General features: G+C 36.4%; 1 protein-coding gene across 5 annotated transcripts; it reads left to right on the top strand.

Moving 5' to 3' along the window:
• The first annotated feature begins 24,246 nt into the window (after nucleotides 1-24,246).
• On the top strand, nucleotides 24,247-227,854 carry iqsec1b (IQ motif and Sec7 domain ArfGEF 1b). Of its 5 annotated transcripts, XM_088916107.1 has the most exons (16): nucleotides 24,247-25,019; nucleotides 71,081-71,110; nucleotides 84,232-84,339; nucleotides 204,358-204,637; nucleotides 206,291-207,552; nucleotides 211,505-211,666; nucleotides 212,656-212,778; nucleotides 213,456-213,622; nucleotides 214,248-214,387; nucleotides 216,316-216,345; nucleotides 217,398-217,523; nucleotides 217,780-217,879; nucleotides 218,398-218,559; nucleotides 218,996-219,172; nucleotides 221,542-221,591; nucleotides 223,368-227,854. In XM_088916107.1, the coding sequence occupies exons 1-16, from the start codon at nucleotides 24,763-24,765 to the stop codon at nucleotides 223,938-223,940; spliced, it is 3,747 nt and encodes a 1,248-aa protein (XP_088772233.1). In that variant the 5' UTR covers nucleotides 24,247-24,762; the 3' UTR covers nucleotides 223,941-227,854. The 5 variants fall into 5 exon arrangements, with proteins under 5 accessions (XP_088772233.1, XP_088772236.1, XP_088772235.1 ...); XM_088916110.1 differs by lacking the exon at nucleotides 221,542-221,591; XM_088916109.1 differs by lacking the exons at nucleotides 24,247-25,019; nucleotides 71,081-71,110; nucleotides 84,232-84,339 and adding an exon at nucleotides 147,407-147,660.
• Nucleotides 227,855-228,435: the final 581 nt, after the last annotated feature.

Genomic DNA, 228,435 nt, shown 5'->3' with positions numbered 1-228,435 from the left:
TTCAAACTCATCAGAAAAAACAAAAAAGGAAGCACTTCTCCATAAAGACTGTTGTGTTTTTACATCTAGATAGTTTTGAATGTGGTTGAAGCAAAAGACAGAATGAGAGAACTAATTCCAGATATCGAAACATTAATAGTTTCATTTTTAAGTCTGAATTAAAATGTAAACTGTACAGTAGATTCTTCAAGTCTCATGAACACGGAGGGCTCCAAGGATAGCTGAAGCTGCATTTAGTCACATACAGCTCTTGCAATCCATTTTTCAGATCTTTGACGCATCCATTCTCTTCATTATATACTTAAATAATCAAACTTTTTGGATTGATTGTGTAGATTGTTTGTGGTCTAATTGATATGACGTAAGCAATCAAAATACTATGTATGGCACTATGAATGTTTGGAAATCACACGTTAGGTCTGATTGAAGCTTCTTGTGGGATGCACCCGCAGGAAAATGACTCAAACCCTATAAGCAGAAAGAACAGGTGGAACTGGATGTGGTGTGCATTTCGAAACCTGAAGGAGAATTGGAAGCCATCTCATCCTTCTAGCAAGATCCCCTTGATTTGAGGTTGCAACAGGTAAAGATGTATCGGATTGAACACTGTCCATTGGTTTTCCATGGGATGGAATTCTGGAGATTGCTTTGACCAGAAAATGCGTTTGAAGTCTATTTCCTGCTCTTCAGTCCATTCATGAATTGCCTTCAACTTGTTTCAAGGTGCCTAATATTTGTTCTGATTATTACGTACAAAACTGTATTTGATTAGTTAGGTGCCTTTTCCATATTATAACAGTTTCTATATACGCTTAATTTATATATTCTTACTTTCAATACTTGTGGATAATATTGCCTAGATAATATCGTAATACCTGAGATGTGAAGCACGCAATTAATGACCTGAAAGTTCCGTTTGACAGGACGTGTGGAGATTTACCATCTCTTGAGGAAAACCTGAAAATGGAGCTGAATAGAAACAGGAACGCTTTCTAATGGTGTACTCATCAGGCTGAAAACCCATTAGCCTAATGAAAACTGCAGGAGACCAAACAATGGTGGGCATGTAATTTGAATAGAAAAGACAGTTCACACGAAGAAGAGCAAAGAAGAGCACCACTGAACAATAAACTGGTTGACTGGATCGAGTCCTTCTCTTACACTTCTCCTGCCTGGGGGGATGACTTAGTAAACACTGGTTATTACCCAGTTAAGGAAATGAGGAACTGGGAACATTTTAACCAGTGTGAAATGTCAACCTCTGCTTTTTGGAATATTTTTAAATACAAGGAGAAGCACTAGTGACACAGGTTCAACATTTGCATTCATACGTGTTGCAACATTCACCTACAGTAGATATGTTGCCTTACTGAGGTAATACCAAAATGAACATCAGTATTTTAAAAAACAAAACTCGTGTTTTTAGGTTGTTACATTTTTGTATTTTTAAAAATACACTGTCAGTGCAGTTTTGGAACCAATTTATGTATCTTTTTTTAAAAAAAAAACTAAAAGATGTATTTGGGTGAGTGTAGTTTTTTGTGATGGTGAAATTCGATGAGTTGTTTCCAAGGGAGGTACACGCTAAGTTCAAATGCAGTTTAAAAAAATAGAGAGAATTGTACAGGGAAACCATAAAGTGAACGAGTGGTCAACCGGATCAGCAAGTCAGCAAGAAGATCAATAGAACATTGGAAGAGCTTTAACTCTCAATAGGTGAATCTCCAAGAGCAAACCCATGCTTCAGAAAGCTTAACAGAGAACAAACTGCTGTTGTTGAGAAAGTTAAGGTCATTTAGAAAGAGCTTGTTATGTTTTTCTGAAAAAAAAATGTCAGTTCTTCAACAATATTGATTCTGGGGTTCCAAGGATACATGATTCCTTTGCCCCTTTTGGCTTTTGCAATTATTTATGTGTGTTGAGGTCACGTCTTTGTCAGGGCTATGGCTGTTATACACTGAGTGCTTGCTGAAGGGACAGCTGTGATTTATGGCTGACAGTAATGGAAGTGTATGTTTTCTGTAGTTTGAGGAATAGGATAGTGCTCCCTCCTGACAGTGTGTACGCTCCTAGCAGGCACCAGTAGATAATTTTGTGGTGCTGCCCCTTTTGACTTTATCATCAGTGATTTAATTTTTTTAGTGAAATAGAAAACAATCACTAGGCTAATTTTGGAGTTCTTTAAAACTTCCTTTGCAATTTTGTTTCTGCAGTAATGAAATTTCAATCATTATATTCTTCAACTTGAATATTCAGGCATATGCATTATCTTGGATGTTTACAGCTGTTTTGGTTCATGGTTGACATCCTGTTTAAAACACTTAAATTCAGACAGCTTGTGCCTGCTTACTTTCAGCCTCATGCTTCATGGATTTCCAGTTCCAGCTTGTATGAACCTTCAGTGCTGAACTGAGCTTTGGGACGTATGTGTGAGCACAGGAAAGGTTAAAACATGAAGTGGCCATTTGGTGCATCTAGATCAGTGGTTCCCAGGCCTGGTCCTGGTGACCCACAAAGCTGTTGGTTTTCATTCCAGCCCACCTTGATTAGATAATGGAAGTTTTGATTGATCTAAAAAGCTTCTTCATTGGAATTTGTGAATTTTGTTTCTAGTCACAAATTTGAGGCTTTATTTCACTTGCAAAACACAACGGTTAAATCTCCAACATGTTTAAGAGCTGCACACAAACAGTTGAAATTAATCTTATTATTATGAAGCCCAAATGAAGGGTTTGATTGTGTAACTGAGGACTCGGCTGGAACACAACCAAGAAGGTGTGTGTGTCACCGCAACCAGGATTGGAAACCAGCGATCTAGACCATTTGGTTTAGTAGCTAATTAATCCAAGGATCTCATCCAGCCATTACTTGAAACGAGGTTGACTTTGTAGACCTTAAAGATTTTAAATACTTATATCAGGCCCCCTTGAAATCTTTCCTGTTAAAAACTAAAAGTTTCAGATGCTTCAGCCCATCAGTATAGGACATTCCCTGAAGCTCTGAAATGTATCTGGTTGTTCTTACCTGGACAGATTCCTAAACAGGAACATCCCCTTTATAATGTGGTAACCAAAATATTGTAACTGAGGCCTTATAAATGCTTTATATACGTTTTGTATAACGTGTTTTGGTTTAAATGCTGTGCTTTTAATTATATATCATAAAAATGTGTTTCCCTTTTTAATCTGCTTTTTAAATGGTACTGTAAAAATGTCATCATAAACACACAAGTCGTTTTCATAAGTGGTTTAGGTGGGTGGCTGCGTCAGCATGCGTAGGCTGCAAAGGAACAAGTAAAGGTTTATTCCCTGCTGAAAAGAGAAGACAGAAAACGCAACGTTTCGGCAGCGGAGCCTTCTTAGAAGGCTTCTTAGAAGGCTCCACAGCCAAAACGTGTTTTCTTTCTTCTCTTTTCAGCAGGGAATAAACCTATTACTTGTTTTTTTTTCATAAGTGGCTGCTTCACTCTTATTGTTTCCTATTTTGTACTGTTTTTTGTACCTGATTCTTCATCACTATGTACAACACAAGCCACCAGCTCTTTACCCCCACAATGTGAGTTCAGCATCTCTGTTTTCCTGTCATCTTTCACAAATGTACAAGCCACCTGCTATTTTGAGCCTTCCCAGAAGGTGCTTGCAATGTATCCTCTGCTTTCTCAGGTTTCACCTATTCTACTGTTAGGAAGTTCTATCACAAATATCTTCCTTTCTGCAGCGTCTGTTGCCCTCCAGACACAAGAATGCTAATTAGCATGTTCTGACCTGTGCTGTAGCCATCCACGACCAAATTGATTTCAAAGCAGTTAGGAATTGAGATCGCCAAGATAGTGCTTCATGATTAGTATTATGCCGTTTAGTAATATGTTTACAATGACATAGCCCCTTTAAGGTGTTACTAGATCACTCTTCACTATATCACAGTTCAGCAAAATACATAGCCATTGCCCTCTGGGTGTATGTTTTTTATCATTATTAATTATTTGCATCCTTATGTCCATTTTTTAATATTGAAGTACGATTATTGTGCACTACATATTTCTCCAATGAGTTGAAAGTTTTGTGGTTCTCAAAAAATGCTCAGAAATAAATGTGTTATTACAAAATATTTTTGGAATGTCTGCATTAATAACTGGAGAAAATTAGCAACCAAATACAGTGTTTACATATTAATTGGTAAACTGCAAGTGGAACTGGGATTAGTGATCAGTGTTAATATGCTTGAGGAATTCATGAGACGGAGCACTCATCAGCCAGGATTCTAAGTGCGAAGCTGCTTGCCTTATTTTGTAATTAACAGCCTTTTTTCTTTATTTAACTGAAAAACAGAATCTTCCAGAGGTATGTCTTTTAAAGGACATTGTGTGTGACAAACAAAATCCCAAACACTGTACCCTCTTAACAGTGCAGTACAGTACAGTCCTGTTTTACAGTTTGAAAGACAGCGCAGCAAACTGGAAGAAATTTGAAAAGAAAATGAGGACAGCATTTCAATGACAAGTGTTATAATATCTATTGATTTTTAGAGAGTGAGAAGGCGTTAAATTACAATAGCTAAATGCTGCACTTGAATCCCATGTCAAAGCATTCACAGTTTTTGTACATTTCTAGTGGTGCAGTACTGTCTAACCCTTTCAGTATGTACTGGTTCACATTTAATGGTACAGTATATGGCAAAATATTTGGTTTTGGCAGAAATGGTAATGTGACCTTACAATTACAAAATGAACAGGTTGAAGGAATATATAAGGAATGCTACTGTATTCAAAAGATACAGTTTAAGACAGTTATAATAAGGACTTTTTGGGAAAGAAGCAATACAATTCAGAGAATCAAATCTGTGTACTGTGTGTGTAATATATCACAAAATTATTAATATTTTTTTTTTCCCCGAGAGCTAAGGTCAGTATTGTAATGTGAAAATAACAGAAAACCAAATATCTAAAAGATCCTAAGTGAATTGTCATAACTGCAGAAGTGAAGAAAAATAGAACAATACATACTGTAAGTATCCCGGGAGAAACAAAATGCTTTGCCTTTAGGGTTTTATTATATTTTAGGTTTCAGCATTTCTCAACAGAGTTGCGTGCTGTCCAGTTAAAACCCACCAGCTTCAAAAAGTAACAGGGTTTAACATTTAAAAGTTAAAAATAGAAACATTGAGAAGGGACACCAAATTGGTCAGGAGGAGCAAGCACTCGTGATTGTGCTCAAAGAAAATAATGGATTGGAATGAGAGAAGGTGACAGGTTTTGGGGCCTAAGGCTGCTTGTGACCTGAAACTAAGGAATGTAATGTAACCGTGTTAACACTAAATCACATTTCCCTGAAAAATAACACTTTTATATGTCTTTTGAAATCTCATTTATGCTGCCTTCCGTACTGATTAAATAATAGCGAAAAAACACTAGGCTTTAAAATGATTCCAGCCAAGTAAAATTGCATTTCTAAAGCATTTTTCCAATTAAAATATATTTGGAATATGTTGGAATGTATTGTTAATTCACTAATTCATGCTTACTACATTCTTCACAGAATATAATAAAATTGGCCTAAAATATACAGTACATGAGTGTTGTTGCTATAGTAAACATCATTTGTGAGGCAATATGGTAAAAAAAAAGTAATTCATCAAATGTGTTCCCTGTAACATCTATGACATGAACCAACAATTTTCATGAAACAAAACCTGCTCCTTTTAATCCCATTACACGTGTATTTCATAACCAGTGTCTTGTAATTTTCTAACAAGCTATTCTACAGTATATCTGACAGTTAATACTGATAGTGCCTAGTTATGCAAAAAAACCAGTCCTTTACCTTAATGGAAAAAGACTACGGGGCAATGAGCTTTCAGAATGTTTGACTCCTGTAGGTGCAGCTATCATTTATCTGGAACATTACCTTTTGTGTATGAGTCTTTGTACTTGTTCAGTATTGATGACAAGTATAATCAACCAATGCAAATGGCATGAAGCTGATGAATATTTAGTGACACTTTTTTTCCCCCTCGGCTTCCCTAATCCATACAGGTGCCTTAACGTGAGCAACAGAGCTATAAACCCATCACTTCCATGACACATTATTTTTTAAAAAGTGCTCCTTGTGAGCAACACCTCTCTTCATAAAACGGGAACATTTTTTCGATCCTCTTGCTGCCATTGGCAACAGCAATCAAAGGCACTCCACAGGCGAGAACTCTTGGGGCAGATGTATTTAATATCTCAGCGCCTGCTTCATAACATCTGATTTCCCTTCTGGATTTGATTTCCCTACTCAAAATTTTAACATGATGGGATTTTCATTCCACATTTACAGCTCTTGGCCCTCACACAACAAATTGCAAATTATTCTCACGTTTTGTATCTTTGAAATCCAAATAGTGCCATAATTGTCTACTGTATCAAGTGATTTTGGCACTCACTGCATGCTCAGGTTTTGTACAGTGTATTATTACAGTCACAAGGTAACTCATTTTCCAAGCAAAATTGCCAGCTTACAATTTCTGCCCCAAAACCCAATCTCAGAGGCCAGGCTAGTATTACAATTAGCATCAGACAATGTTTACTTGACATTTTGCTCCCTCTGACACAAAGAGTTCAAGTTGGTTATGAAACCTGTGACTATAAATGAGACAAGTCACAAGCCCTTGCATTTAACCCTTTCCCAAATCAAAAGACCTTACTCTTTGGAGTTGAAAAAGAAACTGCTGGTTGAAATCAGCTTGGTTGGGGATTTTGAGTGGTGATCTTATAAATCAGTGGAAGTATCTGATCTGAGTATTGTGAGCACTTTTACACAGCACTCCAGACACGTTTTGAGGTTTAGCAGCACACAAACAAGATTGATCTCATTTACTCAGATTCATCTGTAACTTAAAGTATTCACATTTGGTGTAAACTACACAGTTCTATGTGTTCTCCATTGAAACTATGAATGGTTTGAATTGACAGTTTTCCCTCCTGTTGGCAAATGATTAATTTAAACCAATAACCCTGTTTTTTCTAACTTTAGTAGAGGAAAATAAGGAAGCAAACATCTCAAAATTTATGCAAATATGGGATTGGGATAAGGGGACTAATTATGCAATCTCTTGAAACAGTGAAAGACACCTACCTGACCATGCCATGACACTTGGTAGCAAAAATTGCAGTGTTTCCATAAACAATTGTTGCAATTACAAATATAGCCAAATGCAATGTATGTCACTCCTAAGACATGTGCTAGGCAGGGCATTGGGAACATCAACTATATCTGGGAAAGAGGGAAGGGAGCCATCTTTTAAGGTGTTGTATACATTCTGTGTGTAAATCTAAACTGGGTTAGCTAAAGTGCTGAAGTTTTGGAGTAAGAGAAAGTATGAGAGTTTTTTTTCTGAAATAAGATCATCTATGAATCTCTGGCTTTTGGATTGTTTCTTTGCATGTGGAAAGGACCACCAATTTATGATCCCTAATGCAATAGCACTAAATAAGCCAGAAAACAAGCAGGAAATTAGACTTTATGCACCCAACAATACCTTACAGACAGACAGCATTTTTCAGTCTCTTCTGGGGTAAATGTCATCTACGTCTATAAACATTATCACATTTTCCTCATGCAACACACTGGTCTCTCAAATACATTAAGGATCAGTGGGAACTATTTTTCCCAGCCTTGTTTACAACAAGCCCCATTAACAAAGTAACACAAGACCTTGTGAAGAAATGGAAAGTAGCTAGGGAATAATGAGCCAGACTGTAATACAAAAAGCCGTGACAGCTTACTTATTTCATCTTTTCCTCTGCATCTCTTTAGAAACAGTGACAAAAAATATAAATCATCATATCAGGTACAGTACATCTCTTGGGTTTTGCATTTTAATTGCATACTGTATACACTTTGGCTGTATACAGGTTTTGTTTTGTCAGCTGTTCCTCTGTGCCAGCAAGCCTGAAATTTATCCCAATACTAATACCATGCACATAGTGAATGTGCCCAGATTAACCTGTAAAGATGTGACTCCTCTGTGATATGCTTTGGATGAACACCATGATGTTTAATGCAAGGAGAGTTGCTGAACTCAGGGGTAAAAAGTCAAAAATCCTTCAAGCTTTTTTAAGCCTAATGCAGAGATGGGGGTTAAACAGAAAACTTCGATGTGGATACTGTAAATGAGACGTACTGTACAGTACTGTATTTTTCTGTTATCTGTTTCCAGTTCCCACTGGAAAAGTATACAGTATTTGGGGGCTGTTATGAGTTTCAGCATAGCTGTAAGAGAGCAGAAAAATGAAAAATTTAACAGCAATGGATATGATCTGCTCTCTGGCAGGATGTTTGAGTTTTAATTTAACTGAAACTAAACGATGAAAAAAATGTTGGGCGCGTGAAATAAATTAGATTGTATGCCATTGGTATGATCTTTTTGAAGCAGAAAAACTACCGTTATTTTTTATTAAAATAAAAATACCAAAATCTACAAATTTACCACATACAGTATATTAACCAGTGCCTGTACAAGATCTAAAAATAATGTCAGAGTGTACAGTACAGTAGCTGTTTTGATAAATATAGAATTAATTTAAAAATTATTATGAGATTGAGGTTTGTTAGTACTAATTGCATGGGCACTGTACCAGGGGGTTAAATTAAAATATGAATCCTTCAAAGGTCTTATCTTATTGAAATGGTGATTCTTCCAAGGTGATTAAAATTATGAGCACAAATTAACAAGTTAATAGGAAGACTGGCAGATACTGTACATAATACCGTCTCTCATATACAGGTATACAGTACCAAAAAACGTTTGTTCTTCTAAATTTTTTACCTTCAATAATCTTAATGAAAGTCTTAATAAAAGATTAAGATAAACATACTAAACAGAAAAACACAAGATATATTTGTATTATTTAACAAAAGAATTCAACTGTAAGTTTTCTTTGCTTGAATAAGGATATAAACCCAGTAACTAGTGGGGTTCCTTCCATAGACTTCCACTAGATGTTTTCCTGTTTTAACTGTTTATCAGTCCCTTATTTGGCTTTTAGAAATTTCAGTCCGTTCTTCCTTACAGAACTGCTCCTGGTTGGTAACACTTGTAGCATTCCTTGCATGGAAAGCTTACTAGTGTGCCTTAACTCCATTGAAATGTTACAGTAGGTCCTGACTGACTTGGCCAATCCCAAATGTGAAATTTCTCCTTCTGCGGCTATTGTATATGTTGTATATATGCTATTAGTTTGGTATATTTTTTTAGTTAGTATATTTTAGTTAAGTATTTTTTTTTATTTTTAAGAACTTGATTTACTTTTCACAAATAAATACAGATACTCTCAAAATAGAAAGCTTTACATGAATATAGATACTTAAAACAGTATATATGAACACATCTCATTAAGTTTAGACAAGGCAACATTTATAACAATAATTTATCTTGTTCAGTGCATTTTTCCGAGTCATTTTGCATCACTTCCAAAACAGGACAAATCCCATTGTTTCCCTTTACATGATAATTCATATCATAGTTTCTTGAGGTGCAGTCATATGCCCTTTATTTTCCACAGATTTTCTGCTTCCTCCTTTCCTTCTCTCCACAGATCTCTGAGGTAATAGTTCTCTCTAATAATGGACAGGGCCAGGCTACCTGCTGCCTTGACTGGAACCTCCATGCCTTTGACCACCTCCTTGTTCCTCACTCTTCACAGGGCGTCCTTTCCACTGTTCACCACGGCCCAGATCCTGTTAAACACGTCAAAAGGTAGATTGACAGGAGAGATGCTGTATATAATGAAAGGAGCTGTCAGGGCCTGCAACAAGTCTAAAAAACTGGGCCAAGAAAGCCTTAGCAAAATGGTAGGACCACAGGAAACGGGTCACAGTCTCCTCCTTACCGCAGCCCACCCTAACACAGCGAGGGCTGGGGATGAGGCCCCTGCCACACAAGAAGGTTCGTACCGGTCAGCACTGGTGGACGACACTCCAGGCTAAGTCTCTGTGAACGTTGCACAGAAACCTAGAGGATGTGTGTTTCCACACCTTGCTTGTTGGGCTGATGTTAAAATGCCCCCAGGGGTCTGTCGATTATTCTGAGGCAGAACGACATCTTCCAGTTTTTGGATGCTATCTCGGAAGGCAATATGGCCAATTGGATGAGATGTTAGAAAACTTTAACTGTCCCATAAAATTGCAGGGCATGTGTTGGAGAATGGGACATCCAGCTTGGGTCTGATACCCCACACTCTGAACATCTCCCTACCTACCCAAAGTCTGGCGAAATAAGTCCAGCTACATACTTCAGGTGCTGCCGCAAAGCCTCTCAGTACAGAGGCCAGGAAAATGCACAGCAGCTTCGTAGCAATATCTGGGACAGATGTCCCCCCAAGGGTAGCTGCCTGTACATTATTTCCCTCCTGAGTCTTTCCTGCTTCCCACCCCATAGAAATTGAAACATCAATCTCCTCAGCACCGCCGCAGCACGGTGTGGGATTGGGAAGGTGGAAGCCAGAAAATTCAAGACGGCACAGAGCTTGGCTTTAATAACATGCACCTTCCGTGTCATGGAAAGGACTCGGTCCTTCCATTGCTTCAGTATTTTATTTAAGATTGGCAACTTGTTCTGCCAATTAACTGTTTCCATCCCTTCTCCAAAATAGACACAGGAGCTTAATTCTCCTCTCCTGCAGCCTGAGATCATGTTCTTCTTTTGGCTCCCTCTAGTTATGATAAAAAATATAATTCTTGGATTTTGCTTAGCTTCAGTTGACGAATGGATGGCCTGACATTCTCCACTAGAGTTTGCAGATACATCTCCAGATTCATGGTTCCATCAGTGATGGCAAGCCATCTGTCTCCTGGTGCTTAACAGTCAGGGTGGGGTTCTTCTGATGGACAGATGTTTAGATATTATACAGTTCCAGGATAAACTTGTCCCAAGTTTGTCAAAGAACTTTTGGATGCTCCACAAGGCTACAAGAAGAATGTTCTCAAGACCGCTGAAGCAAAGGTTGAGCTATTTTGCCACAAAGATAAATATTTTGTGTAGCAAAAAACAAAAACTACTCATACTTTAAAGACAACCTTTCCTTCAGACTCCTGGAATTGTTTGTTCTTAGACACTTCAATTATATTGCAAGGTATACCCTTAAACTCTAGGGAGGGTGATAAGAGCAGTATATGGATATGGGTACTATGGGTATGAATATTAATTAGCACTTTGCCCAATCACAACATTAGGACAAACTGGCTATATGTGGCTGCTTAGATTTTAAAAGCAAGGGCAAACTACCTTGAAACCTCAGTTTGTTGACTTGGGTTTTTTTCTTAACCCACTTAAGGATTAAACTGTTTTCAGTTCACTCTCATGGGACCACCCTATCTGATACCAGACAAGTGGTATACATTTTTTGTATTTGTCAGCTAGGAGATCTGAAAAAAACCCTCAATTATTATCCGCATTATTTCAGAGTTTACCAGAAAGCAGATTCTGGAAGATTCCTTGCCTTTTTGACACATCTTAATCTTCCGATGACAGGATGTACACAGAGACCATATTGTGAAGAGTGCAGTGTTGAGGCTGTTTTCTTTAACTCATGGTTCTCATATTTCTGACTGGCCAGAGTACACAGAAAATGTTATTAAAACCAAGGCCAATTTTATAACACAGGCAGTGCATATCAGTGAGCATGAAGCAGAAAAACTATTGGATTCCTTTTTATTTCCCAAGAATGTGTCAGTGTCACATGGAAAGTTTGGCACATAAACAGATAAACAATTGACAATTTTCAATGCCTCCTGATGTGACTCCAGCCTTTTTCAAAATGCTTTGTATGCCTAACAAAGGATCAGACAATACATTTCTTCTTTAAGTTAACATAATGTCTAAACAGCTGCATTTATTTCAAATGATAGAAAATTGTGCTCAAGATACCATTTTGCGGTCCGCTGTGAATAAGACGTCAATATACAATGTGAATTTAAATACAAATTTCATGATCTGAAAAGCAATGTGAACAGCCACTAAATTAGACAGATTCCCCAGAGACTTAGGTTGGCCAAAGGTTAACATTTTCCTTTACCAGCCTGATACCCGAATGATTGTTAATTATTTCTCCTTCTTGACAAAAGGTTGCATTGCACTGGAAGGAAAAACAGTCTTTGACCTGTGACCAGTGGGTGCTCAAATTGAACATATCACTCAAATGAGTTCTCAGCAGATTTAAAGTCACTTTATTGCACAATTAAAGCCACAAATATTTTTAGGCCAGTAACAAATCAGTCCTACCGATTTATACACACCAATTAATCCTGAACTGGAGTAAATGGAATATGTACATCTGGATTTCCACACAGAACACTCCCCTGTCAGGAGTAGAGCTCAGTACACCAAGAGCTGCAAGTCAATAGGTCTAACCTTTATGCTACTGTGCCTTCCCAAAATAAGGTTTCAAAGTTAAATTTCTAAAGGATTCTAAGTAAAAATTTATTTTTAGTGAGAAATATGATTCAGAAATTGTAGATGAAATACAATAGATATAATATAGAATACTACTTTGACTTTGAGAAGATTAGGACTACCAAACACTGGAAGGTATACCATGGATCACCAACATCATTGTTACTTACAATAGGATCACAGTTTGACATCTTATCTGAACGATAGAGCATGGGGACATTTTCTAACATAGGCTCAGCTGTGCACACAGGACATCAGTATTTAATTGTGGGTCTGAGCCAGGAACCTCCTAGCAGCAAGCCCTTACGTCTGGACAGTGTCTTGCCGATCAAGGGTTTTAAAAACTGTATTAAATGTGGAGTGTAAAATGATCATATTTATGATGCAAAGCAAACATCACACAGATGCATATTATTCATAAGAAGAGGCCAAGGTGAATACAAACTGTGGAAGAGCGTGACCTATGAACAAAAGCAAATACACCAAGGCTTGGCTGACCTCTAGAACAGCAGTGGTAGAAAGGCTTGAGAGAATGAGCTGATGCTGTATGAGCAACAGACATGATAAGAACACACAGGATGAACCCATTTTATAGACCATCTTCAGTTGGTACTGAGAGGCAGTGAATGAAACTAGGCAGAGGAGGCTATGAAATTATAGCCAGACAGCAATTTAGTGTAAGTGGCATTGACTCTTACAAAGAGATCATATTTGAATGGAGAAACCCGCTGATGATGTTTAGGTGTCCTGTATTTCATACAATTATTGATTATAGAAAGAACTTCTTCAATGTATTTTGGCACAATCTTGGTATATTACTAATATTAACAATATATCTTATTTTTTTCCAGCGTTATTATGACTTAAAAATCCATCTCCTTTAAAGTTTGAAAAAGAGAAAACTATTTTCTAAAGAAAAAAATAAATGTACCTTGGACTCATTTTACCCACCTCATGGAAATATAATGAGCAGTTCAAAGATGATGTCTTTCATTGGTCGGTGGTAGATCAAGGCATTTGATTAGAGCCAAAGGAAACAATTGTAAAATACAGCTGATGTACTGTATGCAGAGGGAGGTATGGTCTAGCTTCAGTTTAAATTTTCCCTGGATCTCTTCCACCTTAATCTCAGGAATATTGTAGGCCACCCTCATTAAAAGTAAAATTGTTAGTAAACTGTTTAATCAAATAACATTTAATGCTGCTGATACATTGTTTTACAAAGGGTATGAATTAAATTTAAATAAAATTTACCGTAAATGTAAATGCAGAATGATTGTAATACACCATGTTGTATAATTCTGTCCTATTTCTCTGCATGTTTGCTTGCTTCTTTTTATCTTTTAATCTCCATTTTATCCTTTATGTTACAGTAATGTTTGTTAACTTTTTATGTAGGCTTTCCTAGTACTGAAGAATTAATTCTATAATGACATAAAATGGATTACAGTGATTATTTAGTTTCAAGGAGGGCAAAGTTTAAGGTTAATAAAAAAGCAAAAAGTAAAGAAACAAACAACTGGATTTAACCATTTCACTCTACACATCATGCTTTCACCTTTTTCTTGAGGTAGTTTCATAGGTGAATGACATGATTCTCAAGGTTTTCTTAACCTCTTCACTGAGAAAAAAACATTATAAGACATGGACAAGGTTTATTCCAATAAGATTGTTTGATAGGTAGTAGCTTGTTAATCCAAGGATGTAATCTGACCAAATAAATGCTCTAGTCTGGATTTTTAGCTGCATTGCATGCTAAAGCATTCCAGATGTACTAACCTTATAACATGCAATTAACACAGATGGAGCAGTAGTGACAGTAGCCAGCAAAATTATTAGTTGATGACAGCTGCAGCCGTCAGACACCTACGTCAAAGAAACAGAGTGGAAGGCCAATATAACATTGTTTGTCATGATCACCCCTTGCACAATGAATTGGAGCTCCCTCTATCTAGGCATTGATTTAGACTAAACAGATTGAAATGCAATAAAACTAAGTTATCTTTTATTCCCATGGCTATTAACCTGTTTAATTTGGACAATTGATTGTATATGTTACTTTATTTATATATTTATGTTTGTCTTCCTCATCATAGATGTCTGTTTTGTTTTTGTTAATAGGCTCATGTTGTGATAAATGTGTAGTGTACTGTGTTATCTCTGTTACCTGCCAGCAAAGCAAATTTCCCATCTGGAACAATAGACACAAGTGAGAATTGTCAGTTCTCAGAAGCCACAAAAAGAAGGGCCTGTTTAGTATTAGGATGGGAAACATCTATGGAAAACCAAGTTGTTGTTGTTGCCCCAGTGTACAAGGAGCTGTCCTCTGGATAAGATGTTTAACAGTGGCGATGAATTCCTGAATTCCTGATCATTGTAATTTTTACACTTTTTGTTGGAATACGACTCATAATCCAGGTGTCCAGGCTAAATTCCAATTTACTCTTGCATGATCTAGCCTACATAAAACTCACCCTTAATTCAATTGCCTAATTCATTTCTTTCTTCCTGATCTGTAGTGTAGTGGGACTGCTCGTGCACAGTGACCTATCACGGACGTCCAAAGGGACTAACCGTGGAGAGCAGGAGAGCGGAAAAAGACCCCCTATGCGTAGCGGCGGAACGGGAAAAAGGCCCGGGCTCGTTAGTGCAAAGAGTTCAGGAGTGCCGTATAGAAACCTACGCCCTCAGGTAGCGGACGTGGGGCGACCTGGTGCTAGGCGGGTCTCAGGACATCCGAACGTCAATGCTGAGCGAGGGCAGAGTGCAAGACACGGAAATATATAGCCCAAGGGAAAGAGAGGGACCGGAAACAGCAGGCAGGAAACTAGGGACAGGACAGAGTAGGAGCGCCCTCTGGCTGCAGAGGGTGTGACATGCCATTGTGCATCGCACAAGTGGTGGAGGAAGTGGATCACCTACCATATGTAATGTGCTTGAGGATCCTTTGGGATTGGAATCTATACAAATAAAAAATATTACTGTTGTTGTTAATCAGAGGGTAATCAGTTCTCTGTCAATTGTCACAAATAAAACATTGCTTTAACGGGGTTTGTTCACCATCAACATTACATTATCTTATATGCTTGAATACGAAAGCTACAATGGAAGCAATCTCAAATTAACTTCTGCTTGCAATATAAGTAAATTTAGTATTTCCAACCTACTGTACATAAAACATAATTATCCTATCCTGTGGAAAAAATTATTCTTTCTTTCACTTAATTTTTTGGAATATTTTTGTAGATGCTGGTTAAGTGCACATGTCAAAAGACTTGCTTCACAGTTCTTCACATTGGACTTGGGATTTGTTTATATTTCAATTCATTTGAGTGGCTGTGCACGCAAAGCACACCACAAGAGAGATCATTCAACCTCTTTAAAGCGTATTTTACATGGAGATGCGGGTTCTATAAGCTCAGTTGGGAGTTATTTTTTTGCATATTGATGAAAGGAGTTCATAAATGATTGCTCACAAAGAATGAGTGTGACGTCAGTGGTGTATAGATTGTACAATGGCAATGATTTTCTCCCTAAGCAGCTTCCTGTATGAATACAGAGTGCTGCCTGTTATCGCTATTCAACTGCAGTCAGCTGTCACGCTTTCTTACTAGAAATATTGAATTTTTCATTTAATTTGTATCAAAATTCCAAAACTTAAAATAGACTATGCATTACTCTTCATGTATACATAGAATTGATACTTTTGACAAAGGTTAAATATTCATAAATATACTACACAAATGTCTATTATTTATATGCACTAATAGAATGTATTGAATACCTAGGGCTATTAAATTCAATTGGCTTTCATGCATTCAATATCACATTTAGAATGGAATGTATTTTTCTTTTTTGACAGACATAAATTAGATTTAGTTATTCAGCAGTAAAGGAGATTTCACTGTTAGAGATTTTCTTTAGAACTGCTCCATTAACAGTACCTGTTTGCCTTCCTGGACACACAGCTGGCCAAACTAGTTTGTCACTACAGAGGTTTGCTTGATCTGAAAAACCAAGATTATTTTAGAATCAAAATGAATTCCATAGTTTTTATCAAGAGAGAATTAAATTTAAAGAACTGGGGGAAATTGGGAAATTGCAACCAGAATAGTGAGTTTAAAGCTGAACTAGAAGTGAAATAATGTGCAACACACTAGTGAGACCACTACACATGGCACTTTGAATAAAATTTTTTTAATCAAAAACGAAATACTAGGACTGAACTGGTAGCCCAAAAATAACACAGAGCCTCAAAAATAAAGGACATGAAAAGTTAATATCCACAGTAAAAAAGTATTAATTTATAAGTCACTGCTGTGTTTCTTCTTTACTTTCCACTTCTGCCATAGCCTCTTGCTTTGATGATACCAACATCAACATGATCATAGACGCTGGAATGTAAATTATGCACATTATCCTAATTCTGCCTCGTTCTCTATGCAATAAATTTAACATGTCAGCTACTGTAGTTGAATGTGTGTTTGAGGGGCTTGCCAATGTATTTATTTTTAATGATAGCCATGATGTCCCATTTCTCTTTTAGTTTGTAATTGTGACTACTAGATTATATGTAGGTTTTACTACTATCATAGCAACAGTGAACAGTAAAATTAAAACAGAATAAAATCCACAAGATATATAATAATACATAGAGTACACAAGCACTAGGGTGACATCAATAATTAGACCACCAAAACTACATCACTTCTGTTAAATACCGTATGTGACCCTGACTCTTTTTTATATTTATGTTGTAATGAGGGTGGTATGGTGGTGCAGTGGTTAGTATGGCTATCTTGCAACTCTGGGTCCTTGTGTTAAATTCCTGGCCTGGGGTGCTAGCTGTATGAATTTTGTATTGTTACAAATGGGGGAGGGGGGGAATAGAGAAAATTAGAGAATGACTAATTGGATTAATCAATAAGTTAAAATAAATTATCATAACCCTCAACTTGTTCAGATTTTGCCAAGAATATACCCAAGCGGTTGGTATACTGTACTGTAGTTAGAGGCATGTGAAATCTTTGTTCTCTGGCACAGCTTTGGCAAAAAGAAGAATAATTTAGGCACATTTGGGTTAACCAAACATTTATTAAAAGCAACAATACACACACTAAACAAAACACAACATAAACATACAACCCACAAGTTACACTACGTGCACATTTACAAATAAGGTGTACCAGAGGACTAACATCCCAGCCACCCAGAAAAACCCCAGACTGTTACCACGTCAAGAGTCAAACTCTTATATACAGTAATGCCTACAAAGGCCCAAAGAAGAGATAATGCCTTCTAAACTAATCAGAATACAACCTGAGGTTAAATCTCTCTCTCTGTAAATTTGGATGCCACATAATAAATGGGAACCTACAGTACAGTATATGCCTATTCTAAAAAAAGAAACTCACTAACCAGGAAAGGCCATTTTTAACTGAGTGATTCTTCACACAGGAGATCAGAGTTCCCTAAAAACTACAGAATAGCAAGCTCTCTTAGCAATGTTTAAATACTTAGCTCCAGTCTGGTTCTGGGTCATCTGGAATAAAGAGCTCTCACTTTCAATATCTTCCTTGCTCTCTGGCTGTTGTCTCCTCTAGCTTAATGTTAGTTACATATTGTCCTCCTGGACTGTTGATTGACACTTTATCATTTACCCTGAACTTAATTAGCTAGGGTAAACCAATTGCTTTGATCAGTGAATCTCAACCCCCTACATCTTAGCCAGACACCCCTTTGCTTTGAAGCTGGAAATGCCGACACTAGCCAGGTGTTACACATTGTATCTAGATTCTTACAGACACTTCTTTAGTCACCTATATACTGTAGCTGTAACAGTATAGTCTCCACGTGTTTGTGTTGGTTTCCTCCTCCAGGTGCTCTGGTTTCCTTCCACAGTTCCAAAAACATACCGATAGGTTAATTGGCTTCTGGGAATATCGGCCTTAGGTGTGAGTGCATGCATGTGTCTGTTTGGGTCTGTGTCTGCCCCGCAATGGACTGAAGTCCTGTGCAGGGTGTACCCTGCCTTGTGCTTGTTGCTTGCCGGGATAGGCTCTGGTTCCCCAGCAGTCCTGAGTTAGAAGAAGAGGTTGGAACATGGTTGGATGAATGTTGTAATGTGTGTTTGATGTATTTCAAGCAGTAAATCTGAAAGGAGGCAGTGGTATTTTTTTTTACTTTGGTAAAAGATGTTTTAGAACTTAAAAAGAGATTGATGGATGAGTGTATGGTTCAAACTGACTATGTGCATCGGCTTATGAAACTAGCCCACTCTACAAAGTTGGAAATGCATGTTCTTTCTTGTATTGCTTCAGTGAGTGCTAGACTCTTATCTAGAAGTTTCTTTTTACAGTTTAGTGACTAGGAAGTAACTTCAGGAAAAGTAATAAAGCAGAAAGCTGATAAAAGTCACAGTGAGATGAAAGGCACTAGGAACTAATGAAGAATCTGGGAATCATAGACCCTTCTTATAACATCACTAAAATTAGTCACACTAGGTGAAAATAAGTTACATTAAGACTGCAGACCCCTGGCTTGTACACATACCATATTCCTTCCTATTTCACAGCCTCTCGTTCAAAACAAAAGTTAATATTCAATATAACAACAGCATTCTGTACCACTAGCTTCTGTCTCTACTGTATATTGTTTTGTCTCTATAGAAATTTTACACTGCATTAGCAAGACCTCTTGTAGAATATTGTAACCAAATTTGGTTAGCATTTTACCAAAATACACATTGTTACTCTGGAATTGGTCTAGAGAAGTGTGAGAAGCCACATTTCTGGACTTAAAGAAATGTCCAACACTACCAAAGTAAAATAATTTTTTCAGGTCCAGAAAACCTGATTCTGATATTCAATGATGAAGTCAACCCAATGGACTTCAGCATCAACAGTGAAAGGCAAACCAAGGTACACAAGAAGACACAAGAAGATTATAGAGAAGTGCATTTAAAAATCAGAAGAGAAGGCACTTCTTAACATCTGGGAGTCTGGAACTGGCAACACATTTATGTTTTAGGAGCTGATACCCTGGCATATTTCAAGAAATGGGTGGATGAAATCCTTGGACCAATTAGCTACTAGGAACCTAACAAGCTACAGAAGGTGCGTCAAAGAGCTTCCTCTCATTTGTCATCTTTCTAATGTTCTTAGGTTCTTCTTAGCTTTGTAGAGAATGCATTTTTAATAACGTGACTCGGCTTGATAGAACTCATGTAACTTTTAAGAGCCATTTTTTTTGTTTCAGGGGTTGTTTCTCTGTAATGCCAAGCTTTGAAGGGAGAACATATTCCATATTAAAAATATTAATAATGGATAGCTAATATTTCCCAACGCTGACTTTATTGCTCATTCTTAATTTCATGTACCATAAACTCAGGAATGGGATTATTATGTTTTTAGCACAAAAAAACATTATGTCTTGAATTTGGAATGGGTGAGCTGTGTTATTAAAGCCCTAGATCTACAGTACAGTAGTGATAACTGTAATTTCTGATTTGTAGATGCTGTACATTCAATGCACAGTACCTGCATTATAAGGCAAATGCGAATTGCCTCAGTTTATTTTCACTGGATACCTCTTTAATATCAGAATGCATAGCAGGGGACTTTAATTTTCTTGAGCGAAGCCTTATTTAGAACTCAGGGAAGCTCTCACTTCCACTGATATAAACCACTCACCCTGATTCCTTTGTAAGTGTTATAGCTTAATATCACATCCTGTAAGCGAATATCATTGTCATTCATTACAGCCTTGCCTTTTTAACATCTGGTAAAGCAATGCAGAACACAATATTTCTTTACAGCTACTTGAAAAACTGTGAGACACAGCACTAGTGACATATTATCTATTTCCTACTACTTGAATAATGAGATTGACTGTTGCATCTTTGCATTACGTGGTGAACTGATATGGTTGTTGTTTTAATATTTGTAGTACTTCTTGCAGGAATAAGAAAAAAAGGAAGACAGCAGGTAAATGAAGAAAACATGATGAATGATTATAGGATTTCTAGTGGACTCGGGGTGCTTAGTACAGCAAATTATAGCCTGGCTGCCTGTGCATTCTGATTCTGTTTCTGGCGATGAAAAGGATAAATGAAACTCAGGCAGTGTTGAAAATAGAATAGGCTGAGGCAGACATCTGGAATTCACAAATGGAAGATCTAGCAGGGCATCAGCACATGACTGGTTTAGCAAAATGGGACAATGAACATACAAAAGATCCTATTCTATGACACATTTGTCTAATAAAATACATTAGCCTTGTGAGACCTCTGCAAACAAAGTGAGTTAGCATAGAAAACTCTTAGTGATACACTCATCAATAATCAATTAATAAAAAGAACTGTGCGGATATTTGTCAATAAACAATGATGGAAAACATAAGATCTGGTTATATTTTGGTATTTATTTTCTTTGTGGTATAATTACTGTATGTATTTATGTAATTATGCCTATATATGTAATCAAGTGTCATACTGTAAGATCTTCTATAGTACATTCCCTTAAGACTAAAGCAATCTAATGATAGAGAAAGGAGCAGAAGCAGTTCTTTGTTGTTTACCCCACACAAAATCCAGTTTACCATCTAGTGTCTTTTTATGGTGTACAAAATGAGCTGCATAAAAACAAATTAATATACTGTAGCATACAGCATTTCTACACGTAATGGTCTGGCCATGCTCTGACAATTTTATGCATGTCTTTCTTTAAGCCATTAGAGCCATTTGGTTGATGTCTTAACTGGATAATTTCTTTCCCATGAAAGAAAGCAATGGAACTGGATTACAGGTCAGATTAAAAAAAAAATTGGTCCAAACTCTCTTAGAAAATGTGTGGCTCTAGACATGAGGAATATGCATAGTCTAAACTGTTAAATGTGGTGGTCGAGTTTAACTCTGACAATTCTGAAGAACAGCAGGAAAGTTTCAAAGCACTGTGCTGCTCTTTAAATGACATTTATTCACCAGCATTGAGTCCTGAGAGAAATGAGCCTACACCATACACAAACACACTGTTAACATGGAAACAAGGCAAGATGAACAGGAACACATTCATCAGAACCCTGTTAGCATTGATCTTTCATAATAAGGCGTGATGCAGTAAAGAGCAAAAAATACATATTAATCATTTGCACTTTTAAGCATTAATCTCACAATGTGGTCTACACAATACTTGCTGTTAGGACATAAAAATGCAATGATGCATAGTATCGTATTATTTGTATACAAGGTGTTTGAAAAATTGCTTCATTTCTAGTTAATCATGTACATTTCCTAGATCTTGTTTATATTACATCTGTCTATAGGCCTAAACATTGCAATCTCTAATAACTCATAACATTTGTTCTTTAAATCGTAGTTTCATAAATGCCTTTTTTAACTAAAAGGTTAGATACCAAGTGCCACAAAGCTAAAAGTGAAGATCTTATCTTATCTTTGCATGGATATGTACTTATCTCTAAAAACACTTGAAATCTCTAGACTGCATTTACCAAAGATGTGTTGTGTAAAGATTCCTAGAATTAGTTTTGCTTGTGAACCCTTAGTTATTTAATTGTGCTTTCCTTTAAATATTCAACCACAGATTGGGTTTCATGAATATACGTTATGATGATAGCAGTCAATACAACAAACCGAGTCATGGAAGGACGGTTCCTGCCCTGAAAACGTTAAATTTCATTTACAATGATTTTTTTTCTTATGCAAAATTCATATTTTATGTATTTTCTTTGCCATCTTCGCCCAAGAAAACCTGATATCCTGTAATTGCACAGTCATTTCAGCTGTATTTCCTGAATATTTACAAGTAATCATTACATCATATTTATTTTGCAAACATACTGGCCGCTGGGACCATTTGCAGTTTGCACCATTTTCTGTGCTGAGTAACTGTTCTAAGAAACTCATAAATGTTTGTTTAGAAGTTTTGTCCTACATTTTCCGGTTGTAGAAACAATATCACAAGTACGCAGATTGTTTAGAAAACATCACTAAAAATGAAAATAGAAGAAAATCCTTGTTCTACATTTAAAACATTAATTGATATCTTGCATTAACTTGACAATAAGCAAAAATCCAAAGAAACCAAAAGTACTTCAAAAGTACTATTTTATGAATTGCATCTTTTGGTGTTGATTTTTAGAAGTACTCAAAGACCAAGTTGTTTTTAGGTTTCAGGTCCTTATGCATAAGAAAAAGAACTCATATGATTATATTTAGGCAATGCTGCAATGGGATTTTTGCTAAACTGACATGTTATTCATTCATAATTCTAACTGTTAATAAACATTCATGTGCTTATTCTTAATTGATCTAAAGTTATAGATATATTGATATACTGCCTTTGGACTAAATTATAACTCCCTGGGCGCCTTTTTGATGAAGAAGAAAAATAGCTGTCATCATGCACTGTCATCAGAAACAGTTTAATGTAGAAGCTGATACTCTAAATCCTAATCCCGATTTGCCTATATAGTGCTCTGTTGCTTTAGGCTGTTTGTTTTATTGATCCCAGAAATAATAAGACAACCTTACTCCATAAAGTCAAAATGAAAGCAATGGGAGAAATCCTCCTTTCCAATAACAGCATTTCCTGTCTAAGTGTGTGTTCTGTGTACAGCGTCTGAAAAAGATGCAGGAGGCGGCTCAATGGCATTATTTGCTACCGAATTGAAACATTGTTTATCATATTATTTTCAGCTTTCACCGCGTGTGCAGCATTGAATAGAGTGAAACATTGTTTTCCTAAAACAAAAGACAAGCGAAACATTCATCCTCATAATATACTACTAAAACTGTTTTAACAACGAGCATGGATGTCACACGAATGTAACACAGTATTCTATTCAAGAAACAGTTATAATTTCTATATGTAGGAATTTTATATGAACAAGTGAGTTTAGCAAGAAACGTTTGAGACGGGGGCGCTAAAGCTGTATTTTGTAATGTTATTTATTCCGGAGGCAAATGTAATAAACTTTAGGACCAGACCTTTCGGTGTTTTTATTGCCGCTGCGCACGGTAGTATCGACAGCGCCCATGGGCGTAATTAAATACTATGTTTAGGCGTCTCAAACCATGACGACATTTACCAAAACTGACCATTTCACGCTAAGAATAGAACAGAAAGTCCCACCAAAGCCAGACATAGTTTATTTTCAGAGTGTTTTTTTAGATGTGTTTAATTAATTTATAACATAAAATTAATTACATTCTGTTTACAATGTGTGCTTGATTTTGCTTCGGGATGCCATATTGACGGGAATGTTTAAATTCATTAAGTGTATTTAAGATGTATTATCAATAATTTATAAGGATGTAAATGTATAAGCATGTAAACCTGTGAAACTCCAAAGCCGCCTACTGGACTTCTTCTATTATGACAACTATCGTAGTGTATCATACTGTATTGAACATGTGAAGTTGGCTGTACATGTCTGTGGCTAGTACCTATCTGATTTCCTTACAAAATAAATGGCAAACAAAAAACGTAAAATAATAATACTGATGCTTGAGGGTCTTGATGTTTTCTAGTTAATTAAATGCTGCTGAAGACAGTCTCCACTGAAATCAAATCAGTTTTATTCTTGCGGAAATGGAATTATGAAAGTATTCAAACCATGCTTCTGTTTGTTAAGGAGGTGTGAATATGCAAACGCAGCTCAAGATATTTATTCAGAAAGAAAATCTGGCACGGAAACCGGATAAACTGGTGTCTGTAACTGACATGAAAACGTGATGCTTAAATGATGAGGTATCGCGGCGCTCCAAGCCGATCTGATCTGGGATGTGTCATCTGATGACAGCAGGCAGAAGAGTTTCATGAAAAAGGTCGGTCGGTACCTGTTGACAGCGCGAAAAGCAGGACAGCAGCAGGAATTGCAAATGATAAATCAAACTTCAAACACTTTTTAAAGACGTAAGCCAGTAACCGGAGTTCCAGGCTGTTTCGGATACAACATCCGGACACACATTGAAGGACTCATAGCATCACTCGTTTAGAAGCGAACAACCCAAATACAAAGGAAAATAAAGGAAGCTGGACAACCAACAAGGGGTTAAATGGATTTCCCATCCTCGGAGTGGCTTACAGAGGTTAGTTATTGTGGTGCAGAGCCTCTGGACGGCGCGCTGCTACGGACAAACGTCTGACCAACTTCTTCTTTACTCATTCAATCACTCCCAAACATAAACAATGGCGGAACGGAGGAGCCAAACCGAATTACAGTTGGAAGGCAACGAGCTATAGAAATAAGAAGGAAAAAAAAAAAGCGGTTTTCATTGCTGGTGCGCGGGCACCCGGAGATACAAGCAATATGGAAAGCCCGACCGAAAACCCTAGCAAGGCTGCGGAGTACCTGAAGGAGCTCAACAAAATCATCGAGACCCAGCAGGAGTTGCTGGAGAAGCAAAAGAATCGGATTGAAGCGCTTGAGCAGCAAGTGGCCGAGCTGTGTAAGGAAAACGCCTGTCTGCAGGACGAGCACCAGCGGCTACTGGCCACTTTCCGGCTGCAACAGGGCAATAGCCATCCCACGTTAGGAGCCATAAAGGAAAATGCTGTTCAAGAGAAGTAAGAGAATGCTCTTCTTAACCATGTCGCTCTGGTATGCTGGAGAGTTCAGCTCAAGGGGAAAATACTCGAGTTTAAAGAATGTTCTCTAGTTTTTTTTAATATTGTCCGTTTATATGTAGGACGGTGGCAAACTGCTGAATATAGCCCAACTCGATATACTGTACAGTATGTTCTCAAGAGTTCATCCATAGGCAAATCGTGACACGTAATTGTCTGGAAGTGAACGCAGCCCTCAGTCTGGTGGGATCTAACACCGTCCAGACTAATGGTAATTCATTTGTCAGGTGTTCTGGTGAGGGTAAGCTCAGTGTCGTCGGGCAGCGCTTAATGGTTTCTGACAGCTGTTGTAATCTCTTCTTGGAAATAAAACTTTGTTTGCGCGGAGAAAAACATCCCATATTTGCTGCAAGCGTTTGGTTAATTGCTCATGATTTCTCAATAAATCTTGAACATTCCGATACTGTTGAAGAATGTGCTTGAAAGCCATATTAGGCGTTATTTTGATCTTGAGAAGTGACAGGAAAAACTGAGCGTCCACGTCCTGTATTTGTATAGGATAGCGATGGATGCGTTACCCGCGTGTACAGAGCAGAATTCAGCTTCTGTTCGCTGTATAAAACAATTTTAGTGTTTCTATTCTAGTTTTGTTGAAAGGAGGGGGGGAAAGTTGGAAAAAAAAAGTTTGGGTTAGCCCTGATCTGCCCCAATGATTAGCTTGGAAAACACCGATACTGTACATGACATTTTCACGATGGTTCCTCCCTACAGCAGCCTATTATGACAGGAGAGACAAGCCTCCCTTAAATGTTAAGGGTTAACTCATATACAGTATACTGTACGTCTAAGGTGAAAGAATTACATAAAATACCCAAAAAAACGTTTTAAACCTTTTAAATGCTGCTTTAAGTGCGGCAGTTTCGTGTGAGCCACTCTTCAACAGTAGGCAAGAGTAGTATTTCAAACAGAATTCAGTGTTCGAATGGCGTTCTTGCGTGTATTTGCAATAATTTGCTAGGTGACATTTCTGTGATTAACTGAAGGTTTTCTAAGCGGTTCTGTTTCATCCTGGATGTGCAATACCTCCGCACTACATCGCTGTAACGTTGCTTCATGAGAGATAGTTGATAGTTGAAACCGTATGTTGGAAAGGAGGCACACGGTATTCAATTACTCCCGTTCAAACCTTCCAAATCTTACCATTAAGCCAACGAAAACGGTTTCCATTCACTACGAACCTAATATTAAATCAGTTTTCCACAGAAATGAAATTTGCCATTTATAGATACGGAAAGGCACGGGCGTTAAAGTAGTTGGGGTGTACCCCCTGATGCTGGTATTGATGCTGTTGAATTCCGATTTCAGTAGGATATCAGCTAGATTGAGTCAGACTCCATTGTGTAAAACATGGAACTGTTAATGGACCATCAGTCTCCTCAAGCAGATCTAAGTTGAATTTTACGTTCATAAATGCATCTCTATTTTTGTTTTGCATAGCAGTATATGTTCAAAAAGTTACAAGCAGAAGCACGACAACAAGATGAAAAGGCTATTAACGCGGTATCCCATTCTGCACTACACAATGTGCCCCTTTGACATTTTCTTTTTTTATTATTAATCATGGATATCAGCCAGTCAGGATAGTTGCTGTATCATAGCAATTCCGATTACGGGTTTGTTAAACAACGGATGCTAAACATTTATTTTAATATTCTTAATTTATAGCGTTAAATTAAATTACTGAATATTATTATCTGGGCTCCATATTTTCAGTTTGCTCCTAATTATAAAAGATTGCTCTTTCCTAACTTCTGAATTCTGCAGTAAATGTGCTCCTAATTGGAAATTATTCTAACCTATTACATATTTTTTTAACAACGTCATATTCATTGTGTACTGTAACAGTGGGTTCATGCATCATGTCTGCAATATGCAACATGGTGAATTGTCTGTGCTGGTCACAGCATGTAAGTCTTTTAAGTGGATTTACTGCACAGATAAGTATTAATCCGGGATATTTATGGAATGCACTATAAGCTTTTGGAAGTGGAGCAAAGCCCATAAATTTCACTGAGTTTGACTATGTTGGGTACTGTAATGCCAAGCAATGACATCTAATTTTAATAACTTCTCAGACTATACAAGAAGGTGCTCTTGTGTTAATAAAAATGTGTTTACAGCGTGTATGTTAGCCCATGTGTTTTTCTTTACACTGCAAAAATCTCTTCATCTAAACTGAAACAAGCATCATTTGGTATAAAGATAGTTTTTGACATTTGTAGACGCATCTGGATCATTACAGAAAACATTTGTAATTTATATGGGTTATTCTAGAGGCTCCTACCAAACAATACTGTACATGCATTTTAATAGATCATTTTATGACAGCTGCCTCAAGTTGTAGAAGTTTATTTATGGGTCAGCAAATTTTAAGTCACAACAAAAGCATACATTTCCATTACATGTGGTTTTATTACAAATATGTGGTTTTTGTTACAGGCACCCAATTTGAATTCATGCCTGGGTTATGGCTAAGGACGCAGCAACCGCACGTGTGATAGACAGGAAGTGTGAGCTACTCGTTTTTTAATCCGTCATGGGGATGTCAGCCCCCTTATGGCGGATCGCTGATGAAACGAGAGGCGTGTTTCTCACCCACTGCACAGGTGGCGCTAGGTGTAGAGACGACCCCGTCCGACTAATCCCAGCTTTCCTTCCAGGCGCTCAGCCTATCCTGCGCTGTTGTGTGAGAAGTCCCGGTCACGGTCTTAGTGACATAACCCAGACGCAAACCTGCGACGCCTGGGTCATTAGAGCTCCACCCGCCTTTGCTGGATGAGCTATTCAAGGACATAAATTTAATTTTAATCACCAGAGAGATGTCAAGTAAAAAAAAAGATGAGATCATATTTATGACTTAATGTTTAGTTCCTTCACATTTTGCCAGCTTTACAGTCACAGGAGTACCGTAATTTAATTGAAGGACCGGGGAAAGGACGGGCATATTAGCAGCATGTGTAAGAAGGCTGTCCATCAGTAAACTAAAGATTTGTCTATACAGTCAGAATACTGTTTAATCATATGGCCCTTAAATAACACCATGATAATAATTTAATTTGGAACATAAGTCATAACACTTCTGTCAGTCCATAAATGTTAATTGTCACTTTCTTGGCAAGTGGATTATACGTAATTATATTAAGAGTTAATCAGAATGCCAAGAAGTCAATTTTTACTGGAAAATAATCATTCTTTATCTCTTCCCTATCAGTGCATTTTCAGACATTCTTTCAAAGACATTCTTACTAACGTGGAGACCTTTAATTTGTGTTTTCCGAGGTTTTCTGATTCTTAACACTCATGGTACCTACATTACCATATCTATTTAAATAATTTAAGGAAATATAATTAAGATTTTAGTAATTGAAGTAGCTATCTGAATCCTTGGCCTCAGTTTATTTTGTAGCTCCTTTTTCAAGTTCATAACATGCCAGGTTATCAGACACTCAAGTTTGTGCCTCTTTTTTCTCATTCTAATGTAATCGACATGTCAGACAGGGTGCCACACCTGGTAGGTACAGTATATTGTTCTGCTTTTTTAGAGTGACATTGTTGTTCTCTATTTTAATTCCTCTTCTCAGCTCACCAGATGTAAGATGTTAACAAACTGGCCTCTTTTACTATCTTAGTACTTCATTGTTGTTCTATTTTTCCCTGCTTTTTCAGTTATTTTTAGTCTCAGTGGACAAAGTTTAACAGCTTAGAAAACGGTGAATACACTTCTGTATTTGAAGGACCTTGAAGCAGTTCTTATGCAGTACATTCCTGATGCAAAGGTAATATGATATGCTGTGTCAGCATTGGAGTTGTTTACACAAATGGCAAGGATTATTCCACTCTGGAAGTCTGGGAACAAAAAAGATTCATCATCTGATACATTGTCTTGAAACTAAATCAGGAAATAATGTCATACATCTGTAAATTTTCAAAGTAATCATTTCAACAAAAAGGCAATGTGGAGTTGTTTAGAAAGTGCTATTTTGTGCCAGTGGACCCAGAAGGATATTTTGTAAAGAATGAGAATGTCTTCTTTCTGTAGACTTTACACAAGGATAAAAAATTCATGACAGGAAGTAAGACAAGTTGTCCCTCACTTACAGTAGGTACAGCGAGCCGAAGACTCTTACATTGGGGGAAAAATGAACAAGACTACTGATAGCATAAAACAAAAGGTGAAGGCTGTTTCTTTTAGCTCGTGTGCATTGCTCTATTATAAATCTGAAAGCAAAAATGCTATGAATGACCTGTTTTAGTCATATGTCATTTAAACAGATGGAAAAGGCATATGTACTTTTAAAGGTAATAATGATTTACTGCAGAAAAAGCCATTAGTACAACACACAATGTGAACTGCTAAACCTTAAGATATAATGTTCAATAAAACACTGTAGTCTTGCTGTTAACAGGATTGGCAGTTGTGAAAACCCATAGGTAATGATATCCTTTGATATACTCAAATAATAGTAATTAATAATAGTAATTCCTTAATATAGTGCATTTAATCCCAAAGAGTCCACCACTGGTGTACGGCTCCCTCCTGGGTCATACACAATAAGTGTTGTGCGCCAATAACCCCACAATACAGCAGACTCAGTGAAGAACCTGTGTCACCAATTAAACTGAGGCAGAATTAGAGGTAGTCTAGATTGTGCACAAGAATGAATTTAGCCAGTACACCTGAGTAACACCCATATGCTTATGAACAGTGCCACTGTGTCTTCAATTACCAAACAGTTAGGATCTTGTTTTAACAGCTTATCCAGAGGACAGCATCTCTTTGAAATCCTTTGCTGCCAGTATGGAGACAGGCGATACAGCACTCTGTCTCTTGTCACCAGAGGAGGACATTGGTTTAACAATTCTGATCTAGAGGGAAGTGCACCATATACAGGTCCACTAACACCACTGACGGCATCCCTCTGATTTTATTATGCCAAGCCCAGTCTTGCTTAACTTCTGAGATCTGCCGTGATTAGACTGCATGGTGTTAACACGACTGATTATGCCTCATGGCTTTGGTTTGCAAAGAAGAGTGCTGAAAAACTGTCTGTACACTGTTAGCCTATGAGCGCAATGTTAGAATGCTTTACTGCCTTGAAGCATTGAAAAGGAAGGGATGACTCGAGCTGCACACTGCAGCAGCCAGAGTGTTTTAAATTACGATGATGCTAATTAGGTAGGACTGAACGTATTGAAAGCTGTGGCTTTTCTTAGACAGTTATTGAAGTTTTATTTTCATATTTGAATTTAATGTTTGCTCTGTTTGTCTACAATATCAGAAAGGTTCTGTATGTTAGGTTAATGCCTGTACCCTGAAACTGTGGAGTTTTAGTTGGGTCTCACCCTTTTCAACACAGCTAGAGTATTCTATGTTTCAGTTTTTGTAAACAGTGGCACAGTTTAGATTTGTTAAGCCATCCTTGAGAAATGTAGTTCACTGAATGAAATTCATTTATTTTTTCAGATTTCTGGTCATTGCTGTGTATTTTTTCAGCATTCCATCATGATCCCAGACTATTTAGCACAAAATATCAGGAAAATGTGCAATTGATATTCATAACACTTTTATTTATGATTAGTTACAGCTCATAAGCTGTTAAATTAAACCTCTGTAAATGTATCTCTTGCCTTCATATTTGGTATTTGTTTTTGTTTTATTTTGTTTATTGATTCACAAGAGCAAGACTTTGACTTACAGTGCCTTTCAAAAGTGTCCTGATCCTTTCCCATTTTGTAAAATTACCACTTGATGACAATCTTTTTGGTCTCTACCAACTTTTTACACCAGCTTGGCTCAATTTTTACACATTTTTCTTTGAAGATTTGCTCAAGAGCTCCCATGTTGCTTGGGGATCACTTACTGTATAGCAGCAGTCTTCAAGTCTTCCCACACATTCTTAATAAGATTCAAGTCAGGACTTTGACTGGACCACTTAAAGACGTTAATTTTCATATGCTTAAGACAATCCAGTTCAGCTCTGACTGTGTGCTTTGGGTTGTAGTCCTGCTGAAAAGTGAATATTTTGTCCCCGTTTTAGGTGTTCAGTAAACTGAAGCAGGTTTTCCTGAATGGTCTGTGTGTTCTTCGCTCCATCCATTTTCTCTTCAATCTTGATAAGCTTCTCAGTCCCTGTTCATCATAATCTGCCACCACCATGCTCAACAGCAGGGACAGGTGATGCTGACTGGGTGATACTCTGGGCTTTGTGATGCTCTGTGCTTTTTGCATTAGACGCACCATTTTGTCTTGTCAAGCCACAAAACGAATTTTCCCCTTGATTGCAGTATCATTTAAATGCTTTGTTGCAAACTCCATGCAGGACTTTTTTTTCCAGTAATGGCTTCCTTCTTGCCATTCTGCCATAGAGATCGTCTTTGACTCATGTACATTTTATCATTTACATAGACTCAGCCAATGGACTCTGTAGCTCGTTCAAGCTTTCAAGTTGTTTTGGGCCTCACAGTGGCACCCTTAACCAGTTTGCTCCTCCAGCTGGTCAGTATTGAGGGACATCCTCATCTAAGCAGTGTCTAGTTAATACAATTCACCTTTGAATTCATATTTATCGACTTCACCATGCTCGAAGGGATATTCATTGTCTGTGAAATTTAAATCCCTTCTCTTGGTCTGTGCCATTCTACAACTTTGCCCATAAGGTAGGAAAAGCTCCATAGTCTTCATGGCTGAATCTGTGCTCAAAATGCATTATGTGACTAAAGAATTGTACAAAGCAAGATGTATTAATTCTGAAATCCTGTGAAACACTATTATTGTAGACAGACAGAGGCCTCTCAACTAGTTGTGTGGGTTGGTAAGGTAATTTATTGAACCCAAATGAATACATACTGTAAGTAATTGTGATTTTTTTCCATTTTTCTTTCATATTAATTTTCTATTTACTTCTTCCTTTTAGTTTTTTGCTCTTAAATGTGGGCTGTGTATATAACAAATACTAATTGCTATGTCAAAGTGTCATGTCTGCAATAATAATTTTATTATTTTATGTTTACATTTACTGTATTTAATAAAAATAGACTGTATCCAGGTGAAGATCTAAAATAATTGCTTGGCTACTTGAGATTAAAGATCAGTTTAAAAACAGCGCTGACATTAATATAAAAAGCTCCATAATTTGAAAAATATTTGAGACTCAGTTTTAAAAGAAAATGTGAGTGAATTTCTTTTCTTAGCAGAGAGAGTGTTTTTCAGTTTTGAATAGAGATTTAATGCTTCTGAAGTCACTTCACATTTTATTTTTGTTTTAAAGAAAATATATTTTATGGTGACTCATGATTCAAAGAAGTATGCCCTTCAATCACATATTTAACGATTGTCTTAAGAGCTTTATTACGTCTTTCAAAAACATCACAGAAGACAGAAGAACAAAGTAGCACGTGTTCATCTGACACCTCTCACTAAGCCAGACACTCTGTTGGACAGGATATTGCCAAGTCATAACAGAGAATATTTTAAGCTTTCTGTTCAGTTTGCCTTTAAGGTGTGTTTCTCAGGAACAGCAGTCTAGACTATGCAGAGCTGTTCATAGGCAGACTGTAGTAATTGCTACAGTGAATCCTAACAAATGTTTTGAGAAATAAGACTGTGGAGAAGCAAACATGCACCTGAGCATATATGTATATTCCAACTAAATACCTAAATTTGTATGATTTCCTGACCTGACTCCTACTCTCTCTGTTTCAAATTCCAACTCAGCTCTGTGAGGAATTCTGCTGACCAAATGCACCATTCTGCTGGCTAATCAGGTTTTAGTTAAAAGGTCAGTCTGTTAGGCTTTTAAACTTCGATAGTAAGGCAGTCCAACACCTGTAAAAGATGACTAATAAAAGTGGTTTAATATGTGCTTTTTAAAATTTTGTTAGTTTTCTGTGATTTCTGTTTTTCAACAAACTTTTCTTCAAGATACAACATCAGTATTGTTACTCCTACTGGTTTTATGTTTAAGGATATGTTGTAACACTCTCAGAGCACATGGGCTAAGCTCCTTGATCTTGAGAAGAGATGCTTTAAAGAAACAAAATATGGTTAAAAAAAGAGCAGGATTTTGTTCCATAATAAAAGCTTTTTTTTTTACATAGGTCAACAGAATGGAGATTGCTAATTATTTCTTATTTTGCGTTTGTCAAAAAATGTCATCCCCTGTGTAAGAATCTAATGGTACAATGTTAATCCCAGCAAGTACATTTGGAAAAACTTCTTCAGAATTCCAAGCATGATCCTAGACCAGGTGACTAACAAGAAGTAAACAAGATTTAAATTCCTGACCTATAGATCGCATTAAAGCATAACAGAATTGTGGACCATTTACATCTGACCTTTTGCTCACTATACTGTCTTATGATACTGTATGTACTTTACTGTTCAGAAATTTGGAGGCATCATGCATACAGACAGTGTTCGTTCCTCTTTACAGTGGGAATTAGGTTCACTCATCCTTGCCATCCCATTGTCACTTCATAAAAAGCATACTCCTGGAATTAATGAGGAAATATCAGTTATATGAACTTCATTTTTAAAATTTTTTGGAAAGATTAGACTTCAAAACTGCTACACTTATTAATAAAGTAACTGTGTGTTTGGAGACTCCGAAATCGATACCCAAAGCCAATTCATCAGGTAATTGACTTACCCTGTACAGTTTCCTAGGAAAAGGAAGACATGTTTGACTGTCATCGTGCATAGACATCAATGTCAATGTTATATTTTAAGTGTGAAGACAATTATCATGTCAGAAATGCAAAGATATGAGGAATTTACAGTGAAGAAGAAAGAGCAGTGTTGTTTTTTCCTTCCAGCTTTAACTTGGTAAACATTTGAATTGTACTGCATATCACAGTTGTATGTTTTAAATAAAAATGACAACAATTTATATGAAAAATGCATAGGTGCTGTTTGACAGAGGTCTAATTCAGAACAAAAAATAAGAGATTTGCACAATAATTATTTCTGTTCCTTGTCATAAGTAGATGAGATTTATTTTAAAGTTCCCCATATGCTTCATTTAAAGAAAAGGTCTTTAATTGGTGTTTTTCTCTTTGGAGTTGGCTGCATATTTTTTTTTCTTGCGTAGCCACCGAGTTGTTTTAAGACTGAACTCTCCACCCCAGTACCCACTCAAGACGAGAAAAAATAATAATTGGACACTCCCTTAATAATAATTGGAACCTCTTCCAGAGCCATTCATGGTTTGACGGTTAGACTCGTTTACAGTTGTCTTCATGCTGATTGGTTGAGGGGTGTGTCGCTCACTGATGTCACCGCAGGCTGGAAGTTACCACACAAGTTACAGGAGCACTGGTTGCACATACCTGTAGTACGGAGTCTGACTGACGGACTTATCCTAGCTCTGCCCTGGCTGTAGTCAGCCAATTGTGGGCTTTTGGAATCCCAGTCAGTGGTGACGCAGCTCGTGAGATTACCCAGGCTTTAGAGCTCAATCTGCACTCTCAGTGAGTGCCTTTACTGTGCTTATCCCACTCAGAATTCCATGGTTTTGTGGTTGTTCTTTGTACAGTGAAGATGTTTCTTGTTGGTTCTACTGTACCTACAGTATAGCGGTACTGAGGTGTTCAATGAGACTGCCCAGTGTGTTCTGCAAGGAAATACATTTTCTTCAATTTCTGACAGGATACAAGACAGAGAGAGCAACTGTCAGTGTTCCCCAGATAATGTCTTATACAGTGTTTGTAAGTCAAATATCATCCAAGTCAATATCAACAGTCTAGTGTTAATTTGATTTAAAAAATGTCAGATTATTCCAGCAAACTATATCAGACCTGCTAGAAAGCTCTCTTTAATTGGATAGGATCTCTTTAAAGGGCTGAATCCATGTTCTTTTTAAGGGTATTGAACCTTGGCAGCCATTACTTAAAACTAATACCTCCACTCCACTGTTAGTACACAGGTCTTATTATGGTTATTATGTATGCCTGGGGTTAGCCTGTAATGAAACCTTTGGAAGTTTTAGGTGCTTTTTAATTGGTGTCACTGGCTGAAAATGAATCTGAGTTATCTGATTTTATGGAAATAGTATTATAAACTAATGCTAGTATTTAGCTTCTTGATGATTGTTTTCAGTGGTTTTGCTAGTAGCACCTTTGCACAGCGTAAAAATATTTTTTTGACTTTGAAAGTTTAAATCTTTGAAAGTTATATCTTGTCGAGAGAGATGCTATTTTCTTTGTATGAGACTCATTTTACTGCCATTTATTTTTTAAATAGTATTGTCAACGTCAATTGTTTTATTATTTAACTTTCTATCGATGCTGCAAGAATTATTATTATTTTTTGTATTTTTAGATGATTCCACTTTGTCCTGTCTACATTGAATAATGAATCAAGTTGAACTTTAGAAGGGTGATATGCTTTCCACTTAATTTGAGAAGAATGTTTAACAGTGGGTTAAACAGTGTCTTCCTTATGACTGGTAAATACTGCTTAAGTATTTAAAATCTTAAGATTTATGTTTAATTAAAGCTATTTTTAAGTTGTAATACCTAAAAGGTATTGTTTGTTCAACCTTAAGTCATTTAGATTTACTATTAATCACTTTCATAACTGTTTTTTATGTTGTAAATACTTATTGTTAAATTTTACCTTAGGCAAAGCAGAAGTATGATTAAAAAAACGGAAGATGTGTTTTTTCTGGGGAAATTTAAATTGTTTTCAACGTTTAACAAAAACGTCTGTGGTATACCATTATTTTTTGTTCTCTTATTTTATTTAAACACTGTTCCTTATACGGTTAATCGTTTTAGTCATTGTACTCTCACCAGTGGGCAAAATATTACATCAGCCCATTCCTTCTCTTAACTTGTAGTTTATTTGTTTAAATCACAGATATTATATTCCAATGATAAGTAAACTGAAAGTACAGTATGATTTTTAATGGGTACATGGCCACTCGTCTGGGGTAAAAATAGAAAAACACATTTGCAACAGATATACTGTATCGCTTAACTGCATTTATACTGTAACAGTGCATTGCATGCCCTGAGGCAGGTATAACATAGAGGCTGATGGTGATTTTTTTCAATCATTGGTAAAAATTAAAAATCCATGTTGTACTGTACAGTGGAGAAGAGTCAGAGAAAACCCTGGGCAGTCTTGACAAGTAGTCATTTGAATACAATGTTATTTAATGAAGTAAGCAAAGTAAAAATGAGAGTGCCTGAGAAGAAGAAATATAAAAGCTCAGTGGCTGCAAAATAGAACTTGTTTTATTTTAATTATCTTGTGAACTAAAAGGTGCATTTCCCTTTCAAGATTGGCTGAAATGAAGAAAAACAAAAATATTTTTCTGCATTTTGAGGTTTGAATTATTTGTTTGGTCCAGTTTTTAACTTTTTCATCAGACTTATTATTTTTATACAGACGCTTCAGTACTAGTTTTTGAAATTAGGTCACCTTGGTGCACAACAGAAATTTGTACCTCCTTTACAGGAGTCTGAGTTATGGCAGAGTCCTGTTGCCATGAGGAAAAAGCAAAAGATATTTCAAAACTTATACATAGGACTTTTTATCTCCTAATTGGACCTGCCATACCACAGGCAATATGAAACCTTTTAGTAATGGAAGGTATCATTGGTGCATTAGAACTTGAACAGTAAATGACATAGCAGACATAGCGCACAATTCGATTGTGCAACATTTTGATTTCCAGGATGAAGGATCTAACCATGTGCTGTAAGTTGTTGTTGTAAAAGAATGTTATTAAAGCTAGAGACCTTTTCTCTTTAGAAGACATGCCTAAACAATAATCCAGTGATGCTATCTGACGTGTAATTTCAGGCTCCTATTAAGAAATGACAGAGAAAAGAAGGTGTCGATCATATTGAGAGTTGGTCAGCTCAATTTGAAGGCCAGAAGGATAGAAGGACAGGCCATGGAGTGGATTCAAGTAGTGGATGGACACATCCAAATAGCACCATTGACTTTGAGACTTTATACACTGTGATGGACTCAGTACGTGGGTACTACCTGTGGGTAGTAGGTATTAATAACAATTATTTAAATAATATTAAATTTATTTTATTTATTTTTTGTGAACCGTGTTTCAAGGTGAGATTAAGACCTGAAGGCTTTTGCACTTATTGTTGCTGGGAGGTACAGTAGATAGCGCAAATGCTCTAGTGGCAAAAATTACAGTGTAAGTTAACAATCTGGGGCAGGGGGCAGTTGCATAAAGAAAATCTCAAATTTAGAATCTTTTAATTTTTTTAATTTTAGTTTTTCAGTCACATTACATGTTACCCAGCCTTCTTTCAAGAAATGAATGTATGAGATCCTCATATCAATAAGCTACTCCTGTAAATACCAAATACATGAGGCTGAATAGCCCTCTCTCATCTAGTGTTTTTGTGAAAATAAAAATGGGAAGGAAGTGAAACAGACAAAGTGGCAGCACGTGTCTGATAAAACTTTGTTTTTTAATTTTCAGTTTTCTGCATATATCACGCCTTTTCTTAGTCAGTATTTTATGGATTTGTGGATTAGTGTGCGATCACTAATCAGTTTACATCATTCCAGATATGGACTGGAATGATGTACTGTAAATTTAGTGTTTTTGATAAAAATCTACTTTCGGTGCCTGTAATATAATATCTTTAGCATCAGCTCAGAATGAAGAACTTTTGTGTTTGTAATTCCTTAAATTCATTCACACCCAGTACTATTTTTGTGCTTTATCTGCACATTTTTATTTACTTTAATTGTTTTGATTTTTATTGTTTATAATAACCCATGATCATGATCTTTTTGCATTCATTATTACAACTGAACCCTGACATGGAAAAAGATAATATTTTACAGATTCATACAGTACCATTTGGAGCCCAAAAAGTATTTCAGATAACATTGATGAAATCTCAAGGAGTGTAAATTCTCCTGTGCTGGGTTGTGCTTAGCACTTGGCACTGTTAGCAAGACTGTGAATCTTGATTTCCAAATCTAAGCCGCAAGTAGTCAAATTGACAAATTAAAATATGATAGATAAATACGCCCAGTGTGCACTAAAATAAACATCATATGTGAATGGCAGTTCATATTCAACCATTTAAAAGTGAATTTAAATAGTAAAACATGGATTACAGTATTTCTGTTAATTCTCCTTTAATATATTTGGCTATTCACATGTGTAATATTATATTACATGATGTACTTTGCTATAAAGATGCAAGGAGTTGATTATTATTATTGTTGTTATTAATAATAATATCGTTATTATTATTATTAATAAATAATCTGGGTTTTGTCCCTTCTAAAAGAATATTACATTGTGTAACTTGAATGTGTGGATTGTTGGGTGATGTCAACTTTCAATTTAGCATGACTGGAGAAACACACACTGTAGATTTAGACATTTAATTAGTGTGCATTTAAGTTTTGTTAAAGAGTGTATTAAAAAGAACTGAGTGGCATGTCTGCTTGAAAGGAGCAGCTGTTTGCTTACAAGTTTTTAAGCAATTCTTCTGAAAAACATTTTACTGACTTCAATTAGTATTCAAACAAATTAGCAGGAAATTACAGAGTATGTGTGTTCTTTACATATTGTTTAGTTATGTTAGTCACCTAACGGTCGTAGGTTTTACTTATTAGCCTATTATCATTATTTTATTCATATTTATGTGACCTTTGCTTGGAAACATGCTGCTTTCTGAGAAATTAGATCAGTTAAGTAATTACCCAATAAATGAACAAAATGTAGAATACCACAGAAAGAGTCACACCTGTGGGTAAAGTTTACTTTGGGAATCGTTTAGCTGAATTTAAGGAGTTTTCAACACATTTTATTCAGAACATTTTGCAAGCACATTGATGTGATATGAGATATTCTAATGTAGATTTTTTTAAAACCTAGTGTGGAAGCTGGTGTGGTATCGGCTTTCACAATTACCCTTCAAGTGAGGAAAAATGATTAGATTCTCTGCTGGCTCTTATCAAAGGTGTCTAAATGGAAGCCATTTATCACTAGGATTATGATATACAGCAAGCTGTAAAATGAATTGCTCTTACCCTCAGAACTACTTGTTTATACTGACTTGAAACCTGAAAAAAATAATCCTTTGGGAATTGATTTGAATTCCCATTTGGTGTAACATTAGACTATGTACAGTATTAAAGGATACAGGGATCCAGTGAATAAAAGAAAATGAATATGGAGAGAACTTTATAAAGTTTCCTCAGGAAATACATATGTGTATAATAATCATGAATGAAAGTTCAGGAGAAGGACAAACCCTATTACCTGCAAATCATCAGCTCTCTAGGATATAAATACAGGTCTTCAGACTGTAATCTCCCAGCATTCATCAGGCTCACAGCACGTCTGCCAATGTAACTACTCTTTCCTTATGTTAAGGGGTGGACTTTCTCACCCAGACAGGTTAAATCCACATATATGAACATATTCTTTTTGTTTTGTTTTGTTTTGTTGCTGAATCTTTAATTGCCTTTGTAACTGGGAGTTTTCTTTGAAATAGTCATCCGGTATGTTAGCTTCTACACAGGTGGATAGTTTTGTGCTGGGAATTTGTGTGCCTGGGTTTGTGTATTTTTGATCATTGATCGTTTATAAAGTGAGAAATGTTTTAGATTTCTTTTAAATTTAGGGTTTTGAGTTAAACTATTCTTGTTTTAGATTAGGGCTACTTAACACATGCCCCCTCTAATGCAGTGCATTGCTGTACCTTCATGTAGCCCAAAACCTTAACTGTTATATTGATCCTTCTATTTATCAGTGAAGTAATTAGAGCTAGTTGTAGCAAACTTTTGTGCTGGAGATGATTGTAAGGCATGCAAGTTGAATAGCCCAGATGAGATCATTGTAAAGAACATCAATCTAAAATTATTTTTTTACAAATAGCCTTGGATGACAAAGTTTGAGTTTTGAAAGAAGTTCAAGCAACATCTAGTAGTCTGTGTTTCTCAGAAGAGTTTATGTATTTAATTAAGACTTAGGGGTCCATTACTTATTTATGCAATAATAGGTGCTTTTCTAAATGGGTTGCCTGTATCTCAATGAAATATACTAAAGAGGAAATGCCAAGCAATGTTCATGATAACATTTAGCAACTTTATTTCTCCCCTAATTATAAATGTTTTACACAAAAATCCCAAAAAATATTATTACTTAATTTGCTTCCATTTAAAGCTTAAAACTGTAAATGTTTCGATCAAACAGATTTGTTTCCTTGAGTGGGTAACCAAGCTGAAGGGTATTGAACAGTTGGTTGCTTTTGTTAATATTATTTGTCTAAAAACTACAGGATGGTTCATATGTCTGATTACACTGTAGATAGACAGCCTGGGAGGAGAGAATAATACTGTTCATTCTCTTTCACTGTAAACTATTAATATTTGTCATACACTTCTCAACAAGGTGGTCCACAGAAATATGTAGCACAGATGTTTTATTACAGGTGTAGTAGACCATTAGGCACAGAGGAGAGAAAAACCAAATCTCCCAAAGAGAGAAAATAAATCTCTAGCTGTCCAAAGCCCGGTGATTGGCTCCCCTCCAGGCAATGGTAATCAAAAAAGGAGGCGTGTAAGGGAAAATACGAAAAACATGAAACCTTCTTTATTATAAATTAAAGCCTGTTTGTCCTGCAGCTGTGGAATATTGTTTGCAGATAGAAACCTAATTGCTGATTGATCAACACGAGTATATGCCTATCTTGTCAACAGTGATTGGAGGGTCAAGCGGTCAGTCCGTTTCTTGGAGCAAATGTTACATACTGTACTGTATCTGCTCGAGGACTTGCTAGAGAGAGAGAAAAAAAAAGATATCTTAAGACAAGTTTGCCAGAGCAGCCATACTTTGTCGTCTTGTTCAGTTTGTTTTCTTACATTTTTCAAAGAACTTTCAAATAATTATTCATTTAAAATATGTATTTATAATCATAAGCTTTAAATCCGAATTGCTTAACTATGGCCCTTTGCTGATGAAAGAGAAGAGTACACCGATTAGTGTGTTTGTTAGACTGTGAAATTGTATGAACTTCAATTTCTCTAAATATCTTGCAGTGTGACGTGAGAAATTTAACTTAAAAGCTTAATTTCAGATTATAATATTGTCCTTTTAGAATTATCCCAGTCTTTATATATATATTAAAATGTGGAGATATATATTAAGATCTGGAGATTACATTTGGTGTGACAAACACTAGCACATTTGTACTGTACATGTTACCTGTAGTGGCCTGTATATGCATTCAGAAGTAATGTGAGGGGCATTGTGTAAGATTTCTTTTGATTATCCACAAAGAGTATCTTAAATTACTTTGCTGTTCAAAATACTAGTACCAATATATATATACAGTATAATATGAAAGGATATGGATTTTTTCCTTACCAGAGGTTTTAAATTGGGTGTGTTTTACTGCTTTGAATCTCATAGCCATATGGATCCTGTTATGTTTCAATGAGACCACAGGGATATAATGGTGCATTTTCTGTGCCATAAATAATTATGTTCTGAAATTTGTTAAAACTACCTGAAGGATTTGTGTCAGTGATTTCTTCCTGCTGTGATTTCACTCTCTAGGAGGTTCATCAATGTGCACCCCCTTTGATTTCTTACTGTCATACATCCTTAAACAGTTGTAGATTAAATGCAGCACTGCATGTATGGTCATAATTTCATAAAGATTAAATATAGTCAATAATAATTTTCTGAATTAGAATGTCTTTTCTGAGAAAGTTTTTGTTGTTGTCACTCTTGTTACATATGTAGAGATGTACTTATTTCCTGTAAAGAATAAGATAAGGTGCATAATGTCATTTAAAAAAAAAGTGTTTTCAACTCAAAGGAGGCAAAACATATATTTATATATTTATAGTCTTACTGAGTGAAAAGTCATCACCTACCTATGTCATGTCATGTAGAATGAGGCATTTCCCTATGTTCTCTTACATGTTCTCATGAGTGACTTTTTATCTTCCTCGGGGTCTGATGTAAATTAGAAAACATATTTATGTAAAAAGTTGGAAGTGTTAGATGCTTCGCATGTGATCCCTATATCATGTTAATATATAGTTATGTATATAGTTATATATAATATATAGTTTACAACAGAATTGTATATTAATTATACATATTATATATTAAAATGGCTTGTACTACTAAATAGTAACTTCTAATATAATATCTGCTTTTACAGATTCTTAACTGGTTCTTTTTTTGATGAGAGAATGATTAGATGTTAATGCTGATTTTGAGGTTTTTAGGTTTGGTAGTTATATGTATTTTGATCTTAGAAATACATTTGTACTGCTTATGCAAGCATCATAATTGTTTTTGAGTGAAAAATGTTACAGTATCAGGAAGTATGCTTTCTGCAAAATATTGTTCTTTTTTTGAGAAGAAGTATCCAATATACATGATAAAGGACAGATTTTAAAAATGGTCAATTAACTTTCACAAATTAGATTCATCAGAAACATGATGACACTAGCTATTAATGTCTAGCCACAGATGAACAAGGCTCTTCTTATTCTAATACCTAGATAAAACACATTTTCATTGTTCCAATTAACAGTGGCTCTAGGATCCCATGTACATTGTGTTACAGACAGTAAAATCTTTCACCTATTATTTGATTAAATAGATTGAGATAGTACAGTATATTTGAAAGCGAAATTGTGCAGTTTTTTTAAAATAAAAATGTCTAATCAGATTTTGTCCTTTGTTCCCATTTGCATGTTTTGTCCATTATTTACTGTTTCGAAAGCTTCATTAACTGGATTATAAATATAAATAAGACTTGTTTTAAAAGTAAATGGAGCAGCTGAGTTGTTATTAAGCGGTGACAGAAACCCTCATTTACAAATAACCAGGTTTTCCCACTCTGTCCATCTTAGTAATTTATGGCAAGCCCATCAAAATAGCTTTACCAATTACAGTAAATTGAGTCCCTTTGTCCTGGCAGGGGAAAATGATAGAATGGAGATTAGATAGGCTGCTCCAGGCTTTCCATCAGCTTATCTATGCTATCTGGATAGCGATTGTCAGAACGAACAGAAAGATTCATGACCAATGAAAGCACCTTACAGTTCAGAAGCATAATGGAGCTTCATTTAAATCAATCTTGGAAGCATCTACCAAAAACTGATTAAACACTTGAATATCTTTAACCTCAGGTTGCTAAGAAAACAATTTCAGAGATGGCAAGGGGACAGTGCCATGATCAAATATGCAACAGTTTTGAAATCTGCAAACAACAATGATCAAAAGGCCAAACAAAATAGACAGACCAGTAACTGAGAAAAGATCCAGTTCTCAGTTCTTAATTCTCATGATCTCTGGTAAAATAAAGTTTCTTTTAAAATGTTGGTGAGGCTGCGTATCTTTGAAGTATAACAAACTTCAAAATGACTCTTTTTTTCAGTCTGCTATTGGGAACAGAACTATCCTGAAAGATGTTGAACTGAAATGCTGATTTAATTCAGACATTCAGAAAATTCCTTCTCAACAAGCTGCTTATAGGCAGGAAATGGCAACGTAAGTGATACCAATTGTATTGTCCTTTGAAGCAAGCTCTTTTATAAACATTGTGTGTTCTGTCAGGAAATGTGTACTGTCTAGGTCACTCTTCAGTACGGAACTCTACAAATAATGATCTGCTTAGCTTTAAAATTGAACATTTTCAAATTTCTGCCAGTTTATATGTCACTTGCAGGTTATATTTGATAAGAGCATCTAAAACCCTAGTCCAGAAAAAATAAGGAAATAAAAACATTATGAAGATAGAAGTATTGCACAGTGTAAAATGGAATGAGAATGGATTGACCTGTCATAATAATTGGGTAGTAGGCATATTATTTCCAGAAACATATTTTTAAATAAAGAAATTAAAAAAAAAACAAAGTACTGTATAAATACCCCACAATGTGCTTACCTTTAAATGGTGAAAGCAAAGTTTTTCTGAAAACTGGTTACACTCTAGGCTGAAAGATAAATGTCTCAGAAAATATGTGTCTTCACATCATGAAGGAACAGCTTGATATTCATCAATGAGAACTTAATAATGTTAAATTGAATTTGGATGTCAAAGAAATTTGATTTATACCCTTTAATATTTTGGCAGTTAATTGCAGTGACTTTTGGTCTCTGCTCATCAGACAAATTATTATCATTGAACACGTCGATGGCCAAAGTATGCAGCATTAGAGGAATACAACGATTTCCTTAGATCTTCTTGTCAGTTTGGTGTACGGTCCTGTATCAATGTGCCTCTCTTAACATTGTAGTTATAAAACCATTGCAAATGGCTATACAAATAGGTCTAAATTAGATGTAAAATGGACCATAATATTACCCCTTTCTTAATTTACGTCTGGCAAAAGTAGAATGAGAGTATGGATTTTTTTTGTTTTGTTTTTATGATGAAAAACTAAATTTGGTATGAAGCAGGATAGCTGGAACGATGCAAAATAACAGATGGTCACAGGGGTGGTTGGAGGGAATGGCAAGTTAATGTGCCCGTGTTTTATCAACAGAGCTGCAGGAGTGAATTAAAAAGCCTGAAGTGGCGTGCACGGGTCTTGTTTTCAAACTGCCATGCCATTCATCTCTGTTACTTCTGGAGCTTGCTGTATGCAAACAATTTTAAGAGTTAATGTTAAGGCTATGGACAAGCAGAACATCTGATTTGTATCCTTGTGTGGAAGACTACAGCTCCGGAGTGGCTCAGGTGTGACCGTCGTGGTTCCGCGCAGGCTCGTGCCCTCCGCCACCCCGTTCCGTCCCGCAGCACCTGGGGCGCGAACACGGGTCTCCGGCGTAATGCAACAGGGAACCAGCCGCATGAGCTAAAGGAGACCTCCCTCAGCCCAGGCAGCTGAGGTCCCTGCTACGCGCAGGGAGGGCGCTGACATCACCATATCCGAACTACAGTAGCTCCGCTACAAAGGCAGTAAAGGTACTTGCTCAGGGTATGGTCCAGGTGCTGTACATTCAAGACTGTACAGTATGTCAAGTCAATAGACTGTGACTAGGACTCCTGTGATCCAAGAATAATGTGGCCTACAGTTGGCTTAGAATATCCACACTGGGATATGGTTGGGATTGTGCCACAGCTCTATCGGCTTTCTAGAAAAAGAGAAGCATACAGTACAAACTGCTGGGCATGTACAGGCTTGCAGATATATCAATGATAGACAATGATAATGTTGTATCTCATATTTATACGACCTCTCCTATCGGACAGCATCAATGTGTCAAATGATGGGTTTACACTTCAGGTTGGAGTGTTGAAGGAATATCTCCACATGTCTCATTCTCTTCCAAGTTGGTACTGTATGTGGATTATTGGAAGAGTCCTGCAACAGCTGATGATTCCAAATTGGATGGAATGTACTTGGTGATTATGGGCCTCAACCTCCCATTGCAAAGGCTCTTGCTGTCTATCTATGGTCTCTTTTTCCTTCCAACCTGTAACACTTTTTCGAGAGCAATGAAATGTGTCAAGAAGAAAATGTAACGGAAAAAGCCCTGAGGGCTTACTGAGTGAAACTTTGTCTACAGAAGCTGAAGACTTTGCTAGCGATTTGAGATTTATTTCGTGTTTGCCCTCAAGGCTCCTAAAAACTGTAAGAATGAAGAGATTTTTGTCAAACAATCCAAGTAAGAAGCATGGGTATGTGATCTAGCAATAGAGAGATAGCAGGTGGCACTTTTCTTGTTGATGTCTCATTTTTATATTCTTTGCATTGTAAGACTCATTCTAAGACATGTATAACTGGACATTGTTTCTGCATTATTTAGGATTTACCAAAAATCAATCAAGAACTAGGTCTTTACTGTAGGAGAATTATTGTTTTCATGAACAATCCTAATGCATTTTTTATTTATGCATGCAAGTTTTTTTTTATTAATGTATGCAAGTCTTTTTCCCCCTAATTCTATAACCTATATCTGTGAACATATGTTTGGGCCCAGCCTCCTGTGGTGCAACCTAAATACACACGAGGCTACATCTTGCCCTGTGTCTAAAGATATCAGAATTATCTCCTCTTTAGGTAATATTTTCTAGCACACATCCTTGTTATCACACCCCATGTCATATTGTTTGTGACACATTTAACTTCTAGTCATTGCTCTGGCATTAAATCCAGTATTAAGAGATAGGGTTAGGGGATTGAATTGGAAATATCTGATTTATTCACAAATTTTCCATTTTGGCTTCATGTATGTTAATCTTGATAGCCTTTGCCATGATGGTTAGTCCATTGGCCTATTTTTACTGTATTAGTATGTTTCCTTGTATATTTTTCTAGGTGATCACAGAGGGAGCATAATATTTTAATACCTTTGACATAAAGGATCTGTATGACATAAAGAATCTGTATGACATAAAATTGACATAAAACTCTGTAGAAATATGTACAGAGTAGTGCTCCAGCTTTTTTGCAATAGTCTAACAAGAATGAGTGATTAAGCATAGCATTACCTTGCCTAGGCTGATCTCAAATCTCAGGAGCTAGGCAAGGGTGAAGACCTGGTCAGTACTGGAATACGAGATTGCTTAGGGAAATCAAGTTGGTCCTGTACTGTATTGGTAGACGAGTAGGTAGTGCTCTTCTATCTGTTCCAGAATTTCCAAACCAATTAACAGAAGATGGGCGACACTGTGTATGAGGTGAAATCCTTTGAATAAGACCTTTAATTGAGGTCCTGATTACTTGGCATTTAAAGTTATCATTGCACTTTTTAAAAAAGTAGCTGTGTTAAGCCCTGTGACCTAAATTCCACTCTGGGCTGGTACAATCCTGCCTTCCTAATGTTCACTTTTAATTTAATTTGGTAAGGACATTTCTTATTTCTGTACCTGATCTGCTGTTTAGTGGGCCTGCTAGAATTATAATGACTGCCATGCATCACTAAGGTAGTGTGGTATTTCAGTGCTTTGGTGGACACTGAAAAAAGCACTGTATAACTTGGGAAAGTTACCTGTCTGTGGTAGCATGACTCAGGGATCTTTCCATATAAAAATACCAACTTAACACAGATGTTAAGTTGTAGATATTGTAATAGGATGTTCGTATATGTTGTTTCTCAGTGGTATTCCTAGATGAACATAATGGCATACATAAGGTTTCAAATGGTATCTCTTGGCTCATGTTGCTTGTTCAGTTGCTAAAAATATGATGTTTTCAGTAAGTGATGCTCAGTTTAGTTCAGTGATCAGCCACTCTTTCTTCTGTTGAAAATTGTATTGATTTTCTTCTTTCAGAGCATTGTTGTAGAATCAGTTAGCACTTGGCTGCAGACATTTCCTGAGCAATGACAAACAGAAAGAGGTGTACAGTACATTGAAAAATATTGGCGGAAAAAAAGGGAGAATGCAAAAGGAGAATTGACTGATCAAAAGCAAAAAGAGAGGGTTTCAATCATTTGTTGGTTCATCGTAGTTTGCATTTTCCATTTCTGTCTCTGCATCTAATTTAGTTTCTAAGGGCTAGGCTTTACTTTGGTCCTCATGCAGAAAGCACTGGCAGGACTAATTAATATAATTGAGGTAGTGTCATAAATATGCTCATTAACCGCAACATTTCTTGTAACACTGGAGCCTCTGCCCAGGCAGTAGCATTTTCAGAATGTGGTGCTGTTGATTTCTGTGCCTTGATCAGCTGGTGCTCAAAAGGGAATAGCGAGAGTCGCACACTGAGAAATACAGTACGCTTGGTTTTAACGATGAGTGAGCATGGACATGACAAAAGCAAGAAGGGAGCACTCACAATTGCTTAGACTTCAGATTGTTCTGAATTTGATGGGGTTTTTTCAATTTCCTTGTCAAACGTATGGTGGTGTTGTGTCCTCATGATTCACTGTTTGGTGAAGGATTCTCCCCCAAATACAGAAAAAAGCAAAACAGTGTTTGATTTCTGTACTGTGTAAGGGAAACTGGAATTGACACTGAAACCTTTATTTTCAACATTATAGTCATGGGTGTAAAATAGCCTATATTTCAGTTCCCTTTGTTAATTGTTGTGGTTTAAAGTTAAACAAAAAAAAACATTCTTTCTGCGAACGTGGGATGTTTGTCCTAAAGTCCCAATATCAGAGACTGAAAACATTTATCAATGGCCTTTTTCATTCTCTGTTCTTACAAGAAAATGTTCTGGGGAAAAAAGCTGCTATTGTTAGACAGTAGTAGATGCTGAAAGCAAATGTTGACAGCTTGCCCAAATATTCTGGGAGCTGCCCTTAGGCAAATTATGCACAAGGATAACTACAGAAAATATTTAGTCTACTTTTATTGCAGTAGTAAGTGCATCATCTCAAACAGAAGGCTTTATCTTCTTTGTCAGGAGTTGTTGTGCTGCAATGTGAGACCTGATGCTAGTGCCCTAAATGTATATGTGTAGATAGCTTTAATGTTTTGAAAACTTCAAGAGTATCCTACAGTATGTCAGTTATTTCCATCAGAATGCTTTGAAATTAATAGCTTTTTAAATAGCTTTTAAATGCTCTCACATTTCCATCATTTTTAGAAGTGTGCATTATATTTTTTTTATATTTGTATAGAATAGATGTTCTAAGACACTTTGAAAATAAAGACATGCATGTTACAGTATTGCATATTACTGCACAGAAAACACCTTAGGGCTATCATTTATTAATCAAACAAAGCATATGGTACTGATTATGATCAGTTAATCCATGTGACTCGTGAGTCATTTTCCTTCACTGTCTCATAATTAAAAATGTGTCCAATTACATTTCAGAATGAATGCTTTGAACAGTATTTATTTTGTAGTGATTTAAATTTGTGTGATTTAAAATCGTGGGCCATGTTAATTTTCAATGCTACCTTGCATCTTTTTGTTTTACTGATTATCAATCTATTATCCACAGTCCCTTCATCCTACAAAGCGTTGCAGTAAGCTAGACTCTAACCTGACAGACACAGTGCATCTCGGATTGGATACCAGTCCATTACAAAGGACATACTTTATAGAGACTCCGGATAACCTAGGCAGCATGTCTGGAAAATTGGAAGGAACATGGAGAAAACCCCACCCAGAATCGAAACCAGCACCCTACACCTCTGAGGCAGCAGCTCCAACTGCCTCATGACTAGGATGCCGTTTTTGCTGAATATGCCATTTCTGATAGCTGCCATTGTAAGGACCTTTAAGGAACAATAATACATTGTATGTGTAGAATTTGTGCCGAAATGGGTAAGCATTAAAAGACTGTTGTGTGCGTGCTCATATATCAAATATAAAAATGCATAGAATTGGGCTGGAATGAAATTTCATGGTGATGTGTAATTTCTGTCCGAATAACAGAGTGATTGTATTATTCATACGCGTTAAGGAGTTCAAGGAGAAGCATGCGCTGAAATGTGTTAACAGTCCTTCACTGATTTCACCCATTGCAGTTATTTGCAGGCATGCAAGGGAAGGTCACTGTCACAAAAGAGTAGTGCAACATCCATACAGATAGGTTCTATATTGAAACTGCACTGTACATCAGATTCTTTCAGTTGGAACTAACTGGAATGTGCTGGTTGATGCAATTAAATCTTCTAGTCGAAAGCCTTGAGCAATGCTGAAACTCTGGTGTGTTCTTCAGCAATCAGCTGTGTGCAATCTCTGCAGCTGGTGTACGATAGCAATACTGAGGGACTTCAAAGCAGTAAGACTGTGTCAATTTTGAAAAGACCCAGTGAGTCTAATACTGAGCAGTCCAATCACCTATCAATCATAAATACTCAAATCCTGGTGTCCACAGAAACTCTAGTAATGGGCTTTATGATGAACAACTGTCCCTGTTTCTTCTTTTTTTAAAATTTGTTTTCATTTATTATTGTACTAATAAATATTCCTTTTATAAATGGGTAGCTAGCAGTTATTTTTGAAGCTGCAGATTTCAGACTTACAATATATTCAGTCCCGCAGTTTTATGATTTAAGAAAATGCTTCTTCTTTCATGTGTGTAAAGGAATATGCTGTAGCTGACAGGAAGCAGGAAATTTATTCAATATACTGTATAACTACAGTATGAAGGACTGAACCGATCAGGCAATCCCCAACATAAAAATATTGTATATAGTAAAACTAAATAACGTCTAGCATCAAGGTATTAATTTTGAAATGGTTTAAATATGTTTAATCAGGGTTTGTAGTTCATTATTCTTGACAGCTAATTTTCAAGTTTAATAAAATTACTAACTGAACTCTTTATTTGCTGAGCTTTTGCCAGAACATACATTTTAACTGCCACCTCAGTTTGTCATTAATAACTGACTTTTGGAAATTTATATAAGAGCATCTTAATTTTCAAATATGACTGAAAGGATTTTTATTTTATTTTCTAGAATTGTAATGGTTTACAAGATAATAGCTGTAGGTCTGCGGGTGTGCTATACATACTGTAAATTCACCTGTCAGAGTTAAAAAATCTCAGTCATGCATTTGTCTTTTTTTTTTCTTCTGAATGTTTCTCATACTTTCATGATATGAGTATGAATTGTATTGAAAATAATTCTGATATTATGTGCATGAAAGCAAAACAGACATTCCAAATTCCCTTACCTCACTAAGTTGGCTGTTTTTTTATATTTTTATATATGTAATATTTTTATTACATTTATATCCATTATCATACAGTAGCTGTGCATTTTACTGAAGCAATCTGAATACAGTACCTAAGTCAATTGTTTAACAGAAGTGCCCGCACTGAGATTTGAATCCACAGCCATCCAGTTTCAAGTCCAGAGCTCCAATTGCATCTATACACTACTTTTGTCATCTTAATTGTTTTCAGTGTTTATTGACATCTTAATTTTTCCTTGGGATGCTCAGCAGAATGAGTGGTACCACCTGCTGAGCTGATTTTGTCAAACCTCAGAAGCTTAGCCAGGCTGGACCTTGGCGACACGGGGATGAATGATCTCTCAGGAGATTCATGCTGCTGCCGAAATCTTCCCTCTGGCCCAGAATTTCAAAACCAGTGGCCCCAGTATAGTGTCTTGGGACACTGTACTGTAGGAGGTGCTGTGCTTTGGCAAACACAACTAAAACCTTGACTGTTTTGTTAATAATTTCCATGATTCATTAGTGAAGGGGTATTAACCCCAGCATTTTAGCTAAGTTCCATTTTGGAATTGCACAGTCTTTCCTGCCTAAAATCCCCCCTTATTTCAATTAGTGAAGAGTTTTCCACTCTTCTCCCTAAACTCCTGTGCATTGGGGCTGCTTATATTGGCTGTAGTGCATCATCCAGGTGGGTGTTAGCTTTTGTGTACTTCTTTGGGGTGGAAAGCAATATGCATTAAACTGGATGCCAGTTTCTAAGTAACTTAAAACAGCTAATTGGCTCCTCTTATGTTTATGTTTTTAGTATCCATTAAAGGTACTAAAAAATGTCTAATATACATCTTGGAGTAAGTTCTAGGACATACAGTCCAATGTTTCATTTTTTTCTTGTTTAGCAGCTGCTTGGTAGCCATTCAGTATTGCTTCATGCATTGATTGAGTTCCCTGTTTCATGCGGCTTCCGGTCCTCTATATTTCTGCTCGCTGTGTCCAAAAATTACTTTTCAGGCACCCTTCCACTGATCGTTAAAAATTAATGGAAAATTATACACTGAGGGGAAGAAGGGCATTCGTTGTTCAAAGTGAAGAGAATGGCTCTGCTTACTGAAAGTTGTAGGATCAGGGAGTTCTGTGAGCACTGCGTCTAAAAGTCATGTATGTGGCATGAGACTAATGGGCTTTCAGATGTGACCAGTGTGAACGTGCTGCTGAGCCATTGTCCATTCATCAGCGATTCCCAAATTGCTTTCAATCTTCAGGCACAGCATCTTTTGTTCGCTGGTCTAACTGCAGCTAAAAATCTATTTTACAAGGCTGGTTAGAGACTGAGATACCCTTTAAATTGCATTTGATAGCATCCATTTGCATAAATTGTTCTTTTGTCGAGAAGTATGGCTAGATTTTTTTTCCATAGGAAAAAAAAAAGATGAGAGTCATATGCCTTTTCTCATCTTTAGAACTCATTTAGTTAGCCCCCCTTTTTCATTAGTTGTTTTTGTGTTTCTTGGATTATTTTAAACCCAAGAATATTCACACAAAAAAAACACACCTGTGAAAGATCTCATCATCTGAAAGTTTTGGCGAGAGACCTGTACTGTAGGTAATGAAGGTCAAGCAGCGAGGAGACGATCGAAATTCCCCTGTGGAAGTTAATTAACCAGCAATGTGAGCAGCATAACATCCTGCAGGATCTCGGACTTTAATTCCTGCTTTTGCACAGATACACCTTCCTTTAATTACTTCATGATTAATGAATATCATTTGAATTTATGTAATGAAGTAACAGATCTGCTGTAGGATGTAGGATGTGCTTTTAATGAATTTTCTTGCTGTCCGTAAACCACTTCAAGGAAAATGCAATCAGAAAATCTTGACATAGTTAGCATTTATAAATGAAGGCACCAGCACTGCCACAAGTCATCAGATGTTATCAAAATTGTGTGTATTTGGCAAAGAACTGAAACTAATACAGTATATTCCACTATTAGCTCTAGCTAGTTAGAATGCCTTTTATCTAAGTTCTGTTCCCACAAACATGTCAAGGACTGTGTTAGTTGTGGTAGATTGTTTTCCATAATGGTTCTGAATAATGTAAAATAATAGCTCTTTATTCTTAAAATAGATGCTTTGGTCATGGTTTAATTAGTTGTTGTGGCTCAATGGGTTGAGAGTTTGAGAGCCATTGAAGACTTTGTGATTCTAGATTTAGAAACAATTTTCATTATGAATTGTATCATGAAATATGACGTAGGGATAATGCGTAATATGCTTTTTTGGAATTGTAGCATAATGTAGTCGAGAAGTAAAAAACATTACGAAAACATTATGTTTTGACTGTTTTTACTGTGCTTCTCATTTGCAGTGTTCAGTATCCACTCTGTATTTTTAAATTAGATTCTCAGATTGAATAGTTTTGTTTATTTTGTTGTGTGACATTTATTTAAAAAGACTTGTGGAACTTATATCTATATTTTGTTTTTCAGCTTAGAAAATGTACGAAACACCATGAGACTGGGTTACAAAAGCAGCTGATCGGTTGCTGCAAGTGGAGATTTAGGGTATCTCAGGATATCCGTTAGAGATGTTTAGTTTTGGAAGTAGCTGTATCCTGTGCTAATGAAGGTGGATTATCTTGTTTAAAGCTGTATAGTTCTATTGTTTTTTTAAAATTCTGTTCTGTAATAGAGTTTGCTGTTTTACAGTAGAATAATTAAAAGTGTTCAGAACAACATCAGCACATCTTTATTTAGCTCAACAGCTTCAAGAATGGCTTCTAGTCTAGGATGCTGAAAATAATCTACGTTTATTTTAATTAGCACAAAGAAACAGAAGGTCATGTTTTGAGCAAATCTGTATTGTATTACCAAAAGCTTGCATTGAAAACAATTCTTGGACTTCACTGTTGTGAAGCTCTCTGGCAAAAATGGGAGATGTCAATTTTGTTTAGTCATCTGCAGTCCCCAAAGGGCTCATTACAAAGCTTATTTCATTCACATTTGTTGCTTAGTGTTTGCAAAAGAAAGACATGTACAGTATTTGTTTGTTTATTCACTATATGGACCCAGTTGCAAATTCGGTAAGCACAGATCTTGTTTTGTTTATAGAGACTCAGATGAACTTTAAAAGAGTTTTCTCATCTCTTTGGCTTCTTTACAGGGAAGGAATTATACTACCACCTACATTTAATTAAGTATAGTTAAGAAAATGAGAACTATTTGGATGACTGATTTTTAAACAAATATACTTTCACTGCTACCATATAAAATGACTTGTTTTCAGATGGAATTGTTGGTAGGGAAGTGAATTCTTCATATTTGATGGCTTGGTTACTAATTTATGATTGACAAAGGACATTATGTGATATACAGTACTTCTTTGAAGTGTTTGTAATTTGAAATAGTGCAACTAAGAACCACCATGCATGTTTTTACACAAACACACCTATAACCTTTTTTTAATCAATGAATTCATCAGCCCTCCTTTACATTAGATGGTGTCATTCATTCCACCCATTTGTCTGTATTACACTTAAAATAATGAAAAAATTGCAACATGATTAGCTAAATTTAAAAAAATGTGACAGTTTTACAATAGTTCTGCTCCAGTGCCTCCTGTAATAGAGCATCTTTTCTTAACCAAGCAAAGCAGTGGATGTATGGCTGGAGTATTGGGCTTGCTGCCTACTCCTTGTGATTGATAATGCGCCTCATTATTTGTGCCATTTCATCTTTAGCTTCCTGGGGAAAGACTCCAGCTGTGGTTGTCCGTCTGCCTCAAGCACCTGCTAATGACTCTTCTCATTTCCCTCTTCTGCTACAAAACCATTGCAAACATACAATACGGGCACCTCGCACAGCTCTGACTTTGACCTTTATAGCAGAAAGAGGATCTGTGAAAGGGAATGATGCATAATTCAAAGGAAACAGTTAAATGTTTTAAGGCTGGTCCTTTTTGATAAACTTGTATACCAGGAAGCATCCTGCTCACGTGGTAGTTTGGATTGTGGGTATTTATGACAACCTATATTTCTTTCTTTTTTCGTAAGAGGTATTTTTCGCTATATCATTATAGACAGGCCTGACATTTCTTTCTTTCATAGGCTTGCTTGCCAGAACTCAATTTCACCAGCTAGTCCTCAGCAGACAACAGTGTAAAGTCTAAACCTGTTTATCTGTTCAGAAATCCTAGCCAGTCTTTTCATAGCAAGAAGAAATAAACTAAATCAATAAAATGGGAATTTTGTAACAGTTATGAACATAATCTGTAGATACCACTTTGTACGTGTCTCACACAGATTATGAAAAACATGCTGATACATTTTTGATTTTTATAATTGTAAAAAATAATCAAAATTATTATTTTGTAATGTTGGTTGCATGTGGTAACCCTGGAAAAATATGCAGAACGTGTACTATGTGTGTTTATTGATGTCTACTACTGGAAGGTACCATTTATTTTACCACACTAAATCCCAATTATGAGTATGTTCTATGATATAAATTTGAGTTACTGCTTCAGTTCTCAAATGACTGGAACTAACCTCTGTATTACAGTATGTGTACAGATGCTGTATATCTTTTAAATATATTTTACTAGAGCAATTTAAAGCTTTGCTGGTACCCAGATGCAATCATTTACAGACTTTTTCCTGTGATGCTTATTACCGCAGAATGAAAGGCTGATGACTTTTGAGTTTGCATTTGGTGGAAGGGCCAAATTAACCCCCCCCCCCCCACCACAGTTACCACCTCCCAAACATGTGGTACAAGGACCAGAAAGGTTTATCGAGAGGAAATACATACCCTCTTTTTTACCAGGTTTTTATCAGCAGTGTGTAACACCTGCCCTGCTACCCTTTCTCTGGCATTGGAAAAAGGAAGGAAGCTGCAGAGGAAAACTGTCAAAAGCTGCTTTCTTCTCTTTGGGGAACAAAAACTAAATGACAGGAACAAAAATGAGGGAAAGATAAGATTAAGAGTCAGGAAGCTTCTGTACTGTAACTCATTTTCAGTGTCAGAAAGGAGATTTTCTCTCTCTTAGGCTCTGATCCGGTCATCCACAGGCAAACGTGAAGAGGCCTGCCTATGGAATGAAATATATTTCATGTATTATTTAATAGTTTTGCTGGACTAATTTCCAAGTCTATATTTGTAAAGAAAGGTGAAACGTTGTAGTAAGTGTTCGTCAGTGTAAGAAATTGACAATGTACCATTCACAATATACAGAATATAGTATCAACAATGCAAAATATCAGCAAATATCAAAGAAAAATCAGGCTGCAAAATTACTTGTTTTGTGAATAAAGAATCAGGCTCATGAGTACAGCAAAATGTATTGTGTGATTTCACACTTTTTCACATTTTTTATTTTTGGGAAGCATTTTATGTAAATGTAAATAGTATATTTGAGATCACCTAAAGTATCAAACCTTGGTCATAATATTTATCCACAATGTTTTAAAATACTTTAAGCCACTGGCTACAGCACAGCACAAGTCAGAATATCTGTTATAGAAAATGATCCATTATCCTATTTTAAAGTTGTCATTACAATGTATGGAAGACTTGCTGCTTTCAAATAATTGGCTGTTGAAATTCATTGCTTGTCAGAAGGGAATGAACCACCTAATCTGAACACCTAGCGTGTTCAGGCAATTTTTTTAACACATCGCACTTTCAAATTCATTTTGAATGAGTTTCTCCTTCCAGCAATGTTGGCATGGAATTGTGAGAGAAGTACTTGAGCTTGCTGTGAAGGGAGGTGACATGTGATAAGAGGTTCATTGTAAAATTTTGACAAGTCGCATCAGATATTAAATATTACTTTTTTTTTGTTTTTGTACTGTAGTTTCTCTTACATTTCAACACAAAATTCATCATAAAAGAAGAGAACAGGAAGGCAGATTACTGTGCAATAACTCATGATTTGGAATAGTCCCATATGAATACTTGCCAGAGCTGAGATTGGCTCATTTTTCTGCATGAACTTGCCAGTGACATTCTTTGTCCAGTTTACACATCTGCTAGAGTGACTTGTAGTCTTGGAGTGAAAGTGGTGCTTCAATTTGAAGTTGCAAGAAGGTAGAGCTAAGAAAAAGACTTTGCTGACTGCTTTGGTACATTCCATTGTAAGGATGCCTATACCCTGATATATTGAGTAGGGCATTAGCGTAAACTACTGTGTTGTCCCTAGTTTAAATGAAAAACATATTCCTTAATTAGTTTTACTTACCTGACATTTCAACTAATCCCTCCATATTAGAAGGCATCCACCCTTTTTAAAAATTCCAAGATTTTTTACTTTGTTATAAAGTTATTTTAGACCTTCACTTTATAGTTTGGTATTGCAAGGGTAAAAAAACGGGGATTTTAAATAAACTAGTGTTTAATAAATCAAATCAAAATCAACATGATATTCTTTAAAAGGCCACCATGTTTGTATATCTGAGGATATTTTGCTAATATGAATGATGCTTCTAAACATTATTATCATTATCATCCCTGTTCTATCATGAAGCGGTAATATAGCTGCAGATGTCATCCCACTCCTCTTTATAAGCTAAGGGCTGACAAGTATCTGCTGACTGAGCTGACATCTCCAGGGACTCAAGAATTTAGCCCAGCTGCCTCTTTTTTGGATCTGTTCTGCCTTTTCTTGCCATGGGCTCTGTATTCTAGCATATGGTGAGTCGGGCATTGGCAACTTACCCTGACCACATAGCCAGACCACTAGAAAAGTTATTATGTATAATACTTGTGATTTCAACAACGCCAAATGCCTTCCAGTAGAATGGTAGGTACTCGGTTTTAGTAGATAGAGAGAATGGTATTATATTCTATCAAAGTGGGACCTTCCTAGTATTCTTTTGAGGCTTCACATTATAGCCAAGTTGATTCCTTGCTGTGACATTGCTTTCAGGTTTCAGGCTTTACAGAGATGGGATAATAAGAGCTCTTTAGAGTTGTGTCTTAGTTTTCAGTGATTGAGTCTTTTTTCTGCAGATTGATCTTCACAAAATGGTTCAACTTTTGCAGTTCCTGGTTTGTCAACCACTGTAATGATGTTGCCCAGCAACATTAGTTTCCCTAGAACTCTCCTCAGAGTGTGTTTGTATCTCCAGTTCAAACACCCTTTCCTGTTGTAAAATAATATCTGCTTGTTTCACAACAAAAAAGTGTCAGAAAATCAAATGAAGATGATCATGTATAAGAGGACAAATGTGAACTTATAGAACCTGCAGTCTAGGCAGATGTTGATCATGTTCTGTCTAAGCTGTAAGCCAGCCATGGTCTCTGAAATTCATGGTGTGTACTGCTTCTTGTGTCTTAGTCCTCAAATTAATTTGCTTAATTTGCTCAGTTGTTTAGCTCAATTAATCACCATTTGTTCCAGGTATTTAGGAATTGATGATGTGGAGATGCTTGTGCATATGGCCTGCATGATTGTGGCAGTCCAAGCACCACCAGGGTATTACAAAATATCCCTCTTTAAAACAATAACTTCCAATTACCTTTGTTATCCTCCCACTCAATGTGGTTGTTTTCATGCTTCGACTCAGAACTATAAAATCCTGCAACCGCACACGGGGAAATAAGGAATGTTAACAGACTCCTCTGACCTGCCCGTACCAGCGGTCTGGTTCCAATTGGAGGAGCCACACGTCCTTTGCTGAGAACACCATTGGCCTGTAGGCAATCAGGAAGCCACAGGGGTTGCTGGGAGTTGAGAGAGCCCTGGATGACTAATCACACCTTATTATCAGCTGTGCTCAGCAAATTCTGCACCACATTAGGAATCCTCAGCCACACTCAGCCAGTGTGTACCACACATTATCTCTAGGAATAGGGCAATGGAAATGCTCAAATTACAATGAATGGACAAGAAATCTCTTATATTCCACTTGAAAGCTCACTATTGAATGACTTTGTCACTGGAAGATTAACTGAATAATTATGAAGTATTTATTTCTAATTATTGTGTGGTGGCCTCCATTCATTTAAGCAATGATTTTTTTAGAGAGTGCGATATGACAGAAGAGCTTTTAAACATCCCAGACTTCAGTCATTACCCTGGAAATGGTTGCTGAAAGTCTGTGTCTGAAGCCTAGAGCCAAAAATAAAAATGTAATTCAATTAAAATTGACTAAACTGTCTTAATGATGCTATTGCCCATTCCAACCTTTAGAATCATCTGCATACTTACTGTTACGAATAATATGTTTGAAATTAATTGCCAGTTTTCTTTTAGGGAATGTTTTAGCATATTTATTACATGGTATTTTGTGGAAGTTGAGAGCATTTTAGATGACTGAATCTTCTGTGACTCTGAGTTCAGTATTATCTATTGTTGACTAAGGCAAAGAAGAGAACTCCAGTGCTCGATGTTTATAGTCCTGCAGGATTAGGGCTATATCTTAATTACCAACTGGTTCAGATCTAAAGACACTGGTGATCTGACTCTGGCTCTGCAGGACTGAAAATGGCTGGTGCTGCTCTAAAGCATTTGAATAGATTCTAGTTAAGTGGCTAAGATGAGCCTTTATTGGGAAAAAAAAAAGCTTTTGCTTGGTTTAAGGGCTTGAAAACATAACACAATTTTCTTTGAAAGAATATTGTTTTCATAATGGTTTTGTTACTGTTTTAGGACACTGTTTTTGAGTTACTTCCATAATATCATTGTTTTCACACCTGAATTCAGTTATCAAAAGAACCAAACCATGCTTCACTGGTGCTTCAAAATAGCTTTATTTTCTTATTTAAATTAAGTGGATCACAGTATGGTACAGGTGATGAATAGACTGTAAGCCAAACCTCGATATCTTTAAGTTTCATCGTTGTCCTTGTTGTCCATCTTATTCTTTAGGTTCTCTTTGCAGTGGCTCAAAAATCTGTAATAAGAATACCTAGTAAAAGTCACCCAATTTTACCATAAATTTGCAAAACTCTGTGTCAGCACTAACATCATTAATCATCTCCTTTTAATGTATGAGAAAGAGCAAGAACTTGTTCGTACTGTATTTCATTTTGTGCAAAAAGCTGAATTAACATCAGTGTTTTTTAACAAAGGCCAGCAAAAACAGAAAAGTAGAACTGCACATGACTCTCCATTCTGTAGGTTTTTTTTTTTGACAGCTTTGTCTTTGTTTCCAAAGTCTGTTCCAAAAGCCTCTTTTTGGAATAAAACCTTCCATTTAGAATATAATGCAAGTGCTCTTGTGATTTGAAGCTTGACTGACATAGTATTGTTTAAGACACTCCATTATTTCAATAAAGTATGCTCAGTTCATGTGCCATTATATTCTGCTAATTACTCTTGAGTTTTTTTCCTATACAGGAGATAAAGGCATCTGTATAAGTTCGAAAAGAGTTTGAAACAACTTAATTTGACAAAGAAGCACTGAAGCCCTGATTTATAAATTTAACTCGTTCTTTTATAATTTCTTGTGACTTTTTTAAAACTGTCTGATGGCAATAGCTAGAATTTCCTGATGCTGTAACAATTGGTTTGAAGCTGAGATCTCTCTGAGATAAATAGCAAAAAATACAAGTGCACAAAGACATGTATCCACCTGTAGGTCGATGCTTTTGAATCGCATTGTGATAGAAAGTGTCTTTGAGCTGATGCTGCTCAAGTGTCAGTGTCAAAATGACTGTAAACAGATTATATCCATATTATATCCATTGATTGGTAATGAATTAATGCAGGATAATTAAATATACTTAGTTTAAGGGAACAAAAGGATGTCAGCTCTGAACTCGCCTAGTCAAGATCCAGTTCCAGTCCTCATCAGACTATGAAAATAACTTATGACGGTATTCTTTTCCACATTGTTTCCACAAAGTCTTTCTGTCTGATGTCCACAGCCATGAATACTATTGTAGTTGTTTTTTTAATATAAATTATTAATTTTTAATTGATTAATTTTTTATAATAAATATGTTCTACTGGTTCATCTGCCTCTGGATATAATAAATGTTGCTCAATCTATTTGACTTTGATTTGAAACATGCACATAACACTAACAGCTTTACAAGGGTTGCTAATGACTTGTTTGTCAGCTCTGACAGTGCTTCTTTTACATCCCTTAGCATAATATATTGACTTTCAACAATATTGACCACAGCATGTTATGGATCATCTGCTCACCTCTGTTTGATGTTCAACTTTACATCTTGATTGGTTTCATTCTCTTGTCTGTCTTTGCTGCTAATCTGTTCTCTTTCTTTCAAGCTCATTTTCAAAATACTTTTACTTCATCTCCAGACCTTCAGCTATTGTTCATTTTTTGACGTACTATTTTGTTATTCTTCCATATTTTATTTCTGTTATCCTTCTTTATTAAGGACGTTTGTGTTTAAGATGACTACTTTATATAATTTAATCCAGAATCAAAGCTTTTGCCACATGTTGTCTGCTAATTCACTTTGCAATTCATCATGAAAGACTACAGGCTACATCTCAAACCTGTCTGAAGCCCTCTGAGTGTGCTGTTAAATTCTTGTTCTTCTTTCAATAACCACAGCAATTCAACAATTCCAGAATAACGTTTTGGAAATTTACAACATCATTAGCAATTAATTCAGAACCACCCTTAAAAATGCTCTGATTTGCTGTAAAATGTATACTAACCTATACCAAATTTTAATAGTCTCCTAATAGAATCATTTTATAGTATCATAATTATTTTATCTTAGACACTATCTCTGGCTTTATGAACATCTTTAGCTCAGCTAAAGGGAATTTTTTAGTCATTTTCTTCACTGACCCATTTGTGTTCTGATTTCTTCCAATAATACTGTAAGTAGGGGAAAACAGTCTAATTTGTATCTCTTTCCTATTATTGATTATTCTGAAGCAATGGACCATCAGAACGTCTTCACAACGCACTAAGAAAAGAAATTACCTTTACTGTTTTCAAGATGTAAGATGTTTTTTTAACGGAGTTGAATTGCTTTTCATTTTGCCTACAGTAAGGGCCATGAAGTGGTAAATCAAGCATTTAGATGTTTTCATAAACTGTACTACAATGTTTGTGATATTTTAAATGTTTCAATGCTTTTATGTTTGTCTAGAGTTTTTGGCGTAGTAACGAAACTGATATTGTAAAACTGAAAATGCCTTATCATAAAATAAGTATTTAATGGAACATTGCATGAAAGCCCTTTGGCTTTGTTGACAGAGTTTTGGATTTATTTTAAACGGTGGTGGTTTAATAAAATCTTGGATCTCATTTTCGACTTCTTTTTCAGTGTCTGTGATTGTCACACATTTCAGGGACATTTTTTTATAAGAAAAATGGGATAGCAATGGATCTTTGAAATATCATAAATGTTACATAGTGGAAGTAATGTTGGATTATTGTGATAGCTTATACCTCTTTCTGAAATATATTGTACCTGACCATATAGATGCAATTTCTGAGGTGCTTGTTCAGCCTCATACATACTGTACTATCTAGCATTGCCTGTTTAACTCATGCAAAATGATTCAGAGCTTGTCTGAGGGGTGATGATCAATCTCCAAGAAGCCAAATGACAACAGGGGATAGTGCATCTTCCTGGCAAGAACTTTGCAGGGTTCTTATCACTTTCTGTAATCACCTGAAGTGTTCCAGATCAGATGATACCATTACTGAATTTTAGTTACTAATAGGTCTGTCTTGTTTAGCTTTTTTCAGAAGGATTTCCATAATGTTAGCCTTTCATTTTGTGAAGCAAACCATGCGTGTATAAGTTTAAATATTTAGAATGAAATGTCTTCATTTAAAAAAGCTTTTTTTTTTACAAGACCTGTTTTGTGTGAATATACTCCTGTAATGAGAATGACAGGAACAATCTAAAAAATTGGTAATAAATATTTATGTTGTCTTTTTCTTTTTACCCTAGGGCATTCAGAAAAAATGACTAAGTGGTAAAAAAAAAAAGATTTAGCTTCAAGCTTCAAGCTTCATTCACTGGCAGTCATTCTTCTAGTCTTATTATGCAGATGCCTTCAGAAGGTATTAGATGAGTTCTAGCCTATCTTCCATCTAACATGCTTGAGATACACAAGAATCAATAAGTAGTTAATTGGCAGCAGATGAAAAGGTTTGCTTCTTTCTGTTCTTTTCTCCTGATATGTCCTTTATTTCTTTTCACACTGGTCCTTATTGTGGATCTCCCTATAAAAAAAATCATTATTTCTACTATTCTTATCCTTATTCTGTTAAATTCAGGAAGACTTCCTTATAAGCATTGTATTCATGTCTGCTAGTGGTAAATATGGCCACACCAGGAATTTTAGTCACTCACCACTTGAGTCTTTGGATTTTAATTAAGGTTAAATATAATATGATCCCTTCAATGTCTTCTGTGTATCTTCAGATGAATATAAGTCCCTTATTTCTTAGTGGATATTATTTTATAATGGAAAGGAACAAATAAAAGATTTATTAAATGCTGAAAAGAGAAGAGAAAAAACACAACGTTTCAGCCGTGGAGCCTTCTTCAGGTGTGAGCTCTTTTCAGCATGGAATAAACCTATTACTTGTTCCTTTGCAGCCTACACATGCTGACACAGCTAATTACCTGAATTATTTTATAATACCCACATTTGGATGAACAAATTTAGCATTCTCAAGTGTGTCCGTTATTTTTATAATTTAATATTATTCATTACGTCACCATTCAAAATAACTAATTTTCTTTTAATTACTATTGATCCTGCCTTTAATAGTCAGCAGTTGTCACACCTATTCCCTTTGCTTCTGAAGGTGCATAAAAAGCAGATCGAACCAAACTGAAATTTCTACTTTGTCTGCAATATTCTTTATGCCAGAAGTCAAGTATTATCTAAAATGCAGAAATGCCTACGTTTGGGCAAATTAGTGTTTTAAGTCTTCTTCATAATCAACATAATTGTTTTATTTAAAACCCAATATTCCACACACCTTGGTTTTTCAAGAAGAAAACAGTTGCACATCTTATCATGTGCATTTGATAAAAAATGAACTCCACTCCAGCAATGCTGAGAGACCACAACTGAAAATAAATAACAAGATGTTGCACAGCTGGAAGTGACTTCTCAAGACTGTCATTAGTACTGTCCCTCTAACACTGTATGTTATGCATTTATTCATAGTGGCAAAGACTGTCAAAAATATTTACATGAGTTATAATATTATATCACAAGTTACTGCATGTGTGAGCACGGCCACTTAATTTGACATACATGTAGTGCTTATAACGATTGCGCTAGCTGAGTTTGTTTTAATACCATAATGCCATAATACATCACAGCCATGTAATTTATTTCAAATATAACGCATGAAACGTATTCGATATTTATTCTGATTGTATTGCTTTTGTTATTTTTAAATTTCCTAAAATTACAATGTCATTGACACTCACTCTTCTTGGAAAGTGTGAGTTTAGTACTGCAGGTGCAATATTCCGGGTCTATGAGTTTGGGAAACCTTAGTGCAGTAGAGTACTGAGTAACACCAGGGAGCTATTGTTCTTCACCATTCTCTAAATGTAATTTTCTGTTGCTGCTGTGATTTATAGTCTTTCAGGTGAAAAGGCTAATTTGATTACTCCTGTTGGATTACACAAATCTGGATTTAATAGGGAAAGCACATAACAAAAGTCTTCACTTACACTGCATTGCACTCTGATGAGCCTGGGAATAAGCAGAACATACAATATGAAATGTTAATTTTTATTGTTTTTTTTCAGCAGAACTTAACTGTAGCTATTTCTACATCTGCAACATGATTTGTTTTATGTGGGCACTAAAGTGTGACACCAGCTTTCTTCTTTTTGTAATACAGCCAGCTGTTCGTACAGTGTTTTGTTCCCGTTTTATTTCTGTAAGAGCCACTGGCATTTGGCTTTTTGGAGGGAACAAGCAGAGGGGGTGATGGAAGCAAACACTTGCAAAGTTGCATCCACTGTGTCAGTCGATGACGTAATGAGTTTCATAGCTCTTTAAAATGGAGATAGGAAATTTCATTATGAGCACAGGCAGGTCCTATAACCTTGCTTGTCCCAGCTGTTTAACCTCAAGTATCCTAACTTAATGTTGGGACAATTCCATTTTGATCACCTAACCAGGTGATTAAGTCTTTAAGACTTCTAGAGATCTAGTGATCATTTGACCCAACAGCTGGCAATTCCAGATTTATTTCAGATTTCATCCGAAATGGATGAAAACTCACATGTTCAAAGTCTTTAATACAGTAATTGGTGATGTAAGGGTACCCTATAAGTTCTTCTGTGGCTGGAATGTGGCTGTTCAGGACTGACCAAGGTTGGCAACCCCTTATCTACAGTATAGGATTCCACTACAGATTCACACTTTAGTTAATTAAAGATACACTAAAGACCTATTGCTTGTCAAGAGTTAAAATAGAAATTCTGTACACAATATCTTCCATATGTAAAGGCTATCAATTGAGTGGGGAATGCTTTGAAATTCAAGCTTGCAATCTAGCATGTACATTGTTTGAAAACAAGCAGTACGTCCATTCTTCCATATGTTAAATCTACCTTAAAAATCCAGATTAACTGGACTTTCAATGAAGAGCAGTGTAAATGCCTCCGTCAAAACACCTTAAAAGAAAGAAAAGGACATTGGGCTCCATTCATTCCCATTAAATGTCCTGATGCTAATCTACAGTACAATTGCCTAGATTAACTGCAGTTCCAGGAATGTGTTTAACAGCATGTATTGTATTGTGACACTGACTGCCAGTTGCCATATTCTGGAATGGAACCTCATAAATAATTAAATGTTTTTCAAATCTGCACATTTTAAAATTGAGCATTTAGACTTGAATTCTCAGGTCACATATGTATTTTTTGTTGTGTAACTTAATATTCAGAGATCACTGTTGACTTTTATGCTATTATACTTACTGACTTTAATTTAAAAAGTTGCTGCTAGGTGAAATCTTACCTTATCTTAACAAAAGCTCTAGAAATAAGGAAAAGGTTTCTTAATTTTCTTGGTCACTAATCCATCTGGAAAGAAAAAAAAACATGGTTATGTTACTGTAAAGTCAAACAGTCAAATCTTACAACACCATTGCTAATGTAACTTCTGGAGGACATGAGGTCAGATAAAATGGGTGTAATGCAGAATATGCTTTATTTTCAAAGTGCCTTCACTACTTCAAATTTAATTTAGAATTTTCATTAGGTTTGTTTCTTTTCTGTAAATGCAATGCTTTTAGTCTTTTAATAACAGATACCAGCAAGACATCCTGCAATCATAAACTTTGATTGTATACTGTACATTGAAACAGCAGAAGTGGATTCTGTTGTTGTTAAAGTAACTCTAGAGTCCCATTTTTCATCCTGCTGGGATCACTTTGACTTGAAGTCTAGGTAAAACTGCAAAGCGATACCAAATTGTAAGTGGTCAAACATCCTTCCAGGTTGTGTCAATGGGGATTACTGTTAAAGAGGATTCTACTGAACTTGATTTTATGGGAAGCTAATATAAAAAGTAGATCATTTAAATATTGTTTGCTGAAAGTCCAGGAGTTTGGAGAAGTTTTAATTAACCTCATTCTTATACTAATGCTGCAGTGTCATCAGCTGTGTCATTAAGCTTGTGGGTAATTGCAGTCATTGTTGTCTGCTCTTCTAGGATGTTTTTCATTAGTGTGCTTAAGGCACATTAAGAAAACTATTACTTTTCTTATTCACGTTTTTGTAATGGTTTGTGTGTTTATTTGGGTCTCTCATCACATTGAAAGTGTCCCTGAAGTATTGGGTATATTAGCTTGGAAGAAAGGAGGTTGACACGGTCTCTTATTTTAGTTAATTCACAGAATGCAAGACTGAAAATGACATAGTAGAAAAACATGCAGGTTGATTTAAATTATCTAAATTGGCACATTTTTAGTTAATGTTCATCAAGAATACACGCAGTACCATTTCTAAGTGTAGGATAGGCAAATTGACAGAGTGTTTGGGACTGCTTTTCATCACGGTTCATCTCAGAATTTCATACTGTAGGAGTTGTGTCGTGTTTATATTCCATTTTAAGAATGTTACAAATGTTAAAAAACAAGAGGACACTACTCAGCCTATCTAGCCCATTTGGTAGGAGACACATGGTTCTCATCCAGCCAGTTCTTGAAAGAAGCAAGGGTATCACAGCTGGGTACCTTGTTCCAGACTAGCACAATCCTCTGCATAAAGATGTTCCTCCTCTTCTCAGTTATAAATACCCTTCCAAGTAGTTTCCACTTCTGTCCTCTGGTTCGTGTTTCACTATTATTTCATATTAGCTTTGCTTTTTTTAGCTGATAATCAGAATTTATAGTTGCAGTTTGGACTGCTGATGTCATTATTTCCCACACAAAAATCAGCTATAGTTCTGTGCGAGATGGCATGTGCATTATTTGATACACTATGAATGAGGAATAGGCCTCAGATCGTAATGACTTTGACTAAAACAATATATACTCCTATGTACAAGTAATGTAGAACTCCAGTTACTCTATTATGTACAGTTTCCTTCTGTTTAGTAAGTGAGTTGTGTTGAGTTTAAACAATCCTTCTGAAATATTTCTGCTCAAGTATCAAAAATATTTTAGCTGTGATGCATGGAAACTCAAAATAGTTTTCATAATAGCTGGAAGAAGTCCAAAAGCTCATTTGTTTTGATAAGGAAATTGGGATGCACACTACTCTACAAATTTAACCTTACAATTTCAAAATTTGAGAAAATTGATAATCTTATACTGTACTTCAGTGGGTATACTGTACATACAGTAGTTTGAATAGTGTGTTGGGCCTCACCCTGATCTTGCCTTATTTGCCTTATTTTGTGATGAACATATGAGGGACAGAAAGATTTGATGTTTTAATCATATAAGAAAGTCAGTCTTACTCCTCCTCTGTTTATGAAATTACATTAAGATGTATAATTTAATGGTACTAGAAATCAGACATCGGCAAACTTTTGACCTCTCCAGCAAATCTCTCTACACAGGTTATTGTGTATGATACATAACTATGTTGTAACTCTCCAATTTTATTTCTTTGTGAATCTGAACTCTTTTTTTTCTTTACCGTGTTTATAGAACTGGTAAGATCCACTTGGTTGCATTTTGAATGTTTGTGCAAATATAATTCTATTGCATTGCTTATTTTGAATCAAACAATTATTTTTTTAATTGAAAACAAATTCAGTTACACCGATACCCCTTTATTACAGCATAGAATGCCTCTTCAACTATTTTTAGCTGAGCTGGAATTCTGCCAATTAAAAGTAACACTCATGCATCTGGTTCTACTGCACTCAAAGTGACTTTGGAGTCTTTCATCGTATCTCTATCACAAACTTCTCCTTTAGAGCAGAAAGAGAAAACCAGACAAAATGACCCATATTTATCTTAGATTTTATGTCATTTGGAATAGCCTCCAGTTCTTTTGTGAAAGGCCAGTGAAATCCAGTTGCCTCCTTTTTTCATATGATTCTTTGAGGTGATGGGTGTATAATGGACCTCATTCACACTTTAAATCCATCTATAGTCAGTGTATATCTGTTAAATAAAGTAAAGTACAGTACCTATTTTCATATTGGTCTGCTATATTTGTAACATACTTTGGACACATTCAAATTCAGTCCACGATTATTTACTTGCTTTACTATCGAATAATCAGTGAAGGCTTCAGGCCTCTAACTGCAAGCTGCTGTAAACTGACAACTTACAACAACTTTAATTCTTTCCAGGAGCAATCATTTGAGATTTCCTTCCCTCTTTCAAAGACATCAGCCTCACATTAAGTCATTTTTATATAACGTCTCTTTGGAAGTCTTTTTCCAATCTGTATTAATTAGCAGTCTTTCCTTCCAGTAAAGTTTGCTGACCATATGTCTGAGTCTCCTCAACCAGGAAGAACTAGACTTGAAGGATCATCAGCATTCCTTTGCTCTGATGTACTCTTTTATGTAATCCCTTCTAGTGCATGACACACTTCCTTTAATTATCCTGAAACCCGATGAGGTTTAAATGGGAATGAACATTTCCTGTAAGCAATAATAGCTGACAGCAAGGGAATTTCATGAAGCTTTCTCAAAAATAGATGAAACGTGGCAAAAAGGTGAAGGCATACCAGGGATGAAATGTTTTAATTATGAAAAAAAAAATGTTGAAGCCTTTCAGGATTTCTTTATTTCCTGGAGGAGATAGTGGCAGTAGTACTTTTTCCTGTTTTCCTGGTTTTGTGTGGTCTAATCAATTCTTGATTTCCATTGTTCCCTCAGGTTGCAGTGATTGTGCATATTGTTTTTAAGTATGGATAGATCATTGTTTTGTTGTTAGTTTTTTTTCTAAATAGGCTTGGAAGATTATTATATTAATGACCTCAGCATTTCCATAAATAAACATTTTAACTCATAGCAAAGGAATGTACAGATACTGGAGTCTACAGCTTGTGCTCATTAAACAGATTTAGGGTTTAGTGACCTCGAAAGGAAACCTGAAAATAGAGGCTTTCTTCTTCTGTCTTCTATCTCTAAAATGGGAAGCACAAGGGCAGGCGATCTATTAGTTTGATGCCTGTGGTGGAAAAGTGGTGTTGTTAGGTATGAAGGTAGTGCAGTCACTTGTAAAAAGGTTCACTGGTTATATGGTTTTAGCTCAAAGTACTGGAGCCTAACTGAGGTAAATTAAATTAGTCCCAAAAGAATTCTCCATTTCAGAAGAAAAGATTTATTGGAACTTGCTGATTTACATGTGACTTGTTCTTGTATCTCATTTTTATTCTGTGAAGTTGAATTTTTTTTTTCTTCATCCTGAGCTGGCTTTTTCAAACTGGATTGCAACCACAGTGGGAGTCTAACTAGTTATTAAACTGCTCTGGATTGTTCAAGCATCTCAGAAAGTGTGACTCTAGCATTACAAAGAGCTCATACAAACCCAGAATATGCAAGCCACTGATAATAAAAATACATGCTAGGAGAATTCTAGTAGTTCTTTGAGATTTATTATAACAAAATCATCTTAGCAGACTTTGTATTTCGTTTCCTTTGGCAGTATTTTGAGGTCCTGTATTATCCATCATTTCACATGAAAATACGTTTTTTTTTATTTAGATGTTTTATTACCTGATTCTACTTTTTTTTTTACTGATTTTGATCTTTTACAATAAATTCGAATAAAAGGATATTTTAAGCTATCGTCTGTGTTGTCTGGTCTTGTACAGTAGCTGTTCAGTAATGTTCAGTTACAGTAGAATGCTGTAGTCAGAAACCACGTTGAAATTTTGACATCTACACTATGAAAATGAAAGAGGTTTGAATTGGAGGCAAGTGCTGGACTGGAGTTGGTGAACTGAGCAACAATCAGTTTTCTTACAGTAGCAATATGTCAGATGATCTCGGCTGAAATGTGCCATTTTACAACAGATGCAGCTTTTTGTAGGCTCTGTATATGAAAGATTTTCTTCCTTTGTTCACTCTAAACTTTAGGATCTTTGACAGGACTGTATCTCAAAGGTAGGTTTCATGAATAATGGAAAACTTTTCCTCTAACCTAAAGCAGCCTGAAGAGCCTGCTCTCAGGCTTGGATATTAGAGTTCTCAATCACGTCCACTGAGCGCCAAGAGCTTCCAAACATAATTCCCATAGCAGAAGTGTGTGTAGCGGAATTCTGCTTTATAAAAGCCTACCCTTTTGTGAAACATTGCAAAGGTTAACCTTTGAAAAAAATCCCAGCATTTTTCATTAATGCTTATTCTGTAATGTTTAAAAAGTTAGCAATAAATTTGATTCTGAATGTATCATCCTCTAATGCAGTTTCACATTCCTTTTTAATGCGGCTTTATCTTCATCAGGGTAATGAGGTGTATCATTAATCTAAATTCCAATTTGTTTTTACTACAAGAAAATTAATTGATGTGCTATTATCCCAATATGTGGATAGTGGGACATTTCCAGGAAATTATGGGCCCTGGGAGCTTTTGTTTATTATATGACATTGCCACCTTTGGAAGTGAGACAGATGAATTGACTGCCTTCTTCTCTCCATATTAACCCCAAGACTCTAAGAACAGTGGAAAAACAAAGAGTTTTACTGGACATGGAAACTGAAACTGCTCCACTGTAGTATACAAAATATTCTCACCCATAAGAACTAAGACCAAGAAATTGTTGCAGTAATGATGATCAACTTCCACTGTCCCACAGCACATTTACAAACATCTAGTCCTTAGTAGCCAGCAATAGTTTACTTCTTAAATGTTTTTGGAATTGTGTGGGAGCACAAGTAGTGTAGCTTATGTTTTAACTGCAATATTCTTTTTGTTATGCAGGACAACAGTTTATTCCAATCTGTATTTTAATAATCTCCTTGACATTCCTTCAGAGGTTTTAAGTGTTTTTGTTATTTATTTTGTAGTTTTGCTAATTATCTGTTCTTATCTTTCTTTGCAGGTCTGAATGTGAAAGCTCAAGAAGTGTCAGGTAGGTATTTAATTCATTGTCTTAATACGCTGTGACACTCCCTCTGGGCTGTGGCGCTTCAATTAACCCCTGTGCTCTCGTTTGGAAATAAGACTTCAGATTTTAATGAATCAGGAGGTATTATGCATTCTCATCTACATATTTGCTCTCCTTTTCATTTTTGATTATCCATAATGTTAATAGTTTAATCGTGTGTGACTAAAGTGGTGCTATATGAATAATCGGTCAGGCAGCATATGGTAGCAAGGTGGTTAGAGGTACAGCCTCATCACTCCAGGGTTCAGTTCCTACTATCTGTGTGGAGTCTGCGTGTTTCCTGTTTTGTCTCTATGGATTTGTACTGCGCACTGCCGTTTCCTATCTCGCTCAGTTTCCTCCATCTCCCAAAGACTTTTTGCTTTAGGAGTTCTTTCTCAGTCCAAGCAGTAATGGCTATGTGATGACAGAGAAGCGTGAATTAGCAGAATTAGCAGGAATTTCGGTGAGGTTTTTTTGTTTGTTTGTTTTTCTGATGCTTGACTTTGTGGCTTTGTCTGCTCATAACTACATTTCAAAGGTTTCCAAGTCAACATTGGTATTGGGGAGTACAATACATGACAGGGGGCCATTCTAAGTATATCCCCTTTTTTATCTACCCAACACTGGATATTAGAAAGGCCATAATAGTGATAGAAAAGAATATTGCAAAGGCAATAAAAATCATTTTTCAGCATTAGAACAACAAAAGGACAGTAAACAAATACATACAGTAACCTACAGCATCTCGGAGGTAAAATGCATAATGTTTCGCTAATTGCTAATAAATGAACATTTCAGTTATGCATTTGCAAGAAACAACTAGAGATTTCATGTCTCAGGCTGAGCAAAGCTAGAGTTTGATATTAAATAATATCTGTATAGAGCAGGCAGAAGTATCACAGGTATAAGAAGCACTTCTATCATCATTATTGAAAACAAACAAGATGCTGTCCACAGACCATTACTAGAACTCGTCAAACTGTCACTCAGGACAGGGGTAATAACCACCGACTGGAAAACTGTTAATGTAACACCCATCCATGAAAAGGGTGACAAAACTGAACCAAATAATTATTCTTCAGGTGTGAGAGTGTCAACAGCTGAAACATTGTGTTTCTTCTTTCCACAGTACTTTTCAACATGCACGTAACTTTTACTTGTTCCCTTGTTGAACTATGGCTTAAAGAATTTTCAGATGGAAAAGATTCTCAACATAAGATAGGTTCCTCCACAGCCAGCGCTTACATTTACAGCTCTCCACTCGAATATAGTTAAACAAATATGCCCAAACTTTGTATTTGCTTTAGAAAACTCCCCAAAAGCAACTGAGTTATACCGTATAACTGTTTTTTTTCTCAACTACTGATTAAATGTCTCTGCATTGAGGCATAAACCACTTGTTTTTTCATTGCGTTATTTTTTTGGGGGGGGTGTATTCCTTTGAGGATTTTTTAACTTCATTTAAAAAGAATATAAGAATTTTTAATTATAGGATTTTTTTAAGAACATTAACATCAATGTAAAAAATCGTGCTGAAGGGGGACAGTGCTGAAAAAAATAAGAAAAGAAAAACAATCTAACTTTTCTAATTGTAATTTAAAAAAAATTGTTTTCAATTACCTTTTATTGAAAACAAAATTTTTTTTTTTACATATCCATATACAGTTTATGAATTTCTAGAAAAGTATTGTTTATTCATATTGTTTGTATTCAGATAGATTAGAATTCATTTTGGAGTTCACTGACCTATGAGCTTCTGCTTTGTGTTGGACACATGCTACCAAAAAGAAGCTGTCAGCAGTCTATTGAAATTGCTTTTGAAGGCCTAACTCAAGGTCTTGCTTACAGTATCTTTAAATCAGTCAGCTCTTGGCAAAGAATTTGTTGTGAAAATACAGTAAATGAAAATAAAAGTCTAGCATACTGATGAGGTAGCTTTCTTTTTTTTTCTTGTGATTGATGTTCATTAAACTGTGGGCTTTTCTCATGGCCAATGCTGAGAACAACCTGTTTGTCAGACTGGGAGATCTCAATCTAATTAATATATCTTGTGACCTTTTCCAGGATAGGTGCATACAAAATCAATGGCTATAAAGCAAAGCCATTTTAAAAATAAATGTAAGTTTAAGGGAATATTCGTAATTAGTTATAGGACATTATTCTTATACAATGCTGTATCAAACATTACAGATAAAATAGGCAAATGTTTGTGCAGTTAATGATAGCTTATGATAAGAGAAACTGTAAGTTTTTATAAACAAAACATTTTGAGATCTTAATACTGATCTCAGTGCCATACAGGAAAAAATATTAGAGCACATTTACAATACAGTTGTACCAGTGAACGCTTATTCTAAGCAAAATCTTAATCCAACAAACTGGAAATGCATATAAATTGTCTTTCACTGCTCACTGCTAGGTTTGCCTTTGTCGTTCTGTTAAATCTCCTATAGACTATGGTTCTAGACGTACAGTAGCTGATAAAGAGCCCTGTCCTGACTTGGATGCTACTACAGTACATCAAAATTATTTAAAGATGTTAATACAAACTGTGTACAGGAAATGTGCTTTACTGAGCTTCAATATACAGTAGTTTAGTAGCTGAGTAAGATTTTTCTGTGCATCAGAATACAAATGTTAGTTTCTGTTCTATGGTGTGGCCTGACAGGATTGTTCAGCTTTTGTGCTTTTATTTTAGATTGGTTTCAGTTTGATTCTGGCTAAATCATAAAATAGAAATTTTCAAATGAGTTGTTGAACAATCGATTCCTAATTTACAGTAGGCTAGTTAACCAGCCAAGTCTGGAGGTTGTTCTGTAGTTTTTGCATGCTGTACATTATAGTGAGTAGTATAAAAATAAATGTATCTTGTTTACAGGAAGTATTATAGTATTTATTATTTTATATTATTTTATTTTATATTATTTTAAATAACAATTAGCCCAATAATAATAATTGAATAAGTTGCAGCAAAAATGAATTTTCATATATCCCAATAGTGTTTTATCCCAGTCAGATATTCCCAGATTTACTGGTAACTGAACAGATGTTTTTTCTTTGTTGTTTTTGTACTGAATCCAATATCTTTAGCTGAGAATGCTGCTGTTGTTTATCTTCTCTCCATCCAAGCTCTCTGAATGTTCTTTGCACAGTGCTTTTCATAAAATGTTCAAGAAATCAATGAGAATTTGTGTTAGCAATAAACTTGAAACACTTTAAAAAGGTAAAAGACCATGGTGCTTTAACAGACATAATTTTAATTTGATTTTATACTGTACTATTTCAGGATTTAGGAGTGAAAAGGCAATAGACAAAATAAGAGTCTTGAGTCTGGATAATTTGTTAAGGCAAATGTAGTTAAATGTATTAAAAAATACTTAAACTAAGTTTCAGTTGAATTACTTTGTTAGCTTCAGAGCTGAGCTAAATGTTTTGTGACATGATGAACTTTGAGAGGATAAGAGACTGTTAAGAGACTGTTATCTGTGGTGCAGGACATCATTCTGGAAGCTGCACCTAGAAGATTAATGGACAATATTCGTGGTTTGTTATAGCTGTCTGTATTTCAGAAGGAAAATTATTCATCATTCTCATTGTACCCTTTATTAAGTGAAAATGTTTTTCATCTCCAACATCAATAATGTTTCAGTTTTCCAGAAGTGTCCCAGATGTACTGTAATTTTACTTTATGCTTCATTTTCCAACTATTTTGTAATGAAATATAAAAAGCTTTGGTCCCATAAACTCTATAAATATATTTAAAACATGCAATTATACTATAGTTCTGTCAATAAACTAACTAATATGAACGTTACAGAGGTGCCAGCTCGGGTAATCTATCTTCTGTGCATTTTATTTGTGTTTCTCTCTATGTAACATTTCAAGAAGGAGTTTCTCACGGCTTGAGCAATTTAATTATCAATTCAAGAACAGCAATTCCATCTGTTCAACCAAGGTAGAAATTCTGATGTGAAATTCTGGGGTTAGATGAAGTGAAATTGCCTTCATAAAATGTTAGGGGTTTTTCCTTTATATATGGAACTGGATACATGTCTACATCGATGTTAAAGTCACTAAAGGAAGTAAAGCTCAATGGGACTTAACCAATAAATATAATCTAAAATGTTAATGGGAAAATGGACAGAGCACTTCTACCTTATAAAGGTTTTATGTGCAGATTCACTTCTTTTTACTGAGCTTCCCTGTTTACATGTATCATCAGCTTTTGATTTTTAGTATGTGCACTATACATGCATACTGTATATGCACCTGTGTGACTAATTCAAGTAATCCATAAAGATTGACCCCTTCTTCAAATAAATAGAAAATAATTTAGATTATATTTTCCTTCTAGTGTAAATGACAAAGCATTGTACTGATTCAGTCACAGAAATATACAGAAACTCAGTGTACTAAACTCTAGATTCGTTTTGCACCCTCCGAGACAGTCCCTGTTTTTAATACCATGGCTATTTAAAAACGGTTTTGGAGTCCCTTCAAGGGCACATTTGCTCATTTTGGAGTTCTGACTGTCCTTGTTGTGTGGAGTGAGTTCCTTTGGGGACAATTTAGACAGGGCACATTAGCTGCTGACCCTGCTCATCTTCTTTTCATTGCTACCTGAAAGACAGGGCTATGACTGCAAAGCCATTCCCTATTCATCTTTTGGGCTGCTTGCAGAGCAGGGCTGATATACTGTACCTCTGGGGCTTCAACTCTTTGTGTTTTCTTTTGGCAATCAGAAAGCAGACACCGCTACTGTATGCGCTAGCCTGAAAAAAAACCCACCAAAATCAATATACACCGAATACTGTGTGCTAATATGGTGTTGCGATTAATGCATTTTTGGGCGATGTCGAAATTGAGTGGAAACCAGGGGCTGTACATGTGGATCAGCAGCTAGGGTAGAACAGTAGAACAGCTGTCCTGGACAAATACTGTTTATACCCCAATCGTAAAGCTCTCTCTGTGCACAGCACAGTGTGCTATTAAATCTTAGTGAACCAGGAAGGCCTGTAGTGTGTAATGTTAATGTGCTGGCCACAAATTTATAGTAAACTCCGCTGCTTCAAATTTAGCTTGTTACACTGGAAAGCGTGAGCATCATTAATTATTAAATACTTTTGAACTTAGTACTGCATGTTATAAATAACTCCTCTCAGAGGAATACAGTGCTGAGATATACATTACTGAGCAGTAAAGGCTGCTGGTAGTCAATAAACCGGTGAAAAGTAACTTGAATCTGACACTGGTGTAAGATAAATGTATTTTAATAACTGTCTTGTGAACGGATGGTTTTAGTCAAAACCAGCGTTAAAGCTTTGTCTTGCTGCAAAAATTGGCAGGTGTTTCTGTCTAAAGCAGAATTCAATTCAAGTCATTGAAATATGCCTTTAAAACAGTGATAATGTGAATTTGTCAGAATTCATAATCAATGTGTAAGGGATATGTCAGTCTCTTTTGCCTCACATGTGATAACTTGAAGGTATAGCGAATTTGAAGAGGCAGAATATAGAGAGACAGTATACACATCCTGTTATGTAAGTATATATTATAGGTAAAAAATATGTTTATTACCTAAGAAAATAATTTGTTGGCTTTATATTAAATTACTGTTAGAACAGAATAATCTTTCTGGCTGAACAAATTCTCTAATTCTCTAAGATTCTCAAACTCTAAGATTTGTCTTTCACTTTCTGACACAGTCTCTTCTAGCCACGTAAAAGTCGCACGATTGTTGGATTTCCCGTAATCTGTTTTGAACTTTTATCGCGTGTGTTCAAGTATCGAGCCATTATGGATTGAGCATCATGACATTCCGAAGATTTGAGGATTATCCATTCATCCATTTTCTCACCTCTTCATCCAGTTCAGGGGCGTGGGGGTAAGCAAATGGAGGCAGGGTGGGGGGACCCCTGGTGGGAGGCCAGTTGGTCTCGGCGGCAGATTTTCCCAAAAGCAAAGTACCCAACCAGTTTATTTTTGGACTGTGGAAGGAAAACGGGAGCACCAAGAGGAAACCCACACAAACACAGGGAGGACCTACAGAAACTGTAGGAATATACATACATTAGGGGAGAACATACAGTACAAACTTCCCCTCAGACAGCACCCCAGGTCAGGAATCGAACCCAGGGCCCCAGCACTGCAAGGCAGCAGTGCTAACCACTGCGCTGCCGTGCTGCCCCAGTTGAGGATGATATAAATTCTAAATACACTGCTGCACCTTGAAACTGTAGGAATCTGAAGGTTACAGCAGCTACTGTGCCGCATAAAATTAATTTTTATTTTTTGTACTCCTTTAACCCTCTCTCCACACACACTGTGCAATACCTTATCAGTTACTGCGGTAATATTAGTTTTCTCTCAACAATGGTCCCTGCTTCAAACATTCTATTTTTCAGTGTCCGTGTGAGTAAAACCAGAAAAACCCCTTTATTGAATATCAACACACAAATATACTGTATCTGTTTATAAATATAAAGAATTTAGTGTATTGAGTTGGTATAAAAAGACATTTTAAGTGCTTTCTATATAAATGCAAAAAGTGATCAGTAATAAATTGATATGTTTTTTAAAAATAGGAACTTTTGGGAAGTTTCATTATAACGTTCATTATAATTCAATTCTACTTTTGTTTTTAGTTTTCTTTCTCCATCACCAAACTTGGGAGAATTTAAAATCTCATTTCCAGAGATACTCTAGTAAGGAAGCAGCTGCATGCTAAGGCAAATAACAACCAAATAAAATCACATCCCTCAAATCCTGTCTGGCGTCAGAGTCCAAAATGCCAGCTGTCAAGTCTGTTGACCAATGCAATTTAAAAACAATTCAGCCAGTAAGAAAACGAAAAGCAATTTGTAAATTGTGTGAGTTTTACACTTGTTGTCATTGAATCTAATAAAAAGCTGAGGTAGTGAAGGCTGACCAGCCTCACTTGCTTCCTGCTGTGTTGAAGCTGTAGCTGCCCAGTTTCAATCTCTAGCATACAGTAATTTCAGTTTTGTAAGAACCTTGTAGTAGCTGTGTCAGAACACACTTCTGTTTAAAGCCAGCTGAAAATCTTAAATATTTAATGCAGAAAGGATGTCTACTACTGGACACTATTTCAGCATTTTGTTAGTATAAAGCGCAGGTACTGGAAAACAAGACGTGGTGACATACAGTATTTGACGAATAAATAAACACACTCAAAATGAGACAAAATCATGTTATATAACTGTGTATCACTTTGTAAGTCATTGATGTAGTTTCAGTAACTTTCTAGACTGTTGTAATGTACAAGAAAAAACACCACAATACACAATACTTCTCTATCAAGTACTGGTCCTACATTAATAGAAAACTTTCTAAATTGTGCATAAATACCCTTTTTAATAGCACCTGTGTTACATGCTGGTATATAAACTGGTGTAACAGTCACTCTGATGTTGTTTTTACCATTTGTACCAATGAGAACACACCCACGCTGGGACATTTTGTGGTTCCTCTTCACCTTGTTTGAATGAGTGAGAGTGAATCATTTAGAAAAGTGCTGTATATTCACTTGTACTTTGGTATTCATTTGTGATATTAGTTTTCTCCTTTCTTGTTTAAATTCAGGATGGCACATTTGACTGAAGCATTTGACTATTAGAAGTACTTCTGTTTCATTCTTTCTTTTTTTTTTACTTATCACATCTCATAAAACAAATGACAGCAAGGTCACTGAACATTTGAATGCAGTGTAAGTGTTGTGTGTGAAGCCATATGCACCACATGAATTTTCCCTCCCTGTAGAGAGGACATCTCCAAAGAAGAAACCTGTTCCCCTTTGTTGATCCATTTGTGCTGGAGTCTGAGATCATGATGGCATGCTGACACCAATATTGACAGCTTATATGAGATTGGAGTCCAGTGATAGAAGATTACATTGCCAAGTGAAGCAAGGGTGTAATTCAATATTGTTTTAACAGTGCGTTTTGCGAGTTTTTGATGTACTGCATTTGGAGGTCTTAGAATTGTACTGTTGGTATTTGTTGGTGATAAGAGCATTGATTGCTTTTCGTTTTTATGTGCAGACTTACATTTTGGCATTAAATCAAAATTAATCAGAGAAGATCTCTAATTTATGTGTTTAGCTTCTTCAACTGTTTGTCAGTGTCAGATTGTACCACAAGGCATTTGCTCATGACAAATGTATTTTTTAAAACTCCTAATGCGCTGGCTGTTCCTTCTGCAACCATGCCCAGTGATGATAAATCAGAGTGACTCCAGAAAATAGCTCCTTCATTTTTAAACAAAACAAACAACTACTGTGGGAAGATCAGCTACATTCTTTAAACAAGGGAATTTACATTTTTGCGTGTTGAATCTAAAGCTTGAAGTTTTAAATCTCCATATAAAACAATGAGAATTCTAACAATTGCTTATTTTTTTCCTAAATCCATTTTCCCTCTTATTCTGGGTCACAGTTAGGTAATCCTGGAACAGCCAAATCAATAAACTTTCTTCAATGGGATCAGGCAGCTGAAAATGGTAGCAGGTTACAGTACCTTGTATTTTCAGGGTCATTCCAGACAAGTAAGGAAACTAAGACTTCTAAAAACAGTTTGGAGGTAATAGATGATGAAAGGAACTCTGATACTAAAACAATATTTGAGAGGACCAAAACAAGAATGTCAAGTATTAAAATGGAATAATTCTGTCTGTCTTGGGTTTAATTATGTAATGCTTATTCACTTTTGGCCAGATTGCCAGGTGGGTTGTGTTTGAACAATTATTGTGTACTTCAGATAAAAGGTTAGTGCTGGCTTTTGATGTTGAAGGTTGTTCTTCAATAATAGCATAGAAACTAGAAGGTGAGTGCACAGCAGAATTTAAGGTTAGTCATATGTTTTCTTTTGATGGGGTTTGAGTAACGTGGCTCAAAGTGGAGTGAAAAATTTGCAGGGACACCAAACTGTAACACATAATGCGAATTCTCAGACCTTTAAACATTTTTGAGGCTACAAACCAAGGATATTTAGTAAACATAGTTACGTAATTCGGAACCTGCTTTCTAGTGATAACAGAGGCTTATATGGAAAACTGAGAAATCGCTGCAGGACTTAGCCTCATGGCATCACAGATTATTACTATGAGCTATGGGTTGCTGAAGTCCAAAGCTGATTTGTCCTTGAATTGCATTTGTTCAGAAGACTCTTTAATTCAATGAGTGAGTAAAACATGAGATAGTACACATAAACATTCTCAATAAGCTTTTGAAAGAACGTATACCCTGTGCTACGTTCGGAAGTAACAGGTTATGGTGTGTTTCTTTTAGCTCTGTGACATGAAAAGAAATTTCTTTCAATTAATTTACAACCCAGTAGCTGTGCCAAAACCCATAGCGAAGGGGATTAATACAATCTGAATAATTCATGATCCACAATTCATGGTTAACTGTCAGTAACTGCAACAAAAACAACAAAAAAAAAGAATTATGATTAGCAGTTGGAAATTAATAATTCAATCTAAAAAAAAAAGCAGTAAATGGAATGGGCTTCCTTTCAGTCAGCTCCCCCATTAGTCATACTTTGTGCTAAAAGAATTAAATGGAGATTTTTCATTAAATGGGAATGAGTTGCTTTTCCCAAAATTATGTTTCACGCAGTCAATTAGATGATTGTTTTATGTGATTAAGACCACCGATTAGATTTGTGGAATAACACTTCTGCCATCTTCGTTTCTTAGAGTCTGGAAAAATCCCCTAAGGAACTGATGAAAACAACATCCTAAGATGGTGTAATAACGTGACTACTGTAGCTTGAGTACATTTCATTTATATGCAACAACCATGCATATAGCCATTATTATGGGGACGTTAAACATGGATGCTAGTTTACAGTATATATGATGGTCAACTATATTGTATTCAGTTCTGCCGGCTGATCACCTTGTTAGACCAGTATAGAACTTTTGGTTGACTACTGTACAATTTTGGACACGTTTTCTACTTTGAAGGGCAAATTGCTAGTTAATGTGAAGTACCGTAAAAACTTTTTTTTCTACTAGTACTGGAGTACGTGCTTCTCCGACTTGTATTATTTGCGAGATAAACTGTGTTCACAATTTAGGGTTATCTGTCTATACCCTAAACTATTAGTCACCCTGTTGTTGCTGTTGCTCTGTTGGTAATATGTACAGTATGAGGGCATGGCTTACTGTAGCTATCTGTGGCACCGCACAAAAAGACCATTTTACTAGTAAGAGGTCCACTGTAAGTAACTAGACAATGGTACTATTCCATAAGCACAAAGAAATTGCTTAGATATTTATATACTGTATACAAGTAGTTCAGGTGGGGAGCTGTGTCAGCATGCGTAGGCTGCAAAGGAACAAGTAATAGGTTTATTCCATGCTGAAAAGAGAAGAAAGAAAACACAACATTTCGGCCGTGATTAATATACTGTATGAGCAAGTGATAGAATATACAGTATGTTACTGTAGTTTCATGAGCTTAGTTAAATATTTCCTTAATTTTAACAGAGAAATGCATATTGTACAGTATGTGTGGTGCTGTAGCACTGAAGGCAGGTTCAATTTCTAATTTAGTTATTTTGCTGGAGTGTCCTTTTCTACTGGATCTTGGGATCACGTCTAGCCCTGCACCATGTGCTCCCAAGATCCAGATCAAGTTTACCACATCTTTACCCATACTAAGTCTTCCTGGTCATAGATGGAGTGAAAATGTACAGTATGTATTCACAGAACCTCCAGACTGTTCTGTACTTTTAAACTGATATGGGAATTATTCAGTACATGCATAATGTGCCTTTATTCAGGTATTTTCAAACACGTATTGTACAATGAACAATACAGTCAGCACAGTTTCACCTAGTGTGAACTGTGTGACTACAATTAGACTCGGCTTTGAAAACATTCTTTCATATTCCTATGTATTAAATTGAGCATGATTTGTCATTTATAGATACATAATATCTTGGCATCTTGGTTTTCTTAATGTACTTCAAATCACAGCTGAATGCACAAGTAGCCCTGGAGTTATGATATTGTTAATATAACAGAGGAAAACTCTGAAGGAAAATACTTGCTGAACCCGTCTAAGGGGAGATAGAAAATAAATAATTTACATATTTGCGAAATGATTCCTTTCTGCCAAGTAGTTTTGCCAGACAGTTTGTCAGGTTAGCTATAATTTTGTAAGAAATTTGTTGTAATTTCTGGATAAAGTGTGCTGGTCCCCAATTATTTTTTATTATTGTCTGTTCGTTTTTTTACTCTGAGTTTGCTCAGTTGATTCTCTATCTCTATTGTAATCACACATAAGAACTGTATGTGGAATAGTCTATAGACTATAGTGGAATAGTCATGAACCTTCCAGGAAAAGTGAAATGAAAATGCATGGATATACTGTAGAAGCGTTGTGTTGTAATTGCAGCATCACTCAAATACAGGATGTCATGGCTATGTTGTCAATTCAGCATTTTTGCAAATTCAGGGACAGAGCCAAATTTTAGCAGAAAAAATCAATGTTACAGTTTCCTGCTTTATGCCCTTGTTGTTTGGTATTTGTCAGTTCAGTCCTTTATATGAATTTGATAGGTTTATAATAGAAACCCAGTGGAAATGCATTGCAATGAAGGTTTATTACATTGCATTTGCATTGCATGGTTTTATTGGATATCAGAGATTTCAGAATACTGTAATCTGGTAGTTTTGCAATGGCCCTGCATTCATTCCTGTGTAAATGTAGTTTTTGTTACACATGAGATGGCTACCATCCCTTCTGCTTTGTCCCTTCCAGGGATGAGCAGCCTTTTCCTGGGAATGGGAGGGGGACAATCAGTTTCTTTTAAACGTCGGCTGGTTCCGATGGTGGAATCCATCTGCAGTTTTTGGAAAACAGCCTTGTCTGTCTGTGGTAAATGCGAGCTTGGTGGAGCTACGCCTCCCGGGTATTCAGAACATGAGCCGTTGTTTTAACTCGGGATTCTCATCCATTCCTTATGAAGTTCAAAAGCAGTTCAAGGGTTTCGTACTGTACATGCCATTCCTGTCTGCCAGTCAGTTTCAGCGTGCAGTTAGAAAGAGCTCAATTGCATGTGCCCCTATCCACTGTTACTCACAGTGGCACAGCAATTAGACGCTTAGAGAAAATGCAGACTCATATTTATTGCTGTAACTCCCTCACACTGGTTTGTTCTGCCTAGGGCCTTTTTCTGCCGTTGAGCGCTGTACTTGGATGTCAGGACTTCATTCCTTCTTCATTAATTGTCTATATACAGCCTATGCTTGACCTGTAGACTTCCGTCTTCTATCTATTTTCACAACTTTTTTCACCCTTTATGCAAACATGGTGTTGCTGTTTTGATTATATCTTAATGTTTCTTGTTCCATTTCACACTGCATTTCTTATTCTCCTGGTTTTAGGATACGCAGAGCACCATATACTGTAGGTGGCTGGGTTTGGAAGCTGTCAGTTCATGTTTCAAAGCAACTGAAATGCATATTGCATGGATATAGATAATTACTTATGTCTTTATTCCTGAGTAAATAAAGTGGTGTTAGATATTGTCTTTTTTTAAAGTTAATTGTTCTAATTACAGCACATTAAATAGTAAAGTTCTGGTTTTTGCTGTCACACGACTGTTTGCTCATTGTTTTCTTATCACTGTCAATAACAGGTGTTTACTTTAGAAGAGACAGAGCAGTCTTCAACAAATGTTTTTACAAATATGCACTTAGATGGTATTCGGAGTTTGATGTTTTTACTTATTTGTGGACACAAGTCCACGCTGTTTGGCAAGCATTATTACTTATCTTTTATCTGTCCATTCAAATGAAATCCTTCTTAAATGGACAGACATGTTAGTAACAAGCAACATGTATGTGCTAATATTTCTTTAATGTAAAGATGTATTGTATTTGAAACCCTATTTGCTTTCCCCCATGTTATTTTTTGTGACATAAAGATCTATTCAAAAAGAAAGTTCAGCATGTGTTTTGCTGTGACTTCATTTCTAGTCTTACGAGATTCCGGCCATACATTCTGCAACTGCTGTGGTATCTTTGAGAAGTGCAATGTGTGAATTTGCTTTTTTATTTTTTTCTTCCTAAAGAAGATATGCTTCTTTGCCCATTGAAGTCACGGAAAACCCTGGCAAACTTGCTACTGCGCTGTGCAGAAGAAGTTATCCCTGTCACAAGTGGAAGTCCGCATCTTTTGGGTAAACTAAAGGGTTTATTTACTCATTACCATTGGAATTGTTGAGATAACGATGTGTTGATGTGCATGACTTGACTTTTTTTTTCCAAGTTTGGGTGTTTCAGTTTCATCTTCTGATGCAAAATATAAGCCTGTTTGGTAATACTGTGTAGTTGTGCTTGTTGTTTAAGGAATTCTGAGTTCTGGCGTTGACCTTTATTATTATGTATTACTGTATATTAATTGTTTTTTTTCTAGTACCTACTGAAACATCTGCTTTATCAGAAGTGCATACAGAATGCTTTTATGCACAGAGCAACATAGCCAAAACGTTTTGTTTAAGATGTTTGTGGTCAATCTGATCATGTAAAATGTTTAGTTATAAAAAGGCTTAGTAGGCATAATGTTTATTTCTTTAAGTAGGACACTGACTATGTGTGGCACTAGATGAGGTTTGTGTTTTAATGATTTATATAATATTTTTGGAAAAAATCCACTCTTCCTTGAGCATGTGGAAGTTGCAAATTGCATAGAGTTCCAACTACCAGTCTACATTAGTGTGTAACTGCATATTTACTGAAAACCACTTCCCAAACAAAATGGATCTCCCTTAATTTCATTAATTATAAATGGCAATGAATGAAACATCTTATTTCATTGATACCTGCAACTGTATATTGAGTTATTGTTTTTACCCTGCAGTTTATATGCATTTTAGTTGAATTCTCAAGACAAAGTAAAATGTTTTGCTGGATTCTGTTTTCAGATCATTTGTGTTGTGCAATAGAATGTTATAGGAGAAAGACTGGCCACTTTACTTGGCAAACAGCTTTATTTTGTTGCTTCACTCTTACCTCTCACCTAGTGACACTAAGTTTCACGGGATTCAACTCTCCAATTCTTGGAGCAATAACCTAGAATTTCATCCTCTGTGTGTCACGTGCTGCTTACCAACAACTTACATTCAACCATCAGTAATAAGCAGAAGTTTGAGAATTTAAAATTCCACATCCTACTTGAGTGTTTATCACTTGAATACTTTTACCTGCAACCTTCCATACTCAAGAGTCATTCATTTCTGATTTACTTTTTACTGCTTCTCTGCTATCGTCAAGGTAAGGGTATGAGATCAGCTCCAGGCTCCAAGACTTATTACCTGGATTATTTTCATTTATCAGAGGAATTTGGGCCCTTTAAAAAAAGAGAAATATGTTTACCCTTTGTTATCTTCTTTGCAAATGAAAATTATCTCCTGGAGTTCAGTGGAAACTGCTCCTAATATCCATCCATATATGTTGTTCGCAAATCAATATTTTAATGAATCTGGACATGACAAACAATTATGTATCTCGAGAGAGAGATCTTCATTGCTGTCCTGTAGTCACTGATTTGCTTGCACAAGCAGTGATAAAACACATAATTTATTATTTTCTCATCAACAGAAACCCATTGAAATTCTCCAGCAAATTGCATAGTGTGGGTGCTTATTTCACTTCAATAAAGTCAGTAGAATGCGACCTAAGAGCTGATTTACAAATGAAATGAACTGCAAGAGATCAAAATATTTAAATCTCAAGAATTCAGAGCTGTGGGAAGCTCACTTGAAAGAGTTCACAGGAAATTTCAGACCCTTTTCACTGTGTTATAGTTTGCAGTAGACTCCCACAGAGTTTTGCAATGAAAATCCTGTTCCTTTTCCTTGGCGAAATTAACTATAAATTCATGTCAGACCAATCTAAAAACAGTTGAGTAACAGGCTTTTAAAAGTTAATTAAGTTAATTGTCTGCTAACTTCATCAGTTTGAGTCTTTAACAAGTTTTTTTTTTTCTTCTTTCCTCGGCTCCACCAAATTGTTTTTCATTAGAAGATGAGAATACACAGGAGAAGACTATTAAACAACCGTGTCTTTGCTGTTAAGCGCATCCACTTTAGTTAGTGTAGTAGAAGAAGTGATGCTAAAGGGAATATTCTAAGAGTATCTGGAATGCTGTAATGTACAGGTGCACTGCTTAGGTAGATACATTTTGTCTTATACAGTACCTACTGCATGGCATTCTTCCATCCATTGTTAGAAAGTCTCTTATTCCTGGTAAGGGACTTGGGAACCTGGAAACTATCCTGAATGAATAGGGCACAAGGCAGGACTACACTGGACGTCAGTCCAACAGGCCCCACTCACTCAGACAATTTAGAGACCAGTCAACCCAATCACCATGTCTTTGGAAGCAGAGCACCCTGGGATAACCCAGTGGGCTGGAATTTTAAAAACATCCTGTATCAGTTCCAACAGGTGTGTGGCAGCTTCTGCTTAATTAGAACTAATGTACCAGACGGTGTCTGAGTGGGCATTCAATGGTTGTGTGTAGGTTTGTTTATGAAGAGAGAGAAGGGATTATTTGTGTCCTAGTCTCTTACCTACGTTTAAAGACCACTTCAGAAAAAAAATGAAGTGAATTAAAAAAGTTCTGTCTACCACAGAAAGATGGTAGACTTAAGACAATTCTGTTTCCCAAAGTATTGTGATTCAGTAATAGGTACGGTCATTTATATTCAGATTCTTAAATCCCATAAAGGGTTAGTAATTTCCTTATCAGAGGCTCAGTGGTACATCTGGCAAAGAGCTCTTCTTGAATTTCCATGGCGTTAAGTGAATGACCTTCTCCCCCTGCCCATGGCCAGTACACATGGATTACCCCCAGCAGTATTTCCCTTTTGTGCAGTTGGGTGGACTGGAGCAACTGGAATCATGTTCCTCACTCAGGGTCTGTAGCAGAGATTTGACAACCCGCCAGTTGTCCAGAGTGGAAACCTACTGTACCTGCTTATGCTACACTGCCATCATTAATCCTATATACTGTACACTTGAAGCAAGCAGTGCTGAAAGCCTTTTTTCTGGCAATGCATTATTGTTGTATCCATTTTGTACTTGCACAGCTAGAAAAGTGTGGGTTGGTTAGATTTTTATGAGACATAATTCTGAAAAAAAAACTGCGTTTGAAGCTGACTATTAGTAATTCATGATTTTATCAAATATTTATCACCTTATTTGGTTTCTGTTCCTTAGTGTTTCTTTTCAGGCTTATTCATAAGGTGGCACATAATGAATGTTCAGTACTGAACCAAAGTATTAGCAGGGTAGGTCAATTGATACAGTGTTTGAATGCAGCTGAAAGGTGGGCCTTGATAACCCCAATAATGGAAGCTTACCCTCAGTCAGGTACTGCCTGGCTCAACAGCCTTTGTGCCAAAAAATCAGGAAGATGATTCATTCTCTATTTGCTTAACAGTTTTGGTCTGAGATTTAATCTCAAATATTAGACGTTTTGAAAAAAAATGTATTTTTTAAATTGTCCCTTCGCCACAAAGACAACCTTTTGGAAAAAAGCTTTTTTTAATTGTTCTATGCTTGTGTGTCTACAATTTCTGACAAATGCACATTTGTCTCATAGTTTTGAGGACGGGTACAATAAACAATGGAAAACAATAGTTTTTGGCTTGGGAGACAACAGTCTGCTTTCTTAGACTAATTCTCATGGCAGTTTGGTTTCTAAATAAATCCTTGTTTGCATTAATAAAATAAAGAGGAATGCATCATGACAGAGGGTATTTTTTAATTAAAATATGTATATTTATGATTAAACCCATCCCTTTTGTGAAAATGTATTTAATTTAAAGCCCTGACACTGCTGTCTTTGTCATTTAGACTGAGTCTTCCTTCACACACAGTTGGTTGTATGATTTTATGGAGGTGATCCATCTGTAAAGCTTTCTATCTCAACCTGAAACATTCCAGTGTTTTAAAGATTATGTCTTAAGGCAGCAGAATGCTGTCAGCTCTAAATCAGTATTCAGTCAAGCTAGGGGAAAGGTAACAGACCACCATTAAGCTTCTGGACTTTGATGTAGAGAAGGTTACAGATCTGTCGGTCCTGAGGTGTTCAATATTTCAGCTTATATATTCCTTTTTTAACATACTAGTTAGTAACTACAGATTCTTCTAAAAGTTTGTGTAGATGTCAAATCCACATTTGCAAATTTGTATTTAAATTATTTTTGCATATTTAATTCTTTTGTATTGCTGATGATCCAAATCTCTTTCTCTATGTACCTGTAATGTACTATGTTCAGAACTGTAAAGACCTTCATAGTGCTTCATTAAAATTTAATGTTACCTAAATATAAAAGTCCATTGTTCTTTTAAAATTGATTACCATGTTTTGCTGACTGGTATGTAATTTAGCCCCTACCTTTGCCTCTGCACCCCATTCTGAAAAGAAAATTATTAATTGCTTTGCATAAACTACAAAATGTGCTTATTCATTTCAGTCTGTCAGGGTGACTTTGGCATCACAAAGAAAGACAACCATGAAGTTTTCCCAAAAAATAACATTGACTTTTGACTTTGTTATAGCTTACTCCTAATGGGACTAGGAACTGGATCTGAACAGAACTAACTCAAAGAAGAATGATATGGATTTTGAAAGTGCATTTAATTAAAAGCTTTAAAAAAGCTTTAAAAATATTTCTGTGATGCAAATATTTGGATTGTTTCTGTGGTTATAAAGTATTGTGTTATTAATAGTGTTATTTTTACACTAAATTTACATGACAGGTTATGTACAGTAATTGATGGAAATAGCACCCATTAACTGGACATATTCCTGATCCAGAAATCTAGGCTTAATTAAGCAGCTGGGTCAGATAATGATTGTACAGAATAGTCTGAGAATCCAAATATGGCCTTGAATCACTTACATCAGTATCTTTGATACTAAAGAAGTGCTGCAGACAGAGATTGGTTCTGTTGAACACTGGTCAAGGGCGCTTGTAAACTGAAATGGAGCAATCTCTGAGGGCTCACAACTAGCGAGCAAAACATGTCAAATAAGTTTATAGTCTGGAGACACCAAAGAAATGTTAAATGCAGCGAATACTGAAGCAGCTGAAAATAAGAGAGAAAATGTCTAGAGACCAAAGCTCCAAGACTTCATTGTCCAGTTAATAGCTAAGCCTGCCAATCTCTCTTTCCTAATCAACAATGCAGACTCCCTCAGTGGACTCAGTAATTCCAGCTATGGCTTTCTAATTGCAACCCTCTGCCGTTCACAAGTGCAACAAGTAACACAGCATCATTTCTTGTGTATTTACCAGCTCATTAATTTACTTTCTCATTCTTGCAAATAAGATGAGCTATAATAGTGTTGCAGAAAAGATAAGTGGAAAATTAACATTACTATGCAAAATAAAAATATAAAGAGCATTCTTTTTCATTTTCAACTATTTTATTTTACTATAGATTTGAATATTAGGTTCAAACATCTATATGTTAATAATTAGTTTGAAAAAAAGTAGAAATATTAATATATACACTGCTGTGTTTAGTTTCCCAAAAGGGAAGAGGCTTTGATAAACATAATCTTTCTTCTTGAAAGATGCATTAAAAGTTTAAAAAGTTATTTGTAATAATGCTACTAATGCACTGTTTGTAATGCTACAAGGCAGAGGAGGTACAGTTTAGCACCGACTGAACAGTGTTTTTCTGCGACTTTCTATTCCAGATTAAAATATAGACAGCAAAACCTGTAATATGAACTGCACTCATTTTGTTCATACAGGGTTTCAGAAAATTAAAGGTTATATTTTAGACCTGAGAGATAGCACAGTACAGTTATTTAAGTATTTTAATCAGGATATTTTTAAGCAAGGTTTTATGTCTGAAAGATTAAAAGGAATTTTCATTAAAGGCATTGTGTTTTCAAACCACAATCAGTGTTATTAGGAAGTGGTTGTCATGCAATAATTCTTTGTATTTTGTTCTTAGAATTAACAAAACTATTTCTGATTGTTCCATCCTGCAAATGTTTCAGGCAAAATGCGTTGCATTCATTATGCTATCTTAATCATCTGTTTTGAAAATAAAAAAAATTGTACACTGTCTTAAGTAAAGAAAATGCTTTTAAATTTAATTACTAGTTCATTTCCTACGCTAATATTACAACCGTTAGTGTTAATAAAAAATATTCATTACCAGTTTTCTTTTAATTTTCCAAGTTTATGTTTTAATTTACACGGAATTTACCCAGATTCAAACAAAATGCTTTGGAAATAGCTGTTTATACAGTACCTGCATCATTTTGAAAGCTGTTCAAGGGTGATGCTGAAAGACATTTAATAGTAGTTAAGCCCAATGATGTGAATGAACATAGAAGACAGTGATACTGTATCTTAGACTATTTTCATTCTTTGGTCTGGTATACTGACTGAATCTCAAAGTTTTCCATTTTTCTGTCAGGTTCTTTTATTCATAGAAAAGCACATCACATTGAACGCCACCTCCCGAGTCTATAAAGAGCCAGCCCCTGGAGCCTCCTGGATTTTTATTATGGTTTATTAGTATGTTTAATCTAAAGCAGAGAATGCTGCCATATCAAAATGAGTGCCTGCTGAAATAGTAGAATTAACAGAAATGGTTCTGCATATTGCATCCTTCTAATGTTGCAGGAAAAATTTGTAGTATTCATTGTTATCTTAATAATAATTCAGTTGTGCACTGAATGAAACAAAAGGCCTTTAAAGTTTATTTCCTAACCTAATAGTACAATACTGTTAGGGCTTACAGTATATGAGATGCATGGGGACCTTTCTCGTCTCAAATGTCTATCTTGACATAAATAACAGCAAATCTAATTTATGCCCTACCTGATTCAGAAAAACCCTCTGTTTTTTATGCAGAGATTTTAATATTATCGTTTAAAACAAATCATAACGAGTATTTCTTTAGAATTCAATTAGTGAGATCTCAAGGAGTCGAAGGCACAGTTGTTATTTTAAGCAATTAGAATCTTTTAGGTCAAAAGTTGTTAGCAATCTACTGTATATGGGTTTCTTCTTTCCACTGAGCTTGCCTCAATCTGTTTGATGTACGATGTAATGATCAGGGAGACTAGCATTCAGCTCCACCAGCTCTGTTGCCAATGATTGTGCAAACGAGAAATTGAGCACTAATTTATCACTGTTAAAAGCTGGGTAATAGAATGCTGCTCTCATCGAGGCCAGAGCAGCAGTCCAGTTTCAGACCTGAAATTAATGAACTGTGTCCCTAAGCTGTGAAGCTGGGCTACCAATGCCTGCACCTGTTCACTAACAAATAGAGAAGTTTTGTACAGGTCAAAAAACAAAATCACTGACTTAAGTCACTCATTAAGTTGCTTTTATTATAACAATGTTAGTTCATATCATTTAGGTAGCACACTTACCTTATCACCGTGTCTATAGTAGTTTTTTATTAATATTTACTAAATGACTATATTTTGTGTAAAATGTATTTATAAATAAAATCATTTCAGTCTAGTTTATGTTTTAGTATTTTACAAAAGTATGCATTTTGAACAGTGTTTATTGTTTATTCCATGGAAAAAGTATTCTTTTTTGCCCAGTATTTAGTATTTTAAAAAGTAAAGTAGAAAAGTACTTTTCTGTTCCAACCACTTAAGCCCTCATAATACTTGAAGTTATCAAGTGACAACTGTCAGATCTAAACAGATTGAATTACATTTAATTATAGCTTGAGGTACCTCTGCTTTGGGTTAATTCCATTCTATCCATTGGTAAACGCATTGAAATAACCAAGTACCTCATTGATATTTTGGCTGTGTTTTATAAAAAACTGCTGTTTTATAAAAAAAAACCCAATTTCTATTCATTCACTTGAAAGCTTGATAAACAGATTATCTCCTGAAAACACATACCTCCTGCTGCAAAACATTTGCTTTCAAACACATGATGATACAGTACAGTGGAGCTGCGATGTGGTGTCTGATTGGCATTGCTTCTGTTATTAGAAGTGCCTGTTAGTTTTTTAACTTGTCCCTTTCTCATGTCATTTCATGATTCCATAACCACAGAACCACAGCAAAAAAAACCTTTTTTAATGGCTATTATGTATTGCAACTGGCCCTCTTTACTACAGAAATACAATTTATTAGTTCTTTCAGAAAAACTCATTAACCATCATAAAACAGGGAAGCTGGTGATTCAGAGCGTGGAGAAATTATTAAGGAATAAATGTAATTTGACGTCCCCTTTATACCTGTTCCTCCTTGGTATCACTTTACTAATGAATCTCTTGTCTATACAACAAGGCAGTATATTTGTCCACAGTTGATCTATGTTTGTAAGCACACCATCAATTTAAAATCCATTAATTAACTATTAACCCATTAATCATTGCATTCCCTTCTTCATATTGACTGTAATGTACAGTACTAAAGCGTTTGTTAATATCCAGGTTACTTTCATCAAAGTGGGCTGATTATTCAATACAGAAGGACTTTGAAGGGTGGGGTCTATTGTTATTGTCTGCAGCTAGGTGAAACACTGAATTTAAGTCTGATTCAAAAAAGCCAATATCACCAACATGAATTCACCTTGGCACCAATAAGGTGCCCAGTCCATAAAATCGCACTTTACTGATATCTTTGTGCATTTCCTGTGTGTGTAACCATATTGCCAAGGAAGAAGGGTGTTGTGTTCCAATAAAAGCTTTAAAAAGAAAGAGGATTATTGTTTTTGTAAGGAGCGGTGCAGCCCCAGAGATTATTTCAACTGCATGTCAGTTGCGACAGTACGTGTCTTCTCCTCCCTCAACACAACAGCTTAAGTAAATTGTGAGGCTGCGATTTTTTGAATTCACATTGTTTTAGAGAAAAAGTGTCTTTTGCCCGTCAAGTAAATGCACTCTGCAAAAAAAAGGACTGGTTTCTATTATTTTTCCCTCTCTTTTTTGCTTTTAAGGTATTAAAAAATCTGTCACTTCAAAGGAAATTTGGGAAATAAACTTGCATGACAAAGAAAAAAAACAGAAAGAGCTTCTGCGTTTCATCTGAGAACAAGTACAAAATCCAAACAGTAAATCTATAGTACTTTAACTTCCTTTTTGGTATAGAATGAATATTGTTGCTTGATTGTGTATTTCAGAAATTCAAAACTTGCCCTTGAATGTATGTTTTGTCATTTCACACACAAGCAATAAGTTGTTAGTATTGACTTTGTGGCTTACAAAAAGTGCTACTAGCAGTAGTACAGTAGCTTTAATATTCAGCTTTAATTAAGTGAGGAGTGTGAAAAATGTAGCTGGTTTGTAATACATTTTTTATGAAAGCTCTCCCATGGTGTAATACACAGCAGAGATATTCAGCACATTTCTTAAAGGTGAAACAGCCCTTTTAAATTCTTCTCTCATATTGTGAAGTGCTTTATGTGTAGTAGTGTTTTATCTGGAAAATTGATATATGTCATGAGAATAAACCCTATCCTTTGAAAACAGTGTAATTGTGTTATTTGTCTTTATTAAAGGCAGTACAAAATTTAAAAGTCAATATTTTTCTTAGTCAAAGCCATTTGACATCTGAAAGGCTCTGAATGTATTGTTTGAAAAAGCCCTGTTTTAAAAAAGAGAAAACATTTTGTGTAATTATAGGGAGGAGTTTTCATGAACATTTAATCTACCAAGGGAAAGGAAATTCTGCTTGTTTATTCCAGTGTGGAAACAATACTGAACTCAGTGATATTTAAATCTCATTATCTCTTGATCTACATAAGCTGATTATTCAGCGATTTATTTGGAGTTGGTGTAATTGGTCAACTAAGGTTGATTCTAAGTTTGATTTGATTATGTGTACTACAGGAAAATTTAAGTAGGGCTATAAACAACAGAGAGTTTAAACTATGAGAGTATGTTTCCTTTCTTAACCAGATAGTCTTTGTCAGCTCTGAATTGTTTTGGTTGTCTTTGTCAGTAGACAGTTTAAAGGACATACTGTACAACTGAAAATATCATTGCTTATTGAACCGACACTGTTTTAACAAGAAGATGAAGGCAGTTTGGATGACCTCCTGTGTCTTACCTTGTGTCATCCTAACCTGATAAGTTTTTATCTGGATACAGTATATTGTTTTTATGTCATATGCTAATTCTTTATGCATCTTAAATTGCAAAGAGTCAGTAAGGACTAGGGAAAAAGCTGTGACAGTGTCCTTTATCACCTCCTAAAATTGAATATTTTTATTTTTATTCCACCTCTAACACATTTAACCTTGACTAATAATCATTCTGTAAATATCGTTCTGCCAACAATTAAATTGAATCAGTGAATCAGACTCTTCTGACATTTTCCTTTTCAAATTTGCAGATGGTAAATAAAAGGTCAAAGGCTATTTTTAAAACTTACTTTAACAGAACCTCATAAAGAACAATGAATGCTGAGCTGTTTTTACCCGTAAGAAAAAACCTTCATTTACCTATCTTATTGGCTAGGCTGTTGATAAAAATAAATAGGAAATAGGTACCATTGTTTTTTGCCAGTTACACTTAACAGTGAATAACAATGAATATTAGTAATAATACTGATTATTAATGCAAGCCCATTGTTTAAAAAAATTGCCATTTAAGAAAAATACTCATTAAAGATGTTATGTATAAATCTGGATTCATAAGGTTACATTACAGCATTATCAGGTATTGACAGAAAAACAATAAAAGAATGATGTACTCCACCCTTGAGTGTGAGGCATCTTAATTTCTTTTGTTTGTATTGCTGTGAATTCCAAATACTATTAGCAGTTTGCTTGGATGTTCTTACCAGACGCTACTGAAAGCCTTCAGGTCTTAATTTGAGTTTGTACTTACTTTAAATAGAGCCAACATATGCATACAAATAAACGTTTAATATTCCAGTGGTTTAATTGCAGAAGAACACATGGGGTTTGAAAAGATACCATTCAATTCTCTAGTAATGTACCTTTTGTTTTGAATGTGTTTACTAATAGTATGTTTTATTTAGTTGAGGTAAACAAAAAATCCATCTAGGTTGTTTATTAAAACTGGATTTTGTTGTGTGTTTTATTTAGAAATTGATATCAGTGGCTTTCTTCTTTTTGCTAAAAAGAAAATGTAATTATTAGGGAAATCATATTAAATGTATTTATTTTTGCCAAACAAATCCTTAGAAAATTATTTTTAATCTGAATAGACAAAATATTCATTCAAAGCATATTTTTTTAATAATTTACAAGCTGGCTTTTAGGCAGTGCTGATCTTCATCATACATCATTACATTAGATTTGCTTTGGTGAAAATCTTAGTTCTCCTATATGCAGTTATATATTTTATTTACCAGAATCTACTGTATATAGTAATGGTGGTGATACTGTTAATGAATATTATTATTACAATTATTACAGATGCTGTTTGAGTTATTATTAGTAGTAGTTGTTGCAACAACAATAATAAAAATTGTAATGAGATGTTATCAATTTTTCAGGTCTGAGGTCAAATGCAGTGTAAAATTTTTAATACTCTCAGTTTATTACAGTACTGAATTCTGAGAGAGCTGTTGTATTGACCTAGCATATTACATGTTTAGGAAAAGTGTGTTGTTCTGATTTGGTAAATTTAGACATAGATCCTGTGAACCAGTTAATTAAAATGGAACTTTGTGATTAGCTTATATTGATGTTGTTTTACCTGACAAAAACTAAATCATACTCTTCAGCTATGTGGTGGCCTTCCTGGGAAATGGTATGAAAGTAAAATAATGTCAACATTAAGGACAAAAGAATAGAATCAAAGTAAAAAAAGCCTTCTGTTGATGTTCTATTGCACATTGTCTGTTGTACATTTACTGTAGCATTATAGAGCTTGCATATGTTGTGTTGCAAGCTGACTTTAAGTGCTGTTTTTCTCAACACCAGCTATTAGCTGAATCATCTCCAGTTCCCCTGCTATGATTTGGCCACATTTCAAGAGCTCTTATCACTGCTGGCTGTAAGACTGTTGTTCATGGTTTTGCATCCTTTTGTGTGAGGATGGTATCGATCAGAAAGGAATCAGTGTACCGATTAAGAAACAGATTCGTGTTTAAATTGAACTAGTTAAGCTGTTTGCTAATGGACTAAAATTGTTTTAGAATTTCATGGCATGATTTTTCCCTTGACTATGATGTCCAGGGTAGGAGTACAGGTAGATAATACAAAATAAGTTTTCTAAAATGGTTTAGTTTTATTTGCTTCCTTGGAAAGGTGGATTTTAAAAAATTATTTGAGCCAATTCATGGACCATGGGCAATTCATTTAGTTCTCCATTTCTCCATAGCATATCTGTAATTATACAAGAGGCATGTCAAACACTGATCCTGGGGGCTGCAATCTAGCATATCCACAGATTTTAAAATCACTAGCCCCTGAAGAACTTGCTGTAGAATTTCATAGAATTTGATTTGTGTGATCTGTACATGCTGAGAAAGATTGACACCGACACTGGTTGTGTGGAATATAAAGTATGTGACATTTCAGAGCACCTAGAAAGTGAGAATAACCATTGTCAAATTACCATTGTACTACTGTATATATTGATTTTTTTATATATATACATTGTTATACTGTACATATGCACAATTCTCTTTTAGACAGAGGATCTAAAGTACAAAAGCTGCTTTTAAAAGTATGGGTGCAGAGCATTACAGAACACACTCAAAACACACAGGAACACACTACGTAATAAAGCCTATTTTCATAATAAATTAAAACCCATTTCAAACCTTCGCGGAACTGCACTGTGACATTTTGCATCTCTACATGGCTAGGAGCAGTGGTTAGTCCTATAGCCTTCATGCTTTCCAGTCCCTGGGAAGTTTGCAGTTTGGAAGGAAGACAGCAACAGCAGTTGTTGATCTGTTTAAAGTGTTGACTAAGGCATCAGTGATTCCAAACCATGTGCAGTGCACATTACCCATGTAGCACCGGATGCACACTGACACTGGACTTGAGGAAAATTGTTACAAGTATGCCGGCAAGTTTATGAAATTCCTTTTAAATGCAAATTCACACTTCACTAGAGATGGGGAAAAAAGGTGCAGTGAGGCAAGAAAATAGCATCCATATTGAATCAGATATATCAAACTGATAAGCAGTCTAAGACTATGGGGCATTAAATATATTAGTTTTGCAGCATTATAAGATTTTGTTTTTATAAGAGCTATTGTTTGCTTAAACACTTAACTGGTTCACAAAGTGCATATGCACCTACTGTAAGTGAAAAATCATCAGGCATGTGAAAACAGGAAATTATTAAATGTTTTCTTGCCATTCCATTTGCTAAAATATAGGCTATTTTATCCCCTCAAGGAGAGAGGAATACTTATTGTGAGTAATTGAAACTCCAGATGCAAAATCATACTAAAAAACTGATTTGTACCCTTCTATTAATATCTCAAAAAAGTAATTTTTCATGTTGCTGTTTTATTAGTATTTATGCATATAAAATTATCTTCTTGTTTGTATTGTATGATATTGATGATATTGACGGAAATGTGGCTCTGCAGTATGTGTAGTTATAAAGTAGTTACTGTATGTATTTTTATAAAAATCTAAAGTTAAATTCTAGCAGTTAGAAAGTACAATACAAGTGAGCTTTCTGTGCTGAAAAATGGTGTGAGATATCTCAGATAATAAAGAATATGTTTTGTGCATGGAAGCTGAAATAGACTTATAAAGTGTATGGGTATTTTGTATTTATCTGTATTAATGCAGTACCTGTTGACCATACATCCCACTTTTACTCTACTCTTGACATTTAAGGCTCCAGCTATCTTAATATTATTATGAAGCAAGATACCTTTTATAGAATCCACTGCTGCAAACCAGGTAACATAATGGAAAAGGGGTTGATTTAAATAGAAAGACGGCATAGAAAAAAATGTTGTGCTTGCTTGTTCAGATAAGCTGCTGTATGCTATATTTTACATATCGAAATGCAAAGCTTAGAAAGCTACAGGAAATTTAACTCAACTCATTTAATTAGAGTATTTTGAAAAGTGCTGTTCTTTAATACCCGTAAATTAATATCACTGTCAAGTCTCTTTCATTTTCTGGCAATTAAATGTGTGCTGATTGGTGGAGATAAACTGAAAAGGCTAGTTGTGTTAATTTGAATTGTAAAATGTACAACAACCTCTGAAGATGACCAGTTAACCAAGTGCTATTCTGTTTGAAGCAATTCCTATATAAAATATATTATAAAAAGTACACCAATTTAAGTTAGAAGAAATCAAAAACAACTTATCCCTTACACTTTAAGAGCAATAAATTCACTAAATGTATATAAGGAAAATTACCAAAACGTTTTTGTAGCAGGTGCACAAAACAAAACATTTTTTTACAAACATGACAAATGTGAATTCATCATGCTGTTAACATTTGTTAACTATAACATTTGTTATAGTTAGTAGTCTGCAAAGGATCAAGTAATAGGTTTATTCCATTCTGAAAAGAGAAGAGAGAAAACACAACATTTTGACTGTGAAGCCTTCTTTGTGAAGATATGTTTGGGGGATTTTGTCCTATTCCTCTTGCACAGCCCTGGACAAGCACTTGCCTGTTCATTGGCCATGTGTCATCCCAGCTTATCCCAAAAATGTTCAGTGGGTCTTGTCTGGGTAGGACATCCACAGCATAACTTTCAAATTCTTGTGTGCATTGCAGCTGGAATGTTATCATGTAAGAATGAACCTGCAGAAAGGGCAGGAGACTACAGTCGGTCATCGTAGTGCCATGCAGTCAAGTGGCTATCAATCCCTGCAAGTGGAGTTCTCTGGGTGGGACACACTTAGGGCTCTGTTTCTCTTCACCTGTTGTATGCCACAACTAGCATATTTATTCTGCATGGATGCACCCCACATCTGATGGCCATCAAGGTGGTCTACATAAATCTGAAATCTTTGCTTCATCTCTGCAGAGGACTGGGCTCCGGTGCTTATACCACCTCTTTGGGCGGCGTTGTATGAACTCTGGTGGTGGTTGAGCCCCCGTGTGGTCTTGTGGTCCACAGACCATGCCTGTTGCGCCACCTCCTCGCAGTTGGACTGCTGAAGCGTGGGTTGCTACAACCTGGTGTGTCTGAAGCAGTTGAGCAGGCTGTGCGGAAATGAGTGTGAAGACGGAGCATGATGATGTGTGGATTCTGGCAAGGTGGCGTGGCTCAAGGACTCCCAGATTGTGGCCTACCATTGATGGGTTGTGTTGGTGGTGATATGCTGCCAGGTTAGACATTGCTGGCTGTGAATTCCCCAGATGGTAAGAAATAATTTGCATTTAATCAAGCCTCCAAGATATCAGTGGCATGAAGGCATTATTCTCTTAAAAAAGGGGGCATACTGGTTCCTCTCTACGTTGTTCCTTGTTGATGTGCACCAGGCTTGACATACGAGAAGTTAAATCATCTTATCTCCTGTGACCAACTTCTCACTAATTACGTGATTAAAGGCTTATGTAATGTTCCGGTCAGTCATGATTGACTCAGTTACTGAAAATTATGCCAAAAATATTTAATCACTGTCCAAAATAAAAAAATATATACATATGAAAATGGAATGTTATGTTGGTTTCGATGTGTTATATAGAATTGGTTCAATCAATTGATCATTTTTATTCTTCTTATTTAATAAAATTGTCAGATGACTAATCTTGTTGTGCCAGTTATGTGATACTGGTAGGGTGCATTTGCCTGTAATTCAGTCCTGCAGCAACAAGATGGAAGTTAAGTCTTCAGTGAAATAATTGTATTTCAAACAATTATGATAGAATGGCATCTAGGTGGTGTATTCACAATAGTATTTTGGTGTTTACAGCTCCCTTGTTACAGATGTAACCATGGTTTTGTTGTAAAGACAACAAACTGAATTTTCGAGAGCCTGGTGTATAATCCCACATCTGTGATGTAGGTGCCTTAGTTGCTGCTGAAATTGTGCCTTTAAGGGAAATAAGAGCACTGATGTACTGTACAGCAGTTTTAATTTTGCTCCAAAGGAGTTAATAAATTTAAGAAGACATACTGTATATACTGTAATGTTAAATGCAAAATTATTTTTCTCTTCATTTCCAATGATTGGATTTTCAACAACAAGAAATAGAGTAGTATTGCAAATTACTCAAATTCAAGAGCAAAGGTTACTGCATTTACTGTACTATCACATTAAGTCTTATTAGACAACCTATTTCATAAACAGAACAAAGAGTTAAGATGCTTGGGAAATTTGTATCTTTATCAAATTGCACGTAATTAAATGAAACTCAAATCTGTTCTTTCTTACTGTACAGTGCAAATATATGCAACCTTTCAAAGTAAATTTACCAACTGAAATGTGGGATTTAGAAGAGATGATATTACTGCAGTCATTTTGAATAAGAGGGCAGCCATGCATTGCACTGGGGGTGTCAGTCATTGAGAATATTTGTGATTATCTGCAAGCTTCAGTAGCTGTACAGTACTCTAACTTAAATGTAAAAAAAGAACACTTTCTCTGTGAACGTGAACTTTAAGCAGAGTTGCTCTTCTCCGAATGGTATTCTATAGGTACAGAGTGTATGATCTGTTTTTTATCTTGTGTTTTATTGTTGTCAAAATTGATGTTTTCAGTTTTGCATGGACTGGATCTCCTTTTCTGTAAGTAGGAAGGTTGTTGAAGTAAAATTTAAAAAAAGTTAGCAAAATAAGCAAAACAAATATTAAGTAAACCTTTGTTTCTTTTTGTTGGTGGACTCTTTATTTTACTGTTTTCCAGCAGAATAATGATGTTTTCTTCATTAGAACACAATTAGTTTCAACACCCTCAGTTCTGGAAATCATTATTGAGACAATGCAAATACAATATGCATTCTAATAACATTTGTCATTAAACTGTCACTGCTTGTCGAGCAACTCATCAGTAAATACCACACTTTCTGGAGGTCTTCTTAAGCATAGCCAATGATTACATTGGGGGTATTTCAACATACAGGGAGCACTCTGGCTCCAGGGTAGGAAATATCGTATGATTAGAGTCTGGAAACAAAGGTTTAGTGAATGAAGCTACAGTACTCCTATCAATGAACTGGCTTCCAGCTTCACTTTTCATCCAGTGCTGTATGTAAGACTCTGAGGGGGTTTGTGGAACTGGCTCTTTATTTTGAACTCATGTATTTTTGCTCAGCTACAGGCTATAGTTACTGTAGCCCTACAGAACGCATTCTCCTTGCTGACTCTGAGCTCTTCATCACCCTTTGGCACTTCTGAGAGCTCAATGAACTTCTGAGAAGGTACTCTTGCACCTCACTTCTGAGACGTTTTTAAAAAAATCTAGAAATCTCTTGTCAAATATTGTGATAAAATGCAATGAACACAAAACTCTTCTGGTAATTTCTGTAGACAGATTTTTGTAAATTTTATAGCGAATAACCATTTTCTATTGATTCCAGATAGTGCATTCACTACAATATGTAAGTAACAGACATCATACAGTTGGCTGCTACCTTTTGTAGGAGAAATAGGAGAAATAATTGTCTGTTGAGCAATTTAATCTCACAGCTGGAAGCAGCACTTTATCCAAAAAGTTCTGAAGACACCCGCCAGGGTTCACAGAGTGTGTGTATCAGACACCTGGATGTATTAGCATCTTAGTACAGTTAGTGTTTGTTGTAAGGTTCCCATAATTAAGATAACATAGAGGAAACTGTATTTCCACTGGGACTCACAAGCTGATCGATTGCATGCTTCAGTGTGGTTAGCAATGAAAAGCTGCTGTCACCTTACAACCACCCTGCATGCAGTCTTCTTTGCCTTTGTTACTGATTGGTTTTGTTTCCCGGACAGTACATATTTTACTTTATGCTTGTTTTGTGCTGGCCCCTGGCTCAGTAGAGCAATATAATTTGGGCGGTGCAGTGGCTCTGTGGCTAAGGATCTGCGCCTGTGGCTGGAAGGTTGCCGGTTCAAGTCCCGCGGCCAGCAGAGGAATCCTACTCCGTTGGGCCCCTGAGCAAGGCCCTTAACCCCAACTGCTCCAGGGGTGCTGTATAAACGGCTGACTCTGCACTCTGACCCCAAGCTTCTCTCCCTGTCTGTGTGTCTGCAAAATGACAAATTTCCTAATACAAGAAATTGTATATGGCCAATAAAGTGATCTTATCTTAATCACAGACTACTGGAAAAAAAACTAGTTAACGATGTGTCATTTGTGTAAATTAATTCAAGTGTCATGTGTGTAAAGATATTTGATAGGAGCAGAGCTTGTTTTCAGACAAGCCAGGTTTTTAGAAATACATATGGAACCAAAGGGAACACTGAGTAGACAATACAAAAACAATATGCATTTTACTGAATTTTGAGTTTTTATGAAACATTACCTGTTACAGTGTTTCGGTAAAAAAATACACTTTTGCTAGCTGTCAAGCAGTTCATTAATAAATAGCCCACTTCCCTGAGGTCTTCATAAGAATTAGGCAGCGATACCATTGGTCAGATTTAAATATCCTGTACAGTAAACTCCTGGGAAAGAAATCTCATCTGATAAGAGCAAAGAAATCAAAGATGGCTTCATGAAGGCAAAACAGATTGCAGTCCAACTTCACTATTCACTCAGTGCTGTACAGTATGTAAGTATGGTAGACTCTGAAGGAGAACCGTTGAGTACAAGTTAAAGTGATCAAGGAAAAAAAAACAAACTCTCCCAAAGTTTCTCAGAGGAAATGCTCTGTGATAGGCAATGATCATGTTGAAATCGTACAAAATGACCTTGCAGCAGGTGCAGCTGTTTATGTCTTCTGCAAGAACAGAATGACGGGTATTAACACACAATGGTCTCGGTGGGCATGAAGTTACTCAGAAACATCTGCTGAGGTGAGAGAAATAAAGCAAAAGATGAAACACAGGTGTCTGGAGGTCATAAAGGCACAAGCTAGTTTCTTCAAATGGTATCCCACAACTGGTCCAGCATATGACAGTAGTGGTCAGTGTTTGTGTAGCCCTCTTTAAAATGATTTGTGGCCTTACCATGGACAGGTAGTACAAAATGAAGCAGACAATTGTGTTATAGTGCTCAACTTATTCAAACGCACAGGTCAAACTTGTTTTTGACCATGGCAGACCTTGCTATTTTATTTATCAAAATTCACTTGCTCCTTGGAGCATTTCCATACTGTATACTGCCACCACAGCAATGAAAGATGTCCAGTATATATGCAGTTCTTTATTTGCATGACATGGATCATGCTGTATTTTTCTGCATGCATTGCATTTTTTTCATTATTTGATATATGTACTTCTTTGAATTTTACAGAGTGCTTAGGGTGTGATGTCAGTTGCAGAAAAGCTGGGAGCAGTAGAGACCTTGAATCATTTCAAGCAGACTTTGGTATCTGCTGCAAATGTGCCCAAGTACAAATGCTGCAGTCATCGCTACAGTACATTTTCTCCTTACAGCCAAAGGCCTCGCTGACTTCTTTTCATTTCATATACAGTATTTCTCTGCTTGTCAATTTCTAGTACTTGCCTTAATATCACTATCATCACAAAAAAACAATGCAGAATATAAAGCATGAAAGTCCTATTTAGGCATGGAAAACCTATGAGTAAATACTCAGTAAACAACACTGACCTTTGTGTCCATCAAGTGACCCTACATTACTAGAAAGGCAGACTCATTTTCCTGCAAACATATCTCTGGATTGTTTGTCCTATTAAAATATGATAGTATTCATTTGAGCGGTACTGCTGGCATGATGCTACTGTATATACAGTTTAATATATATTATACATGTGTGTGTAACTGATGACCCCCCAAGAGAAGTTTAAATGAAGTGGCTTGTCAGCAGTACTGGCATCTCCTGGATGTAGTAGGGTACTGGGGAATGCCCTGGCAGGTCTTTTCTGTGGCTTGCCAACAGGAAAGTCCTCTTGTACAAACGGAGAAGAGGCAAAGCCAGTTCCATAAGGAGCAAAGCGCAGCTGTGACTGGGAGCTCTTCAGACTGCAGGAAGGATAATATAGATTGTGATGAAAGAGACAGCTGCTGCCTGTGTCAGACTGCATCGCACTGCATCCCAGATCCCCTGAGCTACAGGGCGTTTGCACAATCACATGGATTTCATGGCCTGACCTTGGGCTATTACTTTTATTGTTGCGTACTGTAAGGGCATTTTAAATATAAATTCCAGTGCACTGTGCTAGCAGCAGCATCTGATGGAAAAGTAATTTTGAAATACTGTACAGTATATTAATTACTTCGTGAATAATGAAAATTATGGCATAGGTGTTAAAGATTTTGGATATCTCCATGTACCCACATGAGGTGCCCAGTTTGAGAAGCACAGTACTGAGAACCTCATCTTTACTTGTTCAGTCCAGCTGGATGTTACCCAACAACTAATAATTGCTTTTCTTAAGAGGCTGGTGAAAAACCATTGGGTATAAGTTTTGATTCCTGAGCCGATTTTGTTCATAATTGCTGTTAAGGGCCTGTGCTGCAGATTCAGCCCCAGGTGACTTTTTAATATATTTATATGTTTTTGTATTGAGGCTTATCATTTACGCTTGATTTAATCTAAAAAAAGTTTGTAACAGAAACAAGCATTCCCCCAAGAGCATTCCAGTTTTGTTTATATGTGATTTTCAGTCAATAACTTGCTTTAATGCTTATGGCAGATTGAGTAGGTGGTAGCAGACTCAGTTAATTAATAAACTGTGGAAATATTGTTTCCTTGGGTCTTGAAATTCTGTAAAAGATGGTCACAAAATATTGAACTTATTTCTATTATGCATGTTATGTACAGTATCCTGCCTGTATAATGTATAATGTGTGTGTATAATTTGTGCAAATGTGAATTACAAGTAGTTTTAGATTCAGTGAGCACTAAATGCATACTCAAATAATTGTATTTGTGTCAAACTAGAGGAAAGCTAAACGTCTAAAAAAGTACTCTACAAACAGGTGTTCTTGAAGAGCAAATTACTTATCCTGGGTATTGGTTGTATTTTCTGAATTACATGTACATGAAGGGTTCCTACACACCTGATTCAATATTAATTTCCTTTATGTACTTTTTGGGATGCCCAAATTATTTAGATTTATAATCCATTTATAACTGACCTCCAGAATACATATTTTGGAAAATATTTAATTTATGTGAAATCATTTGCATATTTTGATAAGGAAATAAAGGTAAATAAAGGTATTTAATTTTATAAGATATGTGTGAACACATTAATTTATTTAGATTATTCTAGAATTTAGGTTCAGCTAACTGGAGAGTATAAAGTTAAAGGTACTGTATGTGTTAAGGCGACTTAACATGAGGTACATTAGTATGAAAATGAATCCCAGCAGATATATGAATAACAGGTTTGTAATTAGGAGGTCCTCTTCCTGACTGAGTAAGTACAAGGTAGTGAATTGAATTTTAAGTGATTTAATTAGGTTTGGAACCTTTAATAATTCAACAGAAGTTTCCATAGTGCTATTTTCCCTCAATAACCCTGCTGCTTCCTTGATCAAATCTATAGGAATAAATTGAGCAATATTTATATTACTTTTAGTATACAGACTGTATATTAAGCTGAATATGTCTAGATTTTTACTTTTAACCTCAAAAAGATTATGACAAAGGCTATATAAAATATTTGTGTAGAAAGTATTGATGCAAATTTTCTTTAATGATAAAAATGTCAACAACGGCATGGTCTTTCACCCAAACATTTATAACTTGTTAATATTTTACTTATTTTATAAAAAGCATTAATCTTTTGGAAAAATATTGAGTTTGCTTTCTAAAATGTGACTCTCCTGTGTAAAATCAAAATGATAGCAGGAAGTAAAATTCTGCCACAGCATGTGGTAATTTAAAAAAAAAAGATGAATGTCTATTCTCAGACATATGTGAATAGCATCAGCTAAACAGAATTGTTTCCTTTTTACTCATGGCAGACAGTATACAGTTCTTTATGTAGGCCAAGTATTTGTCTTACTTGGTTAGTCTTGCTTTCATACAACATGAGTGTGGGTCGGTGAATATAATCATTTTAACAAGAAAATAGAAAAGACAAGAGTATTTTATGACATTAGGGGAAATTCATGAAGGGGATATAATTATGCTGTAATATCAAATAATGCTAGAGGACACTTTTAACTCTTCTTCAAACAACTCTTTAACAAAAACATATTTTACCCTAGGAAGGCTTGTCTTTGTCTTAAAGAAAGGAAACTCCTTCATATTTGACAAATTAAAGCTTAATTAATAATGGAATCTATAAATAATGGAATACATCAATCTCTTTTTCAGACTTTGTCATTTTTGCATATTTAATGATTTACCAGCTTATAATATCAATGCATTAATTTAATAAAAGCTTTCCATTAAAACTTGAAATACGGCTTGCAACAAGTCAATTCATTAACCAATCAATGCTCAGAAGCACAGTTTATCCCAGATTCATTCATGACTTCTTCAAATACAGAATTATCAGCACTGAGGCTGCAACAACAATTCCTGTAAGTACAATTTACTGTAATTTTATAACTGTTTTAAACATACAGTACATAGAAATACATATAAGCTGATTATTAAGCTTGTAAAATAGTAATTTATTTTTCTGTAACAGATGAGCTCCAAGGCCAAAGATATTGAATTAAATTTACCTTTAATAAACAAGGACAAGGAAACTACAGTATCAACAATTAAAGGGAACTGTGAGATATCCCGAAATTGAGATATCTATTGACTTCAAAGCAGCCATGACTTGCCAGTACTGGGCAGGAAAAAAGGAAAATACACTTAAAATGCAAACCTAAATTGGTAAGTCAATATTGTGTAAAGATGTTATAGTGCGTGGCAGTTGGTGCTATTGCCTCACAACTTTGAATCCTGTGTTTGACTACAATCCTGGGTTCCTTCTGTGTGGAGTTTGTGTGTGATCTCTTGTTCATGTGAGTTTTTTTCCAGGATGTGTCAGGTTTCTCTATCACCTTCCCAAAATGTGCTGACTAGGTTGGTTGGTGTCTATAAATTGTCACTGTGTGTGTACGTGACCTACAATGAACTAGCATCCCATTCAGAATGCAGTTTCAGTTTGCACTCTATCGTCCCAAGATAGTCTTCAAATTACTGCCACCCTCACCAGGAACAATAAACATTCTACAGTAGGTTAGATGGCTTTTGTATTTCATTTTTCTAAGAAAAAGGTTTTACAGATTTTTACACAGCTTATGAGACACATTTTGTCAACAATTCTAATGATGTGCAAATAAAAAAATACACCATTACAGCTTTTCATGTAGAACAGCAACAGTGGTCTTGTTCATGACCAGAGACTTACTCCCTGTGTACTACAAGTCTTTGAAAGGAAATGAGATATTGCAAAAATAAAATTTACTTTGCAGCAGTTAATTTAAGTAATAACTGATTTTATGCACTCTAGCTGTAGAAATCATTTATATTGAATCACTGGTTCAATTAAAAAAATAATTGGATAAGGAAACAAAATTTAAGTTCATGAATATTTTTTGATGATTGTGAATTCCAGGTAGAATTGTGATTCATTTTAAGACTTCATTCCATTGACAATGTGGCTACGCATTATGTGAGGATACTGCAATTATGATAAGGTACAATAAACAGAGTCAGACCTTGGTTCATGCTGCCATTGTTGTGTTTCAGAAGTAAAAGTTTATACCATTACTGTTATAAGTGACTTCTTAAGACTGCTATTTACATTCATACCAGTTAATATTTTTCGGTTTTACTTCATTTCTAAATCTTGAAATGAGGATCAAATTCCTCCAGAAGTCACTTATTCAATATCATTGTACTAAAGCATTTTTATAAATAGGTTCCAAACTGTATGTGGTAGTCTGATGCGTTTTTCTCAAGTTTGCTTAATCTGTACTGCCTGTGGTGACAAATTAATATGCTATTTCATCTGGAACCATGCAAAAGCTGAATGAAATGTGTCAAAAGTAACCGAGGAGAAAACGCGGTGTGCGAGACTACTGTTTAACAAGTGTTCTTTGGCTAGGGGCAGTTTTACAGGAATATTGGGATTACCTTGCCATACAGGTATGTGCACACGACTACATAGGCCGTAGAGCCAAAAGCACATTTAATGCTGTGAAATTAAGGTCATTCCATTCAGACACTCTAGGTTAATAGCCATGTTTCTGTAATTACAACCAGCATTTGAGCCTATATAACTGCTTCAAATAATCATTACTGTCATAATACAGTTTATCAACTAACAGAATAATGTAACAAAATTAAATTCAGATCTGATTGTTTAATACCCACCTGTAGGAGTGTACTGGGAGCGACAAAAGAAGGCTATTTACAGTGATCTGGGAAGCATGTGTATTAAATTGAGTGTGTCATTTATAAACGGGAGACTATTCTTGGACACCTAGAAGCCATAGTGGGACACCTTTCTCCAGCTGTGAGCTACCTTTCTTTTTGATGAGAGCAAATTGAGTTCTGCTCAGCAGCTTTCCTACAAAGAGCATTAGTTTGTGAGCTCTAAGCAAGATTTATCTACAGAACAAGCACTGCATGGCTGGCCATGTTGAGGGCCTTGAGCGAAAGTCCCAAGTCCATCACGAAAGCATGATCTGTATTGCTATCTGATCTACAGCAGCCTTTTCCTGAGCAGCCTTTTGAGCGAGTCAAACAAATGGCCTGTATTAAGGTAGCACAGATGAAGTATTTTATGTGCTCTAAAACTGTTTTCTAAATTAAAGACACTTCACAGTCAGAAACTCTATATTCTCTGTGTGTAATTTTTAATATTGTGCCCTATCAAAATGCAATCCTAAGGGGATTTACTGAATGAGACAAAACTGTAAAATACAATTGCAAAAAATTCAATTGTACTGTATTTTCTTGTTCCACAGTGGAAGTATTCAAAGGTCAAGGTTTGAAGAACCTGACACATGTAAAGTTAAGAAACTGTAATGCGTATGCTTTAAGCCTACTCTTTCTGTCAGTTTAAAGTTCTTTAAAAAATAAATAAAACTCTTGACAGATTCCCCCGCAGCATGGAATACAGTATTTAGCATGCGGAGTTGCAGCAATACTGGGGTGTAGAGTAGCATTAACATTCTAACTGGCCTGTCAGCGTGGGTGAATTGAAAGCTAATGTTTAAATAAAACAGAGAGAGTGATGCTGTTGCACAAAGAATTTGTCAGAATGACTCAGCATTAAATAGGATTTGTGGCCTTCTAAAATACTTGTTGCAACTACTTTTTCTTTTGCTTTTCCTGATGTGTTTAAAAGTGAATTGTTAAAAGTCCCATGCAGTGAGAAAATGTATTTCTTTGTGTATACATGACAGTGTTAGGAAATTGTGTTGTTTTTTTTCTCCTCGTCTGGCTTTGGTGGTCTTAAGAAAGAACATGCACACACTCCAGCGAAGCCCAAATATCAGAGATGCTATCGAATGTCCCTTGGGCAGAAAATCACAGCAGTCAATGGAGCAATTACTGAAGGGTTTCTTTGCCAGTGTGAAAGAAAAGCATTAGTTCTTTGACATAACCAGGATACATCAAACGATCTGGCAGTTCTCGGAGTAGGAGAGGCTCAGGCTGCTGCTGCACTCGTTACTTCAACATGTTTAAGTGTAGCACAAGGAAAGCTAAATCAAAACCCCTGGTTACCTTGGTGATGGGGTCTTGAGGGAGATGGCTTCCTTGATGAATAAAAGTGTGGAAATACCAAAGGTGGGGTGGTAGCTACTGTATAAAAACATGTATTATAAATAAAAAGAACAAACAGCATCTAAACAAATAGCATCTAACAGGAGGGCAGGAGAAAGATCTCCAGACACTGATTAATAAACGTGAGCCACTGCATCTTCTTTTTGTAGTATTGGGCATGTACAGTAAGAGTCCTTGGGTTCTGAGATCCTGAGGTCTGAGGTCAGTGGTGTCCTGGGGAGGAGTGAATAGATGATCCATCAGAAAGAGAAGGTCTCCTGGCTTCACTTCTTGAGAAAGGACAGAAAGGACATTTTATTGTGGCTCGGATGTGGATGTCCAATATCGCGCGAATCAACCTAGAATAGGTGGGGAGTTTGTTTTTGAATATCTAAAAAAAGTCTTAGCTGCGTTAAGTATAGCATAATTGTAGGGAACAAAATTTGTGCAGCTCAAAGGACTATTTTCTCTTTCATTTTTTGTCCCTTTCAAGTGTTGCCAGTTCTTTCTTCTTGTCTTTGGGCACCACGATTTTAAATGTGGTGGTAAGGCAGATGGATTGTATATAAGAGAGTGCAAGGGTTATAGAAGTTCAGCTGCAGAAGTTTAAACCTATTACAGTATGTTTCATTCAGAACTGTAGCTTATACTTCATTTTCCATGGAGTGCACTCAAGCTGGTCTGATGTTTTCAAATCTCAGTTTGGGGGTCAACTTGTGTTGGCTGCACAAATTGCATTTCTGAGTTTCCTGAGTTCTTTTATGAACTGGACAGCTCTCACTGATTTTATTGCTAGAGGTTAGTGGGATATTACAAGTTGGCCACTGTAAACAGGTGATTACTGTAACATTGTGCTTTAGCCTGCTGTTGTAACACTGCAAAACTGTAATCTATTGTACAAACAACAACGGACACTTTAGTTGAAAAAAAACACTACAGACAGTCTCATCAGCTGTTGCTATGCAGTTCAGTGAGATACATTATGTGTAGTGAAATCCTAAAGACTAAATCTAGTTTTATTAGCTGCTGTGTGGAAGAAAAATAGTGATAGTGGTGATCATTGTTATGTGGAAATCCGAGAAAAACATTATACTGATCATTCTGAATAGTTAGCAGATTTAAAAACCAAACACAAACAATGCTGCAAAACACCTAACTGGGCTATTCTTGGCAGTCTATTGTAACTTCAGCTTGCATGGCATAGTTGAAATGTTGGGAGCGATATACATGTACCTGTACGCTCACAGACTTAATACAGTATATATGCACTAATGTAAAAATCTTTTTTTTTAATTATGTTCTTGTATGGAAAATGCTCAAATCAAACAAGACATTGCCATGCTCGTTATTTCTGTCTGAAGAACAAAGTAACAAGAAGTGTGTCCTGTTTTATTAATTTATTGAAAGTGAAATAGGTGAGGGCACTTTTTGACAACTGAGCTTAATAATTGCCCTTACAGATTCATCACAGTGCTCATCGATTGATCTGAGAGAGCTGCCTGAGTTCCTCTTGTCTACTGATAGGGCAGTAGGACCATGCTTGTGCACACTGAGCAGAAGAAGAGGGATTGTTTTTATTTATAGCATATTCTGGTGTCACATCTTGTTTGCCACCCTGATGGCCCCTGCTTGCTCGATTGTTCTGATTGGTGAGATCAGCGCCAGGAGAAGCTTTCTCCGCTGAGCGCGCTCCGTGGCAGGGCACTCATTGGCTGGGATTCAAGAAGAAAAAAGGCTTTATTCAAGTGGCCTGTCAGGGCAGCCTAACAAAATTACACCCCTATAAGCGTACAGGACAGAGCAAACAAAGAAAAACACATTTCTGTGTTTATGTAAGGCATTGATTTTTGGTGAAGAATGGAAGCCAAATTGGATTAAATAACTTATGGATTAAGTTGCTTGTGCTGGTGACCTTAAAACCTTTACACACTCTTTTTCTGTTTTGCTTCAGCTGAGTATTATAAGGCAAATGGCATTTGTTCTCCTAGTTTAACCTTAATTCTGCACATTATGCTGTGATAATGTTTCCCATATTGTTCTCTGGCTTCGCTTCCACGAAGGGCTAATTTCATGTGATGCGATGATGTCATTGCTTTTCTAAAGAGAGCTCTGCCTATGACCAAAATAAGAAGCTTGGAGCAGTACGGAGTAATTTCAATTTTCTATACTTGTGAGCGATAGGGGATAAAACCTGACATCTAGGCCCAACTTTGCATAGCTGTAGTAGTGTTAGGTGAAAGTACATTATTCTTCCAAAGTCAGCCACTGTTCTTTGGCATTAAATACTAGTGTAAGGCTTTTGGTGATGAAGGTTGTCTAGAGAATGAGTCCTTTGAAGTAAAGGCATAGCAACCGTTTTTCCAACTCGTAGAAGCTTTTGCTTATTAGCATACAAAGAGGATATTCTGCTCACCTCTAATATTGTCTTAAAGGGGAAATTCAGTCAAAAATCAAACATAATACCAAACAGCAGTTCCTAACGTTACTAGGCGACGGCCAGATACTGTATGTTCTTAAGTGTTTGCTTTCTCAGGTTTGACAATATCAGATTTTGACTGTACTGTACTATACTGTATGCTGTGTAAACGGACTACAAACATTTAATCAAAACACTACTGTACATTTATGTACACCTATCCCATAGCGAAAGGTAGTAATATCGTATTTAGTAATCCAGAGCTGAAAGTTCAGGGCTCCATGAATATGTATTGTCCATTTTACTGTGTATTGTATTGCACAAGATCGTTTGGCGATTTGCAGCCTAAAGCTTTGTACTGTACAGTACATAGTTTTCTGCTGGCATGATTTAGTGTGTCCGTGGACTGTTCAATGGGCCAAGTGCATCAGCATACTATACGTCGGTACACGTACTGTATACAGTAAGTACGTCAAGAGCATCTCTTTCTATAAAGGATGGGATATTTTCTGAATATATGTGATGGTACTGTATATTTTCTGAAAGACTGCGCTAAAATGGTCTGGCAGTCTGGAAGTATGGATATGATTATTAAAAATGACCCAGTAGGTCCGAAACTACATTTCAGAATTTCTGTTTGTTCTTGTTGAAGGAATACATTTCCCCCTTTCACTGTGTGATCTGACAGCCATGAGTTTATTCATGAGCTAAATACTGTGCATTATCAGTGAGAGAACAGATCGCCGAAGACCTTAGACATTCAATAACATTAAATGGGACAAAAACGCAAGTTAAAAGCTGCTTTATGGTAAATGTGTGTAATAGCAGGCAATTATGTGCAAAAATACAGAAATGTGCAATACTAATACTATAATACTAAACACAAGGGAATCGAGAATTCTACATAGCTCCAAAAGAGATGAAACACTTTAAGTAATTTCTGATTTTCTGGAGTTATATTCCATTCATGTTTGTACAGTATATGCTGGGGTAATCATAAATTACTGAAAATATAAAAATATTTTTTAGAAAAATATAATGTATTACATTGACTTATGTATAGAAAGTATACACTCGTCTATTTAGTTCGTATTTCTGTATTTTTATTATTTGCCAGTGACGTTACAGGGATTAGTGTCACGTTGTGAAATATGTTAAATGTGTACTTTTAGGATAGCATAGCATTTGCTAGAACTGAAATGTTGATCCTAAAAAAAATCACTTGTTGATTTTAATTGATAAAATTATTACTAGGAATAATTATAATCGTATCATTATCATTTTTTAATCTTAAACCTCTTGTTTTCTAAACAGCACACGCTGACATTTTGTGTCTTGTATGATTTGGCGTAACATTTCCTAGAAACTGAAACTTTGATCTCTAATATATTAAAACAAAGTTGTGCATTTTATTATTATTAATAGGAATCATCATCATTATATTATCTTATCTAGCCCTGTTATTTTACGAATAGGAAATACTGACATTATGTGCCTTGCAGTCTAATTTGAAATATACTGTAAGACCATGTATAATTGCTTCCCGCGGCGAGATCAACACATTTTTTTTTTATCACAAATCTGTTTGGATGTATGGGAAGATAATTCTTAGATGCTGCGAAATGAACTAAAGTAAGAAAAGATAAACATCTGAAAAATGTTACCATGGTTTAAATGCTATAGTGACTATCATCAAAATGGTACGGGAAATATTCAATTATCGCTTTGATTGAAATCATTATATAGAAGATTTATATGGACACCATTTTTTTCAATCCCATTTTCATTTAGGAAATTGTATGATTTCCTCTTGATGTTGTGTAACTGTTACGTCCTTTGTTAAGCAAGACTACTCATAACCAAGAATTTATCCGCGATCCAGCTGTTTTGCTTAGTTCTGGAAAGAACGTTGTCGTCTTTCAGCAGAGAGATACTGCCCCCTGGTGGTACATATTTGAAAAAAATAATAATGCCGTTCTACAGGTTTTTATTGGTATTTAAGGATGACCCTTTGCTGTTTCTGATTTAGTAATTAAAAGATGCTGCTGACAAAGAGTTCCAGCAACTAGGATATGCATTTGAAACCTCCCCCCCTTGCAAATTGTTACGCTTCACAATTACCTTTTGGCTTGGCCTCATGAACAACCTGATTTCATGCTCGAATTATTTTGAGAAAGAGAACCAAATAACCTGTGAGGGGTTGAATGACTTCCTCTCATTGAAAGAAGAAAACATTCAAGCATATGGGACCGTTAAGTTGTCATGCTGGTATTTATTGGAATTCATTAGGCTTGTCTCTAGTTACCTTGCAAAGGAATTCAGCATAGTTACTAGATAATTACAACTGCGCTGCATTCCAACAGAAGAAGAACAATAAAAATAATAAAATCAAGCACTAGCTTACATTTGTAAAGGTACCAAAGGTTGCCAAAGCACATCAGATACCGGAGGGGACTTGTTTTATCCACAGTTCACCTGTGTGAGGCACGATATTCATTCTATGCCAGGTGTGTCACTTCACAATAGATCGGACAGAGAAGGACAGAGAAAATGCAGTGTCCTCAGGGGCTAGGGCTGACAGCCCTGATCTTATGAAAAGTGCCATGGGAGCTTTGACTGTGGGAAGGACAAGTGAACTATATTTCGGAGACCTGGTTGATTTAGGTTTTTAATTCCAGTGTTCTTTTAAAAACTATTACAGACATACTGTACGGTATAAAAGAATGAGACTGCTGTGAGTTTTTAGAGGCTCATAATTTATTTTCAAATCTGCGAATTGCAGGTTCATTTAAAGCAAATGAATAAAGATTCTATCCATCCATTTTCTAACATCTTCTTCCAGTTCAGAGTTGTGGGGGAACTCAACAAGCACAGGGCATAAGGCAGGACGCACTTTGAATGGGATGCCAGTCTATCATAGGGCAAATACACTCACACCAAGGGCCAACTTTCTGACAATTACATATGTATTAATTTATACTGCCATACAGTGGTCTAAAGATGGAAAAATCCAGGAAGTGTACAGATCCTAAAATGTTCTGAAGTGAATTATTTTACAATTCACAAAGTAGCTTCATTAAGTGGATTCTTTTCATACATTATATTAGAGACTTTTCGAGATAACCATGAATGTTGCAATGAAAACATACTTTTTATACATTATGCCATAAATTACTGACAATGTTATCTAATCCCCAACCCGGCTTTGCTTAGAAAAACCTAGATGTGCCAAGCTTTGCGCTATCATTCTTTTCATCCTCGTGATTTGCAATAGAGCCTCCAGCTTGCCCGCACAGCAGTTTTTCTCATCATCGTTATGGATAAGCCCACACTGAAGTGTTCCATACAGCAGACTGCATTCCTGTGGTGTCGCGTGTTTCACATTTACATCAGTGGAAAGCTTTTGTTCTGACTTCAGGCATCACTGTGGTGGAGAAGCCGAAGAGAAAATGGAATGGGACACACTACAGTTTTTCTTTTTCGGCTGGTTTGTAAGATCCCCACATTGCTGCCTCAGTGGAATGTGCTATCGTTATTATTCTGTGCAGAGATATCTTGTATTAGCAGCTGCCAGATGAGGGAGACAGTTGTCTACGGACCCCTGGGATATGTACTGCAGAGCAGTCAGCATAGTGATTATAGCCAGCACTGCTACACACTGAAGAATTAAGCAGAAGGTAGATTTCAAACCTTGATACTAGGGAATAATTAAAGTTTAATCTCACTTTAATGAGAGTCATTTACAACAGGTTTAAACAAAATCTGCAAAGTAAGTACAACTAGGCAAAATGTCCATGTATTTAGCGTCTGTTGTTCTAAACAATTTAAGGAAAATATGCAGCTTTAAATTAAAAAAAAGTGGACACAACTCCTTGTATCATCACTATCATAATATTTAGAATTGTCTTTTGCTTACTATAAAGATGTTTTAATTGTGTACAATGATCTATGCCTTACATATGTATCTTAAACTGTATGTGTTGAAAACAGATGTAAACTATGTAAAACATCACAGATATTTGACGTGGTTTTCCAAGCAAGGGAAATTAACTACTTTTATTTCACATTATGCATAATTTGTTGAATCTGCATTAAAAATACTCTTTGTTTTCTCTGACAAATGAGCTGGAAGCATTTATATTTTATATTTGAGTTATCAGTCTCCTGCAAAACTGAAATGATGTGTGTGAATGCTGCATAATTCATGTGTAATTTTCTACAGAATGTGTTGGGAGATGTAAAAATACTTAATTCTGTTCAGCATTGCAAGTCATACAACCTATGTTTTACATTTGTAAGTATTTGTATTTCTTCCTGAGCTGAGGTTAAGGTTGAGAGCTGAGGCTGTTGGTGGTACTTACTTTTATATAATTGGTGGGAATAAGAGGGTCAATGGTATACCCCACACGCTAAAGGTTAGATTAAGTGATAAAGACAAGAAGTGGGCAAGTTCTATAAAGCTTTTTAATGTTAAATCCTGGCTTTCACTGCACATTTTGTGGCACACAGTAGCTGCCGTGTCAGTGTTTGAAGCTGGCCATGACTCAGTGGAGTATCAAAGTTCTGGTATCACCTGCATAGAAATGACCTAGATATTAAAGTGCATTGCTTTATACTGTATGTAGCACAGCTGACCTTAGGGTATCAGTTTAATTTCTGCCTCTGCTTTTACAAAACTTCCAAATGCATAATTAATATTCTTTTAATTGAAACAAGAGTGGTTGTGGACCTTTTTGTAATATAGATGGGAGTATGGAAAACCTGCCATTTATCAGCTTTTCCTCATGTTTTTTTTTTGGTTAAAATTTAAATAGTGATGCTGGCTGATTGTGAAATGTATTTGACTTGACACAATGAGTCGATTAATCTGAGGGGTTGACTAGTTGGAGTCTGTCAATGTTTGTGTCACTGAGATAGCTTTCACTGTAAAATAACTTGAATGTTTCCAGAGAGAATTCCAAATTATTCTTGCATTTAAGTCCCCTTCTATATTAGGAAAAAGAGGTTAGAATTTTTCATGTTATGCAGCACTTAAAGTCACTCAATAGGACTGTTTTGGCTGATGAAATGTAATACCAGGGTTTGGATTGAGAGTAAAAAAAATCAGAATGGCTAAGTTATAGTATTTTAAATCATCCTATTCCAGACAGTGCTTCTATTACAGTATGTTGCAGCAATGTCTGTGTGAATAATTCTACTCAGTTCTTCTTAATTTGCTAACTTGGAAATTAGATATGCCAGAAATTAATGAAAGGGAAACTTAACAGCGCCACTGTTCTAGAATATCTTTTCAGAATGCGTTAAAGACTACAATACTATTGCACAATTTTTTTTTACCATCTTGTAATATCATTGAGCAATTTGTCTTGAAGATTTTGTAAGCCTTTAACTTTATTAAACAGTTCTATGCATTTATATTGCATTTTATTATAAATTCTTGACAAAATATTTGTATTTGAATAAATCTGTATTGTATAACCACAGGTATTACTGTACAAACTCAATTTTAAACACCCCCCTAAAATTACACAATAACATAATACATCTGAGTACAGTACCAGTTAGACATGGGAGGTCTTTGATTGAATTTAGTTTTGAGATGCTTTAGGCTTCGAAATGTTTTTCATTTCACTGTAATATGCTCATTGTTGCAAAAAGACATAATCACTTTGTGGAAGACATAATAGGGATCTACATTAATAAAGGCTTCTCCTTCATATCAGTATTAACAGATTCAGAGTGTTGGATTCTTTTATGTATTTTTCATGTCCTTTTTTCATTTCCAAAGAAATGTATATTTGCACATTCTTAGTGTGTTTTTTTGAAAGCATTTTTCTTCTGGAGGGAAAAAAACACACTGTGTTGTCACTTGTTCAAGTATCTTAAACCTATAATAACATATGAAGGTAATAGGGTAAGGTAGTAAACTTCAGTGGGACCGACCACTTGAATGTTAACATGGCTGTTACAGCAATAAAAATTAAATGTTTTTGATGTGGGAAAGTCCAAACTCCGTAGTCTGGACTATAGTCAATTGTCTTGTTTTGTTAATGGTTATTACAAACCCGCTACCGGTATTGGTCGAGGATGGAACCCTATACACACTGTTGTCTTTTAAATACTGCAATTCCATTTACATTTTATTTTTTAATAAAATGAATGCAATAAGCTGTAATGCATATCACACTTTCCTTTTCAACCAGTAAAGATAAAATAAAAGTATGAATAGCTTTTACTGCTTTCCATTGAATTGCATACACTATTCTTGAGCAGTGCTATAATTTCTTCAATGTTTGTGCTGTGTTGGTGCAACCTGAGCATTACAAAAGACATGTTAACTGGATATTTGCTGGTTTGATTGGTAGTATTGATAGGAAATAGTTCTTAATGTTGTACTGTAGGCCTGGAATTCAGATAAGTGTCTGTTTTTGCTGCTGTTCTCTCTATGCTGATTCAGTTTTTTTTCCTGGAATAAAATTCCAAATTATAGTGTAGATTACTCAATAAAAGCATGGCATTTTATTTTTTTTCTTGCTTTAAGGGATAAAAAATTACCGAAGCTTGAACTGATCAGTATGCACTCCTTGCAGTGTATGAATTCAAGCTACCGGGAGAGCTGTTGGCAAGCGTTCAGAGCAGCAGATTGCCAAAATCGATGTTCAGTTTAACGGATCCAGCCCTTCTTAATTTTTCCAGAACACTAAGTTGAGCAACAGGATGCTAAGGCACTATGGAAAGGTCATGCAACACATGCTGCACTGCTTATATTAAAATAATAGCAAAACAAGTTAATCATGACCTACGCCTAATAAAATCTTCTTTGAAGGAGTGTGTCCCATTGCTTTCATGATGAGAATTACTCGGGGGCTTGTGATGTGGTCAGAACCACTACCCCCTGCAGAATGTGAGTGAAATGGACAATTATTTGCTTGATGTACAATAAAAATATTGCCAGAATCCTGAGATGTAGAGCAATTTGTCAAGTTGACATGCAGAGCGCTTGGACTACAGTATATTCTTCTGCCTGTGTGCAGACTACAAACAGTTAGATTGCTGTGCTGTTGATTCTAAAGGCAAAACAAAGGGCTGGATAGCTACTGTATATGTGTTTTCTTGGCAATGAGAAATAGTTTTGAAATGTCATGCATTTCCAAATTACATTAACCTTACAGTTTTTTTCATCTTTATCCGTATTTAAATAAGTGCAGGAGTTCTACTCACATGCCGTTTACAGTGTCTGTTTGGAGCTGGCTGAGTGCAAGTATTTATTATTTTTCATCCTGTTTTTAAAAATATTGATGGCGGGATTGCTTGAGTGCAAAAGTGCAGACACTTATACAGTATATTTCTTTGTGTATAGTGAATCTAATAGTGGTTTAGGTCAGTGCAGTTATGATTTCTTTCCCTAATATTGATAGATTAATATTAACCATTATTATTGTGCAAGGCTACTGTTGTTGTTTTTTTACAATTGTCTTTCAAAGCTGCTTGTTTATAATGGAGTTAAAAACTTACAATACTAGACTATAAGAATTTTTCACACTTAAGCATGGAAGTGTGGCGGTTACTGTTGCTGTCTCACAGCTCTTTGGACCTGGGTTTGATTCAGCCCTGGAGTGCCTGGGCCTAATTCATTAATCAACTGATTTCTTTGCACAGTGTCATTCCTGTATCTCCTTAAAACTCTGAGATGTTGGGTCTGGAAATACATAGCAATGGAGTGAGAACTAAGTGTTGCCCGAATTGGCATTTTTCATCACAGAACATTTACCTTGATAAGAGCAAATTATAGTTATTAGACAATCATGGTTGCATTAACACATGTATTACTCTGTAAATTTGTCCCAGACTTTCATTCTCTCTTTAAAGGTTAAAGAGACTTTACATTCCACACATTCCCAGACCATACTCAAATATTTCCACTGTATTCCTCTGTTAATCAAATCATACTGTACAGTATGTGACTGAGCTTTGTTTAAAAGAGGAAACTATTACTGACCATGACACTTCTCTTATTTAAATAACACACCCTGTTACTGAAAGAGAATAGAAACAGATCCCATTCCACACTAATCAAGAGCACAGTGTCTTAATTGGAAACAGCCATAACTTTATGTGGTGATGCAATCTGGGCAAGGTTTAGTGTGTGACTGGAAAAAAAGCTTTCTTTCCAAAGACTTAGAGAGTCTGAGGTCACATACAGTACTATATCATGTTTAGCCTGGAAGCTGCAGAACAAATAAGCAAGCGGTTGTTCTTAAAATCAAACCTAGTACTGTTTACACACATCTTAGTTGGTCCCAGTCTGAGTTGTTCTGTCTAATAAACAAACCTATTTGGTGGAGGTTGGGTAAGTAAGGTTGGTGCCAACTGTTACTATGGTGATTCTTCATCCCACAGCTCCTGTTATCAGGTGACAGGTGCTATTACTAGCCAGCCCCTGAGACTGTTGTGTATACTAGTGTTAATCAAAACAATACAACAGACAGTACAAAACTTCACTCCAAAGACACAGACAGGATTTTGTATTAATATCTCCAGCAATTTGTTTTTAAGGACACAAGAAAAGATACAAAATAGCAGATCACAAAGAGCACACACCACATGCGATTTCAAGATATTGACTAGGTCTTTTAAGGTCTTCACCTGTGCAGTCAGTAACATTAATAGACATTATATTGTTTGTATTACTTTTCATTAATGGCAAGATGAAAGTTCTGAATGACCTTTTGTCATTTGTAATATGATGCACTTGGCAAGAAGGTTGATTTGCTTTGTTTTTATTGTTTTTTACACGTCTGTTTGTTGCCAAATGACCACTTTCTTTGTACATTTTAAAGTTACTTTTGTAATAAATATTATTACACTTAATATATTAGCAACATTATTATTTAAATTAGAAAGCAACTGTCAGCTTCCAAAACTTAATTACTGTGATCTCTATACCTGCCCAGCTATTTGCTCAATACTTCATTAGTCCTAAATGCCTCATCAGTTCAAAATGTGGTAGGGAGCAATACATTGATTTCATCACAGAGTAAAGAGAATGGGATTTGCCTCAACACATCCTGCTGTTTCCATGGAGACCTCTGGACCAATCATCTTTCATTGCCGTGGACTGTACTACAGCAACGAGAAAAGAGGTAGCAAACAGAGATCAAAGATAATCCTCTGCAAATATCAAAAAACCACACAAACATGCAAGTAAGGTACTTCAGAATAGTAAGGGGAAATGTATATCTTGTGACAGCAATTTGCAATGCAGTGATATCAGTACAGCATTTCGAAATGAGGTGTCGTGTTATCATGCTGAACGTAGACACTCAAGGCTGTGTGTTATGATACACAACCCCTGCTTGCTTGGGTGCTGCTGATGCAATGTGTGATGCTGGTTACATCACAGACTCATCAGGGCATGTTGTCCTATTGTGACCAAGCTTGAATGAACATGAGAAGCCTGTGAATGTGATATTGCGCTTCTCAATTCTGTGCGACCTCAGAATCACAGACCAAACACAACCCCAGATTTACAATGGCTTGCAGACGGTATCATTTGTGAGTACCTGTTTGAATCTTATAGCCTGACGCGAGGTTGGAGGGGAAGGACATTGGGGCTATGCTGATTTTGTTGCAGGTCAAGCAAAGGAAAGTCTGTTTTGGGTGTTTGGGGGTACAGGGGTCATTTTTCCTGTTTTGTAATGCTGGTATGTTTCTGCAGCCTCTGTGACTTAAGGACACACTCGCTTAATTTTGCAGTGATGTGCATTTCTTGGATAAGCTCTTTGAAGTTTTTGTGACTTGCAGGGCATTTTTTTTGCGAACAAGCATGATGCGTATCCCAATTACTCAGCTGAAGTAGTTCTGCGTGTGTTCTAAAAATAAATGAATTTCAAAATTGTTGTCTAAAAACATAAACATGTTGAGCGTTGTGATTAGATGTTGTCTCAGAAAAAAAAAAACAGGGATTGTGGTAGAGGAAAGACACAGTCTTGGCTTTAGAAAAAAGAGCAAGTAGCCCTGTAAAAATGTATGTCTTGTATATCAGAGATTACTGCTGAAATCAATATCTGAACAATTCCCCCAGATTTATATGGGTTATCACTGCATTTGAAGTGCTTTCCTTGCTTTTGGATTAAGTTTGTAATATCAGAATTGGTCCTGAGAGGATAACGCCTATACAATTGCCACTAGAGTTAAAGGTTGGCAAAATTTGCATAATGTTGATGACATCACAGAAGCACAGAGGTATTTATGGAAACAACATCAGGCCATTTTATTTGACCATGTGTATGGACTATAAACAGTACTGTAGTCTCTCATCCAAACACCGCTACTGCTTATACAGACGATACTAATACTTTAGCTAGACAAGTCTTTCTGCAAGCTGCAAAAAAGCCTTTCATTTACATGTATTGCATCCTTATAACTGTACAATGGTACCTTTTCTGGATATTCTTTTTATGTTTTTTTGTCTTTTTTCCTCTGTTTCTGTTGAAACAGATTTTTAAGAGGCATTCATGCTGCTGTTGTTTGCAAAATTCCTGTGAAGGATTTTTGGTAGTCATGCGTAGGTGTGTAAGGAAATATGTCATTTTATAAAAAGAAATCGATGTGTAGCACATTTTCTGTGAATTAGTAAACAGATTGTGGGTTGTAACAGTTTTTGCTTTACAAACAAAACCTCTAGATTTTAATAGATGGCTTTCACTAACAAAAACTTATTTTTTTATAGAATTGCATTTATTGCTTATTAAAATGCAGTCACAGTGCATGAAAAGCAAGCTTTCATAAAATATTTTGTATATGAATTAAAAATCAGTACATCTCAGATGCTTTCATTTCAGAAAAAAATCATTTCTGTTTTTTTTTCAAAACAGAATTTTGGTGCCTTTCTTCAGCATTACTATGGTAGGTTGTGAATAGTTGGCAATTTCTATTCAAAATAAAAAGAAAAACTAAATGAATCTCATACCACTGGCTTTGTGGTTCTAAAGAAATGTCAGATCCCGAATACCTATGTGGACACTTTTCTTCAAACAGAACAAGATGATTATGTAACATGGTAAGCTCTTTGAAATTAACCTTTTGCATCATTAAAAATCTTCGAAGTGAACATGGCTGGGAGACACTCCTGATAAGACATCTTCCTTTGAAAACACATTGTTTTTTTCAATTTCCTGCAATAACCATTTGTTTTAGTTTATGAGCTATTTAAGCTGTGGTTGTGTTTTGTTTCTTATTTTTCAACTCATACTGGTAACAGAAATTGTGTATGTTACTGTACGATCATCTGGAAATATTGTGGGTGTGATGGTTTAAGAGAGTGGTCATAGGACCTTAAGGTCACAATTGAAAGAGAGCAGCAATAGATGTTCCACAAAGGAAACCTGAGCATTTCAGAACAATTGAGATTTGTGTAGAATTATATACAATAATTATTTAACTCTTTAATGTATAGTAGTGGCCAGGAGAAATAGTCTAATGATAACCCCAATGCCCGTTTTAGCAATTACCCCCTTCTATTTATGAGAAAATATGTGGTATTGCCATTAATCTTTACATGGCTTGAAAGATGGTCCTTTTTGACAAGTTTGATATATGAATACTGAAGCTAGCTGTGTTTTGTTTATTTTATGAAAATCCTTACTGTACTGAAGTTACTGAAGTTACTGTACATAAAATCTGAAAATCTGAAAAGGTCTAGTTTTTCTATTCCTGACATTTCTCTATTTTCATATTTCAGAATATGTATTTACCTCTTGTGGGTTTTACCTGATGGAAACACCTTGAACGAAGCAGAAGTAATACAAAAATTCAAATAGCCCTGTTGTTTGCACTCAGTCCTGTTGCAGTGGGTTATTTTGCTTGCATGTGGAATGATTAATGAATGAGTGTGCACTCAAATTACATACTGTATAGAAAAAAGAACATTGTCAAGGTCAAAGGCTGTTAGCTCCCTGTTTACTATTAAATATATTATTAACTATCCTAACTGTCATAATACGAAAAGGTACCTTCTGAGATATTTGATATTTATTCAGTACAATACAGTCTAGCTTCATACTGTACAGTATATGACTATCCTTTATATAAACCTTTATTTATCAGTATTTAATAAATAAATACTGATAAATAAATTGCAAACAAAAACACATTCTGAAGCATGGGTAGACTTTAGGGTAGGAGATATCCAAAGCAAACCATCTTGCTGATATATTTGGTGTTGTTGGACCAGTGGGTGGTGTTTTTCTGTCTATACCAGAAATGTAATACAAATGCCCAAGTGTGGTTGACCGTGGACACTGTGAAGAAAGAGGTGATTTCCTTTGGAGACAGTAAGCCAAGGTCCTGTAGTAAATGAAGTGTTTCCCATTTTATATTTGAAGCGATATGGGATCTTGTAATGTAATGCAATTCTTTGCTATAATGAATTAAACAGAGGGACATTTTACAAGTGTAATCTGAGTAAAATACTGCACTCAAGGTTACGAAAACAGTATCTCAACCTCAATTTGGACTTACAGTCTTCGAGTCTTGAGCCCTGGCCACTACTCTACACTGCTGATTAGAGTGAAGATCTTCCATCAACCTACTAGTAACATGAACGTTTTATTCTGCACTCATTGATGAGAACAGTCATTTGATTAGGCAATCATAAACATGCAAACAAAAGTGCTGAATGTCTTTATTACCACAGACTAACAGTACTATGGTAGTATGTAACAATTTTTCATTTATACAAGGTTAAAAAAATCAGAAAGTAACTGCAGAAAAGCTTATATTGCAGTCATTACTGGTTACACAACTTGCACCATGAAATTATTTTATTATAAAATTATATTATAAAATGTAATAATGGAGTACTGCATTTAAACAGCAAGATTATTATTAACAGTGGGGTGAGCATGCAGAACGCATCAGTGAGTAACATCTCCCACTTGCACCCAGTATGTTTTAATTCATCTGTGTCGAAATTATTTTTAACTCTCATAAAATGCACTGTAAGATTTTTACAGGAATACTTTGTTAATACAGTGTCAAAATGTGACTTGCAACGTGCAAGCTCTTACTGTAAATAAATCTGGTATTCCTCTGCTCATGTAAAGGTGAAAGGATTCATTTTGAACTAAGCTGTGGTTGCCTGAAGCTAATCCCAGAAAAGATCATCACCTTAAAAATTCAGTATTACATTGAAGATGTACAGTAGACTCGTCAGATCTCATCTGCTGATCTGTACTTCTGTTCTTTACAACAAGTCTAACGGTGCAAGAGAAAATGTTCTTGGACTTGCCCTTTGTCATGCATTATTCATTTTCTAATAAATACAAAAAATGAATCTGTTTCTATCAAGTAATTGCTTTCATGTATCCACCATCTTTTTAGGATGGTATTGAACAGATCAATAAAATATTTACTCACACTTTAAAAATGTAATGCTTTCCTCTCTTGAATTTTGAAGTGTTTGGAGTAGAATATATCATGAGAGAAGGTATTCACAGATGTCTTGTAAAACAGCTTTGAACATTATTTTAAATAACATGTCATGCAATTTAAAATGTATTGAATGATCTGTTACTGTAAGAGTACAATACATTTTGAAGATGTTCTTGTATTTTTATCTTCTCCTATGTGCTACCCTGTTTTTAGTATTGGGAAGATAGACTGTATGAGTCATCCAAAGCAGCTGACTGGTGCAGAGTTATTTATCTTCAGAAAGTGACAGTGTTTGCTTAGGGTGGATTTAACTTTTGACCCGCACTGCATCACTAAGATAATACCGTACCTCCGGTCAGAAAAAAAGAAAAAAAATATAAAGAAATGGTTTCACCTCTTGCACTAACGATTATGCAAGTCCCTAAAATTGAAGAACAATCTCACAGTACTGAAAAGGCAAAAGGAATTTTTTCTTCATGGTATGGCAAATAATATTTTTCCAAAATAAAACAGGAGAAATACCCTCGGTTGGCTCTGGGTTTTTGACTGTGTGTTTCTCCTTGTGTTGTAGGTCTATAAATACTTTGCACCAGTATTGCTGTCCAGCTCCATTGTTCAATACGCAGCTAACAGTCCCTGCTACACTTTCAGGTTGCAGGTAAGCGGAGTCTTAGTCCACCCACTTACCTGTGTTTAGAAAGATCAGATGAACATCATTGTCATTCACAAGAGAGATTCAAGAAATGTTTTGCTTGCGTTGCCTGACTGGGACCTGCATTCTGACTTAATAGTGGGGTTTTAATTGGCCTGAAATATCCTATCTGAATCTGTGTAAAAGATCTGTGAATACTGTTAAGAGATGACAAGAGATTAAGCGTTTTCAAATGCTCTGGGGATCTTTTTGATTAATTTTTTAGTCTTTATGGCACCAAGTATATAAAACAGTGCTTGAAGTAACACAAGCAGCATTGCATTTGAACCTCTATTTTCACCACAGTAGTGTGAAATCAATCCAGGTCTGGACTTGTTAATGGTGCTGTTTTTTTTTTTCATTGTACATAAAACTCGTTTATCTGTAATTCGCGTCACACTTGTAACTGTATCTGTTAATTTGATGCATGATTAATATGTAATAAACTCATATGCTTTGATGTACATGTAGTGCACTGTACGTTATGTATTGTAATTCCAGCACATGCCAAAAAATCTAGTATATGAATATAAAGAAATTATATTAGATGTAATTAGCATGATCTAAGAATAGTTTGTTTTCATATCGTAGTCAATTTATTTTAAAAAGCAGTACATTTTACAAAAGCCATTTGTGAAATGAACTGAAACAGCTAGGGAATGGGTCTAGTTGTTATCTGAGCTGACAAGATTCAGTCAGTGTAATTATCAAGCACGAGTTCTATTCCCAGGTGAAAATGTGCTCCCTTGTACCAATTACCTTTCAGCAGTGTGGTGCTTAGAAATGGCAAAGCATTTTCAGCAGATAAAGGCTCGTATGAAACACTGTACGTTCACTTTCTTAAGAAGCCTTATGTCTCTATTTCCTCCCTGATAACCAGCATGATAAACAAAGCAACTGTTTAGAAACAGTGTGGACAACAAGAGGTTTCATCCCCCAGAGTGTATTTCCTCTAATCTCAGTGGTAAGGAGTGTGGGGCTGAGGCTATGATGCTCTTTTGTTGAAGACTCAACATCCTTCCTGGACATTGCCCCTAACCTTTCTAAGGTCTGCTTGTTATCTGGATTCTAATACATATTTATAAAGCTGCAATATATAGCATTTTTGGGTTGCATTCTTTCACTGATTCCTGGTTAACCACTAGCTTTTAAACCTGTTTTACTTTGCTACTTTGTGAAAAAGACACAAACTTCTGAATATTAGACATGTGCTTCATTAATTAATTCATGAAGAATACACCTTCTTGAAGTTTATACAAACAGTTCAGAACATGTACTGTAGCATTTGCAAAATGCCTTTTTTAATTTGAATAAATTAGCTTTTACATACCGCAAAATGAAGAATTTCAATTTGCTTTTTTTCTGACAGTATATCATATTAATTTATCAGTCAGTAAACACAAGTAATACAGTCGGAGGATGAACACCACTTTTTAAAGAAAAAAAACATGTCGAAACAATCAATTCCACCTGAAGAAGCTGTCTAAATTTAGAAAACCATTATGGCCTCAGTTAATTAGCAATATACAGTATGTAGGAATGGTGAGTACTTGGAATAATATCACCTTGCAGAGCTGCTGTCACAAAGTATGCAAATACCTCATAAGTAGCACAAGCCTTGTTTTCATTCCCCTGCCATTGCTGATCGTATTTAATTGATTTAATTATAAAGTCCCTTTCATAATAGCTGTGCCGCATGCTCTGGCAGATGAAAAAAAAAAAGCTGCTGTGCCAGAGATCAAAGCTGCTGCTGCCAGGCTTGGCTGAACAATATCTGCATATAAAACGGAAGAGCCATCCAGACACAGCAGGATTGCTTGAACTGCGGATAGCAAACGCTGGAATGTGCTCACCACTGTAACAGGAACTATGGCTGTGACAAGTTCAAAGGGCCATAGCTTGATAGACCCAGGTTTATCCTGTAATGAAAGGTTGTCATTAGGGGGAAAAAAAAGTATTTTTTTCTCTCTCTACGCTGGGTTTGCACAATCTGACTTTTCTACCTGACCTGCAGTGTACTGAAACTCCTGGCACAGACTGCAGTGCATCATCCCAGGTGGTGGATGAAATAGGTCCTCTCCTATACATAAAACTCTTTGGGCTGAAAAAGACTGTACTAATGGACTCAATCAAACAATTAATATCAATCGCTGTTTTCTAAAGCTCTGACACAAACATGGGCAGGGAAAAACGGAGACTATCTTACCTTTCATCCATAGCGTCTCTATTAAAAGGATTGGTACATCACAGCATTAAACAGCAGTGGAACTGTGATTAAGAATTTCATTCATTTCACTTTTTTTCTAATGTATCTGCAAATGAGGAGTCGAATCTGCTGCGTCTTGGCACAGAATAAATGGCGCTCCACGGGTTTGATAAATGATAGCAGCTTGCTCCCTTTCATACTTTCAAAATGTTGATCTTTTAGCTGACAAGTGGGAAAAAAAGCATGTTGCAGGGTGAAGTAGCCTCCAGTGAGGCATTTTACTGGCACTGTGGATGTTACAGTGTAGACAAGGATTATATTGAACAACCCCAGGGAGTTTAATAGTCTCACACAAGCTTTTGCTTCTCTAACCTGAGGTATTTATCAGTTAGCAACAAGAAGGAAATCTGGATTTTTATTTAGATTATCTACAGTAATGATAATGTCATATTGTATCAATTAATATAACTAGGTATTATGTACTGTACACCTGTATATTAACATTCTTAGTTGTCTAAACACTGAAATCATGAAAAATAAACTTTTTTTTTTAATATTCCATTCATATGTATTGCACTTCAGCTGCTCCAGTATTAACACCTGTTGGACCTTTTAACTTCTTAGCACCTGTAGTAGGTTGTTAATAACATTTTCTGACAAATTAGGTTATTCCATTACATCTCTAGTAAACCGAATCAGACAGTACATGGCCAATTTTCTCTTTCCTCTGATTTGAACAGTGTTCCAAAAGTCTATATTTCGTATGTCCATGAAATTGATCCTTATGGCAAGAGGCCATCCAACTGCTTTGTGTTTTCAACAGTTATTTTCCATGCTAACTCAGCTGGCTTCTGGCATCTGCTAGGAAACGCTTTTAAGCTTGCGATGCGTTTTTAACTGGCAAGGATACTAAAGCACTGCAACAGGGTGCAAAGATGTCATGCTTGTTTTACGGTGCATTTTTATAATATCTTAACTTACAGTATGCACATCATCCATCTGAGGACCTACTGTGCCAATATAATCTCTATAGTTTTAAGAATTGTTTTGCTCAGTACTAAGTTAATAGAAAATGTTCAAATGAAATAGAGACCAAATAGTTTTGGGGATTGTCCCTTTTTCATTTTTGTTGGGCTTCTGGGGTACCTCTTCTTCAAAAAAGCTGAGGATATCCCAGACAGCTCTATTTGATATCACCAAGGGCTTCAAGCCAAAGTCATTGAGGGGGCACACTTTTGTCCCATTTTGCCATCTCTAGTGTAATACTCATGCTGTGCTCTAGGCTAGGGATTTTTCAAGATGAGACAGGGAGGAGTCCACATTTTATTATTTATAATCTGTTGATTGTCCTTCAATATAGCATATACATATGATTGGGCTCACATGCTGCAGAATAATAAAGTTCAATGGATTTGCAGTTCCAGAATGTGTATTTCTCAATTGTTCTCATGCTGCTGGAATTACAGCTGCTTACAAAAGGGATTCTTCATGTAATGAATTGCTGACAGTGTCTTCTTTCTTATTGGTTAATTGCTATGTTTTGATATATCTGTGTTGCTTCTGCATCTATCATGGTTCAAAGCATTATCCATATGAATAAACAATAAAATAATCTAAAGTCATGACTGTTTTCTAGCCTTGAACTCGTTTTGTAAGCCACAACTCTTAACACAACATACCTGCGATGAGATACTGTATAAAAAATAAAACTTCAGTCTAAATCAAATTTCTTTTACAGTCGTAAGATTTCACAGTGTTTCGTTAAACGCCTGTACCAAAGATCTAATTTACAAGAACCCTGACTAAAATTTGAAGTTTAGTCCATTTTTGTTCTTTATTTTGCTGTAAATCAAGGGTTGTGGCAGAAGTTTTGATAACTTGCAATCTTTTGAGTTCAGACTGTCATAGCTAATTCATTCCCTGAAGTGTGTTTGCCATGATATAGTTGCTTTGCTTCCATGATATTGCCTTGTTTGTAATTTCCCCTCTTTGGCAGGGATGCTAATGTACTTCATCAATGTCCACCTACTGGAAGCAGTAGTCCCTCTTCAAGATCGCATGAAGGATGACAGTCTTCTCTACCTCTTCTCTACCTCTTCCTGCTTTCTCCTCTTCTTTGCTCTTCTCTGTTGCATACCTGCACTGAGGGACTTCTCCTTTACTCCACTGCTTGGCTGGACTCTGGGCACTAACATGTTGCAACTGGCCAAATCTGGGAAAATAAAGAGATTTGTACTGTGATAAAGCACTGAGTGTCATTTCTGTTTGTTTAAGCTTTCTGGATTTTTTTTGGCTAAAACTGCATCTTCAGTTGTCAGCTGAAATAAGCATGAAACATTCTTTGTGTCTTCTGAATTAATGGTGCTATACTTTTTGGCTGACATGTTCATAATAATTCATATACAGTAGCACATTGAAACAGGGATCATGAAACGAATGTTCCCTTTTCTGCAGTTTGAACGTAAAGCCTTTTGGTTGTTCTGAGCCAAGATGTGTTTCATCAGAAGCATGCTTCTATGTCACACTTTTGATTTTTTCTGTGAGTTACTGGGATTTTTGTCACAGTACTGATTGTACATTTTGTTAATCTGATTTATGGTTTGCACATGGTCTTGAAGCATTTGAACCAAAATAAATAAATATTGTATTTTTTCTGTGCCATCTTTCATGTTCCTTCTTACTTGTTACTCTGTCACGGTTCAGAGCATTTAGCAAATGATAAGCCATATCGATAAACCAGCTTGAGTCTGACAGTCGTGCCTTTTATAGGATGTACTTTCTTTAATTAGATGACAACATTAAATAACTTCAAAGCATGGAAAGGTAAATACCAAGCCTCTTAAGAAGTATTTTATTTTAAATAGCAGCTGTTAAATTGTTGTTTTATTTCATCATCCCTGTGGTACAGCTTAATTCCTTGATTGACATCCAGAAATATTAATTGTACTGGATATTTAAAGACAAACAGATTTCAAGTATGTTTCCATTATATTGTTTAGAATTTTATCATTAGTAAGGAACTAACTCAGTTTTGCTCATTGCCTTCCTACAGCTGTGGGTTAGTGTGGCAGTGTGAGTAAAATAAATCCACGAGTAATCTTGGATCATCATGTTGTGGTTTGTGGCTACATTTCAAGAAAGCCTTAAAGTAAATTCCATTCTTAATCAGTGCTTGAAATAATCGCCTGTTTCCTATATTTGCCTCTCTCTCCTGCTTGCCATTTTTTGGGAAAACCCTCTAAATGAATTGAAGATGTACTTAGATTAACAAATGAATTGACAGAAGTGAATGAACATGGATCATTTTAGTTCTTGTTATTTTATGTGAACGTTAGACTTACATTATTACTTTCTAGTCTAGTTGCATGACCATGAAGACCTTTTCTCTTAACTACATTTCTAGTTCATACCTAAATTGCACTCACTTCAAAGCACTGTCTTAACTTTGCTTCTAGCGTATACAGTATATTCAACTCAATCCGCCTTTTGTGCAAAAAATGTAGCTGAGGTGGAACTGCACAAAGCAATTTACTTTGAAGTTCCAGTCACACTCATGATCCTGTATTTTAAGTGCCATTGAAGGGCATCACTAGTTACCACTAGAGGGAGTAAGGCTCAAAGGCATTTACTGAATATCAAAGAACCACGATACTGTAGATTTAAAAAAGGGGATCAGAGATCAGGCATTTCTCCATTCATAAAGTTAACAGGAAAAAACAACAGCACAATGACTGTTGACACTATTACATATGAAAAGCTATTGAAATGCCAGTACAGCGTGTATACAGTATATTAAACCTTGTCTTGTAATATCCATCCATCCAATTTCTTATCATTTTGTCTAAATCAGGGAGAATGCGGGAGAACTGGAGCCTATTACGGGCATACTGTAAGGCTGGATGCACCCTGAAAGGGACAGTGGTCCATCGCACGCACACACAGACAAACACAGACATGCACCCATACCAAGGCCAGTTTTCCCAGAAGTCATTTAAGCTAAAAGTGTGTTTTCGGACCGTGGGAGGAAAACAGAGCATCCAGAGGGAACTTGGGGGGAACATGCGAACTCCACGCAGATAGCACTCCAGGGCCGGAATTGAACCCAGGGCCCCAGACCAGCAAGGCAGCACTACTAACCACTAAACCAAAAGTGCCACCTGCTTTTTGTATTGTGTATATATCAAACTTTGTGTATTTGTTTATAAGAGTTTGTGGGGATATTTTGGGTAGGTGCTTACAACATTTAGATTCGATCAGAATAGTACCAAATGCAACTGTTAGAGCAACTATAGCCTGAATGCCCCCTACTTAATTATGAAGAATGTAAAATATCAATTTAATCTCCTAAATACTTAAATGAAGCATTGAAGCATCAGTCATAGTCTGGAAGCTGTCATGTTGATAAATAAATGTAGAATCTGCTTCTGCTGTTCTCTGAGCCTTTGTTGATCAGCTTTTGGGAATTGTGGCTGCGGTAAGATACATGATATATTTGCTGTGCTTTTATCGAGGACTCACAAACCGAGTCTTTACAGGCTCATCGTTCTTGACCAGCAACTCAGTGTAGTGTATAGTTCACCAAACAGTAGCATCCTCTTTTGTATTCCAGAGATGGGTGTCAGCTTTTTAAAGGTTCGTTTTCCTCATATCCATCTCTGGAGAGTTAGCTGTAGGCTACCATTGTTCATGCTGCAAAAGATATTTGTGTTCTGTGAAGCTTAAAAGGGAGTGATTAGACTAACATTCTTGCTAAGAAAAGCTGATGGTATGAGCACAGAGAGCTGAATCTAAATGGATCCAGAAAGGAAGGCTTTTCTCCTTGAATGAGCTTTTCATTTTTTTAGAGTGGGGAAGATAAAAGCCCTTCCGGTTCTGTTCATTTTGGGGGGAGTTGTAAGGATGTCTAGAAAACATGAGTGAAATCTGGTATTAGAGAGTGTAACCTCCTTTCTACAGTGTAACTGTCTCTTTAGAAGCTGAATGAGATATTTGTCCCAGTTATTTTCATTTGAAAATTGAATATATAAAATACATATAAATCTAATTTAAGTAAGAAAGTACTGTATAGTAGTTGTTGGTGTTTTGTGTAAATACTGTATATGTGTTGCATATATGTACAGAAAATGTAAAAAATACAATATTTAGAATCAGGTAATGGGTATTTCTTTTTTCAGAAAAAAAACAAATGTAGTGGCTCTTGGAATTGTCTTTAACTTACAGTATGTCTCATCATTTATTTCTTATGCTGGGTATCATTTGCTTTATTTCACTTACTGTTGTGGTTCCTGAAACAGCTGTATATGTCTTAATGTTGTTTGTTTGGAGAAGCACAATTCAAAAGCCCTTTAGCTGTGCCCCAGTGCCTGAGGCTTCATGCCTTGCAAGTGATCAGTAAAAACTGAAGCTCAGCTGGCCACATTCTGTTTCACAATGACAGTAATTACACGCCCACTAACCTCAAACCTTCTGGTAGTTTGATATTAAGCTACTATGGTAAATTACTTGCATTCATTTACTTAATGTTTGTGCTATATAAAACAGCAAAGGAAGGACCTCTGGTGTTGTTTGATTGTGATTTTACAGTATTTAATAATAATCCAGAATTATTTTCTCTTCCATGTAGAGTTATCATGAAAGAGATCTGTACCAATGGATTTACTGACAGAAGTATAGTCTATGCATGATGGGAAAAAAACAGTATGTATTGGCATAAAATTATTTAGTCCAATCTGATATATCAAATTTCTCACAATATTCTACTGACCGTTAAGACAGCTAAGTCTTAAAATGATAAGTAATTTGGGAAAAAAATATTTTAAGATTTTTTTTAATTGTGTGTTCCTTCTATATTTTGGGCCTTTCTGTTTATTAGAGATATTTAAATAGTCATTCACAGAGAAAAAGTGTGAATGTTCCAGCTTCCAGAAAATTAGATTATGAACCAAACCAACAATCCTATCTGGTCTTTTATCAATTAATACAAAAAGTATGTTAAATTAATTAAATTGTGAGTGTTACTAATTACAACTTAACTCTACAATTATAAAATAAAGCTCTCTGTTGCTATATGTTGTACTGAATACTGTAGGTAGCTTTTCTATTTCTTATCATAAAAAATGGAAATCAATATATATATTGAACATTCATCTATCAGCAGGCTGTAAGTGATTTTATGTTTCCCATTTCTATTAATTTATACTACTTTATTTGTTAAATCTTTTATTCTTTGTCTTTTGCTTCGCTATAATATTTTCTGAAAGAGGTCAAGTAAAAGTGGTCTTTCATACAGCATTACTATAAAAGATAGCAGGTGTACATAAGCTTTGGTTAATTATAGTATATTTTCACATGATATGATTGTGATTTTATATTTTCAGCTACATTAGATCAATGATTCTAGGATTTCTGAAATAATTTAAATACTTTCAGTGTCACTGGGCTTTATCTAGAAAGCCTTTTTAAAAACACATTGCCAACATTTGAACATGGAAGAAACCTAATCAATTTGTAATATTTCAAAACCACAGGAAATGTAAATGCTTTACACATGTGCATGAGTAGAACAAAAAAGCTTAGAAGATATTTGTCTTTGCTAGCACAGCTTTGTCAGAGTCTGATTTTCTCCCCAGGCCATAGAACAGTCATGGCTGACGCTTTGATGATTTATTGCATTGATTATTGTTGGTCTCTTGTATTTAGATGTGATGTCTAATTTCTGTCATAAATCCTGTAAGCATATCAATACTACTCTGCAAGCACTGCATGGTTGCACACCTACTGAAATGTTAAAATTAATTTTTAAATACCTCGGCAGCTCTTCAATAGTAGTTTGGCCTATGCACATTTGAGTATCATTGTTGACAGTAACATGAGCTTTTTGAACATTTTTTTTGCATTAAAACCAACAGATAATAATAATAGAGCCTTTAAACTAAAGATTATTTATTTTTCTTCCTCTTGAAGGATTGCAACTTGATTGTTTAAGTGCTTTTGCAGTGTTTTTTTTTATTAAGGTGACCTTGAACCCGGAGCCAGTGTTTAGATAAATTGACCAGAGTAGCTGAAAAATTGCTCCAGCACTCTTTACTTTATGAAATATTTCACCAAAGCAACATTATAAATTCTACCTAGTATTTTACACTTGGTTTGTGGGTCATTTCGATGAGAAAAACATATCTCAACCTTTCTGAATGGAAACAAAGCACAAATGACTACAGAGAAGGAAGAATGATTTGATCAATTCAGATTCAGCTGAGGGCTTTATAATTGCAGCGAGCTACTCCTCGTTTAAACGTGAGTTTCTTTTCAAAAAGACTGCACGTCTTCAATTGACATCTCTAAATAGGGCTGCTGGGTAGGAAATTGCCAAGGACAAGGAATACAAGAGCCACAGCGGCACATCAAGAGATTGTATAAATGCATCTGATTGAATTCATTTCCTTACTTATCTCAGAGCTTTTTTTTCATTTGTAACAGTTTCCTTTCTGCTGCAGGTAGTTTCCCACACTGATTTTAAATGTAAGAAACAGCAGCTTTATTTTCGGCTCAGAACTGGAGAAGCTCCAGTAATTTCCAGCTTGCTCCTGTATGAGAATATAAATAATATTCCAAAATAAATACTGTATAAATACTTTCAAGTATGTTGCCCAGGGCCTTTTAAAGGATGGTTAGGGTTTTTTTTTTTTTGGTGCTTCAGAGTGGGTATTTTTCAGTTGGCATTGGTTTGGTGAAGATACAAGGTTTTTTGTTAGTCCTGCTCCAGGTCTAGAAGTGTTTAAGAAAAAGGGAAACACTGTCATTTGCTTTGTTACCCAGGTGGTTGCTGTGATCGTTAAAACAGCAGCCCTCTTAAACTCATTTAGCGAGGGCCCACAGCACAGCTGGGTCTGCTGTGGATCGCACCTGGTGCACAATACCCCATTTCCCTCATCTGCCAACTAACACTTCACCTTGCGTTTTAAGCTGTTCTGCTGTACTAGCTAAATATCACATGCTGGTAGGAAGCATAAAGAGATTTGTAATTTTTTAGGTGAACTGAAACTCAGCAACAGTATACCGTTTAAAACGCATGTAAACATATGTTTCACGTTACATGCTGTAAAATTTTGAATTTTTGTGCCAATTGTTCGAAATGTTTTATTTAATTTTTTCTTAAACCTTATAATCTCCAGAATTTCTCAAATGCTTGACATGTTCATTGAATTTGTGAAAAATAAACTGTAGCGATTAATTGGCCTCTTGTCTGGAGAACAAGCCCAACAGACACTTCATGTTCTTTTATTTGTACAATATAAGACAGAGACCATGAGGGAGCTGGTGGGGGCTCCAGCTACTGCCCTTTTGTGCCTGCTCTGCTCTATTGTCTGCGGATACAGAGGGAGGATACAACACATTGGTTAAATGAAGCATCTTGATTTTTTTTTTTCTGCTAGACCACCCATAGCCAGGTGCTCTAATGGTAAGATGGTGATTCAGCATTAGAAACATCTCAATTTTGTCCTGCAAAAAACCCAGCAGATTTACACCATAGGAAACCTAACGATGAATGCAATTACAGTACATGTGGTGGCCAGTCTGTTGGATTGGCTAATTTTAAAGTGTCTCTCATTCAGCTGCTGACTTAAATTGTCAGTCAAACAAAGGAACTGTTTACTCTGGCCTGTTCATAGGGGCAGAAGGAGAAGTAATCCTGCCTGCCCTTAAATTCATTATTGTTTTAAATGACATAAGAAGAGTAAAAAGGGAAAGCCCTTCTGGAATTACTATACGACAGGGTGAAGGCAGTTAAAAGCCCCTGCACATTTATTTTAAATCTGTTTAGGCAATATGTTGTGCTTCTGGGTATATTTCCCATGAGTCCATTAATTTTAAGATAATACAATAGAAGCAGAATGCCAGGCTCGGTTTTGTTTTTTATTACTTCCATTCTAAAGGCTTTAAAATGTTAACATTTGCAAGATCCTCACCCTTAGTTGTTAATTTAATGAGGGTGCGTGTTTTGCAGACGTTTTGCACTTTTTTAATAGACTTCATTCCATGTGTGGAGCAGAACAGGGAAATCCTTCTCAAGAATCAACTATTGCAGCATGAGGTCATCCAATAATGAGGCCCGTATATCGTTCCACATTTAGAATTCTGCTTCTCCACTTACTAGATTTCCTACATAAATGAAACGTTCAAATAAAAAACGCGTTGATTACGTATTTGATTTCCTTGCGAAATTATATTTGGTCCCCTGAGAATCTTTGATTAATCAAAAGCTATATGCAGTTTGCGCAGTGTAACATTTATTGACTTGCAAATGTCATTGCAATTATTCAGAAATTAACATCCCAATAAACAGACAGACAGGCTTCCTTGTTATGTTCTAAGTGTCTCCTCTGCATCAAACAGATATTGTTATTTTTGGGTGGGTTTTCTTTGAAATTGGTGCCTGAATGAATGACTTTGTTGGGTAAAGTTTTATGTGGCAAGATGATGTGCTCTCAGGGTTTTTAATTATAACCACATTTCAAACAGATCATCAGTGCACAGTCATTTTCCTTTTGATGAGTCTGAACATTTGTAAAATGGAAAATTTGCATATTCAAAACAAAAATATGTATCTACCATGCAAATGACAGCATAAATTGGTATTTTTATTTTGGAAGATGTTTTTTTATCTCTTCTTTTGCAACTTTGCACCAGAGCTCCTGAGGATTGTACAGCTGTAAGTGCATGTCAGGTGTATTTTTTATTGTCGTCATATCACAAATGTCAATAAGTTTTAGAGTGCCTTGTGTGCAAAATGTCGTTCTTTGGTGATTTTTAAATTGTAAGTCTTCTGAATGGAAACTGATTGAGCTTTCATCTTCACTCAAGGATGAATATCCATGGAGGCTCACTGGTCATGGATATAACGCAGGATTACTAGTTAGACAGAGAAGAAATTTCTTTCGATTCGACTGGCAAGTTAATGTAATAGTAAAGTCGTCTAGCTACAAAAATAAACATAAGGTGTGCATCAATGCTAAATATTGTATTTTGTCATTTTTAAATCATTTTAAAAAACAATGTGATAAAATAAGATACATAGTTTCTGAAAGATGATAAATGCCCCATTTAAAAAATATTTGTTACGAGAACACCGATAACAGGGGAAAGGAAGTATTTGTGATTCATGGTGCTGAGATTAATTTTCCAGTGTCTGTAATCAAACAATGGTTTTACAGTTACATTCAGGTTCTCTTTGGCTTTACAACTTCAGTGCTATTGAGACAGAGATTTCTTAAAACAGAAGCAGTCAAATATGTGCCAGAAACTTTATTCAAAAGAGACAAGCTGTGTTTCTTCTAGAGCGTGAGAAGGAGCTTAATGTTTTAGCCAACTGTGAAAGGAAATAAAGCCGAAAGGTAGGTTGCTGTACTGAATTTTGATTAGCATCCCTAATATCTTTTTTTTTTAGAAATTAAGATCTGAACAATTGCATATTGGTAATGTACAATAATGGCAAGTTACTAAGACGTTAACTGACAAAAACATGTTTGCTAAATTGCTTTCAATAACGCAAAGCAATTTGATTTATCAGAACATTCATCATTTTTTTTCACGAACACTCTATGCATCCTCCAACAATGACTCATTATCATCTTTAGCCCACTGTTGTCATTGCCTGTTTCAGTTAGTTTGCTGTTTATTAAATTTACTCACTGAATTTCTTTTATTCTCGTACTAACTAGCACTAGAACTGAACCCTTTTTGATTTTTTTTCAAGCCTTAAAAAAAGTTCGAACAAGATTTGGAACAAAAACATCTTTTTATAATCAGTGCTCAGTATCTCAGTGTTGGTATTGGCATTCACAATCATGTACATTAATAAGAAATGTATTTTCTGGTGTTTGTTCATCTTTGCGCATCAATGATTTACTCAAGAATGCAAATTTTGAATGCAACCGGCATTGTTTTTTTTTTTGTGCATTGCAGCTCATTATCTTATACTCAAATTCAGACCACGTCGCTGAGGTTGCAATGTGTGGTGCTGTACGAGTAGTTAGAGAATCATTATTTTTCGCACGAGCCAATCAGGATTGTCATCAAGGTTCCATTTGCGACTTTATCAATGTGTTCCCGTTGCCCCAGCAACCTGCATCAGCACATCTCTATGAGGGTTTATCTGGACAGCTTCTTAGCTGAGAGCTTTCCCCACTGTGCACCATGTGGCTGTGGCGATTAGTTTTTTCTGCACAGATCTGACTTGCAAAGGTTGCTGGGAATTAGATAAAGCATAATTAATACCCCGATCGGGGTGGCCATTGTTTGCATTGTCATTTTTTTTTTTAAGCGTGGGGAAGCCAATCTTTGGTCATAGTCAGTGGCAGACAATGGAGCAGCTGTAATTCAGCACTGGAGACGTGGATGAGAGAAGGAGCAAAGGAGCTTTCCTGCCCATTTACAAACTGGGAACTGTACTTCTTGAGCAGGGAAGGAAGTCTTACTGAAACTGTAAGAAACTAAGAACTATCATTCTGGATTTGGACTGGTGCAATTGTCCTGGATCTTCCACAGTCTCAGACACAATCTATCCGAGCTGCAGAGCATACCTCCGGATAGGTTTTGTGTCTGATATTTACGCTACAAGAGGGTGTCTTTTAAAATACATCTAATCGTCAGTGATGGATTTCTGCCGGAAGGAGCTAAAAACATCAATCAGTGCCTTTTTCTGGCAGTAGGGATTTGGAAGGATCAGCACAAGGTATCAAAGCAGAGGGATGACTAGAGCTGCCACTCTGCTCCCTCAGTCTCCTTGTCATTACAGACAGGTGTCGAGACAGGAGAAAGTGCCATGTGGGTTCTTCACAGACAACAACGAAAACAATGGAGCTTGATAACTTTGATATGGGGATAATGATCAGCATCTACCAAGTAAATACAGGCCTTAACTTGAGCCCGGTCTAAGAAGATTTCTTACAAAAAGTTAATGATACAGTACGTTTCATATGTTGTAACTTCATCCTTGTATTCCACTACCACTGCCTACAAAAATGCTGAAGCTAAAAGCCTTCTGTTTGGATTACTGGCAGTTTTTGTGTCTGCAGCCTCTTAATGGCTTTTATAAAAGGTAAGAACAGAATTTTCATTTGAGTGTTTCATAAAGAAGGGAAAGGACAAATGCGTTAATTTGAACTTTTTATCGATATGCAATATGCAATATGCATTACTCTGCACAGGCCATTGGATTACTATATTTTGCTTTGTGTATCACAGAGGTGTGACAGTTGATGAGATATTTGAAAGGACTTTCTTAGTTGGATGATTATATTGTAACATGCAAATGCAGTTATTGGTAAAACTCTGCTTGGATAGGAGAAAGAGAAGAATACTTGCTTTCCAGTTACATCCCAGATGCAGACATTGTTTGGTGTTTGAAAATGAGTTGGCACCTACGGCCTCAAAAACACTTTCTAAAGAATGGAAGCCTTTGAGATTAAGCTGAAACTTTCGGCTGTGTCAGAAGGATTGATTTCGACAGGCACACATTTAGAGTTATTTGGGTCCATTGTTTGTTGCTGATTGAGCACATAGCATGCATCCCCACTGTCCTAGCAAACTCCAGACACTGTCCTCCAGTATTTCCAACAGAGCTTCTTTGTGACTGAGTGTGAATAGAGAACGGGGATGAGGTGTCAGCTGCTCTTCACTTTAACAGGGGGGCTGAGCTGCAAAACAATAGCAGATATTGCTGCTGCTGCTGCTGCTGCTGCTGCTGCTGCTGGGAGCATCATGGCGTGGCTGTGTCTTCACATGCTCCACAACTCTAAGGTTATGATTTTTTGTTTTTGATTTTTGACAAAATGAGAAGTAACCTTTTTATAATTTGACACAGCAGCCACATGCGTTATGGTTTAGGGACCATTTTCAGTAGACATATTTGGTCGAGAAATCCCTCTTTTGTTGTTATGCCTCTCTGAGGTACAGCATATTCTTTCTGGTTCCACTTTCAGATTTTGAAACAGTGTGCTGAAGACAGTCATAACTGGTTCAGAAGTATCCCACTGAAACTTTCAGTTTGAAAAGAATGTTGGGGATAATATTTAAAAATCAGGGTATGTGTCTCTGTTAACAAAGAACAGACAGTAGCCAGGTTTTATTTTCTTCTTTTGGGGCCTCAGATTAGGCTGCTTAATTATTTTCCTGAAAATATAGCTTTTCTTTCACTTTAAAGTATCAATATTTGTTACTGTATACAGTATGTTGCATATCTGTTGTGACAGATGTTCGGCGTGGTTGTATTTACAATAACTTTCACTGGATACAACCATAAACCTCTTTGAGACAGTATCATAAGGTTTTGACACATTACAATTCAGCAAGAAAAAAACCCCAGTTTGACTAGGGAATGATTTTTAACAGACTCCAGAGGAAAACTTAACTCTCCTTGACCTCACTGTTAAATCATTAGCAAAAGTGTCTTTGTGACGGGACGGGATTTCTGTCTTCGTCTTTTCTCATGCTTGTTAATCCAGGCTTTTGCAAAGAAATGTCATCGCTTTTAAAACGACAGAGAGACACTAATGGTTGTTACTCAGTAGAACTGAAATTAGATTAAATTATGTGTACTGTAGTTGTCTACATGTTTGTCAAGGTTTCAGCTAAGGCAGCAGCTTTTATGATTTAGCCCTCTGGATGTGTGGGTCAGTGATTCCTATCCTGACATCAAAGCTGAGCTCATAGTCTTATAGTCTATTTTTCTTGTCCATCATTCTTGGCAATTTTCATCTTTGGCCCTGTCTTGGCAGGAGGTCATGCTGTTCATTGACTTTTTCCCTCAGATGAGAGGTCAACCAGCTATGTTTTCTGGCAGTGAACTATAAATTCTGTAATATGGTATGAGATGTATGTGTTTTCATTGTCAAAAGCATATATTAACACTGACAGATGAGTCGTTTCTAGTATTTTCTAGTGGAGTTTTGAGTTATATGAGAATACTTTTGATGCTAAAGACTTCTTGAAGGTGACACACTAAAGCAGAACCAATTTTTTTTTCTTTGAAGAGCTGCATTGTTGTGGTCTTTTTGTGCCCTACAAAAGACGATCCCACTGAAAGTATTTGCTTTCATAGTGTTGTGCAGTATTGTGTAGTGGTAAATGGAGGTTCATTTTTGATGCAATGGAATAAATTTAACCAAACCTTTTGTGGTATTTGATATTTTGTTTTCTCCGTCTACTCTTTGATATACTGAATTGGCTTTATACAGTAAAACAAATCTTTTTTTGGTGCTGTCTTGATACAGTGGGATTTCGACAAATATTAATTTAGTAGGAATGCTGCTTATTTTATAAATCGCATGCTAAGATTAGATCTCCATGTCCTGGGTGGTCCTAGGGGTGTAGTTGATTGGAGCAGTATTTCAGTGCAAATACATCATCCACATATTAATATTCATGAAGGATGCAACACAAATTTACATTCCCAAAATCAGGAATTTTGCATTTTAGGAAGAAAAAAAACATTGATAACATTTACTGCATTTAAGATAAAGATTCTTTGTGCTCAGTCATCTGCACACACAGTGTGGTGTTCTGCTATAAGTGTTTTGCAAAAAAAAGCTGTAATTAAGTTTTCCATTAGAAGATATTGAAGAAGTCTTGCTGCTTCCCAATTCTTGTTCTTTGTGATATACAGTATACTGTATATTGCTTGTCTTGTGGTTTTCAGCTTCAGCTTTTAATAAATATGTCTTTACTGTATCTGAAAATATGTTTGTGTAAGATTTTGGAAATTATTTATTTCCAGTTTTTGCCTGCGCACAAACACTGTGACTGGACCACTTCTTCCTAGGCTTTCCCATGTAGGTGGTTTCTTAGGTATTTAACAGTAGTAAAAGATGTAGGATTTTTTTGTTGTGTAGTCAATATCTTTTTCTTGTTTGTGACTGAACACTTAAATACCAAAATTTCCAATCCACTGCAGTACAGAGGTTTGGTAAACCAGTTTTCTTAATTATGTAATCATATATTTACATCAATTAACATTTAATAAATTAGTTGATGAACTGGTTGTGTTAAAGCACAGGGCTGGGAAATCCAGTATTTAAGTAATGGGGTTTTGTATAATGTGAGTAGCTAGCCAGCCAAATCTCTCAGCCAAGCTGACCTGACATAAACAGTGTAAACAATGTAAACAGTGGCAGAATGTATTTTTGGAAATTCTCCAGTTATAATGATACTTTAAAAACTCTTTTAAAAAACTAAATGGTTTCTTCTCTCATTGAGAATGAATCATTTCATTTTCCATTGGTGTCAGTATTTTGATATTTAGCACTTCCATTGCTGTTATAAACAGTTACTGCTTTATGGTTCTTTTTTAAAATGCCTTTAGAGAGAAAAACGTTTGGATTTATTGAGAGGTGCTCTCAGACCAAAAGGCTAGACTTGGGTTTTTGTCCTGAATATTCTTGCCAAGAGTCAAAGCTGTAACTGGAGAACATGAATACATTGTTCATGATCTGGCAGTCTGTCAGAGAAATTTTTCAGTAATTTTATTGGTAAAGAAAAATTAAACAGGACATGTTGCAGGTCAAAAATGTTAGAGTACAAGGTTGAAGTTTACTCTATATGTTTAATATTTTTTAACTAAAATTGAGAGTTTAATTTAGATATCCGGATCATGCCTTTTTATTTTTATTTTAGCATCCAGTAGTATTGTTAGTTTCCTGATTTTGTGTTAAGTGAATTAGAGCACTGTCCTTTTATGTTGTAGGAGCATGAAGGTCATTCTGTGTCAATTGAACATCAGATGTTCACACCTCAGACCTTGGTTTTGTTAAAATTTTGTATAGTGGAAGACAGTGGTCAGTTAATAAACACTGCCAAATATTTCAGCTCAGGGAGCCATAAACTTGAGTGATTTTCAGTGTCTGTTTCTTCCTAAAGTAGAAGAGATACTGTATCACTTTGAAATTGCTTAGGTGTACTCATGATTTTACTAAGGCATTGTTTGTGCTCTTAATTTTCTGTTTTAAAGAGCTTCTGGATGAAAGTGACTAAAATGACCCCTTCTTTGAGGGTTGATACGCCTTGTTTGTCATGAGTTAACAAACTGACCTTTCAACAAAGTGTTGGCATTATACATGACGATTTGAAATATGTTTGGTGAAATAATTGATGTGGTCATCTGACTTCTGCCCATTGTAACAATATAAGCACTTATTTGTGTATTGTAGAATATTAACCAACAACTGAGTTTAACACAGGGGAAAGCATGTCATATAATTTAATCTATAAACCTAAGTCCTTATGTGCATGTGGTCTGTCATCGGGATACAGTGATATTGTTGACATCTCATATCTTCATTGTTGCCATCTTCAATAATGATCTGAACCAGCCTTCTGTCTCTGCCAATGTTTCGTCATCAAACCAATGCTGACTTAAAATGTGCTCAGAATGATTACTGAGATGTTATATTATAATTGTAAGTATTTCATTGTATTTCTTAATATCTACATTTCATCATCTTTCCTGGAGCTCATGAAATTAATTTGAGAGGGGTGTTTTCAAGATGACTGGCATTGCATTCGAAAAACATTTTGGGCTTATTAAGTCCTTTCCATGGGCTTTTTTGGTCTAAATGAGTCATAATCAACAGCTGTTCAGTTTGCACATGAATTGTACAGTACTTTCCATTCCTGCAGTGTTAAAGCAGCTTGCTTTTCCAGTTGTTTGGCAGATTTTACTAAGAATTTAGCGCTTAATCGGATAGAATTGTGTTAGAAAAATGCACCTCTGCAAACAGTAAGCCTTTGGTAAGCCTTGAAAGTTTCTTCATTAATAAAATTCAGCCTTGATTAATGTAGTATTCATAAAATAAGAGTTAACCTCTCTTGCATGATTCTTAAAAATTAATAACTATTTGCATTTATAGACTGTTAAACTTTTCATCATAATGGATCCCAAAGTGCTTCACACATACTGAACTGTGTGGAAGGGAATCCATTTTCTTCCACTTCCACCTTGGTGGTACAGTTTAGTACATGCCTGCCATTATACACAGCAAGCTATGTGAATAATAGAGAATAATAGAAAAAATATATCATCAATTAAACTATAGGAGATCTTCTTATATTTGTGTGTATGTATTTTCTTCTATGCATAATAAGGTTTCTTTTCTTCCTTCTGAACCTTTATCATCTGCTTATTTATATTGGGAGCCTGCACTTTTTAAGTTTTCATCCTACTCACCTTTGGTGTAGGAATTGCTTTACTTTAGAGTAGGAATTGCACCATGACCAGTGGGTGGGACTGTGCTACTGTACTGTGGGGCTGTGAATCTGTGAGTGGGACGCTGATACTTTACAGCCACAACTTGCAGAAGATATGTTTAAAATCTTTAATATTATCTTACCACATAGCTCAGACACACTGACCTATTCAACAAACATGTTTAAGATATGGGTTCCTGATGAGCTACAATCTTCTCTACTATAGCTTTTACGTTTCTGGAAATTGTTCTGCTATCAAGAGGTAAATTTGCCCCTGTGCCCCTCCAGTATACAGTACATCACAGGTATCTGTTGCTGCAATGCACTGTCAAATAATGCTTTCACTTTCTAGAAATTTAAAAGCAATTGTTTGTGTGGCCTTATAACATCAGGTGATGAAATAAATGCAGTGGTTCCTGCTTCCTTTCTTACTGATGTGAAATCCTTCAAAAACAAATTCAGGAATTTGTGTTTTTGATTGGAAAACAAGGTTTCCCATAAAATACTGCAGTAAAATTACGTTGCTGGTGAGGCATAAAATAAAACTTGTGCCTCTGTATTCCAAAGCAAAGAGCCGTGGTCTTCACTTTGCACACCTTTATCCGGAAGCTGAAATTAATTTCTTAAGGCCCCTTTTTTTCCCTCAAAATATATTAGACCACATAGACTCTTATGTCAAGTTCAGCTGTAGCTCCAAATAACAAAATTAAAAGTATTTAATCTCTCTTCAGGGTAAGAGTGGGCAGCACAATTGCTTTGAAAGTGTAGTTTCTGTACCCCAGGTACAGGGGAACCTGATCTGATTGCTTACCTGTTGATAGCAGCATAACCCTTCAGCCATTCTAAAGCAGCCAGCCGTCTGGGTGTGGTGTATTGGTCATACTGAACAAAGCATTTGAGTCGTTCACTTGTTGCTAAAAACAAGCACCACGCTGAACCCTTCCAATGAAGATCTGAAGGATTTAATTATGATCTCATTGCCTTATGGGAGCGATTGTTGTGTGTGTCTTGTCTTTGGCTGAAGTAAAAAAAATATATAATAAGTAAACCATTTCAAGTTCAAATTCCATTACATTATCCATGTCTTGCTATTAGGCATTACCTAATAATGTCAATGGTATTACCCATGTTGTAAACTTTAGTTAAACCCTTGACGTTGTGTTCCATTGGGAAATGTGTCACTATTGGATGCAGGCCCGGCTACAGCCTTTGGCACTAGGCAGCCTCTTACAAGCAGACAAGTCAGAAATTCTGCAGACAGTTGGGAGTTTATACAGTCCCAACCAGATGATTTAGGGTGTATTGTAAAACAGAAGTAAGTGATATGCAAAGGGAGGCGGGGGGAATGAACAGCTTGCATTATAGAAGTAAACTGTAGACTGATTTCTCCTGGTATTCTTTGTGGTTTTACCTTACTTGGTAATCTGTGAACACGCTACTCAAGCTTACTTTGTGTTCAACAAACCCAGAGTAACTGAATGAATACACCCAGAAAAGAACTACGAATAAAAACAACTGCAGTAACTTGATCTCTAGAAGAAGAAACTAGTCATTTTCTCTTGTGGTTTAAAGATGTGGGACATATTTTGCCATGAAGTGAACAGAGGATGGATCTCGGTGTCTCAGAACTGTAGAGAAGCAGCTGACTGCACTATAGAAATCAAGTTTGTCATGTGCTTGTGACATTTTTTACCCTTGTTTCTACTGGGACGGCTTTAACATTTTTCAGACACATCAAAGAACCAAGGCGAGCATTGTCATTGCAATGTGGAATCTAATGTGGAAGTACTGCATTTCAGTTAGGACAATAAGGTAGGAGTTGCTGTTTTAGCACCAATTTTGTTAATCCCAGTTGATGAAACTTCATTTGATCACTCACCTTTTTCACCAGCCCTGCAATTTTAAATTTATAGGCATCTGTTTGAAATGTTTGAAGTTAAACAACTTCTTTACCTTTGATGTGTTCTTAGGAACATTCAATACGAACAACCACTTTGATAATTGCATTTGCTGTTGGAGCTTTCTGGCACTCAGAATACTTTGAAATAAAGTAGTGATAGCATTGGAATTTTTAAATGTATACTTAAGATAAAGTCTGTATTTTTAATCAAGGTATTGGTCTTGGTTACAATGTGATACAACAAAGGTTTCATTTTTTAAAAAATTTTGTTTTCATCCAGATACATAACATGCCTCCACTTGATATGGGTTGGATTATAATATACAATCTTAGGCTGTCCTAAATGCATGTGCTGTATTTTAGCTATAACTCCACCTTCATTTGTGAAGCTTCTTAACTGTTTCGAAGTGGTTAAAATACAGAATTAGTCTCTCCTATTCCAGTAGGTATAAAGTGTAAATACTCCCCTTACAATGTTTATACATTTATCATTAATGCTTTGATATAAAAGGGACACAATTGTAACATTTCTTTTATATTATGTACAGTAGATTTCTGAACTTTCTTTTGGTTTAGCAGTGAACTACTTTAGTTAACTGTGATATTTGTTTATTTTTCAACAAATATATCAGACACTGCATCTTAAGCTTAATGTTAGTGTAATAAAAGACTTAAGTAACAGCAGATTGTCATACAATAAATGTTGCCAGTACTTTAAACACAATTAACTCTCACGGAATCACTGATATAAGATCTGCAGAAGGAAATATTGTTTTTACTAGCTTGTGCTAGACAGTTTTGGCTTTTAACTTTTCTTTACTTATAAAAACAAAGATACAGTATGTTTCCCTGGTCCCAGTTGGTCCTTTATTTTGATTAGCTAAAAACTTTAAAGTTGAAGGACACCCTTCACTGTCCAGTTACTCTAAATCTATTAACTACTCCCAGCAGAAGTGATAGCCTCTAGAAAATCATGTGTACTCTTTCCCTCTCCAAACCAAATAAGCGTTACTGTCACGCTTAATGCAATACCATTGTTTCTCTGCCACAAATTATTAACCATAAAAGTATTTGTAAATCATATTTAATTGCTACTTTAGTAATGCAAATGCATTTATAAACCCATAATATGAGGTTTCAGCAATGATTTGCTAAAATTCACATACAGTTAGACCTCTAATTCCAGGGCATAAGATCATTTTCATGCAAATTATTACATAACTTAAAATCCAGGTAAAAAATGAAGCGCTCAAGTTCTTGACATGTTCTCAACGGAACTGGGACCAGCAGTGAAAGAAGAGTTAAAACACTGATAGCTGTATGGGCATGTACCGTAGATTTTGGTTTATAGAGCTGAAATTAGTGGTCAGAGGGTTAGACCGGAGCCTTCTTACTCAGCAAATTAGTACATGACTCGCAGTAAATAGTAGGGATTGTAAGTGAATCTGTAGGGTTGGCTGGGGATAGCATTAAGGTTGTTTTTGGGGTCTTCATGTTATTGGAGTATCTCAAAGTACTTATTTTGTTTCTAATCCACATCTGGTACATGTAAAGATTTGTGTCTAGTTGTTCTCTGAAACTTTTTTTTTCCATTTTGACTCATTTCCTCTGGTGCTGAATTTTTTTTTTTGCATGATGTGGAATTTCCCTTCACAGTGGAAATATCCTTGCCGGCTTTTTTTTTTGCTGTTTTTGTTTCCTAATACGAATTAGCGAAACAAAGTTTTGTCCACACAGGTGCCTGTCTGGATTGTGGTTATGGCATTTGTAGACAATAATACTATGCAGGCAAAAAATATTTGAGTTTGTGTTAAATAATGAGTACTGTATGTGTTATTTAAAAATGCAGGAAAAATCTGAAGTTATCTGTTAAACTTAAGTAGTGTATTGCCATATTTACTTGAAGCATGTTGTTATCTTTGAGTTACTGTTAAGTCTTAAGGTTCTTCTGTGTTTTAGTTAGGAATGGAGTTCCAAAAGATAGTGGATCCCAGATGCTTGATTACAAATATGCTTTTGTACTGTTTGTGCTTAAAAGGGAGTATCCAATACCTTTTGAGCACAGACAGCAACCTGCAAGGCAATGGAATCAATTTGTGATAAAAGAAAGCAGTCTTCTTGGTTTAATTTGCAATTCTAATACAGTAACATCACAATTGAAAAATCTTTCATCTCATATTCCCTTCACATGCACCGCAGTGATCCACTTGTTGCAGTATTAGTCACTGCTAACAAATCAGAAAGAGAAATATTAAACATACTGTACAACCTTTTTCAATGAAATGTTTTGAAAACTCTGTAACTATAGATCTGTTCTTGTTGCTTTTTTCTTATTTTAAAGTATTTTAGACCTGTGTTTTGGCTCAGCAATAGTTTATTTGATAGCAGACTTCAGCAACAGTAACAACCAGCTTTTCTATATGCTAAACCACAAACAAATTGAATCGTATGGGAGGGACATTCCTAAGGCCTGAAGTCATACTAGAAGGTCTGTTATTTATGATGGAGGCCTCAAGCTTGCGCAACTTTCTGACCAGAAATGTTTTTTGCAGTCCTTATTTTTCATCTAAATCACACCTAGACTCTGTGATTGTTGGTTTTGTGGGGGGAGAAAGGGATGAAGAAATCTCATTAAAGCACTTTTTGAGAATTCCTTTTTTAATTCATTTTCAGTATTAGAAGAAAGATTGAAAAATTATCTTTGTCTCTTTTATACCAACTACTTATTTATTTCCCTGTGCCAGATAGAACGTAGGTTACAGTTATGAAGTGGTAATCAGTAACTCTGATACTGTAAGGCCCTTTATCTTGAGAAATTTCCTTTAGAAGTTTGCAGACTCATATTTTAACTACTCTTTATTGGCTTAAACTTTGATTTTAGCTGTTGTTCTGGAGGAGTCTTTAAAGTGTATACTTAATATGTTTCACTGAAATGATAAAGATAAGATTTTATGATGCATGATACAAAACAGTTTCATGAGTTCCAAAAGCTACAGTACATTAAATTATAGGAAGGTTAGTTAGGAAGGTTAGGAAGACCTTGAAGAGCTCTTCTACTGTATTTTGTAGACAGGCTAGGTCAACACAGGGAGATACTGCTGACTGGAATGTTTTTCCACAGCTACCCTTAAACTTCAGCTCTTTAAATGGCTACAGTGAAACAGTAGAACGGGTGAAATCTGATCTAGGCATTAAAACCCTTGTCAGAAGCACCAGAATGTATTATTTACTGAGTGTCTTTCAGCTGAAACCACAATGCCAACTCATTTTGTTTTCTGTCAGGACTCTCTCTGAATTTGGAGGAAACATCTTTATTTTTCAGAGCGATCCACTCACCCTTCATCAAAGACTTTACGAATCTCTTTCCTGTGCTTCCTGAGAGCCGTCTGGGGCCGTCTCAGTACAGCTGGGAATGCACAAGTCTGTTGTGACTCTGTGTGTCTGTGAGAGGAGTCCAAAGGGAGGCTGATAACTCATTTTCTGGAATAAAGCTCAGTTTGTTTTTACTAGTTCTGGCCTTTTCACTTTGGAGGGTGTTTTTCAGGGGAACAGACAATCAGTATCTGGGGCTATACAGTCCTTTAACAGGCTCACAGCCTTCAGTCAGCAGTGGTTTGTAATGTTCAGGACCTCCCATTTGCTATTGAGTGTGTGGGGAAGTATGTGGAGTCTGTAGTAGACAGTCTGAGACAGTTAGCAGTTAGGAAGTTGTGCCCATGATTCGGATTTTTTTTCTCATGAAAAAAGTCTGCTCTTTATTTTTTACAACAAGTGCATCTGAGCCACAGAAGATTTGATTGGAGTAATTTTGTCACTGGTGAGTAAGAAATCCGACATATTTTACTGAACACAGGTTGGAAGTTGGACGTGAAAATGTGTTAAAATATCTCACTACTCCTTTCATAGCACAAATTCCAACATTACGTTTAACTGAAGTATTGTGCGTTCTGAATAGAGATTGTATTTGGTTTGTGAGAACAAAACTTAACTGATCTGTTCAGTGAAATTGATCTAATCTGTTATTTCTTTTTTACTGTCATTCAATCAACCTGACAGCTGTATTGAATTCAATTAGAAATGGTTTTCACGATAGAGAACGTAATTTGGGAAGAATTTCATGGTCACTTTACCAAAATGTAAGGAATTCTTTTCATCTTTGTTGGTTTTTTTGAGTTGGCAGGAATTGCAGCTATTTGTGCATGAGTTTGTTTGTTTATATACAGTATATACAGTACACTTTTCATTTTCAGGGTATATAACTGATACAACTGATAATATGCTACAGTCATAATTACTGTATTAAGAATGGTAATATTAATGCTATTCAATTATATCACAGTAAGTTTATTACATTTTTCCTTGTGATAAAATGCATACAGTATGTGCCAATTATACAATTTCAGACAGCAAGTTAATGTGATAAAATGAATCACTGGTAAGAACATTACAATTCGTCCTGTCTGTAGAAGCTAGAGTGTGTTTATTTCTCAGCAATTATGCTTCTAATATAGAGAGCCAATGGTAATTAGATGTTATTAATATTTTAACACTGTTGGTTCATGTTTCAAAATCTAACTTCAAGCTTATAAAGAGGGAAGGTATGTACTGTTTGTCATTACAGTTTCAACTTGTATGTAAAAGTAAATTTGTTTTCTGTATAACATAATGCAATAGTAAAATGTATCAATCATTTTAACCTAAAAGAAATTACATCTCAGGATTTTGCAATTTTCTGCAGATATGTTATTGTGACTTTGGGCACCAGTTAAAAATGCTTTCCCTTCTTTTTTCCTAATTGAACATTTCCTATTGTCTGTCACAACTTCAGGCAGATGGTGGTGGTTATTTGTTTTTCATTGTCCTTTAATTTGCTGTTGATTTCTATCGGTGCTCATGTAACATATAATTGCAATGTAAACGATCCTGATTAAATTAGTCATTGTTTCCTGTCCAGTCCGAAACATAGACAAATTGGTATAGGCCTTCTGAGAACGTTAGCTAAGACTCATTCTGTATATTGTACAGTATGTGAATTGTAAACTTTGTGAGTCAGTGAGTATACTATAGGTATTAACTATAGGTAGTATAGAGTTTTATTTTCAGAAATGGGAAGATGTTGCTATACAGTTCATGTGAATCCAATGATTATCTATCCATATAAATACTTTGTTGGAGTACTTGTGTATTGTGGAATTTTATTTTTTCACTTTTATCTTTTTGCATTGTCCTGTTCCATGGATGTAAAGGCAATATGCTCTCAGAGTAAATCATTTTAAGTGCTGGATGGACAAACCCACTGCCCTCTGCTTCTCTATCCATCTGTAACCTTCCTGGTAAAGACATCTCCTGGCCCATTTTCTCTTTTCTACTTCTGGGACTCGTCTGGCCTAGGGCAGTAGAAACCCAGCCAAACAGCCCTCATCTGACCTAGAGGCCAACTGCATCAAGAGGCAGCCCTGTCCCAGCTTAGAGCCTTTGTTCAGTGTAATTGTAAACCAGCCCTAGTTCAGCTTATGCACAAAGTGAGTATCCCAGAGCATCATCTGTCCATGTTATTGAACCTCCCCTTTATGTTAGAATGCAAAAACTAGTAGGTGCAAAATGTGTTGTTTTTTTTATAAAGTTACCTTTATAATTAGTATGCAGCAGTTACTAGTCCTCATAATAAAAATGCTCAGATATTGTTTGAAAATGGTTGATTGGTGATCTTCTTCCTCTATGCTTTGGGTGGTAGTCAGCATTTCGGATGAAACCAGCTGGACAAATTCTGATTAAAGGGATACCTTAAGACCTGAGCTGAATGAGGACCCTCATTTAAGTGCAAATGCAGCTATACAAAATATGAAGATCTTTGCCATCACTTAAATCTCAGCTAATTTCCCTGTGTATATGGGGCGTCCAGCATCTGAGCTCCAATGAGGAGGAAGCTCTTAGAGACAATTTCAGTGAACATATAATCTTTGTGAGAATCACACCTTTTTATATCCAGGGACTATGTTGGTTTAGCTTTCAATAAGTATCATACTTGCTGATACTGTGTTAGCATTCTTACTGTACTGTATAATGCATCACTGATGTCCTTGTTATTTACCCAGCAAGACATGAATTGTAAAGAATGAAAGCACAATGTTATCTTATAATTTAAAAGCCAGCCCTCTTGGCACAGTGATGGCTAAAACTGTGCATTAATTTTGATTTATTCCCTCAGTATGGTCAGTGGCATAATGGACTTTCTCATTCACCACAAGGCGTCAGCCACCAGATCAATAGGATATTGACATGTTTTTATTTGTCAGTCAAAGGGGTTGCTTTTCTACATCTTACGTGGACATCAGAATATGGACAATGCCTTGACTTTTAGGTACCAGCTGGACAGTCCATGGCCAAGTCTCATACACCACCTGGGGCCATCCATGTTTTATGTATCTCACAGAGTTGTGGCAATCTTTTCCAGTCTTCATCAAATATTTATGGTTGTGGTGACCTCCACATAAGGAAGGTTCAGCTCATTCTCTGGTGGATAGTGGCTGACCTCAGGGCGTCTGACAGTACTGACAGAGCTACTGTTTATCACAGGCAGGAGTGGCTTCTTGTTAGCAGATAGAAGGTTATTAATTGTAGACTCTGCTAACAGTAATGTTTTATTGACAAATGGAAACAATTTGCTAATATATTATTTTATGTTGAGGTTCCAGTGATATGTCAGTGCAAACTATTTATTACAGTGGAGACACACGAAATTTATCTTCAGCACACAACGTCCAAGCCTATGTCCCATAATCATGGGGATGAATGTAAAGTACTGCCTTTGCAGTTTTCATCTTTAAGTGGTTCGTATTTAATATGTGTTTTTCCTGCATTTTTCTTTTATTATACCCTTATGTGCTTTGTGGTTTTAAAGCATCGACACACAGAAAAATTCTTTGTAGTGTATGTTCATAGTTGTAGTAGCTCCGCTAAGCATTTCATGACAACCTAATGGATTTCCAGAAATTAATGCATTGAATCCTTTTCCAGCTTATTTTTAAATAGTGTTGGTGGTAGTTCTGTTGTGTTTTGAGATTGGTTTTTGCCAAGCTTTTCTGTAGAAAACACATCAATACACTCAACTGTGTGTATGATTTTCCAGATACCACTAGCCCCCTGCAGGATGTGATGTAGTCCATTTATTTTCACAATAGGGTATTAATGCTTATCTAGGAATTTTGTCTTGTATTTTTTGGTGCAAGCAAATACAGCATTTTATGCCGAGTCTGCGGAAAACTTTACTAAGTGAAAACATAACATTTGAAAATGATTAGTGAGGAATGCACGTCTAAAAAATTAATCTTGAGCATAGTGCATTATCATAGGATTTTATCATTATCAGCAGTGTGGCACACATGGTATGACTGTAATTCATACAAGTGTGTTTAAACTAAAATAATACTATACATGCATTTTATGAGTTTCAGGTGTATCTTAATACTTCTGGTATTAGTTAGTAGGTTTTTGACTTAAGGGCTGATACTTTTCCCCAGACAAAGAAAATCTGTTCTACGTGTTACAGAATCATTCCAGTAATCATCAAGACAAAAGCAGGCAACACAATGTATAAGAATATTGGAAAGCAGATTCCCAGAATTTTCCATACTTACAATGACTTACAATGACTGACTGAATCACCTTTTTTCTCAGTACACAGCACTCACCATCTGGAACTGCAGAAAGAAAGTTTTAATTAAAAAATGTTTAAAATTGGCATGAAGTCATATATAAAAAAGAGGAGTAAGCTTGTATGTCATTATAGAAGGTAGTGGAAGAACAGACATTTCAACAACATCTCTTGTTGCTCAGTGTTGAAGCTTACAAGATAATAATAATAGCTTATACTTATCTAGCGCTTTTCTGGACACTCCACTCAAAGCACTTTACAGGTAATGGGGACTCCCCTCCACCACCACCAATGTGCAGCATCCACCTGGATGATGTGACGGCAGCCATTGTGCGCCAGAATACTCACCACACATCAGCTATCGGTGGGGAGGAGATCAGAGTAATGAAGCCAATTCATAGAGGGGGATTATTAGGAGGCCATGATTGGTAAGGGACAATGGGAAATTTGGCCAGGATGCCGGGGTTACACCCCTACTCTTTTCAAGAAACGCCCTGGGATTTTTAATGACCACAGAGAGTCAGGACCTCGGTTTTACGTCTCATCCGAAGGACGGCACTTGTTTACAGTAAAGTGTCCCTATCACTGTACTGGGGCATTAGGACCCACATGGACCGCAGGGTGAGCGCCCCCTCCTGCCCCCACTAACACCTCTTCCAGCAGCAACCTTAGTTTTTCCCCAGGAGGTCTCCCATCCAGGTACTGACCAGGCTTACACCTGCTTCGCATCAGTGGGCTTCTAGTTGTGAGATACAGAGTAATATGGCTGCTGGCTGCTGGGGTGATGATATACTGGAAACAACACCCTAGTTAGATGTTGATATGAAAGTTTTCTTTTCAGTTTCAGTACTGTAGTAAAGTCATTTTGCTGCTAAGTCAACACAACTGTATCACAGTCTACATCTCATCCAGAAAAGTATTTTTTCTTTGAGATTTTAAAAACACCATAAAACCTTCTGTATAACTGAACATTTTCCAGATAAAGAATGAATTAGACTCTACAGTTTGATCAAGAGAGAGAAAGTAAAATTTAGAAACTTTGAGGGCTTTAAAGCTATAAAGAGTGATTTCATTTTATCTTGGTTGGGAAAACTGTATCATTGAGTTGATCATTCAAGTTGTTTGTAATTTCTCAGCTTTTATTGCTTAAATAAAAAACACATAATCTCTTTGGGTAGTAATGAAAAAAAAGGTTTGTAAGCCTTTTAAAAGTTATTGTGTGCATTATTAATTAATAACTTCAACCGAAAAAAACTAACTGTACATATTATTTGAGAGCTCTAAAATGTGTATGTACAGTATAGAGTTTGAGTAGTGTAACCAAATTAAAATTAAAATACAAGGCTCGAAATACAGTACATTTTCTTAGCCCTGAAAAGCATGGTGTACAAGACACACACATCGCAATGTTAAACCACACAATCTGAAGGAGATGTCTAAATGATTGGATGATCTAGAGCCTATGTGTTTTAACACACACTTAAAAACAGTTTACTATTAGTTTGGAAATGATGAAAACAGTGGTTTGACTTGGAAAGAATAAGTTAATATACAGTACCTTTCCTTGTGCTCATTTTCCTTCAGAGTTGTTTTATGTGTTAGATTGGTTTGGTGTCATTAGTATTATTGAAGATATAATCCATTAATCAATGGAATTATAAAAATAATCGTGTTCATTTTCTTTCACATCACATGGATTGAAAACAATTAAGACATTGAAGGCTTATAGGATTGTCAGATTTAATTTGCACAGGTAACTGCTATTGCACTATTGTGTGAGTGGACACAGTTCTGCAGCAGTGCATGAAAACATAACAAGGTGTGTAAACGAAAGACAACATAGACCCTTCTATCTTATTTTGATGGATTTGGCTTCAGATCAATTAGATATTTAAGTCAAAATAAGATAGATAGGTCTATGATGTCATCTTTCATGTGCACACATGGCTGGATCATTTAGTTAAAGGAGTATGAGATCTGAATTGACAGTAGGGCTGGGCAGCTTGCTCCAGGCTGATCCAAAATCCTTGATTGGTCCATTACTACACAGCTCCCTTGTCCAGAATATTACAAGCCAGTAAGCAGTACATAGAACAGGGTATCAGTATGATATACAGTAGGAATCGGTATTTCTCTATAACCTGTTTTCTATTTGTGTGTGTCTTTTCATTATCTACAGTACTCTAATACATGCACAGTAGGTTGTAGGCAACTGTTTAAGCATGTTGCATGTCATACAAAAAAAACATCCCAAAATGTCATTCAGACATTTCTTGAAAGAAAACAGAATTTCATCTTCAACAACATATCTGAACAGCTTGTTTCACACTCTCACAATCCTTTGTGTAAGGAGGTACCCCATTCATAGATTTAATTGCTTTTCTGTAGTTTCCTCTCATGACTCCTGCTTTGTGTTTGACTGTTTATACAAAAGAAGCCCACTGAGCTGACAAGGATTTTAAATACTTGGATATTGTCCTTCTGCAGTCTTCTTTGTTCAAGACTAAGACGGTTCAGTTCTTATATTTTGTCAGTGAAGGACATTCCCTTGATAATGTATCTGATTGCACTTCTCTGTACTGATTTCCAGAGCTGCAATATATTTTTACATACAGTATTTACAATGTTATATTTTATTGTAGCATTACGATCAAATTTGTATACAATATTCTAACTGAGCTGTCACTAGAGTACTGTACTGTATAATTTGCACTTTTAAAACACCTTGATTTAAATTCTACACTTTTAATGAATTATACCAGCATTTAGTTTGCTTTTTTATTGTTTCCCTACATTGTTAATAATGTGTTAACATAAACACCTAAATCTTTCATTCTGTTCTTGTCTACATTAGACATCTGCCAGGTGTTTGCCTAGTCTTCATTTCAATCTAAATCTTTTTGAATTTAATTTGCTGCTTCCACAGTGTTTACTAATCCTCTAATCCTCTGAAATCATCGACATTTTACTAACTATACCAGAATCCAGATCATTGATATAAATTACGAAGAGCAGTGATCCCTGTGTTACTTCACAAATTTCTTCACTATTACCCAATCCTCCAAACACATGCGTTTCCCTGAACGCTTGCAACCTGCAATTTGAGAATTAATAGTTTATGAGGAATATTATCAATAAAGTTCTGAAAATTTTAATACATTATATTTAATACATTATGGAAACAGTACAAACTGACTATCCCAGTACAGTAATGAACTGGATCCTGAAAGGCCTACTTTTTTGTCTTCAGTTAAAAAAGTAAAAGTGTTTAAATCACAAAAACAAAACTAAAGGAACAGACCTACAAAGGAGCTGGTCAGAGAATACCTGCAGATCAGTACAATGTTTTTTTAAATCCTCAGAAATCAATGCAACTTACAGTACTTTTTATATATAAATACTTCTAACAGGCTGGAAATACTAAACTGATTCAATTATGTTGTGACATGAGAATAATACATTTTTTGCTACTGCTACTGCTTTATTTTATGTTATAACCCTCATTATATAAACTTATTAATATACCTTATTTGTTCCCAGTTCTGTTATAATGATGACCGAAAGAGTTACCCTCTTATGCAGAAGGGCTTTAACTGTAGTAATCTGAATACAGTCCCTTAATCAAAGGGAAACATAACAGAGCCCCAACTGGGATTTGAACCTGCAACCTCCTAGTTATAACTCCCGAGCCAGACTCCTTACTGCCGCCTCATTGATGTGTGTCAGAGACCACAGGGAGTACTCCTGCTGCAATCAGTAGACACCTATTGGATCATGCACAGTCCCTGACTCGAAGCTGGGTTTAATAAAGGAAATCATGTGTAGACTGCAGTATGCTGTAGACTGAAGCTGGTACCAGAGGGGAAGTCAGCTTGGCCAGGGCAGCTTGTGGACCATCACTCCTATTATAATAAATAGACAGCTCTGCTCTCAGTCAGGGGTCTCCACACAGCAATCTGTCTTCATCTGGGCCTAATGAAAAGCAGTTTTAGCATCTGATTAGCTCTTAATATGACAGAGCATCTGCATGCATTAGGTGGACGATTGCAACTCTGGATATTTCTGCTTAAGTAGTGAAAGTACTGCTCTCTTGATATATTTGTTCTAGTGCAAACATGTGTGGCAAGACCAAAATAATTTGAAACTGATTATCAGAATTTGCTTTGTGTAGGCAATGGCAACAGAGGTCGCAAGGATATTGGGAGTGTTGCATGCATTTTAAGGCAAAAGATTTCAGTGATTTATAAAACGTTTCCTGAGATGTTTGAAGTGTCTAGGTGACAGGGTTTGCACATGTTTTTAAACACTAACTACAAACCATCTACCAGATGTCCTCTTTTGCATAAGAGTTGCCTAGGATGAGATGGTAAATAATCAGACTAAATCAATTCTTTACTTCACTTTTTAGTTGTCCACAGACGGAGTGTTCCATAAACAAGTGATTCATGATGCAACGCTATTATATACAATACAGTGCAACATGAATAAGAGTGTGCTTATATTTATAACTATAGTGTTGTATCATCATGAAGGGTTTACGAAGTGTTCTTAATTTTTATATACTGGATTCAGTACTAAGACAAATCTACAGCCAAAAAAGGAGCTTTAATTCTTTTGCACTGGCAGCAGTTTTCTTGCTTTACTATAATGTGTCGCAAGTTAGTATTAAGGAGAGTTAAGTATCAGTTAAAAATTCTAGCACTGTACTCAGAGCAGCACTTTTAACAGTAAACAGTAATTAAGGCTGAGCCTTCAGCAGAAATGCTGTGCAAACATGCATCCTGCTGTTTTAGTTAGTGCAGGTCCAGCCAATAGCATTGCAGACAGCGTGTTTGCATGCATTTACTAAAGTACTGAGGTCAAAAAATGTAGTACAGCTATTTAGATTGCCTGTGTGTTGGGTTGAACAGAACATAGATAAGTTTCATAACCAGAACTATAAGTCTCTTAAAAGGTTTCCTTTTGTGGATCTCAGTTTAATATTTATCCCCAGTAGGAGGTGGGAAGACTTAAAATAAGGAAGGCAGAGAAGACTCCAGTATTTCAGTGTTCCTACAGATTATGGATTGTTTGAGTAAATGGCACTGCCTGAGTTACCAAATAGTTGTTTGACATAATTCTTTTTTACTGAAACATATTCAGTCTCCCCCATTTCTTCAGACTTTAGTCTTTAGACTTCTTTAGACTTACTAGCAGACCTTTTCCAATCGGTAAACATAAACATTACTCTGGATTAGGCACACTACTCCTACCATACAGTAGCTCTATAATGTACTGTAGGTCCCAGCATTCAGTCATACTGAGTGCACATGTTCCTTAATACAGGAAGCATGCTGCATGCAATTTTCTTAGGGAGAGATTCCCCTGGGAGTGAAAAGAAGAGATAAGCGTTGTTGCAGAGTCATGCAGTGACAGAGCATGCTTGGCCTACAGAGGAAAGCTTAAATTCTGACTCTACCTAGAACTGTGCCTACTGTACCGAAGACATGATAGGCAAAGCAATAATGACAATTGCAGAAATGTGTTGAGTTTAACCAATTTAAAGTAGGAGGCAACATCTAGTCCTAAGGCCTTGATTTATTTTTCTATTCTGAGATTATTTTAAATGGTTTATTGAACTGTACAGCTGCACGATTTTTCATTACAAGCATCATTTTCAGGTGCAAAAGTTGTCACGCCTGTAACATGGCAGGATTGTAGCTAACAAAAGTGGATGTCTGTCTCAAATGTCCGATATGTAGTGCAACAAATTCAATATTCCAATGTCCTCTCATGGAAAATGATGACTTGATAAGATAAGATCACTTTATTGGCCATATACAATTTCTTGTACTAGGAATTTGTCTTTTCGCAGACCCCACCTTGCTCTCCATGAGACACACAGACAGGGAGAGAAGCTTGGGGTCAGAGCGCAGGATGAGCCATTGCACAGCACCCCTGGAGCAGCTGGGGTTAAGGGCCTTGCTCAGGGGCCCAGCGGAGTAGGATTCCTCTGCCGGCCGCGGGATACTAACCGGCAACCTTCCAGCCACAGGCGTAGATCCTGAGCCACAGAGCCACCGCCCTGCACCGCATGTTCTGTTGATAACATGCCTATCTGCTTAATTTCTTTGGCCTAGGGGAATGCACATTCACGAACATGTGGTTAAGTCTTTAAACTGAGCCAAAGCTTTCGTCTCTTATCCTTTACATATGGCCTCCTATGTGCCATAGCAACCACTGAATGTTTTCAACTGTTACATCATTGCACAGCAAGGCAGAATTTCAAAAGGGAGGATATGGTTCAGGCTTAAAAGAAAGGAGGAACTGTTACTCCACTTGGGTTGTGATGTGCCTGGTCAGTTTACAGACGTATCTAGCGGGCACGTTCTTGTGTCAGTTTTTTATTTTTCATTTAACTGATTTCAATCTTGCTGGGGCTGAGCGTGAGACTTACTGTATGACGAGCGCTGCATTAGCAAGCCACAGAGGTATCCATCCTGCAGACTGCTCTTTTATGGCACCAGGTATTGGCATTGACATTTCCATATAAAACACAGAGTCTATCTAAAATGAATCTAAAATGAAAAAGGCTTCTTGGTGAAAGTCATAGCCTTTTCACAGCCTTAGCATGTTGATGTAAATGCATGTCCTGATCCATAATTAAAATGTTTATTTCCTACTGTTGGGTTACAATTAGAATATTAACGCATATATTTATTTAGAATATGTGTATTTTACATGTGTAGATATACACTCTCAAAGCACATCAGAATCATACTCTTTTGTGTTTAAGAGTTGTCTGTCAACTTTTACTTTAATGCCAGTATGCCAATTAGGAACAGTTTTGGGCTAACGGACATGAATAATTGCTTTAGCAGCTCATTAGTATTAGACTTCAAACAGCATAGCAACCAAATGATGAATTGTTTGTGACTTCGGTTGTCACCATAATATTTACAATTTTACAACATGTTTTTGTTTTCCTGGTAAACGGTTCTTCTTATTTTGGTTAGATTATTTTTTTTCATCGTCTTTCTTTAAGAACAAATCATCAAACTGCCCTCAGAAGTTCTGCCAGTGAATTTCTAACCCATAGATTCATTTAATGAGCTCCCTTGAGTGAAAGTGAGAATTAAGTTGTTCTCTCAGAGTTGCTTTTCCTACTTGCTATTAGGTGTTACAGAGGAGTATTACAGATGAGAAGCTGTATTTCATCTTCCAAAAGCAATCCCTACTCACAAACAGCACCCAGCTAATTTATCTTGTGCTAAAATCATGTAATTAACTTATTATTACCTATGAACCTCATCAAGGAAAAAAAATAATTGCATGATACATCATCAAGCTAGCACAAAAAATACGTAACTTAGAAAAGTTATTTTAAGCCTCCGAATAACAGAAACAGAATAAGACATTTAAATTGGAAGACATGCTGTACAAGTGATACAGTACGAATTACAGAGTGATGTGGCTTAATTTCTCTTTTGGCCTGTTGTAATGTAATGTTGTAATAATAACGGCATTTTAATAATAATTGAAAAAATGTGAATATGAAATAACTACAAATGAGTGTACTTTGACCATTTTCTGGATGAATTTCGCGTTTCCCCGTGTTTCGGCTACTATGAAAATTTACTGTTCACCGTCGCCATCTACTGGTAGGTTGTTAAAAGTGTTGACACCGATTCAGTTTTCTTCTCTGTTCGCTCTTTACATGAGTATTACAGCTCCCTGCCTTTAGACAATTAAGTTTAACCTTTTTAAATAACAAGTGACCTAAATAATTTCTTAATGAAAATACAGTAGTTTGAGCCAAATAGCCATTATAGAGTTAGGAAAAGGAGTTAGATTTCTGTAACATTTGTCAGATATATAGTACAGCATAGCCCAGTAGGCTTCAATAAAATGTCATTGGTTAACAAGTTCTTATTTTTATATGAACTAAGAGCTAATACATTTATAATATATAAATTATAATTGTTAATTAATTGTTTTGCTTCATGCTTTTCTTTGCTGTGATATAGAACATGCTCTAGTGTTTTCACTGTGTGACTACAGTGGTACCTCCCACTGGAATGTTTCTCAGAAGCAGTGGTGCTTTGTTTGGATCAAATCCAGAACCAGTACTGTACATTCGCTTACCAATTCTTCAGGTTGCTATTGCATAATGTTTACTCTTATTTGTTCTTTAGACAACATAGATGAGACAGATTCTGCCAAAAACATACAAGTTATGTTTTTGATTTCATGTGGCTTTTTATCAATCCTTCTCTTTTTTGGCACTGTGGATCCACTGTTTTAAGCTCACATTGGTCAGCACATCTATAACTGTGATCTGGAGATGAGGACAAGTCCTTTGTAAGCATTTATGCTCTTGATGCAGCAACTTAGCATGAGTTCAACCTTTACAGTTTCCCAATAGCCTGGAGCGACACATGAGCAGGGTTTCGATTACTCTGCTCTGCCGAAGTCAATCTGCGACAAGTTCTTTCACAGTAAACACCATCTTTACTGCTTAGCTGCAGTGTCAGTTCTTATAAAGATTAAAAAACATTGCCGGCTTTGAAAAATTACTGTAATTTGCTTCCATTTACTTCTCTGGAGAGCAGGGGCCTGATTGTATTAGAGCCTGAAGAGGTGAATTCAGATACACTCCCAGTGCCATGTGCATGATGCTCTTATTGTGACTGTTATTTTTGAAGCTGTTTTTTTTTTCTCAGGAAATTACTTTTTTCAATCTCAAGCTTATAACCTAACCCTAATTTGACCCCCAGTACTGTAAAGGATGCATCATGACATATGTCAAATTGAGTGCTTTTATGTTAGTGTTATTTTCTTGAAGAAGATATTTTGCAAAACACAAAGAGAATAGAGAATGGCATTGTATAAGGACATTTTTGAAATCATTGTGAATAAGCTTGTGGCTTAATGAGCTAAACATTAGGCTCCATTCATAAGGCTAGAAGTCCTAGCCTACAGTATATGAAGGTACCCGAGCACTTATCACCACGTTACAAAACCTTAAACACTACCCATTGTTCCCTTAGTGTCCTGCCGTTTAAGTTATACACTACAGTCAAAACTGCAAGTTATAGTTACATATAATGCTGCTTAAATGTAAAAAGAAGTTATTCACAAAAATCTACGCAAGGCAAAATACTGTATATGATACCAAGCTGCAATTTGCTTGGTAGGCTGCCATCTTGCAACACATGCTCAGTTTTCCTTTACTCATTTATTGCAAAATGAAAATGTGTGATTTGGACATTGTATACAAATTCAATGTTTTATGAGGTTAGATTAAAAAAAACAAGAACATACACTATCTGAGTTATGGAGAATAACACCCTCAGGCTAGAAACCAGTTCCTCACTGGTTTGGCCCTTCATGAGGCTTTGGAGGGAGCTTTAATTAATTAAGAGTTCATGAAAATTCATCATGTGCTGAAATATTGTGACATTTTAAAAACAAAGTATTTGTCACAATAAGGCTGTTAAGAACATCAGCTTAAAAAGGATTTGTTTAGCTCAGCTAGGAATGTGATGTGATATAAACTGTACAATCCAGGATACACTCTTTTTCTCTTGGCAGAATGTATTATGATTTAAAAGTCAAATCAGGGACGTTTTAAATGTCAGATTTTTCAGGCTATGCATTCAGGCCTGCTGTTTTTTTCTTTTAACCAAAAGAAAAATCTTTGAATGCTTATACTTCATACTTTTGATTAACCTTTATCCTTTACAGAAATAATCACACGAGATTCCAGCTGTAGCTATGAACAGTTTTAGCTGCACTGAATATATTAATGTGAGCAGGGCTACAGACTTAAAGCATAAAAATAAACAATTTTAAAACATTTCCCCACTTAGCTCAACAGACATATTTTTCAGTTTTTCATTGACCTCTTGCCTCTTTATCCTCTTGATAAACTTTTCGTTGTTGCATTGGTAGCATTTTCTCCAGGGTAGGCCAAAGCTTTTTGGAAACCTCAGGGTGCAAGGTTAAATCCCCTTCCTCCTCTGCACAAAGACAGAGCTTCAACAGAGCTCATTTTTTGCCTCTTGTATTCTTACCTCTAATTTCTGAATTTCAATTAACCTTTGTCTGCTGCAAGGTGAAGTGAAAATAGCAATTACATGGCTGAGCTCAGCCATGTCTGAAGGGCTGTGGACTTACTGTCTGCACTGTATTAGGTTCTGCAAAGGAGGTTTGTATGTAAAGTGGTGTAATTTGTGATAAAGAACTTGACAAGCTCTTATATACATTACTTGCAGCTACATGCAAGATGCTTTAGCTAAATACAAGATTAGATTATTGAAAATGAATTGAAAGCCCCCTCCCCCAGTGTCTCAAACAGTAATGGTGTTTCAGAACAGGTAAAGGAAAAGAAAAGTGTCTGAGGAGCCTTCTTCAGGGGGTGAGAGCATGGTTAGTGTCTTTAATTCTGTATATGAATGAAGCCCTTCCACCAGTGGTCTCATAAGGCTGTCGAGAAAGGTTGAGATGTGAGAGGTGGTAGAGTTGCATGGTGAGACGATTGGGTGTCAGGTTTGTGGATTTCAGGCAGGAGGTAAAATTGAGATGTCTGAAGAATTTTCATCAATGAGACGGTTTTCCTCCTGAGGAAGTTCCTTATTGCTGATTAGAAGAGAGCTGGTAGATACGTACCACTTCTTTTTGGTAGTTATAGGTAGGATCCTGTGGAGGAGGATGATAGGCAGGAGAGTTGTCTGGAGGCTTCTTTGATATGTACTGTAGGTCTTTTGGCCACACCACAGCAGCACCGCCTCTGTCAGCTTGCTTGCAGAGAGATTGGGGCGCCTGAACTTCTCTTTCGGTGAGGCTAGACCTGAGGTTAGATCTCCTTGGTGTGGAAAGGGTCTTGGGAGCTTGATATTTGTATTGATTAATGAAATAATCTACTGACAGAAAACAGCCAGCTGGGGAGTTCAAAAGCTTTGTTTAATTTTGATCTCATTGATAACCGGGTTTTTGTTAGATGAGGGTGAAGAGATGTCATCAGCAAAATGTGCTCTGAGACAAAGCCTGCGGTAAAAGTGATGGAGGTCAATTTGAGTTTGGGGAATGTCTAGCATCTTTCTGACTGGTACAAAACTAAGACTTTGGCCGAGAAGAGATCTCTCATCCTGTGAAAGGGGCATATCTAAAGGTATGGTAACAACAAGGTTGGAATTCGTGGATGTAGTGAGCGCCCTGAGGGTTTTGTTTTGTCCTTATCTGCACTGAGGAACTGGTAGAGTTTGGAGTTGCGCCATCTGATGAGTCATAAAGCAGTAATAAAAGGAATATGATGTGGAGCTGGTAGCTTTAAAAACCTCTTTGCATCTTTGATTTTGTTGTCTAGAAAGAGTAATCTGTTGGTAGAGGGAAAAAAATGGTAGAAAGCATTATTTTCTTGGAAAACAGCTGAAGTCTCCTAGTGTCACTCTGGGTGGTATCTGAGTTGAAGGAAAAAATGTTGAATTTAAGACAGAGTGCTGTCATTATGACCACATCACCCCTGAAGAAGGCTTCACAGTCCAAATGTTGTGTTTCTTTTCTTTCCAGCATGGAATAAACCTTTACCTGTTCCTTTGCAGCCTACGCATGCTGATGCAGCTCCCTACTTGGTGTTTTCCCGAGCACAAATTGAGTTCTATGATCCAGACACCACAGGTTCAAGCCTGGGTTATGTCATTAGCCCAGTGTGATCATTGGTGGCGCACAGTTTAGATTAGTTTCTCTAGGCTTAGGGAAATGACAATTCCAGCACAGGTGGGCACATAAGAAACAGACTTGAAAAACACAGTGACCAATAAACAGAATGTAAAGGATTTTTCATGTTAATGACATAAATGAACTCATGAAATGATGTGTACTTGTTGACACTATTTTTATGTCCCTATTTCCTGTAATGTGAATTAAATCTGTGACACAAAGAACAGACACATTGTATTGAATTTCTGTGGAGCTATGCTGATATTATTGCTACTGGAGACTGATAAAAAAAGACACGCTTGACCCTCATTCCTGATTAACTGTTTAGAATCACCTACATTGTTTTCACAAGTTGTTACATTGTTTTAGCATATGTAAATAGCTAAGAACTGTTCACATCAGGTTTGAATACAACCCGTTAAAGTTGATGGATTCCAATCAACTCTTTGTCATCAAAACTAAGCAGTGAGATTTTACAAATTCATTTAGCAGTGTTAGGAGCAGATATGAAATGTTAGGATTTCTTGATATGAAGATGTGGAGTTGTCAGTTTTGTTTGCTATATACCCCCACCAGTTTGGGCTCCCCCAGAGACCTGCTTCCAGCTGCTCCTGTACTGCACAGGGGGGAAGAGGGATTTACAGACATGCTCTTCCAGCTCCAACCTGCTCCCCTGTCAAAGGCATTAATCTTTTGACATGCTCTAAACTCTGCAATGCTTTAATGCTTTAATGCAAGCCATTCTGCTTCTCCAAAGGCCTAGAAAACCTTCATTGACTAATGCTTACACTGAGAAATCCAGGTCTCACCCACCTAGTGACATTGCTCTGGTTTGAACTAGGGTAAAGGGTTCAATCTGCAATCATGAATGGTTGCTTTTTACTATTTTATTCACTTGGAAGTTCCATGTTAGGATTGTTTAATGTGCAGGACTTAGTCAGCTACCATTTTTCTGTTTCAAGTGGAAATATGAACATGGGTTAATCAGTCACTCCACCTGTTGGTACCACAAATTAATGTAAAATCCCATTTCCATTAAACTATGCTTAGATTGCAAGGTAGCAAAATCACTAATGACTAGTGTGTGTTGGAGTACCTGCAGAATATATATGCTTTAAACATGTGGTTTTTGTACTAGAGGATGATCATTTTTGAAGCCCTGCTTTGCTACAATTTACTCCCACATGAGACAGTTATTTTGTTATGGTATTGCCATTTACGAACAATACTTACAAATGCTTCATAGAAGAAAAATGACATGCTGTGTATGGCTGTAATTTGTTTTTTTGTATTGTAATGCATCTACAAATAATACACAACAGTAAGAAAAATGAAAAAAAAGTTCTGAGTTTTGTTATAGCTACTTGATGAAAGGTTTAAGGTAAATGGCAAAAAACAACTTTTATGAAAGGCAAATTATACTTTAAATGATTTTAGTATTAAATGCTGTGTATCAGCTTCTATATTATTATGTAAAAGGATTCACAGGCACATGTGGCTGTATCCTCTTTAATGCAGCGTTAATACTTTTCATCCTACTGCCCCAGGCTTCTCTGCAGCCTTATGGTTTGTCCTGGAAAAGCTAAAAACAGGCTCTGACCTTGCAGTGTGATTGTTTAACAGCCGCAATATAAGCACAGGACAATGCATCACTCAGAAGGCAGTAGATCAAGAAACCTGCTGAACAAATGGATATACCGTACATACGTGCAGAATATAGGAGAAGAGAGAGAGACCGAGTCAGAGAGAGCAGGAGAGAGAGGGGGAGAAAGCCACAGGGCTCAGCCCATCTCATCGACGTTTAGGTAAATGTGCTGATCAGTAAATCCGTCAGTTCGAGGTCCCCTGTGCTTTGAGCTTCACAACGAGGCACTGACCCATCTTTATCCTCCTGTGCGACCAGCTGACTTTTTTGGGGGGTATTACAGCAAATCCACTGCAAAGAGAAACTGTAACAGCTCCACCTGGGTGTTTGATATTTTATTCCTTTCCGGCCTACAAGAGGATGAAGTCCGAGGTAGGTGGATTTATGCAGCGCATGAAGTTACTGCAGCAGCATCTGCCCTGGGTTCGGAAAGCTGGCATTTATATTGCTAGCAACAGCAGGTGTCTAGCATTAAAATATGCTGCGATTAAAGGGTATTTGAGCTGGCGCTATATGAGTTGGCTATAAGAGGAATGCTGTATGCAGAGATGCTCTATTCTGTAGTCTGATGTCATAGTGATTCTGATGCAGTATCGCTAAAGGACAGGAGATTTTGCTTAGTAAGCTGAGCAGGAATGTTAAGTTACAGAGACCTCTGAATAGATCCTAATGCTGATACATCCCCTTTTTCTCTCCTCATCCCACTCCCAAAAAGAACTGAAGTATGTCTTTCATTGTAGTAGATCTGGGATGTTATAGATGGTCACATTGATTTATACTAGAGGTTGGAGCTCCACGTTTGCATTTGTCAATTAAAATATATGACTGCACTGAATCACTTGTGATGAATTCCCATTGATTCTGTCAATTGTTCTTGAGATTATTCATTGCATCTTTTTCTAGATGTAGCTGATCTAAACAGATTAAATGTGTTTACAGAATAGATGGGCTCAGATTCTCCTACATTAGATTTAATTAAAACTACATGAAAATACCTGCAGGCTTTATTGTGTTTTACACATTGATGTAATGAAATGTTAATATGCTTATTGTTACAGAGTTACGTAAAGGTTTGTGATTGATATTGAACTATATTGTAGAAAATACATATGTTGTTTTCTATTACTTTTACCTCAGAATAGCACTTGTGTTAAATGGAGATATTGGAAATGTTTGGATTTTTTTAAATGTACAGATAATAGAATCTAAGGGATCTGTATGAACACTCTTAGCCTGGCTTGAGGTACAGTACTATTATTGCTTTGAATATAAATATTAAATAATTGTGTTTAATATTGTAGCTTAAACACGAGTAAAATGATCCATATACAACAATTTTCTTCCATATAGATTAAGAAACTGAAAATTAGTGAAAATATTAAAATATTGGAAGCAATTTTGACATCTAAAAAGCTAATTACAATATTCTCTCCAAGAAAACTTTAGCACTTAACAAGTGTAGAGAATGTGATGTGTTCTTTTTAAACTTTTAAAAAATATTTTAAAATCTATAACAATTTCCCATTTCTGAGGTTGCCCTCTGTTGGATTAGTTTTGAGGCAGTACAGTTCTTTTTAATCATCTTGAAAAGACTAATTTTAAATTCCTCACAGGTTTCATAATCATTATGAAATCAAAGGGCCTTGTTTTGACTAGGAAGATTTCAGCATAAACATTATCAAATGTGTTTGTTGACTTCGTAGCTGTCTGAATGCAATGTGGGAAATACCCCTGCAGCTGCCAGGAATCCTCAGGATATGTACTACTTTGATATGATCTGCTGCACAAAATATTGTAATTTTTTTATTTTTTTACACCAAGAGTCACCATTTTGAGTCCAACACAAAAACTTCAATTCTTCTGTCCAGATATGATGGGTTATTTTTCCTTTCAGTGATTTGAACTTCTACATTAGGACTAGAACGAAGCATTTCAGTTTTAACTATTAAACAAAGGACAGTCAAGTTTTGCTGATCTTCAACAATCATTTTGTTATGCTCAACCGAAAAGCTAATAAAATGTTTACATGTTTGAACATCTCTCATGAAATCTTTAGAAGTGCTTTCTCTTAATTAATTCTGTTCTTCTTGGTGATGTAATGTGCACTACAAGAATGATCCAGCTCCTAAATGAATCACATGTTTTCCAGACAGTGAGAGACAGACCTAAAGATTTACCTTGCATTTCTTCAACAGTTATGAACATGTATATATTGTAGTTACAATGTATTGTAGTTGATCATGTTGTTGTTATTTAAATAATCTCATTTTGGTTGGGATTTAAACTACATTTAATGAAGGTTTACTTCTGGAGATTGGAAATAGATATGTGAAATGACCCACTGTTATGTTCGACAATGTCAATGAATCTCAGCTGTGCAGAATGATTTTAGAAGTTTGGGGCGTCACTGCAGTGAACAATATCCTTAGGCAGCAGATAATAATGATTATTCCTCTCCTGTATGTAAAATGGGAAATATTAACAACAGCTTTCTGTACCTTGGAGTTAAAATTAACTGACAGCCCACCTGTGTTTGACTGACTGAATCTAATGAAGGAACAGATAATGAGTTTGGTAGAGAACCTAAGGGAATAGTTTTTATATATGTATAAAGAAGGCTGGGTAAAAGTTTTTAATTACTTTGTCATGATTGAAAACAATAGCAGAGTGACGTTCTACTGTTTCTGTACTTGAGAAAAATGTGTTCTTCTGACATTTCAAATGAATTTTTGTCTATTTCTATGGTTATTTAACTATTTAATTTGGTTGCATGCTATTTCTAAAAAGGAATTGTTCATCTTTCTGTGGGCTTTCCCTCTTAAAATATCGATTAGCACAGCACTGTTTGTGTACATGGCAGAGCAAATGAATTCAGAATGGCTTTTCTAATATAACTAATGCAGAAATTAATGTAACAAGGAGTTTACAATGTGAATATGACTTTTTGTTCAGAAATGTTATATTCCTTTTAAAACGTAATATTTTCTTAGTTTAGTCATCTTCAACCTCTGAACATGTGAATAGTTGCTTAAAGTCTTGAGTTAAATTTCCCCTTAAGTGTTTCTTGACATTACATTTAAGCTAATAACCTAGTTAAGGAGAAAAGTAGCATTGTTAAATACTTAGAGGATTATTTTAGTGCTTTGTGCAGATGACCAGTTGGTCGTAGTGTGACTCTTGCAGGCTGATTTCACTGTCAGATCAGTCGGTCTAAAGCTATATTATACAGTCAGTTAGGAGAGTTCAGTTAAGTTTAATACAGTGCTTAGATCTTTAATTTGGCTGGTTAAAAACATGGTGCTCTCACAGCTTTTCCTTTAGTTTTTTTTAGTTTGGTTTTGCCTCCCTGTGTTAATATCTGATGTAATGACTGCTTGTTGTGGTTTACTGTAACTACAAATTCTGCATTAACACTATGTGGGTGTGACTCTCAGATACTAGTAATGTCTGTTGTGGTAAAATGTTTATTTAGTTCCATACTGCAAGTGACTGAAGACTTACCATATTTCTCTTTGCTCATTTTCAGTATACCAATAATGTCTTATTGGCTAATTTAATTGCTCATTTAGAAAGTATACAGTACCTGTAAAAGTATGTCTTATTAGCTTCAGATGATAGTGAAACAGAATATATCTGAGTGGAAGAAATATTTGTTTCTGACTGTTAGTTATCTTTAAATGGCTCAGTGTTTTTTAACTAAATACAATTAGTTGGTTAATGGCTCTTGGTTGTTGAATACTTTAGCTGTTCAATAATTGTCACTTGAACAAGCTAAATGGAACACCTCAGTAATGAGAACATAAGTAATGCAGTTTGACACACATTTTTATTTATTTTGAGATTATTATGAGGCTTTCATAGAAATGTTAATATGTACTACACATATATATTATACGGTATAATTGTACTGTATATTAATTGTATTTAAATTGCTTTCTATTGTTGAACTTTGTAAACCACCAGAAAAAGATAGAGGACATGTATGTTTACTGCCACTTAGTTTATAACCCTGTTCTTCATCGAGTTACAGATGAAAAATTACCCTTTCAGGAGCTGTAGAATGCTAGACTAGAAAGCAATCAAATAATGAGTGAAAAACTGTGTGACATTTTTGTGATAGACTGCTCCAAACAGTAGCATGAAATCTTTAGTTTCATTTGCTATTTTTAGGTCTTAAGTACTGAGGTTTTTCAGATGAATTTCTTTGAAAACGATCATAAACACAATATGTATTGTTTGAAATCAACTGCAAAATGTTTCTGTTCTTAAACATTATAACCTTCTTGATTTGGCCATTTGGTGTAATATGTAGGACACTGTTTGTGTTAGATAAATGCAGTATTATCAATACATTTTGCCAGGTTTTAATGAGGTTGACCAACTGTGTTATTGGAATAGGACATTTTTCTCAGACGAAGATATACAGGTAGATGACGGCATTTTGGTAAATAATGACCTTATTTTGAGCCCAATTCCTGCACAAAAAACTAGCACATCAGGCTGTTACTTTCACAGCAGACCTCCTGTTCTGCTCTCCCTGCCAAAGAAAACACTTTTTTTGCATGCATGTACACAGCCATGGAAAAACAGAATTTCCTACAAAGGAGCTTGCAATGAAGGGACACTGTCATGACTGTGTGCCATGGTGTTTTTGTAACTGGGTGTCTCTCTATAGGCGTTTTCTTCCGAGTCTGATTAGGAATGTACCGCAGAGCAGAGGGAAAGCTTCAGTAGCTGTTTACTTAAAATCATGAAGTTACAGAAACTTGCACACTCATCAAGGAAAGACTTGAAGCTTTGGCCTGAGGAGAATTTCTCTATTACACTGTCATTCTTGGAGAGGAACAAATTATGAATCTACTGGGATGTCTGTTCTCTAGAAGTGCAACAGGCAAAAAGGTTTTAAGGAGGTTTAGTGCACAGAGCATTTTTCAACATTTTTTTACTTACATAAAGTAATTAATATCATGTCAATTCAGGACTTTGATTTTGAAGAAAAGATCTATTCATTGTATCTGTTTAAGACATAAATAGACAATTCTGGAACAAGATGACAGTTATTTCAATAAACTCAACACTAAAATTGCATAAAAACATTGATATAATTTTACAGAATAATTGTACTAAATCAGGTAAGCTTACGCAGCCCTAACCAAGTTATCTGTAATGGTTTCTTTAAATAAATTTTCCCATGCCTCACAGAACCATTTCTCTTATTAAACTGAACTAAGTACTGTACATGCTTTCATGTGATCCCAAGGCAAAGATAAGCACAAGTTAAATTAATCTTATCAATGTACTGTACCTGCCAAATGCCACTGCTGATGTTGTCAGGTAGTGGTGAGAGATGCTTTTGGGTTTTTGGGGAAACAAGGTTACTCCAGTATGTCTGTGTTTTTGTTACATTTGAATAGTACAGGTAACCTTGGAATGATCAATACGATATATGGAGAGGACTGCAGTATGCTGTAAGTTCCATTTTTGTTATTTACCAAGGGAATAATCAATACAAAGTCTTTAACACTAAACGATTAAGACTGTTTAATCAATACTGCAGCAACAGTTAAGAAGGTTCTGCTGTGGAGAACTGCACTTTTTGTTATACAGTATGTCAACTGTTGTAGTAGAAATAATGAGTAAATAGTTTTTAACTTACTGTAAGTATTTTGGGGATGCTGTCTTGTGCGTTATTCACACATAATTTACCAGGTCTGCACCTAAGGCTTTTTGTAATCAAGTTCTTGAAATCTAAATCTTGGAATCTTGAAAAAAGGAATTTTAAACAGGCTTTCATCATAAAAATGTGAGATGGGAACTGTACGTTGTTTGGGTTTGTGGTTATCTCCAAGGGAGCTGATGAACAGAAAACAGGTTAGTCATTGCCTAGTCATTTGGTAATAAGATGGTAAATGAATATAATTGGATGGATTTTACAATATTTGTTCTACAGTTTCATAATTATATTTCTTAGAACTTGGCATTAGGTCTCCGTAAATTAGTAAGTTAGAACTTGAAGGATACACAGCCTTTGCAATGACAACCCCTTTGAGAGATGTATACTATCATAAACGTGAGCACTATTTTTGTCGTAATTTTGTAAAGCATTTAAAACGAAGAGCAATTTTGTGATATATTCCATTCGGTTTCAAGGCATTTCCGGCAATTATTATTTCGTAATAATGGGAATATGCATAGAGTGTGAGATGAGAGTTACAAATAATAAAACTGTAACAAAATGCTACCTCTGAGGTGATTTGTGGTCTGAATTGTGTAATTATTAGAGTAGGAATTGTGCTTTCCTCGGTGTTTGAAATAAGTTGTTGGCCTAGGGGAAAGGAAGAAATAAGAAATGATTTTGCATGCTGGAGGGTGGTATCCCTAAAGACGCTGAAATGCAGACTTTTCTAAAATGATATCCTTGACTCCATTATTTAGACACCTGTTTAAACATGAAATCTAACAGATTATTTCTCCCCTCCTCATCTAAGTAATGTGTGTTCTCTGTAATCTACTTTTGTCTTTGCAGTACGTCATACACACATTTAAACAACATTCACTGTATTATAATTTGTCTAGACCCAGTTATAAAAATAATTCATGTTTGCACTAGGAGGCTGTATTATTGGAACATGAGCTGTATGTGAAAGGAAGAAGTCATGGATAGGCATCAGCTATTGTACAAAGGTCCTTTGAGAAATTTGTCCTTGAAAAACATGTCCAAGGAACTGCATTTTTTCTGTGAAATGTTTTCTTTCTGCAAATAAGCGCTCTGCTTGCTGTTTTACAAAACATTCCAATGAGATCCTCCTTTTTGGCAGTCTGAATATTATTTCACTGACTGGCCTTTTTGTTTTCTATATTTGAGCTGAAATGAGGCGATAAGGTGGAATTTCCTCACAAAAAAACACTTTGTTATGTTGTACTTAGAAGACAGCTCTTAATGTACTGACCACAACGTAAGACTCACATAAAAATGTTATCAGTGTTAAACCTGTTACAACGCATCACAAAACATCAGAAACAAACATCAAACGTTTTTTGTCAAATATGTTAGTGGAACGCCTTTCAACGTAATTGATCTTTAATTTCTGTTGTTTTCAATTTTGTAAACAAAATACACATTATGAAATTGTAGATATTCAGTATTTTGCACCATACTGAGAGATATTTATTCTTGATTTTGATGTTTCGGTGACTCACCAGGCACTAGACTGTGACATGGTTAAATAGTATGTACTGGTATGCAGTCTTTCAGTTTCATGCAATGTTTAGCAATCTCTTACTGTTTAAGTGTTCTATAAATATTTTTTGTGCTCATAAGCTAACAGTGTCACACCCTCGTGGAAATAAAAATTTCCTTTATAACCATTACTGCTAAAAGACCTTTCTGCTTGTTTGCTGGTGATTAAAGCTGTGCATGCAGTTGTGTAAAGAACGACTGTACACGTCTGATACACTTTGGAAAAAATGCAAGTAGGCAACGAAGCAGGATTTCCTTTGACAGTGAGTGAATGCCTGACACTGCAGATTTTCAAAACTTCTGGCTGCTGAGTTCAGTCACCAGATTGCAGTTATTGTTATCAAAAGTGAACGTATCCAAGAGGTACTGAACGTTCTGCTTGTCATTGCTGTGAAATAAGCAAACAAGGAGAGCCTGCGGCCTGTGTGCTTTGTGGGACAGGGAAGTGAATTTAAATCCGTCAGTAAAGGTAAGAAAATTTCGAACAAATTTTGTGCTTTGTTCTGATTGGGAGAAAATGTTTGAAACTGTAAACTGTGAACACTTCTACTTTTTGAAAGTTATTAATCTGGATGTAGTAGGTACTGTGTGTATTGCATATTAGATGAAACACTGTGTTGTCTGTGTTTGAAACATAAAGCACTGAACTTGGTTTAAAAGTTTTGCTTGCTCTTAGGGTCATATTTCTAACAGAATATTGAATTGAAAATTGAAGGACAAATGTAACTGCTTTAATGCCGGACAAACAGAAAGTTTCCTAGCACATGTTAAGCTTGTTAAGCCCAGATCTGATCGTTTAGATCATTTGTTTGACTAGTAGTTATAGTGTTAACAGTTGTCAACTTTTATGTTTCAGGAATTGCTTAAGCTTGCAAAGGTCATACAGATATTTCTCTTACAGTAGCAAAAATAATTAAAAACTGTTTGATTTGACTGTGACTAAGGTTTTCCTTGGGTAAATATCATTTAGGAAAATGTCTAATTACACTGACTGCACTCCATATATATAGTATAGTACTGTACATGGTCAGAGGCTTTAAAAACTCAATAAATGTTGTTGGTTCCATTCTTTGTGTTTTAATGCATTTCATTACATTTAATGGATTTTAGCACATTTATCAGATGGTTTCATCCAAAGCACATTCTAATTGAAGTTTTATACAGCCACGCTTTTTACTGAACCAGTCTGAGTAAAAATATTCTATTTACTGTACAGTGACTAAACTGCTACTCCACACAGAAACTATCAAAAGCTCTGTGGATACAAGTGCAGGGGCTGTTAAGAAGGTTTAGATCCATTATCACATTTTTGATAGAAATGGTTCCCCTAGTAATATGAAATTATGTACTAAGCTTGAAATCAAGAGCAATTTGATTTTTAATATTAAACAAATATATTTTAGGGTAAACAATAAATAGATTGTTGCAGTCCTTGTAATGCAAACTGTCAAAAGTAGAATTTTGTATAATACTTTATAATTTAAGAGGTTATTACATTTAAATAAAAACAGAAAATAAACAAAATTTACATTGAACATAGGTATCTAAAATTATATTTTGTCTGGTACCCATTTTGTTTGCCGAAGCTGGTTAAGTTTGTTGAAGGTGAACATGTCATCTGGAAGCCAAGTCGTGTTACACCAGATTGTAAAACTAGTGAGTCCAAAACATTGTACTGCTAGTTTGCCTATCTTGAAGTTAGTCTTGACGTTGGTTTGCTCTGAATTATTGTTCGTGAATGGCTGCTGGTGAGAGAACACACATGAGCACGTGCCTCTGACACTTCCCAGCTGTACAGCTGCTCATCTGCCTGCCCTCTGTGAGCTCCACGGTGCCTGACTGGAGAGTTAGCATTGATTATTGGTATTAATTGGTATTAGGCCACTGGTATCATTGCTAGCCTTGCTCCCACTCACTTGCCTGACTGGCTGTAGAGGGGGTTGGTAATCCCCTGCCATTGGCAGTAACAGGCAGGAGATGCAGGGCAGCCCGCCAGGCAGGGTCCTTGGCTTGTGACTAGCCAATGGAATCATGTGACTTTTAAAGGAGATGTGATTTTGTGATGCAGTCATAGATCCTCCAAGCCAGGTTTAAAGACAGTGTCTTATTGTCTGTACTGTGTATTACATAAATAACCGTATGATTCTCAAAAAAGAGTTGCACAACTGCAATTGCTTTATCAGTCTCTGCCAATAGCCCGTTTAGAGTATATCTTAAAGACTGGTCAAAGTGCTCAAAGCGGTGATCATGAAAGCATGCTATTGTACAGTACATAAGATGTTGCCTTATGAGACAAGGGACAGGCCTAGCAGCTTCCAAGCAGATCATAAGAGTTGCTGTTTGCCAGAAATCTAAGTGAGGCCTGGCATAATCCTAACCCCATTTTGAAGGCACTATGCCATTTGGGCTCTGTCACTTGGATATTCCCAATCCCAGTGAATTAAAGCTTTAACCAGCATGTGAGTCGTTCTTGGGTCTCTTGGACTTCAAGAAGGATGTCTCAGCATCTTGATGATGAGTCACAGGCCTACAGTTTAATCACAGTGACTGGATAACTTCAGGCATATACAGCACATGAGACTTAACAATGTGAAGTATTTGTGTTACAGCAGCCAAATTTCACAGGTTGGCAGTACAGTGGAATCTTTTGGGACAAATCACTTTTCCACAGCTCTGTCTAGACTGGAAGCTTTAACTGTTGCCTTTAATATCAATTGCCTCACCCAAACAAATTAAAAGCAAATTAAGTATATTGTTATGAATGTGTATTTAAGAAGACATATAATGCTCTCTTTAATCTGATATAGTGATTTGAAAAACATTAAAATAATGTCATTGTACTGTATGCATCTCAGTATGTTTTGAGATCTGTATATAATTTTCTTTTTAAAAACATATTGTATGTTTTGTGTGTCCATTACGTTATTTCAAAGACTAACTAGCAGGGATTGTACAAACTATGCATTTGTATGAGATTATAGAATACCCCTTCTTGTACTGCAGCCAGAAGTAATTAAAAATTGAAATATAATTGATTGCTTTTGCCAGTTGACCCACAGATTTCACAGACAATATTAATAAGCAAACTGCTAGTTTTTATTGTGGTAGTTAGACAATTACAGTAAAGACTGGAAGAGAGAATGATGTTTTTATGTTTTTTTACGGGTTACTCATTAATAAGAAAAGAAGCCAGAAGATTTAAGTGTCACATTAATGAAGAATGAACTCTGAACTCTGAAGTCTGAAGTCTGAACTTTTCTTTCTCAATGGGAAAAAGTAGACTTGTTCTTCTGTCATTGAAGGTTTCTTCAATCTTTCACTGTGACATTGGAAAATAACGTACACGTCTAAGAAAAATATACATTATGTAGTCAGCTTAACATATATTGAAATTAATGTATTACATTCAGCAAATTATACACTAAAGGGCAATGTATTTGTAGGAGTGTGAAAAACCTAAAAGGGAAGAATTGAGTTGATACATTCAGTTAGAGGTAAAAATTCAGCTTTGTCTTTCTTCTATGTCTTTCATTTGAATTTTTTTGAAAACCAAACAAATGACTTTCCCATCTCAAAAAGCAATTATAAAGCTCTCTGACTTAAAACATTGCCACGTGTAGCAGAAAATGTGATTATTTTAAAGCACACTTTTGCAGTAACCTGATTATTCAGTTATGAATGACTTCAATAATGCTACCCTTCGAAAGCTAGGGTAATCATTATGAAAATGAAATATGTGCTGTCAAGTACTTTGCAAAACAATCTTATGAAAAAGCGAAAAAATGAGGCAGAGCAACTTTGTTTTTCAAATTAAAAATGACTTCCAATAAATCAGAATCAAGTTCCAATCAGGTGTACAGAATTTTAAAAGCACCACAAATGAGTTTAGAGAACAGATGCTACCACAAGGTAATTGCCAAGCATATTAATTCAGTTTTTGAAATCCACATTTGAAAACCTTGGTCTGCATAATCCTCTAAATCCCTTCTTTGTGATGTGTTGTTCATGTTTTTTTTTATTTAGGAGGCATTTTCCTATGACTCAATTACCACTATCTCGTGTTCTAAGTCTAATTCTAGACAGAATTCATACAGCATTTAAGTCAATGCGTATCATTTGCTATCAGATTTTGACCAGCTCCACCAGTAACACATTTAGTTTTCATTGTCATTCAAAGCTTTTTGAGTTGAATTGTTGTTGGGTTTTTTTGTAATGGTCATTTTAATTTTTTGCTTATGAAAACTTGCTGAAGCTAAATACTCTAAATACCAATTAAGTTGGATCACAATAAAATGTGCCATTCCTTTTCAGTTAAATTTAAATAACAATAAAAAGAAATATGGATTTTTAAAGCAGGAAAAATTTATTTGACATCATCTAAGCCTCTATTGCCCAGAACATATGCTTGAAGTTATATTGCCTTGGGTAGAATATTTTCCTGTTGTTTTTTTTTTCAAAAATGGCCTTGAAGGGGCTTTATTTTACACGTGTTAGGTAAGTCTCGTCAGCCACAGAGCACAGTCTAACTCACCTAGACATAATAACTGTACATAGTGCTATTTAACTTTTTTATGGTGTCTGAGTTTTCATTCATCAAAGGTGAAAAATATACAACGTGACAGCCATGAAAAAGGCGGCCTTTATAACCATTGCCAACACAAATAGTGCCATTAAACCTTGCAGACTGCATCACTGGGAGGTGCTCCACTCCAGTCAATAGCCTGTGTGTTCCTATTCTAAGCTCAAATGCTGGAGACCTACAGTGAGCAATTGAGGGAAGTAAGGAGGATTGCACAGGGCATGGTACGTGTGAAGCACTGACTGACTGAAAGACTCCTACGATGTGGTTGGCTGGCTATATGAACGTATCCGTCAAGGTTCAACATGTAGCTTGATGCCCTCTGTCAGGCCTGCATCATACTGCACTGTAAGAGTGACAGCACCGAGCTAAGAGGATACGGTAGGTCATCTTAATCACCCTGCTTTTCTTGCGTTTGCTCTGCACAGTTTCTAAAACGAAGTCAGCATGTGCTAATAGAACTATTTTCTTTATCAGGCGTTGCCTTGCTTTTTCCCTGTTCTCATTATCAGTGTGTATCTGTCTTTAAAAGACATTTTGTTTTGCCCATCAAAGATGATACAAGATGGCAAAACTCTTTGAGAGGTCTTCAACTCGGGACCTTGTTATAACCTTGGATTTTCAATGTTGTTCTGGAAGTGTAGGTTCATTATTTGAGAGCTTCTCCAAAAAACAAATCAGCAAATATCAGTGAGAAAAGAAAATAATATTAACATTTAGACATGAAGGCCAGACTTACTTTGTCTTACTTTGTTTAACAAGATGTGTGTCTTACAGTATATACACTGTAATACATAAAGCTATTCTATTTAGAATGTACTGTACTCCATTACTGATAAATCTTCAGGAGCTGTATTAAAATGTTTTGCTCTTTTGGTGCATGAGTTGTCACTGCCATCTCGTGACAAATTACTCATGATCTTCCTGTAAGGCTGAGCAGGAACACAATGCTTGTGAATCAGATCTGAAGCATTTGAGAGACAACTTTTCTTACTGACAGCTCAAGGAGACCAGGATGATTGACTCATTGCGAGTTTTCCTAGATGTTCCTGTATTTAGTCGTAATACCAGCATTTCAACTCGGTTATCATATACAACTCAAATTTGAGATGTTGTGTAGTACACCTAATTTTTTAGATTAAAATAAGCATGGTGAGAAGTAATTAATTATGGAAACCACCTACGTCATTTAGGTTTTGATGTCCTTATTGCCACCAAAGTGTTTCCCTGTATATGGTAAGTTTTTGTAGTTGCATATGAAACAATGGCCATAACTCATATTGTCATTCATGGTGATATTTTGTCAGTATGAAATGTAATTGTACTGTTGGCTTTTGTTCATTATCTGAAGGTATGACTGTAGGATGTGACTCTCACAACAGTGCGCTTGTTTTTTAAAAATATTTGTTGAAAATTATTGGTTTTGTCTTATTTATTCTACTTTAGTAGTACAGGAGTGTACAGCCTTTATTGTTTCTTGTATGAACCTCATTACATTATGTAATACAATGTTATTATGTCTCAGCTTAAACCTGGGGTTTGGATCCATTGAAATAGTTTGAAAAAATGAACAGATCACAATCTTGTCAGTTTCTTTTTGTGAAATGATATTGCTCTGCAACAGTTCAAATGAGCTGGAATCGAGCAGAGTGCCATGTGTCAGCCATAGGCAGCAGACAAGAGCACTGTGCAAATGAGAATAATGGAGTTATTGGAGGCAGAGATGACCAACTGCTCTGGAAGACATAACAAATAAATATGTACTTGTGAGAAAATTAAATTAAGGTACCATTCACCTTTTCATGGCATGCTGCATAGACTGTCCTTGGTTTTCTCCATGCTCATTTGTGCAGCATGGACTCACTTTAACGACTTGATGTTTATGAACATTGCTTCCCAGTGCAGCCCAACCACTGGCAACCTGATTAAGCCAGCAGTACACAACACGTGAAGTCTAGAATGCTCGGAAGATGTTACTGAGAAGACGTCATGTAACTGCGATATAGCTTTTAATCAACAGATGGCATTGTTTTCCAGAATGTGTTGGAAAGCACCCTCAGGGGAGTGGTTGCAGCCCCACTGAATGCAATTAGCAAAGCTGCAGCTTGTGGTCCATTGATCGTTGTTTTTATTATCCACTGGCAAAGTGAAGCTGTAATAGATTGAAATGGTCAGTCTGCATTCCCTCTGCATTGTTAACATTCCTGTTCTTCAATTCAGGTGCATTAGTTATGTGACCGCATGTTGTCTAACTGAAAGTGCACGTCTTAAGAAATGAAGCATTAGAAACTGGAAGTTAATTGGGTAGTTTGCAAAATTTAAAAAGGCAGTTAAAAATGTTTAATGACAACTCTGAAGAAAGTTAAGCTTCCCTTTATAATAACTTCATGCTGACAGGATCTTGCCATTTTGGATGTGCAGTGTATTTAATTGGGATACAGTAAATCGAAATCTTGTCACGTCAAAAATACAAAAAGCTAAAGAAATATATTAATCTTTCAGACACTGCCATAGTCTTAGAATATTGTAGTTATAGATCCATCACTAAATACTCTTCTACTCTTCACACTTTGTGCCTTTCAAGGCTCATCAAAAAAGGCTCTGTTCATTTGTGTTATTGAGCTGCTTGTTGATATTAAAAGCTCTCCAGAGAGCCTGTGTCAAGCACAGGCTACAATGACTTTAGCTTAGGCAATACGTGTGCCATTATTTATCGCTCAAGTTGAAATGACTTTCAGCATTCCTGCATGTTTGACATTTAAAGTAGGCCTCTTGAAAAAGTTTCATGAGTTCATATTTCATCAGAAAGTATTCCAATTTTGCTGTGTTTTATTTGAAGATGGTACTGAATGCTTGTTACTGTGTGCATAAAAAGCAGAACCGTGCTTAGTATGAACTAAACAATTATAATGCTGGTGTTGGTGACAGCATGTACAGAAATGTCCAGCTTCTTTTATTACTGTATCTGTCCACTGCATTTAAAATTTAAAGAGCAACAGGGGCGGTGCACTGTACACGTAATTAGTGAGCAGAGGTGGAGACTTTTTTTGTTAATCAAATAAAACAAGTACAGTGTATTTGTATAAGATAGCCACCAGACAAACTCCAAAGGTTTACATTAAAGTGGATGCCCAATATTCCTGATTTATGGAAAGATCAAAGTAGACGTAAGTGGCAGTAATGAGTACTCTTCAAGAGATAATGATCAGTTCATCATGACAAAAAGTGAAATTAATTAAAATTAATATTATGTGTTCAGTGTCATTGTCTGAATTCAACTCAAGGCACTCAGCATTAAGAGACATTTCCATTATTTTGGGGAAAATGTTACCAAACGTTATTGCATCGTTAAGTCAATGTATATAAATACTCTTTTTTTTGCATAATAGCTGAGCGATAACTGAGTGGCTATAAATGAATACTCCTTTCATATCATGGCAAAGAAGTAATAATCCTGTTTGAATGTTCTGCGTGATTACTTTATTAAACTGCACTATGAAATAAACATTAAAAGTTAAGCTATTTTGGAATAGGTCTACCACCTTCAAATTAAAAACCAAGAGGTACAATATAACATTTGAAATTACTATGCCAACATCATTTATAGCAATAGAAATAAGAGTGGTCCAATGCACAGTACAGTATATGAAAGAATGTGTAAACTTTATTTTTTAATTTTATTTTCTTCAACAGCCGAACATTACACTTTTCAGCTGTCTTTAAATCATGGTAGAAAAGTTTACTATCACTTACTACACCCTGTCCATGGCTCCCTGAACAGTGTCTTGATTGTGCACTTTCCTCAAAGCCTATTTATTGCTTTGACAAGGTGGGACACCCAACATGCCCTCCTGCTAAATTTAGCCTGCCTGTCAGTTTTGTACTTCAGTTTTAATAATGCAGCGATTGAAAAGGAGCTTGGGAATATGATACCAGAAGAGATGTCCCGTGATCTTAACATTGAAAGCCAAGAAGTAATAGAGGTCTGGCTGCCAGTTAAGGAAAAGGCATTAGCTGCAAATTAAATCCTTCAATTAGATTAGATAAATACAGTATGTATTTGTAATACTAAAAGGGATTGTATGTAATACAGGGACAAATCGTTGGGGTCTATGGTATTGTCTAAATTGCCATACCTGACCTAGCAAACTGAGGAGAAAGTATGTATGAAAATTGTATGAAAAAGTATGACTTCATTATGTACAGTCATTTAAAACTCTGAATACTCTGACTCTTCCATGGAGTTCCAGCCTGGGTTGGTAGTTTTCTGTTATGCCATTGTGTCCAAGCTTATTTATTCTGCATCATTAATGCAATTCATGCCAGCCTCCAGTGAACCCTCCCTGCACATCCCACTGGAGGGTCAGAATCAATCTTCTCTTTCCTCCCCCTCCTCTGAGGGCAGGCACTGTCCATGCTGGTGTGTGGCCTCTGTCATCACAGCTGAAATTGGGAGAAATTGCAGAACCAGATTCTGAGCCCCCCATCTTTTGAGATCTTTGCCTGAGGATTGAGGCAGTAAGGAACAACAGTGCCAGGCAGGAGTTTGGCCTGATTCTTTCCTTCTGTATACAGTATATATTTCCATTCCCATTATAAATACAAAAAGGAGGCAAATAAATTACATGATCAGTTTATTTTAACGAGTGGCACTGGAGGCTGTTCCTGCCTTTCGATTTGTACTTAAAAAGGAGCAGAAAGCCGTTACATCTGTTTCACTTTGCAGTTTAAAAAACCCTATTTTGTTTTATTGAAAATGACATGATCTTCATGTTCTTCAGAGCTGACCAGTTTAAATGTAAAGCAAAGGTTAAGTTTTTAATTTAACATTAAGCTTAGCTCTTTTTTTCTTTTAATTGATAAGAAATTATGTACATAGTGCAAGCCACTTATTAAACTCCATAGGGGTTTGTTGTGTTTCAAGCCCTTATGACTACCCAAAGTAATTTATGTAAATTGCTGGTTTTCAGGCTGTACTTGAGTCTTGGACAAACACTGAATTACACTTTAAGTACAGGATTTGATTATGGTAGGTGGTCTGTATAATTATGACTGCACGCCATGCTAAGATAACCTTATGGGGCTCTCTAGTAAGTGATGTTAGCCTGCAATTAAAATAATTACCTTGCATTTGTAATTATTGTTGTTTTGGGTATCTTAAAGAACATAGCAGTGAAAACTGTGGCTCTTGAGCATTTGTTTTTACAGTTTCTCATCTCTTCAGTCTGTTACAGCTGTGTGACCTCAAATTATCCTGTTTTCACCAGGAGGTGAAATAACAATAATAACAACTAATAACAATGGCAATCCATCTTTGTAGTGCTTTTCAGCTCTTAGATTCCCAGAAAACTTTTTATAAAGGAAGTGCAATACACACCTCTGTGGCAAACATTCTGTGTCAGTAGCTCTGCTACCTCACAAAATGAATTGAGCAGGAAATTTCAGAAAGTCCAGAGTGGAATTTAGCCTATTCTAGCCAAACAAGTGTTTTTTACAGCAATAGAATATGCGTTGGTGTTCTCTTAAAGAATACCTGCATTAACACATCCACATACAGAGCTTCTGGTAAGTCAATAATGAAACCCTGTACTTCCTGTTCTAAATAAGCATGTATTACAGAAAGACTAATAAAGCAGTCTAGACTTTCTGGAGCTACTGTACAAGATGCCATGCGCATTGCATCAGTTGTGTTTATATACTGAGATGAGTATATTGAAAAGCCAAAAGCCAACCTTGTTCAAAATGTTGCTTTGGACACTCATTAGGATATGAGTGATAGTATACAAAAGACAAAATAAAAAAAATATGATGTAAAACAGTTCATAAAGTAATTAAGGTAATACAGTGTAGTGTGTAAGATGCATTGTCTTCTTTATGTGAATTAGTTTAATTATTTATTTCTCTTTAAAATGGGTAATATTAAAAAAAGAAAATCTGTGTTTATTTGTTGAATGAGTACTCTAATCACAGATATAATTTTTACTTGATATTTTTTTCACTGTTTCCAGTTTGATTTGTCTTACCTGAGGATGGACTGTAGAGGATTAGCTGAAGGAAAGGTGCTGGACAAGGCACTCTGTGTAATGATAAACATCTATTCAATGTAACTAGTAATTAAATTCTAAAAATCAGTTCCTTATTAACAAACTAAATTCCTGTACATTAAACTGATGTAGCGGAAACTGAAGCCTAATAGCTCAGGATAAAAGTCTAAAATGCTGTTGTGTCAGGTAATTAACTCATTGCTGTAATTGCTTCCAGAAACAGAACTGTGTAATGCTCTTTTGCTTTTTTATGTTTTCCTCTACAAAATGGAGTAGTAAGCTCTACATTAATTTGTTTCCATAGTGTAATGCGGAGCAAGGAATCTAGCATGACATCATAGTGTCCCATAGAGTTTAAATTGTTAAAGTTCTTGTAAATGAAAATCCATCTTAGGGGACTAGTACAAAATGTGACTGAGGAACATGTTGCTTTATATTACACAATTCAACACATACAGTATGGTGGAAGAACTTTGTTCTTTAAATTGCCGTATACTGTATCTCTCTGATCTTGTGTACCAAACAGAACAGAAATGCACAACTAGAAGGGTTTAATTTCATATGAAACATTTCTAAATGCTGAAGAATAATCAAACCTACAGTATATTTTACAAACATACTGTAGTTCATTCTGTAGGATAAAGCAGCAATGATCTTACTATATACAGTACAATATTTAAAGTGCATTTGTTATGATTTTTCATTCCTGCAGAATCAAAACCATATTGGTTGTGGTCAGTGTTTAAACAGGAACTGTTGTGTGGGTATAGCTAGACCACCAATCAGCATTCCCAGAACTGCCATCATTCTTTTGGAGTAGGAATAGAATCTTGTAGCCAGAGGTGTCACTTTTGGAATGGCAGCTGTGACTGATAGAAGGATTAAACAAACAGGCACTTGAGGTTTAGCCAACGAGACACAGAGAGCGCACGTGGAGAGACAGGAGGAAGTATATTCAGTCATTAACACAGACTTTCACAAAAGTTTAACAGTTTTAAGACCAGACTGTTTTATTCAAGATTTTATTGAGTTTCTTTGTTTGAAAACTTTTTAATTCTTGAGGCCACAATTCAGACTAGGTACACTGTGTAATATGTTGCTGTGGAGAGTACTAGAACAAAAGGTAGTATCAGTTTGAATTGTTTCCTTCAAATGGGTTTGTATTACAGGCTGAAGTTTTAGTGCTAAATGTTTACTTACTGTCTCTAATAATAAAGCTTTCCATGAATATGTCATGACTTCATCCAGCTCCAAGCAAATTAACATACTGTATGCTCCTGATGGTGATTCAATATGGATTTGGTAGGTTTAATGCTGTGATTGTAAATGACGTAAACCTTTAAGTCAATAGGATGTTTCATTCTAGGTTGCACGCTATGGTTAATAGGATTCTAGGTGGCCCATGTCTTTTTAAGTTTTTAAGCATAGAACAGATAACTCCAATGTCCAATGCAATAACACTTTCAGCATGCTGATATATTAGGATATTTCACTTTACTTTGACGTATATCAAATTAAATTCTTCATTGTTTCTTAAGCTTTTGCCATTAGCAGTATTAAAAGATTTTTAGCCATCAGTTATACTGAATACTCTTGTCAGCCTGCTTGCAGGATACTCTAAGCCACAGTGGCATGTAATGTTATTAATGTTATTAATGGGCTTTTTATTGTAACTCGGAGGTGAAATTGATGTGATGCAAAATATATTTTTTACATTTTTACTGCTTTTTAAGCTATTAATGTAATAGAAAAAAATAGTAATACCAAATAAGTAAATACCTATGATACAGTCTTAAAAGAAAGAGGTTAAATTAATTTATTTCTGTATTACACCCTTATGCACTCTGTTGCTGCTTTTACACCAGTTTTCCAATGACCGGCTTGTAACATATCCTTGACCTCTGATTCTTTCGTGTCTTCTGTACTGTCACTAAATCACTAAATCCAATGACAAGTTCAGACACATCACTGAATATGATGTACAATAACTAAATTTATAAGGTGCATACAGGGCAATGTTGCATTACCGTTTGATTACCACCTTCTGTGCCTTTCTCTATGGAATCTGGATTATTTCCCCATGATTATATGGGCTTAGGTGGAGATTGCTGTTTCCTTCCATCAGCCAAAGACCTGTTTTAATTTCATTGGCTAGACTAAATTGTTCTACCAAGACTCAGATTTTAGAAACTGCAATGAGCAATGTTTCAAGTTTTACTTTTCCATGTACCAGGTGACTTATTTATTTGCCACTTTGAAAAAACGATATTTTAGTATTTCTTCTTCTGCTCTGAGGTTTTACCAGGCAAACTGAGCTGATATTTTTGTGGACATGTGGTAATTCTGAGTTGTATTTCTGTGGTGTTTCTAATGATGGCTTTCGAGAAGTTTCAAGTCAGATTGCACTACTTCTGCTGTATGTTAGTATAGCTATAACTACAGTATTATGATGCGGCTTTATCTTTCCTTTATTGAGGATATGTCCTCAAGAAAGACTTAGAATATGTATAGGAACTTAATTATTTGTAAGAAACTGAATCACACACTCTGAGCTTTCAGTCTTGCTTTCTCTCAGTAGACCTTTTTGATTGTAATCTACAAACTAGTGAAAACAAGCTGATTTATGGTAGAACATGACTTCAGGCTGCATCCCACTCATTCTAGAAGTTTTCATTCTACCAGTCAGGCATGAGAGCTAAATAGAGCTCCAATAATTTAAGAAGGATTTTGGTATGACAGGTGATGGCTGTGTAAGTCGAGTCCTAGCTGTGATAAGGTCTGCACGTAGAAATACAGAGCTATGAAGTGATGAAGGATTCAAGAATAAACCAGCCTGGTAACAAGCATTTACATCATATTAACTGATCATATACTTCTTTCAGAAGGCAAAAGTTGAAACATGTTTGGCTTTTGTGCTTTTTTTCACAGTTTCAGATTCTACAATTGCACATTTACAGTTGCTGATGTAACAGGTTGAAGGAAATAATCTCCTCGTGGGGGTAGAGTCCAAACTTATAATTAAAAGACATCACCACCTTCATCTTTAGGCTTCATGCTGGTGATTTCTGTCCTTATAAACTCTCACCATATGGGAATCATTTCCCTTCTTTCCTCTGCTTTCTCTAATTATCAAGAAATACCCCTGTCTCATGGGCAGTTCAGCTAAACCTTTGGACAATTAAATTTTCAGCCATCGTTCCTGCCCTGAGGACTTCTGAAGGATAATTGTAGACTCCAGAATTGTGATCTGATCTCAAATTCAGATGACCAACACCCCCGTTGTTCTGGGAGCCTGGTATTTATTTCAGAAACACATTGCTTATTCCCATGACCACTGTCACTTTTTGAAGAAATGGATGAAAAAACCGAGGTGATGTTTAAGCCTCCTGTGGCTGTCAAAATGTTCACATTTTTTTCCACTCTTAGTTGTTGGTAGCCTTAAGCTGAAGTTCAGAATCTGACATCTGGTTTTTAAAACTTCTCATTGTCAAGGTATCACTGAAGGAGAGTTTACAGAAATGGGGAATTGAGCATTGAGACACTGGGGAGGGTGTCATAGTAAATGCAACAGATGATGGAATCAAGCCCAACACAGGCCTTTCCTTCAGAGTCACGAAAGACTGAAACCGTTCCACTGCAGAGCTTACCTGAATTGCCTGTCAATTAAAGAACATTAGAATAAATAATTAAAGATAAAAGAATGTTAATTCATGAAAAAATATAAACGTGTCACACACAAAAAAGAATGTTAGTGAGTTTACAAAGAGACAAAGGGAAACATCCACTTCTCAAAATCCCATTATGTGCTGTGCAAGCAAATATTAACAAATTGTACCATGATGAAAGGCATAGTTTAAAATACTTTTTTTGAGTGTTATTTCTAAATATACAGAGAGGCATTAAAAATACAACAAAAGTGATTAATTCCAATACTCCTTTATTGCAAATTTTAATATCTCTTTATGTGGTATTTTCAATTTAAAAAAAAACACAAGGATTGCCTCACTCATAATGAGTTATTGCTAATAGTCTCTGAGGCAAGGGTCCTGAGCACAAATAGAGGTATGGTCACTTTAAGAAGACTTGTCTGTGCTCTGCCAGTAAACAGATATATATATATACTAACATTTGGTTCTGCCACGAAAGCAAATGAATGCAGTTCAGGCCTGCTGTCTAGTCTTAAAACACAAGCCCAGAGAGGATGTGTGAGAGAGAGAGAAGGAAAAGACGTTTTGGATTTCCGGTGCAGGATTGCTGGAGGTTACAGTGTCAGAGGGGCCAAACAGCTGAAATGTTGCAAAGGCGGCCGTTTCTTCTGCATTTATCAGGCTGAGTGCATCTATTAATAGAGCTGCTTCCTTCCATCACATGGAGAATGCTTCCAGTTGCATTCCTGCCTTCTCCGATGATGGTCTGCCTCTACTTCTGATGCTATCTTCCGTGACTGCTTGCCTGCCTGCCCTGCTCCCATTGTGGGAAAAAAAGCCTTTTTTTTTTCAAATCTGCACGCTTAATTAGATCGCCCAAACCCACTCCAGCCAGGGTCATTTGTATTCCCTCCATCACACTGCTAGCGTGGTACTGGAGGAATTCCCTCCCCTTCTCTCGCTCCAGCTTCAACACACCGCCACCCCCCACAACCACCACCACCACTGCCCCCGCCCCACTTTGCTAGCTACAGCTCGGAGAGCCCAGGAGAAGGCTGTCGGATAAAGGAATTGTCAGCCCCTCCAGCCGGGGTAGGGCACCCTGTGACTGATGGAAGGCATGCTCTGCTGGTGCCCCTCAGCTGTTACACGATCGTTCTGGCACCGAAAGCAGATCTGCAGCCAGTGGGCAGGGCTATGGTGAGATTGTGGGCACCCCTTCCTGCGAAATCTTTCCAACATGTGGTGTTTGCACTGTAACTCAGAGAAGACCCAGTCCCTGCTGGAGCTGGAGCTGGAGCTGGAAAGCTGGTAAGCAAATTCCTGTGTTGTTATCCTGTTGGTGGCTGACAGAAAAGGTCCAGCCAGGTAGAACTCTTTTTATTGAACACTGCATGGCCTGACAAGTCTATTGTATTGACGAGTATTGATTTGTTTATTTGTGAATCACCTCCAATTAAATGCATCACACTCATTATGAGCGCTGTGGCAATAAAGGCGTTTTTTTTATTTTTCTGGAGAATAATGAATGTACATAATTTTTACAGTACTTAACCTCCAAAATGGAAACATGCATACTTGTGCTGAAGACCTCTTAGCTTTCAGTTTGTGTAGAATGTCTAGATACACAGGTATATACTGTAACTGTCTAAGCAACAGGGAAAAATAACTTGTTTCTGTTCTTGCAAAATAGTCTAATATATAATTAGTAATAATTTAGAGTTACTCTCTATGATAATATGACATTCTTTAGAATATTAAAGGGTGCGGTAACAGGCTCAGTAAATATTATGGGATATTCCAAATCCTATTTGACCTTTGAAATCTCTATTATAGTACTGTTGGAACTTCAACTGTCAAGAGATGTTGAAGAAGAAACCAGTCAGAGAAATGTGGTCCTGATGTTGTTTGGAAGTGTGCAGCATTTTGTGAGCTGAATTTTTCTTGAGAACTGAATCAAGATAATCAACAAAAGTGTTTGTTGACCTTGGAGTTTATTATCTTACAGTCATGATTTTTAAGCTTTGTGTCATTCTCTGTATTTGAACATTGTATAGATTGATGTTGCTTTATACTTTTGATTATTTAAGCGAGATCCTTTATATCATCCTTCATTTATGATTTTGTTGTCTCTTTATACGTTCAGGCATTGTGGTTTTTGAGTGTCTTTAAACTCATACTGTATGTAGCAGCTGCTGTCATGCATTTTGGAAGCAGCTGGTGGATTTTGGCAGGAGAGCAGAGGTGCTCTGTCTTGAGAAACACCAGGGGAAACAAAATTATTTTTAATTAGAAGAAAACAAAATGCAGTTAATTAGGTAGATGCTCCTAAATAAAACATGTATTACCAAGAAGTAAGTTAGTGGTAGCTTTAATAAGGAGAGTGGTTTGCTAATGACAGTTTCATGACAGTGGGTTATTTATGATAGCTGAGTGCACAAGTAACTGTAGTTTTTCATGATGCTGTAGATTTTTCTTACCTTCCAGCACAGACAAGGGTTTACTACTTACAGCCACTTTCTATGTTCAGACATCTGGAAGTAAATAGACTAGGAAAGATCACCTTGCCATCTAGAATGTCAAATGTGTTTTTTTTTTGTTTTGGAATGCCAGATGTATAGTGGTTGTTTCACTTGATGAGGGAAGTGTGACATCTGAAACATGATACCTAAACTTTTAAAAAGATCTGTATAAACCATACAGTAGGTGTATATTTCCACAAGCAGTGTTGCTGAGACAGCCTTTAGCTTAGATGGCAGAGCTAAATCACAGCCTACACATTATCTTGTCACTTAAAGTGAATGTCATTGTTTTATGTACAGTACCAGAGCTGATAAGTACATTTACTCTGTGCACAATTGCACATACTGTGAATATGGTACAAAATGACTGTGCTTGTAAGAGATGCTCTAGTTACTGATTTGTTCTCACATTTTGTCCACTATTTGACCATCGTAAATAGATCCCTTTGCCTTGAGTGCAGTGGCAGGTTTTTTAAAACAGTGTGATGTATGAGAGAGGAGTAAATCAGTTAACATTCTGCACAGCAGCCATATTTAATTGATGCCCAGCATGGAAAACAAACACCATGCATTGTAAGATCAGCATTTATGACTAGTAAGCTACTGTTACCATTCTGGGTTACAGCGATTAAAACCACCCAATCACATTCCTGCTTTCTTTTATCATTATGCTTCTGTCACTGTGCCATTGCTAAAGCAATGAAATACTAAAATGAATATTTTTGACTGTCCTGATTTCCAGGAGTGAAACTGACGACTTTGAAAAGGCTTATGTTGCTTGTGTAACGTTTGGCTGCACAGATAATAGATATGTGAAGCTGGCCAGTTCCTTTTGTATGATGGCAGACGTGCTCTGTTTCAATGTATCCGGGTGATCGATTATAGATTCCTGTTTTAAGATCGATGGACCTTGTGACACATCCACAGCACTTTAGAAAATCACATTCTCTCCAAAAGTTGAAAAAAAAACTCATTAGATGTAGTGGCTTTGTGGTATATTAACTGTAGTTGTCAGAATGAAAATGAAAAACTGGTTTTAAAACAATAAAATGACTTGGGTTTTTCTTATCTACTGTATCCTGATGCTAAGGGCCACTATAAATTTACATAATTATGAAAATGGTGAATGTCTTAGTAGTCATTAATTTCTAATTTATTAATTTTTGTAATTTTGTCAAATTCATTAGTTTTACTACAGCTTAGCACCTTTTTAAAATTAATTTGTTATGCAAACGCTGAAAATGTGATAATATAACATTTGAATAAGTAAAGTTTTGTAAGTGGACTAGTAGTAATAATATTTTCCACTGTTTTCCCAAGTGGTTGAATTGGTATAGTCATTGACCTGGGTGCGTGCTGGGCTCAGTCACAGGTTCGAGCCTGTCGGTAGCCGAGTGTGGTTGCAATTCCTTCGAGTGGTGGCCCTTAATCGTTTGAGTGCCATGGAGTGTTGGAAAGGGGTATAGTCAGAAATCTCTCAGCACTCATCAACACAGCAACCCATATACCCTCCCTGACACTTTCAGCATGTGGTGCTGTCTCTGAGGGACACACCTCTCCTCCAATCAGTGTTGAATCTCCTGGTGGGGGGGTGTGGTGTTTGGAGGTATTAAAAGATGATTGGCTCAAAGATGAGTGTGTCTGCTTATCTTTCTCAATCTGTCCTGTGTGCCATCACTAGGTCCATAACAGTGAACGTAGAACCCGAAAAAAAATTAATTCAATTAAATAAAAGAATACAAGAATATGTAGTGACCAGCTAGACACTTAGTGCAAGAGCACTGGCTGGTAATAATTTATAATCAGTTACCGAACAAGCAAACCCAAGGCATGTTTATCTGAATCCAACAGTAGGAGGAAGGATGGACAACATCACTGTAAGATAAACACTTCCCTCCTGTCCACAAGAAATGATTATCAGCTGAAAAACTGCACCAGGATTTTACCTTGAATAAACAAAGAGATGAGATAAAGAAGGATTCTACACTTTTGTACTTTTCCCTCACTCTTGGGGTAGTTCAAAAGAAGAATCAAATTTCTGGCTGGCTGTGATGTGCAGGATACATTTCCAGTGTTTTGACCACAAGTGTTTCAACTTTTTTTTTTCATTTTTAGCTTTCTCTGCATAGTATTTCCATCACTTTCTAACAGGAAAGAGCCGTTTATAATAAAAAAATCTGTGCAAAGCTATGCTTTACTGGCACAAACTGTTTATTTAAGGAGTGCTTTGATAGCCTAATTTATTTACATCTACAACTTGATCAAAGAAAATGAAAACAAGATGGGGTCATTGAAAACCCTCTGGTTTCATGTAACAAAAATAAACTCCAACTGCATACAATAAACATTCTTAGTATGCTTTAAACAAATTTCGCATGCTCTTTAAGGGGCTTCTAATTGCACATAATCAGTAAATTTCTTCCAAGTATTCAGGCGAAAAGAGATTTTCATCTTGATATATTTCTAGATTTCTAAATGCTTTTATGTCTGTTTACCATCTATAATTTAGGTTAAGAGAAATCTATGACTTGAAGGGTAATGCACTATAGTCACTATTTCTTCCTCTTTGTACACAGCAAGAGATCACCAGGGAACTCCATTAAGTATTCTAGGAATAGTATTTTTTAAACAGAAGAAAAAAAATAATACTTATGTGTTCATGCTAGAGAGTTATCAGTGTTCAACTAGAGAATGCAAAACTCAGACATGGTTTCTGTCTAATTTAGAAATAGTCGTACTAATGATACTAAACTGTACTCTTGTGGAAATGGCTTTGTGAATGCCCATGCTTTTACTTCTCTGTTTTAATCTTTGTCCTTAAGAACATGTTGAACTGGATATGTGCATCATGTGGTTTCCTGTAAGGAATGACTTTGTTGTCATTGGCCCATGGTATACCACTCTGTGGTCAAACAAGTGAACTGGGAAAAATAATTGCTGGGATTTTTGATTTTTTTGCCTTTCACAAGTTTGTCAAGAAATCTCTGTTGCTGTGTGCCACATAGACAGTGGTTGGTCTGCAAGTGTCTTGCAATTGGAAATAGGATCCATTAAAGACTTCTGCTTTAAGCTACAGCAGCAATAAAAAACAAACCTCATAGGTAAACATACCATATATGCATCTTTTTCTCTTGTTGATAATGACCGAGTCATTAATTTACCTTCATTACTTTCTCCTGCCCACTTGCATGGGAGTCTGTTAATTAAATTGATATTAATTGCATGAAGAATTCCAGCTTAAATTGATAGTTTTCCAGTGCCGGACAGCAAACAAGAATGCAAATATTGGAATTGGAATTGGAATTGGTACAGTATGTACCCTCTTCTCTCTGTCCTGCTTCAGTGGATTCATGAACAGGTGCTATTTGTTTTTTGTAAGGAAAAGTGTCTGCTTGCCCCACACATCTAGAGCAAATGACTGGCTTTAAATGAGAAGTGAAATTTATCCAGCAGAGCATTTCTGAAAATCTCCTGGAAACTTTTCATTTCAGTAATGCCACTGTGGTTCCAAAGCCTCCACACTGATAGCAATGTACAGTATGTGAGCATCACCAACAAACCGCCACATACAGTACAGTGGATGCCATGCTCAAAATTTTGTGTTTCTTTTTTTTTAAGTAAACTGAAATCAATTAGAGTTCTTGATTGCATGTACTGTAGTTTTCAGCTGTGACCAGCATTTCGGTGTAATTTTATGAAATCACCATGGAGTATAGTATCATTTTAAATGGCAAAATATTCCCAGTCCATTACTGTTTTAATAAAAAAAATGTTCCAACCTGCTAATTGTTTCCTGCTATCCAGGAATGAAATGTATCCCATTTAATCTTTTTGAAATTAGTTTGACTAATTTATTGTATTTGCAGATTATTTTTCCTCAGGGTTGATAATTAAACATCTTTTTTTCATACAAATTCCTAAAGATAATAGCTTACACGTGTGATAAATGTGAATCTTGCGTCCTCTGGATTTCAATTATTTAGAAAGAAATAAGTCTCTTCTCTGTGTTGTAATATGATTGTATAACTTGTTTTAGATGTCTTTAAGCAAGGCACGTTATCCAATCTGTAACTTTTTAAATGATTAATTAGGTTTTTCCTTTTTGGTTCTGTTTCATCAGGGGTGTGCATAAATCCGGAGGACACTGTATGTGAGGGGCTTCACAAGGCTCCACTCACACTTCACAAAGACGTAAAAAACTTAAAGACTTCCTAAAACAGTATAAGGAAGAGCTTGTTGACCCTTCATCTTCTGAGATAATGCCAAATGAATGCATTTTCCACACAAAGTCCTTACTTCCTAAAACCTAAATAAAATGTTATAATATATAACTTTTTAATTTCATATTTATGTCATGATGCTGTCTTTTACCGTCTCTTTTGTACAGTTTTATAACTATGAGTTTATTGCTTGTTGGCAGTGCATTTAAAGACATGCATACCAAAATTGCTGCGGGTGCAACAATTACATATGTTGCTGTGCTGTGGCGAAATACAAAAAAAAATTTTTTGCTCCTTCCTGAAAACCTGTGGTTTTATTGGTTTCCAACTTGGTTTTGTCATGGAATGAATCTGGCATCGGCACTGCAACATTTCCATGGAAGTGTTGCTGCATACGCATGCATGCCTGTCCTAAGAAGGAAGCAGAACTAAAACCTTAATGTGTGACAGTGTCTGAAAGCGACTTCCAGTGAAATACATTTAGTCTAATTCCAATTGGATTTCTTGCATTGGTACTTGATATTAGGACATGCTATGCAGTTCAATTAAGGAGTCTTTCCTCCTTCATTAAATTAAACAGGTTTTGATTTGCAATTGTATTCAACAGCTATAAAGTCACATGGGCCAGAAAATGTAATTTCAGAGAAATGGTGCAGAAGGGAAGATTGGCGCTTGCACTTCTGTATTACAGATTGTAAGCATGAACGGAGTGGGTTTCGACTGCATGGTGGGCATGGGCCATAGCGTGTCTGTAATTGGCTGGGAGAGAACAGCTGAAGAGAGTGGGGGGTGGGTGGGGAGGAGAGTTTCGGGGCAGACTTCATTATGCCACAGAGAAGAAGAGGGCAGCTGTGTTGAAGTGACAGAGCTGTCTCAGCTGTGAAAATAGATCAGGCCCACTTACAGCTGCTGAAAGAGCATTGTTCCCTTTTTTTCCCCTTCACATGTGAGACACAAGGGCTTGAGTTCTAAGGCTCCATGTCAAGCATTTCATGGATATGTTACAGTAGTATGGAGTTATTTTTGTGAAACCTGTAGCTACAGTATGTGCAGACTGCGTGACGGTAGAAGATGGGCTCTTTGACTTGTGGGATGCTCTCTTCACTTATCAACAGAAAACAAAGAGGAAAACTCTGGCCTAAGAGAGTCATGCCTTCCACCCCATTCTCTACTTAGGCTTTCGCCTTGACCTTTCCCTGTCATCCATTTGAACTCAAGTCATCAGCTCTGCATTGACGCCCACACATGTCTGTTATCCATGCAGTTAATACAGAAATCAGTATGGGATCAAAGATTCGTTCCTTTTATACTTTTACCGCTAATTTCACCATGTGTTCAGATTTACACCTTTAAAAATGTTCTCAGTGTATTGAACCAAGGGTCAGAAGTTAGGAATAATAATCCCTGTTTTAACCATGATTTCTTGAAGAGGCACTATATCAAATAGTTTATTGTTAATGTCTCTCAGTATCTGACATGAACTTCGAAATGTATCACAGAATGCTGCCCTATTCTTGTCATACTAAAACATGTCATTATACACCATTTTGGGGTTTTTTTTATACCATCCAGCTCTACAGATTTGTAATCCCAATTTCCATTTTTAGGCATCTTGAACCCATTGGTGAGAATAATATTTTATGGGACTTTCAGGTGTTGACTGCCACTACCTTATTCTGCCTCTAATACCTCAATATTATATTATAGTATTAGATCTATACTAATATTAAATCTATATTAGTATTGCAACTTTCCTGGCACATTTTCTGTAGTGTCTCTAATGAAAGGTGCTTTACAAAGATGACCTTTCAAAAATATTTAATGCTCAAATGCATACTTTTTCTTGTATGCATTTTAATTCATTGCCCTGTCATTTGATGTATTGTAACCATGAGTCTTTCATATTTGATGGAAGAGTATTTCCCTTGTGAGACAGCATAATAAATGATGCCTTTTAAATGATGCCTTCCAGATATTCATTCTGTCTCATCAGCTCAGAAGGAGATGGTAGACACTTCACGTAGACGGTGCTGTTTTATTGGTATTTCAAGGCTCAGGAAGAAGCTGAAGTATTGTTTATTGCTGATTTTTCGTATTGCAAAGAGAGCATTTCTTCAGATAAAGAGGAATCAACAAACACAGTACTAATCTGAGTGATTCTCATTAACAGTTCTAGAAATGGCTTATTTTTTACCTATGTCAAAGCAAATATCAAGCAACTGTCATCTGAAATGTAAATTGTAGAACTGTCAAAATCAGGCAGGAATCTTATCCACATAGAATAGAAGAATTTAGCAAAGCTGTATCTCCTGTGCAATCAATCGCCCGTGTTTTTACACACTTGTTTCTAAAGGTCTTTAACTTTAGAGGTAATAACTGACAATTAAAAAAGGCACATATCAATTGAACACTGAAGAATCGATTTGTTTTTATTGGTGATTTCCTCTAAATTCATTTTATTTGGTTTTGTTCTTATTGCAGACAGGTCCCTTACAATTTTTTCATGGCAGATGGCATTGGAGAACACTCTCAAGTGGGCTTATGTAAGCAGTGTGAATTTGACTTAATCACAGTCAATTTATTTCATTGCCAGAGTAATTTTATATGCTGCTTACTAACGGTGGTACAGAACCCTTTTCTGTGGTTTCTCTGTCTAATGGTCTTCAAGAACCACAGGAGTTTCTGTTTTTATTTCATCTGGTCTTTCTGTTACTTACGTAAACTATTTAATTTTGTAATTGCTCAGAAGGAGCAACTGTTTTCTCTTTGGTATAGTGAAAATACAGATTCCCACTTTATTTGATCTTATTTTAGCTTTACTTTATCTGACACAAATTCATTTTGATTTATGTTTATTCAGTACCTTTAACATTGGAACATTTCCTCAGTTCCTTACATTACCTTGACATCGTTTCACTTTTGCAGCCAGAGACATGCAGTAATGTGAGCATCTGTACTTTTTAAAACCCTTTGCTGGTACAGTATAGTGAAATAGAACTGAGTGTCTGTTGTTGTTTTGTGCAATGGATGATATTGGTACCTACACATGTTCCATTCTTATCAACACCAAACTGTCAGCAAAATAAGATCTGCATCATCAAAAACCTCTGTTTTCTTTGTGTATCATTAGATGTACATTTGATCCCCATTGCCTAGTGCGAATAAAGCACTAGACAGACAGTCAGCTTTTTAGCTGAGGCATTTGCATGAGGCTGTCAGGGAATCAGGTGGCTTTATTTTTGGCAAGCTGTCAGTGTGCTGGCAACACTGTAAGATCTAAACTTGGCAGTCAGCGTTTGTTCAGAAGATGTGAGGGAACTCAATATGCTGCATAGGCAGTCCATTATAAAAGGGAAAAAAAATGCTCTGCAATAAAATCTTTGAATGCATTGCTGTTGTCACAGTGGTGTTTCATGACGCTCCACATGTTCTGTTCTTCTTCAAAAACTGCCAACAGTTGTAAAGGCTCTATATGAGGTTGGTTGTCATGGAGACCTTATCATAGAAATAGCTTCAGTATGTCCAGGATTCTGCAGCTCATGTGCTGACTAAAACTATTGTTTCTCAGCATGCGGCTCCTGTAGTGTGCAAATTGGATTGGCTCCCAGTGAAATTTAGAAGGGGTTCTAAGGTTCTTCTGAATACTGTCTTGCTCCAGGTTAATTGAAGGACTTGTTGCATGAGTTTTAGTCCAACATTTAATCTGAAATTTGCAAACCGTGGTCTTTTTATTCTACCTAAAACCAGGCTCCAGCCAAAGGGCAATAGAACCTTCTCATGTGAGCTCCATGACTGTGGAGCTCATTGTCCGTATTCATTAAAGGCTCTGGGACTAGACAGTTTTACAACTCAGTTAAGCACCTCCATTTTGATAGTAGCTTTTATGGTATAATTTTGTATTATGCTCGGTTTTCTGTGGCTATTTTACTGTGTAAACCAGCTCGATGTTATCAATATGGTATGAAATCATTATGATCACACTCCTCCACTCTAATGCCAATGCAGTAACCCCTTGGTTTGTCCATATGGCCAGGCAGTCATTCCTCAAGCCAAATGAATTACAAGTTGGCCAGAATATCAATACTCTTTTCGCAGTTGTGTTATTGGGATTCACCTGTATCTTCCTCAATGTGCTTTAAATGTGTGCTTTTTAGAGTGCTTTGGGGTTTTTAAAAAGCTTGTATAAGTAAAATGTATTGTTATGGTCATCATCATCATCTCAATCTGTAAAACTGAGTTAAATGGTGATATTATCTCCTGTGCAGTTGCAACTGAATCTAACTTGACCTTTCTTGCACAGTTAAGTGGTGCTAGACAGTTGATTTAATTTCATCAGACAACATTCACATGTTTTCTCAAACCATGTTTGTACTGTATATTGTCTATGTGCATTTATTCTTTTTTCTGTTATTGGCTTTTTACAATTGAAATGATTGCACTTACTCTCCAACACATTTGTTTCTTTGCAGTATTACTAGTAGGTGCCACATAATGTACAGCATGATTTGTACTTACTCAGCCTTCATTGCTTATAATAATATGATAGTGATGAAACAATTTAGTCCAATACTGAGACATATTACAAACAGGACCAATAGCGTTTTTTGCATTTTTGGTTCCTCTCAGCGTATTTGCACCTCTGTTACATTGGATAAGGAAAGTATGACTTGAGAACTGCAGCACATAGGCATGTGACAAGAGGGGATTTTCAGTCCGGCTGAAGTCAGCATTCCCCGGATATTTTCAGCGTGAAAGGAAAACAGGGGGGAAGTTTATACAAAACAATTGAATTATGTATATCCCTGCAGTGCTACAGTAGAAAGCCGAAATCAGCTACTGTTTTATTAAGGGAGGAAAGCACTGCTGGGTGTGTGATAGGCGCTGTCATTTGTAAAATTGGATGCTGCAGGTAGGCTTCATTCATAGAGACTGAAATCTCTGTCTTTCCTGCTTTCGATCTACCATCTGCACTGAATGTTCTCCATGTATTGAGAAAAATATAATATAGTTGGAGAACAGTAACGTTTTCTGTCTCATTTTACCCATCATCATGTATATTCTCATACCTTTTCTGTTTAATACATACTGTACGTATAAGTTTTTGCTGCTTATTTTTTCTTTTTTCCTCATGTTTTTTTGGGGGGTTTTAACTTGTTTGGCAAGCATTAAAGAAGATTGGTCTGCTAGTAGAAGCCCATATTTATTAGCTGCTATTTAGAAGATAATCCACCTGAAATGTACACAAAATATCAATATGATTGTCTAACTAATATGGTTTTCAGATGGAGTCATATTAGTTCTTGGATATGTCTCAACACAATAGACTTTGGCACCTTTGAGATGTACGTAACTAGGGAGGTATTTTTACAGGTAAAGGAACAATCTGTACCTTGACCTTCTTCATGAATCACAATGCAACACTGGATGTGAGAGAGGAATTTCAAATTCTTAGGAAACCTAGAAACAGTTGTCGGATTTGAAGCAATCATTTTGAGTGCTGCAGGGAATATAAGAAACCAATTAACAATCTATTTGAATTTACATTGCTGTTTTTCAAGGTAGGGGTCTTCTCATTAATATCCTATGAATTTCTGAGTAGCACGATGGCAGTGTATAATCAGTTCTGACATCAGATTTATGTGAGTTTGCTCAACACAGAATCAGATTAGGTCGAGCGCGTGATTATCAATTTTTCAGAAGCAATAGGAAAATAAATATTTAACATGGGGCTGTGATTTTAATCTTAATAATAATGGAACTACCTACTGGCATGTAGTTAACATATATATATGTATTCAGACGTTTATTCAAGGAAATTAATTTATTATCAAATACATTACAGAGTTCCATCAAAAGAAACTTCTCTCAGTGGGTTCCATTATGAAGTCCTACCAATGTACCTGTCATCTGGACCTATCAAAGTCCCTGTCATCAGGTTCTGTCTTCAATGAAAATAATCTCTTCTTCACGGTTTGCCCTAGATGATTTCAGACACATTTAATAAGGAATCCGATGAACAACACAAAGTGCTTTAGGTGATTATAACTCAAATACTGTAATTGGAAAAGAGAGTTCTAAAAGTAAAAACCTCTAAAAAAAACAAATTGGAGTAGCCAGATGGGTTTCTTAGAGAATAGCTGAATAAATAGTGGTATGAATTGCTTGCAGTTTTGAACCATGGGTACACCCATCAGACCGAAAAGGTGAGTCTAAGACCTTAGACAGAGAAGCCCTATTTATAGCACAATGTATATTCTTGTATTCCATCCTTCACTTGCTTGTCAATCTTTTGAAACAAGGAAAGTTTTTCACTCACATTAAATGTTGCTGAAATTATTTTCTGTTTCTCTGGGCATACACTGTTTGAATTTTTGATAGTCCTGAGAAATATACCTCTTTATGAAACTGGAACTGTTTAACTGATTTTATGCCCATATGAGGATTTAAAGCAATACTGTTGGCTGTTGTACTTTGAACCTGACACATGTGAGATCATGTTTTTGTTTTCTGTATACACAGAGGCCACTGGAAACTGGCAGGTGCGTTTTAAATACAACATGCAGTAAATGTATAACTCATTGACATTTCATTAGCAGAACTATAAAAGTTTACAATATATAGATGGTGTCAAAAATATCTATTTATAGAAATACAGTCTGTACAGGATATACTGAAAAAGGAATATACAAAGTCAGGGGACACTGTGCTGTCCTTCAGCTGAGTCCTGACTACTTCGTCATTTAAGATCCCATGGAATTGAGAAAATGGTTTACTAAACAACCCCCGACAACAGTGGATCAATGTTGTGAAGGAGATTTATATAATGGAAAAGATCACCTTTTCTCTTAGGTTACAAGCAGAAAGGTTAAGTAAATACTGGCAAGCCTGGATTGGGTTTATGGTCACATTCAGACCTGATTTTGTTCTGTGAAAGAGGGTGAAACTGTGTTTTGTCAAGATTGTTGGTTATTTGTTGTTTTCGTGCTGATTTTATTTCTAGAAGTAACCTCCCATCCATGCTGGCATAATGTAAATAGTTAATTATATAAAAAAATTACATAATAAGAAAATAAGAGATGAAAGTTATACATTATTTTACTTTGTACTGTACTGTATATGTTGTATTTTTTCAATGTTAAATAAAAAGTTTGAAAAAGAGATCCTATGGAATCCTTCGCTTAGTGGTGTTGTAAAGGCTAAATCCCACTGTGGATTTACACAGTCTAGGGCCTCAGTGGATCTCAGTGAAGGATGAAGTGGGTCACAACTTTGGAATCCTCTGGGGAGGAAAACACAATGTAAATGGAAAGCACTTTCACTGTACCCATGGGATTTGTCCTCTTCCTTTACCGTTGCAGTGTGGAGGGTGAAGCCCCAGGCAGTGAGACCGGCGCTGCACTGGACAGTGCCTCCAGCTATGGCCGAGGGCCTGTGACCCACAGTTCAGCTCTCAGTCCCGACCACTTTGATCCTCCTCTCTACGGGCATTCCATATCACCGGGCCAGCAGCGGCCCCGGAGACCGAAGCTGCAGCACTCACAGTCCATTCTGCGCAAGCAGGCAGAGGAGGAGGCGATCAAGCGCTCCCGATCCCTCTCTGAGAGCTATGAGCTCTCGACGGACCTTCAAGACAAGCAGGTACCCGCATTCCCCACCTGCTTCACACTGCTCACACACGTCGCGTGGAAGGGAGCAAGACAGACGTTTGCTGAATGGAAAGTCATTAGGAAGCATAGCAGCGGACAGTCACTGTGAGTTGTCACAGCAAGGTTGAGAAGCAGTTCAGATGCTACGCTCATCCGAATCTGTCTCTTCTGTAGGTGCAGTACTTGTCCCTGCTGCCTGCTGCTTTTATAGTGTATATTCTTGTCTACCAACGGTTGCATTGAAACCGTCATCTAGCTGTGTCCTCAGATAGTTTCCCAGAATGGTATATTAAAGCACTTTTATTGTACTTGTCATGGAAAGGCAGTTTCCTTGCAGGTGACAGAAGTGAGCACAGAGGCTTGTTACAGTATGTGAACCCTGTCAGGAGAACATGGATCTGCTGAAGAAAGCATCTAATTTTCTTTACAGTACTGGTTCTATTCCAAGCTTTTCTTAACATCTTTATCTGCCCTTCCAGTTAACTTTCTATTGTCTTTCCTTCCCTGTTCTAATTTGGAAACACTGTAAACCAAAAGTGTGTCCTAGCAGTGTTCAACAAACACAGTTGATTTGGTAATGGAGCACTATTTGTTAAATGCTCGGCTTAAACATCTGAAATCACAACCATGAATGAATCACTGTATTCTTTTTGTTGGATCAGAAATAAGACACTGTTGTATAGATTTCTTAAGCACATGCATGAACAAGTTCCCAGTAACGTAAATTTTTTGTATCTCTTCAAGTAATCACTGCCTCAGCCTGTTTTAGTGGAATCATGGGTTTTTCTGCGTGCTACAGAAAAATATATTTAAAAATCCACAAAGGCTTAACAGACTGAATACCATTGTGAGTGTCCATTATTTGTGGGATACAATGCTCAGCGAAAAAAAGAATACACAGAATGGAGTGAAAAACGAAAGAGTCACCCTGCCATTCTTTCAAAACTCGTATTAAATTACTCTTCAGTTTCAATAAAAGTGTTAGTTTTGTGTTATTGTGTTTGGAAATCTTTTTGTTTTCGTCTTGTGGAAGTCTGGGTATTAAAAAGAAGGGGGAATTTTTTAGTCTTAAAAGAATGTTGTGATTGTGCAGTGGAATACTGGGAACAGATACGTGGAATATTTGCAAGGCAATTAGGTATGATAAAAATGTCTTAAACTATGGTACTAATACAGCTGTAGAGTTTACACAGTTAATTATCTTTCATATACTTTTGTATTAATTAAAATGTAGTATAGAGCCTAACATATCTCACAATGTTAGCAATCATTATATAGGAATATCTAAATATAAACATTTGTGTGAGATTCTTTTATTTTGTTGAAGGTTTTGTTACCAAGAATAAAATGTGGTAAATATTTCAAAAGTGGAAAAAACAAAATAGTGACTATTTCATGGCTGGGATTATTTCACCACAAACGTTTAAATAAATGACATAACCTTTGGTAAAAATCCTTTCTGACTTTTGTGATTGCACCTGTCAGCCTGGAATTGATTATGACTTTAAATCATTTTTGAAGTATGATATACTGTGATATCATCTGGGTTATCACAAATCACATTACATGTCTTGTCAAGATGAGAGGTTGTTAGAGAATGTAGTTTGTTCCATAAAAATGATAATTTATCATGTGCTTCCCTCAGGTGGAGATGCTAGAACGCAAATATGGAGGACGTTTCATAACAAGACATGCAGCTCGTACGATCCAAACGGCATTCCGGCAGTATCAGATGAACAAAAACTTCGAGCGACTCAGGAGTTCTATGTCTGAAAATCGCATGTCCAGACGCATTGTCCTATCCAATATGAGAATGCAGTTTTCTTTTGAAGGACCTGAAAAAGTCCACAGCTCTTACTTTGAGGGCAAACAGGTCTCCCTGACGGATGACGGCACCAAGATAGGCGCAATTGTTCAGTCCGAGTGTGGGGATCTAGGCAGTTCTGGCAACATGAAGTCACCAGCTGCTCAGAATGATTTCACCGATGCAATAACGGAACTGGAAGACGCTTTCTCTAGACAAGTCAAATCTCTGGCCGAATCGATAGACGATGCTCTGAACTGTCGTAGCTTGCACTCGGATGAGAATCAGTCAGAGCAAGTTCGGGGTCACCCTGACATGGAGAGAGAAGTGGCCTACCAGGTCAAGCCTTCCCACAGTACTGATCACCGCAAACTGGATGAGATGACAGCCTCCTACAGCGACGTGACTCTGTACATCGATGAAGAAGAGCTGTCCCCGCCTCTCCCTATGTCCCAGTCTGTGGACCGGCCCTCCAGTACCGAGTCTGACCTGAGGATTCGATCTGTGAACTCATCCCAGGAGTACTGGTCCATGACCCACAAGGATGACAAGGCGGACACAGACACAAGCTGCCGGAGTACTCCTTCACTGGAGTGCCAGGAGCAGAGACTCCGAATGGACCACTTACCTCTGCTAACTATCGAGCCACCCAGTGACAGCTCAGTGGACCTGAGTGACCGGTCAGAAAGAGGCTCACTAAAAAGGCAAAATGCCTATGACCGAGGAGTAGCTAGCCAGCAAGGAAGCCCTAAACACGTGACTCATGCGATGCCTCAAAGGGGACCGTCTCGAGAGGAGGAACAAGCCAGACACAGGCCCCGACAGCTGGATAGTCACCTGGCTATCAATGGAACTGCCAACAGACAGAGCAAATCTGAGTCTGACTACTCTGACGGGGACAATGACAGCATTAACAGCACTTCGAACTCTAATGATACAATAAACTGCAGCTCAGAGTCTTCATCCAGAGACAGTTTAAGAGAGCAAACACTGAGCAAGCAGACCTACCATAAAGAGACTCGAAACAGCTGGGACTCACCTGCCTTTAGCAATGATGTCATCAGGAAGAGGCATTACAGGATTGGGTTAAACCTCTTTAACAAGTAGGTGTATTCTTAAGACTGCATGGTCTGCTTGTGTTTTACATAGTGATGTTTACGCCTTGGAAGAGTGTGCTCTAACAGGCTTTTAGGTGTCTGGTTGTACTGAACCACGATTAGAACTGTGTGACACTGAATTAATTTAGATCAAAACATGGCTGTATTCATTTCTCACCTTCAGACACTACTAGATCTTACTCAGATCTTACTCACTCTCTATACAGTTCTAAGCAGAATTTAATTTATTTTAAAGTGCAGAAGTAAAATACTGTACATGAAGTCATACATCTGCCTTTTTAAGCCTGATTTTTACTCATATTTTTACTCCCATTTCTCAAAAGTACAAATGGAATATTGTACCGAATTTATGAATCACACCTTGAGTAACTGATGGTTCTGCTTAAGCAAATTAACTGAATATTTATTTCAGTTATTTCTATGCACGGGTATAAAATGCTAAAACTATGATGAAGATGAATCTTCCAACACCTGTGTAACTAGTTGACTGGAACTTTTTTTAAGTCACAGCAAACATAATTATATTGATTCGATGAAGAAAGTCGAAACACTGGGGAATTAGAAAAGCATGTGTTGCTTGTCAGTTAAGCAAAGCATTACATTTAAGTGACAGTTGAAAGGCAATTGGAGAAAACTAAAACTGAAAGGCAAAATAAGACTGGGAAAAAATGAATTATATTGGACTCAACACTTCACCCCTGTTTAACAGTGTATATCAGGGTAAGCAGTTATTTAAAACTTCACATTTTATTAAGTAACTAATGCTGTAGAGAGCATTCCTACAGTAAATTCATCATAATTATCCAATTTAACAGTATATGTTAAGTGTGTAATGTTATATCCATCTCACATAAGTCTTAAGGGTACTGTCAAAACTGCATTACTGCAGTAATATATTGTAGAAATTAGAGTAGAATTTGGATTATAGCTAATATACAAATGGTATTTTTTTTCTTTCTGAGCAGGGGTAATTGGCATTGATACTAACAGACAAAGTTAATTTGTTATGTCATTATTATTAATTAGTTTTTACGTACTCTATTTAAAGTCAAAATACAATTTACTGCCGGTATTGTTGTTTCACTTTTCAAAGGAATGGTTCAATCTGGTGAATACATAGTGGATAAACATGAAAAGAGCTGTCTCAAAAGTAGGACCATTTCCTATAGGAAAATGTAGTCTTTTTTGAGCTGTGTTTGTTTGCATAAAAAGTACACAAAAATTTGTATTTTTTCCTGACTGTGAGCAGGACAGAAATGAAATTTTTCATGCTCAGGTCAGAGCCTGCTTTCAGTAAGGCATTAATAAGGCATTCTCCAAAATAACATGTTTCGTGAGAGTGCATACACTAACAGATGAGAACTAGGACTAGAAGCTGGGAATTGTCATTCCAACACTGCGTGACTAATTGTAAGAAAGTGTGCAAATGACTCGATTAGATTAGATTTGTTTCTAATCTTGCTTTTGTTAAGAACCTACCGTAACTCAATTGAGATTAAGTGGCCCGACAAGTTTGGTACTAAATGTGGTTGGTGCATTTAAGCAGTGTCATGAAGCAGTGCTGCTGATGATGAGAGAAAGTGTGATGTAACCATTCTATTACAGGGGCTGTTATTAGGATTTAAACCTTTTCAGAATGCAGACATTGTTGCTAAGCTGAGCATAAACTCACCTATACGTGTTGCACTTCATGTTATTACGTGGAAAGGTTAATGTAATTGATCTCTGAGAGGTACAACATGACCTTATACATAATGAAGTACCTTCAGGTACTTTTCATAAACCATACCTTTAGGTTAATACATACAGTAGTGAAAGGCTAATACTGTACAATTATTTTTGGTTCAGTCCTAGTCAATACTACATTAAAGGCATCTTAAGAGAAATAGCAATGTCTGCTTGTTGCTAGTATTGAGAATTGAGGGTTTTGTGAAGCACAAGTTCACAAAGCTCTCACTCAAACATTTTGCTATCCTTGTTTGAAGTTCACGGACATATCCTGTTGAAATCTCAAGGCCAGTGATTTGAAGTTCCGCTGTATTTTTTCCAATTGAACTTTAAGCTTGATTCATATTCTGGCAGCCTCTACCTCTCAATTCTAAGTACAAATGGGTCGATCCGGTATCGCGGGCTATGGAGTTTAATAAGATAAGCTAGGAATAGGAGACAGCAGAACAGGTTCGTTCTTGAAAAGGTGATGTTTTTGTTGTCATCGGCTCTCTTTAAAAATAGTAGGGTCACCTTGTTCTCTGAAATTGATTTTGGCTACATTAAGAAATGCAATCTTGCTCCAAGCCTCTCTCACAGGCGGATTCCATTCCCTTTCAACAGCCAGACAGGCTATCATAACTCAACTGAAAATAAAAAGGAGTGTAAAACCTTCAGAGCTATGAAAAATACACCATTAGAAAATATGGACAACTGTTAGCTAAAAGACATCGATAAGGCCACAGCTGTGTGTGGTGGGTTACATCAAAGCTTTCGAACATTAATGAGGTTCCTGTAAAATCCCATGTGGAATGGGGTGATAACGTAACATTTCAGGCTTAAACACATAAAAGAGTCTTGTTGTAACTTTCTGAAGTTTTCGGGCAGTATGTTTGTAAATAAAGTTGAAATAACAAAATACATTACAATCTAGTTTACTGGAGCTGTAGTTTGTTTTTTAGGTTGACACACTTATTTTTTAAAATAAGTCTACAATGTGTTTTGGGTGATCCAATACATTCTTAAATCCAGTTAAGGCCAAGTTTATCCTCTATGAAAGATAATAGTAGTAAATATATATTTGAAGGTTTATATTTGAAGGATAAAAAGTTATTTTTGTTGTTTTTCTTTTTTCACATTTCACTTGATTGGAAATAAGTGTTTCAGTTGCAACTCAACAAGCCAAAGAAGGAAAGCTTTAGGGATTTTTGGGAGAAGACAGTTGTGTCTCATTTACAGTACTTGGAAGTATGTGAGGATGTACTTTCATTCATTTTCATGATGTTCGTGCAACAGTATGAAAAGGGTCTGGTCCTAAATGGTTCAACCAGTAAAGGTGCCATCTCAGAATGAACTGGTGATCCAGACATAGCAAGTCCAAGCCTGGCTGCTGTCGATATTAGGTGCCACAATGGTGCAGTGGTTAGCACTGCTACTTTGCAGCACCCTGGGTTGAGTGCTGGACCTGACATGCTCCATCTCTGTGGAGTTTGTAAGTTCTCTCTGTTTTCACGTAGGTCTCCTCCAGGAGCTCTGCTTTCCTTCCACAGTTCAAAGCCGTAATGGCAGGTTAATTGGCTTCTGGGACAACTGGCCCTGGTGTGAGTGTGTGCACGTCTGTGTTTGTGTCTGTGTGTTCTCTGCGATGGACTGGCATCCTGTGTAGCGTGTCCCCTGCCTTGCACCTATGTCTTGTCGGGATAGGCTCCAGCTCCTCCACAACCCTGAAATGGATGAAACAGTTTAAAAAAGGATGGATGAATTCATCGTGTCAGTATCTGACTGCAGCCAGAATTCGCCAAGTGGTAGGACACTGGCAGGAGAGGGCTTGGATGAGTCAAACAGGGCGCTCAGCACTCTCTGTGACTTCACTGGGTGCTTGCAGCAGCTAACTCTCCTGTCAAGTACCGTTGAGTTTGCAACACGTGGAGTGAAAAATTGACTCTGCAGGTGAGTGTGTTGGTAGCATGTGTCCCATTCTTGTCTGAGAGAGTGTGGGAGTTGTTGCCAGAGAGCCAAATTGTCTTTTCCAAATTTGGTGGGTCTGTAATTTGAAAATATCATACAAAATCTAAAAAGCACACGATTCTTGTGAATTGCAGTCTGATGGTCTTTTGAAACCTAGATCACATAAACTAAAACCACAGCTGTCCAGAAGACCAGTGTACCATGGATGACATTCAGTTTTAGAAGACCAGTGCTAATGTGCACATTTTTGTTGTGTGTCCAGGAAGCCAGAAAAGGGCATTCAGTACCTGATCGAGAGAGGGTTTGTTCCTGACACACCTGTGGGCGTGGCACACTTCCTACTGCAAAGAAAAGGCTTGAGTCGGCAGATGATTGGAGAGTTTCTGGGGAACCGACAGAAACAGTTCAACAGGGATGTCCTGGAGTGAGTAATTTGTATTTTCAATGTAATGCAAATCAAGAGAAACGTTTTGAAGTTAAGTAACAAAAGGTAAATCGCATATAATCAAGACATATAAATCTAAGCCAATACCTTGTAAATCCTGAATGTATTTATTGCCACTTTCAAACTAATAGAACAGATTCCAAATTAGGTAGATGAGTGTATTCTTCCACTCAAGCAAGAGTCGGAGACTGTAAGCAAATTTATTTTTTCTGTTCAATTTGTTTTTAGTTTATATCATAGTGGAATTTTTTTGAAGTTTTGATTATATCTATTTACATGACTCACCCATTATTTTCAATTAAGTTTATTAGCTGTGTATAATGAATACTTTTCCCACTCTGCTTTTACCCTTTTTTCAGTTTGGGTATATTCATGATACAGGCAGTAAAAAAATCTAATGTTATATGATATCTTAAGATACACATGGGAATATTTTTACATTTTAGAGAATATATTCAAACTTCATGTAGACTGCATATGTGACATTGTAATTTATTAAAGTTTGTTTGGTGCTTCTAAGGGTGAGTTCCTCACAGTAAATCAATTTTTAAGAAAGTATCTGCATTGAGAATTGTAGGTATTTCCCTAAAACACATATCTAATTCAATCATTATTTTTTGTCCTTTACAAATAAAATGTGAAGCTTGGTGCTGAAACACAGTAAGATCTCAGATTTAATTTTTATGTATGGAAACAAGTTGCACTCTGGAGCAGAGATTTATTCAGCTGCTGCACTGGGATAGAAACCAAAAATTGCTTCAAGACAGTCTGAGCTACATTACCGCAGCTGAGTTCCAGACAGTCATTGAAGAATGTAACTCTGAGCAAATAAACAGGCATTCTGCACCATGTGGGATCTGTGTATATTTCAACATTAGTGTCTGTGTGATAAGAGTGTTTATCAGTGCAGACAACACCAGCAAAGCCGGCTTCATTTTTTAAGCTCTGACTGTTTTGTGCTTCTGTAGCTGTGTTGTGGATGAAATGGATTTCTCAGGAATGGAGCTAGATGAAGCTCTTAGGAAGTTCCAGGCTCATATCCGGGTTCAAGGTGAAGCACAGAAAGTGGAAAGGCTAATCGAAGCTTTTAGGTATGTGATTTTTGCTAATCCACTGGGACACTTTCCATATTCCATAGAACATAAGAAAATGATTTCAAACATGACACCTACACTGCCTAATTAATTGTCATTCTGAGGAATGTAATGGCACTGTATTCCTTATAAACATTACAATATAAGCTTTCCCTACAAATTAGGGTTCTATTTGCTTATATTGTATCTGTTTCAATGTAAAAATGATCTGTGCCTCATGGCCATGTTCGTAGACCAATTAATAAATTCTTGGAAAGATGTTTTTTACCTTAGAAAAAAACCCCAAGGCTTAATGCCTTAGCCCTAGTGTCATTTGAAAAATTATGAGGATTCTTGATCATGGCTCAAATCTTACAGTGCAAAGCAACAATACCATCCTTTTCCTGGAAAGAAATATGTTTTAAGTACATCTAAAGATATGATTTATTCCATTCCATGTAAATCATTTTGCAATCTTTTCGTCCCTCGATATTATTAATATTATTCATATGAATGAAGCTTATTTTCTCCTCATGACATTGTGGTATTTTTCTATTCGTCATTGTGATTGCTGTAAGAATCTGGTCTGTTTAAAACAAGGAAGTAATGCTATGTATTTATAGTATTATTGTGTGTTACACGTTAAAGTCACTACCTGAGATTATAACACTTCTCTGTTGCTGTTTCTCCATCAGCCAGCGTTATTGTATCTGTAATCCAGGAGTGGTAAGGCAGTTCAGAAACCCAGATACAATCTTCATTCTGGCTTTTGCAATTATCCTTCTGAATACTGACATGTACAGCCCCAACGTGAAACCAGAGCGCAAAATGAAACTTGAAGATTTTGTGAAGAACTTGCGAGGTAAGCCATCTTTTTTTGCAAGCCATGAAGTAACAAAAGGCCCTGTTAATAAAAAAAATGGATTTCACTTTCTCCTGGGATGTATTGTATGCATGATATTAAGCCTGAACATTTCCAAAATGTCTCAAAGAAAATACTCAAGGCAGCCCCTGTCTATGTTGTGTCTCAATTGGCCTAAACAAAGCTCAGATGGGTTTTTTTTCCAGTGGGCAGATGGTAACAAACTGTGAGTGAAGCCCTGATGGTTTAATACAGGAAGACTGTCATTGAAAAAAATCTTAACAATGTCTGTGTTATTCCTTTTAGAATGAAAATTCATGACCTGTCTCAAATGTTATCAGTCTGACATCTTCATTTTTGATTCCTGGTTAAGTAACGCAGCTGTGGTGGAGTAACTGACTTCTTTTTTATTTTTTACTCTGCAAAAAAAAAATACTTTGCATTTACTTTTTTTAATGCATTTTAAGCAGGAGGAAATAGCCAACACCGTGAAGAACTAATTTCTCTGCCTGCTGGAGCCGTTCTAATGAGACTGGGTGGGGGGGGGGGGGGGGGCGGGGGGAGGGAGTTTGGTGTGTAAGGAACTTCCAGCAAGCGCGGTGATGTAAGCTGCTGTCTTCTTCAGGGGTGGACGATGGCGAGGACATCCCGCGGGAAATGTTGATTGGGATTTACGAGAGGATCCGCAAGCGGGAGCTGAAAACCAACGAAGACCACGTGTCCCAGGTTCAGAAGGTGGAGAAGCTGATTGTGGGAAAGAAGCCTGTAAGTACAAAAACTTCCCTTCCCAGGGGTTCTCAGCGCAACACTGTGTCATCTTCATTTTCAGTCACATGCAATGAATTACTTACTGGACTTAAAGGGGAACTGCAAAGTCCATTTATATTTCAGGGTTAGCAAGAATCGGTATCTATGAGCGCATTTCAAGCCACAATAAAAGTACAATGTACACAGTAACGTGTAAAACCTACAATTTACGTCACAAAAGAGATGAAATTTCCAGGTAGTTGCAACGCCATATTCTGCCATTCAGAACGAGGAGACAAAACGTCCGGTGATGTGTAGCGGCCCTATTACACTGTAAACAGGCAGGATTGCGAATACGTCTCTTTTAATCCAAGAGAAATATTATTCTCAACTTCAAGGGCGATTTTGCTGACAAATACTACTTACTTGTTAACTCTGCTCGCAGGCCTTGTTGGAGCATTTCTGTGGTGAAATGTCGGCTGCACCACCTGTACTTAATTGCTTGTGCATTCACATACCATTAGTCATTCCACTGACTAGTGATCAGGAAGGGCGACCTCGTGTCAAAATTCTTATGAGCTCTCTGCAACATGGCGACTACACAATACTTTTACAAAGTTCGTGAATTTGTCAGATGTGATACCGTCGATTGATTTGTTTTGTTACCGAGACTTAATAATCGGTCTGATCAGTCTGAGACAGATCCTAAATCTGATTGCAGGGTTTCGTTTTTTGTTTTCCTTTGCTTCACTAAACACAAGACCTTGACCAACATATGCAGTGCGTGATTACTATAATACAGATTAAATTGTCTTTTCCACACTCCATGTTATGGAATTGGACTACTCCCAGTAAGAGATCAAAATAGTAATTAATTTTGTATATTATACAGGTATCATAGCCCTTCTGCTTTACAGAGAATTTCATGGTTAATAAATTTAATATTTCTTGAACTCTCGAAGGCTCAGTGCTTTGTTATAATGTTTTTAATGAAGGCTATGATTAATCTGTCCAGACTGGCCTTGGAAGTTATTTTATTACCACTCATCTGTCTTTTTCTTGTCTTTGTCTTATTCTTGTTATTTTTAAAGCTTAAATTTTGATGTGTTGTCTCTGAAATCCCAAACCTCACATGGATGATAATTAGTGAGATTCGTTTTACATGGAATTGTGGTATGCTAAACATGACACACTACAAGACAGAGTACAGTAGTAATTGCAAGTTCTCATAAAGGACTGGCATTTAAAGTTCATGAACTGTAGTTTTACAAGCCAGGGAGAGACATTTATTAATGCTTCACCAGCTGTAAGATATGAACCATCTGCATTTCCTGTAAATGAGAGCATTTCTTAATCAATGAGACGTCTTGTGTAAAATATTGAAATAACAAACTTTTCCTTTATTTGTGTAAATGGACAGTGTCTTGTGTTAATCATTTTTCAGTGTACATTTTTTAACTCACAGTTCGGCCTTTTTATCTCCGAAAGCACATTTCATACGTTAAGAATTCCAATTTTTTATCAATTTTACCTGTTCAGCTGGAGTCATTCATTTTGTCTTGAAGAACCACAAATCCCCCCCAAAAAATCTCTTTTACCAAAACAAAATGGCAAATATTTGGAAAAGTATAGTAAAAGTACAATGACAATAAAAGCCTTATTAGTATATTTGCAAACAACAGCAGCAGGGAGGTGTGCAGTGATCTTGGTTCCCTCTACAGTCTGCCTCACTCCAGTGCTTCCTGTGATTACGTTTTAAACAATAACATGTTAGAATACTTTCTCTCCCACCCTACTCATGCAGAGCAACATTGCACCTCCTTATCTTCAAGAATGACCCCCCTGCCATGCTCAGAATGAGTGTGAAAGAACAGAGCCGCTCATCTCGTTGTTTTATGGGAAAGCTTATCAGCCTCTCTCTAATTCCTTTTACTTTTGCATTATAGATTGGATCTCTGCATCACGGGCTTGGCTGTGTAAGTGTTTTTTTTTTTCCTGCTCAGCTTCATTTTCTACTCAGCTCAAACGTCGATCAGAGTTTATATTCTATAAGAACTGGAAGGTTTTTTGGTGTTTTCCCCCTAAATAGCATCTCTTGACTAATTAATTCTAACTCTCCTCATCAACAACACCTGCCGTGAGAGAGGAGAATAGAATCGCAGAAAGTTCCCATCTGGATAGTGCCTACAGGAAAAAATTCCAAGACAGCAATGAGGCATGTGGTTTGTGGACTGTAGGCTGATGACAGCACATAAAGTCAGTTTCATTATCAGTTTGTATGTTTAGCCAAATACAAGATAAGTGATAAATCCTCTGCTCAGTAACTGGTTTTCCAGACCATTCTGATCTGAAAGCCTGGTGGATAACCTTCACCACTGAGGGACAAGTAGAGAATCGTGCTGAAATCCATCAGTGTTGTTTCTGTTATCCTACTGGTGGTGTAAGCAGTGCATTTTGACATTGAATAAATTAGTTGCATGACAATTATAAATATTTTAAGTGAAACTCCAGCTGCTGGCGAAAAATAGGTTGGTTTGTGAATTTTAATAATAAACTTGAAATGAAAATCCTTTCTTATTTGGGGAAAAAAAACTTTAGCCTTGAAGATTAAAGCAGGTTTGGAAGACTTACAGAATCTAGAACCTTTTAAGTCTTTCTTTTCTCTGTTTGAAATGTTGTAATTGTGTCTCTTTTTGGTGTTTCTGTTAATATTTTTATGATACATTATTAGTTTATTTTGAATAGATTTTATGATGGGAAAAAAACATTTAAAGTGAACCTAATTAAGTACCAAGTGTATTTACATTTTAAATGATTCGGGGGGGGGGGGGGGTATTAGAACAGAACTGATCCCTTGGCATAAATAAATCTGGCAAGTTAAATGACTGCAGAAAAGTAGGATAATGAATTATAAAGTACAAGTATAGAGAAATTCAAATTTGTAAAGGCCTTTAGGGACTCCTGAAAAATAAATTCCTTAATTTATTTCGAATTGATATTGCATTTATCTTGTGAATCTTCTTTGCAGGTGCTGTCCCTTCCCCACCGGAGACTTGTTTGTTACTGCAGGCTTTTTGAAGTTCCTGACCCCAACAAGCCTCAGAAACTGGGCCTGCATCAACGAGAAATCTTCCTGTTCAATGACCTTCTTGTGGTAAGTGGCTTTTTATTAATCACTCGTTGCTCTTAGTAGCCTTGGAGCTGTGAATACGTTGTTACACTTCGAATTCAAAGCACAAGCTACTGTACTTTGATCAGGTTGTGTCCTAAAATTGCAATTCCAAGTTATTTTAGTGGAATTCCCTGCTCTCTGTTCCGTCTTTTCTTATGTGAGAAGAAATATAATCTCTTATCAATATTCTTATTACGTGATTTTTTTTTTAAAAATTGGTCTCTTATCTTGGCTTTAGGTCACTAAGATTTTCCAGAAGAAGAAGAACTCAGTGACGTATAGCTTCAGGCAGTCCTTCTCTCTGTATGGGATGCAAGTTCTCCTCTTTGAAAATCAGTGTAAGTGCCAAAAACTCAGAACCCCGCATGGCCTGTAGCAAAGCATTGATCTACCAGCTGCATGACCTGAGCAATGAGCTTGCCATGGGGTAGGCAATTTGTAGTTTAATTGAATAGAATGTGGTGGTGCATAGACATGCTGTATAGGATATAATTTAGATAGCTTACAAAATGCAAGATATTAGCAGGTGCTTTAAGAAGACAATTTAGAAAGCAAAGAAATTGAAAACAAAACATGAATCAAGTGGATTCATAATTAGTTATGCCATGTCACTTTAATGGCTTGGTTGTAGGTATTGATATATTTATAATTCTCAAGAGCACTCACAAAACTGAATAACCTTTTTACATATACAGTACGTAAAAAAACAAGTTGTCAAAGTTATTTTCCAAACCTTTAAGAAGAGGTTGGAAGAATTCTACTTGGAAGAATTGGCTGGAAAAATAATTATTTTCTCATGTATTACGGCTCTGGAATCTGTCAGGCTTAATGATCTTTTGCTTCTGTTGTTTTTCAGATTATCCCAATGGAATAAGGCTCACGTCAGCCATTCCAGGTGCAGACATCAAAGTCCTCATAAACTTCAATGCCCCCAACCCCCAGGATCGCAAAAAATTCACAGACGATCTGAGAGAGTCCATAGCAGAAGTTCAGGAAATGGAGAAATACAGGATAGAATGTGAGCAGACACTTCCTGCATTCTTTTCACCACTTGAAAGAATTTAGAGACTCTTAAATGGAAAAACTAGGACCTTTTTTCCCTTTTTTTCCCTTATAGACTTATCCATTGCAGCCTGGTCCATCTGCTCTAGAATAAAATCCATCTCTTATAAATAATGCTACTCAGGGATTTGAAGTGGTCAAATAAAGATAAAAAATACAAGTTCACATTAGGAAAACTTGTTTGTTTTCCTCAATATGGTCTGAGTTAGTAAAATTGTATTTCCAACAGTGTTTTTTTTCAACCTGCTTTTTAGAAAATGGTAAGTACCAAATTAAAGTAGGTCTTTGTCATTCAATTCATTTTTACTGGAGCGTTAATTATTGGTCTTATGCCATGAACACACTCCAGGTGTCACCTTTACCTTGACCCCCTGACTGTTCCTTTTATTCAGCCGAGCTGGAGAAGCAGAAAGGAGTCGTGCGGCCCAGCATGTCTCAGAGCTCTGGTCTGAAGAAGGAAGCCGGTAACAACACCCTGAACCGGGCCAGCCTGGACGACAGCTATGCCACGGGGGAGGGGCTGAAGAGGAGTGCCCTGAGCAGCTCGCTCCGGGACCTGTCGGATGCAGGTGAGGGCCTAGAGCACCGTCTGTGCCACAGCAGAATCCTTCACAGGGCCGGTTTACATCCAGCAGGGCAGTCTTAGCCGTTGTTTGGGTGGAAAATCGTTATAAACTCCGGCATTGATACAGCCTAGCCTAGTTAAAATAACATCCCACGTGGCATCACGTGTCGGTGTCTGTGGGATTGACAGACCATCTGTCAATGACCATATGTCATCTGTGTTAGCCAGGTCAAGGTGTGCTGTCTAGGAATATCCATGAAGTTTACCATACTGGAATAAGCGTGCCCACTAGATGAGGACACTCATGAGACCAGAAAACTACTAATTAGGCTCAGCTCCATCCATTTGGTGTGAGTAGTCAACAGCTCAGAAACAACTAAGCTGATTCTGATAGAAAGAGGATGTGACAGAACAATGCATGAACTCTCATTCATCCTGAGTCCTTTCCGGTGAAAGCTGGGCTTCAGCAATGAGAGAACTACTCAAGCATTTTGTGGATGTTGGTACAGTGAAATTTGATAGCAAGGAAGCATATTACACTTCATTACAAGTATACCGTATTATACACTGTAATAGTGTAGTAGACAAACCAAAACAAATGTTGTTGAGGGCCCCTCAGTAACCCCAATATGCTGCAGATTGGACTCCTTGTACAGTCATTGCTTTGTGTGTATTTTGTGCAGTGGTGTTTTTTGTACATTGCACTGATGAATGAAATTGAATGAAGCCTGGTTATGATGACCTTTTTCTCATACAGTATCTAAGGTCAAAATGAGTGTCATCACCACATTTGCTTGTTTTTCCAAGTTTTGTTCTTCTTTTCTTTTTCTTTTTTCTAAGATTTGCGTTTCTGTTCTTATTGTTTTCCATGACATCTCATGTTTCAGTACCATGTGTCTCGCTCGGACATTATCATAAGTAAAAGTTCTAAATGGTAGCAGATGATCATTCGGATCCCTGATACATGTGAATATAATGCTGATATAGCCCAGCTAAACCTAATTGTAATCAGATGAGAAGTCACTTACAGTTATGTTCAGTTCTGCTGTGTTGCTGTGCAGTGCCACTAAAACTAATTGACAAAAATGGTTTTAAATGCATCGAATTTGTGTATAAATTATGATGTCTGTTCTACCATATTGTTGCATTTGCAAATGTCCATTCCTAAAATATGTTAAACCATTTTAGAAAGTCAACAGTCTACTTAGAGTGCATTGGTTTGTTGTGTCACCAAAGACTGGTTTAAAATTACATTAACAAAGAAAACTGTAAAAGATGTACTTTGTATACCCCATTGCACAGCTCAGAAATCACTTCATTGAACTTGGCTAGTAAGTGCCTTTTTTCAGTATCAGTCTAGATTACGATTCACGTTTACCTGTCTGTTAACCATCTTAGGTTAGAAAATGAAATCCACTTAGAATTCCAGTTTTTCGTATGAAGAAGCATTTTGTTCTTTGAGGCTCATTCAAGCAGTTTGCTTTGTTTTATAAGAAAGAGCTGCAGGAGATGTCTAGAATCCCTTTGTTCTTTCGGATTTCTTCAAATACTTGGAAGTTGGTTCCTTTTTATTAGCTTTAGGACAACATGGTGAGATTTGGCTGTTGAGTTTATTTTATTTTGTTTTTTGCATTCCTACCACGTGCCATCATGTTGTTTACTTTCCCAACTTTTTTTTGTTTGTTTTTGGCTTTTTTAAGATGTACCTGTAAAAAGTATTCATTATTTCCTGATATATCTCAAGCACATGCAAAACGATACGCCATGTGGCTGCGACTGTATTTCCACGATTGACCTACTGTTGCTTCAGCGACGTCTGTTAGACTTCACACACGTGTGTGCGTCTTTCACACTTTAAGTGTGTCCAGGCTCAGCTGTTTCAGTTGGAATCAGAAGCCCTAGATCCTGCCGGGTGGCTTCATCTGATTTCACAAAGCTAAAGCAAGTTTTGCAGACGCATTTATATCTCCCGGTGCTGACTGATCTCCATGATTTATCCATGGGAAAGCTCTAGGTATCACACAAAAGAGGTTCGCTGTCTGTTTCCAAAAGCCATTGTCGAGTCTGTAGTGACGTAGTTCCCTCTTGGTCTAGAAAAACACACACCTGTAGCTGTGTGCCTGCTGGAACCGCGGTACTGACCTGTTCTTCCATAGCCCCAGTCTCGAGCGATGCCTGCAATTCCCTCCTCTGCAAAGCCCATCCCTCTCCTGCTAGTCCCAAACTTCAGAAGTCCGTGTCTCAGCTTGCTGTGTCCACAAGCCCCTCGTAGCGCATTTATGGAGGAGGGATATATCTAGCTTATATCCCTCCATATATATCGCCAGAGTTTCTTCTCAGCCTCTAATCTATGGTATTGCATGTCCTGGGCAGGCAAGCGTGGGCGCCGCAGCAGTGCAGGATCACTAGACAGCAATATGGAAGTAAGTAGGAAGCAACTGATGTCTAGCTATTCAATGTGATGATGTGCACTTTGACAAGCATTTGTTGCACCCTTTTTTGCTTCGTAGTTTATCAGTTTATTTCTTCTTTTTTTTTTTGATTAATGAGTAAACTGCCTGCCTCGATTAATATGCATGACTTGGCTGCTTGCCATTGACTTCAGGGAGGCTTATCATATTGTTTATGTGGCAACTGTAAACCCTCTCTTGTACACATAACGAGCATGATTTGACTAATCAGACTAATCCATGTCACCTTTGCCAATTGTTGGTGTCAACCTCAGCTGAATGTTTGTTTTGGGTCATTTCTTTATTTTTTTAGTGTTTTCTTTTGAGTTGTCACTGGAGACCTTGCGCGAGCGACAGCGTTGGTTTTTTTTCGTACTCTATTAAGTCAATACTGGAGCAATTGTCTTAAGTGATTGGTCTTAAAATAAAAACCATTCCCTACCCCACCCCCACCCCTTCCTACATGGATGATTTCTGAACCGGGTTCAGCAGTCAGAGCTTTTAAAATTTGAAAACTATTCAGTCTCTGTAAATGGGGGAAAAACTGGATGGGTGTTAGAAATAGAACAAAATGTGGATTTCATGAGATTTCATTCATCATTACACAAACATTCCACATCTAGGGTTGATGTAGAATGAAAACCTGTGGTTTTCATTCAAGGTATAAACTGCCTCTATATCGAGGATTAAAGGAGCTGTATCCCTCTTCCCATTCCTTTTCCCAAAGAATACATCTCAAAGCTTATAGTTGTTACTAAACATCTGAATCACTTTAATTACTATTGAAACTAGTTTTCAAATTCAGCTTCAGTTTAAAAAAAAAACTACCCGAGCATTACTTTCTGAGATGCATCACGTAATTAGGGTCAAATGTGAATAATATTTTGTAACTACCGTATAACCAATGGATACTGCAACCTTTAATCTAGTGCAGCGCTTATCTGCTGTGGATATGGACATTGCCTGTTATTAGCCTCTGCATGTTGGGCATGCATGTCGATGAAAAATACGCTTCTTTCATACGCGTTCACCATAAAGAGTGTAAGTTGCTTAAATCTGAAATTTGTCAGGAGCGCTGGGGTTTGACTGGTTTTCATTAAGTGAAATAACACAAGACCTCCCTATATTCTATCTTCTGATAGGTGGCGGTTTATTTTCAGTTATGTTCCAAAAAACAGAAAAAAAAATGTTTTTATGTTACATACAGACATGGACAAAGTGTTTTTGAAAGAAGAAACAGAGACATGACTAATTTATCCCCTTTCATTTCCTAGCACTATGAAACACAGGGAATATACAGTATTTGGACTGCAGATTTAACTTCACACTTAACTTTCTTTAAGGTTGAAAGGATTAATCTTGCATGTATTTTTGTGCTTCAAAATATCTTCATTTAGAGCCGTACAGTGATTAAAATGATCAATTTTAAAGGAGACAGAGTGTCAAAGTATTTGAATCGGCAGCAAAATTATTTTCAGTTAAAACCATGGACCTTGCTATCATTTTTAATGTTGAATATTATCTCTGTAATCACCTTTGACATACTGTGTAGAGCACAAAATCCTGTGTTGTTGCGGGGAATCCCTTAACCATGGAGGTTCAAACAGCCTGCCATAGCAGTGACTCGTTACCTTAGTGGACACCTGAGACAGGCCAGGGTTGTCCTGAAGGGTTTATCTGTGCCTCTGTCCAGCTTGCCGTCCTGAAGGAGATGCTGTAGTAATGACATGGCTTTCTTGTTTCCTTCAGGGGTCCATCATTAGCAGTCCCCACATGCGTCGGAGAGCCACTTCAACCCGCGAGTGTCCATCTCGCCCACACCAGCCTATCCCCAATTCCTCCTCGCTCCTGGGAACACTCTTTGGCAGTAAGCGAGGGAAGGCGTCCTCTCAGGGCCACCCTCCTCCTCCTCCACAGCCTCAGCACCCTACTCTGATCTCTCACACTCCGCACCCCTCTTCCCTGCACCACAGCAGCTCAGTGGAAGCGCAGGCCCAGGCGCAGGCCCAGATGCACACTCATCACTCTCAGTATTGCCATGTCCAGCAGAACCCTCCCCCCTACCACCATCACCACCACTACCACCCCCCAGCTCATGTCCAGCACTCCTCTCACCAGTACCACCAGCACTCCTCGCACTCCCAGCACCCCCCGTACGCGCCACACCCCCACACGCAGCACTCCCACAGCAGCCACAGCCAGCATTCCCAGCATTCCTCCCACTCCCAGCATGCAGCTCACCACCACGGACAGCAGCAGCCTCCTGCCCCGGCTCCCAGCAGCACAAAGCCCAAACACAGTGGCATCAGCACAATTGTCTAAACGTCTCACTGAGAAAGACGCAAGAGCGAGGAACAAAGAAGCACGCCTTTGTGACGGTAGATGGCAGATCCGCCTTCGGCAGCTGTGAGGGCTGGTTCTTACAGGTAGCAATGTTTCCAGCTGCCGACCTTGATGCAGATGGGAAGCAGGAAAAAAAAAGGCATCTCAATTAATTTCTTCCATTTACTCAGAGCCTGTCTTCTCCACGAAGACGAATTCCTAACAGACATCACTGGCTTTGTTAATCAGGTTATTGGAAGAGCCTTTAACCATTCTTGGTTGGCGTGTGAGTTTTATTCATCATGCATACCAATCATGTCAGAGCCTTTAGATTTTAGGGGGGAAAAAAAAGCTTTATCTGCTTAGGTCTCTCTTCTGGTCGCTATAAGTTTCTGCATAAAGATGTCTGTCTCCCCTTCATTGAACCAAGGAGAACGCTAACAAAGGAAAGGAGTTGTATACAGATTACGGCATCTGATTTTTAGTGATGGCAAAAATATAAACAGGCTTCTTACGAGCAACATTTAACAACTTGCTTATTAGTGCTTGCAGAGGCAAATTATTTTTCTAAAAATATGATAGCAATATGTATGTTGCTTGTTATAGAATACTTTTACCTAGTACAAGCGCCGTATATAAAATAAAAAGACTAAAGCAACAGCTATGAGAACAAACCATTAAAAAAAGATCAGTCATACAGTAGTTGTTCCAGTATTTACTCAGTAGCCCACAGCTCTCTGTGATGTTGTTTAGCAATCATAAGTAAATGTGCCAATTATTAAAGCATTAAATATTTTAGTCGAAATAAATTGCTTTGTGTATATTGTGCTTACAGTATTTTGTAAAAAAAGAAATATAAAAAGGTCAGAGGCATAATCTGGAACTTCATTGTATTATAATCTCTCTACTGTAGCAGGTATAGTCTCACGAGTTCAAAGAAAACCTCAGCACTTATGCTAGATACGAAATTGAATGATCTGGAATACTGTATCTACTGGTTGCCTTTCAGATAGAACTTTTGAAGGATTTAGACTGCAGCTGCAGCCTTGTCCTGCACATATTCAGCTGTATAATTTATTAAACTTCAAAATGGACGTCCCCACACAGACTCTACCTTTTAAGGTCATTAACAGGGAACAACACTGTGTCCAAGAGCTGAGTCTCCAATATCAGCTTGTAAAGATGAGACACAGCTGCTTGTATGCCATTATCTTATTTTTTTAACTATTTTTTTAGAATATTAATGAAAACAAATTATTGTACATCATTATATTAGGTTTACTAATGGCCTAAACTTGTATGATTCTGGAAGCTAATATATATATATATCTTGCCTGTGGATTTCAAAGTTTGAATTTAAAACTTCTGATCTCAGCAGGGTATAGCAGGGAAACATTCAATTCTCTTCCTTCCATTTCACTGCTCTTCACAAATAACATGGTACTCAGCTGGCTGAGTTTGTCCTTGCTAGTCATTACAGATTTAAAGTAGTATCACATTGCTAATGAGTGGACAATTTGCAGTACCCTACCATAACGTTTTTTTCAAGTTAAAAGACGGGGAACTATTTAAACCTCTAATTTGTTGCCAAGAAGGTAAATGAGTCAAGGATGTATAACTCTGCAGGTGACTGTATGTATTCTTTAACATAGGTATTTTCAATTTAAAAAGAGAAAGAAATATTTTCTATATTTTGAAAAGTTGGAGTTATTTCTTATTATATTTTAGTTTTCACTGAGTTTGAGTTACAGTGATTCTCTAGCGTTTTTGTTTTCTTTCTCCTTCTGTTTCCGGGGAAGTTTGAAAAAGTGAAACAGAAAAGAGTGTTGTGGAGGACAGAGGTGCTGGCTCTCGTATATTAAAGAGTGCTTAACAAAAGTTAGCAAAAATAAAGTGCTTCTGTTTGCTCATGACACATACTGTACATACCGGTAGCTGAATTCAATACTTTGTGACCCTCCATTGTGAGCAATATCAGCAGTATGAAGTTTAGCTCTTTCTCCTGCAGTTTGTTTTCCTAACTTTATGTGCAATATGCATTGTATTGTTTTGTTGGGGAGGTGAGTTGTTTATCAAAATTCAAAAGAATCTCTTCCCTTTTTCTATCTTCCATTTTGTTGTTTTTTTAATTCTCAAAAATGTACTGGATCATCTCTCAGCGGATTGTGGGCACACTACCAGGGTCCCTTGAGGACCTGTTTCCTGCAGTAATAAGGAATGTCTAAAAAATATTCTTGCATGTCATGTTAATATTGTGAGGCTATTCACTACATATTGTATCTTTGCAGAATATCAGTGTTCCTGTTTACTGTTGTTGAAGTAAAATGTTCACATATTAAAATATGTAGACTTTTCTTCATACCTCTGTACCAATAGTAGAGTCTTTTTTCATAAGTTGTTCCAGAAGAGATTAGATAGGATGCAAAACTATTTTTTTCTTCCATTCTGTAAATACTACTGTAGCTAATACCCACGCTCACCTGCACGCAGACTGTAGTGCAGTGATTGAAATGAGTATAGATACTGTTTTTCTAACTTATGTTCTCTTGGTTTTGCAACACAGGAGAGCGTAGCTGAATAAAGTAATAGGGGGATGGAGATTATGTTTTTCTAAACTTGTTATTGGTGGTTTCAAAAAATAAAAAAATACTGGGGCCGTCAGAGGCAGAACTGTGCTATAGAAGTTAGAGGAGGAAGAAGCATCTAACTTAAAAATCATTAACACATTCAAACGTTTTAAAACTGGTGCCTAAACAAAAAATACTAGGGATGACAATGAATGTAAAGGGGTTTTCTTAAATGGCATTAATATTGTGGGGGTTTGTTGCCCAGCTGCATTTGGCTTGTTCAGTGTTACTCAGATTGAATCAAGTGAATAGCGTTAATTTAAATAAAATATCAAACTGTGTCAAGGTTTTATACTGGTTTTTTAAAAAAATTATCAATTCTGCAGAACAACGCAGAACATCCCAAAAGTGAGTATCTGTAATGAACACCAGCTCACTCCCTCAACAGATCTTTTCTGGGACAACAGATATTAAGCGAATGTGTCTTTGTATCTTTTTTTAAGTTAAAAGAATGAGTTGTATGGCAATGTAAAAAGAAGAAAAAGAACTGTAAAAATCGACTTTAATATAATGCACACGTATTGTATTGCTTCAAATATGTCTGCAGCCATTCACTGTGGAAAAATCCCATAAAGCACTGCATGCAGCAGACGCCTATAGTTTCTTGTTAACTAGAAGCTGATGGAAAATCAGCTAATGTATTTTATTTTGGTCTTTCGTTTATTTTTACTTTTTAAGTGAATCTCTTGACGTTGACTTGCTGTTCCATATGAAGCTGTGTGTTACTACAGTCCGGCATGCATTTCACTATATACTCATTGTAAAATACCATTGCACTTCTGTCTGCAAGCTGGGGAGTGTTAGTGTGTATATATCTAATAGGAGGGGAGATCATATCTCAAGGAACAAGAAGGAGGGTTGGGGAAAGTGGGGAGGTGATGATGGGAAAGGGGACCAACAGAAAAGTCAACTTGGGAAACAAATTGTATATAGTCTGTATATTATTAGTATTCCAATACAATGTCTGCAGTCACACTGAGATTGCATTCTTGTCTCCTCCCTAGGAAAAAAAACTAACATTTAGCTTGCTTCTGCGTTAAACTGTATTGAACTGTTATAGGATTTAGGTCTTAGGAACAGACTGTTAAAGAATTAGCACAGCTTTTCATGCTTGTCATGAGCCGCTTCTATTCTTTCAGGCTCAGAACCCATTCTGTAAGTACAAGAGGAGAGAGGAGTGCTTTCATTTTAATATGCATTCTGTTTGTAAGTAGTTAATAAGACCCTATCGATGTAAAACTATAACTGTGATCATGTGGAGAACGCAAAATAAACAGTATAAGACTCCTGCATTTGTCATTTTTACAGGGTGAAAAAACCAACATGAAACTATTTCAGCACCACATCACCCATAAGCAGCATTTACCTGTTGATGACACTGATGTTCTACATGTTCTCCATATTCTGTATCAGGTGATCATTTTTTACTTTGTTAGAAGGATACATAGGTCATATTACAATATAGCCCTGGATTGTGAAAGATTCTTCAGACCTCCTATTTTGTCCATTGATATTCAAGGTGACACGAAGTGGTTTTATAAATCTATACACTATAAAGCATTTTTCTATTTCCACCTTTACATTTTTTAACAGTCGTTTTGTACCAAGTAAATTTTGGTGTCTTTAAAATATGAAAATGGGGTTTAAGTTTATTGTTGAACACCTAAATTCGCATCCAGATTGTAAAGTAATTAAGAGACAAAGCAGATGTTGAGATGTGGTGGCAGTTGCATTGTTGTTTGCATTGTTGTTTACAATCATCCTTGAATTTGGGGGGGTGTTCAAGCATTCCCCCAAGTTAGGGGGTACATTAAGGGGCATTTCCCAAATTAGGCAGCACTACATATCCATAAGAATGGAAATTAAAA

This window comes from Atractosteus spatula, chromosome 5 (genome assembly GCF_055471065.1).
Source record: "Atractosteus spatula isolate fAtrSpa1 chromosome 5, fAtrSpa1.hap1, whole genome shotgun sequence".
Taxonomy (NCBI): domain Eukaryota; kingdom Metazoa; phylum Chordata; class Actinopteri; order Semionotiformes; family Lepisosteidae; genus Atractosteus; species Atractosteus spatula.
This window is presented reverse-complemented; position numbering and strand designations above follow the sequence as displayed.

Bases quoted from the DNA above. Each gene is read 5' to 3' on its own strand.
- iqsec1b (XM_088916107.1), top strand. From the start codon at position 24,763: ATGGAAAGCCCGACCGAAAACCCTAGCAAGGCTGCGGAGTACCTGAAG. The intron at 25,020-71,080 runs GTAAGAGAATGC...CTTTCTTTGCAG, and splicing joins GAAAATGCTGTTCAAGAGAA to GTCTGAATGTGAAAGCTCAA. The intron at 207,553-211,504 runs GTAGGTGTATTC...TTGTGTGTCCAG, and splicing joins GGGTTAAACCTCTTTAACAA to GAAGCCAGAAAAGGGCATTC.